General features: G+C 40.0%; 1 protein-coding gene across 1 annotated transcript; it reads right to left on the reverse strand.

The window, feature by feature from the left end:
* Nucleotides 1-2,113: 2,113 nt before the first annotated feature.
* On the reverse strand, nt 2,114-224,011 carry GHR (growth hormone receptor). Its single transcript, XM_058680155.1, has 10 exons — nt 223,804-224,011; nt 125,729-125,809; nt 64,290-64,355; nt 20,749-20,878; nt 15,878-16,050; nt 13,213-13,391; nt 10,016-10,181; nt 8,369-8,459; nt 3,823-3,892; nt 2,114-3,514 (listed from the first exon to the last, which is right to left on the reverse strand). Exons 2-10 carry the CDS (start codon nt 125,796-125,798, stop codon nt 2,546-2,548), a joined length of 1,914 nt encoding a protein of 637 aa, XP_058536138.1. The 5' UTR covers nt 125,799-125,809; nt 223,804-224,011; the 3' UTR covers nt 2,114-2,545.
* Between the last annotated feature and the right edge of the window lie 64,347 nt (nt 224,012-288,358).

Raw genomic sequence — 288,358 nt, forward strand, 5'->3', positions numbered from 1 at the left:
CTTACCTCGCAAGTGCTTGGACCCAACATAGGCACTGGTTCATGTCATAGCTATATCATTTTCCATCCAGCTCCCTGCTTGTGGCCTGGGTTTTTAGTGGAAAGTCAGATTTACAGAGAGAAGCAGACACACAGAGAAAAATCTTTCATTTATTGGTTCACTCCCCAAGTGACTGCAATGGCTGGAGCTGAGGGAATCTGAAGCCAGGAGCTTCTTCTGAGTCTTCCACGTGGATGCAAGGTCCCAAAAACTTGAGCTGTCCTTGACTGCTTTCCCAGGCCACAAGCAAGGAGCTGAATGAGAAGTGGAGCAGCTGGGACATGAACCGGCATCAATACGGAATTCTGGAAAATGCAAGGCAAGGGTCACTAGGCTGCTGTGCTGGACCCTGAGTTGGGGATTTGTATATTCAAAATTAAAAGCCAGAGAACTGCCTCTTCTTGTATGCATCCCAGCCTAGAACAAAACTTCCCATGCACACCAATAGTGCTAAGTAAATAGTTGTTTTTTCATGTTGTTGTTGGACAAACACATCACAATATCAGGGATCCAAGAAAATAAATTTATTAAACTTTGAAGGAAAATAATCCACAGACATAAAGAAAGTTAAATATAAACTGCAGGACACAACTAGTCATACTAGTGAATAATGGCTTGTGTGGCCAGCAAAGTACCAAAATGACATTCTGAGACTGATTGAGGTATTTAGCTATTTTTGGCTATAGAAATGTTGTTAGCCTTTTGTGAAATGGTAAGATAGTTCTTCCAAACACATAGTTTTAAGTTGAATTAGATTCTACAGTGATGATATTGTATATGAAACTAAATTATATAGCTCTTGGAGAAGACCATAGCAGCAAGGTAGCAGAAAGTCTATTAAACATTGACTACAAGGTAACATGGTAAACTTTAAACACCATCTAACTTCTTACCATCTTTCCTGTAACAAAGAAGGAAGTAACAAGTCAATCATTTTGCTTGCTTCCTAAAAGGGTCCCAGTTAAGTGGCAAATGTTATTTAAGTGAATGCTAATTTTAAAGTTTTGAACTAAAACAAAAATCCTTAAAATAGGAAGAATTTTCATTTTTCTAATCCTTTGGGGAACTTCCCCTATGCTTCTAAGAAGGATGCATAGGTTATTAGGGAATTAAATAATCTATAAATTACTCAAGTCCCTTTATTACCTTCATTATTTTATTTATTTCTTTTTTCTGGCTACCTGCTTCGAGGCCAGCCTACTCTAAAGGAAAATTAAGAAAAAATGAAATGTTTCCTTTCATTGCTTAAATAAAGCCAATAAATGCTTGGTGAGAAAGTTTCCACTCCTGGGTTAAGCATTCTGAGTTATCTGTGGGTATTGAGAGCCCTGCTTGTTTTATTTCTTGTTACCACGAATACTGACAAGGTACACAAAACCTATTTCTTAAATCTGCTTGTTTCTTTACCCAGCTAGCTTCATTTGACCTGCTTCAACTCAGCACAAAATAAAATGGAGCTCCATTTGCCGGGGCTCTGCTGCCAAAATGGCAGGGTGTTCTTAGATTCTGAATGCCCCGAGAGCTCGCGCTGCTGGCTGCCCCAGCACTTGGGTCTCCTGCTCGCCACGAACGAGCAATGATGTCTACTTTGTTTCGCCAGGAGCTCTGTGGCATGAACCAAGATTGGGTGAAGAGAAGTGCTGTTTGTGTTTTGATTCATGGTAGGTGTGTTTGTGCAAAAGATTTAAAAATGTTTCTAAATTCACAAAACTTTGATTGCAAATTCTGATAAAATAAGTGTGTCCCAATATGTAACTTTCTAGAGTCATTTTAGAATCAAGGAGTTTGAGGAGGTATAAAAAGGGCCTTGTAAAAAACAAGTGTGTTTTTCCTTAGGTGCGCGGATCAAAAGCCTTAAGCCAGCTTCCAACTGTAGGTGCCACATTCTGCGGCTGCATCCTCTCCAACTTCAGTACACAGTGTGCAGTGTGATATAAAACAGCCATGCTTGAAGTTTAAATTATTAAAAATATCTTTATCAAGTTTATGTCAAAATAAATGCTTTGTATATTTTATATATCCAAACTAGTTTTGCCTTCTTCCCTATAGTTTTCAAGTCCCAATTATTTAACAAGAAAAACAAAAATTAGCCTGTGCTATGATTCTCATTCAGTTCTCCTGAACTGCAAAAGCCACCTGATTTTTCGCTTTTTCAAAAAGCATGATTTTTACTGTACATTAAAACATAGCCATTCAATGCTTAGTATCATGAAATTAACACCCACCACAAGGAGACAATCACTACCACGAAACAGTCTGAGACAATTCTTTAAAATATTTACAATTCACAATAGGAGTAGCTATCTGATTAAGCATTCCTCTGATTTTTCTTTTTTCCTTTTTAATATCCTGTCTCAACATTTCCAAAAAAGGCATTTAGAATCCACCTCCTATTCTGCCATTGCACCCCTAGCAAGGTTTACACATTGTTTTGGTTTAAGCATTCATGCCCTAGCCAATCCTTTGCCATGAAAGACATAGTAGCTCTTGGGAAATCTAAGAAGAGCTAAGGCATGATTTTGTTCAGTTGGTCTGTGCTCACATAGCCACAAGATGAGAGAAACTCCTTGTCAGGCAAGGGCACGGGCACAGGCAAGGGTGCTGTGTTGAGTACGAGGCCCTGCGGAGACTGCACTAAATGAATGGAGGTATAGTCCGGGACGGGCACCTCGGAACCCGATGTGGCTGCCACTGCTCCAGACCTCCCCGCAGTAGTGGTAAGGCTTTCTGTGGTGATATAAATGTCCTCCTGGTTAAAGCTGGGTACGGCACGTGATTCCCGCTCAACCTGAGGGGCCGTGGTGATGCACTTCTTGGCGTCTGCTTCGCAGAAGTAGGCGTTGTCCATGAGGAAGTTGGCTTGGCACAATGGGCTCACCTCTGGATGAGCATCGCACTGAGAATTCCCTGCCTTATTCTTCTGGCCCGGGGAAAGGACCACACTCCCTGCTGGCGTGATGTCACTAACCTGGGCGTAGAAGTCGATGTTTGCCAGTGAATTTGGATTGCTGAGCTGAGAAGGTGCAGCTTGAAGAGTTGACTCGATTTCACCAGCAAGAAGCGATCGCGGTTTGTCTTCTGCGGGGACGACGTGGGGCTGCTGCGCGGCAGGGGAAATATCTTGGTAAGGTAAGTCCCTTTGATTCTTCTGGTCAAGGCACAAGAGATCTGCTTCCCCTTCTGACCTCTGCGGTTGAGCAGCCTCTGAGATCTCGTCACCCTTGAAGTCAGTTTCCAGGAGGTCAGGTTCATAACAGCTGGTACGTCCAGAGTCGTCATCTTTCGCCCCAAGGATGGTCAATGACTTCTCATGGTTGTTGCTTAGGAGTCTGTCTGTGTCCGACCCCTCGGTCTTTTCATCAGGGTCATCTATGTCTAGCTCGATAAATTCAACCCACGAGTCATCATTGAAGAACTCAGGCTTATAGCCATCATGAATGGCTAAGATTGTGTTCACCTCCTCTAATTTTCCTTCCTAGGACACAGAAAGAAAAAAGATCCGTGAAAAGAAACCCAGGGATGAAATAATCTAGCAAATAATATTCAGTGAGCAATATTGGTAACAATAAGAACAACAGGAACTAAAAAAGATAACAGAAATAAGACAGTGCGGATTTTTAAATGGGTATGACACCAAAATTTTAAGAATCCAAGAGTGAGGTAGAAAAAAATCTGAACATGGTACATATAGTTGGCAAAAATAAAAGAACCATTTCAACACAAGAACAGAATTCTTCAGCTGTTAATTAGTGCTACCCACAATTAGATAGATTTATTAATTACCTTGAGGAGATCTGGATCAATTCCTTTAATTTTTGGAACTGGAACTGGGGGCAGAATCAGCATCTTAATCCTTGAAAACGAAATTTTGTTTGACATGTTTTAAACATTACATATTATCTTTTATCAAAAGATAGAAACAAAACATTGGCAGTATTGTTATTTATTCCAAATATTCTGATATTTTACATAAGTTCAATATGAGACAGGAAAAGAAAATAATAAATAATAAATAACAAAAAAACTACAGAAAAGAAAACCAACAACAAAGAAAAGCCCTATCTGAAGTCTACATAAATAAAATACAGTTTTCTTTTAATCTTTCTCTTCTTTAGACTTCTTATGGACAGCAAACTTGATTATTTGGGAGTAAGCGATTTAATTCCATCTGAAATCAATTGCCATGGGAATTATAAGGGACGTGATTTTAATGTACATTTAATCAATAATTTGCAAAGAACATACAGAAACAAAGAAAAAAGCCAAAACACATAGAGCCAAAATTACTTGGCAGCCTTTTAAAAGCACGGGCTTGGGTATATTGGCATTATATAGTTTATATTATTTATAAAATTACCTAAGATGAGCTCATTAACTAGAATGTTATCACAGGGCTCATTTCAGGTGGAACAAACTAAACATGACCTATCTGTAAACAATCAGCATAGATTTATATATGTGACTCCGATGCATTCACATTTTCTGTTTTAAATGTTTAAATATTCTTATATCATAATTCATTTCAGTGTCTTTACTGCGAACCTTGTGTCTTGAAGTATCCTCAGCACTTAACACAATTCTTGGCACAAGGAATGTGCTTCATAAATAACTCAGTCTGAAGTAATCATTTGTCTATGTTGTCAATTGTATTGCCAGAATTGTTATCTTAAACAAAATAGTTATGGAAAAAAATTTCAGCGATCGCTCATTCTAATCAATTCATTTTACTTATATAAAACTCCAAAGTGTTCAGAGATGTGATTGTAGGGTAGAGATGGAGGCCTGATCTTTGTGTATCAGTTCCTTTCCTGCCTATTGTGATTGAACAGTCTAGTCTTGTCAATAATGAAGCTATTCAATAACTCCACCCACCTACCAATTCAAGAAAACTGCCAAATTTCACACTAGAAGTTGATATGAGGAGTCTTTGCTTTGCTGACTTGGGGGACAAGCATTAAGATTTCAACTGATAAATACATACAGAAATACATATAAATGAGTATGTATGCTTACGTTTAAATATGTCTGATAAACCAGATGCTGTGAAAAATACTTTGCCTTAAAACTAAGGGATGGCCTGTGGCCCTTAATCCTACTTGTCACCAATTATTAGGTGAAGTTTTATTGCAATTACCTACTGTTGATGGCTGCGTTTATGTCACAGTGACAAAGTTGGCATGACTGAGCGCATATGACCTGCACTAAACATTTCATTTAATCCTTACATCTACTGCTTTGGCAGATGACATGATCTGTGTAAAGATTTAGAAAACTGAGGATCTTATTCAAGCCACACACTAAGAGTTGGCGACAGCTGGGGATCAAAACACTTGACTAAAAACTCTTAGGGCTTTTACTTAAATAAATAAAAAAGGGCTTGTGTTTTTCTAGAAATGACTTTTATTATCTGGATTGAGTCAGGGAGAAGTGATTTGGATAATGAATTGTGGACTCAAAATTTCAAAAGATAAGTAGGAACTAAAATCCCCTGCATACCTGGAGCTCTGGTAGAAGCATCCTATTTTATGGAACATCATCTTAATTGTGGGAACTATGTGTTCTTTCTGTATCTGCTGCCAACTACTTTAGGTCATTTCTGATCTTCTTTAGATCATGTACAGTTAGAAAAGGATAAGGGATTTTATGGGAGTCTAAAAAACAAATTATTTTCTACAAAGAAGTCAAATTAGAGCCAAAAATTTGAAAGTACAGCAAAGATTTCACATTATCAATTTTATAATTTGGTAATTTTGACCAAGTGCGATAGTTTAGGACAGTACTATTCAGAGAAAATACTCTTTTAGACAAACATGACTATATTTGACTGGAAATATTGCTTTTAAGAGGATGATTTATGGGCCCAGTGAGTTTGCCTAGTTCCTAAAGTCCTTGCCTTGCATGTGCCAGGATCTCATATGGGTGCTGGTTCACATCCTGGTGGCCCCACTTCCTATCCAGCTCCATGCTTGTGGCCTGGGAAAAGAGTAGAGGATGGCCTGAAGCCATGGGACCTTCCACCTGCATGGGAGACCCAGAAGAAGCTCCTGGCTCCTGGCTACAAATTACCGCAGCTCCGACTGTTGCGGCCACTTGGGGGAGTGACCCAGTGGATGAAAGATCTTCCCGTCTCTCCTCCTCTCTGTATATATGACTTTCCAATAAAAATAAATCTTAAAAAAGGATGATTTTTTTTCTTGCTTATGTTGTTAGCTAATATAATGAAGTAGCATAATTACTTGGCTTTCAAAATGACCCCAAATTGACTGTGGACGTTAAGAGATAACGCTTACATATAGTAAGTTTATCTACATCTATTATATTTAAATTAGTTCCATATAAATTAGCCCACCAATTGTACAGATCTTAACAGAATATTTTAATTGTTGATATTACTTAAATACATATCTTATTTTAAAACAACTTTTTGTGTAAGACAGAAATGATGCTAGAAATTTAAATACAAAGTGAAATTACACATCAGGGATTTTGCTTTCTCGTTGTTTCAGACAAAGCTTCTACCCTGTTCCATTGATCTTCTCCATTTCTGTACCAGGCTGTTTTGATTATCACTGACCTGTAGTATGTCTTGAGGTCTGAAACTGTGATTCTATCACTTTTGTTTTATTCTTCAGGATAGTTTTGGCTATTTGGGGTCTCCTGTGTTTCCAGAACTTTTGTACTTTTTTACTTCTGAGAAGAATGTTGTTGGGATCTTGATTGGGATCACACTGAATCTGCATATTGGTTTTGGTAATGTGGATGTTTTGATGATATTGATCCTGCTGATCAAGGAACATGGTAGGATTCTCCATCTTTTAATGTCTTCTTGTATTTATTTATTTTTTAATGTTTTATAATTTTTACCAAAGAAGTGTTCTCCATCTTTGGTTAGGTTTATTCCAAGGTATTTGAGATTCTTTTCCTATATTTTAAAGTGGACTGTACTTACAAGTTCTTTCTCAGCCATGGGATTATTTGTGGATACTAGCACTATCTATTTATGTTTATTAATTTTATGTTCTGCCACCCTGCCAAATTCTCTTATGAGTTCCCATGCTTCTCCTCTGTAGACAATCATGTCATCTGCAACACGGATAATTTTAATTCCTCATTTTCCAATTTGAATTCCTTTAATTTCTTTTTCTTGCCTATTAGCTCTAGCAAGAACTTCCATTACTATATTGAATGGCAGTGGTGAGGGTGGACATTTTTGTTTAGCTCTGGATCAAAGTTGGAGTAATCACAATTCCGGACCTCAAGACATTGCAGGGAAGTGGTAAAACAGTGTGGTGCTGGTACAGAAACGGAGATCAATGGAAAAGAATATCAACCCCAGAAGAGGGCTCGACATGCACAGCCAACAAATATTTGGGAACTGAAAATAGTCCAGGGAAAAAGGATGAGCTCTCACCAAATATTGGATAGCAGCCTGCAGAAGTAAGACACCTTCATATATCACTTCATATATCACTTTACGCACAGGAGAAATGCAAAATCATACATGCCGAAATGATTTAAGTAAAACCCAAATTGACTTGCAAACCCTAATATATGAAGTCTAAAAAGGTTTGATTAGATTGAATTATCTGAATAGCCTTTGCTTTGTACTTGAAATTTGCCTGCACTCCAGGACTATTTCACACTCCAAGGCTCAGCAACATGCTGGGGTCCTGGAACAAACACGTGCATGTACTTTGGCATTGAGGGGAAGAGGTCGCTTTTTGATAAGGAGCTGTGACTCCCAAAGTACGCCTAAACCTTTTCAGTCTTGCGCAACTTCTCAGATAGAATCTGAAACTTTAAGTTTTCTATGATGAAAATAACAAATTGATATTTATATAAATAAATGGAATATGGTGCCTGGCCTTGTGGTATAGTGTGTAAAGCCACCACTAATGTTGCTGGTACCATGTAAGTGCCAGTTCAAGATCCAGCTGCCGCACTTCTGATCCAGACTGCTGACGATACACGTGGGAAAGCAGTGGGAGATGGCCCAAGCGCTCGGATGCCTGCACTCGCAGGGGAGTCCAGGAAGAAGCTACTGGCTTAAGACACGCACAGCCCTGGCTGCTGCGGCCCTTTAAGAGCGTGAACCAGACTAAAGATCTCCCCGACCCTCTCTGTTTTCGGTCTTTCTCAGTCTCTTTCTCTCTGTAAGTCTGCCTTTCAAAGAAAAGGATGGAATTTGTATGAGTCTAATTTTTGCAAACTATAGGTTAATTAATAGTTCTACTCATAATTTACAAAAGAAAATAACAAGTAGCAAATAGAAACACTATGGAAATCTAAATTGGCAATAACATTCGAAAGAAGAATACTCCATTCCTACCTTTGCTGTTTAGAAAAGATGAATACGAATAGCATGGCAGTCAGTCCAAATATTCCAAAGATAATAATTAGGAACCAAGGAAACTGGAAATCTGAAACATACAAGAATATTTCACTCACAGATGTGTGAGCAGCTGAAGTTTACATCTCACTGGCGTTTTCCCCACGAAAACATTTCTTAATTTGTATTCATCTAGTAAAACAGTGATTTCACTCAGTAACTACCGAAACAGAATGCAGTGACTCAATGAGGTTTTTTTTTTTCCTTTTTCAGAACATCTCAATCCATTTTTCAAATCCTTTTACATTGAAAAACTTCAACATGAAAAGCATACAGTTCAAACTCAATGGTTTTGTGCTCTCTCTCTCTTTCCCATTTTTTCCCTGTACGTTGCCTGTCCGTGCAGCATCAAAGGCTTCCGCTCTCAGAAGAAAATCCGGTTTAGTAACCGCAGGACCCAAATGCTGTCCACTGCTTGTTAAAGGTGCTGTCGTATTTTTCACCTCTGGATTGAGAATTTACCCAAGAGGTGAGGGAAGACATTAGATTTGTTTACATTTATGAATCACGACAGAAACTTCTGAGGCACACAGAACCTAAACTTTACAACTTCACACCTTTACATGTTCACAAACATGCAAATGATTGAAATTTTATGCATGAGATTTCAAAAACATTTTGCACCAAAGTACACTTATCTTTTAATTTCCCTTTCTACAGTCTTTTTGAAATACTGTTGTGTGTGTGTGTGTGTGTGTGAATAACACAATCACCTTTGGTTGAAAGATCACTATTGCAATTCTGTCCCTCAAATTTCCATGATTCCTTAAGAATAAATTTCTTCTAGCTGCTCAGTTGCTGGTTGTTAGTATTCTTACCATGAGGGCAGAGGTAAGAACACTAAAGGTAAATTAGGTTTTAACAGAGTCTATCTTAACGTTGCTTTATTAAAATTAGGCCTACACGCTATAATATTCTTTTCTCTTGTAGTAAGCTATTAAAATCCCTCAAGAATATGTGATAATTAGCAGGGAGAAAATAACCATTTTGTATCTTGTGGTATGATTCACTCCCCAAGTGGCTGCATTGGCTGAAGCTACACTGATCTGAAGTCAGGAGCCAGGAGCCAGGAGCCAGGACCCTTTTTTAGGTCTCCCATGCAGGTGCAGGCTGTCAAAGCTTTGGGCCATCCTCAACTGCTTTACCAGGACACCAGCAGGGAGCTGGATGGGAAGCTGGGCCACCGGGACACAAACCGATGCCCATATGGGATCCTGGCGCTCACAAGGCAGTGACTTTAGCTGCTAGGCTACAGCACCGGGCCCCTTGATTATGAATTAAAAAAAAACTCATCGTAGAAAAGTTTAGAAACATATAAATGTATGCAATCCCACTATTCAGAGATTACCACAGTATTCTCTTCACTAAGCCTTCACCCTCCTTGGGACCTGTCCTGAATTAAATAATTTGACACTAAATTCTTGATGTGAGCCATAATGAATTTGAGGGGTTTCCCCTGTTCTTTGCTATTAACATATTCTGATTTGGATAACACATCAACATTGTAGGCATGTGTCAACTGTTTTATGCCAATAGTCATGTTAGCTACCATTATGATATTTTATTTCATTTTATTTAGGTATTTACCTTCTTCACATGCAAATGGGCTCATTTGAGGCAGGGTTACAGAGAGCACCTCACTGAATTCGCCATATTTTTCAGAGTTTCGTTGTCTGGATCTCACACGCACTTCATAGTCCTTGTCCAGCCTTAACGAGTATACTGGAACTGATGTTGACAAGACCGGGTCCATCTTTCAAGACAAAACAAATATAAAAACTTATTGATTCAATAGCCAACAATTGAAACAAATAGTTCCTGTTGGCATTCTATCATTTGATTTCAAAAGTGATTCCTATAAAATGAATGATATTATAAGATTCAGGGAAGAGTTATGTAAAGGGACAAATAATTGAGAAAATAATGATGAAATAATCATTTTCTTAAATAAATAACAGTCTCCAAATTCATTTTGGTGCAAACCAAAAGTTACAGCAGACTTGCTTAAAGACATGCAGCTGTATCTTTGTATCAGGCTGTCAAATATTGCACTAAGATGAAAACATAATTGAGTTATTATGAAAAATGGTGGGTATAAGGAAGACTACAGCTATGTTGCCTAATTATCTGAGACATGTATTGAAGGAAGCAAAGCAACAGAAAAATAGACTTCTTTCCACATGCAGTGAGTTAGATATCTGTGTTTTTGTTGTTATTGTTGCTTTACGGTTCTGGGCATTATTTTATAATCACAAAATTGGAAAAAGAATTAGAAAAAACCATCATTGTACTGCACTTTCAAATAAGTGCATCAGAAACAACCACATGATCTAATCTATTTGTTTCAGAAATAATGGTGGTATTCAAAATCTGCAAAGAAAATTCACAAGCAACACTGTCTTCAACACCAGGAGATTCTTTACCTCCCAAAAGAAAGGCAGGGTGAAACCAGACTTCAAAGACAGATTACTAGAAAAAGTTAGGACTTCGTTGGGATGTCATTTCCCCCCACAAGGGAGAGCAGGGATCCAATGTGCTTTACACATTTATAGGGTAGGAAACCTTGTTCTTACTTAGAGGAAACTTGGAATGCTCACCTTTTCAGTAAACATGAAATTTCCCATAAACAAAAATATCATTATTAGTTTTATTAAAAATCGGAAGTTGAGTTTTCAGCTTTGAGAACAATTTTTTCTTTCAACCCAGCTAGTTTCTAATTACAAAGGGCTCTTTCCTCTATGGTTGCATGATACGGTTATTTACATCTTAAACAGTAGCCATAGAATATATGGAATACCTATATACTTAAAATTCTATCTTTAAGGCAGAATTATCAGCATCAAGCTTACTTCCTTATTTTTCTTAAGGTAAGTCTATGTTTCCATTGGTGAAGCTCCGATTTCTTGGTTATCACCAATACTGTTTGTAAGTTTACTAACAATAGAATCAAAGAGTTAAAACATAACTCTTATCCATCTTCTTTCATTTCCCTTAGCCAGTCACAGCAAATTCAAATTTTCTTGTTCAGTTCCTGAGAATAGTCATTCCTTCTCCAGTCCCAATACCATACTCACTATTGATATTCTAAATCTTTCCTGGCACTTTTTCCACTACACTGTATGAGATAATATACTTCTATTATTTATTATATTTCATTGTTTACATTGAATTACAAACATCTTTTTAAAGATTTATTTATTTTTATTAGAATGGCATATTTCCAGAAATATATATCTCTGTCTCTCATTCTTTCTGGAAATATGCCAAAGTAATTATCTGCTAGTATATCATCAGTTCTTTCAAATATTAAGTGGTGTTCCGTATAAACAGGCAGCTAGCTCAGCTAGCAGCTCCATGATTTAAGTGCTTTGTGTCAAGACAAGTACCAGTACCTTGATATGCAATAGACATGTTTTATGTGTCCTTCCCACAAGTCTCACGAAATATTAAAATTTATGTATTCAAGGATTGATATTCAATGAAGTTCTTATTTTTTTTTTAAAGTGCCAACAAACACATCAAGTAAAAATGTCCTTGTCTATTCTTTCCTGGGGCACATGAGGTGAACTGTTACTCAGGCTTGTTGCTACTGAATTGAGGTGTGCTATGATGCCAGAAATTTTCCCACAATTGCTTTTACACTATTATTGTAAACATTAACACAGTGACAAAAGGAAATATGTGGAAACAGCATATTATGGAGTCCCTAGAAGGTCTTTGAGGATCCTCAAGGATCTATAGTTCCCGTTTTGAGAATGGCAACCCCATACAGCACACTACTTTATGCCCAACATTATTTCAGCTCCTTGTTATTAAATATATGTTTGACTGTGGTATGGATTAAGAAAGTCTTATTTGACTTAGCATCTAACCACACTTTTTTTTTTGCATGAAGTTGCATCTAAATTAAAATGTTTCAGAAAACAAAACCTCAAAGCTGGGCTTTGTCACTGTTCAAAGATGCTCCAAGCTTAACTTTCCTCTAATGACAAAATTGGCCTCTTTTTCAGTGGTTCATTGAACAGATAGGGACCGGTGTCTCCAAATACCAGGAGGGAGCTGTGCCAGGCTGCTGGGCATAACCTAACGACTGGCCAGAAACTGCCTGACTGGGTTAGGGCTGTTGTTGTGGTTAGACTTATTCTAAATTAGTTATATTGGGAGCAATGTGATAATCTTATTTTGCTCCTTGTTGTGTGCCGTTTGGGATTTATCAAAGTGAAGAGTTTCTATGTACTTGGCAACAAGTGAAGGCTCAGAGGCCAGCTGTTACCATGTTCTCTACTTGTCTAGCTAAGAACCTCTGCGAGTGGTTCCCCTTAGAACTGTGAACAACACATCTCTGAAACGTTGGAGGGATTAAGTCTTTTCCTCTGTCTTCTAATGATGGTTTTACCAGGGGGATCTTGCATGAGTAGTGGCAACCAAAATAGTTATGGAATATTTATCCATAACCCTGTGGACCTTAATCATAAGTTAGTCTCATCTCCAAAGACAGTCTGTGACTTTGTACTGAAGTTATAAACTGAACACTCAGGATCTCTTAGGAAATAGCTTTCTTGTCCTCTCAGATGCTATAAGATACATAAACTCCACATAAGAATCTGTTGTCTTAAAAAATTCCAAGATGTAACTTTAATGATTATATCAGTTTCTTCTGATAAGAGATTGTGGATCATATTGCTGGACATGTGTTATTAAGTAAAAAAAAAAGATCTAATTATAAATGAGAGAAGAGCTGTTGACATAGAAGAAAAAAAGCATAACAGGTTGTGACATCTTACCACTTTCCACTGCGTTTCATTTACTTCTTTGTATTGAAGTTCATACTCCAAAACTATCCACCCCTTCTGAACATCTGCATTGGGTGGTGGTTCCCATCGCACTTGAATATCTGCATGAATCCCAGTTAAGCTAATGTTCAGTAAAGTCCAATTGAGGCTAATGGGTGGATCTGGTTGCACTGTGAAATTTAACAGAAAATTAGTACAAAGGGAGACAGAACTTGAAATGAATGGAGCTTTTTCTCCTCAAAAAAACCAAATGATTTTAGGGTTTTTGATCACCCCTACTCCTAAAATTGCGATATTCCCGTTATTATAACTCTCATTTTATAAGAAAGCATATTTTAAAACTGATGGGTAGTTAGTTTTTAACCTGAAAAAAAAAGCATCCCTCAAAATTCCTTTTTGAATCTAGTGTCAATCTATAACCATTTCTGAACACTTGCTATATTACATACTGCTTTTTAGCACTGATAACATTAGCTCTTGGTAAAGGAGTTCATATTAATTAAAACTGAAGAAACAGAAAGTCAGAATAGGGCTCTTTTAGATTTAAGAGTAAACAAATCTTTTTTCTTTCAAATTGTCCATGACTTGGGGGCAAGGATCTTAGTCTTATTCATCTCTATATTGTTACTAATTGAATGTTTCTGAACAATTCTGCAAGTGTTCCCTAGGCCTCATCGTCTTCTTGGACGTAAGTGATCACTTCCTTAGAAATACGAAGCAAAGTGTTCTCTCTTTAATGGTGACAACTCCTTTTTTTCTTTTACTTAACTGTCATGTGAACAGTTTGAGTCAGAGTTTTGTTTCTGTGGATGAACTCTACATTACCATGCCATTTTGCTGTATTTTATTAGGACCACAAAGACTATACTTTCCCAGAGACTGATGAAGAAAAATACGAATAGAAAGGCTTCAGTATTTTATTGCTAGTTGGTACCTCATTAGTAAAGGTTTCGGAAATCACTTGTAGTTACAGAATTAACATGACAGAGGGTACTGTGCAGTTCTAAGATATGAGTCTCTGTCATGTGGGCTTAAACCGAGCTCCCCCAACCGCTGGCTTGATTTTGAACTAATCATTTAACTCCTCTGGTTTCACCATCTATAAAATGGGGGTTACATTACAACCTATCTCACATGAACACTAGACATGACAAATGCTAAGCCTTCATGAGTGTAACTTACTATTTACTTCAGGGCTTTGTTGCCTGAGCCACACAAATATGCATCATAGCAATACAATCCATTTCAGGTTCTTTTGTGGGGCACACAAGATTATTGATGACTCCTCCAGCTGGCTGCCTAACTTGACATTCTGTGCTATTTGTTAGCTTTCAGAAGGCACAGTCTACCATGAAATCAATCAATACCCATTCATAATTTATGCTGCTCACACAGCTCAGACATATTATGAGTGAACTGGCATCATCTCTACCATCCCTGTGCCATATTTCCTCATCCTTCTTGTCTGCTCAGGCCACTCATGTTTAGGGACTTACGCATTCTCCATGATGTATTCCCTCAAGTGTGGTACCCACCATGCTAAAATGCATTTAACTTGTGAGTACACATGTTTCCATTTCTTAACTATATCTTACTCTTTTTGTAGCCACTATATCCTGTGAGTATCTGACATGTGGCAAATGCTCAACATGATTATTGGGTGTGGCTAGATGCTGGCAGGGACAGGGTTTACAACACAGGTTTTAGTTAACCCAGTAGCGCTCCCTTTAGCTTTAACTACGCAGCTCAGACATATTATCCTCTCCAAACTAGGAAAATGGATTGTCTTTTCTGCTTATAATTCTATCACCCCTCCCCAGATCAGGATATCAGATTTGACTTGATCTTGTCTGTAATTTTGGACACATCCTTCCAGTCTTTCTCAATCTGATGATGCCTGGGAAGCCACAAATAACCAGCACATCTGAGAGAAGCGACAGGAAATTGCTACAAACAACCAATGATATTTGCTGGATGGATTTTTAGGCTTGAGCTCAGTTACTTAAAATCTTTTTTTGATTCTACTTTTCTGTGTGTACTATAATAGCATAAACAGAAACATTCCAGTTACAGTGCTTGGTTTCATTTTGCTTCCTCCTTGTGTCCACACGATGGGCAAGGCATCATTTGTTTGGATCATTGAGCCGATTATCTCCAGTGTTTGTTTTGAGATCTTATAAACATGTCTTTAAATTGATTGTAGATGATGTGTAAATGTAAAATCCCAGAATTGTTAAGCTTTGAGATAAAGACAATATAGGCTCTGACCACAGTAATGAATTGGGTTAAAGGGCAACATGTTTCAATAGATTTTCATATAATAATCACATCTAACAATTGGAAAGAAAGAATCTTGAGAGTATCCTAGGTTCCACCCTGCAGTGGCACACAAGAAGGTAATCCAGTTTTGACCTGACTCCCATTCTTTTCCTTGCAACACTTTGCTTCAAAGCTGCTTTACATCCGAGTAAAATTCCCTTCCCTCTTCCCTCTGTCTCTTGCTCGCCAGCTGATTCTACCCTCTATAAAACTGATCTCCACGTATCTCTAGAGCTCTATTACAAAGTCTTACTACTTGATTATAGTTGGACCGCATATCTGTTCCAATTTATTTAGTCTAAAGCTTTGCCAAATGAAACACAAACCTGTGATTTACCTATTTCCTCAACAGAGAAACACTTTTGATCCACTGTACCCCCATTGTTAGTTAGCTTGATACAGTAGGGGATCCAAATGGAGGTATACGATGAATTAAAGTAGCAGCTGTTCTCGCCAGCAGAAACATAATCAGGGCATTCTTTCCATTCTTGAGTCCATTCCTGCGTGCTCCTGGAATGGAGGGTAAAAATGATGCCACACGTTAACTCAGAGTGAGGTGCTCGTCAGTCAGATCCCGTAAATTGGAACATAAATGTTTTGTGAGGAAACATTGCCAAGAAGTGTCACATTTGCAGTCAATACCATCAGTGTCTGAAGACTGTTAAGAGACTATTTGGCATTTCTGCCTATAGTGAAAACATTTGTTTATTGAGTACACAGATTCTGCCAGGTTCTAAATTAGGTGACTCCTATGGCAGCCATTTTATTATTTGTATTCTACAGATGAAGAAAGTGTAAGAAGATTTCAAAAATGCTTATCTGTTAAAATAGTCTAAAGAGTCAACTTTCTATCTATGTAGATTCCCAGAAAACAAACAGCCTTTGGGCCCGGCGGCGCGGCCTAGCGGCTAAGGTCCTCGCCTTGAAAGCCCCGGGATCCCATATGGGTGCCAGTTCTAATCCAGGCAGCTCCACTTCCCATCCAGCTCCCTGCTTGTGGCCTGGGAAAGCAGTCGAGGATGGTCCAAGGATTTGGGACCCTGCACTCGCGTGGGAAACCCGGAAGAGGTTCCTGGTTCCCGGCTTCAGATCGGATTGGTGCGTACCGGCCCGTTGCAGCTCACTTGGGGAGTGAAACATCGGATGGAAGATCTTCCTCTCTGTCTCTCCTCCTTTATGTATATCCAGCTTTCCAATAATAATAATAAAAATCTTAAAAAAAAAAAAAAACAAAGAGCCTTTGGGCCTGATTATATCTTCAACTCCTGGCAGACAAATAAGAGTTGGGTCTCCAACTTCAGGACAGAAGATGAATCAGAAATTACCAACTGAATACTTTTTTTTTTTTCTGCGGGGAAGGGCTTTCACATTCATATTATTGATATTCAATGAGGATTAATGTTGCAAGATTCACCAATTTCTAAGGAATTACTCCTGCTGCAGAAGGAACAGCTAAAACACTGTATCACAAAGCAGGGTGGGTTATGTGCTCACAAGCAGTGTTCATTAGAATCCCTAGGTGTTCAGAAGAAGGAATAACTATTTTGATTGTTCATGGAAGGCTCCAAGGTGGAAGTGGTGTTTTCAGCAATGTTTCAAAATGGGCGAAAATTTAATAGCTGGCAATATGGAAGGAAAAGGAAAGACGAATGGCTAAAGGCACGCAGGTAAGAAAATACAGGCATGAATGTAGCGAAGAGAACAAGATACAACAGAACAATAAAAAGGAATTGTCTTTTAAAAATATTTATTTTTATTTACATGAAAGGAAGAGTGACACACACACATGCAGAAATCTCTCTCTCTCTCTCTCTCTCTCGAGATAAATGCTTGCAACAGCTAGGTCGGGATGGAGCCAGACCAAAGCCTGAAGACAAGAATTTCATCTAGGTCTCTCTTGTAAGTGGTAGGAATTCAAGCAGTTCTCCCATCCACTGTCACAGTAAGAGGAAGCTATATTGGAAACGGAACAGCAGAGATGCAGTGAGGTTCTCTGATAGGGGTTACAGGAATTCCAAGAGGCAGAATAACCCATTATGCCAGCTGCCCACCCAGAGAGAATTTTCTTACATCAGGGTTGCTACTTGGGTGGAATAACTCATTGTCTCCTAATTACTCACCAGGCTATCCATTGAGACGGGGATTTATTAGTAAAGAGAACAGTCTCGGACTGACCAAGAATGTCCTGCTGGGGCAAGATGCCTGGGATTGGCTGGCCACACTGTGGAGATGAGGGACTAGCCATCTTTGGAATGGCGCTGGGCAGCAGAGGGCAAGAGGCACAGTGGCAGAAACAGGGCAGAGGGGAATGGATGAGAGACTAGGAGGAGACACACATTTTCTCCATGGGCAGTTGTTTCCTGGCTGGTCTGTTTGACATAAGAAGCTTGTGTATCAGAGGTTCCTTGAGACAGCTGCTCATCACTATTGAAATTAACCTGGCATTAAAATAGCAGAGACTACAAGGTCTAAGAAAGTGAAATGCTGCTTAAATTCTGGTTGAGAGTAATAAAAGCTTCCTGTCCTTGAGGGGTGGGTGGGAAATTCATTCCCCAAGGAAAAAAAACAAGTGAGGAAAAGGAAGAAGAAAAGCAGAGCCGTGTTTGCCTGAGAAGAGCAGTAAGAAAAATATTTTTTGGAAAGTAGCGGCTATATGAGTCACCGACTTACAGGATGGCTTGCTTGATCTTGACATTCAGACAAAATGAGAATACATTAAGGACAAAGTTTTACAAGATTGCTCAGGGAATAAACCTTTCTTTTAAGAATGGTGAGGAAAAGCTTTCTTTTAAGAATGAGTGTGGGGCCCGGCGGCGTGGCCTAGCGGCTAAAGTCCTCACCTTGAACGCCCCAGGATCCCATTTGGGCGCCGGTTCTAATCCCGGCAGCTCCACTTCCCATCCAGCTCCCTGCTTGTGGCCTGGGAAAGCAGTCGAGGATGGCCCAATGCATTGGGACCCTGCACCTGCGTGGGAGACCTGGAAGAGGTTCCTGGTTCCCGGCTTCAGATCGTCGCGCACTGGCTCGTTGCGGCTCACTTGGGGAGTGAGTCACCAGACGGAAGATCTTCCTCTCTCTCTCCCCTCTCTGTATATCTGACTTTGTAATAAAAATAAATCTTTTAAAAAAAAAAAAAGAATGAGTGTGGTAGCCTAGTAGCTAAAGTCCTTGCCTTGCACACACTGGGATCCCATACGGGTGCTGCTTCATGCCCCTGCGGCTCCACTTCCCATCCAGGTCCCTGCTTGTGGCCCGGGAAAACAGTAAAGGATGGTCCAAAGCCTTAGGATCCTGCCTCCGTGTGGGAGACCTGGAAGAAACTCATGGCTCCTGGCTTCAGATCAGCGCAACTCTTGCTATTGTGGCCACGTGGGGAGTGAATCAGCAGACGAAAGATCTTTCTCTCTGTCTCTCTTCTTCTCTCTATATCTGACTTTTCCCCCTCAAAAAAAATCTTTAAAAAAAGGAGCAAAGGAAAATAGCGATGGTATTTAGCACAGTGGAAAGTATAAAATGAAAGCTCAGAGCATTCAGATGTTGTAAAGATGTAGAATAGGGCTTAGCAGGTCGGGATTTGTAACAGGGAAGAGTTGTGATGTGTTCACATGTGCTTTAAACTTTGGCAACATCAGCACTCTCTTCTCAGGAGGACTGTGTGAGAAGCCCTGTTTAGATTATCCCAAATCCATTAGCTCCATGGAAGAAACAACTTAAAGCAATTATGTTAAGCATGATAAATCCAGACTGTCTAGTTCAAAACACAAGCTATTTTTAATCTCTTTCTTCATTAACCAATGTTAAGTTTAATTTTAAATAAATCTTTAAGACAGACTCCTAAACTATTAAACCTAGGCAAAAACTAAATGAACTCATAAAACATATGTTGCCACCTGCCTTCACTGATGGAATTTCTGCACTGATGACCAAAGTCAATTTCTGGACACTCATCTCTCCTCTCATTCCCAGTTGCTAAGTGTTTTAGGTTTATTCCCAATTTAGTGAGAGAACCATTGAAACACTACATTTATAAATCAGAATAAAGAGCAGAAAGAAGTGTCTTTCATCTAAAAGCAACCAACTGGGGTCATGATATCTTTCATGTCCTAAGGGTTACCATTTTAATGACATATGGCTCATGGATGTTTGGCTTAAAATTGAACCTTTTTCTTTTTTTTTTTTTAAAAGATTTATTCAGTTTATTACAAAGTCAGATATATAGAGAGGAGGAGAGACAGAGAGGAAGATCTTCCATCTGATGATTCACTCCCCAAGTGAGCTGCAACGGCCGGTGTGCGCCGATCTGAAGCCGGGAACCAGGAACCTCTTCCAGGTCTCCCACACGGGTGCAGGGTCCCAATGCATTGGGCCGTCCTCAACTGCTTTCCCAGGCCACAAGCAGGGAGCTGGATGGGAAGTGGAGCTGCTGGGATTAGAACCGGCGCCCAAATGGGATCCTGGGGCGTTCAAGGTGAGGACTTTAGCTGCTAGGCCACGCCGCCGGGCCCTGAACCTTTTTCTTAAGAAAACAAATGGTGACAATGTTTTTTCTATATCATTAATATTTAAAATGATTAGAATATCAATATTAAAAATAGCTACCTGTTACTGAATGCTTGTTATGTATGAATACATGTTAGCGGTGCTAGGTGTTTTTTCACAAACACTCATAAGAAGCCATCAGGCATGCCTATTAATGTAGAGGATGAGTGGGACCCAGACTGAGGGTCTGCAGGGCATAAGTTCCTGGAAAGGTACAGGAGACAGGCTGAGGTGCAGGGCTGTTGCTCCTGCGCACTCATCCTTCAGCACTTGCTGCATCATCCTCCCCTTTCCCAGCTCCTCTGTGGGGCAGAAGACACCATCCTTGAGGCAATGACCAAGAGCCTCAGGTAAAGGGTTCTCACTAACCATGCTTCTTGGCTTAGATCTTTCCTGGGAATTGGATATAAGAGATAGTGCAGTGTTTAAGACAAGAGTTTACAGAGGTGAATGATCCATTGTAAGAGCAGACAGAAAAAGAAACAATGCCATGTGAAGATGACAGATAAACTTCTTGCATTGTGTCTAAATTGAGAGAATCCTGTTTCACTTTTCCTGTTATAGGATATTCACTTATTGAGGATAACTAATTTTAAAGGAACACAGTCTATTGTCTACACAGATAACAAGCAGAGTCTTTCAAAAATCAGAATGGCATAAAAGCTGCACCTTCTTATATAGAACAGCTGCACAGATCCTGGGCTCGTCAGGCCATGATGCACCCCATCTGTCCAGTGGCATGAGAAAGTCTCTAGTTCAGGTGAACGGCACTTGGTGAATTTGGGCTTCCAAGAAGAATCTACAGAATAAAAAGAAAAGCCAAAGTGTGAAATCAAGAGGGTCTTATGTGGTTGTAATGAAACCTGAACCAAAAGTATGTAAAGAACATCACATCCCCATAACCAGGAGGTGACACCAATTTCTTCCAGTAAAGCTCTTTTCAAGCTCATGATGATGATGACGATGATGCCAGTATCAGCTTTTTATTCTAAAGACACAGTATTTTGCCTTTGTTTCAAGCACCATTTCTTAGATCCTGTTTAAGAAACCAGACCTAGGCCCTGGTGGCATGGCCTAGTGGCTAAAGTCTTTGCCTTGAGTGTGCCGGGATCCCATATGGGCTCCGGTTCTAATCCTGGCAGCTCCACTTCCCATCCAGCTCCCTGCTTGTGGCCTGGGAAAGCAGTTGAGGACAGCCCAAAGCTTTGGGACCCTGCACCCACGTGGGAGACCCAGAAGAGGTTCCTGGTTCCTGGCTTTGGATCGGCGCAGCACTGGCTGTTGCGCTCACTTGGGGAGTGAATCATCGGATGGAGGATCTTCCTCTCTCTGCTCTCTGTATATCTGACTTTCCGATAAAAATAAATAAATCCTAAAAAAAAAAAAAAAGAAACCAGACCTAGAGCTAAAGACTTGAGTTCAAGTAGCTCATCTGGAAGGCAGTCCCAGGTATGAGATATGAGGGACTGGTGAGAGTGGAACTGCTAATAGCATGTGTTATTGAGCTAGTTCCTACAGCAGCCAATTAGGGACCAACTTCACGGCCTTTGAAAACATGTGTAAAATGCACCTCACCATCGTTCAAAGAAGGTTGTGGATTTGGACATCCACCAGCTTCCCAGAACTGACTGGTTGAGAATTTGCTTGGAAACACTGACCTCCATGAACTTCTTACACATGCATAGAGGGCGAGTCATGATCTTTGTCAAGACATGCACCTGGGGATGCAGCAATGTGTATGGTGGCAACTGTCCAACATAGAGGGTTGAGTTGACACTGAGTGGACAGAGGATATGTTATGCAGAGTCTACAATATCCACTACTGAACCATATTTTCACTGACTAAAAATAGTTATTTATATATTCAAATGGCAGGGTAAGACAGCGTGAGTGAGCACACATCCATGTGCTAATTTACTCGCCAAATATTTTCAATGGTTAGGAACTGGTCAGGCTGAAGATAGGAAGCAGGAACCGCATCTGGGTTTCCCACACAAGAGGCATGAACCCAAATACTGGGTCACCATCTACTTCTTCCTAGGAGCACCGGCAGAAATCTGGATTGGAAGCATGAGACTCAAACCAGATGAGAAGTGGGTGTCCCAAGTGCCAGCTTAACCTACAGCACACATCTGCCTGCTTTTCATAGATTTTTGATAAAAGCATTTTAAGATCCAGCTGCTAAACTCATTAATGCCCGTTTATTACATAAATTCAGACAGAAACTCAGAACTTATGTAATACATGTGCATCAATTCTAATTTGGGAAATGGAAAGTACCACCTGTATTTTAGGATACCATCCCAAGTTCTTCTGGGCTTATGAAATCTGCAGCTAGTATGTGCAACAGGCAAGATTGAAGCAACACACATTTAATATCATAATGCTCAGTATTCTGATATTCACAGGGATTTTAGTGGTGGTCAGGTTTCTTTTTCTAATTCGTTTTTGGCTGCATATAACTATGATTAGGTCTCAGTCTGTAGATTTCATTCGTAAAGATTAGAGTACTCTCAATCTTAAAGAGCCTTTATGAATCTACTTTAAAGATATTTATAGAATAAATAGTATGCAAACACTTAAAAATTCCTTATTCCAAATGTCAAGCACATATCTTAGGTTCCAAACCATAACATGCCTCTGTTTTCCTTTGGCAACAAACTCATGAGGGATGGCAAGTTATCAACCGTCTATACAATTCCACCAACCACAGGGAACATCAGTTTTGTGACTGGTCTCTTCTAGCAATAGAATAATGAGGAAAACTGATGAAGTAGTTTCCATTCTAGTGGGGCTAGGACATGTAGGGGAAAAAATAAATGAACAGACAAGAAGCAATAATAAGGTTGGAAATACAGAATGCAACCCCCTTGGACTAACAGCCATGTAATTGCATTGCAGAAGCTCATACTTAAGAAATATATTCTTGATTCCACTATGATCCTGAAAGGCCAGACCACAAGTAAGCAGCTCTTCAAGAAATCCTGAGTTGCAGGTGTGTCTTCAGCCCCAGGCTCACAGGACTCTGTGATCATAGTGTTGCAGAATATACTCCTTTCCCTGCAAAACCTGGAAAATCTACAACATTTTTGTAGCACAAATAATATTTGCTTGGTACCAAGGGCAAATAGTCAATCCTCTCCATTAAATTAATGTATGTTAACTCCTTTGAGTGCAGTGAAATCAAAGAAGATTGAAATACAAAGGTGTTTTGTTAGGCAAGCACTAATTGCACTACTTTCTTATTACCTTAGGTACTGAAGATACTATTTAATTTAAAGTCTTTCTTGGAAATTAGTGATGATTAATACATACCCAAATAACTATTTTAATCCCTGCACACTTGAGAAGGGCATTTCTTATTCTACCTGGTCGTTTGTACAGTAGATAAGAAGCAAAAATGTACTAGGTTAGAAATGGGAGATGTACATTCTAAATTTGATTTAACTTTGATTTTCCCAAGTAATTTTTAAGTTAATTTCCTTGATAGATTATAGTAGATGATATATAAGACACTTTACAGTTTCACTGGTAGGTATTAAACCATTAATAATAATGTAAAGAATAATAAGCAAAAACCAGGATGTGATTTTGGCATTTGATCTGAAACAAAGAACATCAAATGCAAACATTATTTATGTTCCTATATTCTCATGGGCTTGTCATATATGCTCAAAATAATAAACCTAACCTCCTAAACTTGGAAAAGAATCAAAACAAAATAAACAAACTGGATAAAAATCTTTAAAAAGAAAACTGATGGGAAACATATTTTGCTTATTTAAATTTAGTACTTTAATATGTGTTCTGTTTCCTTTTAGCTCCAGATGTATAAAGAGCCCATATTATAGCTTCATTTTTAAACAAGAAACAGAAAATTCATGGTTGTGGTGCTAATGCGATGAAGTGTGTGCCTATACAAGGCCCGCTGACATGGAAGAAGAGCAGCAAAGCGATTTTTTCTTTTTTATTCTTCTTTAATGTCTATTTCCTCCTCCCCTCCCTGCACCGCTCTGATTGACCAACATTCCAAAACATTAACATTTCTCAAAACTCAGAAATATTGACAATGTTTAGAATGCACTTTCCTTTCCTTTCTGGAGCTTTCACTTTCAGAATCATGGCTTTGACTTGCACTTGAATCTTCATTTTAGTTACCACTCTGCTTCATCAGATTATATCATGTTGACCACCTTACAGTATATTTCATTTAATACTGACAATGACTCCAGAAGGTGTGATGGATTCTGAATGAAACTGGAGTTCAGATAAGTGAATTTCCTAAAGTCACACACTTATAGATAGCAGCCTTAGCACTATTAAAACATATTTTTATTAGACAATTTCCATTATTTTTCTTGATTCAACACTAGAAATCAGTGCCTGGAAAGCCTTAGGAACAGCAGTTCCCAGGAATCTTGGAATCAATTAGGGAGCTTCAAAATACTGAGGCCTTGGCCTATTCCTAGAGGTATCAGTTAAATTGCCTAGGGGTGCAGCCAGAATACTGTGAGCTGTGAAAAGTTCACCAGGTGCTTGCAATATGCAGCAAATCATGAATATAGAGAAAACAAGTTACATGGGAAGTAAAAAGTTGGCTTACATCATTAAATTCTGCATATGGTTCCAACAGAGCTCTCGCTCAAGAATAAGTGCTTGGGAGCCTCATTCAGGATGGTGTGGACAAGACACGGATATTGCTGCCTTGGAGAAGCACAACAGTGCTTCACGGTAAACACTTGGAAAACTAACAGACACTCAAGATAATGTGTGCAAGATGGTGCAACACTGGATGAAACACTGGATGGACTACAAAGCAGCAATAGAACTGATTAAGAAGAATTTAGGATATTCCTACTCAAATTGTTGTTTACAAAACTTGAAGAGAACTTCACTAAATGCAAATTTTTAAAACTTGATCAAATCTGGTAGCATGCCCACACCTACAATGACAGACAGGCAGTGTTCCAGGGAGTTGGAAGGTGTTACTGTTTGTAACATATTACCTTACTTGTTCCATGACCGATTTTGCATGTCAGACTGTTTTGGCAAGCTGAAATCAGTTGCCTTTCTTATTACCCTAGTAGTTCTCTCCTCTCAGTAAGATGGCTGTCCTAAAAAGGCCTGGGACAACTAACAGCTCTTAGGTGTCAAGGTATTCACTTGTGTTTTGACGCTCTGCTCTATTATAGCAGACACTTTCCTCCGTGAGCCACTGATGTCTCTTGCAGAGACACTTTTCTGATCTCAGCCCACAACAAAGTAGAAACAGAATAATTGAAATCACACAGGGTTCCAAAATCTGCAGAAGGTTTGTGGATAGGGTAGAGGAAGAAAAGAACATTTGAAGTGGGAAGGAAGATTGTAAGGAAAGACATCAGCAATCCTCTTTCATATGGTTAAGAAAACTCACTGGATTAATTTGCATAAAACATACTAAAGAAAATGATGTTACAGATTGTATGAATGATGTATAAAATATGATTTTAATCCTAAATGGTGAAAGTGCAAGATCAAATCAGAGCATGTGGTTTTAAGTGCATAAAAAATGAAAAGGGTCATACTGGTAATGAAATAAAAGCATTTTGGAACAATGAAAATAGAAATGTATTGGACCAAACAACTTTTGTCCCATTATGCTAGATTCAGATTCTGGTAACAAATCAGTGTTGGAAGAGAACCTTCACAGCATGCTCGGTCACCCAAGTTTGGATAAAGAATGGTCACTGATGAATGTAAGCCAAAGCGAGAAAATGCTCATTGTCAAGTGAAATAATTTTCACATGTTCTGGGGGATTGCATAAGCACACTGGTCTAGGCCAAGTATGGGGAAACTGTCCCTTCCACGAATGATAAACAAGGGATGGTGATTCCAGCAGTTAGTCCACTGCCTAGCCTTGGGGAACAAGTTTTAGGTGACTTGTTAGCCTAAATGTGTTAGTAAGGTAAAGGCATGCTTGTGTGGTTTTTAGGAAGGAAGATATGAGGATGTAATCTGCCATGATGGGAAGATGTTATTTTATTCATTGTTCTAAGGTTTTGAAGTCTCCCCAGACAGGGACAGAATGATAATATCATAGCCACTGACACTTCTTAGAGGTCACCATTTGTCCATAACTGCCCTGTTCATTCAATAATTAACTTTCAAAATTTTTTCACAAGCAGAGACGGAAGTAGATATTATTCTCACCATTACCGTGATTCATTGAGGCCCAGAGGAGTAAAATAATGTCCCAAGGGTACTTGGCTCTGAAGTGGCACAAAGCTTTGATTCTAACTGGACAATCATGACTACGGCCATACCACCCTGAACGCGCCCGATCTCGTCTAATTCTAACTGGACAATCATGCTTCAGAATATGTATTCTTGTTATTACACTGTGGCATTCAAAGTTTTTGCAAGTGACTATCAGGGAAATATATTTATATATCATTACCCATTATGCACACAAATTTATTTATATGGTGTAAACACACACACACACACACACACACACACACACACTCTTACTTCCTGCAATTAATTTGTTCTATTTTAACTTATAAACAATGTTGCTTATTATTTCCTAATAAAGCAATACTTCCAGTTTGAGAAACAATGCATGTGAAGCTAATTCTGCCTTTAGGAACACAAAGTTGATTGCTTGCCTGTAATTCCTTCAAACCAAGACAATATTATGAAATGACCAATAAAATGATAATTTCCGGGCCAGGCCACGGTAACCTAGTGGCTCAAGTCCTCACTTTTCATGCACCGGGATCCCATATGGGAGCCCATTCTAATCCCATCAGCTCCACTTCCCATCCAGCTTGCTGCTTATAGCCTGGGAAAGCAGTTGAGGACGGCCCAAAGCCTTGGGACCCTGCACCCACGTAGGAGACCCCAATGAGTCTGAGCTCCTGGCTTCAAATTGGCATAGCTCCAACTGATTCACTCCAGCTTAAGAAGTGAATCATTGTACTGAAGATCTTCCTCTCTGTCTTGCCTCCTCTCTGTATATCAGAGTTTCCAATAAAAGAAAAATAAATCTTAAAAAAAAGAATGGTATTTTCCAAAGAACTGAAATTTACTTTAGAAGTCTTTTTATTTGGAATTATTTTTCCTTAAAATATATTTTAGGATTTTCTGAATTCTTAGCAGAATTGGCGCACATCACTTGACCATTTGTATGCCTCTGCACCAGGTTCAGGGTTTATCACAGTGACTTAGGGTGTAATTTTGTAGGGCTGGGTAGGGATACTGGCCTTTTGTGTCTACACCACTTTTTCTGGAAGTATTAATAATTTCATGTCAGCTTTGCATAATTCACACAGTGGTCCTTCCCTGGGATGTTGTAATGAGTTAAATACAATGGCAATTCTTTAATTCTGGATGTTATTGAGCAGTAAGTTTTCATAATACTAGGTAGAGATGAGGAGCAGAGACTTTTATGCCAGATCCTGAAGCTCCTATCCTCCCTCTATTATTTGCAATCTGTGTAATCTTGGGAAAATTGCTTGGCCTGTTCATTTTCTTCTGTTAATGAGCTAATATATGTAAAATTCCTAGAATGGTAGTGGATACAGAGTAAACATTCTAGTTTACATTTCACAGCAATTTGTGATTTTTAAAAATGTTAATTTCCTTCAGAGTAAGAGAGAGACAGAGAGAGCGCAAGAGCCAGAAGACCTTCATCTCCCAGCTCACTTCTCTAGTCCCTTACTGCTGGTGTGCTGAAGTCAGAAACAAGGAGCTCAACCCAGGTCTCCGACATGAGTGGCACAGACCCCACTACTCGAGCCATCGCTGCAACCTTCCAAAGATTGGAATAGTTGGAAGGCGGAATCGCAGCCAGAACCTCAGATCGCTATAGCTTCACTATTTCAAAATGTCTATTTTAGCAGAGTTTTGAGATGTCAAATAGAATATATTGGGTGGTTGGAACATTCATATTCAACTTGTAGAAATGGGTACAGTGGTACAGTTATCGTGGAAAACAGTTCACAGTTCCTCAATAAGCTAAAGAGAGTTACTAAATGAGCACCCCCCTCCAAATATGTACCAGAATGCTCATTGCAACATTTTTCATAATGGTCCAAAGTTAAAAACAACACAAGTGTCCATAAAATGATGGTTGGGTAAACAACACGGGGCACAGTTATGTAAGTGACGATTTGGCTATAGAAAGAAATGAAGCACTGAGACATGCTACAACAAAGTGGATCTTGAAAACATTTTGGTTTGTGAAAGGCCATATGTTATGAGATTTCTTGTATATTTAATATTCAGAATAGTCAAATGAGTTGAGTTAGAAAGTAGATTAGACTTGCTAGAAGAGGAGGTCAATATGAAACTGAGATAAATTTCTAATGTGCACAGGGTTCCACGGTGAGGTGATGGGGAGTATTCCAGAATTACATATGGTAATAAGTCATAACATTCTGGATAATGAAAAATTACTTTTATACAGTTACAGTGGAACCCTTATACATTGTTGGTGAGAATGTAAATTAATATGGTCGTTATGTAAAACAACATGAGGGCTCCTCAAAATATTAAAAATAGAACTATATGATCCAGCAATCCTACTAGTGGGTATATATCCAAAATGAATGAAATCAATACATCAAGGAAACATCTTCATTCCCATGCTTATTGCAGCATTATACATAACAGCCAAAAGAAGAATCAGACAAACTGCCCATTAATGGATGAACGTCTAAACCTCCTCAGGGTGCACATTGTCAGGAGGTAGGAGAGAGCCTGGACTTGGACTCAAGCACTCTGATATGGGGTGCAGGCACCTTCACAGCCACATCAAATGCTTACCCTCAGACTTGATTTTAGTTGATAAATCATGAGGGCAGTAATTGTATGATCTCAATATTGGATTCTTGAAAGCTCCCGGTGATTTTAATGTGGACCATTGAACGGTTAATTGGCACACAACTGGCTTCTGTCACCTTGCCCTTCTGAGCTCAGAGAACATCCTGCTTGCTACCACTGGGGCCCCTTTTCTCCTTCTCGCATGTCAAGCCCTTAGCCAGGAATAGTAGAAAAAAAAATAAATGTGGGGATGTTCCAATGCAAGCGTGCAGCATGGCAATGCTCTGCCAATGTCAAGTCTGTTTCTGTAAAATATGAACCTTATGAAGTCTAAGAGGAGCCTTCCTATTCCAGAAGAAACCAATTGACAGTTGAGACTTTATGTTTCCTATCTTGTAATTTGGTTGGTGGTATTTTCTTTTATTTGATGATGATACATATGTTTTACACAATTGCCTTTCTAAAGTTTGAAGTTTCAAAGGCAAAAAAGCAGGATCTTCTGTAATGAGCACATTCAAAGCTTGTAGGGTTTCAAGCTACATTTAACATTCCTTCTTGTGGTCATTTATTCAACAAGCAATCGCTGGATACCTGCTTACATGCAGTCTTAAGCTTAACATTATTCTTGCTGAAATAGGCAATACAGTCCAAGACTGTGACACAATAGGCAGAGTATATCATCTAAAGCAGTAGGACGTTTTCCAAAGTGGAGCTTGTTTATTGTTTCTTTTTAAATGTTTGCTTATTTGTTTTTCATCTATCTGAAAATAAGAAAAACTAGTGAGGGAGTGACCTGTTCTATATAAAGAATTAAAATCACTAAATCATAAAATAATCCCCTACAACATAAATATGTAGCCAAATAACTAATACAAAATTTGACAGCTCCAGTCTCTCCTATTCTCTTGAATATCTATGCTTTTTCTGCTTAACAGTAAACAACTTGGCTTTTTAAAGTTTTTTTTAATTTTTAAAGACATTCCAATCACATATTCCATGTTTCAATTAATTATCAAATATTCACATAATATTTATTGTATTTAAACCACATAATATTTATTGTATTGTAATTGCTGTAAGAATTATGGATTCTACCTTTGAAGGTTAAAATCTAGTAACAGAGGTGCATATGTAAAAGCAGTAACTAATGGGTTCAGCACGATGGCTCAATTGGTTATTCCTTCCCTTGTAAGAGTTGGGATCCCATATGGTCATGCGTTTGTGTCCCAGCTGCTCCACTACCAATCCAGCTGCTCGTTTATGGCCTTGGAAAGCACCAGAGGGTGGCCCAAAGCCTTGTGACCCTATACCCATGTGGAAGATCCAGAAGAGCCTCCTGGCTTTGGATCCACTTAGCTCTGATTGCTGTGGTCATTTGGGGGAGTGAATCAGTAGATGGTGGACCTTTCTCTCTATCTCTCCTTCTCTTTGTAGATCTGCCTTTCCAATAAAAATAAGTCTTTTTAGAAAAGTACTAACCAAAAATATAGTTAAGAGATAATTTCTTTAGGAAATTGAGGACCAGAGGAATAGAGTTTCCAAGAGCAGTGAATACAGGATGATTAACTTATTGCTACTTTCCTGAGATGGAACAGGCTACTGCTGCTAACTAATTCAATACCACTAGACACATATTTACTCACAGGATAGCCCATCCTACTGGATAGGCATGTACACAATCATGTTAGAGAGTGGTAAGCATGACCTTGGGCTCCTGACCTCCAGATGAGGGCTCTTTTTTTTTTTTTTATCATTCCACCAACTCTGGCTCATATAATCATCTGATGATCTTTAACAAATATCTTCCAGGGAGCTCATTTAATTAGACTGGGGAGATGCCTGGGCACTGGTGTTTTCCAAACCGCCCTAGGTGAGTCTCATGTGCAACTAGAGTTGAGGACCACTGAATTAGAACAATGAACTTCTATGTTAGGCTAGTACAATGAACTCCTTAAGCAAATATATTGAAAGGTTCTTCAAACACTGAGACCTGTGGAAAAACAAGCCAAATAAGGCTTAGAAAGCTGGAGGAGCATTTTTCAATCCCGAAGTGAACTGGGCTAACCCCCATAGGATGAGGATGTTGAGTATGTGTCAGCTCTAAGGTATGGCAGAGTAGCAGACCGCACAGGGACTCCCCTGTAGATGATCTTTGCTGAGGTCTCCAAGGTAGTTTTGGCCTTGAATTCTGCTAGTGTGGAGCAGAAACATATGCTCACAGCTGTGTTTCAAAGATTCTATAGTTGCAATTTCAAATATATGTGGCAGTGGGAGTCCAGCTGCCTTCAGTATGGTAGTCATGGAAATTAGTGTAATATTCTTTGGCGTGGATCCTAGGAGCAAAGCCAACTTCAAGTTCTAGGATGGCCCTGTGTCAGTCCAAACAGAATAGACATGTTTGCATTTGTGGGAAACCTATATCCACAGAGCACATCATTAATATCGCCTCTTGGGAAAATTTCCGAGGTCTTCCGCAGTTAATCATTCAAGTTTCTGTCTGGCGAAGTTTGTTGGAGAGATCTGTAGTTTACAGACATGTTTCTCAATGTAGATCTGTCATCTGGCAATCCTGTTAAAATGTGATTCAGCAAATGGGACCCTGATTTTTGCATCTTGGACAAGTTTTGCTATGCTGTCAAGGCTGACTGGGGGACCCTATTTGGGGTATTAAGAGTTTAGATTAACGCTGCCCAATGTGAAGGCCACTAGCTTGTGTGGTTATTGAGTACTCACAATGTGGCTAGTGTGGGCAACTGAATTTTATTAGATTTTAAGTAACTAAATTAAAATTAAAACTGAAAGAGGCATGAATATTTTCCCTTAAATACAACTACAATTCACTTTCACTGTTGAAAATTTAGCATCTCAAGCCTGGCACGATGGCTCAGTGGGTAAATCCTTGCCTTACCCACACCAGGATCTCATATGGGTGTTGGTTCATATCCCAGCTGCTCCACTTCCACTTCCCACAAGCTCCCTGCTTGTGGCCTTGGAAAGCAGTAGAAAACCAAAGCCTTGAGACCCTCTCCCATGTGGGAGACCAGGAAGAAGCTCCTGACACCTGGTTTCAGATTGGCTCAGCTCTGGCCACGGTGGCCACTTGGGGAGTAAAAAAAGAGCAGGTGTAGGATCTTTCCGTTTCTTCATCTCTCTATAAATCCACCTTTTCAATAAAAATAAACAAGTCTTAAAAAAGAGAAAATTTAGCATCTCAATTGTTATATAAAGTTAAAATATGAACCAGATTTTGAAGATTTTCTTACAAAAAATAATGCCTAATAGGTTATTAGTAGTGCTTTTATTAGACTTACTACATGTTGAAATAATGATAGTTTGATCACATTGAACTAAATAAAATACTTTAGATTAACTTTACTTTTTTTTCATTTTGTAATGTGCCTATTAGAAAATTTAGAATTGCAAATATACCTTACATCACATTTCTGTTTGACAGTGATAGTTTCTATGGAAGAACTTACAGGAAGAAAATTTATTTAAAAGGAAAAGTTCATAAAATATATTGTGTCAAGTTTTAAAGTGAATAGTTTTCTTAGGTATTTAGAATTAGGGAAATCTCTTCATGAACAACCAAAACGGAATTTGTTGTCTAATTCATGCACTCAGTCACTGTAAACTATAAATTCATATTCTTAAAGACTAACTTGAAGAAATTTAAGTAGGAAGTCACGTATAACCCAGGTTTCATGGTAGGGTTTGTCAACTTCCAAACTATTGACATTTTAGCTCTGATACATTTTGTGTTGGGTGCTGTCGTATGCTTTGCATTGTGGGATGTTTATCATCATTTCTACTTTTTACTTAGATGCCAGTTGCACCTCCTTTTCTCTCAGTTGTGACAATCAAAGCAGTATCTGTAGACATTACAAAATTTCCCCAACAGGTTTCAAAATCACTCTGATGGAGCAGGAGGGGACCACAGAGAGGAACAGGAGGACAGGAGGAGGCTTGTATCCTAACCCCAGAGACTCCCGGTACCTCACCAAGGATTATCAGTATAGGCCCCAAGGACTGTATCCCACCTGTCAAGGAGATGACAGAGAATTGGAGTGCCCTTGAAGGCCAAGACCTCTGAGGCAAACCATTCCCTATCGGATCCCCCACACGGGGATGTAAGAAGCCCAGATCCTTCTTCACAGAATCTAATGTCATCGGAACAACAGTCAGGAGCCCTGACCGGTCCTCAGAAACAGAAGAACAGTAAACTTCCTTCAGGACTCAGGAGAGGAGCTTTCTCTGGTCCTTATTTGGTTCCAACTTTGGCTCTCCACCCTCTCTTGCAATGACCATCAGGGTCACACTGGAGCCCCCCCAAAATTAGATCAGATAGATAGAGCAATAAGAAAAGCTTAGAACAGACAGGAAAAAGTCTTGGACTCACATATTCCTTACTAGGTAGGACACAAAGATCAGTTATTCCTCACTAAGGTATTGAAGATTTCTCTGCACATCCCTCCTAAAATTGTTCTGTTCCTCAATCATTAACATATGGCTTGTTAGAGTTATAAGCCTGTTTGGACTTTCCTAAAATTCATGAAGTTCAGTAAAAATCACACTTGAATTCTATAAGCTGCTAAATATAAAAATGAAAATAGACATGAGACAGCTGAATAGTACCCTATAACCGGTTTTAGGTTTATAGCAGCCGGTTGTGTATAAACTAAAACTGAGATGTCAAGAAAGTAGTTACAGAATGTGGTTAAGAACGTGCATTTTCTAACATATTGGTCACTCAATACCATGTCAATTAACTTCATGATGTTGTTAATTTCCATGTTTCTGGGCCCGGCGGCGTGGCCTAGCGGCTAAAGTCCTCGCCTTGAAAGCCCCGGGATCCCATATGGTCACCGGTTCTAATCCCGGCTGCTCCACTTCCCATCCAGCTCCTTGCTTGTGGCCTGGGAAGGCAGTTGAGGACGGCCCAATGCATTGGGACCCTGCACCCGCTGGGAGACCCGGAGGAGGTTCCTGGTTCCCGGCTTCGGATCGGCGTAGCACCGGCCCGTTGCGGCTCACTTGGGGAGTGAATCATCTGATGGAAGATCTTCCCCTCTGTCTCTCCTCCTCTCTGTATATCTGACTCTGTAATAAAATAAATAAATCTTTCAAAAAAAATTTTTCATGTTTCTTCCTGTTATTGAAGTTGTGTAGTGGTATCTCATTGGAGGAAATGATATCCTACCAGCTCTACTTTCACACCAAGGATGGTCTCCCAATGAAACTCTTGAATTTATCTGGACAATAAGATGCTGGACTCTCCGCATGGTCCATGCCCACAATGAAGGAATCATGACTGGTTATGATCTGTACTACTGTAACAATATGGAGGAATTCAGTATGGGGGGAGGGTTTGGGGAGGGGCTGGGGAGAATCCCAGAGCCTATGAAACTGTGTCATAAAATGCAAAGAAAAACATGAAAAGAAAAAAATCACTCTGATGAGAACCACCACCATATGGGAATACCTTACTCTCTTTATAATATCTCAGTTATAGATGCCTTAAAAAACTTTATAACTGCATCTAATTAAAAATTCTTTTCAACTAGCAGTGGTTGAGAACGTATGATTTGCTAAACACTCACCATGTGCTTTCTCATTTCTTCTTCACAACTCGGATGAGGAATGACAGCATTAAGGTCCTCATTTTATATATAATAAAATTTAGTTTCCAAAAGATTAGATAATTTTTAGATGAGCCACAAAGTTAGTAATTAGAAAAGCTAGGATGTTGGTCCAGACTTTTCTCACTTTAAAACCTTTGTCTCCATATGCTGTGAGGTCTCTTAGTGTCTTTTTTTCCTTTATACTGAAGTTAATTTTTGGCATTGATTCAGATGCTTATCAGCTTCTATGAGCTGTTAGATATTTTGTAGAGGCTAGAGATTAGAGATTAATTGCTCTGCTTTGGATTTGAGAAGGTTCTGTGCTCCATCTTTTACTTTCATTTATTTAAAGTAAATAGGAAAACTTACTATCAGAACTACTAAGTAAGTAACAGTGCCAGAACACCCCACATAAATGAGAAGCAAGACAAACCAAGTCTTTGCAAAGTTTTCAGTCTAGTTAGGAAGAGTATGTGGCTATGAACTCAGTATCCTTTAGAGCAGCTACCTAGAACTGCATGAAGAAAAAGATACAAGCTACATTAAACATGAAAGACTTCATTGAGAAGTTCTGCTAGGATACAGACAAAAATGGGGTTGCAGTCTAGGATATTGATTATTAACAACAAATATTACACTCCATTATGTACATCTTCATATCGATTAAAGAGGTTAGATGAATACTGGTATCTATTTGTCCTTTCGTAAACATCATTCCATTGGTCCACTATCAAGAAAATAATAAAACCACAGTCCCCATTTGCCTCTCCCTATTGCAAATCAATATTTCTGCTTACCTCTAACCATAATCAAAGGATGAATGGACCACAAGAGAGGTCAAGCATCAACATTTAATCTTGCCCTGAACAAAGAATCTGCAAACATGACTTTGGAAGAGAAGATAGTTTATATGCAGCCACAGGCTCTCAGAGCTGCAAGAGGGCTTGACAGTCAGCCAGATCCATCATCAATCCAAATGAAGAGAATATTGTCCCCAAGAGAAATATTAACTACCAAGGTCACATAGCTGTTAAGAAATCTTGACTATGTGTTTCATAACTTCCATGAAATAAAAATCTATCACAAACTCAGAAAACTTCTTGATTATAACTGTTATATACTTAGTACTTCATACTCATCAACTTTTGAGTTCCCATCCTATGTTGAACTGGCACAGGGAGTAATCTAAGCTCAACTTGAGCCCGAGACATTATGACATAATACTAAGACTGTGTTAGGGTTAAATTGTAAGACGGGTGCATAGCAAGGTATTTTGTAAGCTTGCAAGAAGTAACTACAAAAGAATCAATCTTGAATATTAATATACAACTATTTGATGTGTTCAAAATTTCAGGTATAATCAAAACATTTTATTATTCTAGATGGCAGAAAGTCAGTATTTAGATATTTAGATATTTAACTGGGAAATTTAAAGTTAAATGAAATTCACATAAAGTGAGTCAAAATCTATGTGAATAAAGTAAATGTTTGCTTTGCCATCAAATTCTTGTGTGTTCTCAAAAGACCATATTAGGGAAGTTACACTTCTTCTCGCATGCATTTAAAAAAATTCTAATATTTGTGATTAACATGAAATAAGTGTATGTGTTGATAGGGTTACATAAACACTTGTACCAATGTGTGCTCAAATTGGGGCAATTGATATTTCCATCTCCATTTCTTTTGTGGAGACTTTGAGCTCCTCTTTTCTAAGACTTTGTAAATTATGTATTGCAAGTTGTTCAGCTCACTGTGCTGTGGAATGTTGTAACTTACTCTTGCATTTAGCCGTGTCTTGATTCCTGTTCTCCAACCTCCTTTATCTTCCTTTCATACCTTCCCAGTCCCTACTAATCACTATTATACATTCAGACATATATGTTGTGGTGGTTTTCTTTTTTGCTTTAAAATTTTTATTTGTTTATTTTTATCAAAGGTATTTATTAATACAATGGATTCTCAACGTCAAAGTAAACGCATGATAGTTACTACAATTCTGTGAATTCTCATGTTAAGATGAAATTAATACAAAAAGAACAGTTTCAATGTAGTTTCTAGGTACAATTGTAAGAATATAATGATTCTTTCTTCTTTCCTTCCTTCCTTCTTTTCTCCCCTCACTTTTTTTTTTAAAAAACAAGGTTTTTCTTTACATATAGTATTGTGCTAAAAATTCTTAGAGGTAAACTGCTACAACTTTGAATTGTACAACTGCTGAATGTTGGGCAGGTAGGGAGAAACAATATGCATTTCCAGAATTTTGTTGCCAACAATCACGAGTAGAGGAATAATTACAGGACGGGCGACATGCACAAAGGAAAAGACAGGTTTAGGAGGGAATGTTTCAGGATGAGACATGAAGATTCACAAGCCTGAAAAGAACATTCACAACACCTCCCTGTGACTATGGGTAACAAAAGCATTTGAAAGGAAGTAAAATTAGCAGGCTATATAGTTATCTCAGGGACCCCAAATAGTATCTTGTTTACTGTCTCTTCAGCATAGATGATGTAGCTCGATATGTTTGGAAATGAGAAGAAAATATTAAAACAATTATGCAAATGTATTATTTATGTAAAATAAGAAAGAAGAGAAATGTGCTCCTAGTAGTTAGCCTATAGTAACAGGGGGTTTTTCATCCAGCCTGTGTGTGACTTACATGTTCCCATCTGCTGTGATAGGAACTGTGCAGGATAGTGGCCAGATTGTAATTCAGAAGAATTGAGACTTATCGCTTCCCATGGCATTAGAGCACTTGCTACAGTTTTGACATGGTTGAATTAATATATAAACAGATCTTATTGAAAATAGGTTTGGTTAACTCATCATCATAAAATCAGTGGTTTAAAAAATTCATGTAAACAAAGTTCATTCAAAGGTAAAACTAGAATGGAAGGCCAAGTAAAAAATTAGAAAGTGGCCACTTGGACACTTTCCTTCTTGCTAGAATAAACCCTACTAGCTCTACTCAAATATGAAAAGAAATTGACTTCCAAAATAGGTATTGTACCAAAGAATATTTAAAATAAAGTTTACTTCTACTTTATTTAGAATGAACCTGCAACTTGGTGTATATTGTGTCTTTTCCAAACATAAGACAGATTCAGCCTAGAACAGAAATAAATGAACCATGACTCAACCCTTCAAACTGCTATTTCATAAACTGTTAACTGAAGAGTCCCACCTTCAAAGAAGTAAAATCTTTAAACACATTTCAGCAAGTATTTTGCAATATTAAACATAAAATTATTCTAAAATAGTGCCTGGTTCAACTTTGTTAAGACTTTAAAATTTGCATTTTTATTTGTTGCATAATGAACAAAATACGTCAGAACACTTTGTACATAATTTCCAAATATGTAAATATTTACTGGCAGAATATAGAATGCAAATTTTGATGATTTATGACTGAGCAAAATTCCTTTACAAATGCATGAGTAAGACCATATTAGAGGCTTAAAGACTGTCGGAGACAGCATAAGGTATAGACTTGCAAATTCTTACTCAAATACTTTGCTTCATTCTACTGGGCTTCCCGACCTTCCATAGTTTCTTAGGCACATGTTTAAAGATGTGTATTATTTTTATCTACTTGAAAAGCAGAGTGATAAAGTGAGGGAGAGAGAGAGAGAGAGGAGGAGAGAAAGAAAGAGAAGGAAAGATGCTGGTTCACTTCCCAAATGGCTGTATTGACCAGAATTGAACAAGGCTGAAGCCAGGACATCAGAGATTCTTCCATTTTTCCCATGTGCTTATAGGGACCCAAGTATTTGGGACATCTTTCACTGCTTTCCCAGGTACATTATCAGAGAGCTGGATTAGAAGGGGTGCACCTGGTACTCCAATGCTCTCATACAGGCTGTCGGCATTGCAGATGCCACTACGACAGTCCTCAGGTGCACATTTACATACAAAAATCCAAGGCACACACTTGGCTCCTTATTTTCCTATCATTCTCTAAATGCCTGCAACCTTAGACAGTTGTTCTATCAGAGTGTAAAGGTACAGAAATGTTAAAGACAAGACATTTGCCTATTAGATAAAATGCAACTACACTCAAAGAAAAAGCCTAGATATTACAGTAGAAAATTACAGGATAAGTTAAGCACTTAAAACTAAATTTCTCCTTAGATGAACATCCATAAAGCAAGAGAAATTCTAAAAATGTATCTATAATTTTGAACTATTCAGGAAAATGAAGAATAGTTTAAAAAATGGTCAATGTGAGTCTGGAGAAAATGTGAACCTGGCCTTCTAGGGGTGTACAAAATGGAGCTTTCCTTTAAATAAGTTTCCATGATCCTGATGGTCTAACCTGTTGGTTCTTTGCAGACCTTTCCTACAGTTAATACTCTCCACACAGTTAGCTAAGAAAAGTATGTGCCCTTTGAATAGGCAGGTGATTAGAAAGTGGACTGGGGTGGTTCACCTGCCCTAGAAGCATCTCGGAGTTTATTAAATATCAGGCTTGGGACTCTACCCAAGAGTTCCTAAGTCAAGTTCTCAAGGAGGGGCTTGGAAATCTCCATTTTGATGACCACAGTTGATTTGTACATTTTTTGGACTCAATTTTAGGAGCAGAAAGTACTGTCTGATAGCCGAAAAGTTCAGAGGCTCCTCTACTGTCATGAAAGGCTCACGTTAGAATATAATATTGTGAGCCCGGCGCGCAGGCCTGGCTGCTAAAGTCTGCGCCTTGGATGTGCTGGGATCCCATATCGGCACTGGTTCTGGTCCCGGTTGCCCTGGTTCCCGTCCAGCTCCCATTGGAGCTCAACTGTCCTTGGAGGGCAGTTGAGGATGTGGGATCCTGCACCCATGTGGGGGACCCAGGGGAGGCTCCTGGCTCCTGGCTTTGGATCGGCTAGGCTCCGGCCATTGTGGCTGCTTGGGGAGCGAATCATTGGATGGAGAATGCTCCTCTCTGTCTTCCCTCTCTGTATATCTGACTTTCCAGTAAAAATAATTTTTTTTTTAAAGACAGCATTGTACCTCTATTACAAGCTTTGGTCAGAATTAAAGAACTGATGGCTCACCAAAGGGTAATCAGTAGTTACCAAATTACATAACCAAGTTACATAAACACATTCACTGCTCAACATAACCATAGAAATTAGATGGCATTATCATCATTTCAGAGATGGAGAATGTAAAACTGAGAGCATCATTCAGACTGTAAGATAGAGCGGTGAGATCAAACTAGATCTCTACAATTCATAGCTAGTGAATTTTTAACCTCCTCCTTCTCCTCTCCTGTTCTGAAATACAGGGCATCATTGGTTGATATATATTAATGGAACAGAGGGGGAGAGGAATATAGAGTGAGACTAGCATTGTTTGGCAAGAAGACAATATATGAGCTTTTCCCTTCAACATTTAATGAAGTTACAGTAATTTTTTCAAGAGAGGGGAATACAGGAATATTTCTAAGTCAGTGAGTGAGTACCATGAAAACTGTAGGTCAGCAAGCAGGAACTGGTCATTGGATTAGTAATAGAACATAGAGTTCTTGTCTTAGGAGAAAATTTACAGGCTTGCCAACAGGGACAAGTGGGCAGGTCAGCTGTTGGATTTCACATCTTCCAGGGACAGAGATGGCTTAATATCTCCCTGGAGTAATGGCTAGCACTTATTCAACAAATAATGTATTTCAATTAGGAGCCACAGATGTCACTTCTTCTATCAATCAAGATTGTCTGGGTGGTCTCTCACCATGCTGTAGTGATCAATTGAACTTTATTTATGGTCAGGTCATACCACAGAGGTTAGGTGCGAGTCACTGATCACAGCCACAATACATTTGTTAGACGGTCAATAGTGAAATCTCACAAGCTTTATTTTTCTCCTCTTTTTTACTCTCCTTTACTGGGGCTCCTTTCAATGGGGACTAGTGGAACAAACCTGGAGTTTTAAAACAAAACAACAATGGTAGAAAGACCTGAGGTTTTGGATCCAGAATGTCCCAGGTTTTCATTCTAGTTTACTTAATTTTAGGAAGCTAATGTCTTCCCTTGTAGCCTGAACTTCTTCAAAGTCAGTGAAATGGGGATGGCATACATGACCTTACTGAATTATTGTGGGATAAACTCTAAAAAGCACCTGTTTAATAAATGTATCTCCTCTCTCTCATCAGGAAATCTAGTCCACGTCCCAAAGCTGATGTTAACATCTTTATTACAGTAATAAGAGTTAATGTGTTCTGGTTACTGTCATCTGTCAGGCCTTATTCTGACATCTTTTTGTATATTCTTCAATCTTCAAAACCAAAGAGGGGAGTGGCAGGCTGGCAGTAATCCCCTGGTAAAGATGAGAAAGGCTGGGCCCAGAGATGGGAAGCTCTATTACCAGCAAATCCTAACTTAAAAGCCACACTCTCCATCTTGTCATCATGCCATCTCCTAATATTGTAGATTTCTATACCAAGAGCATGTAGAGAGGCACTAAGCTCGGTGGCGCAGAGTGAGGCTGCTGGAGTCAGAATGCCTGGATCTGAATCAGACTCATCACTCCTAGTTCTCTGTGATTTGGGCAATTCACTTCTCTTCTCTGTGCCTCAGACTTCATCTGTTAAGTGAGATTCACATCACTTGCTTTATCGGCTTGTTTTGAGGGCTATTTACAATATGTAAAGCGGTTAAAATAGCACATGGTAAGCACCATATAAATACTACTATGACGAGAAATTTTCAGGCAGTAAGTCTGAATGGCTCAATGCTGGAACTGAGAACAGTCTATATATTTTTAAAATGATTACAGAACTTTCACAGCTATATCAGAGATGAAGTTTATCACTGTTTTATAAACTAAAATATCTCAATTTCTTTTTAATATAGTAACCCATTTCAGCCTCCTATGTGAACAGCCTAAAATCTAGTTTAGACAAAGGGGATCATAGGATAAGAAAAAGCAAAGAAAGATAAAAAGAGGTTTTTATTAGTAGGCATCCGTCAAGTAGACTGTCTGGCTTCCTGCACCATATGAAGACCACAATCTTGAAAAGTCACACTGTGACAGTTTTATCAGTCATATTTTTAAAGGCAAAACCCCCCTCAAGTTTAGGGTTGGAAAGCTCAGGTTCTTTGTAGCTGTCACACCTACTTGTGACATAAAAACCGAGTGCTTCCATTTCATCTATTTTGTAGAAGTGCAATGTTTGCACTATTTTATTCTTAAAACACAATTTATCAGGTTCTCACGTTGAATTTTCCTTTGTCTCCCCACAATTGTTGGTGTATGATACAGAAATTGAAAGCTGTGCAATTGTATATATGTTCAATAAAATAGTATCTATGCTTAAATTGTATTTTCTCTTAAAAAAGGGAAATTCACTTTTTAGGAGTGACATTAAATAAAAATAAACACAATTGAATCATGGCCCCACATTGTTTAAGAAATAGTTCATTTACATAATTTTAAATAGTACATCTTTCTCTTGCACTTTTTGGTTTTTACTTTTTAACTGGGGAATTTAATTCAAGAGTGAGCAAAATATACTATGAAGTCTGGGACCACATTAAAAATACTTGCACTGATGCCTAACACTGGATTTGAGGTAATACAGAACTCTCACCAAATGAATCAGCCTGCGTTTTTCATAAAATACCATCAATCCTTTTGGGCTGATAATACCAGTCTTCAAAAAACAGTTAAAGAAAGCAAAGTTACTGGGTAGACGGGACGTGGCAGGAAGCAGACATGGAGAAGAGAGAGCAGACAAAAACAGTTCAGCAGCAGGTCTCCATTTAAGGTCCACCCTTTCTCATTTCTCATTGTTTCAGCATGCACTGTGGTCAGGACCAGAGGAGTCGGTCTCTTTGCCCAGGCTTGTTCTCACCTGGAACCCCTGAGCTGCTCCTCTCAACCCCCAGGCTAGAAGACACCAAAGTTGTTATTTCCTTCTCAACACTGCCCAGGGAGTCACAATTTAGGCCAGCCTTGAGAACTTGGAGAGTCCTTCATTCCTTTGAGATTTGCAAGATGATGGGAAGACAATACAAAGAAAAGAGATGTGGTTGGGTGGGATTGGTAGGGAATTTGTGGACCAGACAATTACAAAATAAGTATGGCCTTTGCCTTTCGGATGGGAACCAGGCAGACCACAGGGGAACATTGTAAAGTGTGGTTTCTTTGCCATACAATCATAGGAAGCTCAAGCCTATTCAATCTTGAAAGTCTCCCAGAATCGACCTTCCTGTTCCTTAATACCAAAGTCAGTAGGATTCCCTGTACTAGGATTGGAAAGATGACGCAAATCCCATCATCATTATCCACCTGTTCAACAACTCTACTTTCTGCCCAGAAGATCTACAACCTTCCATTCCTTAAAATCATTTTGTTTCTAGTTACAAGATGACACCAGCTATTGGCATTCAAAAATTTACAATGCTTGGAAATGTACTCAAGATAAATACTGTGTTATACTCTTGTTTGGGGAATCCATCTGAGGGTACCAAAAAGGCAACAACAATTACAGTGATCACATGCTATAATTATCTTGCTTCACAAAGAAAACTATTCATATGCTATATATTACCATGCTAGCCAGTAATTCCAGCTTTCATTCCCACTATCAGAATCATTTGATAGGATTGTAAAGTAATAAAACATAATTTTAATCCATGTTCAGTACTCATATATTTAAATATGTCATTTGTAAAACTGAGTGTTTTGTTAACTTTTAAACTTTTATTTGTTTAAGAGGCAGGGAAAGACAGAGAGAGAGAGAGAGAGAGAGAGAGAGAGAGAGAGAGAGAGAGAGAGAATAGCTAGAACCATAGTGCACTCCCATCCATTGGATCCTTCCCACATACCCATGAGGACTGGGACTGGGTCAAGCAAAAGCTGGGAGGTGGGAACTCCATCCATAGGCTCTCAGCTGGGCGGTAGGAGCGCATTACTTGAGCCATCATGGCTGCCTCCCAGAATCAGCATTACCCAGAAACTAGAGTCAGAAGCTGGAGCGGGGTATCAAATTCAGATGCTTTGATATGGGACATGCTCATAGATCCCAGCTTCAGATCAGCTGAGCTCCGGCTGTTGCAACCATTTGGCGAACCAGCCAATGAAAGCCCTCTTTCCATCTTTTTCTCTCTGTAAAATTTGCCTTTCAAATAAAAATACACAAATCTTTAAAGAGTGTATTATCTTCCTTTTCTTTTCAGTTTGTGTGACCAAGTTAGGAACACGTATTAACACGTGGAAGCTTGTGGTCTAGAAATGATGATGCTCCCTCTTTCTGACATATCCAGCAGCTGAGCCCAGGGCTCGTAGAAGTCAGTCAGCAACACTAAGAGAAGCAGACAGCCTCTGCAATGAAATTTAGTCTTTTGGATTATCATTTGGATTTCATCTTGTTTACGTGAGCTGAGTGCCTATACCACCTGTGGTACTCTCAGTCTTTAGTCTCTTGACATGCAGCAATGTGAGTGGGCACAAAGCAGGCAGAGTGGCACGAGCATGGGCAAGGGTAGCCAGATTGCAAATGTTCTCTCTAAATACAAGCTCTAAAGTTACAGCTTCAGGGATAAGTAGAAGGCATAAATAAAAACCCACATTTAGAAAACTGCTGTTTCTCTCTTCCCTTTCTTTCTCTTGCTATCTTTCCTTTCCCCCTCCACTGCCCTCCCCACACCCCAAGCCCTACTGTGTAATTAAAACAGAAACCTATTGATGAGAGGCTAATTCAAGGGTGCAGAATGTAAATGTTCCACAGCCATAAAGTAAATCTCTACGGGGACACAGCAGTGTCTGTTGTTACATTACTTCAGTTCAAAGAAACTGCTCGCATCAACAGCACTGGGCTGCAACCCAAGACTAGCATGTTGCATAACAGCCAAAATGAGACCTTCAGTGTGAGTTCGAGAGTGACCTGCAGCCATAGCTTAAATCCAGTTAAGTCCATTATTTTTCTTTGCCACTTAAAAAAAACAAGTGCATCATTCAACATCAACCCTTAAGACCATGTACTACAACACAAGTCCTTCGATATTTAGTTATGTGGGGTTCAAACTTTTTCTGATTTTCCCATAGTACTTTTCCAAACTAATGTGTTCACATCGGTCTTTCCCACTTTTCTGAGGTAGAACACCAGTTTTTAGGAAGGATAATTTTGCAGGAATATGTTGGGATTGACAACATCTGTTAATGAGAGATTACTCTTTTTTTGTAATGGAATTTTCAAATAAAAATATACATTATAGTTTAATAAGTTCCTATATGCATATCACCTAGCTTTAACAATTATCCATATTTTCCCAATTCTATTTTGTATACTTCTCCTATCTCCTTTTAAAAAAAAAATCACATTCATTCACTCTTAGCTATTCAGGTATGTATATCTAAAAGCTAAAAACCCTTTGCTTTTCAAAATAATAACAGTATCATACTTAACAAATCAGTGATGATTTTTTAATAACATCTACTATTCAGTTTGTGCTCAAATTTCCAAAATAGTTTTTTAAAAAATGTTTTTATTGTGCTTTGGTTGAACAAGGATGAATCCTACACAATATTTTTGAAGGTTAAAACTATCATGTCCCCTCTTTTCTTCCCATTTAAAGGTTGGCTGCCTATTTCAACAAACCACCAGTATGTTAAGCTTTTGCTATAACTCTGGCTTCATCAATAAAGGCCTCTGCCCTTTATCTCCAGGAAATATATTGAGTCATTCCCAGGAGAGGTTTAAAGGAATTAGTTATTATAGGGAGTGATGATGGCTAACACCCTGCAAGTAAAAGGAGGTAAGCATGGGGTTAAAGATGAGAAAGAGAAAAATCAGCATTTGTCTAGTTAATCATGCAGATCACACTTGAAGGTGGTTCTCATTTTTCCACCTGAATAATACCAGGCTTCTTTTGTTTTGCCTATGTAGGAAGTTCTGGTTTTCTAGGGTAAGATTTCTCCTTCTAGTCCATGGCTAATCCCTCTGGAATCAGTTACCTTCTTTCCATTGGTTACCAGAAAGCTGCTCTCTTCACTCACAAATTCTATTCACCAGAGAACTTGTCATTTCTTATTATAATCATTCTCCTTTTACTCAGCGTTGTCTCCCAGGGTCTTTTTGTTGTGCTGTTTTGTTTGTTTGTTTGTTTCTCAGAGAGGAGGCAGAGATGTCTCTCTTGTCCTGTCAGTAACTAATGATTGATAAACAGGGAACCTGCTCTTTTTTTTTTTTTTGGTAAGAGCAGCAAGCAGAGCTAGGCAGAGCAGGAAGGAGTGGGTGGGTTTATTCTGGTTAGCTGTCTTAACAGCTTCTCACTATGAGGCTGACTATACCCAACATTAGTCATTCATGGTTAACGGAGATGATTGAATCAGAAACTAAAATTTGGGAATGTAACAAAGACAAGTTTTACTTGATTCATTGTCCTTTCAATCAGTAAAGGCAGGATATGCAGTGTCTAACATAAGGGAAAGACAGAGTGTAAGGAAAGTAAGGTGGATGAAATGATGTAGAAAATGTTCATTTTCCACAAGCATCCACCAGCTCCTACTCAGCCACCTAGCCAGCCTCAGTTCAGCAGCAAAGCCGACAGGCTGCCATAGACTATCCTGGGCACCTGGCCACTGGATGCTCCTTACACTTCTAAGGCAAACATAACTGTAATATTAGAGACTCTGCTGGCTTATCAGTGCACGCATGCAATCAAATCTTATAAATACTACATGATTATTGACAATGTCCCACCCAGGCAGTAAGTAGTCAGAAAACTCAGAGAATGGAGTCTTGATGACTATCCAGGAAAGAGTAAAACTGCCCTTCAGAAAAGTAGAAAAAGTTTTTTTTTTTTCCCAAAACACTCCCCTTTTTTTAATGGCATGGCTTCTGACTATCTCTGTGGCCTCATCTTTTTTGTAACTCACGTTTATCCAGGGAAGGAGGAAGAAAATGGAAGAAAGTTCTACCAGTTCTTCGCATTTTGATAGGCATTCTTACCTAATCTTGCTCATGGGCACCCCTGAGAGAAGACCCTGATGGAATTAAGCCAGCCTCCAGGTCACCTCTTTGGGTGCTTGTCTTTTTGGCATGGTGCCCACATCTTCTGCCCTGGTATCTGCATGTTGGCAGCCTCTCCGGCCTCCTATTTTGAGCCTCCCACTTCTGCACTTGTAAAGGCACAAGTTAACCTACCAGGCAGATGGAACTGTCAACAGGACACAAATGTCAACAGGGTCTCAAATGGGAGTCTTTGGGGCTACAGAACTTTCGTATTTTTATGTAGAAATAAACTGTATTTGGTAAGACACCAGAAACACTAAAAGAAATCTTTGTTTTTTAAAATCAATTTTCCTAACCTGCTATGTTACACAGTTTCTAGACTCTCTCTGACTTTTAAAAATCTACACCCTCCCCGCCCCCGCACTCACAAATACTTTTATATTTATTTGCAAGGAAACTGAGACTGATCCAGACTTAAACCAGAAATTTGAAATTCAATCTGAGTCTTCAATATGAGTGGCAGCAAACCAAGATCTGTCATTGCTCCAAATACCTGGTCCCCTTGAGAGACGCTGTACCAGATCCAGGTGTTGCCTGCCATAAAATAAAAATGAACTTAAGGGCCTGGTGCGGTGGCCTAGCGGCTCAAGTCCTCACCTTGATTGTACCAGGATCCCACATGGGAGACAGTTTGAATCTCAGCAGCTCCACTTCCCATCCAGATCCCTGCTTGTGGCCTGGGAAAGCAGATGAAGATGGTCCAACGCCTTGGGAACCTGCACCCACATGGGAGACCTGGAGGAAGTTCCTGGCTCCTGGTTTTAGATCAGCACAGCACCGGCCATTGCAGTCACTTGGGGAGTGAATCATCGGACGGAAGATCTTCCTCTGTCTCTCCTCCTCTCTGTATATCTGACTTTATAATAAAAATAAACACACCTTTTTAAAAAATGAACTTAAGTAGGAGCAAGTGTTAGTGAGTGGAGCTGGAGGGTACATAGGGCATGTCTAGTGCCCCAGGCTACTGCTTTCAGAGGCAGCAACAGAAATAGTACAAGTTGAACATCCCTAAACTGAAAACTCAAGCGGAAACTTTCTAGGTACTGACGTGATATCCAGAAAGTTTTAGATTCTAGGATGCTTATGAGTTTTCCAGATTTTCCTGCTAGGAATACTCAATTGGTAAAGTGTATGAAAATACTACAAAATCTAAAGAGAACTATAAAATCTGAAAACACTTCTTGTCCCACTTTTGGTGATAAGGTATATTCAACTTGTCATATCAGTAGTAGTAGTAAAAATGGTAACATGCATACCCCTTACTCCATACATATATATTGAAGGGAATTTTCCTGTGTACCCATTTGGTATTTACAATGCTTTTCAATACAAATGTTAACACTTCCACTTATAGATGTGTAAATTGAAGTACATGTCTAATAGTGTACTGAGTGGAAACCTAGGCCACAACTCAGTCTCCCTCTCTGCAAACTACTAGCTCCTCATCACAGTCTGTGAGGTCAACCGAAACCAATTACAGAGCTTGCCAAACTGCTACCATCCGATAATAAGATCTGTCAGACTTTCATAGGATCGTCTTATTTACTTTTCCCCAAGGGAAAAAGAAATGGCAGAAGAGGAACTGCATCTGTTGTTTGATTTAAGAAAACTGTCAGGCTGGTTTTTTTCCTGATAGTCTTATTGTTGAGGGAAAATGCCAAAGGCAAACACCAAAAAGTCTATGCAAACTCTTCTTTCACTTCCTTTCTCCATCACTCTGAGAAAAACCCTAGAGCACAGCATACTATTCTCTTAACGAATAGGATTGGGCTTCCACTGTATGCAAGGCCTTGAGGAGCAAAACATAGAAGGCTGGGGAACATTCAAGCAAAACCCTCAAAGTTCTTGATAGAAAGGAAGATGTTGTGTGTGCTCCAGCCACTGTGGCTCATTGTCAAAGGTGCATAATTTCCCAAGTGTTTGCAATTCACAGAAAGCAGAATCTCTGCCAAGTACAGAGTGTATCAGGGGCTTTCCATTCCTCTGACAGGGCTACCTGGTGGCAGGTGCACAGAACCACCTGTGCACATTCATATAACACAGATGGCCTCTCCACAAATGCTTGCCCTCATAATAACTCAAATTTTGGTCTTAAAATCCTATTTTTTCAAAGCCATCGAGAGAAGACAGATAACCCTAAAGGCCATTTTTCCATGACACGTGAAAAAAAATCAGATTCTAACTTACCACAACGAAGACACAAATGACACTTGAGAATAACTCAAGGAGTCATTAATGGCTTCTGGAAATACATCAATGGTGATGCTGTGAGGTGTCAGGTTTCTGAGTCATACATAGTGCACAATTTCCTAAAAGGAGAGCTATTTGTCTTTATTCATCGGCATGAATTCAGTGGTAGCAGCCAGTTTACAGAAGATCAATGAATCTGAGAGTTAGGCTTACAATCAAACTGGAGCTGTGTGCTGCACTGACCATGAGATTAACATCATGCAACAATGACACATTTCAGACAGACACTTGCAAACAATTTCCTTCCATTTTGCTCTCTGTTTAGCAGCTACAGTTAATCCTCACTTTGCAGTCTACTTTACTTCAAAGAGTTGAATATGAAGTTAATTGGAAAAATGAATCTTGTATTTTCAACTATGTTAGAAATAATTTGCTATGAGAGACTAAAAGATAACAACCAGTATGAACTTGACGACTAATTCTGTAAAGTACCATATTACAAATAACCTCTTTTTATGCTTAGAATAGAGATTGGCACTCTTTTTTTTAAAGGATACACAGTAAATATTGTAGGCTTATAGACCAATAATTTATATTTCTACCATTCAATTCTGCTCTAAAGCATCCACAGACCACCAAGATTACTAGGTGATGCTTTTTTTCATTAAATCAAACTTTATTTACAAAATAAACACCTGGTCTGAGGGACAGTTTGCCAATCTCTAGTTTAAATAATTTGGACCCAAAGAAAGAAACAGGAAAATTGCTTGCATAACAACATATGTTGTGAATTACACACAAATAAATGTCAAATACATCTCATATTCTTGGGCTGGCACAGTAACCTAGTGGCTAAAGTCCTCTGCTTGCGCAAGCCAGGATTCCCTATGAGTGCCAGTTCGAATCCCTGTGGCCCCGCTTTCCATTCAGCTCCCTGCTTGTGGACTGGGAAAGCAGATGAGGATGGCCCAAAGCCTTGGGACCCTGCACCCATGTGGGAGACCTGGAAGAGGCTCTGGGCTCCTGCCTTCAGATCGACTCAGCTCCAGTTGTTGTGCCTGCTTGGGGAGTGGATCATTGGATGGGAGATCTTCCTCTCTGTATTTCAGACTTTATAATAAAAATAAAATGAATCTTTTAAAAAATCATATATTCTTCAGCACTTTGAAAGTTACATTTTCTAAGTGGTGAAGGCCTTTAGTAAATAGTACTTTGAGGCATTTTTAAAGTATATATTATTTCATATCACTCATATTTGCCAGGAGGCCTACTATTAGTTGAATTTCTACTTCAACACTATGTTTAGCTCTTTGTTAAGCCCACAAATTTTTCTCTGTAAATGTCTCTGTGCGGTGTGTTTTCTCTGCATTTGATTCATTTCTGTTAAAGAAAGAATGACAGTTTCGGGTGTCCTCTACTGGTAGGAGGCTCCTAAATGCAGGGGTTGTCCAGAGAGCAGTGGTTGTAGAGCTGGCTTTGAAGTTGTGGGACTAAATAGCAATTCAGCGGACTTCAGTATAGATGTCAAAGGCAACCAACCATGGGATACTTTCACTTTCTAGAGTCATGGAAAAGTGTTCACCACCCACTGGGGTCGCCCAGGGTGAAAGAAGGTTTGTCTTGGATTTCATCCTTGAAAATGTGTGTGATTTTCTGGCAGAGGAAGCTTACCAGGAATGGATATGTAGGGAATACACAGGCACAGTGGAATATTTAGGAAGATGCTTAATCATCCTTCTCAAACTAGGCCACTGCTCCCACTGGTGAGTGTGAGATTTGGCACTAGGGGTGGAACCGGCTAGGCAGAGCTGCAACAGCTGTCAGCCTACATGTGAGCTGGGTTGGGAAGAGTGCCAGGCTAGGCGAGGCTACCACATCTGCTTGCACATTGAAGAGCCAGAAGAAGTGCAGGCTGGTTGGGCTTTGCAGCAGCATCTGCTGGCAAGTGCCAGGACTTGTGTGCAAGTCATGTTAGCCTGGACTGCAGTACTCTCTGGCAAACACAAGATCTGGGGCTGGGAGTAGGCCTAGTAGGGAGACTGTAGACACTCCTCTGATAGACAGCAGCTCCTGGGGGGGTTGAACATAAGAGCCAGGGCTGGAGGCAGGACAGGCTGAACAAGGCGCTAACATTGTCGATGTATGTGTGGGCCAGGCCAGGAGGTTGGTCGGGCTGAGCTAAGCTGCAGTACTCATGGGTGTGTATGACTACCAGATGGGATGAGGGAGGGACTGGACTAATATCTTATATATGTTTGTACTGAGGCTGGGGACAGGTCTGGTTGGAGTTATTGGAGGGTTGCCTTGGCTGGGCTGTCGTTTCTGCTGGTCTGCACAAGGGCTGAATTTGTGGAGGGCTGGATTAGGTTATCCCAATCCCAGCCCCAGATTTCATGCTTCCTATTGATTTGCATAGGAGATGTGGCTGGGGGTGGAACTTACTGGGCAATTGCATTCACCATTGTGGGCATTGGCTGATGCAGGAATTGGATTAAATTGGACCCTGCACTGGCTGGCTCATGCAAGAGTCAGGTCCATTGTCACCCCAGATGAGATTTCTTGGGGGATTCTCCAACTAGACCAGTGGACTTAAACTCCAACCATAAGAAAAATCACATAATATTGATCCAACCGTGGAGTCCATGTGTCAGGACTGGCCCTCCTTAGTTGCTGATGCCTGTGCAGTGGATAGAATACCCAGAAGCATGCAGGGGATATGATAGCCAGATCACATAGGCCATCAGAGTACGTCAAGTGCCTTGTCAGAGGATGGAAAGTAGAGCAGATTGGACCACTCTCCTGGCCTAGCTTTAGCAGCAGGTGTCTGGATGTGTGGATGCACTAAGGTGGACTTTGTCAACCAATGGACCTTGGGAAGATTTTTCTCAACCCTGGTACAATGAAATCAACAGTGTCTCAGATCAAAACCACTCAAGTAACACCCTCGGAACATTCTTCCCCGCATCAGGGTCCCTAAGATGACACTGAGTGGCCATTCCCCATGCCCAGGAGCTGATGTAGTTTGGCAGCAGGGAGTGGCCACCTCCTCGTCCTGCCTTGCCCCTGTAGATACAAGAGAAAATGAAAAAAAAAAGATGGAAACCTTTGTCCTACCCACCTTCCTCTGTGCCTCAAGTGTCCCCATTCTAATCTATGGCCCACATGAGCCTGTATCCTTCTCAACTCTTGTATGCAACATTAAAAAAATTTTTTAAGCTGCTCACTTCTAAGATCCAAATTTATGCTGATAAACATATTTCTGATCAATTTCTATATTGCTCTATTTTCAAAATAAATAGAAAACCTTGATAATATGCTCAACACTAGAAGGGGTCTTCATTCCAGAGTTTTCACCCACAGTGGGCTAAGAACACAGAAACAAATACAGGTCCTAGAAATTAAGAGGTAAATATATATGTAGTACTGATTGTGGCTCAGCAAACTGTGGGGGTAGAAGAATAAAGAAACAGATAAGACATAACACTTATCAGACAAAGAATCCTTACTTGCAACAAATGCATGAAAATAACATATAATACATATTTTAACACATGACATTTCATATAACATATTTACATTATATGTTTATATATAATTTATTAATATATATTCATATATAAAACTCATGGTGGTCATTGCCTGAGTATTTTTTATATTACTCTCTTGTTGGTTCGTTAGGATACTCAGGTAGGTTGTCATATGTGTACTCCCATTTCTGTTTGTACATAGTGCATAATTCTACCTGCCTTCCTCTTTCAGAGAAGCAAGGAAGGGAGATAAACAATATCCCAAGGATGCTTGGCATTATTTGGAGATTAGTGCTATAAGTGACTCATTAAAGACTCGCCACTAGTTTGGGTGCAAGAGTCTGCCAACATAAACACTGATCGTTTAAAAGAGATCACAAGAATCTGTGTTTACTTACTGAATTGTTTAGAAACAGACTGTCAAGAATCCAAAGTCAGCATCAGTGTCAGCCCAATGTCAGTACTCTTTCTATTGTGGGTCCAAAGTTCAAGTTCTCCGTGACAAATAAATGCCGCACATTTACTCTGGAACATCATCCCTGCAGAGATCCTCTTCCCTTACAAAGTGTTTCTTCTGGAAGTATTGTCAGCTAATGTGCCCTCAAGGATGGAAACATCTGATGAGAAAGAAGGCTGAAAACTGAGAGGGTCATTCCGCTCTTTCCCAGGTAGCGATAGGCCACAGGCAGGAGTACGGTTACTTACTAATCCCTTGGAAGCTGAAGTGCCAACAAGATATCCCAGTAGCACCATCAGATATCCTGCAATGGACCCCAAGACCAGATCATGACAGTACTTCCATGACCTGAAGTTAGGGTTCCTGGAATGGCTTTAGTAAAAGACTGAAAACATCCATACTCAGTGGTGGATAAAAGACATTTCTATTCTGTATATCTGCATTTCTTCCCTTTCATAAATGACTACTAGAAGTCTTGGAAGAAGCACTGTGGAAGGTATGAGAGCTCTATTCTCATGGTTGGACTAACATCATTATTGGAGGAGTGGGTTTCTGACAAAAGGTTGATTTCAGCTCCATGTACGCTTCCACCTTTTCTCATGTTGATGCAGTATAGACAGGCAGGAAGGTTACATTTAGGGAAGCTAGAAATCTCATATTTCTGTAAAATGCTACCATCTCTCACTTGAACTGTTGATTGACAGACCAATTTTCCCAGGATGCATCTGTGGCATCTGGGACCAGTGTGAAGTTAGACCACACCCCACTTGCTTATCCAATTGGATTCCACCCCCTGCTTTACAAGAAATGGTGGAAAGGGGAGAGAGCTCTCTTTCTGCCACAGACCTCACTGAGAGTTGCTGTTCCTATTTCCTTTCTTTCCATCATGGTTACTCTCAAATGTGCTGCTCTCCTGTGCTCTTCCACCATGGAGGTCTGATGGCCTCTCTCTCTCCCCAGCTAACCCACTCCTGGACAGATCTTCCCAAACACAGGGCACTGTTTTTGGTGTTTCACTCTTTTTAGTTATGGGCAATTCTTTCACCCACTCACACTGGAAATTTTTTTTGTTATGGAGTGGCCTGCAGTTTTATGTTTATTTCCTCACTACCAAATAAATTCTGTTCCTATTTACACATATTCAAATCTCTCCATTTAATATTTGTATCTCTGTGGGAGATAAGAAACTGAGTCAAAATTAACATATTCATTGCCAGCATTAAAGGGATGACACAGCAAGGAACACTTAAGTACTTCAGATATTGGGAAGCACCCAACTTCCCCCTCATTTTTTTCTTTTGTTTTCTTTGCAATTTTTTGTGCCTGTGCAAAATTCCTCAATTAATTTAAGTCAACACAAATCAGGTACTGTAGCATACAAGAATCTATAAAATAGAGTAGCGAAGGTTAATGCTAAAGATACTACAGTTTAAGGGAGTGTCTGCAATAGGTTAAAGGCAAATAACAAGTTGATTTTATGATACAAAGCAAAAAGTTGACTATGGGCAGTTTCATAGAATTCAATCTAATATGTACTGACATAAAAACAGAGCTGAGAATCAAGGTGGCAGAATAGGGTAAGGACACATTTAAACGGACGGAGAAATATTTAATCAGGATGAAACAGAGAGGACACGTTGCAGGAAACAGGAGAGGACAGAACAACAGCAGAGGGGTACCTGGAGATTGTCAGACACAGGAAAGCAGCAGCCACAATGGTGTGGTGTTGCCGTGACTGATATCCCAGCAGCATTCAGCTAACTGTGATTTGAACTCCACCAGCAGCCGGAACTCCACCAGCAACCAGGTGGGAAGCGATTTTCACTGGGAGCTTGGGAGATGAAGCAGAAAAACAACTGTCTGTCCCGTTGGTCTATTTGATTTAACCAGGAGCAGAGACTGAGCGGCAGATCCCAGACCGGCAGTGCGAGAACAGGGTGGATTTCACAGCCCAGTCAGCCCCCTAGAGCCGAATTGGGCGCCATTTCGTGTAAGGAGGCAAAGGCAAGGGAAAGGACTGAGCATAAACTGAGCTGGGAGTGAACTCATTTTTGACTCACAGAATTGCAGCAACGTGGCATTCTACAGGTTCTACCCAAGACAGGTCTAGGTAGCCCTCAGACCTGACAACCAGCATATCAAGAACTCTAGTAGGGGCATGTCAGGCGCCACTTTGTGCAGTGTGGCAAAAGTTTAGGACTGCAGGGGACAATAGTGAACTGTGCATGTGCTGAACTCCTGAGAACTCACTGAGTTCCACGGATTGCACTGGTCCCGCAGGAAAATAATACCGACTGTGGCATTGTATGGGTCAAAATAGGTCCGTGTGGCACCCGGACCTAACATCCAACAGGTTCCGGCAAGATCAGCACCAACAACAACCTAGCTATATAGGACACCTGGAGTCTCCCTAATCCTGGGACCTGTTCCAACCAGAGGTGGGAGAAAGGTAGTACAGACAATAGCGCAACTTCAGCACCATATCACAGAAGGTGGAGAGTGGTAAGCTAGGAGTTGGGGCTACAGAGATCATGGTGGAAATATAACATAAGAACCCAGACCTGAAACTCGCTGGAGGGAGTGGCACAACTGGCTGCAAGCAAAGAGCTACGTACCAACGGCAATAAGTAAAATCGCATTGTAGGGCCCGGCGGCGTGGCCTAGCGGCTAAAGTCCTCGCCTTGAAAGCCCTGGGATCCCATATGGGCGCCGGTTCTAATCCCGGCAGCTCCACTTCCCATCCAGCTCCCTGCTTGTGGCCTGGGAAAGCAGTTGAGGACGGCCCAATGCATTGGGACACTGCACCCGCGTGGGAGACCCGGAAGAGGTTCCAGGTTCCCGGCTTCGGATCGGCGCGCATCGGCCCGTTGCGGCTCACTTGGGGAGTGAATCATCGGACGGAAGATCTTCCTCTCTGTCTCTCCTCTGTATATATCTGGCTGTAATAAAATAAATAAATCTTTAAAAAAAAAAATCGCATTGTAGACCTGTGGGTAACAGAACTTAGAAACCTGCCCCAAGAAGAAGAATCTGATAACTAGAAGTACAATAATCAAGAACAAAAGAAGACACAAAGGCAAAATGAATATTACTGAAGACTCCCCTGCAAAGGAGCAAAATCCTATGCAAACCTCAAAGTTAAATGAGAAAGACATTGAGAAAATGGAGGACACAGAATTCAGAAAACTCATTATAAAGCTTCTGAACAACAATGAGACGCACGTACAAGAGTTCAAAGACTTTAAGAAATACATTGCATAAGAAATAGCAGCAATAAAGCAGATCAATGCTGATATATCAGAAATTAAGAACACAGTAGAGCAAATTAAAAGTACAGTGGAGAGTCTCCAAAATAGAATGAAGCAAGCAGAGAAAAGAATCTCACAATTGGAAGATATTTCTTGTCACCAGGGGGAAGCAAAAAAAAAAAGCTGGAAGCAGAGCTGGATCAGGCCAAAAAAAGTATTCAAGAATTGAAAGACACTATCAAGAGGCCAAATATTAGAGTTATGGGAGTCCCAGAAGGTGCAGAAAGAGAAGCTGGTTTTACAAATATACTCAATGAAATAATAAAGGAAAATTTCCCTAATCTAGAGAAAGAATTGGGAAACAAGATCCAGGAGGGGCACAGAATTCCCAACAGGCTTGATCAAAAGCGATCCTCACCACGACACATGATCATCAAGCTCTCTTCAATCAAACATAAGGAAAAGATCCTTAAATGTGCATGTGAAAAAAATCAATTGACATATAAAGGAATGCCAGTTAAATTCACAGGAGACCTCTCACAGGAAACTCTACAGGCAAGAAGAGAATGGAAAGACATACTCCAGATTCTAAAAGAAAAAAATTGTAGGCCTAGGATAACATATCCAGCAAAGCTTTCTTTTGTCTTTGAAAATGAAATAAAATTCTTCCACAGTAAAGAAAAGTTAAAAGAATTTGCCTTTTCCAAACCTGCCCTACAAATGATACTTCAAGATAGTCTCTTGACAGAGGAGAGGAATAGCACCCACCAAAACCAAAGGCAAATGGGAAGAATATCCCAGTAAAATAACAACAGAAGACTAAATCGATGAACAACCCATTCCTAAAATGACAGGACCAAATTACCACCCATACATATTAACCCTGAAAGTAATTGGCTTAAGCTCAATCAAACGTCATAGATTAGTAGACTGGATTAAAAAACAAACCCATCTATTTGTTGTCTAGAAGAGACACATTTCACCACTTGAGCGACACATTAATCATTCCGTAGCATGTTATTTAACTTCATGACATTGTAAATTTCTATTTTTTCTTCCTATTGTTGATTTTGTATTGTGATTTTCATTTAAGGGGATGTACAGTAACTGCGAAATGGAGACTAACATATCCAGAGGTGAGGATACAATGTAGTATGCATCTCTACTTCCAGACAAAGGTGGACTTACAATGAAACTATTTACTATATCCTGACAATAGGATGCTGGACTCTCTACCATTGTCCATGCCTGCAATGATGCACATAAGACTGTGTATGAAGAACTATACTTCAGTAATGATATAGAGGAACTAGGTGGGGATAAGGGAAATCCCAGGAGCCTATGGAACTGTATCATAAAATGATAATAATAATATAAAAAAAGCCATGATAGAATAAATACTATACAAGTTTACAATGAGGTCAGATGTTATTTTAGTTAAATATAGCAATACCAGCAGCATTTCTCAGAACAGCCTTATAGGGGAGGTAATATTACCACCTCTATTTTGAAATTTAAAAAGTTAAGACAGGTAAGGTCATGAAGGAGATAAGTAATAGAATTGGTACAGAAACTGAAGTTGTCCATTCCAGAAGTTGAGGTCATGATTGTTATGCTGTAGCATTTATCCGTGAAAGCAAGCACGCAAGACCCGCAGAGACTCCATGACAGAAGCATCTGTCCTCTTGGGGAAACTGGGAAAAGTTTTGTGAATAAAGTCATGTTTGAAACAGGCCTTAAAGGATTATTTTGTCCTATTAGGAAGGAAAAAGGTGGGACTTTCTGGTGGAGTCAACAAGCAGAGCTATAAAGAATAAGAATGAAGGAGACATAAATGCACTGGTGCACAGGGCACAGGGACATAGGGGGGAGAAAGTCCACCAAAGCCGTGTTGTGGGGCTCCCTGAATGCCTGGGAGAAGAGTTACACTTTTTAGAAAACAGTGGGAAATTATTGAAGATAATTGTCCTACCGGATCAGATTTAGGTAGGAAGAATAAGTGTGGAATAAGAGAGTAGGATGTGTAGGAATAAGGAAACAGTAGCAGGTAGAAAAAAAGAGGCAAGTAGGGACAGCTAATAATGTATACGAATTTAAACAAAAGAGATAAAGTTTACTATATTATTATTATTTTTTACTCACAAAAACGTTTCTATGGAGAAGTGAAAATAATGCAGAACTAAAGAAAATGGTCACTGAACTTCAAAAAATGCAAGGAATTCACTTTCTGTGCCCATGTAATATGACAATTTTTTGGAATCCTTTCAAAAGTTAACTCTGACCTTGGTCATTAATGTTTATGCTTAGAATGCCAGGTTTCATAAAACCTTAATCTGGTTTATGCTCCAAAAGGCAACAAACGAAACAGCATTTTATTCAAGTTGGACATAGATTTTATTTTGGGATAAAAATGTTATTTATCACAAAATTTTCACTTCTACAATAATATGTAAAAAATTCAATAACAAATAAATGGCTTTAAAACAAAGAGTTATCCATTTTAGAAAATGTGTAGTTGTCTAAAAATTTCTCTCTATAGATATTTAATAAACTTAACAAATTTAGCCCAAATCTGCATCAAACAGATAAATAAATCATTGCAGTGAATTTGGAGCCATACACTCTATGTGAAGTGTCTTGCTCACTTGGGGATACTAAATTGGTTTGCTCTTCTCTAGAAGACTCTAGCCACCCTTATCAACTTCTCCAAATAAAAAAGGTGCTTTTCAACATTGCTTCTTGAAAATGTCACCAACTTGTCTGGATGTGCCTGTATACTGTAAATTCTTACTCACAAGTGTGTGGTTTTCCAGGCTTGCTCTGTAATGATCTTTACAAAAGTGGAATGTGCTGCTACTCACCCAGTGAGCTGACGGGTCTGCATGGGGTTAGCTATCACTGTCTTCGAAAAATTTTCTTAAGAAGCCACTCTGTTCAAAGCATGTTAGTATCTATTCACCAGTAAAAAACACTCATTTGCATGGATTATATCCTTCTACCAGCAGAAATACTGACTTGAGAGCGGTACCTGAGTCCTATGTTGGAGTACCTGGTTTGATTCCCTGCTCTAACTCCTCATTCTGCCTTCCTGCTAATAATGCAGACTCTGGAAGGCAGCAATGACAGCTCAAATAACTGAGTTCCTGTCCCCCATATAGGAGACTAAGACTGTATTCCTGCCTCCTGGCTTGCCCAGACCTGACGTTTCCATTTAAGAAGTGAAGCAGTGGGTGGGAATTCTGATCTGTCTCTCCACTCCTCAAATAAAGAAACATTTTAAAAAGAACATTTTAAAAATAAAAGAAAATGGAACAGATTTTGAGCAAGAGAAGGAAGAGAAAATTACATCAAGGGGTAATTCTTCCAGTGGTGTAGCATGGATTAATCTTCCCTAGCTTAGTTTGACTCCAATGTTTCTCTCCAGAAATACTGACATTTGGCCAATGCTAGGGACTATATTCAGTAGAAGTAAGTGAATTTCTGTGGTCCTGGATCGAGGAGCTGTTTCATGATGGCTGTACCAGCCTGTTAGTATTGTTTAGGTGTGTGACTAGATTTATAATTTGTGGATAATTTTGTTTTGCCTTCTAGATTCGGAAGCTGACAACACAGCTAGACTGAACCTACATGACCTGCTCACTATTGGAGATCTCAGCTTGGCCAGATTTTGGATTTCCTGACACCAAGGTTGTTGGCAGGCAGGTATCAGTGCTAGGTCTGGAGACAAAGTGTGTCTTGTGTGATCATGACCATGAGATATCAATATCTTGGTCAACTTGCATCACCCTTATTCTATATCCTTTGTCTGTAATAAAGCTTTCCTGTAACTAAAAACCACCCAATATTCCCAGGAGTCCTTTCAACCACATGACACTTAACAATGCAGTGTGTCCGGGTATGGAGATCTGATCCTGAATGAATGGTTTCAGGCACCCTAAAAGGCTTCATAACAAAGGGTGCTAGAGGGAATTGCTAAGTGAGTAGAATAGATAATGAAAAAGCTGTTAACAATTTGTTCATTTAATTCATTGATTTGCAATATCTTTATTTCTTACAATATTCATTTTAGGCACTGCAAATTACATGAAACTCTGAATAAGACACAGATGTTCCTAATCAGATGAGGAGATCATATATCTTCATAAGAAGAGAAGAATACAAACTGACACACAGGATAGTCCATGGGTAGACACGGGGAGAGGAAAGCCACCTTCAAGTCAAGAAGACACACACACACACTGAGAGAAAAGAGGAAAAGGGAGAAAGAGCTCACCAGGAACCAATGCTGTCAACACCTTGATCTCAGACTCTCATTGTCAGACCTCTGAGAAAATGTATTTCCACATTTTTGGCACCCAGTCTATGGTCTGTGTTGTGGCTATCCTGAAGACTTAACACAAATGGTACTAAATAGCAGGGCTTCTCTCATAGAAAAGCAAGAAGAATATCGCTTCAGGTAAAGAAGACCGGTGTTTGGGTTGAACTTTAAAGTAGGAGCAAGGTTTGTATTTGCAGAATGAAAGGTGGGGAAGAGGGAGAATATTTCTTGAAGATGAAATGCCATGAGCATGTCCCAGAGGAGAGAAGCCACAGTGTATCTGGGGAACTGAAAGTATTACTGGCTTGCAGACTGGGGGCAGAGAATGAGTAGTGATTTACAGTGTCTTGGGAAGGGTTTGCAACTTAAAAAAAGATACACATGTAAATGTACATTTATATGTATATATTTATTCAGTTGAAACAACTAGAAAGAAATCTTTTATTCACTTGTTCACTCTTCAAACACCCTGAATAACCTGGTCTGACCCAACAATGGCAGAGGCCAGAACTCTACCATGTCTCCCATGGACAGGGGCCTGAACACTTGAGTCATCATCCTCTGCTGCCTTTCCAAGCACATTAGCAAGCAGCTGGATTGGAAGCAGAGCAGCTGGCACTCCGAACTGGCTTTCTGATGTACGAGGCTCGTGTTGCACATTATGATAGTTTGCATTATGATGCCAGCCCAAAGGTTTGCGATTTAACATTTACATATATTGGAGGGCAACGAGGACAGTTAGTGTCATGTAGATCAGAGAAAAACGGATCCAAGCAAGAAGGGATGGGGAGCAGAAAAGAGCAACAAAAAGAGTATTATGATAGTTCAGGCGGCATTTGTCTCATTGATATTTGACACGTTTTGTCTGGCACAAACCCTTGAGAGGATTCTACTTTGTTTTCCTTCTTGGGTTTTGTTCTGGATCTGAGACTTTACAAAAGCACACATAGGAAACATGTTCCCATGATTATATATTCTCAGAACATTTTATGCTGAACACATGTGTAAAATTGTCTTCTTAGAGTGTGAATTCCTTTGATGCTAGGACACTTAGTCTGTTTTTCCCTTTTTTTAAATTAAAGTATTTAAGAAGAATTTAATGGACACATATATTAATGATTATATAGTAACCATTTTTAAATAACTTATTCTTTCACCCTTAACCTGCAGAACTAAGTTCTAGATGCACAAAAGAGAATCCAATATCTGTAATGTACATAGTGATACAGTGAGGCAATGAAAGTACTTGGTTGTTGTCATACCTAGAGCTCAAACATAGGCACTATGACAGGTGCCCACTGATAGAGACACACACTTTATTTGTTCCTTCCTGGGGCGTAAGTATTGTTGACAATGAGAAGCTGGAAGGACGGGGGCTTTCCTCATGTGGGGACACCAGTTGCTATGTGGCTTTCCACATATGAACGCTAACTATCTAGCCTTTTTATTTATCACACACAAGAAGTCAACCTACATCAAATGACTGAATGGGAGTTCTTCACTGCACCCGCTGTAACTAGAGGTTTGATATTCACAAGGCACAATGTTTACGTTCCTGAGACCCTGTTTCCTAACGCAGGAAATGGCTTAGAAAAGTTGCACTGCCTCTTTAGGAGAAAGAGGAGAACAATCTATTATGTTTGTGCTTGGAGGATGGTTCCAAAACGTAAAACGCACTACTAATAAAAACATTCTTAACTCACTCTGCCTCATTTCCCTGCAGAAAGTAACAATAGGTCAGGTCATCTTTGAGAGAAGGCTTTGCAGTATGTTGGCGAGAAAACCCAAGCATAACCAAACATTCACCCCTTTTAAAATCCCTGGTGTTCATTAGGGAAGATTATCATGGCACATGTTTCTAAAGCAGGAGGATTGTAAAGCATTTGTGGTCTGGCACAACTGACAAGTGGATGACATTGGTTAAAAACAGTTCCAGTCCTCTTCTGGGTCATCTCCAGAGAAATGATATTTAAATCTCACATCAGTCATTTTTCCCTGCTATTTAGTTATTAAATCCAAATTATGATTTTATGGCATCACACTCACCAACAGACAGTGGCAGCTAAAACTCATCAGGTAGACTGTTTCCCCTCTATGTCATAATATGGACTCTTAAATTGACATAAGCACATCTATGTGATTATGTTTTTTTAAAGATGTATTTTATTTTTATTGCAAAGTCAGATATACAGAGAGGAAGAGAGGCAGAGAGGAAGATCTTCTGTCTGAAGATTCACTCCCCAAGTGACCACAACAGCCAGGGCTGAGCCAATCCGAAGCCTAGAGCCAGGAACTTCCTCCGGATTTCCTACAAGGGTGCAAGAACCCAAGGCTTTGGGCCATCCTCAACTGCTTTCCCAGGCCACAGGCAGGGAGCTGGATGGGAAATGGGGCCGCGGGGATTAGAACCGGTGACCATATGGGATCTCAGTGTGTTTAAGGTGAGGACTTTAGCCACTAGGTGACTGCACCGGGTCCTATGATTATGTTTCTACGGTGATGTGAGAAGTTTGGAAGAAACATAAAACATGGGCTTTGCATTGTTCAGACTAATTCATTCATTCATGAAATGCACACAATTCATTAAGTTCTATGCACAGTGCTGACATATTCAAGAATATTTCAAAAAGTTCTTGGGGCTGCTATTGTGATACAGCAGGTTAAGTCATTGTTGGCATCTCATATTGACTTCCAAGTGTTCCACTTATGATCCAGCATCTTGCTAATGCTCCTGCAAAGGCAGCAGAAGGAGATCCAAACACTTAGTGCACATGTGGGAGACCACGATGGATTCCTGGCTCCTGTCTTCCACTTGACCCACCCCAGCTGTTGCAGTCATTTAGGGAGCAAACATGGGGATGGAATCTCTCTCTCTCTCTCTCTCTCTCTTTGTAGCTCCATTTTTCTGTCGTAAATAGGTAAATAAATAAATAAATAAAATTTAAAAATGATAATGTTAGGGACCAGCATTGTGGGAGAGGGATGAGCTGTTGCCTGTGACACTGGCATCACATTGAGAACTGCTTCAAGTCCTTCCTGCTCTATTTTTCATCTAGTTCCTTGCTAATATGACTAGGAAAGCCGCAGAAGATGGTCTACACACTGGGATCTCTGATACTCAGATGGGAGATCAAATGTAGTTTTGAGATCCTGGGTTTGGCCTGGCCCAACTCCAGCCACTGCAAACATTTGGAAGTGAACTAGAAGACAGATGGAAGATGTCAATTTCTCCTCTTCTCCCTTGGGAACAGTAACTCTGCCTTTCACAGTAAAAGCAATAATAAACAATAGTAAAGCTATCTTTTAAAAATGTACTTATTTTGGTGCAAATATGTTGTGAAATATAAGCACAGTTTCTTCCATAGTATGAACTTTCATGGACTTATTGAAGACCTTGTAAATGCATGGATCGCAGAAGTTTTCCACCAAAACAAACCTTTAAAAGTACATTTGTACACTAAAGTGACAGGAGGTGAATGCTTTCATGGGATGATGGAAAATTCCATGAAAGTCCAGAAGACAGGAAGACTGTTCAGGGATTTAGAGAGGTTTTCCCAAGAGCTGGCATTTGAGCTCGGTCTTTTGGATGAAGAGGAGACTGCCAAACATTGGAAAGGGTCATTTTAAGAAGGGTAAGCATATGCAAAGCAGAATTATGGAGTGTAAGGTAACATGGTTGGAGACTTAAGTTTAACTTTCTGCCAGTATAATCACTAGATACATACTTCAAAATCATAATAATAGCTTTAAAAAGAATTTGTAAAAAGAAGCAATTTATTCAATTCAATAAATGCCAGTTCACAATAAATCATGTCTTCTATTTTTCCCCATTAATTTGGCCTAGCCTAGCTTAACCTCCAAGCATCGGCAAAATAGGAAGATGAAAAAACAGCTATGCAGAGAAGTGGACAAAAAAATTTTGCTTGTCTGTAAAACTTCAACTCAACCATTCTTCTAGTTTCCAATATTACAAGCAAAAAGAAGCACAGTGGTGTGAATTACACTAAAAAGTCATGAAAAGTAGCAAAAGGATTGATATTCTTACTTGTTCCCAGTCCTGGATGAACTCTGTGAAGACTCTTGGATTCTCTGCCAAGGGTAGCTGGTGTGGCTAGAACAGAAAGAGCAGAAAACCATTAGTTACCTCTGATGCTTTAGGCACCAGTTTGAATTGATAACATGACCTGTACCCACTCTTTTAAAAATTTCCATTTTGTCTACCCACTAAAAAAGAAAAAGAAATACATGAAAATGAAAACAAATGCAAGTCTTCTAATCTTCAGGACAGTTTTTAGGCCTAAACACAGTGTTCAAAAGTGACAAAAAAAAGAAAAGAAAAAAAAAAAGACTTTTCCTTTATCATTTGCATCCAAAGTCAACTTCCTGTGAAAATGAGGAACGTAAATTCTTTTTTAAAGGTTTTTTTTTTAAAACAATAGTATGTTCAGTCAAAATATTTTTTAAAAACAAACAGAAGAGAAACTCCTATGTGTTACTTTTGCTGCAAATAGTTTTGTCAAACTTTGTTTTAAATTTTTGTCAAATTAATAAGAATTTTACTGTATTGATTTTGTCAGTATTAAAAAATTCACTTCAGGGCCCGACGCAATGGCCTAGCGGCTAAAGTTCTTGCCTTGAATGCTCCAGGATCCCATATGGGCACTGGTTCTAATCCTGGCAGCTCCACTTCCCATCCAGCTCCCTGCCTGTGGCCTGGGAGAGCAGTTGAGGATGGCCCAAAGCCTTGGGACCCTGCACCCTCATGGGAGACCTGGAGGAAGTTCCTGGCTCCTGACTTCAGATTGGCACAGCACCGACCATTGTGATCACTTGGGGAGTGAATCATCGGACGGAAGATCTTCCTCTCTGTCTCTCCTCCTCTCTGTATAACTGGCTTTGTAATAAAAATAAATAAATCTTTAAAAAAAAGCATAGGTGAGAAGTTTATTGCTGTCTAATGTGGGGGCCACTCTTGTGGGTGTGGGTGAGACCTCAACATGTGAGACATGACACTATCTCCAGGTAAACCACATCAGAGTTGACTGAATCAGAGGATACCCATCTGGTTTATTTTCCATTAGAGAACTGGTTGCTGGTAGAAGAAATTATGTCCCCACTTCTAACATTTTGGTGACCAGATAATTTAATTTTAGTTGATGACCAGATATCTTCATTTCATTTCCATTAGTAAAATCTTTTGATAATCATGTTAAAAAGCTTGCCTGTGGTGTAAAACAAGAAAGAGGAAGAAACTGAAGATAACCCAGGCAGGGTACTGACTCTCTGCCATGTGTCTGAGATTTAGAGCTGAGTTGGTCCCGGCCACCTGCCCATGTGTCACTTTGTCAATAAGCTTTTTCATCAACTCAGCACAGTTAGTAGGTGTTGGTTCTTTTGTTCATAATTATAATTCCAACTTGGGCTAACATTAAAGTGAAGCACGTTAAGCAGCTGCCCGAGACACTGTCTCCCCACATTCAGGCATTGCTCTGAGTCCTTGTTGCTCTACTTCTGATCCAGCTCCCTGCTAATGTGCATGAGGAAGGAGCAGAATATGGTCCAGGTAATAACTTGGTTCCCCTGAAGCCCATGTGGGAGATCAGGATGAAGTTCTTGCTTCCTGGCTTCAGCCTGGCCTGGACCTGGCTATTGTGGCCACTTAGGGGAATGGATCAGCAGATGGAAGATCCCTCCCTCTCTGTCTTGACCTTGCTGTAGCTGTGCCTTTCAAATCAAGAATGAAATCTTTATGAAAAAGAAAACTAAGCAGATGAGGAAAAAACTGACAATGCTGACCCTTGTAAGTTTTCACAACTTAGACATGGTCCTCAACGTGTTTCTGAAGCGCAGCCAGGCTTTAGTGAATCAGTAATTTTTTAAAAAAGATTTATTTTTAGCAGAAAGGTAGGTTTATAGAGAATAAAAAGAGACAGAAAGATTTTCCATTCACTGGATTCACTCCCCAGATGGCTACAATGACCAGAACTGAGCCAATGCAAAGCCAGGAGCTTCTTTTGGTCCTCCCACACAGGTGCAGGGCATTTTAAAATTATTTAGAAATGCAAAAATACATATAAATTTAGGTAATTTTGTTTGTTTATTTTAAAGGTAGAATTACAGAGAAAGGGGAAAGAGTGTGAGTGAAGAAGTAAGAGAGGCAAGAAGGAGAGAGAGTGATAGATTGCTCTATCCACCAGTTCATTCTCTAATTGTCCACAATCAGGACTCAAACTGGTGCTCATATGGGGAAGCCTGTGTTGCAAATGACTGCTTAACCTGATACACCATAACACTGGCTCAAATTAATCAGTTATTTAAACAGGCATCAATATTTTAAATTGTTATAATGATAAATTTTCCAAATGTTTTTATTCTGAATTATATTATCCATCTGTAGACACTCATTTGCCCCCATATGCAATAAAGAATTACACACAAAAAAACACCACACACACACACACACACACACACACACACACACAATAGCCCATACATTTTTCTAGAATAATATATTACATGTAGATTTTTAAGGTGTTCTGAAAGCAAATTTACATTTTGCGGTAAACCCTTCAGGTCTACTTGCTAGCTCTGTATACTGCCATTATCGTTTAGAACAATTTGCATAACCATCACCAACTCTTTGCTCCAGGCCAAGAGCATCAGTCATGATCAATGTTCAGAGATTTTTGTATAATTTTGTATAATTTCCAACTGCAAATGCTTTCTTTGTTTCACTGACAAAAGCAAAGTTCTGATAGCTCAAAGGAAGAAGAAAATTAAGTTAATCCAAAATAATGCGTAGAGAATGAAGGCAATTTTTGGAGGTGATAGACAGGTTTATGGAACAGACTATAGTGATGATTTCACAGATGTCTGCTCATTTCCAAATTCATAAAGCATACATTCAACTTTTTTGGTATGTCAATAAAGTGATGCAAAAATAAGGTAATCACGGGCTGGCACAAAAAGACACATATTATTCTGGTCCAAATTATCAAGTAAGTGTGTCTCAATTTTAAGGTTGAATCTAAGAAAACTAGCAGACCACAGTGTTGAGGCCTCAGATCAGCAGTAAAGCTATTGAGCCTTTCCAAAATGATGACTGAATGTGGGGGATCAGACTCCAGCTAGTACAAAGCCAAGCCTCAGACCCAGAAAGGCTTGGGGAGCTCTGTCTTGCCCAGCTCACTCATAAACCATCAATTTGCTTTCCTTGCAAATAGACATCTGGTGCTTTTCTCTTTCTGGTGCATTTGGCGATATTTTCATGAAGCAAACGCCTTACTCAGCTAACAGTCTCCACAATACGTGATGAATCAAGGCATGAAAGGAACTAATGTCATCCTGGTGGAAGGACTGATGTATGCCAAGGGAGTGCCTGGCTACAGAAATAAAGCACAGTAACGAAAACTGTGCTGTCTTAGCAAAGAAGGTGTCACATTCAGTCACTGGCTTCCACTACTGTCAAGGCCATCTCTCTAATGTGCAAGAAGTGCTGAGCAGTAAGGGACAAAAACAAAGGCGAAGCAGAAGCAGAGAACCACAACTTCCAACAGTGGCAAAAACTAATGGATTCATCATAAAATGTGTTCTCAGTTATGACCTGCCAGAATCCCATTTGTCAACAATTCCCAACATTTCATTCAGTAAGTACTTCTATGGGAGCTATCAGATCAGTTAAAACATGACCCAGCTGCAACTCTGACCCACTGAGCCCATTGTTTTTTATGCATGGGGTCAACTGGTCAAACTGGAGGAGTAAAGGCGAGAACCTCAGTAAAGCTGGACATGCTTCCTTGAGAAGGTGGTTACATCAGACAGTTGTCAAATATGGAAGAAACAACAGGGGAGAGGAAGGGAAAGGGCAGCTGGGGCCAGGTGAACCAATGCAAAAGGGTGCTGAGGTAAGATACAGCCTGTGATCAGTTGGGATTGAACGAGGGCACAGAGAAGTTGGGATGGCTTGGCTTGAGGAGAAGCCAGGGACACATTGGGAAGATCTTCCCTAACAAATTATTTCTGATCCTATGACTGCTGAAAACTAGTGATTGTACTATTACTGATCTGAACTATTGATCTATACTACTCTGAGACCTAGTTCTTCATGGTAAACTTACCCAATAGACCAGAAACTAACTGTGATCTAATCTCTACTTCCATTTGACTTGGTACTCCACTTTTCAATGAGACATATCTGGAATTCAGTGTCTACTTATAGAATGGAGAGAGTCATAGTATCTACACATACAAGGTTTAAATCTGCACATATTGAAATTGCAAAACTGATGAATATAATTTCTGTTATAATTTACAACATTAAATTATATAATATACTAAATGATCAATACATCTTAGCTAGTTTTATCATTGCTATTGTTGTTGCTATTATTATTGTTAGCTACTACCTCACAGTAGGGGATGTCTTTTTTGGGGGGAGAATTTGACAATGCTTTTACACTGGACTTCATGTGCTCAGAGCTTCACACACATGAGAAAAGGATGCTGCAGGAAGTCCTGCAAGACTCCCAGTGCTTTGGCCCTCCAGGCTGGATGGAGGCAGGGATTCTGTTTACCTGAGGAGCTCTGAGGCAGTGGTATCAGTGTAACAGAGAATGAAAATCTGTTTATGTCAATGATTCAACCTGAAGTAAAATGCAGTCAATTCTAGCTCTCTATTGTATTACTCACAGGAGTGAGAATGGGAGAATCAATATTCTGGAATGTACAGAACTCACAGTTGTGGAGCACTGGCAATTAGAATCGGTCTTGAACAGACAAGGCACACAAGACACTATGGGATTGCATATGACAATCATTCTATATGAGGACAGGAGATAATGCACTTCAAGGGTCTCACATGGCATCTGGCAGAAAATGGGCATTTGGTAATGTTAGCCTATTGTTATTCCTGTTAGCTTATAGTTGTGATGATGATAATGATAATACTGTAACTGTCATGGAATTTATTCCGAGACTTCTTCTGAGAAGCTTGGCTTGTTACCCCTCCAGCCAGCAGTCCCTGGCCTCTTTCTTCCTCTCCTTGTTGTCATCACTTATTTGCTTGTGTTCAGTGGTACACAATGAGTTTCTGCTTTCCTCTTTGTAACGCTTGTTATGACACAGAATATGGTGACAAGTTAAAAAAAACTTTCTAAATAAATGAGGCAGATAAGGATGAATTACACATGCTCTACACTTTGGCTTGTGGACTAAAAGGGACTCAAATAAAAATACCTTACTCTAAGGAAATTGTGACTCCTTAGGAAATCCAAGCTTGCTTTTCTACTTTTTCTGTCTTTCTGAAGTCTGTTTATCCTTGACCACATTCCAGAAATTTTCTCAGCTCAGTTCTCAGTCTCTAAAGTTCTTTCCAGACCCACCTCTGCTTCCTGCCTCTGCTTTCTGTCAAACTACGATCAATGTCACCAAACCATCCAGTTAAAAGCCCTTATCTCTCTCCCATCTGCCCTTACAATAAAGCTCAAGTTTAAGGTCATTGTCTAATACACTGAAGCCACATCCTGGATCATCCTACTACCTCTGACAGGCCTGGTTTACGAGAAAGAAATGGGCATGTGACGTATGTTGCATTCATTGTGTATTTAAAATGAACCAGGCACCATCCAAAGAACATTATATGAATTTCCCCATTTACTGTCACAACAACTGTCTGTGAAGTAGGCGTTATTACCAGTATCAGCTGTCATCAGTTATATTTTAGTTGGAGGGATCCCAGGCTCAGGGATGTTCGGTAACTTGGTAGAGCCCAAACCTAAACCAGAGGCAGATTCTGAGTCCATCCCACTCCTTTGCCTCCCAAACTTGACAGATCATCAAGATCTCTGCAGCTTTTATTAAACAGCATCCAGGGCCTTGCGCTGGATCCACACACCCTGGCTCCCCAGGGTTCTGGTCAATCTGGATGTTGTCCAAGTCCTGGCCCTCTAGTCCCCTTCCCTGTCAGGCAGTACTGATGACAAAACACGTTTGGGAAATTCTTCCCTGCATATTTTTGTTGTGGTCAATGTGACTGTGTCCTCTACATGATTTCATTTCTAGGGTTTCCCCATTGTGGCATCATAGCTGATGCTCTTTAGGAGGTGTTTGCTGAAAGCAGTGTTGATTGGCCTATTTCAGCTCTGCAGACATTCTGGGAAGTTTTATTGATGGGGTTAGGTTGCTGAGGCTTTGGATAGAAATGTCCTTCCGGGTTCAAATCACAAGAGAGCAGCTGAATTATGACCAGTTAGGTCTCTTCCCTTCTCTGATACTGGCTGGTATTGCCGCACAGGTCCTCTGTGGCAACTGTCTTCTTGATCAAGGCTACTCCTGTCACATGGAGTGCTGCGCACCCAAGTGCAATGACAACTCCTAGTTGGAATTTCCTTCTTTTGTGGCTCATTGGATTAATTGAATTTCCACCCAGTTTCTCCTGTTAAGACTCCTGGCAACCTTAAATAAACCCATGTAATCTGAATAGGAAATCTTTGAGTCTTTCCAATGTACAATGTCTCTCCCCACGTCTATGAAGGAGTATATTCTATACTTGAACAGTAAATCAAGAGCACATCTTACAGAAAAGAAAGAATTTAAGCAACAAAAGAAAGTGTGAGGATTATTGCAAATACTTTTTATCAGGAAAAAGGCTGGTGCTTTATAATCAGATGAGCTATAAAAAGCACAGAAGAAGCAAAGTCACTAAAAGAAGTCTTCCTTTTTTCAAAAACTAAATCTGCAGCACCTGTATTTTACTATGTACATTTTTTGAGCTTTGTTAGACTTCAGGATAACAAGAATCAGGCTGTAGAAGATCATAAAGATCTTTTCTCACAGGTCCTATCACTTCCAAGAGAGAGAATGTTTCCTAAAAAAAATCAATTAATTTCTCTCTGACTGGAAGATGTTTACCAACATCCTGTTGATGTGATCTTAGCAAGTACTGAGGATATCTGCTCTTCAACTGTAGCCCTTTGACACAGTCAGGCCACTTAGAGGTGCAATGACTTTTGAGAACACATCAGTCATGATATTTTTATGAGGAGTTATGAGAGAAATTACTATTAATGTGAACTCTCAGTTTGCCTGCTTCTTCCTTCTGCAAAGCTTCCCATAAATTCTTCAGGCCTTGGGCCCGGCGGCGTGGCCTAGCGGCTAAAAAGTCCTCACCTTGAAAGCCCCGGGATCCCATATGGGCGCCGGTTCTAATCCCGGCAGCTCCACTTCCCATCCAGCTCCCTGCTTGTGGCCTGGGAAAGCAGTCGAGGACGGCCCAATGCATTGGGACCCTGCACCCGCGTGGGATACCCGGAAGAGGTTCCAGGTTCCCGGCTTCGGATCGGCGCGCATCGGCCCGTTGCGGCTCACTTGGGGAGTGAATCATCGGACGGAAGATCTTCCTCTCTGTCTCTCCTCTGTGTATATCTGGCTGTAATAAAATGAATAAATCTTTAAAAAAAACAAAACAAAAAAATTCTTCAGGCCTTGCCTTGCTGTGGCTATAACAGCATTCCAACAACCTGACCTACTCCTTCCCATTCCAAAAGCTGCATCTCATTATGGAGAACAGCAGGGGCATCAACAATGGGCAACAGGAAGCAAGTGGGCCTGTCATGCCATGGGATAGCAAGGAGACCAGCAGAACCAGCAGTGCAAAGAGGGACAGAATCACTGATTGGCACTGGGTCAATATCAATCTAGGTAAGCCACTCAGGGGCATAACTGCGGTCAGAATGACAGGGAGAGCATCAGAAATGAGGTGTGTGGAGGACTCAGTGTCTCGTCTCTTACCATGTTGTCTCAGATGCCTTTCATAGCTTTGAATTTAATCATTAAAGCCATTCTGGCATCTTCCAAAAGCTCATGGAAAATGCACATTATGAAAATAACTACAGATTTTAGATTTTAAAAGTGAAAATCATTCATTTAACAAAAATCAACATAATTTTAAAAAAGATTTGTTTATTTATTGTTATTTGAAAGACATATTTACAGAGGAAAGGAAAGACATAGATAAAGATCTTCCTTCTGCTAGTTCATATTCCCAAATTTCTGCTATGACTGGAGTTGAGCCAATCTGAAGCCAGGAGCTACCTACAGGTCTCTCACAAGTGCGTGCAGGGTGCTTCAGCCAACTCCCACTGCATTAATAAGCAGGGAGCTGGATTAGAAGTGGTATAACTAGGACACAATCAGTGCCTACATGGGAACTGGTGCTGCAGGTGGAAGATTAGCCTCTTATACTATCACACTGGGCCCTGCCACAAATTTTTAAAAATAGGTATATTTTATTTGAAAGACAGATATGGAGAGAGACAGAGACAGAGAGAGTCCATTTGATGATTCACTCTTTACTCCTCAAATGCAGGACGAGGTCAGGCCAAAGCCAACATAGGTCTCCAACATGGGTAACAGGAACCTGAGCACTTGGATTATTATCCACTGCTTTGCCAAGTAGATTAGCAGGGAGCTGGAACTGAAGTGGAACATCTAGGACTCAAAGTGGCACTCCACTATGAGTTGCCAGCATCATTAGCAGCAGATTAATCCAGCACCCTAACTCCATCCCTGGCCAAAAATACAGCATTAAGACATGGGGAGAGTGGCTATCACACATTTAAAAGTTCTACAGCAATGAACCACACAAATATTTGTGGGAAAACATTCCAGGCTCATGGAAGCAAGTCTCTATCTATGCTCTGAAATGGTGTTGAGAAGTAGCTAGGACTGAATGGCAGCAGTAGAAGGAATAAGAGGAGGGTAGAAGGATAGAGTGTGAAAAAACTGTGTCATGTTAGAGCTTAAAGAGTTCTGTCACCAAGATGAGGGCTTGTGGATTGACTGTTTTGTCAGATTGCCTAAAATGGACTCCACTGAGCTGGCACAACCCGGCCTAGATGCATGTCCCTCCCACTTCAACCTTTTAATGTAGTAATCAGGAGTTGGGAGGTGTCGGTCAGGTCCTAATGTTCACTTTTTTTCTATTTCCTTTGAATGTAGCCTTAATGAATGTGTGTCTACTTACCATCTGGCATATCCTTAATTTTCACTCATCCCATACTGGTTGTTTTCTCCAAAATGAGAAGAGGAAATCCCCATTCACAGAGTGTGGGAAATAACTCGAAACATGAAACAATGCACATGAGGTTCTTTGTAGCATGTCTGGCTCACAGTAAGTGCTTCTGATTATGTTCATCCGTGCATTTGTGCTACTTATTATATATGCTAATCTCAGAATGCTTACTTATACCCTATGATATGTCTTGCAATATTTATTTTATATGAGTTTATGTTCTTGTGTTCTCAATTAGATGACAATTCTCTTCAAAGGAGTAATCACATTTTATACTCTCTAAATGCACACAGTAGGTTCTTAATGAACATCTGAAGCATGACCTTTTAATTCACTAACTTCTTTTTTATTAATATCAAATTTTGATTTTGTTTATTAACTAAAATTAGTGTATAGTAGTTTAGTGGGAAGGTACATACATTTCATAGATATATTGTAATATTTATATGTAGTAACTATTTTTTAAGATTTATTTACTTTGATTGGAAAGGCATATCAGATTTACAAAGAGAAGGAGAAACAGTGAAAGATCTTCTAACTGTTGGTTAACTTCACAAATGGCTGCAATGGCTGAAACTGAGCTGACTCAAAGCCAGGAGCCAGGAACCTCCTTTGGGTCTCCTACATGGGTGAAGGGTCTCAAGGTCTTGGGCCATTCTCAACTACCTTCCTAGGCTACAGGCAGGGAGCTGGATGGGAAGCGGAGCATTCTGAATACAAACCAGTGCCCACATGGCATCCCAGTGTTTGCAAGGTGAGGACTGAGCCACTTAGCCATCATGCTAGGGCCAGAATAAAAATCTTTATTACAGTGTCTCTCAAATACTTGTCTCAAACCTTTTAAATGCATTTTCCCTTTGGGAAAGGAATTGTAGAATGTTTGCTTTGTAGCCAGTGTGAATCCCATTCCAAAAACTAAATGGAAGCTCTACCCAACAGCAGATGGAGATGAATAAGGCAGCAGTACACTGCAGACATGAGCCTTGGCAGCTGGCACCTGATGCTCATGTTTGGAATGCTTTTTTAAAATTGTGCTTTGCTTGGTTCCAAACTTATTGCTTATAGATGCCAAACTTAAATATAACTTTAGCTTTTTCAAAATGGACAATTAAATTTGGAGTCAAAATAGTAGAATCACTTAAAGTAGAAAAATATTCCGTGTGTCACACACACAAAAAGTGTTATACCATCTTTTCCTGGAAGGAATATATTTCAGCTAAACGTATCGTCTTTAGCTACCAAAATATTAAACTGGTTTAGAGTATAAATCATATCTTGTTACTCTATATGAAATTCTCCACATTGGCTTCATGGGTAATCATGGTAAAGTCTAAATTTGAATATGGCCACCATGATATGTTGTGAACATGGCTGCCTTGGATTTCCTCTCTCCTTCTTTCTCTCTAATGGAGTCCTTGTTTTGTTCAGATCTGTTCCTCCCACAAGCAATTCATAAGCTTGAGGAAAGTTGACCCAACTCCCCACACCAAGAGTACATAAAATTAGATGGACACTACTTCTGTCCTCCCCTAAAGTGATTAAGTCAAGAAGAGGATGTGATTCAAGGGGTATCTTGGCTGGGGACCCCAAAAAGTTGAAGAAAAAGAAGGTTATAGACATTGTCTCCATCTATTTCATCCCAGTCCTGAAGATAAAGATGATGATATATCCAAGAAGGCAACAAAAGGAAACCTTTCCCAAAATGAATATAGAGCTACTAGATCTAATCAACTCCAAAGCCTGTCCTTTCTCTGGCTTTTTAAGAGTTAGATTGCCTCCTTATAACTTAAATCACTGTAAGTGAGGCAGCCTGTTTCTCTCCTTGCTCCTGACTGATGCATTACATGAATAGCCCTTGTTTGCTTCTCTTACTTTTTCAGCCAAAGTCTCGTGATTGGACCCCAGGCTTTCAACATGCCAATCTAGTCTCAGGTTGTTGCTATGACTACCTGAATAATTTTGTGTGACTGGTTTAAAGAATATCTTCCCTTAAATACTTTCTCTGACCAAACGATCTGAAAGCGCATCCCAAGTTTCATTTATGTTACAGTTTTAATTCTTGTATTGGGCTCCTATATCATTAATTCACATTTATCTTTATTTTCCTATCTTCTTTCTACAAGCATAGAAGGTCTGATAAAATAAAGACCTATTTTCCTGGTATAATATAGGCATTCATAAATATTTGTGGAATGAGTAAATGTATGAAAGAAGCCTTTGGTCATGCAATAAGGGGACCTTTATCTACTTTCTGTTGGTTTTCTGAAACAGATTAAACAGCTTAAGGCTATGTGTTCTAAAGATGTATCTATAACCGCTTTCCTGGAAACTCCTTAACAAACCTATAAACTTAGAGAAAAATGATTACCTACTAATTTGCTCAGCTGGGCACAAAATGCTGTTACAACAAGCAGAATCTCTGAAAACAAAGAGCTGGCAATCTAAAAAGAGTAGATAATATCTTCCCCTCTGTGCAGCATGAGAACAATCACTGCTTTCTTTACTTAAAAAAAAATTATGTATTTATTTTAGTTTTATCTGAAAGAGAGATACAGAAAGAGAGACATACACACAGAGAGATTTGCCTGAGTCAGCCAGGGCTATGATAGGCCAACGCCAGGAATCCAGAACACAATCATTCACATGGGTGGCAGGGACCCAAGTATTTGAGCCATCTACGTGTCCCTTAGACTTTTTACTTCTTTTCCACCCAAACTTCCCTAAGGAGTTGCTGCTTCTTTACCATGTCTTAGCTCCAAAACCTTCTATTGTCAACGCTGTGTAGGGATTCCAGACTGGTCTTTCAAAAATGCCATTATCATTCTACTGCACTTCTGATTACTGACTCATGTCACTCATTTGCCTATGGCATGAAATCCAAATCCTTTGTTCAGTGTCCTTCTGCGAAAAATCACAAATTTTAACCTCCAACTTCTTGCTTTGCACTTGGTAATGCCAACACACATTCCCACAAGAATGCAGCCTTAACATAGCCTGCAAATGTTCTCTCTGTCTCTGAAGCTTGTACTCTGCATCTCTTCTCTTAGTTTGAAAGAGTTCAGTCTTCCTTTCCCAACCAAAACCTACAAATTACTTGATTAATACTCTTCCTTTATAAAACTTGCCCTGACATTGGCTTCATTCTGACAAGTCTGACATTTCATTCCCATCCTTGAAATGGTCACTTGGGTTCTCCATCAGTGATTTTTCTCAAAAGATTGGTGAGGAGCAACATAGAATGAAAATTGTTTTTATAGAGTTACTCTCATTACAATAATTTCTCCGAACAGGAAACATGATCATGTTTATGTTGTAAATTAGTAGTCTGATGGTGTCCACGGCCACTAGCACTTCCAAAATAATTCTAGAAGTTGTATTCGAACATGAATTGTTATATATTTTTGCAATAATTAGAAACTATCTAAAGCGTCTAGGAAATAAATACACATTTTTTGCCAACAATGGACATTTTCTCACCAGAGATTGGCACACTTAGTTATCAATTAAAAATATTAAAGCTATAGTCACGTAATTGTTTTTAGTAAAAAATAAGTATGTTTATTTTGTGTTCAAATTCATACTAGTAGAATGCGGCCTTACAGAGTAATCTCTCCTATTTCTTGGACTTAACCATAGTATCTACTTCTTATTACTCACCAGTCATGCATAATTGTAAATGGATGATATATCTGTATTTCTTGAAATATAGACAGTCTTGAAAATGTCTTCTTTAAATACATTTTTTGATAAGGAAATGTATTGTGATGGTAAGTTGATTGCACTTAATTATTTCAGTCACTATATTTATAGTAAATAATTTCTAAATGCTTAGCTCTTGCCTAGATTAGGACTAGGACAAGCAGTGAAAGCACACTTGCTTAGAAACCTCTCTAGTCAGGGAGCAAAAGGCGCAGCGCAGACACCTGTAGTGGTTGCTAAGGGCTAAATGCTGAGAACTGATCGAAGAAGAGTTCTGGAAGCAGAAGAGGACACACTTTCGCTGAAAGTTTCTGTAATTAGCCACATGAAAACAACCTGATGTAATTAGAAACATGAGAATGTGAAAGTTTAAAGCTAGAGAAAATTCACATTTTCTTGAGTGGGTTTTTGTTTTGTTTTGTTTTGTTTCCTGCATTTAAATTTAAAAACCTAAAGGACTCATGCTTATACACTGGTCACACTTCAATTTCATGTGAAGCAGGTATGGATTTTCTGTATGTCATCACGATACCCAGAAAAATACCACATTGCTCTGATTCTCTGAATCTAAAGTCTGACAGAGCTTCTTCAACCTGGGGTGTTGGTGAGACATTCCATTCAGGCATCACTGGATTGCTGGTTCCTACTCCCTTCTCATGGGAGGGTCTTTGTAGATCGTTCACGGGGATAAACATTCAAAACAAACCTGAGTGGCTTCTGCTTGGATTTCAGTTCATTCTCCTTAGTTTAAAAAATGCCCACCCCTTTCTCACTATTTATAAGCAGACCTAGGAAGAAAGTCCTGGTGTAGACCTGCAAGCCCTGAGCCAAGAGAATAAAATGATTTGGCAGGAACAAAGCATAAATCAATGCATCAGTAAACACTCTTGCCACATTTGGGCTGTTATATGGCTAGGGTTCACTTTCCACTCATATTAAATGACTCAGAAGTGGTGAAAATATATTTTCATGATTTTTTTTTCTGAATTGTAAGCTGCAGTAGAAACTATGTCTTTAGAGTTTACTTTTGAAAATAGTGTGGTCTGTGGATCAGTAGAGCTAGTCAGCTAGTAACGGACCCTCCGCTCTGCCCCACACTTTCACACCTCAAATTTGGGTTGTAACAAATTCTTAGCTAATACATATTTACTTTAAAGTTTAAAAAGCACTTCTCATGATGTTTTTTCCTATCTTTTTTTCTCACTTATCAAACACAAGGCATCATCCCAGAATTTCTGATAGATCTTCTTATTTTTTTTTTTTAAAGATTTATTTTATTTTTATTATAAAGTCAGATATACTGAGAGGAGGAGATATAGAGAGGAAGTGGAGCTGCTGGGATTAGAACCAGCGGCCATATGGGACCAAGGCGAGGACCTTAGCCACCAGGCCACGCCGCCGAGCCTGATAGATCTTCTTTTTAAAAACACCCGATTAATTATAGAAACGGCTTGTTTCTTTCTGCAACATTTGGATGGAAGCTATCACAACAGCTGGGATTAAGTAACACATAGACTTCCACTGGGAAGAAAGTTCACAAATGACTTCTGCAGGGAACAAAGCATAAGCTCCACTGTGCTTCTAAATTTATGCTGCTAATTTTACTAAATTGGGGATGGAGGCACTTCTGAGCTGGGATCACTAAGCTGTAATTTGAGAAATGAAAGACCAACATTTGGTTCAGATCCCAAACACAGCCTATGGACGATTTACCCAAGACAGCAAGAAACTATCTTTTCAGCCAGGGTACAAGTAGTCTTCAAAAGTCATTAGATTTGTGAAAATTTGATTTGGTCTATAAAATTTGCACTCTAATCAACCATTCACACTTTAAAATGCCAGTTTATTTTCCAACCAGATATCCTTCAACCCTAACGTCCCTAATTTCAGTAGGCCAAGGAACAGGAATATCTGTCGACAGCCAATACCCTCCTTCTTCCCCACAGCTACACTAGAGTGCCTTGATCAAATAAGGAAAATGGGTTTAGCAAGCATTTCATATCATTTCCACATTTCATGACACTGGATATGCCACTCATTAACTCCTTTTGCCTGCTTTAATGTAGCTGAACAAATTGTTTTTAAGATGTCAATCAAATCACTGAAATAATTCACAGGTAGGTTTTTTGTTTGTTTCTGAAGCAAAGCTTTCCAAATTACACAGCTTTTTCATCACAGTGGCTGAGCTAGAACATTAATCATCTGAGAAAATATTTAGCTTGTATACTTCTGATAAACATGTGTCAAGTGGTTGTTTTATGTTTGATCAGTCATTATCAATTACGAATATAAGAAACAAGGCCTATAAAACAAGTCCCATTCCCATAGATTACAGTTTAATTGGAGAGACCAGCGAGGAGCACACAGTTCCACAATATACAGCAACAATAAGAAGCCACCAGAATTAACAAGAATTGCAGAGGGGGCTTTCTCCAGCATTTCTCACGGAGTTGCTAACTAGGTCAATAATGTGGGGGAGACTGTTGAACATCAAAACAGCCAAGGAAGGCTATGTGGATGAGGTCAGGTCCCTGGAGAAAGGCAGGCTACGTTTTAAAAGATCAAAAATGCTAAACAGGCACAGTCACAGGTAAATACAAAGCATTTATCTTGACTCTGAAATAGCTCTATCAGCAATAACTCTAAAAGGAAATAATTTCTCCTCTGGAAGAGCAATTTAGAAATGATTCTTTGCATTTTGTGAAGAGTGAAGCTTCATTCGCAGGCCTATGTAGAGAGTAGTGGACATTTACTGGTCTACACTGGATGTGGGGCAGGCTAAGAGGATCTGACCAGGGATAATTTCAGACAACACTATGAAGGGCAGGGTTCTGGAGTGAGATGCAAATCCCCTTTGCGAGGTAAGGTGTTCACTCTGAGAGCACAATTCTGTACCAATTCAGGGAAGACAACGATCTTCCTGCAACTTCATTAAATCATGTGGCTTGAACTGGAATTGCTCTGAATATTCAGGAGTTTTGTAAAATTATTAATCTAAAACTTAAACAGCAATTCCTTATATGTTAACATAAATACACACACATATATAAATATAGTGTGTATATATATTTATACAAACACAAGAACACACACTCATACATATAAAACAATTAAATGGCCTCAGAGATGTTCTGATTCAGAAATCAGAACTCAGCAATCAGTAAATACCATCTGTAGGATGGTCTTACCATTCTAGTTCCTCTCAGTTAATGTTACCTGATAGAATCACCATCTGCTACTTACACTATTAACTCAAAGACATCATGAATTTCTGGGCTCCTTCCAAGAAGGGCTTTTTAAAGTTTTTAAACCTCAAGTTGCCAGAGATGTATCTTTACCCATGGAACTTAGTGAAGGAAGCAAATAGTTTAAAGCTTCCAGTATTAATTCTCTAAAGTTTTGGAAAATTATCTATTGTGAAAGTTATTAACTTTATGACAAAAGTAAATGGATTTTCCCAACATGCTTCTTGGCAGAACATTTGTGAGAAATGCTGGGTCAAGCCAAGGACAAAGCTCATCTTCCCAGAGCCTTCTACTGAAGGCCTATTTGGTTTTTATTTTATTTTATTTTATTTTATTTTATTTTATTTTATTTTATTTTGTTTTGTTTTGTTTTGTTTTGTTTTATTTTATTTTATTTTATATTATTTTATTTTATTTTATTTTATTTTATTTTCATACATCCTAATAGTATGGAAAGGCCATACATCTTTGGTTAAAAATCACTTTTGGAATGGCACTAAGGGGCATTTGTTCACTATTAAGACTGTCGGGAATTCTTGTGCAGACTCCTCTTTTTGCAGACTAAATGTAGTCTCTACATCTGATCATTTTCAGCCATCTCACCCTAAGCAAGCAGATGAAACAGTCCAGAAACAGTCATTTTAAAGTCAACACACTAAAAATTGATGGACTCGTACTACTGTGCGTGGACCACAGTAGAGACATTCATGTTTTCTTTTTCACGTTTTCCTGTTCCTGTTGACCCCTTTATTTATTTTTTTAATCTCTACTTTATTTACAGCTCTTTGGTTCTTCATCCCTCATATCAGATGATAATTTATCATAACAATTAAGTACATTTCTTTTTCCAACTAAATAACAAAAGAGGCAAAGAAATTTCTTCTTTGCTACCTTTTCCTGTATCACCTCACTTTCTTAGAACTTCAACATTTGAAATCTGAAATTTTTAGCAGGAAGAAAAGGGGATACTATGTGACTTCACTATGGACATGGGCACACAGATACTTAGTTGAATAATAATATCAACTGAAATTCAGCTATCACCGTATTTAAAATTCATTAGGAAAATGGTCTCCTTCAACTCATGAGTTAAACCTATGCTGTATTCATTTTCTCTCTTTACGAAATAAAAGACAAATTTATCTTTGTATAAGAACTTTGAAACCCATGATGTCTTCCCAGAATATGCATGTTCCATGAACTTTTTGAAGGCTCCTTAGATTGACAAAGATTGAGATAATTAATTAACAATGAATGAAAGATAAGTAAATAAAATAGTAACTGATTTATCACTGAATTAGTGCTGAACTAGGTTTTGTCCTAAAGCTTATAAATACATGCATTTTTATTTTTATTTGGAGCTATATATTTAGTTCGGCTCAGCCCTAGCTGTTGTGCCCATTTCGGAAGTGAATCAATGCATAGAAGATCTCTATTTTCTGTCTTTCCCTTTGTAACTCTACCTTTTAATTGAAAATAAAACAAATCTTAAAATGGTCAATTAATAAGGTCTTATCCTGAAGGAATCTACAGGTTATTCTATCAACAGGAATGATCTTTTCTGCTTATTTGCTTCTGGTTGAAGTTCAGACATCTCTGGCCATGAAAATGATAGTTTTCACCTGTTAGTGAAATCTCTTTTTCCTTCTATAATTCAGAAAAAATGTCATAATGGTGAACTTACTTAAAGTGGGGCACTGTCATTCATTCAACAAGTACTTTCTAAATACTACCAGGCAGTCTAACGCTAGATTTTGAGATAATCAAGACAGGATTAATCTTCCAAGCTCCAAACATATAAGCACAATCATCTGTAACACATCTGTAAACATCTGGAACAAAAGACAGATACAGCCAGGGCCTAAAGATGATCAGGAGTTCAATGAAGATAGTCAGGAAAATTTAATGAAAATCATAGCAATGTCTTGAAGATGATGGGCTTACATTCTTGATAGAACTATATTCTCTTTATCATTCAAGTTGCATCTGAGATTTGGATTTGAGATAGCAAATGGGGAGCATCCAGCAGCCCATTATATAAATTAACATGTTTCATGTCAAAGAGTGACATATAGCTCTTCAATGCAAATCCAGTCTCCGCCCCCCTCACCCCACACACTGTTTTCTAATCATTGAAACACACTCCATAGCCCCAGCTCCTAGCTCACCACTCTCTACCTTCTGTGATACTGTGTTGAGCCTGCACAGAGAAAGGTCTGTACAACTTTTCTCCCACTTCCAGTTAGAGCAGGTCCCAGGATTAGAGAGACACAAGGAGTCCTATATAGCTAGGTTGTTGTTGGTGCTGATCTTGCTGGAACCTGTTGGCTGTTAGGTCTGAGGGCCACATGGACCTATTTTGACCTGTACAATGCCAAAGTCAGTATTGTTTTTCGTGTGGGACTAGTGCAATGCACTGATCTCAGTGAGTTCACTCCCAGATCAGCGCATGCAGAGCTCACTGTTGTCCCCTGCAGTCTTAATGTCTTTGCCACACTGTACAAAATGGAGCCTTATATGCCATTCTTAGAGTTCTTGATCTGCTGGTTGTCAGGTCTCGGACCTAGCTGGACCTATCTTGGGTGGAACCTGTAGGATGCCATGTTGTTGCAGTTCACTGAACCAGAAATGAGTTCACTCGCAGCTCAGTGCACACACAGGACTGTCCCATAGCCTTTGCTTCTTTAAACAAAATGGCACCTGATTCGGCTCTAGGGGGCAGACTGGTCTGTAAAATACATCCTGTTCCCGCACTGCCCACCCGGGATCTGCTGTTTTCTCTCTGCACATGGTCAAATCAAACAGACCAGCAGGATGGGCAGTTCTTTGGGTTTAACTCTTGAGCTCCTGACAAACGTCCCTTCCCACCTTGTTGCTGGTGGACTTCTGGCTGCCGATGTAATTCAGATTGCCACTCGCTGAAAGCCACTGGGGTATCAGTCACTGCAATTGCACATTGTTGTGTCTGCTGTTTTCCTGTGTCTGTCAGTCTCCAGGTACCCGTCTGCTGTTGCTCTGTCTTGTCTTATTTCCTGGAATGTGCTCCCTCTGCTTCACATTGGCTAATGTTTCTCCATCTGTTTAAACATATCTTTACCCTATTCCACCATCTTGATTCTCCCTGCCAATGTAATATTCATATAAAGAGAACACATTTAATATAGTTAACAAATACAATTCTAGAATGTAATGAAACATCTCTCCCTCCATTATTCACTCTCTCTTTCTCCCTTTATTTTTTTTAGATTTTGAGATAAAGTGTTTTTAAACTTATATCTAGTCAAAGGTTTCGTGCCCTAATAAAACAGAGTTCAGCAAGAAAAAGTAAAAAGACCTTATTTAGCTGGAATATAGACAATGGTTATAAACAATACTCAAATAAAAACATGAATTTTCTAAAGTTTAGATACAATAGTCCTATTTTTTTTCTAACCACAGATTTAGATACCGTGTGTACTCTAAAATGACTGAGCCTACCTGGCCTGTAGGATCATATTTCTAATTACAAGTAGAAAACACTATAAATTCTTTAAGGAGGGAAACCATATTAAAATATTTCAAGAAGAGCTTTTATCAACATATTTCTTCATCTGTAAATGAGGCAACATTTCCATATTTCTGCTGATATAATCCATTGCCTCTAGCAGGGTTCAGTGGCAGCTGTGGCAGTCATAGAAAAACAGCTGTAAGGAGAAGAGCATTGATGTAAGCTCTCAGTGGTTATGTTCTCAGTTCCACCCAGCCAACAACGTAGTATAAGCACTGGGAAGGAAGTCCATAATGAGGAGACTGGGGAGTCTTCAGTTCAGTGACTGGTTGGGAGACTTCCCAAGACCTTGCTGAAACTTTGTTAGTGTGTTCTGCTGAGGCGTCCTGCTTCTCTTTCGTTTGTTCCTTGTTTTTCTCCTTTGCTTCCTCTCTTTCCTGTCTCAAAGGGGTCAGATCCACATTTTAGTCTGGCTCTTCCAGCCTCCTCCAGCTTCCTGCCCAATCTCCTTCACAGGCATTGCCCCTAATAATTCTCTTGCATATTAGATTCCTCAGTAAATCTTTTGCAGGATTGAATCTCAGAAAATCCAGGCTAACACAGCAACAAGCCCATGCTTTCTGAGAATCCTAGCATTTTGAGAAAATGGAATGATTTTTCCCTCTTCAGTCACTAGCAAGCTGGCTGTTAAAGAAATCTGAAAATAGTGATAATGAACTTAGGAGCCACTTTGTTTCTTCTTGTAACAGTGGATTACACATACCGGGTAAAGAGGCTGGCAGGCTTTACAATAAAATTAGACTCTTGAGGATTTAGAGGGGCTCTGATGGAAACTGGCTACATTGCCAGTGGGGTGCTTGCCAAGGAGGAGCTAGCAGCTGGAAGAACATGGTCAGCCCTGGCCTCCAAAACTCTCCTACTTTTGATTTTCCCATTGAGCATGCACTCCTCACATTTCCTCCACACAGCTGTGACTTGGAGCTGCTTTTCTTTCTTCAGAGATTTCTTTACCCATATGACAAATGCATGAAAAAAAAAAGTCATCCCTACCATGCACTTATAAAATTCTGCTTCCTGCCATTCAAGAGCCTTCCTGAAAGCTTTGACTGTCAAAAGATTTTCATGCTTCCCAAATTACTATTTAAAACCGTGTTTGGATTTTAGTGACAGTCACTAAGGACCTTTGATCTTGCAAGGTTTTCATAGTCACTTCAGTCTACCAAATGACAGAGAACAAGAAGTTATAGTTACCTTTGAATATAGAAAAGGGAGTTAAAATTTTAAATCATATCTTTTCCCAAATTGTGAGAAATCAGAAATGACTGCGTTTATAATAAATTTTATGACCTTCTGACTTACTAATTTATTCCTTCTCTCTTTTTTGAAAGCTCTCTGATCTAGGATCTGTGTTTATGAAATCAGTCAGGATAACCTGTCCCTCATCTTTAGCTTTCCCTAAGAACATTCTGTGGGTAGACACCACTAGGTTAACTACCCAACAGCCAGGAACCAAAGGCCCCACCCCATGCTAGCTGGGGTAAGTCCTCAGGCTTATCTCCATCACTTTTCCATATGCTCCCCTTCCAAAATGCCTTGTAACAGGAGGTGTGTGTGTGATCAAGTTCTGAGTAAAGAAATTTAAATGACAGTTGGATGAGGAGTTCTAGAAAGCTTTTAGATACCTTACAAAATAGACATTTGCTGAAGAGTTTACTGGTAACTCCCTCTTCCAATCTGTCAGCTTGAACATGTGTGATCCCTGGAGTCTTGGATACCATCTGGCCAACTTAGACTACCAATCACCAAACTAAACAAGCCAACACATTGCAGAGTGACAGAAATCTAGAAAAAGAGACAACAACAACAACAACAAAGGAATGTATGCTGAAGGAAGGAAGCTATGAGGGACCCTAGGGACTCTGCCTCACTCCTCCTTCAAAGAAGGCAGTGCTGTTGTAACATATTAACTGCTCCAAGGTTTGCCTCAGTTGCAGGGACACTGAGCCAGGATCACGTTTTTCCCTGAGACAGCCCATGTCCAATGTCCAGTGAGTCATGTGGAACATAAAGGCCTCACTCTGTCAGCCAGTGTCTGGACATGTGTCAGTCTGAGGGTGTGTTTTAGCTCAAGAGTTCCTTGTGGGGTAGGCAGAGCCTCCCACCAGAGGTGTTGGGGCTTAAGGAACATCCTGCACCCTAACCTCCACCTGAGGCTGTTTCCTGTCCAACACAAACTGCAAAGCAGATAGATCATTGATCTTTTAAATGTAGCTGTAAAAAAAAGTGAGAATCAATGCAAGAAAGGTTCTAAGAGGAAAAACATTCTGAAGCCATCACTGAGGAACTAGTGGGATGCTTGCTGGGTTTCGTACTACAATAACAATAATAATAGAAGAATAAAGTCTGCATTGTGGAAAAGAACTAGGACAAAAACAGGCAAAACTCAGATTATTTATCAACACATTTATAGGTGGTAAAACACAGAAAAGCAAGGACATAAAATCATAAAAGTCAGAACAGCAGTTATACCAAGTTTTGGGCTGTGTGCTTGGGGGCATCCGGTGGCGTTTGAAGTTCTGGAAATTTTTTCTTTATTAACCTTGCTTAACACAGTGTTCCTTAGATTTGTTTGTTAAATTGTGTATATTTGGTCCTTCTTATTCTGCATTTGTCTACTTCCTACTCAAAACCCCACGGTCAATACTTGCGGAATCTTTGTGGTCATTTATTGACATGTGCAGAATGGTAAACATTTGAATCCTCTCCTGTGCCTGACCCTAATGAATTTAAACAAAATCACACTCTCTGTTCAGCGGTCAGCCTGTAAACAAGTATCCCTTTGCTGTATATTCAGTGCCACACTTTTAAGTTTTTTGTATTTTTTTTTAAATAAAAAGATGCTGTTTTTTAAAGTGGCTCCCAAGAACAGTGATGAAGTGTTATCTGGTATTGTAAAGTGGAAGAAAACTATGACATGCCTTACAGAGAAAGTATCTGTTAGATATTCTTGGTTTCAGCACTAGTTACAATGTTGTTGGCAATAAATGTGATGTTGAATCAATAATATTCCAGAAATGTATCTTTAAACAGAAACAACCATAAAATAGACTTACATTACGATCAGTTGTTGGCAGTGTTTGTGATGGTAGACTCAAAGAAATGCCTAGTTCCACCAAGGAGCAATGATTCAGGATTTGATCATTCAATGTTCATGGCAGCTTCACAGAACATAGCTACCATAGGTAATAAGAAAGGATCGCATGTATCTCAGATATTTTTTCTGAAAAGTATAATGCACTATATAAGAAGAAGTAAAGGTCAAACCGAAAAAACAAAACTTTAATCTGTAATTCTAGTTATTTTCATCTATTTTCTAAATAATTTGACAGTGTAAATTTCTCTTTGAATACAATGCAGAATGTGCTAATTAGCTAAAGTAAGTAAAGATGTGTGTTTCAACAATTGGAAAGTGGTGTGGGGGAGACTGGATTTGCATAGAAGAGCTATATGTCACTGACATGAAGCGTGATGATTCATATAATGGGCTGCTGGAAGCTCCCCATTTGCTATCTCAAATCCATTTTCTACTCTATTTTCCCTCTTTTCTGTACCTCAGGAGACTGATATATAGATTACGTCACCCCAGCTTCTGGTCCTCTGCCTTCAACCAGATTCAATCATAGGAACCACTGACCACTGCCCCCTCCATGCCACTTTCCATCCTAATGAGAGTGACTCTAGTTGTGTGGCTCTTCCACTGTTCAGAGTCCCTCTGGAATCTGGAACACTGAGGCCTTTGAGGCCTGGGGCAACACATCTCTCTGTCATTGGTTCTGGGTTTGTTACCAACTGCTATTGTTTTCCTTAACTCTATCAACTGTCTTACAAACTGCAGTATTCAGTTAAATCTTTGGATACATCATTTCTTTGCTTCCTAGATCACTGATTTCTTAAAAAAATTTATTTTATTTTTGGACCCTACAAGACTGAGGGATAGTGTTCAAAAAGAGGAAATGTTAAAGTTGTTAGAAAAAGCAGGATAGGATGAGAATTTCAGGTATGTAGATTTTTATGTAAATTTTGGCTTTCTATACCTGGGTAGTAAAAGTAAACAGAGAATTTCATCCAATAGACATAAGAAAATATGCAGAACATATGGTATCAAAAATACATTTCAATATAATTCCTCTTTCCTGCATAGTATAATTTTTATCTTGAATTTATCCTTTGATTAGGTTAATGTGAATGTTAAGAAAATGACAAGTGTGTTTTACACTTGCTATGCTATACTATTAATCAAAAATGTATCATAGAAAATAATAAAAATAATTTAACAAAGATATAAAGGCATGACATAAACATGGATTTTGCATTCTTTTTTATTTTAAAATTACTTATATAAGTGTAGCTTAATGGAAGGATAAAATATATTAACTAAAATTTGTACTGTTTTATAGTTTAGAAATAATTTTTATATTTACTGACATAATTTAATAGTTACAACAACCTGTTAGAATAGATGACTCCCTTTTCCATTCCTACATGAAAAAGTCAGGGTTGAAGGAGATTCAATTAGTTTCTATGCTTGCACTGCTTGACAATGCAGATTTCCATCTTCTTACAAATGTCTTAACTCTTCTGACACTTCTAGGTTGACAGTGGGTCATTAGAATTGGATCAAATCATAACTGAAAATGTCAACAGCCTCAGCTCTGAAACAACAAAAATACTTGCCTTCCTCAATTTACCAGGAAATCTTCAAAGTAGGTTGAGCTGCCGGATGTTTTGACCCTGAGATTTCTTAGAATAATGTTATGAATAAGTTTTTACCAATACCAACTTCTTGCTATTGTTACATTTATGTGTGCTCTGTGCCACTGCTCTTCTTACCAAATAATAGTCCACGTCATCCTCTTGTCCAAGTCCCGGTTCTTTCTTCTATATCCAAATAAAGTTCCTCTTGTTCCTGTAGTCTTTCTGACCATTTGCTTCTACCCAGACTCTCAGTTTTATGAATTCTGCCTTCATTTGCAATTACCACAACTACTGAATAACAGATTATGTTGCCTTGCTCATTTGCTCTTTTTAAACTATGTGTCCATTTTTCACCTTCCTGATTAATCTAGAAACATTGTCAGGATAAGGATAGCAAATCTTTTTTTATGGCTTTATCTTTCACAACCACAGGACAGAATAACTAGATGATGTTTAATAAATTGGTTATTTTATGCTACAAACCCTGCCCTGGATACAGAACCTTTAAGCAGGGAGGGAATATCCAAATCTCAGCTTCTCCCGGAGCAGTGAAGAGTTTGAATTACACAAATAGCAACTCAACTTCTACAACCCCTACCTACAGTACTAGCTCCTACATAACCTAGCTCTGCAATCCAATGCTACTCAGCATTTGCTGAGCCACACTAAACACAGAGGCAATTTTCATCAGGTATGAAGCACCCCTGCTTCAATGTTTCCCACCCTGCACCCCTCAGTACCAAGCGACAGGTGAAATGCCTACCTCCTAGTTTTTTCCTGAGTGAGTTCACAGCACTTGTCCTCGCTCAGTGGGACATGTAATTAATAACATCTCCGAGAGTCTGAAAGGGCTTGTGGCCACTACCTGTGCTTTCCCCCCTTGGTGCACATCAGTGATCAATCTCAGGCCCCAGATGCTTCCTGGATGGAGTATGTCACACACACAGGACTTACAATGTCCACCTAAGGAACTGGATAAATATGGGAGCTGTTAAGGCTTGGCATTCGTGAGCTCCTCTGGACCACAGAGAATAAAGAGAAAGCTTTAAATAGGCAGAGAACATGATGAACTGCAATTTCCCCCTGAAGTAGTACACAATAAGCAGACAAAAATCCCACTTCTACTCTTCCCTGGAAAGGATTTGACAGCACTGGTTTGTATCCAGCTGTTCCACTTCTGATTCAGCTCCCTGCGTATGACCTGGAAAGACAGTGGAGGATGGTCCAAGTCCTTGGGCCCCTGAACCCACATGGGAAACCAAGAAAGAAGCTCCTGGCTCTTGGCTTTTGATTGGACCAGCTCCAGGAGCTGTGGCATTTTGGGGAGTGAGCCAACAGAAGCAAACACATTCATCAACTTAATGCCCTCGTAAATAGTGACCCAAGAGGCATGGGTATTTTGGAGTAGCATGATAAGATGTTGTTTTGGATGCTGGCATTCTGTATTAGAGTGCCCATTTGCTTTTAATCCAACTCTCTACTGGTGAGCCTGGGAAGCAGCAGATATTTCAAGTATGTGCAACCACATAGGAGATGTGCATGAAGGCTTTGACACTGGCTTCACCCTGGCCCATCCCAAGCAGCAGGTGGAAAATCAGTCTCTTCCCCCTCCTCCCCCCACTTTTTTTTCTCAATTTGCTTTCCAAATACATAAACCATTCATTTATACAAGGGTTAGAATATAAAGCAAACATATAGAGCTTCCAGTTACAGATATCCAAACAGTTATAGTATTAGCATAAAAACATATGTAATGGCTAACAGATGCAGGAAAAGGTGCTCAACATCAATAATCATGAGAGGGGTGAAAGTTGAGATCACAGTGATATAACTGTCTTACGTTTTGTTATCTAGACTTTAACAAAGAGAAGCACTTGGAGCCCAAACAGCACTCTGTGCATGTCTGATGATTTCTAACTTCTCCCGGGGATCCCTAGATTGGCTCCAGAAGCTGCTGTTCCTCAACAATGCCCCCTTTCAGCATGAAGCAGCAAGAGAGGTCATTGCCCCCTGTCCCTAACAGCAGTTCTTCTGGGGGAGGCAATGTGATGGGTCAGACAGGAAAGTAGGCAGTTAGGGTCTTTGGTTCCTAGTGAAGTTACTTTTTAAAATATAAAATTGTGCTTCTCCCCATTTCTTACCCTTCCAATAGTATGTTCTACACTTGAAGGAGAACCAAAAGACAGAATCAATATGTCAATTCCCTATCTCTTAGAATTGTCATAAGAAAAGCAAGGAGATGTGGCCCACACTAATCTCATCTCTGGATCACTGGCAACGAGATGGTGCCTAAGTTGCCAGCTTGTCATCAGAATGGGAGAGGGAGGAGGAAGTTACCAGTCCCACCCTTCCAATGCCTTTGGTTCTAGACAAGGTGCTATATTGTTGCCCTATGTGAATGAGTCTTTTTCTTTTTTTGAGTAACTCCCCTGAGATGGTGTATAAGAGATACCCTGGCAGAAGGGCTGCAGCCATTTCTGGAGGGAGGGATGGAGGGAGGAAGGGAAGGAGGGGAGGGAGGGAAAAAGAAAGAAGAAAGAAAGAAAGAAAGAAAGAAAGAAAGAAAGAAAGAAAGAAAGAAAGAAAGAAAGAAAGAAAGAAGAGATGAGACACAGAAAAATGGCCAACAGATTAATAAAAACTGCTCAGCATCAATATCCATAAGGAAATGGAAAAAAAACCTACAGTAAGATGTCACTGTAAGATGACAATTTTAAGACTGTAAAGATGATTATTGTAAAACAGACAAGGGATAAGTGTTGTCAAGGGTGTGGAGAAAAGGGAATTTTTGTACACTGGTGGTGGGAATACAAATTGCTACAGCTATTACTGAAAAGAGTATGGAGGTACCTTAAAAATTAGAAAGCAGGACAATGATATGACCTAGCAATTAATCTGTCTTTTGTATATACATCTATAGAGAAGGAAATCAGTACCTGACCGAGATCGCATCATTCCCATGCTCTCTGCAGCATTTTCACAATAGTAAGATAAAGGAGCAGCCTAAGTAGTCATCAATCAAATATTATCCAGTCATTCTTAAAAACAAAAGATGTCCTGGCATTCAAAAGAACATAGATGAAACTGGATGACACGATGTAAAATAAGCAAGATACAGAAAAAATCACTGGATGATTTCACTTCTATATGAAATCTATGAAAGGTTGATACATAGAAACAGGGCAAAGGTGGTGACCAGGATTGGGTGGTGAAGAGACATACGTTAAATCGTACAGAGTTGCAGTTACATAGGATGACTCAAGTCAGTGATGTAATGTATAGAGTAGGTTTCGGGAACTCTAACCCCTGGCCTGCTCCTGCACCAAAGGTAAGTAAATATGTAAGGATAGATTTGTTAATTTGCTTGATTTCATATTTATTTTGCTATGTATATAAAATTTCATATTCAATGTGTTAAATATATATATATTAAGTTAGTGATAAGAATAGAAGAACTTGCTTGTAATAAATGCCAGATTTATTTTATAATCTCTGTTGGTATCCTTTCCTGTTTCCTTGATATTTTTAATACTTCTAGACTAGAGAAAAAAAGTTTTGAGATACAGATCTTATTAGAAACAATGCTTGATATAAGATATGTTTTCATTAAATCTGTTTAAGATGAATGAAAAATTGAATAAAAGATGTGGTTGACAAGAACCAGCACAACTAAAATAGTAGCAGTTATTTTAGTATCATATTTAAGGGCAACTGTACTATACATCTTTAACATAACACAGTTTTAATGGTTCAGATCAGGGGTTAGCAGTTAACAACATTATTCCTATTAGGAATGAGAATAGCTAGGAGAGTAGTAGGAAAATCTCTTTGCATTTTTTCTGGTGATTAAAAAAATAACAAATCTATGGTGCATTTTGAACTATAATTTCTTAGTTTGAACAACTACTTTGGAATCATTTGTAAAAGTGTACCTATTATAGAGACGAGGTCCCAACCATACCTTTGTATGCATTATCCCTAAAATGAAGTAGTGTTTTGTTTTGTTTTTAAAGCATTATATATATATATATTATTATTAATTACATTGCATTATGTGACACAGTTTTATAGGCTCTGGGATTCCCCCAACCCCTCCCCGTCCCCTCCCCCCATGGTGGATTCCTTCACCTTGTTGCTGTTTTAAAATACCCAGATAACAGTTCTTATGAAGAGATGAAAATAAATATATGGGAGTAAGAAGTTATGCAGCAAAAACAAACAGCAGTCTTAAAAATCTTATTGCTTTTGTAGTAAACACAATGGAATTACAGGTTGAGAGAAGAGGATTCTAATCGTTCTCAATTATTCTGCTGCTCTCAATGCTGCACGTGCTCCTGGGCAACCATGTTCATTTTTCATCCCTTCGAGGGGCCTGCAGAAGAATGTCCCCCTAAGAGAAATATCCAGTATTCACTGAGTGACAACTGTGATGGCAGAATGGCCTGGCCATGGTAGGTACATGCAAAATAATTTTATACAGGGTGTTTTAGCTCCTGGGTTCGTTATGAGGTTGGTGCAGGCTGGTAAAGAGCTTGCTTTTCACTTCTCTTACTGTCCAGTCCTGCTTCTTCCCTTTAGTCCCAAGGGCACTTTTTGTTAAATATCCTGCATGCTCATGTCCACCCCCAGAGTCTCCTTTTTCTGTGACATAGGTTTTGAACATAATGACAATTCTTTAATGCTAACAGGTAAAGAGGAACCAACTCATTGTGAAGCACCGCATTGCTCAAACTGTTTCACCAGTCTCTTGCTTGTAACTTTCTGCCCCTCTCCATGACCAGATAATTAAGGAAATAATGTCTACTGTAGCACAGAGTTATACATTAGGGTTCCGTTCTGGTGCTTGAGTGAGTGTTCATATGATATTTGCAATTCGATCTTTTAAGTATGATCCTAGCCTACCTCACTCTCCTGACTCCTAAAGCGACTGGAGGTGAGTATAGAACAGTACACAAGTTCTGTCCCATCTAAAAGAGTAGTGACTACTTAATTACAGGAAACAGTTTAAACATACAAATGGGTCCAGTGAGACAGCTCAGTTGGCTAACCTCCCCATGCAAGTGCCAGGATCCCAGTCACTGATTCGTGTCCAGGCCATTGCATTTCCCATCCAGTTCCCTGCTTATTACCTGAGAAAATAGCAGAGGATGGCTTGAGTTCATGGGATCCTGTGCTCTAGTGGGAGGCACGGAGGAGGCTTCTTACTCCTGGCCTCAGATCAGCTTAGCTCCAGCTTTTGTGGCCATTTGGGGAAAAGATGGAAGATCTTTCTGTCTCTCATTCTCTTTTTAAATCTGCCTTTCCAATAAAAAAATCTTAAAAAAAAAAAAAAAAAGAATGCAGGTCCACCCCTTCCAATTAATCAAAGAAAAACCAGAAATAAGAATTGTGTTACTGTCAAATCATTCAAATTTTAAATGATAACCAACCCAGCTTTATAAAAGTGCTGTGTGGGCCAAATAAAACATGTGCATGTGTTGGATGCGGCCCAGGAACATCAGTTTATGTTTCCTACCATAAAATCTCTTTGGTTCATAAGGCCCTTGGAGGTCAATCACAGTAGGCTATTTGGAAAGTGGGTGGCTTTTTAAATTAAATATGCGCAATTTTTGCAACAAGTCAGAAGACCAGGCTAGGGTCAAGGAGTTTAACTTCAAACTATCTGTTCCTACATGGAATGTGACATTGCCAAGTTTTTGAACTAAAACCATTGATGGCTTATAGAAAAGCTTTGTCTACTGCACGTAGCAGCAGTCATATAAAAAGCTCAATGCCTCAACTTTTACCTTGTTTTCTAACAGCAAAAACAAACGGCACAAAGCATCGAAACAGTGCCAGATATGGTGATTTTTAAATGAAGCAGTCCTCCCTGGAGACTGCTGCCTCCAGTGCTTTTCATATTTTACATTCGTATCTGCCCACCTCATTGACACACCTATTTTAAGTTTTGCTTTTTAAAATGCCTTCATGTAACAGGATCCTTTTTTTTTCTCTTTAAAAATAATAGTCACAGGCTTTGCCATCTACAGGTATTTTTCCAAATTCTCAGTCCATTTTATAGAAACGTGTTTTTTGATGTCATTAAATATGGAAAACTATAGAGCCTTAGGTAGAAGGAGGATTTGGCAAATTCAAGTTATAAGCATAAAATGAAGTTCAGGGGATTCACATGAACTTATGTATGTCAAATTGCTTTTGCAACTGAAGGGCAGTGGTATTGTGCTGTAGCAGGTTGGATGCTCACACTCCCAAACCAGAATGCCAGTTTTTGCTGTAGCTTCTCTGTGCTTCTGAGCTAGCTTCCTACTGGTGTGCTTGGGAGACAATGGATGAAGGACTGAATACTTTGATTTCTGCCGAATTCCTGACTCCTGGTATTTGAAGTGTGACCAACCTGATGTCTTTCTGTCTCTCTTTCTCCCTCTGTCATTCCCACTGCAAATAAACATATCTTTAAAAAGATACCCTGTTGCAGCCTATGTTGTGGCAAAGGATAAAGTCACCACCTGCGATGCTGGCATTCTGTAAGGGTGCTGGTTTGTATCTCAACTGCTCCACTTCTGGAGTAGCTGCTTGCTAAAGTGCTTGGGAAAGCAGCAGCAGCAGAAGATGTAAGTATTTGGGTCCCTGCACCCATGTGCAAGACCTGAAAGAAGCTCCTGGCTCCTGCCTAGACCAGCCCTGGCCATTGTGGCCATGTAGAGAGTAAACCAGTGAATGGAAGATCTGTCCCTTTTTCTCTCTCTCTCTGTTTCTGCCTCTCTCTGTAAGTCTGCCTTCCAAATAAATATATAAGTCTTTTAAAAAAAGACACCTTGAATAGCAGTTCACAGTAAGTTAAATGAAGAAAGATTAATTTTCTTGACTAAAGGCATTATATGTTTGCCTTTTGGAAAGGAATAGAATAAATGTAAAGACTACTATTTGGCAGAGGTCATAATTAAAGACAAAATCCAATTTTCCCATCAGTACAACTTTTTAGCCCTCTTCTGGTCTCTAATTATTTAGTATCACTTAAGAACAACTAATGACATGTCCTAAAAGTCAAAATGTTTACATAGAGGGCAAGCATAGAGCCTTAAGCAATATTTAGATACCTGTGCAATGACTTGGGATATTCTATCCACGACCCTCAACTCCAGCCCTGGAAGTATGTAGGCCAGTCTTGATGCCTTTTATGGAAAAAAAAAACCACTTCCAGGGTGTTCTAACCTAATAGAGTGCTACAGTCAACCTTCAGAAGCTCACTGGCACTGGTTGTTACATTTTCAGGAATACTGTTTGGCAGTTATTAAAACAGCTTTTATTCAAAATAAATTATTTCAACTTTATATCAAAATATGATAAATATATAAAATCTATCACTTTATAATCATTTCACTATATTTAATTTTTAATCTATTTTCTTGAGGTTGCTTGTATCTATTTATCTGTATGACAGAAACCATTTAACAGTGGACTATGGTGTCACATTTCTCAACCACTTTCAAGTCATAGTAGTGGGTTCTAACTGAACATAGTGGGAGTACTGATACCATGGAAACTAGAAAATATGATAATTTAGTGTTCTTGTCCTTACCCCTACCTCACCTCCAATCCAGAGCAGCTATTAAACATTGACTAGCATACCACTGCGATCAGTTCTTGTCAATCAGCCATGAATACACAACCTGTACTATGCCCTTGTCTCATCATCATTCCTAATTATGTATTTTAAGCTCTGCAGTGATGTCATGACCAGTGTCATGAAATTAAATAGACTTCTAGTAGAGTAGAATGTGATGCTTGAGGATAGCTTATTAGTGAGCTAAAGACTAATTTGCTCAAGATTGACCTCCCTACAAGCTTGAAAACAAGAAATAGGACTTGCTTGTTGCCAAGTGCCATGGAAAGGTTCTAGTCTAGTGTTCAAGGCAATCAGTCTTGTTCCTGTTGAAGTGTTAGACCTGTTTCAATCATACCAGGAAAGGAGCTTATGCTAACTTCAACCAGAAACATTAAATTAGCAGAATGAGTCTGGAGGCAAAGTTCCAGCATACTTAAGGATCAATTCTTCTCTCATCAGACAGGATTTATTTATTTGATAATTAGAGTTACAGAGAGAGACAGAGATCTTTCATTCTTTAGTTATTCCCCTTACACCTCCATATACTTGCAACAACCAGGGATGGGCCAGGCAAAGCCTGGAGCTAGGATCCATATTCAGGTTTCCCATGGGGATGACAGATACTCAAGCACCTGGACCATCCTCTACTCCCTTCACAGGCCATTAGCAGGCAGGTGGATAGGAAGTAGAATAGTCATATCACAAACCAGTACTCACTTGGGATGCCAGTGCCCATGGTGTCAGTTTTCCCCTTACTCCACAATGCTAGCTCCCTCATCAGATAGTTTAAAAATCTCAGACTTCAAAGGTCATGATCTGTCAAGACCATTTATGACTGACCCAGGATGTGAAAAGGTGAAGTGGTTGAAGATTTGATTCTTTCCATTGTCATGGGTTTCCCCAATCACTGTTGCTCCATCCCATTGTGAATGCTGCTTGGCTGTTTTCCTTATTCCTAACACATTCTCAGTATGACAGATGCATATTTTATTTCATTTATTTGTATACCTGTATCTTTATCTTTATTTCCTTTGGAAGTAGGGACACATTTCAGCCATTCAACACATTTTACAGACCTACTCTGTCCACATATTGTGGTGGGCTTTGTATACAATAATGCGTAAAACAAACCTGATGTGCAGCTGATGAACACTTGTTATAAGAAATTAAATTTATCTGGAGCCAACTGCAAAATATAACTGCAACTCACTGAATCTTCTTCACAGTCTCTCTTTATTGCATTGATAGACCTATTTCTACAAACATCCTTAGAGGAATGTTCCCTTAAATGGCTGTCAAGACTTTACGTTTTATTCCATTTTACTCATTTCATACACTGGAGTGGGAAACCTTTCTTACTAGGATGCTGGGATTCTTCTCTTCCAGAACTTCTACCCTTGGCTGCCTCTTCTATCAAATAAAGCATAACAGGGCAATCAGCCGAGTACCATGGGGCGACAGATCTGCTTCCTGGGATCAGGATGTCACTCACTCGTTCCACAACTGCCAGCCTCTCCCATGAAGCACCCAGTGCCTCCAGCAACTCACTTCTTTTGCCTCCTAATCTCCACTTGAGATCCATTTCATGAATGAAATCTTATACGGCTACGCTTCTTGGTCTGCCTCTGCTAGATACTCCAGCAGCCTTTCTCACCAGGATCACATCTCTACCTTCCTCTCTTATTCATTTGCCCAATCCAACTGGGGATTAAACACGCAATAAACCAGGTGAAGAAACATATGAAGCTATTTCAAAAAGCTAGTAGAAAATGGAATTATTACTAGGTGACACAGTCCTATTAACTAAATTATTTTAATTATATAACCAATATAGTCTTTACATTTTAAGGAAAACGAAAGGCAAACATGTATGAAAAGAGCTCCTATAAGTTATGGGAAGGTTTAGAGTTATTTGAGACCAAATGACATTTCCCAGACTAAGGATGCACCAACCTGTGTGGAAATGAATGACCCAGGAGAGTAGACAGTTTTGTATCCCAGAAGCACTGTCACCTCCAAGTATTGTCTGATGCCTTAACAACTAAATGTACAACAAGGCGTTAGAAGATCTGAAGTAACTGATACTAAAAGGTCTCATACTTGAAGCTTGGGAATTTTTGTTCTAAAAGTTAAGGACATGGAGGTGATACACAAGACATAGTTAGGAAATTATACTCAAAATGCTGATCAAATATTGATAATATTCACAAATGCCATTTAGATAAGACATATGGGAAACATTTCCAATGAAAAAAAAAACAACTTTCCAAATAGAAAAAAGGAGTTTGGACAGTGCCAAGGATCTCTTTCCTATTTTAAGGATGATGCAGGTACAGTGACATGTGGGGCTGACAAGGAGAAAAGCTGGGCTAGATATACAAAGCTTCAGGCTAAGCATCTGTTTATTGCCCTGTTGCCTTTTCACCTTTCAGGTTCAAAACTACCGCTGTGGAAATCGGCAGCTGAAGTCCGAATTAGAAAGGCCTGTCACTGCTTTAGTGCCTCAAGTCTATTCAGTTCAAAAGAGGAAGAATTTGGATGGAGTATCTGAAATTACTTCTTTTTTCCTAGCTAAGGAAATTCCCCCACAAGTGGGAAATGTATAGAACCTCTTAGGGCTTCACTCTAAATTCCAGTGCCTGGTTTTGGCATTCCAGGGCACCAGCTTCAGAGATAACCTCTGTTGAGCCACTTCTTTTGTGACATGTGTTTTTGATTCCTTAGCCAGAGACAGGTCTTTGTGAGAGGTGACTCCATACGAAGGCCTAGACTCAGTTAGGGAAGGACAACAGCCATCACCAGGCTCCATTCTTCAGTTGCTCAGAGAACAGCAAGGGGCCGTAAATTCATTGGGGATCTACAAATGTGCATCACAGCAGATGCTTGTGTTTGTGTGAGTGCAAATAGTGACTTTGACACCAACATTTATCTAGAAGAGTTTCAACAGGCCCCATTGGCCTAGGACCCCATAATGCAAGGAAAAGCACAGAAATGTATTTATTTGGATAAATCTTGGTTCTCTATTAAAATGCACATACACCAAGGAGAATGAGAACGGGGTCACACCAGTCATAAAGCACCTCACCTGACTCTTTTTGGAGAGTACCAGATTTTCCTAAAAATCCATTTGTGTATTAAAAAGGGAGAGACCAAAGCCTGGGGCTTTTTGAGAAAGGCAGGCAGGGTGAGGAAGACAGAGGGTGAGGCAAGTAAGATGTCCAGAGAACACTGGAAAAGTCGAGACAGGATTCTCCCTAGACAACTGGTCCACCTTCCGTGCACTGATGCCATCTGTGACATGATTTCCTTCCCTGTGGCACAGCAGCCTTCACTCCCTAACTTCCATCCCTTCATCTTAACTTTAAATAAAAGTGACACAGTTGAAGGATCGCATATCCTACCCTCTGTTTCTGAATGGAAGAGTTTGTCTGAAGAACGACAAGACAAAGTCCCTGACAGACTGTTGCCTTGTCGGGGATCAAAAGTTCAATTCATGAACTTAGCCACTGCCATTCCTTGGTGCGCAGGCCAAAAGTGCCTGCCCCACTTCTGGGCATTCTCAGTGCTGTCAGCAGCCTGCATAGCTTTTACAGACAACACTCGACAATGTTACAGCTGTTTCCTCGCCTGCCAAAAACAGCTTCAACTTGTTGGGCTCCCTGCATTCTTTTCAATCATGACTGGAAGCTAGAGCTAACGTAAATGATTTAGCTCAAGCGTTCTTCATATTGATGGCAGAAATGTACAGCTGCCCAACCAGAAGTGCTTCTACACAGTTCCCATTTAGGGACTGTGAGGTGGGTGGCCAACAGGGAGTTCTCTTTTACTCAGATTTTACTGTGCTAAGCTGAAAAACAAGTAGGAGGCCAGAGCTGGATAAAAAAAAAATCCAATAGAGAAGGAAAAGAATAATTTCACTGCTGTTTTCCTTGTTTATACCCAAGCTACGGCTAACCACATGAATGATGTTATGGGTGTTCAGGAGTCCTGTTAGCAGTTCAATAGCATGCATTTATTGTTATGAATAATACTGTTTCTTAATACCAAACTGTCTTTTTTAAAAGGCTAGCCTATAATCGCATTTCTCACTGCAAGTATTAAAACCTGGGGATAATTAGCTGTAATTGAACAGTTTTTAGTTTTGTGATCTGAACATGTGGCAAAAGCCGCTGACTTGTGATTGCTTTGAGGTAACAGTGGTTCTCTAATATTGAATTCTATTTCCATTTTCCTGATTCACATCTTTACCCTGACGCCAACACACAGGCCTCCTACACTGAAATATAGCAAGTAATGGAAACAAGCAAAACATAGCTAGTAGCTAATGAGTAGCAAACACTGTTTTTTTAAACTACCTACACAGAAATACTTCTTCCATTCAAATTTTAGTCTTACCCATAGTTTAGACAAAGTGCTTCCTGTGTTTACACAACAAAAGAAACAGTACTTACACAAGTAGACACAGCTTAACTCATGATGGACAGTGCTCATTGCTCATGTATTCTCACTTTCTTAGGATGTGCTTTCTTCATCCTTGTCAGTGATGCTAAAGTGTAGCAAGACAACATTTATGAAACAATGAGTGCAACAGCGCGTGATGTTGCCTTCTTCCTGTTCAGCTCTTCATTGACTCCTGGCTAACCCCTAGGTCCCAAAGCCATTCACAAGTATTTTCACCTCTGTTTGGTGCTTTCTGGATCTGAAATTCTACCATTTCTCTACAGTCAAATTTAGTCATCTAGGTTTTATTGGGTCTTGCCAAGGAATACTAATTAATCTCATTTTTTGTTATATATGCCTTCTGATGTTAACACTTGTTACTTATTCCAAACATACTGATTGAAGAGAATCGCTCCACCTGAAATTTAACCTCACACATGAGTAATCTCTAAGTGTTCTTTCATGTTGCATAACTGACCTTTTAAATACTCTGTATATACAGACACTAATCATGAAGAAAAAGATGGACACACAACCACCTATATCTATCATACACATTTTTTTAAGGTCACAATCAATAGTTCAGAGCTTTTTTGCTTAAAAGGTTAAGACTTAAGCTGAGATAATTTTTTTTAACATATTTATGTTTATTGGGAAGTCGAATTTACAGAGAGAAGGAGGGACGGAGAAGCTGAGATCATTTTTGCCTCATCTAACAAATCCTGAAACTATGAAAACAACAAAAAGGAAGGTTTAACACAAAGAAAGAAAAAGCAAAGGGAAGATTCCAGAATTTTGTTTTTAGTTCGGGGCAATAACAGAAGACTGTAGAATAAACATAGTTAAGACAAGTGAAGTCTAAGGTCAATGGAACAGGAAAACACATTCTTCTAGATCATAACAAGTTCAGTGTTCAATCTCAGATGAGTTTTATTCTAGATATCAAGTATTGGCTATCTCTGACATACTTGTTTGAGATATTCCACGTCTGCATAGGTTAAAATTTAGATTTTAAGATTTTTTAAAAACTAAACCTTTGACCTGAATTCCCAGCAATATCCCAGAATGAGTTATTAGGTTGTTTCTATGAACCCAGAAAGGAAACAATGGGTAACCCATAGCCCTGGATCCACTAGGAACAATTTATTACAGGAAATGTACTTCCTCTCCTTTCATGGACATGTTCTAGGACATCTAATGTTTCTTGAGTTCAGGGAAGCAAGTGACGCAGTCTCTAATGACATGCCATAACTAAAATACATTCTTATGGCCTTAATAATTATAAAGATAAATGAATTCACACAGCGTTAAACAAATTACCCAAGAAGTCAATTACAGAGTCCTGAATCACCAGTGGCATGCCCTTCGAGGGCACATTACAAAGTTTGAAATTTAGTGTTGATATAAATTAGGTTCTGGTAAAAGATCAAAAAGAAAAAATGTGAGAGAAGGAGGAGCATGCTTATGGATTAATACATCTGTGCAGGAAATGAAATTATTGATTCTGTTGTGAAGAATAAAAAAGAATTTCCAGTGTAAAGTTTTCATTTGACTCAATCAGAGGACTAAGATGAATGAAATATATTTTAATTTGGAGAAAACACCAAATCGCAAGTTTGAATTTACAATTCTTCTGGAAAAGTACAGAGTGCTGCTGATCACTACCCACCAGGGCCCGACCGCCCCTCGGGTGCCCATGCTGTCACAGCAGCTTTGCAGAGGGTGGAGGGTGTGTCAGCATCGACTGACTCCAGGCATCCTTCTCATTTTGAAAATGAGATCCAAAGCAGAAAATAACACACATTCTAACACTGAAAAGCCTAGTGTTCTTGTGGCAACCCTCTTTGAAAAAACACAGATATCTTCCTGGAAAAAAGTTCATTGGCCATCAAGAAGGCAGGCCTTAGCTAATGGGTTACCTGGGGTCAGCTCCACAGGATGGCATAGGATCCCAGTTAACCAGCTTCTCATCCTCTTCTTTGGTGAGTCTAAGGCCTTCCTGAGTCAGGGAAAGTGTTTGTGAGAGGAATAACTCTATTTCTTAAAAATATAAACAAACACCAAAAAGAGCAAAAAGTATCCTGCAAAGTTCATATTCTCACAGGAAAGCGAAGGAAGCAAAACCTTTGCCATTAAACCAGAAGATCAGGCAGTGGTGTTTGCTCAGGGCTCCCAGAGAGGGAGTAGAGGAGTGCAGACCCCTGGGGAGATCATAGCTCTGGGCTCCTGGCTGGCTTTCCCTGTGCCCAGCTTGGGAGCTCCTGGCTGGCTTTCCCTGTGCCCCGGCTTGGGAGTTCTGGCCTAGGCTTCAGATCCCTTCTGGCTTTGATGAAGAAAACAAAGCAAAACAAAACCACGGAGAGAAAGGAAAAAAGAGAAAGATTTTTGAGGTTACTGATACAGTTTTTAAATTTATTAATTCTGTGTCCAGATTCTTCTCTCCCTGGTGAGGAGCACTCTGCTGAGAGAAGAAAATCATTTCAAGAAGATGCAGCAATATCCTGTTTCTGTAGTACTTAGACTCAGGCTGTCCTCAGAAAGGAGGAAAAAAAGTCCTAATGGGTTTTATTTCTTGGTTTATTTCTTTATCATTTCTTCTTCATTTATTCTGAAATGTAGACACATGCTTGTCAACTTGCCATAATCCAAATTAAGGAGATTCTGTTCAAAAATGTTTACAAATATCCTAAGGAAACACAAACCCAGGTGGAGGAGTTAGCTTTATGTAGGGAGTTCCCCCTCTTACTCCTCCTTCTTTTTCTTTTTTTTTTTTTTAACAATAACTTTTAAGTTCAGTATTAGAGTGAGATTGATCTCACATATCCCAGAACTCAATATTTTGACCCTCAACCACCTTCTCCTTTCCATGTTATTTATAAACCATTTTTCCAACAAACATCTGCTACCCTCGGTGCCACGTGTTTGGGCTTTTTTTAGTCATACATTCTGCACCTTCATCAGCTTTGGCTGTGGTCCCAGCCCTCCGGCTCAGATGTGTTTCATGGCCTGGCACGAAGGGCCCTTGGAGGTCAGTAGGGGCCCTCTGATGACTGAAGAGCTGGAAAGACACCCCAAAGCTTCTCTCACTTAATCATGAGGGGTGTTTTTGTCTTTGGAGTCTGACTTCCACAATAATTTGAGCAAATAAGGTTGAAGATCGGTGAAGTAAAGAAATGAACTGAGAGAATGAATTTCTCTCCTAATAGCATATGTGACACCTCCTGGGGGTCATGCCTTGGGACCCTGCGCCCAGTGTCCTATCTTTGGGCTCATTTACATCTTGCAAAGAAATTACTCATTCGAAGAGACTATCAAAAAATTATGACAGGTTTTGTAAGTTTTCTCTTGCCATATATCTCCTTACTGTTGGGATGCAGTTATTTTAGCTGAAAAGTGTGCTTCATGGTCAAAAAGAATGCTTGGCACACTCAAAACTATTTGAACCTTTTTTCTTCTTAAGCATTTTCACAGACTCTCCCTAGGTTGGGATGAAGAGAAATGAGAAACGGGCAGATTTGGAGGCAAGGAAAGCAAGGTGGGAGAAAAACTGATTTCTGCAATCCACTAAACTTGAGTGGTTTAAGGTTTGTCCCTTTATTTTATAATAGCTTATGCTGATACAGCATTTAGGTGAGGATAGCTTTGAAGTTTTTTTAAACATGTGTTAACATATTCAATCCTCATAATAACCTTGTGTACCACCTTTTTAAATTACCTCCCTTAAAAAGAAGATTTCTTTTGTTTTTCTGAAAGTTTGAGTTTACACAGGGAGAAAAGGAGACAGAAAGATGTTCCATCTACTGGTTCACTCACAAAATGCCTGTAACAGTGGGTGCTAGGTCCCTCTGAAGTCAGGAGCTTCTTCTGGGTCACCCACACAAGTAGAGGTGCCCAAACATTTGCGACACTTTCCACTGCGTTTCCCAAGTGGATTAGCAAGGAGCTGCCGGGACTTGAACTGATGCCCCTATGGGGTGTTGGTGCCACAGGTAGATGCTTAGCCTTTGATGCTGTGGCACCTGCCATTAATTAGCTCTTTTATACCCGAGGAAACGGAAGCAAAGATACTCATAGTAATTTCCCTGTGTTTACACAACTAATGATGATGGAACCAGAAATCAAATCTTGTCTGTTCTCTCAACCTTGTTATGCTTTCTCGACTCCATGCCACATAGGCACCTGCGGTACTAGTCAGCTTAGTACTGTTGCTATCTTAGGCATTCTTCTCTCTTGGATTGACTCATATTTGTTATAAACAACACCTTTGTATACTGCTTAGTATTTATTCATCTATCTATCTATATATAGTTAGTCTCTGGTATCTTAAAACTTAAAAGGCACTAAAGTTTGGAAGACAGTTTTCTTTGTTCAATTTTGACTCAAAATCAGGAAGTTGTAACAAGCAAAAAAAAAAAAAAGCCCCCAAACAAAAACAAAACAAAACAGCAACAACAAAACCATGTGCAGTACAAGGTGTGTGGATACACTGCTTACAGTCTACAGGCTCATTAGTGCTTAGTGGTCAGAAGAAAGCTTGGGAAGTTACATGGAACATTCCAGGCATTTGCTGTGGATAACGCCGGACTGCCTGGCGCTCTGCCTTTAGCCATTCAGTGGGATGCGCCACACACCAGAAAAGTGGGAACTCACACACCACAAATAAAATATCATCATTCACATAGTTCTATTTGATTTACAAAATGTTTAATTTAGAGCCCATTTAACTGACAGTTTTGTGTTTAGTTATAGAATATTTATGAATAAGAAAAACCACAAGAGAGAAAACCAGCCTGAAGGAACTCGAGCACAGTCCAAATCAGAAAGAAGACAAAGCAGCATTCATACAAGCAGGGGAAAGCCAGATCCCAACGATAACTGCTTACTTTTAATTCTCTGTTTTCACTGAAAATATTCATGGGCTTCAACTCTTACACAAGTTAAAGGACAGTTCACAGAATTGGAAAGATCTTCCAGGAATCCTTCGGATAAACTGGCTCCATTCAGACACACACGTAACACGATCCTAGTTTTACAGGCACAACTGAAGCTCACAGAATGTTACCGGGCCAAGGTAAGGAAGCTTAAACATGACATTTGGAGAGAACACTGAATGGAATCCAGAGGCTGCTTACTGTTCCTTCCACACTAAACCAAAAACATTGAGAGTTATGGGGAGATGTGAAACACAAAACACCTTCTCTTACATGCACGCAGCCATTCTGTTCTACCATCATAGGGAGAGAAGGCAGCTACAGGTGGGTGTGTACGTGTGCATTATCATGCATTGGAATGCACACATACACACGTTTCATTCCAGTTAAGAAACTGAATAGCGTGTAGGACATTATTTCTATTACAACAAAGATGCAACAATGATAATAAGCAAAAACAACCAAATGAAATATCACATTGTTTATACTTTCTAAGAGAAAACATGTTAACAAAAGATACATTCCTACGATGTTAACAATCGTGAACTACAATGTCTGCTCTGCTTGGTAATACAATTAGTTCCCCTAAAGCTTGCAGACGTGTGAGGCATCCACTCTGTGAATTCCAGTCTCAATTTCACATCAGATGTGTAGCTTCTTCTGTCCTCACCTCTTACCCAAAATTAGACTTGCCAAGTCCCTCTTCTGAACATTTCTGCATGCAAGAATATTACAATAATGAATTGGGTATTGGGCATAGATACACTGATAATTAAACAGGCACTTAGAAAAAAACTGGATGATTTTATTGTGACTAAAATGTCATTTACCATGGAATTATTAATTCTTTCCTACTAAGCAAACGTCTAAACAACTAGCAAACACACAATAGTTTTAAAGAAATACATTTTTTTTTAATCACGTACAACTGCTTTCCAGTTCTTGATTTCATTCTTGTGTGGTAGTACGTAGTCTTCTGAAATTCTCTTTACCTCATTGCTTCCTGGATAAAAGACCACCACAGGACCACAAAGGTCTTGATGAGATACAAGGACAAAATGTCACGTAGCGGCAATACTCAATTCTTGTGTGTCTCTTTCACTGTGTCACAGAAAAGTTTCTGATCTGTGAGGATTTTTTAAAATCCAGTTTTGGGGGGACAAGATTTGGAAAATTTAGCGGATCTGGGAGGTAGGGAAGAGAAACAGTCTTTGGCAATGAGCAGGTTTGGAAAATGACAAAAGAATTAAATGAGGAACAAATAGGTGGACAACTGAACCCTGGAAAAGCCCTTGAATAGGTTCCAGGGCGTTTATAAAGCTCTGCTCTAACTGTAACTTGTGTGCAAACAGTGCTTAACGACTTGAGACTTGTCTAATGATTCCTGGCATAGCTATCTTCTGTGGACATCCTGGTGGAGACCTGCATTGACCTTTGTGAGCCAGCCAACTCACACTGGCCACTCCCCTTGTGGCCTGGTAAAATATTTTGTAGCTTGTCAGCACTCCCACTAGAGGGCAGCAGGTGGAAAGGAGAAATCTCAGCAGGATTAATGGTGATACTTGACAATGACAGTTGTCAAGTGTTGTGCAAAGTGAAGGATTGTAGGGAGACAAGGTGACTGAGTGGAAAAGGTGAGAACTTGAGTAATTTACAGGTTTCCATTTGTAAGAAAAGCCACAAATAATGGGGAGGAGTTTGTCAACAGCAGGAAGTCGGAACAAGGGTTCCCAAGCCAGCTAATCTTCAGACTCCTGTTTCATTTTCCTACAAATGATTTGGCAGACCCAGCCAACACTATTCACACAAATCACACCAGGACTTCTCTCCAGCTCTTCCTGAATGAATATCTCTAAGAATGGAATTTGCAAATCTGCATTTTTGGAAAACCTTCCACTTCACTCTAAGGAATGGTCAAGGTTGGTGAAAGAGGGAAATGAATAACAGTGCATGAGTTGGGGGCTACCCTTCTGCCACATGAGACTGCACAGAGGTCTTGTCAACATGATTCATGGACTCAACATCATTTTTCTGGGAATAGTCACTCATCAGTGAAGGATGAAGCAGACACTTCCTAGTTTGCAATGCTCCAAACCAAGTGTGTTTTTTTTTGTTGGTTGGTTTTTTTTTTTTTTTTTAACATAGATTCTATCAACTTGGCAGCTTGCCGACAAAGGCTGATCTATAAAGGAAAACACACTAGGGCAGGAGCCTGCATCGGCTTATGGCCCTGCTGCTAACTGCTTCAAACCTGAAGCAGAATCATTTAACCCTAAGGGCCCATGGTCCCTCATCACCAAATGGAGACAGTTGCTCCTGAAGCTTCCAGTGGCCACAAACACAAAGAAGTTGACTTTAGCTTCAAACAATCTTTTGACAGGTTGCTAACACTTCAAATATTCCACATCAACTCGGGGTTTGATCTACTCAGATAAAGAAGACAGTTTTCCACGGCACTTTCCACCTTCAAAAATACTAGGAATTTATTTTTTTAATGGCCAAATGTCTGCCTTGCCTGTGTATTCTTTGCACTCCTCCCACTAAGAAAAGCTCCATGACAGCAGGGATTTGTATCTCTTTTGTTCCCTGAGTCATTGCGTACACCTAGACTAGAATCTGACATACTCAACACTCATACTCAGGTGTTCAATAAACATCCGTGGAATACATTTTCTCCTAAGTTTGTGACAAGTAGTTTTTCCAAGTGAAGGAATCTTAATCAGCTTAACCCAGAGATAAGACACGACTGGCTCTTGCTTATGAATCATAAAGCAGATTTGATAGCTGCCACATAATTACTATTGACACATACAAGTGCTTTATGTGGCTTGCTTGCTTCTCATAAATATAATAACACTGAGATTAAAATGTAATGTTGGGAACATTTTCACAAGAAGCTTCAATGCACCAATAGATACACCTGTCAGCTGTCTGTTGCACTTGTAATGCTTAAAGAAACAGCATGGCAGAGTTATTTTAAAGGCAAGTGACAGTCCAGTATGTGGAATATTCTATATTAATGTAACTTTAAATATGGCAGGTTTACTTCTCTGGAAGAAAGCAGTAGATTTTAAGATGAATAAAATTTAATCTCACATGAGTTATCCTAATTTCATCAGCTAGCTTCACACTTATACTCTCCCACTATGGTTTTTTTTAAAGATTTATTTATTTTTATTGGAAAGACAGATACATATAGAGAAGGAAAGACAGATATATATAGAGGAGAGACAGAGAGAAAGAGCTTCCATCCATTGATTCACATCCCAAGTGGCCTCAAAGGCCAGAGCTGAGCTGATCCGAATCCAGGAGCCAGAAGCTTCTCCTGAGTCTCCCAAGTGGATGCAGGCTCCCAAGGCTTTGGGCTGTCCTCCACTGCTTTCCCAGGTCACAAGCAGGGAGCTGGATGGGAAGTAGAGCAACTGGGACACGAATTAGCAACTATGGGATTCTGGTGCATGCAAGGCGAGGACATTAGCCACTAAGCTATTGTGCAGGGCCCCACTATGTTTCTTTTAATAAGTGCTATGGATACCTTCTGTTCACTCTATCAGCCCTTAATTCATTAGGCAAGAGAGGGAGAAATGGCAGAAAGTATTTGCTGGAAGCACTCAAATGTGACTGTGCATTCATTGGGATTTGTTAACTGATGTTTAAGTTGTTACATTCCTCATAAACAAGCCTGAGTGATGGGCTTTCAGGGTGATATTCCAAAGCAAATGTGACTCATAACCATTAGAGCAGCACAGGCTACCGCTAACACTTATTACACTCCACCTTTGAGTACCTCTGGATCACGGAACAGGTCAAATTGCAGGAAAGGTTTAAAGACAAAAATAAGGCAGTCATTACAGATAATGGGGCTCCTCCACCAGGCACATTATCTTTTATGTGAAATTTATTAATAAATACCTAATGTACGATATTGAAGTTTGCAGATTCTGGTTCTTTAGTGGTGATCAACCAAACTTTCTTGGTAATCACGCACGCAGAATTCTTTCTTCTCTATATTTAATGTCAGATTTGAAGCGTGCAACAGGCATATAAGATGATCTAACCATTTCTTTTAGAACCAATACATCTAAAACAGACCCAATTCTTCCACTTAAAGGATCTGCTTAGGATTGTTCAACTTAAGCAATTCCAGGTCAGATCTGTTTTCATTTTGTGATTTTTGTTGTTGTTGTTGTTGTTGCTGTTCAATGGTTTACAATCACTGGAGCAAGTATGAAAAAAGAGAAACTAATGGCTCTCAATGACAACTTCTGTTCTTCAGTGGCTTTATCAGATTTGAGTGGCCCTGAGAAACAACAGACTGAGCTGTGTACTGCCAGCATAGACCTGAAACACATCTGTCCTAACTGCGAGAGCCCACAGCATTGAAGGAAAGGGCGTTAGTGACAGCTGGTAGCTCTGAGTATAGAACTTCGCTTGTATGGACTAATTGGCTCAAGGACAGCCTTTCCTTTCTCAGGGTTCCTGCAACACTTTTGAATTCTATAAACATACATTCCTAATGGAAAGTCTCGCACCTCCTCTCTTTGTTTTTCACAACCTCTTAACCTAGAAACCTTTGCACCGCCCAGCATTCATTTATTTATGGGTTGCCAGCATCGGGTTAAAAGAAACCTTTTAAGAATAAGTGGGACCTGGCATGGTACCCTAATGGCTCAAGTGCTCGCCATGCATGCGCCAGGATCCCAAATGGGTGCTGGTTCTGATCCCGGCAGCCCTGCTTGTGGCCTGGGATAGCAGTCGAGGACGGGACAAAGCCTTGGGAGCCTGCACCCACATTGGAGACCCAGAAGAGGCTCCTGGCTCCTGGCTTTGGATCGGCTCAGCTCTGACTGTTATGGCCCCTTGGGGAGTGAATCAACAGAAGATCTTCCTCTCTGTCTCTCTTCTCTGTATATCTGCCTTTCCAGTAAAAACAAATAAATCTTTTTTGTTAAATGAGTTGAATAAGTGAATCAGTGATATACCACAACTAAACAGAAAACTGTTTTACTTAATAAAGATGTCTATTTACTTTCTCTCTATCAGACAGAGGTAAAATGAGACAGCTACAGAGAGCAACCCACCATCCATCAGTTCACTCCACTAAAGAACCACAAAAGCTAGGGTTGGGCCAGGCCAAAGTCAGGCGCCTGCAGCTCCACCTGAGCGTTCTATGTGAATTTCATGCTACCATGCAAGGTGAGCACCACAGGAAACACAGTAGCCGGAAACTAAACCAGGCACTCCAATACAGGATGCACATGAACCTAGGTGCAGACTCAGAATCGCTGTGCTAAATGCCCACCTTTGCTTTACTTCTAAAACCACTTGTCCATGTTTTGTCCAGTTTGAAGGCCACAACAATCCTGAGCACTGTCAGATCAAAATGCAACCACTGGATCTAGACCAGCAGCTCTCAGGGCAGCTCTTAGCAATGTTTGGGGGCTTTTGGAGTGTTAAAGCTGAGGAGAGGGCACTGTCGCTGCTGTCTGTTGGGTAGAGGTCATGGGTGCTGCTAACCGTGCTACAATGCACAGGTCGTCTCCCACTACCAACAAATTATCTGGTTTAAAAAGTCAATATTGGGCCTGGCGTGCTGGCCTAGTGGCTAAAGTCCTCGCCTTGCTCATGCCATATGGGCGCCAGTTCTAATCCCAGCAGTTCTAATCCCATCCAGCTCCCTGCTTGTGGCCTGGGAAAGCAGTTGAAGACCGCCCAAAGCCTTGGGACCCTGCACTTGCGTGGGATACCAGGAGGAAGTTCCTGGCTCCTAAATTTGGATTGCGTCAGCACTGACCATTGTGGTCACTTGAGGAGTGAATCTTCGGACAGAGGATCTTCCTGTCTCTCCTCTCTGCATATCTCACTTTAAAATAAAAATAAATAAGTCTTCCTTAAAAAGTGTCAATATTGCCAAAGTTGTAGAATCCTCATCTGTGCCCCTTATCTTGGAAAGCCAGTTTAACCGTATGTTTTGTGATTTATTATCCAAAATAACTTTTCTGATTATGCATATGCTAAAAGAAATAACATAGCAAACCATGTAAAACTTTCCAGCCACCATTTTCAAAAAACACACAAACTAACTGGAAAGCAAGGGAGTAGCAAGATCATGGTTTCATCTCCAGTCACTGACCCAAGCTGACTGGTTTGCAATTCTGTTTTTTTAGAAAGGCACTTGCGTCCAGCTAACACCTGGGTACGTCCATGTATTTCAAGAACAATGAACTCATTGACAAAATTTACAAGTTCAGCTGTTTCTTACAATGAAAGCTCCTAGGAGACCAGCTAGAGAGGTTTGATGTATCTAAATGTCAGCTGTTTAAAAGCAACTCCAGAACTTTCACCTCTGAGAAAAAAACCATACAACAGCACGAGGGCATAAGCATGAACTCCAAAGAGATATCCAGAAATCCCTAGTTTGTCACAACTCAACATCCTTCCATGATTTACTAAAACAAATCTCTGAGCATGTATAGTTGGAGTAGCACGTGTGGATTTTCTAAATAATTCATTTGCTAACAGTAATGTGTGTATCCTATTGATAACAGATTCAAGAACAGAGACGCACACATACACCAGGGAAAAGAAAGGAATCTCAAGGATCATATTGCTTTTTCTTTTTTACCTTAAAAAAGTCATTGCAGTCTAAACTGGCTTGTAACTTTAACAAGACCATAATGCAATGTAATTAATAAAAAAAATTAAAAAATTTTTTGAAAAAAAAATCATTGTAAAAGTACAAAAAAAAAAAAAAAAGGAAGAGGAGGGATGCTGAGCAATGCAGGCTGGTGGATGGGTAAGGTAGAAAGTAACAGTATGATCCTAAATCTGTAGTATGAAATATGTGTCTGAGAGAGAGAAAGAAGAAGGAGGAGGAGGAAGAGGAGGAGAATGAGAGGAGGAAGAGAAGGGAATGGAAGAGAAAAAGAAAGAAAAGAGAAGAGGAGAGGGGAGGGGAAGGGCAGGGAAGTCACTTTGTTTTAGAATTGTGGCCAGTACAGTGAGGAGTGTTGATGTTTTTCTTGTTCTGGGCACTCCACCTCCATTGAGACAGTCTGCGCTAACTTGCCTTAGCAGTGACACCATAACAAAGCAGCGGCATTACATTTGCCATAAGAACTCCGTAAGTGTCTCACTGAGGGCAGGACATGCCAGAACTCCTGTTTCTTCTGTGAATTTGACTTTCTTAAATCTAGGATTTTTCATTTACTTCCACCAAATTTTCTGCTGTTAGCTTTCATCCATTACAGTAGGCTGTCAAGATGTCCTGACTTCTGTTCCTAACACTTTCACACCCTAACTATCCTCAACTTGGCACACTCGGTAGGCCTGGTGAGCCCAACTTCCTTGTCTGCAGGCTGACCATAGACTTAAATAAACATTCCTGGGAGGAAATCTACCATAAGCTATAGACAGGGCTTGTCTTGAGGAAATTCCCTCCACAATGTCACTCTGTATCCATTTTAACCTGTCCTCACCCTGCTCCTCCATCTTGCTCTCTGAGTGTCACATCTATAGCTGAGACATCACAGCAAGCAATAATCTTGAAGATAAAAGAGACAGATTCAGAATACTTTCTTTGAAAATGTTATATTTGTAAGTAAGTGAGCTGGAGAAATTAAGAAATTTTCCTCAGATTCATGAAGCGAATGCAGACAGAACTGGATTCGTGCTCCAGAGCTGTTGTTAACTGGTTAATGCTCTTCCATCACATCGTTAAACAGATCTCCAATGACACATAAACAAACAAACAAAAAGACATCATAGTTTATCTTTTAAAAAATTCTTGATATAGTCTACTTTTCTGACAATGTTCCCTCTTAAAATATTATTAAGAAAATAAATTTCAGGGGCTGGTGAAGTGGCATAGCAAGCTAAACCTCTGTCTAAAACACTGGCATCCCATTAGGGTGCAAGTACTAGTCCAGGCTGCTCCACTTCCAATCCAGCTCCCTGCTAATGGCTTGGGAAGCAATGGAGTTCTTGGGCCCCTGCACCTACATGAGAGACTTGGAAGAAGCTCCTGGTTCCCGGCTTCAAACCAGTTCAATGACCTTTGTGTCTATTTGGGGAGAGAGCCAGTGGATAGAAGATCTCTCTCTGTCTGTCTCTCCCTTTCTCTGTAACTCTGGCCTTCAATTAAAAATAAACAAATCTTAATAAAAGAAAATAACTTTCAATGAATTGAAGATTCCCATTCCCATAAGCTTAACTCCAAGTTGGTTAATTTGTGTGGATAAATCCTACCGGAAAGATGGTATGAGAACAATGGTACACGTGATAAAAGTCCTATACACAGATAAGAAATGCTAATGCTGCGAGGATTGGAAAAGTTTTGCTAAGAAGGCATATAGATAGAAACAAGCTTTCAGAGTGTGAAAGAATGGAGGTGCATGCTGTGAATCCAGACAGCAAAGAGGACTCTCCCTCCCTTTCACAGCCCCTGCATTCATGAAGACTCCATGAACACAGACAAGACAGGAGAGAAAATCCCCAGAGGCTGATTTTCTAGGAGAAGCTCTCTACCTCCCTAGCACTGTGGAGGGAAGCCCTGAGGACTGGACGTGTTCAGTGGTCCAGACGGCTTCTAACTCTCCTTTGATGGAGTAGAGGTTACTATTGCCTCTAGAAATGCTAGCTACGGATTTGACCTGAGGAAGTGATACCAATTGTTTGAGAAAAGCATATCCACTCCTCTCTGAACCATTTTCTTAAAAATAGAGTCAGCACTCCAGAATCACTTTGGTTTCAACCCACCATAATAAGCTGACATACCATATTTAAATTATATTATGTTATATTATATTCTTACATTATATATATAAAATGATGAGATCTAACATTGAAAGTCTGAACATCATATTCAGCATAAAGAATACGAACCTTAGATAGTTTTCAGCTTATGGTATCACCTTCTGTCACTGGGACATCATTTTTTTTTTTTTCAGTTAGGTTGATGAGGTGAGCCAAATGTTACTTCAAGGATTTAGTTTAAGTTCATAGAGGGGTGAATAAACAGGTGGCTATCATAAGAACCCTAATATTTGTCATTGCAGTAAAAGCTAAGTTTTAAGGCAACTAAATTTATTTTCATTGGTATCTGTTACAACATGATGATTTCTGGGCAAAAGTTCAATCCAGAGTCCCCAGATATCAAAATCCATGTTCTTCTGTCTGCCTCTTGGGAAATGACTATCCGTGTTTACATGTTGGCCCAATAACTGGCTGCAGTTCTGACTGGCCACCATCCCAACCAAGCTCCTTACATAAGGATCCCTATCTGACTTAGCTACCCAGCTGCAGCTCTTCTCTGGCCCATTCAGCTTCACCTCTGATATACACTTGCACTCTCCCACAGTGCTCAGGATAGCACAATACTGAGCTCAGAGTGCCTGTGTTGGACTTTCACTGTTTCACTTTTAAAAAGGTTTGCTGCTTATTTGAAAGACAAAGTCAGTCTCTCTCTCTCTCTCTCTCTCTCTCTCTCTCTCTCTCTCTCTCTCTCTCTCACACACACACACACACACACACACACACACACACACAGGTCTTCCATATACTTGTTCACTCTCCAAATGGCCTCAGTGGCCAAAGTTTGGCCAGATTGAAGATAGGAGCCAGCTATACTATCTGGATCTCCCATGTGGGTGGTACGGATCCAAGTACTTTGGTCATCATATGTTACTTCCTCACCTGCATTAGCAAGGAGCAAAGTTGAAAGTAAAACAAAAAGGAATAGAATAAGCACTCCAATACAGGATTCCGGTACCACAAATGGCACCTTAACCCCTTATAGCACAATGTCAGCCCTGGACTTGCATTTTCAACATTCACCTACTGTGTATGCTAGTTATTTAGTTACTCTTAGTGCCTTTATCTAAAACAAGGTAATAACTGAATTTTCCTCTTAGTTTTGATGTATATACAAACTTAGATGATGCATTTAGAATACTTAGAACAGGATCCAGAAAGATATTAATATGGAATGAGAACTCAAATGCAAATATTGCTCTGATAATTAAATATATATATATATATAATATTTTCTTTTGAGAGGCACACACACAACAAGAGAGAGAAATTGAGAAATGAAGGGTTGGGGGAGAGATGTTGTTCACTTTCCAAATGCCTGCAGTGGCTGGGCACAATCCAAGTCTCCTACGTGGGAGGAAATAATCCAATTCCTTGAACCTTCATGGTTGCTTTGCAGAGTCTTGGTTTACACTGGCAGGAAGCTAGAATCAGGGATGGAGCCTGGAATTGATGTGGACCTCAAGTATCTTCATCACTAGGCTAAATGGCGGACACTCACACCTCCTGGCGCCATGCCTGCTAAATCACAAACACTCACTGAGCTTTCATGGCTTGACCAGGATCACTCTCAGCATCAGAGACAACTCAACCACTGACCTGCCTTCACTGAAAGATCTGATGTTACTACAAGCACGAAGAGTAGCAAGAGTTCGGCAAATTCACCCTTTAAACATCTATTATTAACATTACAGAGTAGTATCTTGTTTTATATAAACTTATATGATCAAGTCTTAGTTACATTGTTGACATCCTCAACATTGTAAATTTCCTTAAGAAAGTTATTCGTCGTGATTTTTCACATTAGCTTTCAAAACTTGTCTACTATTTTAGGCACATAGTGTTATAAACCACATTTTACATGTCTACTTTGTTTAGGCTTCAGCATTTGTAGTAGAACAACTTGAGGCTAGAAATAGTTAACAGTCACTGGCAATCTCAAAGTTCTTCTGTTATCCCTTGAGGACTTCAAGCTAGCTGTTTTCCTCTCATTTAACAGCTACCAGAACTGAAGGTCAGTAAATGTAAGGCACTACGAGTCACTGCAGCAGATGCTACCAGCTTGCTCATGTCCGTGCTTTCACTATCTTCAGGCACACAGCCGCCCTGTGTGCTTCCGCTCTCAACCTCCAGCACGTGTGTCTGTAGGCACTGCCCCGAGTTTTGTCCACACAAAGAGAGCTGATGGTATCTGGAAATTCACATCCTTCTAAGGTCAGTTCTTAACCACCAACTCAGGGCTCAAGTAGACAACTTGAAACACTACTTCTGGAGGAAGCTAAATCTGTTCACATGTCTACTTCCCCAGCTTACCGTGACACAGACCTTGATATTGAAGCTTTGCTTTGCATCTTCACCCTCTCTGCCTCATTTCCTCTACTTTCTTATCAATTATGCCCTGGAACATTTATAAAAATTGACTTCATTTGCATCCTTGTCTCAGCATCTGACTTCTAGGCAAACTCTACCTTAAAAAAATCCAATAGTTCATAAGCGGGATTCAAATGCAGTTTTGAGACAAATCCAAGATACCTGTTCTAAATTCCCAAGGTGGCACCTCCTGATCATGTTTGAGAAGAAGGAAGCCGGAAAGAGTTGTGAATGCAAGGTGGCTTTGCCTTATGGTACTGCTCCCTATGTGTTTCTGCAGCTTCCAGGGGGCAGCTAAGGTTGCTGATCAACTTCTCCCAGGTGTTCCCCCATGACTTCCTTTATCCTCTCACACTTTGAGCCTCTGGCTGATGGGCACTAACTCAACAAAGTGATAGTCAAGGGCAGGACCACAGTCCCAGGAACTTGAGGCATAATTGGAGGCAAATCAAACAGAGCTCCTGGCAGCCATTTGCAGAAATAAATCAATGATCTGCACAACACATATTGAGTGCTAACTGTGGCCTAGCAGCAGCAACAGTCTCCTTATTTCAACCTGGAATTTCACCCTTTTTCTTTTATCTTCTGCTTTCAGGCATCAATTTAACTCTCCTCCATATTACATACTTTTGACTTTGGATTTACAATCACCAACTTTTAACCAACACTTTAGCGAGATCACTTCCAAAATTCAAATAGGAGATAGTTCCATTTAAATATGGGGTATTTCAAAAGTTTATGGGAAAATAAAATTCAAAAATAAGTTTATCTGGTGAAAAAAACGTTTGAAATGCACTGTTTTCTCATAATATTTTCCATGAACTATTTGAAGATCTCTTATCCATCTCAAGTGCATGAAAACACTGAATATTTTTCTACTTTCATCTTTAATACTCTATTATTTTCCTTAAAATAAGTTCTTTATATCTGAAAAGAAAGGTATTTTTTTTTCAAACAATTATCCAGTAGTAGTAAGATCAGATCAGATCACAAGGCTATAATGGAAGGAAATATAATTTGGCCTTCCACACCCATAAGATCTATATACACAATGGTTTCATATGCAAATATGCCTGGGGTATATGCAGAATTTAATCCATTTCGTTCCGGTCTTCCTTAGGGGTCTTTCTGGAAGGCATCAGGCTTAGTGATAGCTGCGTGGGGGAGGGAGAGACATTTGATTGTGCTTCTTAAGTTCTGCAAAAACATCAAGATTACAGTACTGGCCTAACATCACACACCCAGGGTGCTGCCCTCTTACATACTGAGATGGACCAATCTGCTTTTGGCAGGCCAACCTGGACAAATTGTGCTTGACACTGGCAAGAGTCCTTGGACTTCCTAGTTTCCCTGTTCTCAGCACAGCACATCCTTTCACTCTCAGCTACTGTTAACGAAAGGCTGCCTTGCCCTGTTCTAAGGAAGCAGTGGATCAATAGCAGGAGAGACAGGAAATATATATCCTGTGTTCTAGACAGCCACAAAAGTTTCCTTTCCAAAAATATAAGCTCTCAGTTTTGGAAAAGCCTGAATTCCTGCAAAATAAAGGATGGCAAACATCATCCACTAATATGATTCACTCTAGAGTGAATCTGCTCATATTGACATATAAAAAACATATATCCAGAAGTTAACTACTCTAAATATTCTTTCCCCTTCTATAAATTTGCAATGCTTTGCTGAAGAGTTAAAGGATATACAAAACACCTCTGTTTCAAATTCAGACTTAAATTAGGAACTTCAGCAATATCACATTGCCTTTTAACCTTGAAGAGTTTCATACTTCAGGATGGGTTATCCCTGGAAAAGGAAAGACCAGCATTTACAGGCCTGACACTGAGAAAATGAATCCAGGTATCCAAAGGATCCCAGTCAGGATCTTTTGCAATCTAAAGTTCAAGGTTCAAAGGGGCAGAGACAATTTGGATTGGTATCTGCAGGTCTCATTATATCTCTCCATGTCAATATTTGAGGAGATTTAATCAGTAGGTAGAGCACAGACAGAGGGGATGTCAGGGGAATAGGCCTGGGCGATCGGTTCATTAAATTCAGGCCATTTGCCAAGGGCTAGTTCATGGGGTACAGAACTTAGTCACTTAGAAAGGGGCTGGAAAGACAGGAGGAGCAGATAGGAAGGCTCCTGGGTATTAGCATTCAGGCCAAAGTTCTGGTTCTAACAGAATCCAGAGTAGACAACAAAACCTTATTCTATCCCAAGAGGAAGTCCATAAATGCCAGCTTCTGTAGTTGCACAGCCTTTCAGAGACCACATCCATTATACAGGGTTTTTAATTCAATCCCCACCCTTCACTGATGCCATACAGATTTTGAGTGACAACATCTGGGAAGTCTCTGATGATGATTTAGATGTTGATTACTTAGGCATTTAACTAATGAAGTTCTCAACAGAATACTAGAAGATAGGGAGTAAAGGACAGGCAAGAGACCTTTCATGAATTTAAGGTCCAGCCAGTTTAAATTCCATAGCAATTTATTTGTTAGGATATGCATGGTTATTTTTCAGTTTCTTAAAACAAATTAAATTTCATATGTATTATTTCAGGTTCAATTCACAGATCTGACAGGCTTGTAACACGGCCAGTGTAACTTCATTTAGAAGATGGAAACACAACAAATGCTACACCTCCCTCCACTCTCCAACTCCAGCCATCCCTTGTGTCCTGACTCTGTAAAAACATTCTGAAACATTTCTCTGTCATTGGGACATGATCCTCCCTGCTCCAATTCCTGCAATCCTGTATTGGAAATGCAATGTGTTCAGCACTGAGGTTAAGGCTTCAGGCCAGTAAGTTGTTACATAAACAGAAAGAGATTGCTGATAATTGTGCCTGATGAAATACAATGGATTTACTTAGGACAGATTTGGGAAATAGAGACCAGAGAACACTGATGTGCACCTGAGGCTGAACAAAATGCTCCAAGCTCCACAGTTTCCCAACCTCTTTAGCAACTGCTAGACAACACCAAGAAATATTTTCTTTATAGGATCAATTGTATCAGATTTCACAGTGTGCTTATGTTTACCTTCTCATGGCTTTTATACTGATAACTACAGATGAGCAGAAAGATTTGCATATGACACTGTTGATGGCATTATTCAAACACAAAAATGAGTGTTGCTGGAAAGGCTGGAAGGAGATTGCCATGGCTAACATCCATGAAAGATGGTAGTGGTCTTTGGGTGTATGACTGCTGGTGACCAGCTGGCGGCACAGCCATGTGGTAAAGCAGGCAATTACAAGCAGACAGGACTAGATATCAAAAACATATTCTCGTTGATGGCTCTAAAACTCTTTCAAAGACTTTCTAAAACTCTTTATTACATAGACTTCAGGTCAAAGTTTCAACTGAACCAGTTCTGGGAAAATAGCCTGCTAATATCAGCACAGACAAGGGAAAAATCAACTATCACAGATGCTTCTGGAAGGTTTTCCCAAGGAAAGGGGCACATTGATTGAGGGGTCGTGGGCCCTTCATTGTGAAGGGTGATTTCAGGCAGAGGCTGGCTGGGCCATCTAAGCTGATTCGGACTTCTGCACTTGAAAACCCAGGTTAGCTCTAGCCAAAGTTAGACAAGCAGGTGTTTTCATGAACACTTGCCCCTTTCCAGTACTACACACCAAATACATTGCATCAGACTCTTGTCTACCTCCTAACAGCAGCGTTAGTTTGGAATGTTGAGCCAAAGTGATATAAAGATATTTGCATATAAGGACTAGTGTTGTCCTGGAAGAGTCAGGATCTAAGATGAAAGACTGAAAACACTTTCCAACATCATTATGTGTGAATTTATCATGGGGAGTTCAGTCCTTTGATTAACTAATTAGTGAGACACAAACATAACCATTTATATCAGCTTATTTGGTGGGTGAGAAGAGGGGGCACCATTCCGCTCACTTATGTCTTGTTCATTTAATTTCCCAGATTCTGCCCTGCATGAATTATCACAGCCTTCAACTCATCCTGCATGTATTTCATTGCATTCTAGTGCAAAGAGTGAGTCATTTCTGGTGTTGATAACATTTAGAGTAGATAAATGAAAATCTGGAGTACTGGATGGCGTAAGAAGTCACTGACAGTTTCTGAAGACAAAACTCTAGCTTTTCCCCACATTATTACAACAGTCACAAGTCAACATTCCATTTAACATGGCATTGTAGGTATAGGCAATAATAAGAAATCTGGTATCCTGCATATTGAACTGTTTCATTGAGAGTTCTCCTTTTATTCAGTAGCAGAAATGCATACTGCAATCTATCTTCACTTCTCAAGATGCTAGTTTCCATTATACAGTTAATCCATGAGAATATATGTATATACATGTTTACCTATATATCTGTTTTGTGGCTCGCATTAAGGTTGCCTTCTATCAGAGAAAATCTATTATATTTGTCCTTTTGGGATTGGGTTTTTCATATATGTGTTTTCCAGGAACCTTTAAAAGGCTCACAAAGAATCACTCAGGACTTAGCATAATGCCCTGTACAATGTGTATGAATGAACTCCTTGCAATATACATCACATATCCCCAGTAGTGAATTTCTCTTGATGCAGTTCATTTATCACAGTGGCTATTTCTCTAATAGCCACTTGTTCTCCTCAGCCTTTGAAAATCTTAACTCAGGATCCCAGTCCTCACTGAAATAAAATCATTCTCTTCCATGAACCTCTCCCTAAACCACCACAGCCAAAGTGAGTCTGCTTTTAGCATTACTTTAATATATCATGGTTCAGGCCGTTAATATCCACCTTGGTCACTAACATACACTGTTTCCTATTGTGATTCTTCTACATACTCTGTTACTTAATTCATAATAAGTTCCCTGAAGGAACAAATAACTGTATTCCTTATAGTCTTAAAATCAAGTTTTAAACATAGGATGCCTTAAAAAGACTTATTTATTTATTTGCAAGGCAGGGTTTCAGAGAGAGCAAGAGATGCTGGCACTGCATGCTGAGGATTAGCTTCCTAAGCTATGGCACCAGTACTGAGAACCTCTATTAGAAACTGGGTGACAGAATGACAGTCTTGTTTACTGATTATGTCTCATTACATTTCTTGAAGGACAATTAAACTGAGCAAACTTTTTGAGATTAGTATATTTCTAATTGTTCATATTTCAGCACAAGAGAAAACGCTCCAGAAGGTTTTTAGAGCCAAGCTTCCCTGGGTTTACACATGCATCGTCTGTTACCATTCCTGGGGATGTTCCTGAGAGGCCACATCTTCTGCTGGCCAGCCCAAAGGAAAATATGAAAAAAAAAGATTGTGAAAATACACTCATGTCTGTTCTATTTTCAAAAATTCTTGAGCTATATTTTTAGTGTGCTGTATACAATGGGAGAGAAAGTAAAAATAAAGTGATTTGGTCCAAACCCGGCAGAAAGAGAAACACAACGCTCATGAATGTCATGCAAGACCATCACCCATGTCTAGTCAGGTTCATCTGTGAGAATATGTGTATGTATATCTAGTCAGATGCAAACTCTGGCTGATCCCATAGGTGGCCAAACTGGCGAACACACACACACACTCACTGATACACTAGCAGGCGTGTGCCTGAACATGCCTGAACATGCTCATCTGTATTTTCTTATGTAAACACCAAATCACGTCCTTATTTCCCTTATTTTATGAAAGCATTATGAAATATTCACATAGTGCAAAGGAATTTCAGTTAGCCTAATGTGAAAGAAAAACTGGATGCTAACTTGATTTTTGTGTGTAAGTCCTGATAAGATATGCAATTTGTGTTTTCTATCAACCATTGCATTTTCTTAGCTCTGACCTTCCCAAACACACGAACAAAAAGCAAAGCACAAAATTATCACAAAACAAATAGGGAAGCAAATGTTAGCTAATGGGGATGGCTAACAGTCATCCTAAAAGCAACGTGCTTAAACGGCTGCTTGTGTAGCCCACATACTGTGACAGAGTGCCCATTGAATCCCAGTTATTCTGCATGCAATCCAGCGTCCTGCTAACACATCCTGGAAGGCAGCAGACGATTGAAACTCGGGCCCATTTACACATGTGGGAGACCCACATGCAGTTCCTGGCTCCTGATCTCCGCCAGGCCCTGCTGTAGTTTTTGCAGGAGTTTAGGAGGCAAATCAGCAGAGGAAAGATCTCTTCATAGCTCCCTCTTTTTCTTTCTGTCACTCCTTCTTTCAAATAAATACAATGACGCTTAAAAAAATCACAGCTAATGAAGGAAACTAAACCATGACCTCATCAGTTTACTGTTATGTGCATTCCCATGTTTGTTTCCAAATATATATTTCATCCGAAAGGCAGAGTGACAGAGAATGAAACGGGGGAGGGGAGAGAGAGAGAAAGAGGGAGAGAATATCCATCCGCTGGTTCATTCCCAAAATGTCCTTAACAGCTAAGCTGGAACAAACTAAAGCCAGGAGCCATCTTGGTCTCCCATGTGGGTGCCCAGGACTCAAACACTTGGAATATTATCTTCTGTCCCCATGTGCATTAACAAGGCTAGATTGGATGCACAGGTGGGACTTGCTCTTGGGCATCACAAGGGGTGGTTTAACCTGATACACTACTTTATATATTCCACATACTCCCCCCCTTGTTTATTGCAGAATTGTTCAAAACGGTCAAGATAAATGGAAGCAACCCTGGTGCCTATCAATAGACACAAGAAAAAGACATGGTGTATATAAATATATATTACATAATGATATATTACATATATCATTCTACCCTTAAAAAGGAGGAAATCATTTTGTTTGCCATAAGACAGAAGGACCTGGATAACAGTTTGGTATTTCATGGTCACACTTATATGTGAAATATCTAAAAAGATCAAATAATATGCAAATAAAATAGCGGCTATCAGTGTCAATGGAAGGGAAGAAAATGAGGAAGATTATGTCAAAGGATACAGAGCAGCAAATATGTGGGATAGACAAGCTGAAAGATCTAATAACGCACAATACAAGAACCATAGTTAACCATAGTATACATTGTCAGGATTTTTGCAAATGGGTATATTATAGTAGATATTACAGTATGGCTGGGAAAGCAGATAACTATGTGGGATGACAGATATGTTAATTTGTTTGACCATGGTAGCCATCATCCTATAAATATGCATCTTATAATATCACATTATATATCTTCAATGTACAGGATAATGGTTATTTTTTAGAAGCCAGCTAATGATGTTTTTTCTTTCTCTATTCTTCCTTATGAAGCCAAAGGATTACTAAAATGTTAAAGCAGTTGAAGGAGATGCTCCTTGCAAGAGCTCTTATCTCAGGTGTGGATGCATTTTTATTTATTTATTTTTAAGCTATTCCCATGACATATACTTCACTTTGTAGGTTTTCAAAAATTCCTCAAGTCTTGCTCGGGAGAGTGAAAGTCACCTTAACAAAGAAAGAAGAGATATAACTGCCCTGGCTGGCTCTGGAAGAGCAGAGGATCTCAGCTTTAATTCTTTGGCTCCAAACCAGGGTCTAAAATCAGCCATGGGAAAAGCTGCTGAAATGGAGTCTGCAATTCTCTCCACACTGACTTGCATAATGTTGACATTAGAACACCAGAGAGACACACAAATATTTCAAACAATTATACTTCTTTTCTACAAATATTTTTAAATTGCTTTAAGAGATAAAATAACATATTTCTGTTTCTGAGTTACTTTGGTCACCCCGAGCAGCTCCCTACTATGGATTTATTTTTGGCTAGAAGGTCGGAGAGGATATCTTCAAGCACTAAGTCAGCCGTTAAACTGCGTTTTGCATGGTGAATTGCATGGTGAGCACAGAGTCAACCACTCTTAAAGCAACACTGAATTCTGTGTCATATCATGCGAGAATATGTTGTTTCTTTCTCTGTGGAAGCCCATAAAGGAAAAACAAATATTCACAGTGATCTTTTTTACAACTCTCAGGGGAAGGTATTGGGGCATGTCACAGGGGATTTAGCCATCATTTGGGATAGCGACATTCTGTTTGGAAGTGTTGGCTGAAGTCCTGGCTAGTTTGTTTCTGATCTGGCCTCCTTCTGATGCACCTGTGAGTGCTGGCTGGAGTGCCTGAGTATCTCCACCTACATGGGAGAGGTGGAAAGAGTTTAACGTGGCCCATCCCCAACTGTTGTAGGCATTTGGGTAGTGAACCAGCAGAGAGGGTAGGTCTCTCTCCTTCTCTCTCTCCCTCTCATCTTTCATCTTCTGCTTTCAAATAAGTAAATAACCATTCAAAGGAAAATAAAAGCTTTTCCTCTCCTTAATAAGCATAGCTTTACCTCTGGATAGGAAAAAAAAAAAAAAACCTCGTCTCCCTTCCTCTGTTATAACTCTCACTTGTTTCAGTTATTTCTGCTTTGAAACATAAGTCTGAATGCTGAAAGAGGTCTCCACAAAGTTCATGGGAACATGAAATTAAAACATATTCGCTTTCATGTAAAAATTCTGACATTCATGTATGCATGTAAATTGAGACTTCTCTACTAGGAGAAAGACAAAAAGAAAAAAAAAGGAGAATTACAAGGACTGCCAAGAAAGCTCACGCTTTTAGGTACATCATTCAACAGTGTCAGGAGTCTGTCCCTCAAAAGCAGCCAGCTGGCAATCACACTGAGAGTGACAGGTGAAATTCATTTGAAACCTGCAATTTCCTCTATCATAGAATACGATGAAAGGGACAGAAATTTGAGTTCTAGAAACAGACAATGATATCCTTCGTCATGGATGAGCTGAGTGCAGTTCCATTATCTTTCCCGGAGCCTAGGTGCCAGAAGTATGGCTTGCCTTCAACATAAATGTCCTCAGCATGATTTGTAGCATTTATATTTGATGGAAAAACCTCAGATGCCAGAGATGACTACTGTGGTTCTCCTACAACGACCACAGAAAAGACCTCCTTGTTTGTGATTTGAAAGCTAGGACAGGTTTCCTATTTGCTGCTACTTAGAGTTTGCATCTTTTAGGACAACCACCCAAAGAGTTTGGACTTGATACATAAGATTTGATGTTGCTTCAAAATGCTTGGAGTGGGGAAAAAGAAAAAGCACAACTCACCCTCACTTCCAGAGAAAGCATCACTTGAACCTGCTAGTGCCACGGTCAACAGCAGCTGCCAGAGATCCATACCTGTAGGACCTGTAATCACAAGAAGATTAAGTGTAACAATTACAAGTAAGCCATTATCATGAAATACCGCTGAAAGATTGCTTAAACCATGAATGAGCTGACAGGTAGGTCTAGAAGGAATGCTTGTAAGTCTTTCATTGCCTCCGAGTCTCATATGGTCATTCTTTTCCTGTACAAACAGCAGGTTGCGATAAATTCTATTTCCTGTGAGTATTCTCCTCAGGAAATAGCATGGACCCTAGAGATTTTCATCTGCTGGCTGATGGCCACAGAACCGCCTTCTAGTCAATGACTCCCCCCTCCTCACTGCTTCCATAACAAAGCTAGTGTGGCTCACTTTAATTGGATCTAGAAATAGAAAAACTAGCCCGCAGTATCACCAAGCATGGGGCCTTGGGAAGGACAGACCACATAAAGAAAAACAATTCATTGCAGAAGATTACTCAGGGCAATTTTATAGTCACCAAAGATGTTCAATTAACACAGGAAACACTGTGCTAGTCTGCTACTCCAAGGAGATATAACTAGAAGGGAAGAAGGAAGGAGGAGAGATGCAAAAGAAAACAGAACATCTGTGCTTGCTAGGTGGCCTTCCTTGGAGACTGAGTTCCCCTGTGCTTTTAATTTTATGAGGATTGCAGGCTCTAAAAGAACCAAGAATTGAACACCTCAGAGATCAAGAGGAATGGCTTTGTGGCCTCTTGTAGTCATTTGGCATCCCCGGTGTGATTATAGGTTGGTGGGCCCTTCAAGGAGCAGATCAACACACCTTGGATGGCACACACGCTGCTTTGGGGAAACCAGCCTCTGGAAAGCAAGATGCCAGAGCACCTATATCCAAGGGATTCAGAGCTAGGTTTATGCCGGCTGGACATCAACTCAGCATCTGGTCTTCTAGAGCTGTGGTTGTATCTGATAAGCAATAGCAAGTGTTTGAAAGCTGACTGGTGATGCTTCTGTCAAGTCACCCTACTCACAGATTACTCAGGTGTACCTGAGCATCATGCCAGGGTCTCCACTAGCCACAGGTTTATCACTGTGCAAACTTCCTGCTGTCTCAAATAAGGCAGAGATGATAAGCAACATTTGCTTTCATGAGTCAACATATATGATTCTCCAAATAAGCAATGTAATTTTGAAAAGGTATACAATTTCTGATGTCTTCTACTTTCATTTCTTGACAGTGAAAACCCATTTATTTTCTGTTCCATGAATAAGTATGTTCTCAAAAACTTCTCATTTAAGAAAATACATCTCTTCATGGACTCAACATCTTCCTGCACTTGAACACCCATGTTTGCACTCCATGCATGATGAGTAACCCTTCCCCTGATACACTGCTCATGGAGTCACCAACAGGATCAAGTGTGAAAGTGCAAATGAATACAATTTGTTAGCTGGGAGATTTCAAAAAATATGAGTTGCAGCTATTACAACACCCATGTTTTTGGTTCCTAACCTGGAAGGCACTGGCCAGATGGCCTTGCACCATCCTTGTCCACTTGGCAAATGTGAACTCTGAGCGTCTCTGCCTGTGATCTTTTTGAGGGGCAAGGGAAAAATGGGAGGCTTTGCTGACTTGATAGGAGTAAAAATTCAGTGTGAGTGTTCTGGCTACGGGGATGAATTCTCAGCATCTTCAGGGTAATATTCTGATGAAGCTAATGGTTAGAAAACAATCCACAATTATTAGGGATGCAAAATCAGATTGGCAAGACAGGACCAGACTGAAACATCATTTTCAACTCATATTGAATAGACAGTAAATGGAGATTTTGATATAAATAACATGTTCAAAGGTGAAATATCACAAGACTGGAGATGCTAGTGACTAAGGTGATACTATTGACAGAAACCAGGAAGGCTACATGATGTTTTGGATATTTGGATGTTTAAGGAAATTAGAATACTACAAAAAAATTAGAAATGTCTCATGAGACACTTAAAGTAAGAAACCCAAGATTGAAAAGGAAGAGAGGTCATTACAAATATGAGAGAGTGTTACATAGAGATGAATTTAATGTGAAGGTTAGATTATTTGGTAAAAAAAAATTCCACATCATATTTATCAAAAGTGATAATGAAGTGCAGGTTAAGTAATCCATGAGCAAATGTGCTTATATGAATCACCCACCAAAGCACTCTCTGATTTGTGTCCAGTATTTAAAAGAGAAGTGATCAGAGGCGTTCCTAGAAATATGCCAGCCAATTAATACATGGTAGGAGTCAAACAAGAGATGAAGGAGCCCAGAGTTCTGTGAGGCAGTGCAGCAAGGACACCAACATTGTAAATGAATGAATCAGTTGCTCCAAAGCCTCTGATTGATCAGGCTATTCCAACCACGCTGGAAAGCGTGAACTGATTTTAGCAATTGCAACAGTGATGGCATTGTTTACATTGCAAACCCAGGGCTTCAGGTAGGTAACCTAAGAAATGTGAACTTTATAATGCCGGTGCCAATTACTAATGAAATCTTGCAAAATGGAATTGATTTTCTGGTGGAGCTTTTTTAAGAATGTAGTACAAAGAAGGAAGGAAGGAAGGAAAGAAAGAAGAAAGGAAGGAAAAGATAAATCCAAAAAGATAGTTGAACCCATCCATTCCAATTAGCACCAGACATTTCATTCAAACAATTTACGTTTCAGAGTTCATGTTATTTCCTTTTCATGGTGCTGACCATGTAAAAAGCGGTCTGATCTAAATGCTTTAGATCAATTTATTTGCTGTCCCTCAGAGGAGGGTGAGATGTACAGACATTTCTTGGTAAAGCCATGCAGCTTGATTCAGATTTCTCCACTCTCAGAGATGTAGTAATAAACACCAAAGGAGAATTCTAAGTGTGTAAGGTGTAAAAAGACAAAGAAAGCTTTGGATAGTGCTATATATACTAGGCCTCCTGTAAACCAAATAAACATACATGATATGTATCTGTGTTGACCAATTTAGTTACTCTCAGTCACACATGACTACTGAACACTTGAAATATGGATAAAACAATGGAGGAACTGAATAGAGATTATATTTAATTTCAATTAAATAAATAAGCACTTAACTAGTATATTTTCGAATGGGATGGATGTGTGAATCTACTTTCTAGCTGTTTATTTTATGAATTTGGAGCATGTATTTCTGTTGAAAATTTAAAATCTAAATTGAATGTGCTTTAAAAGTATTCGTGGATTTTGAAGTTTTGGTACCAAAAAAATGATGCAAAATATCTCAATGATGGCCCAGCACTCTTACTGAAATCATATTTTGGATTAACAACTTTAAATATACAATTAAAATTCATATTTGCTACTTATTATTTTAACAATGTGATTAGTTGGAAAATTCAAATACATGAGGCTTGTACTATATTTCTATTTGACATTTATATACACATTTTATGATTTGTATATTAGTTGCAATCAAAAATGTTTCTGTTTTATGTGATCATATTTGCTTTTATTTATTTGCCTTTCAAATAAATAAAATCCTTCTATGTATATATATACATATATACACATATACATACATACATACATACACAAATGCTTGTCAGAACTTCAGAAGTTTTAGAAATAGAATCAATAGATAAGCTTATTTTTGATAAAAAAAAAAAAAAACACTGAGAGAGGGTAGATACCATGACATAGTTGGCAAAGCTTTCACCTGCAGTGCTGGCATCCCATATGGGCACATGTCATGTCCTGGCTGATTCACTCCCAATCATGCTCCGTGATTATTGCTCAAGTAAGTAAGTAGTGGAGGATGATCAAAGGCCTTGGGCCCCTGCACCCATGTGGGAGACCAGCAGAAACTCCTGACTCTTAGGAGGCTATGGATTGGCTCAGCTCCAGCCATTTGAGGAGTGAATCAGTGGTTGGAAGATCTCTCTTGTCACTCCTTCTCTCTGTAATCTGCTTTTCAAATAAAAACAAATACATCTTAAAAACACAAGAAGTATTCCTATTCACACAGTAACTGCCCTTGAGCAATAAACAATGCATACTGGCAAATATGTAGCACCTGATTCAAGAATATTGAGAAAACATCAACCTCAGTGGTATAAGTACTTCCACCAAGGCTGATTTTAAGCCCCCATGGTGAAGGCACTGAAACTCAACTCAAAGCTAACATGTGTTGGGCCCCAAACACCCCTGGCCAGGGTTGTGAATGATGCTCTCTAGGCACCATGTGCGGTAACAGAAACAGATTAAACATTATGCTGACACTACACAAAATGCAAGAGACAGTGGTGTTGTGAGAACCTGGGACATTTGATTTCATCTGATGACGTCTGACTCACTGTCAGCAGATCACACTGTGTGTATAATCATTGAGAGATCCTTTTACAGGTCTACAGGCATTAGCGTCTTAGCACATATGCTGTCCTTGGTTTTCTTTTACAGAGGGGGCTGAGGTTTACACTTAAATGAATATGTACTGGAATCAGAAAAAAAGCTATGTTTAAATATTAACTTTATCGAACTTAATTTGTTCATCTCTTATATCTTCTTTTCTCCTTTTTCATTGAAAAAGTCAATATTAGATGAGGTTATTTATTCAAAGACTTTGACTTTGAGTGTATCTTTTAAGAGTTGTCATCCTGGTTAAAGTCTTCCTGGCAATAACAAGAAGTAGATTATGTTTTACAATGGTCCCCATGGGACTAGGACGGTGGCTTTCATGAAATACAAATGTTGACAGGCAGAAAATGAGCAGAAAGTGTGTCCTTGGGCACATAGGATGTTAAGGCTCCATTTCTAGATGGGTTCAGAGAAGGGCAGCAATACCAGGATAAAATGTGCACATCTTCCAAAATAAGGCAAAAATGCTACCCCATTTGGGTTTTGGTGCACAGGCCTTCCAAACTGAGATCCAGCTGTGTGGAACAGACTTACAGAGCTGATTCTCCCACTCTCACCTCCCAACCAAACTCTATAATAATGCTATGTTATTGACACCTACTTCACTGTTTCATGAATCATGAGTTTTCAGAAAATTAAGAAGATAAATTTCCAATGATAAAAAGTATGGCTTGAAGCTTTAACTCTTCTTGGAGGAACTCAAAGAAGGCAGTTTGGCTCTGGAAACCTAGGCCTCTCATTCCTCCATCATCGAGAAATGAGAATTTTATGTCTGCCTACCTTCTTTGGAGTGGATATAGCAGAAATACAAGCCTTCAAAGACAGAGTGAATAACATGCCCCGGTAATATATGGAACAAAACTTAGGGAGCAATCTTTCTTTTCTTTTAACTCTTCCTTCTTTCCCTTTTCCTTAAGTTTGGCAAAGCTGTCCTCTTAAGGTAAACAAGTTGGAAAACCAAGAATAAGGCAACATAATATTCTGGGTAAGGTACAAACAGGTAGAATTCTGGCACCAGCCCAGCACTAACATACTTGGTGACTGGTAGCATCTGAATCACCCTGGACCTCAATTTCCTCACTTAAACATCATTCCACAATTTTGTGATAAGCTGACTCCTGTCTTATGAGCTTCAATTACAGCTGCTATCCACTGAGTACTATTCATGTCATGGTGGGATACTATTTCTTCTTTGACCTGGGAGCAACAGTTGTGGTTTGATTGATTACTATACTCCTAATAATTAGTTTTGGGCTTGTCACTGAATACACTGTCACCAAAAATATCTGCCCAATGATTAAGTGTGGCCAGCGTTTTATTCTTTCATTCAGCCTTCACACAAACCCTGCAAGGGACAGCTTCATGTTACAAATGAGAAACTGGAATGGACTGCAACACCTATTGGCTCCAGTGGAAGTCAGGGCTGAAGACGGAACCAACCCAGCAATTGCAACCACCAGCTGATCGGGGAGATGGACTGTGCCAGGTCCTGTGCTTGCTAGTGCATATAGGAATCAGGTCTGGGAACACCTCAAAGTTTCTTTGCAGATCCCCTAACCGGAATGGCGGACTCAGAACCTTAACGAAGAAAAGACAGAAGATAGAACAGGTCAATCAACCACCACAGCTTTATGTTGGCAGCGAAACACTAGACAAAGGGAGACTCTATGATGGACTATGTCAATCAGTAGATTATTCAACAGCCTCATCATGTCTGGAGTGGCGAGATTGGCAACAATGTATAACTGGTGAACTACCGGGACCTGGGGTGGGTGGGAGACTGGGTGGGGCTTCTCCTCAATATTCCCTTTAGCCCTTGTAACTTTTTTACCCTAACCAACAATGTAAAGATTGCCAAAATATATTAAAAAAAAAAAACAAATGAGAAACTGGAAGTTTAGAGGAGTTTCACAAGGCTAAGCAGATCTCTCCAGCTTATAAAATTAATATATCTCCAGGTAAGTTTTACTACTGTACTTCATGTCTCCAAGGGTGGGTTTCAGTCATCATCTTTTCAGTTGATAAACTTGATAAACTGGGCTGACTAAGCACATGATTGTGGTACTTGTGAATGGGGAAACATTACAGAGCATGGAAAAAAGAAAGTAAAAATTAGGTTTAAACTATAGAGGACTCCTATAAACTCCAGTTCTTGGAGCCTGTCAGGGACAGTGCTAACTGATGACACAGCAGTTTCCACACTAGCTGTATTACCCTCATTACTACATCTTCAAACCTCAAAGAGCACCTGGTCCACGTCCGGGGGCATTATTTCAGAGCTATGCAGTGTGCTCTCCCCATGACATAGGGGCCCCACCAGGCCTCCTTTAAGCCTATACATAAAAATAGAATTACAGTTAATGGGCTAGACTGACTGGCTGCCAGACAGATGGCAAACACAGGGCAGACTCATGACACGTCTCATCTCCAGGAAGTTTACAATATGTACCATGTCATTCTTCACGAACAAAGGAGGTGTAATAGTTCAAACTTGGACTATCCATTCAGTATACAATGTTTTGTAGCATAGTGCTCACAGCAATATAATTTGAGCCACAAATGCCAATTACATACATGGTTTTAAGTTTTCTTATTTAACTAAACATACACTTCTTGTCATTTCATGTGTCATCAATACAGAGATACTAACGGTATGTTTTAAACTGTTTTCATATCAACGCCTTGAATTTGGTGCATATTTTATACCACTGTACATTGTGTTTGTGATTAGCTCAATTTCTAGTGTCCAATACCAACATGCAGCTAATGGTTACTGCACTGGACCAGGCAGTTCCACAATGCTAAGAGATTATGGCCAGTCCCTGGCCAGTGTAGAATATATCTTGTTCATCTTTACTCAGAACATAGGCTAAACTGCTAAAATGAGAAATTTGAACAGAGATATGGCAAAGCCCAATAGTTTCTTAAAATCCTAGAAACAATCTCACTGAACCAAGAAGCAGAGTGATCCGGATCTTCTTAGTACTTATTTTTCACATAATTACAAAGCACTGAATTCCACATACAATGAATCCACATTTCTTTTGCTTGTGACCTATTACTCTGAATCTAACTCCAAGTCTGTTACTAATTATAGGACTTTGTGTCATTTCTTTCTCTTAACCTCAACTTCCCTACCTCCACAATAAATTATCTGAAGCACTTCAACAGTTCTTAGACTTGGTTGCATTTTAGAATTACTTAGAAAACTTAAAAAAAGTTGTCTTGACTTTAACATAGACAAATCAGAATTTCTGTGATAAATTATGTACATGCATTTATACATTAATTTTTTCTTGTGTGAATTGAAAGTACAGTCAAGACTGAGAATCCCTTATTTACTGTAAACAAGATATACTACAATTTTACAAACATTTATTTATGTGTTCAAAAGACAAAGAAACAGAGAGAGTTCCCATCCTTTGGATCATGCCCCAAATGCCTACAACAGTTGGGGCTGGGCAAGGCAGAATGTAGATGGTGAGGAACTGATTCCACCTCTCCCAGGCCAGAGGCAGGAATACAATGATTTGAATTGCCACTGCTGCCTCCTGGGGTCTGCATTCTTAGGAAACTGGAGTGAAAGCCAGAGTTAGTACTCCAATCCAGCAACTGTGACACAGGAAACACACATACCAACCAGTGTTTTTCTGGCTAAACACTTACTCCTGCTATGATCTGAAACCTTGTGACAATGGAGCACACCTGCCCTGAGGAATCTTCCTCAGTGAACTAGAAGCAGAGAGAAAAATATCAGCTTCCTCCATTCAATCAGCCAATAAGTGTACTGAGAAATATCAATATCACATGATTGAAACACTGAAATCTGAAAACAAGATTCAAAACCAATATCCTGTGAAAATCATAATAGAACACATATGAATTAAGCCAGCCACAGATAACCATTACTCAAGAAATCACATAGTTTCAAAATATTGCTGATAAGCCAGGGCAGAAAAAAATGCTACATGGTTACTCAATCAAACACTAGTTTAGATGCCACAGTGAAGGGACTTTGCAGATAGAATTATAATGACCAAACAAATCAATGTTTTCAACAGGGAGACTCTTTTGGATTATCTGTGTAAACAATGTGACCACTTGAGCCTGCAGAAACAGGAGAGGATCTGAGTCAATGAAATGTGTACAAAGGGAAGTGAGAGGAATTAGGAACTTGAGATGCACATGATCTGCCATTGAAGGAGGGAATCACCTAGAAAACATGGACGGAACAAAAACTGGTTCCCGACTAATAGCAAGGAAAGGGGGAACGCAATACCACAATGACAAGGAATTGGACTGAGCCCATAACTGTAAAGACTGGGAAGTAAATTAATCCCTTAGACCCATGAGAAGGGCATGCAGCACATACAGCACTTTGATTTCAAACCTGTGAACACTTAGCAGAAAATCCAATGTAAGCATACTAATCCCAGACTTCTCCCTTACTAGATTGTGAAATTAGACATCAGTGCTTTCTTCAATCTGTCACAGTTGTGGCATTTTGTTGTGGGTGCAAAAGAATGGAAGTATAGACTCTTAAGAGTCTATTATACGGAGCTCAAAGTTGACTTCCAATCAGGAGATAACAATCCAGTTATCACTGACACAGGACCATATGGAGAGGAACTTTTTAGTAGCATACATAAAATATGGATCCAGAAATGATTTTAGAAATAATGTAATCCAACCAATAATTGTTGTTTGCTGAAAAAAATAGTAATAAATGGTTTTGCCTTTTCTAACCACCTGGGGTAAGGGTACTGCTTAACTGACAAATAACAACGTTCCAGTACAGTTACAACTCGATGGTGCCCTTTTCTCTGTTCTCACTTAATAATTGTCACATGATGTTGAATTCTCATCTTATTTCCTGAGTCTAGTGTTTTTTTTTTAATGGATTGCAACAGAGAACAGATAATGGCACAGGCATTCTGGAGTGCTGATGCATGTCTTGAGTCTGGTTAAAATAAACTAGGCCTTGAAGTTTAATAACCTTCTGGGCCAAATGATACAAAAGCCTTCTTTGACTTGCTAATGCATGAAATGATCCTAGGGAAAGTGAGATAACCTCAGTGATCCTGTTCCCATTAGTTTACCGGCCTTGGCTTTCAGTGACATCTCAGGTCAACCTAGGAAAGGAAGGAAGGAAGGAAGGAAGGAAAGAAAGGAGGGAGGGAGGAAGGAAGGAAGGAAAGAAAGAAAGAAAGAAGCAAGGAAGGAAGGAAGGAAGGAAGGAAGGAAGGAAAGAAAGAAAGAAAGAAAGAAAGAAAGAAAGAAAGAAAAGAAAAGAAAAGAAAAGAAAAGAAAAGAAAAGAAAGAAAAGAAAGAAAGAAAATGCTGACCTAGTATTGATTTATAGACTGTCCAGCTACCAGGAAATCAAAAGAAAAAATGCTTGTATACTTCTGTTACAATCAGTTTGAATGAAATCTGTTATTTAACATCTTGTAGAACAGTGATGAAACATCCATCTTAATCTCAATTTGCAAAGTAATTCAAATGAATTTTCCTTACCCCTAGCACTTAGGGTTATGTTACCAGTTAAAATTTCACTTTCAAATGAGGAAGAAAAGCTCTGAGGAATTCCCAAAGGGCAATTTACACATAGCACATTTACATGCTGAAGAACTAAAAGGCAGGTGCTTCAGGCACAGGAAAATGACATATCTGGATGCCCAAATGACTTCTGCCCAGATGGGAGTCAGCATAGCATTTCCTCCCCAGTGAACAGGTAGATTCTTCTAATATCTTTCCTATCTTGCTTATTGAAATCAAGTTAACCCAGTTTCTCCAGCTCAATACCTGGTGACTCCAACTACTCTCCCATGTAACTTGTTACCATAAAAGGTGAGGGTTCCCTAAAATCCTCTGTAGAATGTAGTGGCTCCTTCTCCAACCCTCGTCCCCTTCCTGTGCTCATCTTTTGGAACAGCCTCCCTCATCACTTACCTTACTTCACTATCAAGCCTGCTACCAGACAAGTCAGAAATCTACCTACCCTTGAAAATCACTACCTCTGTGAAGCTGTGCATACTTCCCCTGAGACTTAACTTCCTTATTCTGTGCCAACATAGATTGATTTTCTAACTTCTGCAATAAAACATGCCACTGTGTCAAAGTCTCAAGATGATGAACTCCTGCTTATGCAGTGAGTTCTCAGTGCTTGTGTGCCTGGTTGCAAAATTCCTTGGAATAAGATGCACTCACTTATGATCATCTGCACTTTGCTCTCACTGTCAAAGTGCCTTGTTGTATATAATGAGCAAACAGACATGTGCTATGCATATGAGTGTGTGTTGGTTGTAGGAAGAGGGGGGTTGTTAGTAAAAACACAGATCAGAGCCTCCCGAAGTCCCTTCCCCCACCCCAAGGATATTCAGATCATCATCTACCTGTAGATTTTGGATCTCTAGGAGCAGTGAGTTTAGATAAAAGCGAAAAGAGGGTAGTTTGGAGATTAAAAGATGGGCATAGGGCTAAGCAGCCAGAATTGAAGGTGTTGAATACAGAAGAAAGAGAATTTCAGAGAGTTGAGGAAGGTGACAGTTGTGGCAACATTCTGTCTGGGGTTCACCAGAAAGACCCCTTTTGCATTCAGGAGGCAACGTTTAGCTTCTCACCTTCCAGAATTCCCCATCTTTGCAGTCCAGTCTCCATTCAGGATCCCCACTCAATTTCCACTCTCCTTTTGCAGGAGGGAAAGGCAGACAGACTTCGAGAAAGCCAGGGAGAAACAATCAGAGGAATTGAAAAGATGTGCACAAGTGACTTCCTGCTCCCCTTTGGTCATCGGCAAGGGCAGGTTTTTTCCTTGGAAAATTATTCCATGCTCACTACATTAAATTCCTTCAAATATAACCAGTTTGAAGACAAATGACTATAATAATTTCTCTATCCATGAGAAAGGAAGCACAAAGTTAGTGGCAATGAGGGGACAGAGGGTCAAGTAGAGAGGCAAAACATCGATCACATAATCCAGGAGCTGGATGGGGTGCTATAGACAACTTTAGTCCACAGGTCACATTTATATGTGACGTAAATTTGGACAGATATGAGAACGCACACCTTAGGGCCCGGCGGCGTGGCCTAGCGGCTAAAGTCCTCACCTTGAAAGCCCCGGGATCCCATATGGGCGCCGGTTCTAATCCCGGCAGCTCCACTTCCCATCCAGCTCCCTGCTTGTGGCCTGGGAAAGCAGTCGAGGACGGCCCAATGCATTGGGACCCTGCACCCGCGTGGGAGACCCGGAAGAGGTTCCTGGTTCCCGGCTTCGGATTGGCGCGCACCGGCCGTTGCGGCTCACTTGGGGAGTGAATCATTGGACGGAAGATCTTCCTCTCTGTCTCTCCTCCTCTCTGTATATCTGACTTTGTAATAAAATAAATAAATCTTAAAAAAAAAAAAAAGAACGCACAGCTTATTTCCACCAAGCTGGGAGCCACAACCCAGGCTCCTGTTCGGTTATAACCGACTTCTCCAGTATGCCAGATTGCCTTGCCCCTGCCATCCTAATACTTTCAAAGCACTTTAAGAAGTAAGAAGCAAGGGCCAGTGTTGCAGTGTACTGGCTTAAGCCCCCACCTAAGCGCAAGTGCTTGGGCCTCTGCAAACCACATGGGAGACTAGAGTCGAGTTCCCGATGCCAAGCTTTAGCCTAGACCAATCCGGGCCATTGCAGCCATTTTATAAGTAAATCAATGGATGGAAGATCTCTTTGTCTCTCTCTTTTTCTGTCACTCCCTGCTTGTGGCCTAGGAAGGTAGTGAGAGATGGCCCAAAACCTTGAGACCCTGAACCTGCGTGGAAGTCTAAGAGGAAGCTCTTGGCTCCTGGCTTCGGATCAGCTCAGCTCTGGCCATTGCTGCCACTTGGGGAGTGAACCAGCAGATGAAAGATCTTTCTCTTTGTCTCTCCTTTTCTCCATGAATCTGACCTTTCAATAAAAATAAATAAATCTTTAAAAAAAACCCTGAATATATGAAATGAATTAAATTTGCTCCCCTTACATAAAATTTTTTTAAAAAGCAAGGAAAGAATAAATAAACCTCAAAACATTAGTGCCCCCTAAAAATCCTAGTATTTTGAATTTTAATTCTGCATGGAAATATAAGATTAGTGGCATAAAATAATTGGCTAGAAAACCCTTAGTATCTCCCACATGTTAACTGTTTGGTCCCTGTTCTCAACACATGCAAGCTCAAACTAATTAAGATATTTTTGCCATTTGGATAAAAAGGCATAGTACTTAGATAACTTGAGCTTCATTTTTTAAAAAAATTATCTTGTCATTGAAGATCTTTTTCCCAGAAAATTTGTGGATTTTCCCACAAATCCAATAAAAGGGGGAAAATACTAAATATCTTGTGAATTACACTTAGTAAGCCAAAAAAAAAAAAAACCCCACAAAAAACCAAAGGATTGTTTATTGGCTCAACACTTTGCCGTCATCCCTGTAGCTGTCACCATTATGTTGATCCCCATCAAAGAGTTGTCCTACACACCAGCTGTGTGACTAATGTGTCCGTGTGTGACTAACAGCCCTGTCCACACTATCAACACAGAAGGCTCTTGGTGATTTATGACTGCTGCCAGATTTATTAGGGCCTTTGGATGGCTACAAGACTCCTTCTGCTGGCTTAGCTTTCTTAGATTTATGTGTGATAAACCATTCTGAACACGTCATAATACAAACTCTATTAAGAAACCATTAGAGGAGAAAATTAATTTGATTAGATGAAAATGATAACAATTGAGGGCCCCGCGGCGCGGCCTAGCGGCTAAAGTCCTCGCCTTGAAAGCCCCGGGATCCCATATGGACACCGGTTCTAATCCCGGAAGCTCCACTTCCCATCCAGCTCCCTGCTTGTGGCCTGGGAAAGCAGTCGAGGACGGCCCAATGCATTGGGACCCTGCACCCGCGTGGGAGACCCAGAAGAGGTTCCAGGTTCCCGGCTTCGGATCGGCACGCACCGGCCCGTTGTGGCTCACTTGGGGAGTGAAACATCGGATGGAAGATCTTCCTCTCTGTCTCTCCTCCTCTCTGTATATCCGGCTTTCCAATAATAATAACAAATCTTTAAAAAAAAAAAAGAAAATGATAATAATTGAGAATTTCATGGACTGCAAATGGATGATAAATTTGTTTGGAAATCATATTTCAGATGTGTTGAATCACCCATTTACCAGAGGCCTCAGAGCACATTTCTCAAACTAAACTCAGGGTCCATATGCATTATCTGGATAATTACTCTACCTCCTCTGCCCTGTTATCTTCTCAACTTCACCTCTTCAGCATTTTGGGAGTGCATTTTAATCTCTTTTATTCTCTACAGCTATAGATCTATCCATTTCTTTAGTGGACTTGACAGATGTCCCAATATCCAGTTAGATGCTTCTCTCTCTCTCTCTCTCCTCTCTCTCTCTCTCTTCCTCTCTTACACACACACAGAGACTCTGAAACAACATTTACCATCCAAATAAAAATATTTAAATGAATTTTCTTGCTCAAAGAACTAATGCCACAATCCACAATGTGTTCTAGCAAATATTCAATAGCTGTCCCCAATGTACACTTTCAATTAGTAATAGAATCCAGTGAAAGATGACACTTCACAGCCAGTCAGTAGCTACCTATAGTTCCTGAACTACGTTCTGGCTGGTAGGACTTGAATAAAAAGTGGCATATGCACCTTTCAAAGAAATGAACATCTCTGCTTCCTCCTCTTCACACTGCTGACTTGTATGTTGGTGGACTAGATCACCAAGCACATGGGTGAAAGCAACTGAGACCTATAGAACACTTTGGGAATAGCCACCAAATGTGACTCATATATAGAAAGTTGACGTGTAGGAAAAAGAATCCATTAGACAGTGATTTTATGACCAGTCAACTATACTTTTCTAGCTTCCTGCTGAAAAAGAAAAATCTGTTTTTACTTTGTGATAGGAAAGAGTGATTATACAGAGTTCTGTAAAAACATGAGCTCAAACTACGACGGATACCTATAAAGAAAGTAAATATACAAGAACGCAAGTCATTTTAATCCAGTATTTCTATGAACCTTAAGAGATGGCTTTTCCTCTTCTACAGCAGCTGTGACTCCTACCTTTGTAGTGAAACCAGAAGTCTTTGGAACTGTTTGAATTCACAAACAGCTTAATTTGGAGAATTATAAGTCTCACAAGAAAATGAAGATTGTTATCACACAGAAATATTATTTTGGTCTAATTAGAATTAGGTAGCGTTCATCTCCATGGATTCCAAACCAAATTTCCAAACCTCAGGTTAGGAGGGACTTTATCAAACACTAATGATTACAGTAAAAGAATAGAAAAGCAAAGTTCCTTGAAAACAATCAAGCCTTGGCTATGTCTCTCCAGGATTTTTACCCATCCACCAACAAACCAATTGTACACTGTGCAATGTACTCTGAGATGGTGTCAGCAGAACAAGTATGAGACTTTCCGGGTTTTAATCACAGATAATTCACATTTGTATTAAGAAGATGAGCTAATCAAGGATAGAAATACATGATGTTTGTTTGCAAAACCATTGATTTACACGGAGTCAATTTTGACATTTTTTGGCATTTTTTTCATGCACAATGCTTGTTTATATAGAAATTTGGCAACTAACATAGAAAAATACTTCAAAATGTTCAAGAAAAATTGAATGGAATGGCAATTTTATTTTAGTGTAAAAATAAAAAGAAACCCATGACTGGCTTTTCTAAAAGATACAAATTATTCTCCATGAACCACATACAGTGTGAAAAGTTTTGGATTCTTTTTCTGAAAAAGATTTCTGAAGAAAATGGAAAACAGACTCCACAGGGAAAGTTGTCTTTTTGCTTTGTTCTTACTTTATCATGTAACATTAGAGTTTGTTAAGTGTCTGCCAATTATATTGCTGCCTTTTCTAGGAAATGTAGCTTTCAGCAATTCTGTGTTGATTCAAACAAAATTAACCTGATTCAGCTAATACTAGCTGATTAGATTGAGAATGAAGTCATAATAGTGAAGGTTAATCAATAGAAAATGGTTGAAATAATATATTGGGTAATTCACGGGGTTACTAACAGTTTGGAAGAATGGCAAGAGACAGGAGACAGACCTTGAGCCCTGATGTGTTGAGAGACGCATGGATGAGAAGCTGGTCATAGCGGCAGACTCAGTATTGTAGTAGTCAAGCCCCATTACCTGGTGTGCCTGGAAACACTTTCTTACTGACTTAAGGAAAGTACTACATATCCAGCAACTCAAAAAGACAACTAAAACTGTGAACACAGCTTGGTACCTGTGCTAATATTTTACCTATGCCTATTATCAGCCATTTAGGTCAGCATTTTTAACATCACAACATGTAACCTGTTCTTACACTGTAGGATCAATGTAGTGGGTCAAGTTTAACTCTGATGGCTTGTTTAAATGAATGGAAAGGAATTGATGGTTTCTTTATATAAAACTATTTGTGTATGAGTGTTTATTAGGTAACCATGAAAATCCACTTTTTTCTACGGCCAATATGGCAATCAAAAATTGTGTAGATCATATATACAGACTGTTTCTCAGTTTTAAAGCTATAACAGTACAATAAAGATCTCTTGAGGGTGATGGCATCTAGGCTGTATCACATTTACTGTGTAATGGTTGACTCAGAAATAATGCTGCTATATGTAAGTGTGAACCTCTACAAGATATTTTAGAGACATCACCCCCCAATTGCTTTTAAACTGTCCTGCTTCTGACTCAGACCAAACCAGCACAGAACTCCCAAATCACTCTTTCAATTCTTAGCAAAGATCTTCTTTTCCTCTCATCATTGCCAATTGACAAGATTAAAATGATCAGCCATTGCACACTTACTTATTTGAGATTTCGGTTGTATATTCTTAAAAGGTTTAACATGAATAACCTATTTAGTTCCTCCAAGTTTCGGAGGGCAGTTTCTATCTTTTTCCTTCTTGTTCTTCTGTACACACTTTCTTAAGGAAAGGCCCCTATTATGTCTAGAGAAGAGGGTCTAGGAAGAAGATCAAAAGGGAAGAGTGTATTTCAATCAGCTTGACTTTGGCAATCTTTTACCAGACTACGTTTAGGTTTTTGTTCTTCTACTAGAGTTTGAATCAACAAAATGAAAAGGTATATTAACCTTAAAAGTAACTTTTAAAACAGCCAGTACTACAACTGCTGGCCAACGTGGCATTGTAAGTATATACTTTGAACTTCTTTGTCTGTTCCAAACCCTGCAATAATAAGTTTATCTTTAAAAATTAAGATAGTAGCACTGAAACACTTGAGAGATCAAGTTTGAGCTATGAAGGGAAGATTGAGAAGTCCAAATACACATATAATGTAAATTCCAGCAGAAGATTTAATTCAACCATAAATAAATATTTCTGAAAAAAGGTAATTACAGATAATTTTACAAAACTATAACAAATTCAGTTTTCAGATTTAAAAAATGCACAGTAATCACTGAGGAACATAAAAAAAGTAAATCTATCAGAGCCCGCGCGATAGCCTGGCAGCTCAAGTACTCACCTTGCACATGCCAGGATCCCAAACGGGCACCAGTTCTAACCCCGGAAGCTCAACCTCCCACCCCAGCTCCCTGCTTGTGGCCTGGTAATGCAGTTGAGGACAGTCCAAAGACTTGGGACCCTGCACCAGTGTGGGAGACCAGGAAGAGGCTTCTGGCTCCTGGCTTCAGATCAGCTCAGCTGAGGCCATAGTGGCCACTTGGGGAGTGAATCATCGGATGGAAGATCTTTCTCTCTGTCTCTTCTCCTCTCTGTATATTTGACTTTCCAATAAAAATAGAATAAATCTTTTTTTTAAAGTAAATCTATTAAAGGGCACTAAGATTCAGGAAAAAAATTTAAAATACTATTTTAAAAGAGGCATATTACCTCAGGGGAAAACAATGGAATGCTCTAGTATAAGATTTTTCTTCAATAATAACAGATGACACAATTCAAATGAAAACATGAACTCATTTGAAGTATTAGAATAATAACCACCAACTTAGATTTCAATACCTACCTAAACTATCATTAAACTCTCTGTGTATACATGTGTGTGTGAACATAAGCCCCCAATCTAAGAAAATGAATTAAAGACTTACTTAAATAACCAAGCCATTTTTATAAGAAGGCAAAATTAATATCACACACTAAAAATATCATAAAATGATAAAATTCTCTAAATAAGAAAAAAATTTTAAACTTAATTCTCCCAAATGACCTGCAAGCCTATATTAATAGCAGTACAATCCACAATAGTGAAGACATGGCGTTTCTGGCTCCCTACTTTGTCCTGGCCCAACCCTAGCTGCTGCGGCTATTTGCCGCAGAGTGAACCAGAGGACGAAAAGTATCTCTCTTGGGGCTGGTATTGTGGTGAAGCAGGTAAGGCCATCACCTGCATGGCTGGCATCCCAAATGGTTGTTGGTTTAAGTACCAGCTGCTCCACTTCCAATCCAGCTATTAGCCAGAGAAAAGCAGCAGTCAATGGGTCAAGTAAGGGAGCCTGTCACTCAAGTGAGAGACTTAAAATGAGCTCCTGACTCCTGGCTTCAGCTTGGACCAGTCCTGGCCATTATGTTTCTCTGTGGAGAAAACAGTTGGGTGGGAGATCCCCCTGTCAGTCACTCTTTCTCTCTGTAACTCTGGCTTTCAAAGAAATGAATTTTTTTTTTTAAATCCCACTTTCTCTCCAATTCTTTCAAATAAATGCAAGAATAAATTTTTAAAAAAATGGTTCAAGTTATGATCAAATGCGAGTGAATAAACTGAGACACTTTCATAAGAAAGTTTTCAAAATAAGCTAGAGGTATACAATAATAAGCAAAAGAGCAGTAAAAATAGTAATTTCTGGATGAGTTCAACTGGCTCATCCTCTGCCTACAAGTCCCAGCATCCTGTGTGGGTTGTATTAATTCGAGTGGCCAGAACAATATTTGTATATTATCCTTTGCACAGCTAAAAGAAAAAAAAAAGCTAGAGGAGGGTATGAGACAACAATAATACATTTCAAGTTCCCAGACTAAATCCTAGCTCTGCTACTTGGGATTCAATTTTCAGATGATGCACACCCCTGGAAAGCAGCAGGGGATAGCTTAAGTAATGTGGGTAGAGTTCTACCACTCACAAGGAGATCCAGATAGAGTTCTGGGTTCCTGGCTTCAGCCTGGCCCAATCCTTGTTGTAGCCAGTTAGAAAGTGAACCAGCAGTTGGAAGATTCATTCTCTCTCTCTCCTCTTATCTCCCCATCTCTTTGCCTTTTACATATAATGAAAACAAAACAAAAAATTAAAAATAACACGATAAAGCAAAATCAGAGAGTTCCAAATCCTAATCCCTTGTCCAGCTGGAAAACAGCAATCCCACAAAGGTTACACAGAAAAACAGAGCTCCTGATGACGTTTCACATGCAGATCACATATCCCTGTGCCCAGTCCTAAAGAAGGCTGGCCCAGTATGATTACTCAGGTGAGTTCAGGTCCTGGAATTCATGGCTGTATTTCTTTTTAATTTTTATTTTTAATGATACAGTTCCATAGGCTTGGGGATTCCCCCTTCCACCCTCCCCTTCTCCCTCCCCGGCAAATGATCTCTTCTATATTATTACAATAGTATAGTCCTTCAACAATAGTCACAAGTCCATCCTTCTGTTATTTAGTGTACCATGACATTGTAGGTATAGACAATGGTAGAAAGTCCTGCATCCTATTGTTAAGACACATTTAACAGTTTCATTAGGAGTCCAACAAATATACAGGTAAACATGTATATAGATATACACATCTAAAGGAATTGTATAATAGAGACTAACACACGGAGAAGTGAAGAGATGCAATATGCATCTCTACTTCTGAATAATGACTTTTAACTCCCAGGTCCACCTTTTTCACCCCTATATTAACCATATGTTAATCCTGTATTAACCACTCCTTAACAGAGTGGGCTTTCACAACTTACATTGTACAGCCAGATAAAGCAACTTTTTCTTTCCCAGTTCTTAGCTCAAAGGAACTACCTTCTCAGCTACCTATCTATACATGTTCCTCCTTCTTTTCTCCCTCCCTCTCTTTCTATTTTTCTTTCCTTCCTTCCTTTTTTATAAAAGACTTAATTCTTGATTTGAAGGGCAGAGGCAGAGAGAAAGAGAGGGTCCTTTCATCTGTTGGCTCTCTCCACAAATGACTACAACAGCCAGGTCTGGACCAAACTGAAACCATGAGCCTGAACTCCATCTGGGTCGCCCATGTGGATGGATAAGGTCCAAGCATCAGGATATTGTTCACTGCTTTTTCCAGGCACATTAGCAAGGAGCTGTATCCTAAGCATAGTATCAGGGACTAAAATCAGTGTCACAAGTGTCTGACCTACCACATCACAATGATGGCCCCCACCAAGGTACATTTCCTTCAGATTTTAGAGAAATGCCACAGTGTGGATCTTCAAGAAGAACAGCAGATAATACGTGGATCTGTGGAACCCTATCATTAAGCTTACCAGAGGTTTTCTGATGCCAGCGGTGTCTGATTAGTGCAAAAACCAATAGCTGTTTGGTTTTTTATTCCTCACTAGCCTACAAGAATATGATGAGTTTCCAAGCACACCAATGAAAATTTGCTATTTAGGGGCACAGTGGTTATAACAAATTGTTCTCCATCTCTTCCCTGAAAGTCACAAATAGACCAACAGGACTAGAGGGACCCAAGACTCATGTTTAGTTACCCTGAGTTGCAACAAATATCTTTTACTCAAGGGGGAGCATTGTGAAACCTGCTAGCAAATACCCATGAAAAAAAGAACAAAAACAGAGTTTACAAAGTAGAATATGATTCAGCTGGTTGAGAAACATCAAAATAACAATATAGCAATCATGAAAGGCAGCACAATTTGTGCAAAGCACAGAGAAATTCAGGGTGAAATTCACACATCTGTGGTCATCTGAGCTCTTAAGAAAAAAAACATAACAGCCAAAGGGTCACACTCACTGTTTTGGTGACTGCGCAGATAATCCTGAGAAAACCACCAGCTTTGATTTTCTACTCGTGCATGATAGTCATTGAGAAGCCCTAAAGAATCTCTTTAAAAATCAGATTCAGTGACTTAATAAAACAATCTATTCTCCAAGTAGGCAATCATATTTAATGTAATGTTTGCAGGAACATTTCATTTGTATACTTACGTTATACATAGTATAGTAATATCCTTTACAAATGTTTTCCAAAGGGTTGAGCAGAGTAGCTTCAGGTGCTTATCCCACTGCAATAAAACTCAATCGGATTGTTCCACTCAATTTGCATCCTGAATAACTAGTACTGTGTTGAAGGACACTAATCTGTGAAAAAAGTTTTGTTACAACATGAAAAAGAGTGGATTTGTGTCTTGTTTATTATAGGGACTATTGCCACACACTCCGCATTGGTGATCTTGTTTTCCATTTGAAAAGCTCTCGCTTCTCACTTCTCAGTCCCCAAAGGAAAGCAGATCTAAGACTCCAGAAGCCAGATCATATGTTTGTTTCTTCTATTATCTTGCATAATGCCTGGAAAATTATAGGCCATGATAAAATGGTATATTTTCTCTACTCCAGTAAATAAGGCTTTTGTTGGGAAGCATAGCCAACTATCTCACCACAAGGTGTACAATCTTCAGTTTTTTGAGATTCTTTTTTAAAACAAGAGCAACAGCTGGCAGTGAAAAAAAACTGCTTGAGTGGCAACCATAGTGGGAAAAAAAATTTTGCAGCAAGGATTAATGAAGTCTAGACCCTGATGCCTTTTCCAGAATGAGTTGGGAGTGGTGGTTGGGATGCGTTGATATGTCCTATTGTTATCACAAGCATAGTATTTGTCTCTGCACTTAAGAAAAAGTGTTTACAATTTGAAGATAAAAAATACAGCGGTTTTACAGGTGAATATATGTTGGTCACCATAATTAACATTGTTGGCAAACAGACCAAAATGGTGAAATGATAGGAAGATCAATCCATTAACATTTAATTTAACATCTTTGATCCCTTTTAACCTCCAAATAGAAACAACGTCTTTAATTAAGACAGTATTTCAACAGATAACTAAAAATGGAACATGTCTGTGACTTTTCTTTTGGTATGTACTAACACGAATAAATTTCTTACATAATGAAAAGAAAATACTTGATATATGAATGTTTTTTTCTTGTGGTGACAGAAACTTGGCAGTCAACATGTTCTACCCTTTACACACAGAGTGGCTCAATCAACCAGTGGCCTTTTCTTACACATTTGGTACTCTGTGTCCCCATAATAGGATAAAGTAAGGGATGTTTTCCTATGCATAATGCAAAACTATAGAACAATGGAGTGTTTGTGTTGGCGCAAGAATTTGTATAAAAGACTCATCTATGTTCTCCCGTGAAAAACTGTGCTTAAAATTGATAACACCTAAAAGTCTAATTAAGAAAACAAAAGCAAAAACATAACTTTATCCTTTACTTTTGGCCAAAATCTGTAATTTGAGAAATTCAAACAAGCTGTTCATCATTACTTACTAACAGATAAGAAAGTTATAAATATGTCAAGTCTTTTCATTCTGAACTCTTTTTAATGATTGATTATTTGCTGCACTGTTGATATATTTGTGAAAAGCATTTTACATAATTGAAATTCTCAACCAAGTAATATTCTTACTTCTGAAATAAAGTTAATGTTTTCCATTTCATCATTTTTAGATTTCCCAAGCCAAGTTAAAACATATAAACAATCATAAAATTAAATTGTCCCAAGAATTATGAAAAATATGTGCCTGGAAGGTCTTTGAAGATCTTTTTTTGTAATTGGGTAAGGTCATTTTCAGATTAAAAAAATCCATAGCAGTAGAAATGGCAGGTTTTTTTTTTAATAAAAGGTGCCAAAAACATTTCAAAGAATATCTAGAGCACACATGGTTTTGCAAACCTTAACACAAATTTTAAATTATAGCTGGAAGACAGTGCATCAAAGACCTAGGAAGAAAATATGAATTCAGTTAGGAAGAAGACACTGTCGGGCCAAGTGTAGGATATAGTAGGTAAAACCATAGAATGCAACACTGCAACTCTATATGGGCATTTTTGTTTCACAGCTGTTCCATTTCTACTCCTCCTCCCAGCTAATGTGCCTACAGAAGTAATGGAGTCCCAAGCTTTTGGGCCCCTGTATGCAGCCTTGGCCACTGCTCCCGTTTGGGAACAAACAGGCATATGGAAGATCTCTCTTGCATGCACTCATGCGCATGTACTTTCTCTCTCCTTTTCTCTGTAACTGTTTCAAATAAATGTTTAAAGAAAAAAGGTAATGTCTTCAGCAATTGTCACGTTATTGCACAAAGCGAGCTTTTATCTAAGACTTTGTCTTTTAGTCTGTAAAGTTTGAACGCATGTGTTCTTGGTGCCACTACTGCACAATGAGGAAAATCCTCATTGTGAGGGAGAAGGTGTGGGCTAGAACCAAGAAAAAGACATCTTCCAGAACAGCTGATGCTCTCTGCAAGAGAATTTTTTCAGCCGAGGAGCTTATGACCAGTCTAGACAGGGTCCCTCAGTCTTCTCGCATCCACCAAGCATGCATTCAGTTATCTGTATGCATCTGGGAGCGACTATCATTTACCATGTACTTTTCAGACTGCTCAAGCTTATACCAAAAGGTTTATGTTTCACAGAACTGAAATCTAGTGGGGAAAATTGACAATAAAAAGAGAAAAAAACAAAAAAAAACCTATAAGGGATGAATGCTATGAAGTGTGCACAATTGGGTGATGCAATAAAATGGGATGTGGGGATGACTCATGACACTGGGGAACAGAGAAACCCTTTCGAATGAGTTGAGACCTGCATGACAGGAAGGAGTCACTCAGGCCACACTCTGAAGGTGAAGCATTCTAAACAGGGAGAGTGTGGTGGGATAGGGAGCAGAACAGAGTCAGCATTGCAACTTTCCAAGACAACTATCTTCAATACAGTCACCCTTGATCATACACACCCACACCCCTGTGATACATTTGTGAAACTCGGGGTGAAACAAAGAAATCTAGGCACCAAAAAGTACTCACACCTGTAAAAGCATCAAGAGATCTTGTGGTCTTAAGTGCACAAAAATGACTCCAATGTCTGATGTCAAAATGTATATTTCCATCCACTTTATTTTCCACGGCTGAGAGATTTAATCAGTTCCTCAAAGTTGAAGACACAGAGTGCATGACATGTAGGTTTAAGGAGTCTAAGATGGGGCCAGGAAAGGAACTACAACTAATTGTCTGTCTTCATGAGACCTCTTACCACAGAGGTAACATCAAAAAGTTTTTCCTGTCTCTTCACAAAATGTGTATAACATCACAGTGTATAATATGACATAATGAAATCCTTCATGTTCTTAATTTCTATTTCATGTTTACTATGTTCTACTTTGTATTGCAGCTATTTCAGCATTCTCTGTGATGTTAACCCATAAATGACTTCTTGGAAGACACAGGATCTTAGTAACTATCCCTTGTACCTAACACAGTAAGACAGGTTCAAAGACAAGTTCTTTTTACTACCCGCCGAAGTAAATATAGATTTCCAGTCTTTGTGCCAATTTTTGGCATGAACTAGATAGTGATGCCTGTTGACTGAACGTATGCATGCGTGCATGTCTGGGTGGACAAATCTATGAACAAATTCCAACAAAAGCAATTTTACCATGCTCATTTGGTTCACTCAACAATGAGCTCCTACTGTATGATTGTTGCTAAGCTAAGTGCTGCAAATACAATGGTGAATAAAGCACACAGATGGACTCTGCCATGATGTAGGATTCACTCAAGTGGGCCAGCAGATGCGATCAAAGGCATCACATATTATGTATAATTATGTAACAAGTTCTTTGAAGGGATGCATGATTTATTATGGATATTGGAGAAGGCTCCTTTGAATGGCGTCTGAAAGAAATGGCCACTTATATTAAAAAAGAGATGAATGCCAATATATATATTCACAATATCTTCTTAGGAAGCAGGTCTATAGACACACAACAGGTGGTCCTGAAAGATAACAATTAATTTTAACTACAGTTTCCTCTTTGTAACTGAGAAAGGGCTAGAGAACATATGGAATCTTCCTCTTTGGCTATCTTTAAAACTTGACAAGGTTTTTATGTGTGTCCTGATTGTGTGTGGTCTGATTTAAAGACAGAAGAATACACTCAGAGATCTAAATTTGTCTTCTGCCGACATTCATTACCATTCCATAATTCTTTTACTAGACTTAAATATTTTAAAGGTAGCAGATCAGCTATTTTTTCTGAGGCATACCAGGAAAAAAACTGAAATGCACTTTATGAGCTGAAAAACAATGCAATTCTCTTTAGTCTCCCATAACTCAGGAAAAACAGCTAAGGGAAATACTGGTCAAACTTTCCAAAAAGTTTTGGGCTGAAGACAAGCGTGGAAAAATTCAAACCCAAAGGAGAAATTTCCAGAAATTTAGAAGTGAAAACAGGAGGTTATAACAGTTCAGTATTTGCTGCCAGGAACAAAGTATATATGATATTATTTATTGCTGAAAGCCTTTCAGAGAGACAGCATCTGGTTTCAGTGAGGTCTTGCTTTCATCCTATCCAGCAGCTGGACCAAGCACCACAGCCCAGGGAGATGAACCCATCTACCAAGGTGACACTGAGAGTTAGTGACTCTTTCCAGAACAGACCACAAGAGCCTCTCAGCTCCGTTGAGTGCCAAAAGTAACTTACATGATCAGTTGAGTTTAGGGCTTCTTTTTGACTTCAAGTGGATTGCTGAGCTTTAATTTGTATTTGTGTTTACATATTCAGAGTCCCAAAGCCTCATTCTCTCTTACTTTGCTACCTCTCGCCAGTGGCAGATCAGATATCAGCTTGGTTCCTGTGAATGCCAAAATTCCCTGCTCCACCCCTCAGTGAAGATTTATTCATCTAGGCTGAGTGTGCTCAGGCAGGAGCAGTCAGGAGTGGTCATGCAATATTCCACGCTAAGGCAGAGAGAGATGGCGATCCAAAGGTTAGCTAACTCTGACTGTGGAAGCTGGGCATTCAGCTCCGGCCATTCCAAAAACACCTCTTAGAGGCAGGGGAAAAGCTAAGGAAGGTGAGCCTAACTTTGCCAACAGAAAGCGCCATAAGTTTTTGTTATGTTGAGTCTTTTTCTTCAGCAATTCTATTTTTTACAGAGGCCTGGCAAGAGAAGAGAGTTCCTGCCTTCTTTTTGCATATGTCTGACATACCAAGAGGAGAATATGAATGCTTTCTAAGTATATATTCCTCCATATGCTCAGACTACGTTATGTGAGTTGCCAAAGGAACAAAGAAGCAAGGACAACACATACACAAAAGTTCTTTTGTAAAAAGTTATATCATTAATGTTTCAGCCAAATTGTCCACCAATATGTTTCTCTTCCTCTGTGTATGTATGTCTACACACATGCTCCCATGACTAAAAACTAGTACTATTAATAATTATTAACATATCACAATGTATGATAATATGCAAATTAATGAATGAATTAATCCAATGAATTCAGAAGGCTGTTTTAAAAGAAAAGGATGATAACTAATTTTTCTCAATGTCTGAATTTCAAACAGGTTTAAAACAATCTAACTTGAGAAAACCAGAGAACTGAGAAAACTGAGTCGGTTGTGTGAATGGATTTGGAATATTCTAAAATAGCCAAAAATGCCTGAGAAAGGAAATAAGTCTTCATTGGCTCCTGAAATCCTGAAATGGTCGTCAACAAGGCACAAGAGAAACCATGCAAGCTTTTGTAGCAAATGACAATGTCCAGAAGGCACAAGATTTTAAAAATGGGGAACATACAACTATTATGAGTGACAGCAACTGAACTTCACTTGAAGTCTGAATTAATAACTCTAATGAGAAATACATGACAACTTAATACACTAGGGTTTAGGACATTTTTATGTTAAACTTCTTGCAGATGTCAAAATTTAACATGGATATAGAACACTTCACTCTGCCTCTTACATATCATAATTTTCCTGTTTATTTGAAACAGAAAAAATAGGTCCTATAAAGTGATGACATTTGCAGCATGCAGACTGATGTTCTCATTTACATATACTAGCTTCTGACTTACTACTCCAAGGGACAGCCATGTTAATGTAACTAGGAGTTCTGTGTTTGTTCATTCAGCATTTACTCAGTGCTTACTTTGCACTGTATACTGATTTAAGCCCAAAGGCTACGGTCATAAACATCACAGACATATCCTGGAGCTTCTAACCCAGTTCTTTTTATTTTTAAATTCAGTTACTGTTTTGATAAAGTTCAATTCCAGTTTTCAAAAAAAAAAACCCTAAATCCAAGGAAAACCCTTAAGTTATTACTGTCTTTCCAAAACTTCCTCCAATTAATGCATTGATATTAAATTCACAGTTGTCACTCTTAAAGAGCTATGTCATGATAAATGTTTTTTTTATTTGTTTTTCAAGTAATGGGTTTCTAAATAGTACATGCCTAGTGAATTAATCTGTAGGCAAGCTTACTCCACACTAAACTGAGTTCTAAACTAACAAATGGGAAAGCTGTCAGTCTGAAAAAATTCCTCCAAAAACTGAACTGAATCCTTTCTTCCCACAATGGTTATTCTGCTATTCTTAGCCAACTCCAGTAAATCATTACACATACTGGCAATCAGATGCAAACAATCAGGTTTCAAAGTTTGCCGGGAACAGCTATCTGTGAAACCCTTTGACTAGGCCAGTAGGGATCAGTCTGACCACATGGCATACCAGGCAATTAGCCAAGACCTAAGTCCTACAGGTCTGCACCTCTGCTGCCATAGGGCTACAAAATTTTTCAGATGCATGAATATGTACATGTGTCTTTTTTTCAGGAAAAACTAAAAACTGGTCAAATTGCATTAGGGATTCTTCCATTTCCTTCTGGATCATCCCTTCAGCCTTGTTCTCTTTTCTCTTTCTTCCATTTTCTCTCACCTACCTTTCCTTCAGAGTCAGACCTGTGAGCTATTTTCAAGTATTATTTTACTTGAACCACTATGACCCTCTGCAAGGCTCTGTAATCATGTCAAGCTGCCCTAGGTGACATTGAAGCCCAAAAGGTCAGGCAGTTGGGAAGAAGTTGAGTGAGGATCCCACTCGTTCTATCTCACTCCAGAGTTCTCACCATGCCACACGGCTCCTTAAGTGACTCTTGATTTAAGTATATAATGCGAATATGAACTATTTTAAGTGTTTTGTGCAAAAGTAGCAGTGATGCCTAATACATTAATCCTAATCTTGAGAACAAGCTCCTCTTTCACTAATCTGTTAAGACAGTGATAATCAAGACATCTAATTAATGATGCATTTAATTAATATGTTAGATGTTGACTGCAACCAAAGGATCTTTGTCTTACGTGACAAACTTTTGTTTCACTGACAAAAGTTACAAATAACATGAAATGATAGATTGCAATGATTCAAAGAAAAAAAAAAAGAAAACCTATTATGTTATCATTATTCTTTATATTCCCTCCAAAAAGAAACCAAGCAAAGTCTCTGTTTCCATTACAACCACTGTTGTTACTCAGGAAGAGCTTTTAATGCGCTTCATCCTTAAACTAAACAAATTCATATAAGCAAATCCTAAAATTTCAGTTCCAGCAAAATCAATATACCTAAAGGACTAATTAACAAATTGTGATAAAACAGAAGAAATGCAGTGGTTGCTACCACTCTCCTTTGTCTGTCCTTACTGCTTATGGTGTTTGACCACACACTAACTACATTTTCTCCAGGTAATTATACAGCTACAGTTGATAGAAGTACATTCTTTGCTTATTATTTTTGTATCCACCCGATGTTAACTCAGCAGGTTTTAAATCCAATGCAACAGAGGGAAATCAAGATCTCAACTAAGGAAAGATATCATCAGGTTAGTCCTTCACCTGGGTCCCACCATTGCTTTTTTCCTTCCAACAATACTCCAATGTATAAAAATCAACACTTTAGATGGCATAAACCCTAACACTGATCCTATTTCATTAAAAAAAAACAACAACAAAATACTGCAGCTCATAAAGCTGATCCCATTGGTAAACTGACAATGTTTAATGATGGGAAGAGAGCAAGCCAACTGGAAAGTAAGGAAAGAAAAACATGATAAGAACAGTCATGAACAGAAGCTGTCTGCATAAAAAAGACAATGGCATATGCCAAACTATACCACAAGGAATATAAACCTTTTGTTATCAGCAAGGCAAAACTACCTTCTGGACCTGCAATAATTTTCCTTTAGGGTGCTTCTTTGATTTTCTGGTGAGGACTGGATCCCAAGTCTCTAAGAAACTCAGATAAGAGTTGGGAAAACGCAATGCCTAAGATGTATTTAGCAAACACATATCGAGTGTCTACTGTGCCTAAGATACAACATTTCATCTTCCTATTCCATTCTATTTTATGGTTTAAGGACCCTTTGCAATTGCAGTGTACATTCCTGACTGAAAGTGACTCCTGACCACCTTTCATGAGACTGTTTAAGATCTTAACTGTCACCTGACCTATTCCTCACTGCTCTTTCTTATTTGAGATGTGACAAACTTCCAGTGAATTACAGTGCCTGATCAATCCTTAAGGATATAACAGATACTACAGACTAATCATAGGAAATCTTGCATAGTTCAGGAACTGGGGTCACAGTCTTTGCTTTCCGTTTAACTCTCACATTCTGTAACCTTCATCTGTGTCCTCACTTTTTCGGAGTTTCAAGGGTAGGCATGGCCTTTCTGCCAGCTCTAATGAAGCTGATCACCCCCCTCGCCTCTGCTCCTCCTTAGGCCCTGCCCCAATCTTCCACCTCAATTTCTCAAGCCAGCATTTGGTTCTGCTGGAATTTCCACTTATTTTGGTTTTAGAGTATGTTTATATCTGAATTTTTTTTTCTTTCCTACATCTAGAGCCAATTTCACCTATGGTCATAGATGCATCTGGGAGTTCAAATAAATCCAGATAAACTTGCTCTTAGAGTTTCAATTTCTAATTGTTTATTTACTAAATAGGGAAGAAGGGAGGGAGGAGGAGAGACAAAGATAGGTTTGCCTTAAAATGGCTGGGGCTGGGCCTGGGTTGGAGCACAGAATTCAGTCCAAATCTCCCATATGAGTGACAGGAAACCAGTCACTTGAATGATTGCTGTTGTCTCACTGGGTCTGCATTAGCATGAAATGGAATTGTGGATTCCAATATGCCATGTAGGAAATAGCCATCTTAACTGCTAAACTAAATGCCCGTTCCAAGGCTTAAGAGATAAAAAATAATTTATTATCAGAAGAGTAAAACTGGGGGTACCACCAAGTGGTGGAACGTGAGTAAATCTCTCCATGTAGACTTCCTGGGTCTGTCAATTTAAAGAGCTTATAGGAAATCTGCAGACAGCACATGCAGATCCCAAAGTAGAAGACTGTATGCACACTACAATCCTAGCTTTAGCTGTTTGTCTTTATGAGCAGTCCTGATCAAAGAAATATGTCACACTGATTAGGAAAACAAGCTCTAGGTAAGGCAAACCTTACTTTCTTTTCTATTCCCGTGTGTGAAAACATTTTCAAAAATAATATTCAGGAAAGTAAAGAGTTTTACATTACCCTATCAAGCTTTGCAGGCAACTCATGCTTAATCCTTAGAAATAAACAGAGAAGGGGAAGGGAAGACAGGAACACACACGACCTAAAGTCACAGATAATCCCCAAGTCTCCTTCATCGAATTTTAGCCTCATCTTGCTAAGTCTTTTATCAGAGCTGCTAAGAAATAACCAAGGTGACATGTTTAAGCTCCTTCTCTTCTGTTTCCTCTCCCTCACCCCTAGTTAGGCTGCTAATGAGCTGGGAAACATCAAAAGACAACTGGCCTCAACAGGGAAAGGAGAAGCGTACAGGCTCTTTCATCCATAAAGGCATTTGGATTGTACACAAAAAGTTTATTTCACATAGCCTTAGATATTAGGACAAGCAGCTGCCCCTACACAGGGAAATCTCACCAAAAAAAAAATGTTTCTTTGAATTAAAACATCATGAATGAAGTGATAATGATCAGTTACTAAAATCTGGCTACCTTAGTCAACTGAAATCCCGAAAGGGCAGATAAGTGGTCAATGGTATACAACCCATCAGTGACAAGAAGTAAAAATCTCTCACAGTGGGGTATTGCTCTTTTCATAAACCTCAGAGTTTCTCTAATTTATCTTCATTTCCATTTCTCAGTTAAAAACAAATTTCTCTGAGGGTCATGGGTTCAGGTAATCAAAGAAATAAAACTTGAGGTGTTCACCAATGTTCAGAGAACAGAAAATCGTGATACTATCACAAGTTTAAAGACAGGGATTTGTTTGTTCGTTTGTTTTTGTTTTTACATAATAGTTAAAGCACAATAGTGACACAGGCCTTCCACATCACAGTGCCTGGGCTTATGTCTAATTCCAGCTTCTTGCTAATGCATATCTTATAGGGCAGTAGGTGATGGCTCAACTGGATCCTGATTACCCACATGGGAAACCAAGATTGAGTTCCTAGCTTCTAGCTTCAGTCTAACCTAGGCCCAGATGTACTGGAAAGGTAAAAGGTAAACAAGTAGATGGAAGATTCTCTCTCTCTCTCTCTCTCCTGTCTCTAAATATATGCCTTTCCAATAAAATCAATCAGGAATATTTTAAAGATAAAACATAAATCATAACTATTAGAAGGAATATAAGAACCTAGAAGGAAAATGGGTCAAAGTTTAAAAGATGTTACTGTCTATGTATGCTGTTACTTTAATTAATTAATAGTTTGTAATGCTACTTTTCAATTGTTAGCCTGCTAGTGAAGTACAGGGACCTAGAGAATTGGGACATATGGTAAAGTTCACAGATATAAATATTGACAGTTCATTTGTATACATGAAATGGATTTTTCTATATATGCTAAATGCTAAGTATTGGCAACAGGGACAGGCTCTCTGGCCACAAAGATTTACACTAGATCTTAGCCAAAATTTCAAGAATTGATGGCCACATAGTGACAAGTTCGAGAATCCAGAGATTGGCTGGGAGTGGTAGGCAGTGGGAGAACCAGTCTAGCCATATCTCCAAAAGCTATTGTTGGCTCCCTAGTGAGTTCAGCTCTGAACTCTTCAAGAATATACATCTTCCTCTTTTATCATTCTAGTCTACTCCTACACCCTGCATATGCCCACAGAGTTATCACTCACTCTGTGAAAATGCTGGGAATCTGTCTCATTCAGGGTCTTTAGCTATGTGTATGCTCCTCCAAATATTATTTGTCTCCAAAACATCTGAGCTCACGGTTCCAAACAGCTATCATCACCACCCTCATGAAGTCTTATCTGGCATCAGAGAAAATTCACCATCAGCACAAACCTACACCATGATCATCACCATGAAGAACTGGAGTAACTTTTCGTTTTAACTATTCATAAAGACAGGGTGAAGAAGCAGTGTATTCAAATTTCTATCAAATATTTAAAAACAAAAACTATCTGATAGGCACAGATAGAACTCCCAACTACTGGTCTCCTTCTCAATTGTCCATAACACCTAGAATTCAGCCAGGTTACAGCCAAGAATCTGGACTTCAGTACAGGTCTCCTACATGGGTGGCAAGGAATCCAAGTACCTAGCCATAAATTCTACTCCCAGGAACTGAGAAGTCAAAAACAAGAATCAAAAGCTAAGTCAGAGCTTAAACTCAAGGACACTGAGTAATGCAAATGTTAACAACTAGCTTGAATACCCACTCTCCCAACAAATATTGATTTTTCCTCAATCCACTACCAGCCAGAACAGGTTATATCTGCAAAACTTATGCACTTAACTTGCTAGCCTGAGGGCTTTGCTGGAGTTTTAATGTGTCTCCCTGAGTATATGTGTTGGACTTATGACTGTTTTTGAAGGACTATACTATTGTAATAATTTAGGGGAAATCAATGGTGGGGAGGGAATTTTGGGAGGAGGTAAGGGAAATCCCAGAGCTTATGGAATTGTGTCACAAAATAAAAATATAGAATAAAGTGTATTTTAAAAACAATCATAAAAAAGAAGAAATCAGGCTGATGAGCAAAAAACTGGCAAAGAGATTTTATAAGGAAGATCTATATAAGGAAAACCAGGAAAGGGTGGTACCTGGAAATTGGGTAAAGAAAAATAAATGAGCAAATGAGTCAAAGAAATTGGGTATTAAAGATATGCTACTGGGTTTAGTAACTGATATTTGGTGAACAATTATCACAGAGGACAGGCACAGTTTCCATGTTTTGTCCCATCCAAATCAGTGGAGTATAGACAACTCTCCTTTGCTGAAAAGAAGAATAGAAAAATGAAACAGAGGCTAAGAGAAAACAGGATCAATTGTGTTTATTTTTAGAAGACTGGAAGCATTGCATCATGTTTTCTTGGTTACTGGAAGAACTGATACCAGCATAATTTTAATTAATTATTATGCAGCAAATTGGAATCCACATGCACAGATTTCAATGCACTGCAATATTGCTCCCTTCTTTAAAAGATAATATTTTTTCTCCTTCAATTTGGTAAAACAGTAACATCAAAGATATACTTCCTGTGGGATGGTGGGCACGATGTATAGTATCTCCATCTGTACCAAAAATAAAGATCTGTTGAGACTCACTATTCATTACAAGTTGTATACCCAGCCTGCTCTCAAGCAAAAGCTACAGCGGATGGCAGGGATTTAGAGAGCTGGTAAAACAGGCCATTACCATACAGCTGTGAAAATATTTACAACTCATTTCCATGCACCTGCCTCTTCCAGGCTCCTTACTACTATTATTCTGCCCCTAATAGTTGTTCTCTAGAGAGATTTCCAGTGGCTACACTACCTGCTACACCTCCACCTTTGAGCATTCCACCATCAGTGAGTCCTTCTCCACTTGTTCTATACTCAAAAGACAGATTGCTAGAGATAGTTTGAGTCTCCCTTATTGGTTGAATTCCTATTGGAGATTTGGGAAGTTAAAGGAGAGGCCAGGGATGTCCTCACCACACCTTTGTTCTCTGGCACAATTTAGGTCTCTCTAGGACTCTAGGAGTTTCTGCAAATGGGCCTTTCATCATAGTTCCTGTTTTCCCAGCACGAGAGTAATACCATCTCCTCCCACTGCAGCTCCAGGCCCAGGAGTGATCATTGCCCATCACAAGAGTGTCTATATGTCTCAACATTCCTTGCTGGTGACTATAACCCTGTTCACACACTGCATCTCCTTACATTAGGGCCTCCTGAACTTTCAAGTTAAATTCTGCTTCTTGCCAGGTCTCTGGCCAGGACAACATTTCAATCTTCACCATGCATAAATTCATAACTGTATTTAAGTACTAGTGCTGCTGGATCCAAGAAACCACAGAAGAAAGAATGATGATTCCCAAGCTCATGTAATGTGCTCATTCATTTGTCTAGCTGAATATGTCAGTATATATAGTTTAGTAAAGTATTCAGAGTCCAGAAATATACATCAACATAACCAAATCTGAAATAGCTTTGTTGGATAAGTCTTTCATTCCACAAATCAAGGGATACTTGTGAAAACAGCTAGTCATCCTTGTTGAAAGCCTTTTTCTACTAACTGTGATCCTGAAACTGTTGATCACCCAGGCAACAGATCAGATTTGATGTCATAGACAACTAGTCGTCAGATTGTTTGGAATGCTCTCCAGATCTAACCAAAGCCCTTACGATCCCGTGTCAGAGGAATAAATATACTGGGACTTAGAAGTATTTTCAGATATTTCACGAGTTTCTGTCGGTAACAACTGGTCCAATTGATAGCTAATTTGTGCTAAATGTCAATAGATTAGCAACATAATCTTATATTTACCTAAGATTAGCAGTTTAGCTATAAAAATTGAGGTCAAGGAATACTGCTGTTAATTTTCAATGAATTTGTTTAATGATCAACTGTTAAAGACTATATCCCTGTTTTCTTGTAAGTTTCCAGACTCTCAGGATCTTAAATGTCTAGGGAAAAATTTGTCATTTCAGGTGAATTTAGGTCAAGGTCATATTTCTACAGAGATTCTTTGAGTTCAACAGGTTCTTATCTCAAGGACTAAAACTATATTTCTGCTAAGGACTGACAAATAGGTTAGCTGCAGTTCATGTTAGCCATAAATTGAAAGTATTTTGCTATGGAAAATTAAGGAAAAAGAGGACAACATATGAGAAAAACAAATGTTACCCCTAAGAATTTAAAAGCAAGCAATTGACTACTACTCAGCCATAAAAAAGCATGAAACCCTGTATTATACAGCAAAACAGATGCAACTAGAAACCATTATGTTCAGCAAAATAAGTCTCAAAAAGACAAATATAACTTTCTGTGATTTGTGGTAACCCACAGAGTTCAAAAATTTGTAATGTATGTGATACTGATACCTGTTTCTTGCTTACAGTCCTTGTCCATACTCTTAAACAGATTTTTTTTTCCTTAGAAATTCTTTATTTAGAAGGGGTAGTAAATTTGTGATTTTAAAGAAAACTGCAACTATGTCATCATAAAAATTAAAAGAAAAATAAGAAAAGACAAAAGGGTGGGCATGAGAGAGACAGGGAGGGAGTGGAGCATGGGAAATACAATTATGTTCTTAAAAATGTTTACATAAAATCTGTTGCCATTTTATAAATAAAGCAATTGTGAAAAATACAGGGTAGACAGCTAGACACCATGTAGATGCTCAAAGTGTTGAGTGCATGGTAGATATCTTCTTTAAAAAAAAATATGACTTGTGAAAACAGAAAACAAAACTATTATGTAAGCAAAATATGCATAAAATTGCTCAAGTAGTGACTTGTACTCTGATTGGCACCACTGTCGGAATGGATTTCTTGGCCTCTTTAACCATTCTTGTTTCAACAGTTCCCAGATTGGACTAGGACAAAATTCTCCTCAGCCAATCATTTTCCTGGCTCGTCCAAGGCTTGACCTGCTTTCAGTAGCAGTCAACATTTCCCATCATGCATGCTGAACAATTCCCAAAAGCAGGGGAAGCTTGCAAGGTAGGTAGGTGCAATTCAACTGTCCTTGGGAACAGGGAAACCAATTCTGATTGGTATTTATGACCAGGCATTCATACATACCCATAAATCTCAAGCAATTCTTAGCTGAAAGGAGTAGGGCCAGTGGATGCTTTTCTACTTTACACATTTAAAGAGAAAAGCCCCACTGGAGATAATAAAGAGATCCAAAGTAGAAGGTGAGAATTTCCAAGGACTCTCTTGGGAGGGTACTATGGTTGAGAGGCACAACATTCTTTTCTCTCTCCTGGAGGACTTTACATCCTTTAGAAGTACAATTTCTCAGAATGATGACTGTGATGAAGGTATTACACCAAGGGGTGAAGGCATTGTGATAGGAGGCAACACGGGATTTTACCTGTGATTAACTCTCTGCTTTTTTTCCTAGAAAATGCCCACATCTTCCTTTCTGCCCTACTCAGCAACTTCCTCTTCCATGAAAAGAAATGGAGAATTGGACCAGGACCTATGGTCAGCTAACAACCGGTTGTGTCATTTCCCACACCAGATTAATGATATCATTGAACCCGAGCAACCAATACAAATAAATGATTACTTCCTGGGTTGACGAGGCATAGTGGGATAACCAAGGGAGAGAGAGAAAGACGCAGAGAGAGAGCAGAAGAACAGAGAGGCAGAGTGGGACATGCACTGGGAGAGAGGAGGAGGAGGAAGAAAAGAGGAGAGAGCACAACGAAGAGAATGTTTGCCTGATTTAAGGGCAAGTCAATTATAAACTATTATTCCTTACAAACTCCAACCATGATTTATTCAGTAGGCATAATTTATAAAATTATTTTGCAAATTAACAGTAACCTACCATTCACAATTGGTAGATGTTAAACAAATACAAGTTTCTGGATCCTAAAGTGGAAGTTACACTGGTGCTATCCTTAATTCTTCGGCCTTTATCTAAAAAAAAAAAAAAAAAAGCACTTTTGGTCTCTTCGTTGTTTTATTTATTCTACATCTAAATTTGTCATGCAAGTATAACTTTAAACATATTAATGACAATTGCATGTTCTTGTCTTTATAATTGAAACCACATGCTAGAATCTGATCACTGATCACAACAATTTGGTTTTTACATTTTTATTCATTTTCATTTTATTTGAAAGAAGAGAATTACAGAGAAACAGGAAAACATCATCCAGTCTCTGATTCACTCTGATTCATGACCCTTGAACTCGATGTAGGTCTCTCTCTAGAGTGGCAGGAACTCAAGTGTTTCAGCCATAACTCTTTGCCTCCCCGAGTGGAAGCAAAGGATCCCATATTTGAACAAGGTTCTCTGATATGGGATGCAGGCATCTTAGGTGACACCTTGCGTGCGACATCCAACACCATCAATATCTGAACAATGTGTGCTGCAAACTGCATTCTTTGGACATCACTGCTTTTTTCTTTAAAACGAGAGAAGCAGACATGAAGATCTCTGAACACTTTCTCTAATTCCTGGATTCCTGAGTCATAATACTGACTTTTTACACATGAGTACTGATGACAGAGCAATGCCATGCATACTTTAAAGGAGAGACGGTAATAGGCTGGATCATAAACCACTCTTCAAGACTGGCTTCTCTGACAGCAGGCAATGAAACACATGGCTACTGTGAGGCTTAGCTGACAAACAAGCTGATTAGAGGATATTTCTCTAAGTATTTCTGCAGCATAAATTGCAGGGAACCTCCTGGTTTGGATCTGACTCAGACCCCACTGTTGTAGCCTTTCGGGAACTGAATGAGTGGATGGAAGTTTCTCTCTCTGTCTCTCTCTTTCTGTCTCTCTCACTTTCTCCCTCATTCCCTCTCTCCCCCTTCACTCTCAATCTCTGTCACTCAAAAATAAAATTAAAATCTAATAAATTTTTTTAGAAAGGGAACTGGAAATTTGGGAATAATCCTTGTCCTCTCAAATGTCCTATACATTCTGTATTCATTTAGGGCTATTAATTGTTTTAAGACATAAATGAAGCGAGAATAAAACTAATTAAAAAAAAATGGGTGAAGCAAAATAAACTGTTTTTTCAACATTCTTTTCCGAGTATGTTTGTTTGGCTTTTTTTAAAGATTTATTTATTTTTATTGGAAAGGCAGATATATAGAGAGGAGAGAGAGAGGAAGATCTTCCGTACAATGGTTCACTCCCCAAGCGGCCACAACAGCTGGAGCTGAGCCAATCCGAAGCCAGGAGCCAGGAGCTAGGAGCTCTTCCAGGTCTCCCACACAGGTGCAGAGTCACAAGGTTTTGGGCCGTCCTTGACTGCTTTCCCAGGCCATCATCAGGGAGCTGGATGGGAAGAGGGGTGGCCGGGATTAGAATCGGCACCCATATGGGATCCCAGTGCGTTCAAACCCAGGACTTTAACCACTATGCTATCGCGCAGGGCCCCCGAGTATGTTTTAAAGTGAGTCTGACAGGCCAACCCTTCTTAATAAACATCAAACATTTCGACATAACTGGACCTACCAGAGCAGCAGAGTTGGGTTTAATTTCACTTCAGTCTAAACCTTCCAGCTAAGCACAGATGCTACAATGGTCAGTAAGCAAGGAATGAGCTAGCATCTTTCTTCTAGTACAATCTCAGCACTGGCAAGTATTGTTTATGTAGAACCTGCTGCATCTGGCATGCAAATTGCAACAATTTTTAGACACAGTGTCTACTTGGGTGCCCATGCCCTGAACTCCACAGAGAATGGGCTGGTTTAGTTTTCTAATTATTTCCACATGGAAATAATTGAGTATGTGTTGCTTTAAACTCCAACATTTTAAACTGTTTTCCGTTTAAATTATTCTAGAATATTCTTCTTTCCTCAAATATTTGGGTTTTTTCCCAACAGATGATATTAAAATTAATTATTTCTTAATAATTCGAGGATGTCATTACTATGGTTGTCAGCAGTCAACCTGTGTAAGTACTAGTTGCAGGGACAGCAAATGCTAACAGAACATTGGCCTGGCTAGGGTTCCTGTGGCTTGAGGACACCATCTGGCAAGTAGTGCTGTGGTTTGAGCTCCCTGTCTCACAAAGTCATGGAGACAGAGGCACAAGCCTTCCCCTGGAAGTGAAAGCTGTCAGGAAGGTATGACATATGCTCTGTTTGATATCCTCTACTGGCAGTTTTTCATGGAAAAAAGCTGAAGTTGCAAAATCCACTTTTGACAAGACTCTGATATTATCTTAATATTAAGTGCTGACAATGTGCCACATACAGGCTGAATGGTTGTTTTCATGCATTCTTGCATTTCATTCTCATCCTAACTCTCGGAGTTTGGTTCAAGTATTTCTCTGCATTTTATAGACATAAAAAGCTAAGGCAGAGAAATACTGAGTCATTTTCCATTTAGGAATAACAGATTTGAAGCCTGATCCCCAAGCTTTGTTTTAACCACAACCACAGACACTATTCAGTGGTGGCCTATGAGCTGAGTATGGCTAAAGGGTAAGTTTTATTTGGCTCAATAGCACCAGTAACTTCTGGGACTACCATGTCTAGTTAGCAGCTTGCACTGAGATTGAAGGCTCTGCTGAAGGGTGAATGAAGGCAAAAATCTGGTTTTCACTTGCACTGCACAGCTATGAGATCAGCATGGAAAAGAGATGGCTATTTTCCTCATTTGGACAAAGTGGCCAGGTAAGCCCATTGTTATCAACATGAGATAAACTGTGTTTTTCACACCAAATTCCAAAGTTCTAGCATTCATGGGATGATGAGTGGTAGATTAGGGAAGGAAGGAGTTTAGAATCAGTATTTCCAATATTCTCTGTGGCAACAGTTTCTTTAGAAGGAGCACAGACTTTCCAAAATGCATCTGGCTGGGTTCAAACGTTTGTGACCTGTCAAGATACTAGAGGCTTTCTAAGTTTATGACCTTTGAAAATTTCACGTCATATGTCTGATTTTTCATTTTAAGATCCTCTTCCTTCCTCTCCTCATCCTCATTCCTCAACTGAATGCCAGCCCTTTTTTTTGCAGAAAGACAGAAAGCAAGTCTAGGTGACCTGGAGTGATTGATCCTTATAGGTGGCAACACAGAGTGGTGATGTTTTCCTCTGCAGGCTAAACAATCCTGTTTTTAGGACACCCTGTTCTCTTGAGGCTCTTTTTATGACACCAAAAATAAACCCTCCATAATAACTTTTCTGTGTACAGACAGGTATGGACAAGGGCTCAATAATCTGATCATCATTCATTCCACTTGGAGTATTTCCGTACTGTGAAAACTGCACATTTGACTGTATTTTGGAGGTGTTATTGTTAGCTTTTCCTTTTCCAATAGCAGACATTACTCAGGCCTAGAAATTATGCACAACCAATGAAGAGCTGTGGAGAGTGATGACTGGCAATTAACAGGCTGGTGCCAAATGCTGCTCCACCCAGTTAGAGTACAGATAGACCACACATTTGTCTCTGTCAAGTTGATATGTTCCCATAGTTCTAACCTGGATTCCCATGCCTTCACCAAAGAGACTGTTGACCTGGCTTATAGGGACACCTGTTGCCTGAGCACAATGAGGAGACAAGAGCATCATCATCCTTCCCCATAGCTGGCTCAGGACATTTGGCTTTGCCATTCCATACTGGGATGTACCTTGCTTCACCAGGGAAGTCAGAATGAAATCAATCCATCTATTGGCTCTTTGTCTTGAACTCAGGATATTAGAGAGGGATAAATACTGTTAATCTGCCAAGTGTATCTGAAATGATGACAGGAGTAGAGACCAGAGATTTTCAATCTTCCCATGTACTAAAAAGACATCGTGAAACAGACAGTATAAACCATCAATTTCAAAAGAAGGCTCCTCCACTCCTGTACCTATAAAACACAATGTTATGGAAGTGGCAAAAGGTCCAGTTTAAAGCAAGCACAATCATCACACTTGCCTTGCAGGAAAAGATGATCTTATGACACCAGTGAATGAATGTAAGCTGAAGACACAAAGTAAGACATCTAAAAAAAGCAATACACATGGATGGTTTATCTATTTACCTTTTGTGTTTTATCTGACTTTTGATTCCCTTCTGCCAACTGTAATCAACAGAAATCCATATCATAAGGATTATGGAGTAGTAAACCACAAGAAGCTCATGGTATATGCTTGTAACTAACACATACAGTGGAGGATTTTGTAATTTACTTAATATCTCTCAGTTTCCCAAAGTATAACAATCCTTCCCTGGCATCGTTTTTATAAGGATTCAAATTGGATATGCATAAAACTGTCTCCTACTGACTGGTATAAAACATTCAATACAATAAAAAAAAAAAAAAAATCTCTTCTCTTTCAGTCAGTTCTCCAGACTCAAGGGGAAATTAAGCCAGACTTACTTGCTACTAGCTAGCACTTTCAAAGCAGGCTTTGGTTCAAAATGTGTTTTGACTTGGCATCAACTGGCACAAACCTATACTGTGAAAAACAAGACCATAGACACATGAACCAGGATTCCTTCAAGGTGAGCATCAGAAACCCAAAGTAAGCAGCAGGTCCACGCAGGGCTGCAGCAGAGCAGAAGTGTGGTCTGGCTGGGTAGGAAACCTAAGAGAATCCAGATAATCACGAGGGAATACCCAAATCCTCTGAATGGTCTCAAACATGATCCTTATTGGGAAAATTAGAGCAAAGCAGAAAAGCAAAGAAGAAAACGATCTGTTGTGTGACTTCCGGACCTACAGACATGGATAAGGACGGAAGGTTTACCTCATGTTTCTCAATCTACAAGCACACATACTATTTTGATCCACATATACATACATGTCATCTGTGAGCCTTTTCTCATTATTTCCTATTTTTCAGAAAATCATAGAAGTGTACTCTTTCTGGAGTTGGCACAATGGTTCAACTGGCTAATCCTCCGCCTGCAAGTGTTAGCATTCCATATGGGCACAAGTTTGTGTCCTGGCTGCTCTACTTCCCATCCAGTTCCATATATTTGTGGCCTAGGAAAGCAGTGAAAGATGGCTTTGGACCCTGCACTCATGTGGGAGACACTCTTGGCTCCTGCATCTCGATGGGCTCATCTCTGGCTTTTGCAATCATTTGAAAAGTGAAACAGTGAGTGGATGGCAGACTTCTTTCTGTCTCTTCTTCTCTCTGTAGACCTGCCTTTCCAATAAAAATAAATGAGTATTAAAAAAAAACTGTACCATTTCTCTTTTTTAGCCCGTTATATGACACTCCATGAATCTGAGAACTTTCTAATGCCAAGATCGTGAAACTCTCTGTAAAGGGTCAGACAGTAAATATTGTTGGCTTTGCTGTCCATAGGTCTCTGTTGTAACTACCTTCTCAGCTCTGCCTCTGTGTTGAGAAAGTAGCCAGACACAACACACAAATGAACATGCATGGCTCTATCCCAGTGAAATCACACTCATAAAGCAAGGTGGCCTGTAGTTTGACGGTCCTTGTTATAAAGTACACTGAGACTATACAGAATCAAGCGAGAAACATTTCTCTCTCACAAATAGTCATTATCATGAAACAAACTAGAGGGTTTGAGATAAAACCATCAGAGAAAAAGAAATGGAATGGGAGAGACAGATTCCTACAACATTAGAAACGGTACCTGCCAGGTACAGAGACTCAAATGTTCCAATATGAGTGCAAACTGTGTAATAAGCAAACAAAGGCACAGAATGCAGACTGACTTCATAAATTGGTTAAGATAAATAAGTTCAAGTGAATAAAATACGGTGTGGCCTGCAGCGTGGTGGTTCCACAAGAAAGCATGGTAACTATAAGGACTAAACGGGAAACATTGATAAGATTTTAGCCTTTGACTCTTTAAGTACAAAAGTAGGACAAGAGGCAAACCAAAGGTCAGGTCTTGGGGCAGTAGCAGAATGTATACCTAAAACTCAAGTTCTTGAAACATCTGAGACCCCCAAGTGTGGTCCCAAGGTTAACAGCATTGGAGTCACTCTTTCACTTTCTTCCGTTAGTCATGGGAAAGGTTCATCTGCAGCTAGTAACTTAAATAAATGATGGACATACGACTGAGTATGAAGAACTATATGTTAGTAATGATATAGAGGAACTGGGGGGGAGGGAACTGGGGAGGGGATAAGGGAATATGAAACTGTACTATAAAATAATAATAATAATAATAAAATGTATAAAAAAAAAAGAATTGGACTTAGCAAGGCACTAGAAAGATGAATAGGAAATACAATGGAGCAAATGAATAAAACCCTCCGTCTGCTGATTCACTCCCCAAGTGGCTGCAACAGCTAGAGCTGCACTGATCCAAAGCCAGGAGCCTGGAACCTCTTCCAGGTCTCCCACATGGGTTCAGGGTCCCAATACTTTGGGCCGTCCTCGACTGCCCTCCCAGACCACAAGCAGGGGCCGGACAGGAAGCAGGGCCACCGGGACTACAACCAGCATCCATATGGGATCCTGGCACATGCAAGGTAAGGACCTTAGCTACTAGGCTACCATGCCAGGCCCCACAGAGCTTATTTTTTAGAGAATTATACTACAATATAATGAGTGAAATACAAAAAAAAAAAAGCCTGGATTTGCTTCAAGATAAAATGGAAAGATAGAATTAGGTAAGATAGAAATAATGCAAGTCTGGCCAGGATTTGCTAATTATTGAACCTGGGTAATTGACATGTTAGGGCTCATTACACTATCTTACCCACTTCTGTATAGTTGAAAGTTTTATATAAGAAGAGCTTTATATAAAATTTAGAAAGAGAGGTGTCAGCATTATGACACAGTATGTAAAGCCACTACCTGCAGTGCTGGTTCATGTCCCAGCTTCTCCACTTTCAATTCAGCTCCCTGTTAATGTCTTGCAAAAAGCAGCAGAAGATGCTCCCAGTGTTTTGGACCCCTATTTCCCACATGGGAAACCTGGGAAAAGTTCCTGGCTTTGGTCCAGCCTTGACTGCTGTAACTATCTGGAAAGTGAACTAGCAGTTGGATGAACTATCTGTCAGACTCCCTCTCTCCAACTCCGACTTTCAAATAACTACGTTTTGAATAGATTAGAAGGAAAAATTGTCTGAAAAGAGCTATGTTTCAGTTCTAGACTCACAACTGATAAGCTGAGCAAATTCAGATGATTACATAAACATTGTCTTCAACTGTCATATTTGTAAATGGAAACATTTTGATTACTATTCCTAGGCAGATCCATAATCTAAGTGTTAAAGCTAAATATTTATGATCTTGAAACATTGCACTCAATAGATTGTCCAGTTCCAGCCCAAAAAAAGAGACTCATTGAGGTTTCACTCCTGAGCCTCAGGTGGTAATGTAACAGGCGGCATGTAGCAAAATGAAATGAAATTGGTGACCCAGGGGAAAACAAAATCATGACAATAAAAGGAATGTGCAAAGTGCTAGACCTTAAATTGGGATCAGTGTTTTAACTAAGGTGATAGTTTCCAAATAACAGAAAAGTGGGTTTCTGTTAGGGTAGTTCTTATCCTGGGTATTCAATCAGCTATGGGTGCCAGCACTCTTGAAGGCAATCTGCCTTTCAACAGCCTCAATAAGTAGTCTGTTTGACAAAACATACCTGACAAAAAAAAAAATAGGCCAAATAATGTTGGCCAGCTTTGAGAAACCAGGCTTCCCAAGGCAATCCATGGATGTCCATTTGCCATTGGTTCCAACATGAAGCAGAGCTCCAGATCCACATCTCTATATAAAAACATGCAAGATTTTGGATCTCGGGGTCATTACTGTGGTTCAGTAGCTAAAGCCACCACCTGCAAAATTAAGATCCCATATGGGTGCCATTTTGTGTCCTGAATGCTCTATTTCCAATACAGCTTCCGGCTAGTGGCCCAGGAAAAGCAGAAAATATAGAGTCCTGCTACCCATGTGGGAGACAGATGAAGTTCCTAGCTACTGTCTCCTGGCTTTGGCCTAGCCTGGCACTGGCTATTGTAGCCAACTGGGGAGTGAACCAGCAGCAGGAAGACTTCTATCTCTCCCTCTCTCTCTCTGAACTCTTTTGAAATAAGTGAATACTTAAAAATAAATAAATAAAGATACTGGGCCCTAATTTTTTTCATTTCATCATTATCTCTCTTAGGATATTTTTAGGAAAATAACTGCCATTTGCTCATTGACCTTCAAAGAGAGAACCTTTCTTGGAAAATGATGAAGCAGCCTGGCATCCTGAATGAGCTGACCACCCTTTTAACCTTAAATGGTGGTGAGCTAATTCTCTCTGTTTGCAAAGCCTAATTGGTACTGTGCCCTGCTTCCCCTTCTGGAATAAAGTGCCTCTTCACAAAGCAGGGAGGTTTCTGACTGTGCTGCCTCAACTGGTCTTGACAAGAGAAAAGATGAATCAGAGGAGCAGCCTGGCACCAAATCAGTTTGTGACACTCTTCACCAAAGGCTGTCACAGTATTCAGGGAGCTTTCGCTTTTCTTACCTTTTTTTTTTTTTTAAGGAAAAAAGAAAACAAAGTGAAGGTTATTCAGCAAGCTTCAGTCCTACTTGACAGAATTAAAAGAATTACTAGAGACTTAGCCAGATACTTGCTGTCAGGGATGACTCTGTGTATACAAAGGAGAACCCAGACAGGCTTAACATAATCTTTAGGGGAGTTTTTGCTGATGGCACCAAAGCTAATCTGTAGCAAGAGACAAAATATTCAACATAATCTTCTACATATGATGACATACAGAGCTAACCCCTAAGATAGCTAAACTCCACCTCCACTAGCAAACTACAGGCGAAGACTCATATTCCTTTTGCTGCAAACATTTCCTCTTGAAGCTTGCACATATGTGTACAATTGAAACAAATACTTCTGTACTGAGTCCATATAAACCTACCAGCCCATATGTCTGCCCTGAGTCCATATATCTTCCTACCAGCCTATATGTCTAGAGCAGGCTGACTTTCAGGTCCATCTACTTTTCTTCCTATTCACACCATAAGTGATGAAAAGACATTCTAAAGCAACCAAAGATGATGAGTGGGGGAGGAGTAGATCACTACAAAAGCCAGAGAAGCCAGCATCATGGTTAAGCCACTGCTTATAATGCTAGCACATGCTCCATTTCAGTGAGAAACACCCCCATAAAACTGTAAGATTCAATTTGTGCTTTTCAACAATTTAGTGTCAGGCCCATGCAATGACTTCCATACACTGATTATTAAAAACCCACATTAGCTGACCTCTAGACAGCTAGACTTGCCTCAGTTAAGATGACATGTTGGAGGGTTAGGTAAGACAGAAAAATTTATCCACCCAGGGAGCTGGACATTATGGATGTTATATTCTATCTTGGCAAATGAGAACTGGAAGAAATATTTCAAGCATGCAAAAAATGTGTATCAAACTGGCAGTTGGGCATATGTATACAAAAGTGGTATTTTAGAAATATTTTGTTAGCTCTAAATGTATAACCATCAACAGACCCTAGAAGTTTATTTTCCTTTCTGTTATCATGCATGTGGATCTGGTTAACAACAACAACAACAACAACAAAAAACAAATAATGCATACTCTTTCAAACTATGTTTGATTGCAAAACAAAAACTGCATATTTTGGTTATAGTCTTCTTCCTAAAAAGCCACAAACACATTTCTGAAACTATGCATCTTATCTATCCCTATAACTATGTAAATTCATTTTTACTTGCAAAATCAGAAAGTTGGAGAAAGTTAGAGAAAGAATGATCATTCATCCATTGGTTCACTCCCCAAATGGCTACAATAGCCAGAGCTAAGCCAGACAAAAACAGGAACTTGGGACTTCTGAGTCTCTCACACGGGTGCAGAGGCCCAAGGCTTTGGGTCATCCTCCACCACTTTCCTTTAGTAGAGAGCTGGATTGGTAGTAGAGCAGTTGGGACTAGAATTAGCATCTGTATGGGATGCCAGTTCTGCAGGTAGAGGATTAGTGTGCGACAGCACAGTGTCGACCCCATGTGAATTCATTTTGGGGCATGTAACTCTTTATAGAATCCTGTTTTCTTTAAAAATAAAATAAAATAAAGCAAGAGGCAGAAAATACATAAATACTTAGGTAATAATTTTCAAAATCTATTCTTAACAAAGAAGAATTCCTGGATAGCATAGTGACCAAATTCCTTCACCATTTTAAAGAATGACTGGCTTTCTTCTAAGCAGCAGTTTTCATTTAACACAGAACATTCTCTATCTTTCCCCTCCACTGACACACTTGGCAGCAGACTTATTTCTGCCTACAGAATCATTGAAACCAGAATATGCCCCAAGCAATCATCCACTAAAAGGCCTAGTCCTTTGAAAACACTGTTTCCCATTTTATCTTAAATGTACCAAATAATGGAGTTTCTGCAGAACAATATGAATTTTTCCAAATAGCACGCATTCCAATTTCCTGTTACACAATTACACATTCCACTGCTGTATTTGTGGTGATCTAAATGGTTTCTTACATGCTTTCACGCCTCCACCCACCATACTTGCAGGCTTATCTATGTTTTCAGTCATTTTATAAGCGTTATTTGTGAAACTCCTTTTTAGCTCTACAACAAGCTTCTCGTTCCTTTCACTTGAAATTGAATGCATGTAAAAGGTGTATTTTCAGGATTTTATAAAGCTTTCTCTTAGAAGTATCCTTAAACTGTGATACCCAAAAGTGTGTTCCTCAAAATTTATTGAACTACTTCAAATATACTTCTTCAAAAATTCCTCTAAATTAACATCAAAAATAAAATCTGGATTATAATCAGCATTTACACAAGTGTTGGCTTATTCATGATCATTACTTATTCTTTAATTCTTTTAAAGGAATTTTTCAGTACATGAGATTCTCAAGGTCACTGCAAATGCAATGATAATAATTATAGCACAATTCTCATCAATTATTGTATAATTTGGCATTAATACAAAGAGAATAGATTCCATGTAGTTCATAGATACAATGTTAATATTACAATGCTATTGGAAAGATATAAACACAACCCTATAAATAAACACAACCACATGCCAATGTAGACCCACAGCCTGATTTACAGAGTCACCTGTAAGGAGTTGCATAAAACTCTTAGTTATCTACAGAAAATATTCATCAGCATCTTCACAAAGAAGCATTCCTATTCTCAGAAAGATTGACAATGGAAACTGATTCCAGTCACGTTTTACATATACATACCAGATCAATTCTTTGTGTCATTCATCAATATTATTTTCAGAAGTCCTGAATTGGAATCACAAACTTTGCCTTCCTCACGCCTCTGCCTGCTTTTCCTTGACATCACTATATTTTGCTCTATCAGAACCCTTCCATTGCTCAGTATTAGTCACTGTGCTTTTCCCTGCCACTATCTACTCTGTGGATTTGCTGGGCTTACAAATGCACTCGATCTTGTGCTTGATCACTCTAGGATCAGCATCTGGTGCTTTAAAGACAAGTGCAGCCTTCCCGGTAACTGTCCAAATGCAGACTTAAGCATAATCCCTTTTCGTCATTTTGTCTCCATAAACCGGCTTACATGAACAACACAGGAGAAGCCAGAACTGTCTGAACACGACGAAGGCAAGAGAAGAGGTCAAGGAGAATGAAGCTTTGTGCTTTTTCTCTCACTCCAGCTAGCAGTCACTCTTTCATGGATTCTTGTTTGACAGCTTGTCAAGGTCTCTTTATCTAGGCTTATCTAAAACTTCCAGATCTTTTGCCTTGAAAATATCACACACACTCTTGACTTCAGGCCTTTGCAGAACACACCCTGGCTCCTGGAATGACTTTTCCTCCAGCTGCTCAGTGAAGTCTCACCCGTGGTCTTACCCTGGCTTCATCCCATTGTGTGGATGTCAGTCAGGCCACATTTCTCCTTGAGTGTCTGGGAATTTTCTGGATATATCTTTCATCTAATACTCCCCATGGTTTGCCTCAAAGAAAATGTATGAGATATGTTCATTCTAGAAATATAGCGTCTCTGTAGTAGTTTAAGCACCAAATAAACATTTTCAATTCTCAGAAGACATTGTACCATGGTACCAGTATAAACATCTTAGAGAAAAAGAAACCTGAGCCTCAGAAAGTTTGCATATGGACATAAGACAGCATTTTCGTAGAAACAGAATTTGAATCTATGTCCATTCACCTTGTCGCCCATGTCTGTTTTATTATTCTACATTGCCTGTATTTCTATAGTGAAGACTCTGAAATCAGGTCTGTGCTTTACCTCCCTGGATGTCCTTCATTCATACTCTATGAACATTTAATGAATATTCAAGGTAAAAATTTTTTTCAAATGAGATTATATTTTTTTGAATATACAGTTAGACCACAAAAGGACCAAGTGGCAGAATAAAACAAATATTGAATTAGAATTTCTGCTGAAAACTCACAATGTGTACAATGCACAGGCATTATAATCCAGTGTTAATTAGACATCGAGTTCTGAAGAGGTCTTCTAATTTCACAATATGAGAGAGTTAAGGACCAGCATTTATCTTTTTATAGCCAATCAACTTGCTAGGCCTTGAATTAATCCCTAGTGGATATCTGACACTTTGTAACAGCTGACAATGGTCATTTACAGTCTCCAAAATGAAGCTTCTGGGTTTTTTCCCCTTCAGGTAAGATTTACATGTTTATCTTCAAATGTCAGGCTTAGTTCATATTAAAATCTTCACTTTCCCTTTATTAGTTGAAAGAGATTCACTAGAAAAGTGACTTTGCAACATCAAAATAACCTGCATGATATAGGTTGTGACATACCCATCCTCTATTCTCCACAGTTGATTTCCAGGATAAAATACGTAACAGTGTACAACTATATGGTGTGGCACAATCCATGCTACTGTATCACTTTTGGTTTAGTGTGGAGGCAATCTTTTTTCTTTAAAGGAAAACTTTATATTATGATCTTTACAAGGAAAAAATCTGTTATTGTTATTTAATTTAATATGTTATTTAATTCAAAAGTCCAGGCAGAACATTAGAAGGCAGATGAAGGCAGATATATTTACCAGGGCAGGTCCCCTGACTGTACAGCCTTTTGCATTCAAATACCTCATCACAGTAAAGCAGCTGTCACAAATGCAAATAGAATCAGTGCACTCAACATGATTCAATGTCAAGGTAACTCAGATTTCTACAACAGAGTGGTAATCACAGATTGTACAATTTTAAGATATTATGGAGATTCTTCTTTGTACAACACAGTGTCCTAAAATGTGATGATCTCATGGCTCATAGGCAGCAGAGTGTTAAACAGTACACAACCTCATCCTTCTAAAAGAAATATGGGAGAAGCCATAGAGTCTGAGTTATCCCACTAACTGAATCTGTAAATTTTAACTATTTGAAAAAACCTGGGAAATCAAAAGTTATCCATAGATCTCTTAAGCTAAAAAGTTCATTTCATGTTTTATTCATAAGTTTCCTGGTCAGGTGCATAAATTTTCCCAATTTTTATTGGCAAGGCAGATATACAGAGAGGAGAGACAGAGAAAGATCCTCTGGTTCATTCCCTAAGCAGCCACAATGGCTAGAGCTAAACCAAGCCAAATCCAGGAGCTGGATTGGAAGTAGGACTGCTGGGATTAGAACCACACCCATATGGAATCCCGGCACATGCAGGGCAAGGTCTTTAGCCACTATGCTACCGCATCAGGCCCATAAAGCTATTCTTAATCTATTTTTCTTACTGTGGTTATTTTTTTCTTTTCTTCTTTGAGGCAAAAAAGAGCTTTTAAATAAAACGTGGAGCTCAAAATCAAGTAGAAGGGAAGTATATTCGGTGAATGCAACAGTGCTCTCAAATATTTATTACTTTGCCCATTTTTTAAAGTCTTATGAAAATGAACGGATGTAACTTCTGAATGTAAATAGCCAAGCAAACCATCCAAAACCAAACTTCCAGACCAGTGAATGAGAATTCATACCAACACACAATGACCAAGGCAATGTCTACAAAACAGAACAAATGACAGCAGACAAAAAGATGAGCCTAGGAAAATCTCTTGATGACAATATCTAAGAAATGTTATGAAACTGCAACTGAAATAGTAAAAATATGTTGCTGAATGAAAATGTGCATAGAACAAGTGTGTGTGTATTTCAAACATTTCAAGTGTAGAAAAAAGTTTTACTGAGCCACTTAGAAATTATGTGACAAAAACATTACATTCCTTCATTATTTATATTTCTAACAGAAACATAAAGCCTCTTCTCTACTTCTATTATACCCCCTCCTCTATTTTTCCACTTATAACACAGTTATAAGTGACGGTTATAATCAGACACAGTCAAGAGAATTAGAGTCTCTTATTAAACTTGAAGCTACTCTTTTTTTTTTTTTAATGATGTGTAAGAGCTACACTTAAAAAAGATGGTGTATGCGCATCTCCTGAAGGGCTCTGGGGAGCAGGAGGAAATAGCAAGTAAGCAGTTGCAAAGAAGAGAAGCAGCTGTCCCAGTCCACCCCGGTCAACACAGACCAGAAAGAATGGTAAGCTAAGGGTTTTATGACAGGCGTGCATTTAGAACCTCTGACAAGTATCAGCAATAGTACCATAAGCTTCATTTGGAGGGTTTTTAACACATTTAGGTGATTATCTAGGTACTTAAATTACATTTCTGCTTACACAATGATGGATGGAATAAATAACTCTGTGTAGAGTTATTTCCTACACCATAGAACAAATGGTATTTGCCTCTTATTTAAAATGTAGTTTTGGAGGCTTCTCAGAAGATACATTAAGAAGGCGCAAATGAGGCATACTGTAGAGAAACCACATCCAAGAAGCAGACATGATGACATTACGGGTTGATAGGCAGTGAGTTCCTCCTTGGTTCATTACCATGGTCTTTTGGTGATGTGCTTTACAATTTCTATTCATTTTAAACATACTTATGAATCATATAATGATAGGTAGGTATATCTTTATCAGCAAATTTGAAAACTGAGGCATGAGGGAGTTAAATTTATTTTCAAGACAATCACAGAACATAGAGCTCTCCACTGCCAAAACCTGCTTGCCAAGACATAACTTAAAAGTAGCATTGGCAGTTGCCAAGGAGTTATCGGATATATAGAATACTATGAACAATACAGGCAGAAATGTGTCTCATAAGTACAGTCAGATAAGATTGTGATAAGTAGTTGTGATTAATCAAGAGATAAAAACACAAACGATAAGAGTGAGTGATTGCCCTACGGATGAAGCATCTGCTTGCAGCAGAGTCCTTAGGCAGAAGAATAATCAATAAAGGACAAAGTGGTTCCCTGTGAAATGTGTCAAAGTACATCAGACATTCCTATGCCTGCCTTTACCGCTTCACTACAAAAGACTGCAATGGTTTTGTTTGAGATGCCAATACTGCAGTGCCTCAATGAACCAGATGAGCCATCTAAATATCCAGGAGAAGCCATCTTTCATCAGCATACAGAAGCATACAACCTAACTCTATTGTGGTGGCTTATTGCTGTCCTCCACCTGCCTCCTTTGAAAACCATGACACTCTGCTTCTCAAATTTGCTGCATATTTAAGTTGCAGAAGCTCTGGTTAAATCTTGCTGCAGTTAAAGGTGTAAACCTAGTCACCTGCTGAGACCAAGAAAGTGGGTCTGGATTTCAGAGGTGGAGATTTACAACAGCTGCAGAGAGGAATGTGGGGTGGTGAGAAATTAATGCCTGACATTCATATGCCCTTAGTTAGCATACTTTTGCAAACTAAAAGTTCCGTGTGAGATGTTTTCTAAGGTCTGTGCACAGCTGAGTCTATGTATAACTGCATCCTGCTTTTCACATAGATGCCCATAACCTGGAATGACAGAAGCTGCTTGTGTATAGAGTAAGTCAAGGAATAAAAGAAAAAGAGGTTTCGGGCCCGGCGGCGTGGCCTAGTGGCTAAAGTCCTCGCCTTGAATGCCCCGGGATCCCATATGAGCGCCGGTTCTAATCCCGGCAGCTCCACTTCCCATCCAGCTCCCTGCTTGTGGCCTGGGAAAGCAGTCAAGGACGGCCCAATGCATTGGGACACTGTGCCCGCGTGGGAGACCCGGAAGTGGTTCCAGGTTTCTGGTTTTGGATCAGCGCGCATCAGCCCGTTGGGGCTCACTTGGGGAGTGAATCATCGGACGGAAGATCTTCCTCTCTCTCTCCTCCTCTGTGTATATCTGGCTGTAATAAAATGAATAAATCTTTAAAAAAAGAAGAAGAGGTTTCTCTTACCACTAGAGGAGAAAAATTCACTAGAACAAAAGTTAACCACACTGCCAGTGAAGCCCATAGCTTTTCTCACTAGTACTGTGGCCCTGGGTTTTCAAGTTTCAGAGCTGGCTTCTCTCATCTGCAAAGTTGGACCAGAATTCATTTACTCACCCAACAAGGGAGGCAGGAGAAACAGGAAAGTATATAAATAACCTCAAGGCAAAGTGTCTATTACGTTCAGGCCAATTCACAGTCCATTCTCAATGAAGAAAATAAGTAAGTCTTCATAACTGAAGATTTAGTAGAACTAGGCCAGGATTAAACAGATGGGAAAGGATACAAGTGGAGGTTAAGAAAGTACCCAGCAAGCTTGGGAGATGGAAATAGGCCAGCGTAGAATTGGAACAGCAACATAGTGTTGAGGCACAGAGTCTCTTGTTGGCTGGAAGAGTTTTTTTTAAACATAATTCTCAACAGCCTGAAAACAATGGACAAATTCTATACTGTAACTTTGACAGTCAATGCCAGACACTTTTACTTTTTTTTTTTTTTTTTGATAGTTCATAAATACTGAAGTTTGGGTAAATGCCTCTCAGAATTCCCCCACCCAGCCACCCCCATCTGGCTGTAAAATAGAACAACAGGTGTAGTATCTGTAAGGAGTGTCCATTCATTCTACTTCTCATGCTCCTGACCTACAGAGACAGATTGCGTCTGGGACCACTTGGAAGAATGATTGTCTGCCTATTTGAACAATATTGCTGGTCAGAGGCCAGGATTTAAATGGATCCCATGATGGGCAAGGAAGAAGACACTACAATGAATTTTTGATTAACCTTTAAAAGTGAGCCAACTATTGAAAAATTCGCATATTGAATCTCTGGCACAGAGCCCTAGCTAAGCACCTTGTTCCTTGGTTCACTCCTCAGATGACCCCAGTGATCAGAAAGCAGGGGCCTTCATGAATTTAGCAGTAGTTCTGAGCTACTCTTCAGGCAGCATGGTTGGTTACACTGAAATCGGAAGAGCAGTGGGTTTTGTGTCTCTTAAAGTGAATACAAAGGAAGCATATTTGTCATTTTGATCTGTTTTCACTTTTCCAAGACTAAGTGGCAAACTGATAAATTGTAATGCCACACCTATCACTTCTGGAAAATGTTTCTGACCTGTCACTTTTTGCAATGTCTAAAAACCTTCCAAACTACTAGATTTAAAGGGTATCCTTGTGGTGGGCACTTGTAGTCCTTTTTAAGACAAAATGGGAAACATATCATCTGCTAATGTACATGAACCTTAAAGTTTAGTCCAAAGGACTTTGAAGTTCAGTTGCCAAAAAGCTGTTTGTTCTAAGTTCACGTGTAAGGAGTCATATGCCTGTTTTAAAGCCATTTTTTTTCTGGTCTTTTAACGATGTCCACAATATGAACTATTTGTACTTAACACAATCTGTGCTCTGGCCAGCAGGCATTCCTAAGCCTACTTTGTACTGAACACAGAGATAACAGTGAATCGATTCCAAACATAGGATAAAAACCTGAAATCCTGCCTTTGGAACACAGCCCAGGTTACAATTGTAGGTTTTTAAACCTTGTGTAGATTCCCATCTCTAACACTGCTTGAACAAAATGATAGCATCTAATTTTTGAAAGTTCAGATCTGGATGAACTGCTCACATAGCCTCTCTTTCCTCTGCTTTTATCTTCATGATAATGTTTTAGAGATGCACTAAGGCTTCCTTTTACAAGCTTTTGGTAGCTCTTGCTGTGTCACTGGACCTTATCAAGTAGGCATCCCTTTTGGATTTGGTTTCCTCACCTAACACGGGAACTGAATATCATCTGGGAAATCGTTGCAATCATGCATGAGCTCCAATTAAATATTAACTTAATTAATATCTTAATTTTCTCAATTAAATGTTAATATCATACAATATTTACTTTGGGTGCTGCAATATTTTGGGCTGGGTTGTATTTTGTTGCTATGTCCAAACAAAATATTTTGTTTGAGGTCTCAAAGAACCATAAACTGTTGGATGGGGCTGGAGACACTTGCTCACCAAGCTCTGGGCCCTGGGAAGAATTCTCCTCTGTTAGCTGTGCCTACTCACAACTAGACAAAGTGTACACATGAGTGCCAGCAGGAGCCCAAAGTATGTGAGGCAAGAGATGGGGGGGTGTGGCAGAGAAAGCAAATCGCCCCCACCAGGGATTTATTGCTACAGCATCACTAACAACTAGAGCATCACATTCAAACAATTTCCGTCTTCACTTAGTAAACTCTGCACTATTATTTTGACCATTAATTCAGCATTAATTTGTGTTATTATTAATTCATTACTCCAAAAATTATTTAATCTGTTGTATTTATCATAATATTACCATGCAAAAGGCAATCTGACTTAAAATAGAACTTCAGGAACAAGGAGTTCAGTTTTCCCACCAAACACAGGCAGAAATAGGGAGATCAGTTCATCCGCACTCATTCAGGCCTGCCATTTTGTCCTCAGACTCTGACATTTTACCAAAAGCTATTTCTTTTTTTTTTTTTTTTAAGATTTATTTGTTTTTGTTGGAAAGTAAGATTTACGGAGAGGAGAGACAGAGAGAAAGATCTTTCACCTGCTGGTTCGCTGCCTAAGTGGCCACAATGGCCAGAGCTGAGCTAATCCAAAGCCAAGAGCCAGTAGCTTCTTCCGGGTTTCCCATGCGGGTGCAGAGTCTCAAGGCTCTGGGCCATCCTCTACTGCTTTCCCAGACCACAAGCAGCGAGCTAGAATGGAAATGGAGCACTCGAGTTCATATGAAAACCAGTGCCCATATGGGATCCTGACATATGCAAAGCAAGGATTTTAGCCATTAGGCTACCACACCAGGCTCCACCAGGCTTCTTCTGATTCATTGCCCACTCCAATCCAAAAATCAAAGGAAGATTCATGTTTTCTGAGCCTGCCAGATGCAATTGGTGAGGAAGAGTAGGAGGAGGCAGTGTCTTTTTAAGAAAAAAAAAAAACAGAATTACATTTTTTTATGTGATCACCAGAAGAGCACCAACAATTGAAAATTTGAGTAAGATGGAAGAAGTATTGTTATTCAATTATGGCTGAAATCTGTTATGTTTTGCAATTAAAAAAAAACAATAACTTAGGCCTTTTTGTGTTTCAAATACCTGAGGCTAAGTAATGGATAATGAAATTAATTTATTTAATTCACTGTTTTGTGGCTCCAAAGTCCAAATATGATGTCACAATGTTCCAGTGCAGTCCTGGTTGCATCACAACATGATAGACAAGCAAGAACATGTGGAAGGAGAATACAAAGACATAGAAGCCAGAGCCTGGGGAGGCACAAGGCTTGCTTTTCTAAAACCAAACTAGTAACTCTTATAGTAACCAAACTAGTCCTCTTAAAACATTTCATTTAGCCTTAAGCCACTCACTAGATATCGTCTAACTAGGAATATCTGTCTGGTATGCTTTCACCACTGAGTTAACTTTTGGGAGCAACTGTGCCAAACGGTTGGCTCAAATTAAGCCTACAGGTAAATATAACCCAAAAGCAGAACACTGTCCAAGTCAGGTTCTCAAGGTCAAGGCTATGACACGTGTCCAGAAGAGGGAAAAGCATCTCAAATGCTCATTTTTAGGAGATAAGTACTTTCCAAAGGAGGAAATCCCGTAACAATCCCCACCTATCCAGAACTTCTGCCATGAGCTGCTGCACAGTTCATCAATCTACTTTTAGCAAGTTCACTTTCATCTTCAAATTCTGCCCAAGGTCAACCTGGTGCCACATGACGTATCAAAGTCCTCATGCCATCTCAATCTAAGCCACCAGGATTCCAAAAAAATGTCTAACCAAAGCAAGTTTTTAGGCTAAGCATTAAGTTGCATGTATTCATTTATGGGAGTACCTGAGTTCAGTTCCCAGCTCTAGTTCCTGACTGCAGCGGCCTGCTAATGCAAACCTGAGGCAGCAGTGACGGTTCAAGTAGCTGAGTTCCTACCCAGTGCATGTGAGACCCGATTTCGCTGTCCGCTGTCCTCACAGAGTTGCCTACACTGGGGAGAAAACCAGCAGATGGTACCAGATCTAGTCTAGCCCATGACAACTACATGTTCAATAAATTTATTTTACGTTAATTACGATCTCCACAATGGCAATATACTGCTGAAGCATATAGTAGGCCTGACTAATTCCCACCCTCTATTCTCCATTTAATACTGTTATCACTCATTTATATATTTCTTTCGCCACATCACCCTTAGGAACTATAGCTTTCTTTTAAGGTCCTGGACCTTAATAATATCATTGCCTCTGCCAGAAACTTACTCTGTCTCTTTAGAAAGACTCATCCACTCCACACTCTTTGTTTCTGCATAGCACTTCTAACATTTCATGTATTATTCAAAACGAGGACATGCTGCATGTTACCAAAGAGGCAGAGTGCCAGGCACTTAACAGATAAGAATGTACTTATCATCAAGAAAACCAGACTGGGGCCCTGAAAGGTTCACTAATGTACTGAGGTCCCAATAGTTAGGGAGTGATGTAAGCTGAGATTTGAACTAGGCAGGAAGGCTTCTGCATGTGTGTTTAACCACTGTGCCATACTACGGTCCACATGCTCTGTCACCATAATATTTGACTAGGAAGAAAGATCATTAATCACATTCCTTAAATGATAAATAAATCTTTCAGCATGTTTATTGAAAACTCCATGATTTTTCCACTAGTTCTTCAAACAGTAGCTTCTCCTCCTGAATCTTTTCACTTAAGCTGCTAACTGGTGGAAAAAATGCTCAAAGTACAGCACCTTAAACATAGCATGGATGCAAATACATGGAGCTGATTTGGATTTGTTCCAGTCATAACTGTTGGAAGTATTTACTTGAAATGTTAAGGACCATGAGAGCCAGTTGACCTATTGCCAGAACAACTACAAATCAAAAAAAGAGCACCACAACAGGCATCATGAATCCCAGGGGAAAGGAAAAACGCATTTCCTCAGAAAAACACCGAAGGGAAGGGGGACCAGCGCAATCCACTTGCCCAGTTGAAGGGAGGGAGAAAGGTACTGCAATGTTGCAGGTAGTTCGCGGGTGTCAACAGGGATTTCGACCCTCATGAATAAGAAAATCGTAAGCACTGACCTCCTAGCTCCTGGCTTCTCCACATGCGTGTGCACACACACACACAGGCAGGGAGAAAGAGAGAGTGAGGGAGAGAGAGAGAGAGAGAGTAAAGAGACAGATGCAGGCAGTGGGTTTATTGCCGTTTCTATCAACGCTCAATGATTTCTTGGCACTTTCTCAAATGGTCCATTGCAATGTATCATTCTCACAATTATTCCAGCCAGCTCACCAAAATTATAGACAAACTCCTCAAAAAAAAAAAAAAAAAAAAAAAAAGGAAGAGAGAAAAAGAGAAAGAAAGAAAGTTGAAAGGCAAGAAGTCACAGAGGGTATGTTTTGGGTTTGGAATCAGTTGGATTCCAGCTGAATTTAAGTTCCTGCAGCTCAACCAGATACTATGCTATTCAGTGAGGAGAAATTTTTCTCACAACACACCTCACAGAAGAAGAGGATCTTTCAGCCTAGGGTTTGGGGTTAACCGGGTCCAAAGTTCAAAATTCTACAGTGGAAAATTATTTCTGAAAGGATAACATGAAGATTAGCACCAATCAACATAAAGGTAGTGTTGACCTTTAAAGCGACCAAAAGTCAGGTGAATGAAGCAGAAATGGACAGAGCAATTACACTTATGCCTTCAACAAACGTTACAGACAGCATGGTTCCCCCAGTGACTTCCTGCTTTCACAGGAAAACGGATGGAAATCCAAACTGAATTTGGATTTTTATTTTTGCCCAATTGAAATATTCTTCCTTAGGTAAGAAGAAGGAAGAGTCATGTCTTCATTAGAAAAACAAAATGGAGAAAGAGAAGTTATTGATTGCAACTCATGATTCTAAGCAAATAATATATACATATATACATATAAAATATATACACATGGGGCCAGTCCACTGGCTCAACTGACTAGTCCTACACCTCCAAGCATGGCATCCCATATGAATACCAATTTGTGTCCTGGCTGCTCCACTTCCAATATAGTTCCCTGCTTATGACTTATGAAAATAGCAGAAGACGGCCCAATTCCTTGGGACCCTGCACTTGTGTTGGAGACCTGGAAGAAACTCCTGGCTCCTGGCTTCAGATCGATTCAGCTGCAACCATTGCAGCCATTTAGGGAGTGAAGCAGCAGAAGGAAGATATTTCTGTCTCACCTTTTCTCTACAAATCTGTCATTCTAATAAAAATAAATAAATGTTTTAAAAAGAACTGCATTAAAATACACACACACACACACACACACACACACACACACACTCATACACACAATTACCCTCAACACTGAGCCCCATTTAGGAGATAAGACTTTCAGGTTTATTGTAACAGCCTAACTCTTATACTTTCTGAAAGTCAAAATCAATATCTTCCCCACTGAGTGTCATGGAACTCTCCAGAAAGAAGCTTGTACATTTTTAAAAAATCACTTAGAAAATAAACCAATGGCCCAAGTGAAGTCCAAACTTGAGAACTTAAACATAGCTCAAGCTTCTGTTTTGCTAACAATAGCTCCATTTTCCAGTCATCGGTATGTTGCAGTGATTATGCAGTCACATTTGGGTCCCAAGTCACCAGTCCTCTCTCCTCTCAGCACTGCCTCAGGCCTGCCAGTCGAGCTGGTCCCGGGGTATCCGAATCCTAGGAAGACACCTTAACATTAGCCAAGAGGAAGGGCTCCTGGAGCTCTATGCCAAGGTGCACGGACATATTTGGTAAGAGTATGTAGGAGCAACAGCAAGAGCAGACCAAGCCCCTCTCACACCTCTGGGAAACTCTTTTTTCCTCTCGTATTTTCTCCATTTTAGTCTGAGACCAACAACTGACAGGTCTCCCCAGGTATTACATACCAGATATGAAAATGCCTAAGCTTGGATTTCCTTATCTGTAAAGAAGGAAAATCTGAAGTGCTTCTTCGACATCAAGAATTTGCCAGAAAACACCCAAATGTGTGGTTAACCCAGACACTATACTTCTTCCTTTATCTATTCCTTATGGACAATAGGAAAATAAGGGAGTTTACTTTTTTATTCACTTTCTATTGGGTTATGCTAAGTTCCCTGGGTTTTCCCCTCCCAGGGAAAAGTAATAGAAGGAAGTTCAACAGCACAAGTGATAAAATAGACAATACCTGTCTTGTCTCAGTCCCTAGACTCTGTCTTTCCCAAAACAAGAGATTTTTCTAGAATAAAGTTATCTACAACTAATTTTTTTCACAATCATGGAATTAAACATTCGTTTTGAAATTTACATTGATTGGCATCTATAGATAATTTTTTAAAAAATCTGGGACCAGGGATTTAGATTTAAGTTCCCACTTGGGCTGCCTGCACCCCATGACAGAGGGCCAGTTTTGAGTGCCAACTCCTTTGCCTGCAATCTTGCTTCCTGACAGCAGCATTCCTGGTGGCAGCAGGTGGTAGCTGACATATAAAGTACTTGAAGATGTGGTCATTTGAAAAGTGAATTAGAGGCTGGAAAATTTCTGCCGATCACTCTCTCCATCTCTCTCCCTCCCTATCTCTTGCCTGTAAAATAAAACAAAAATCAGTAAACATTTAAAAACCTGTTTTTCAAAACAGTCACACTGAACTTCAGAAAGACTATTTCTGCTGCTCTCCCTCTTGATTCACAGGCTGCTTACATGCCAACACACGCACTGCTTCTTATCCTGTATGTAACTCAGGCTAACACAGACCAGACTCTGAGCCACACAAGATTGGGAACTCTAACACTTTCTAGTGAAAAATCATTCTCTATTTTTTTTAAAAAAAAGATTGATTTTATTCTAATTTCAAAAGCAGAATAACAAAAAGGCAAAGACAGAAAAAAAAGAAAGACTCTTCCAACTCAGCAAATCACCACAACAGCCAAGATTGGGCTGTAACAGGAACCCAAGGACTTGGTTCATTCTCTTCTTGTTTTCTCAGGCCATTAGCAGGGGAGTTGAATTGGAACAGAACAGTTGGAACTCAAAACAGCATCCGCTTTGGATGTAGGTCTCCAGGCCTCACCAGCGATAGCTTAATGCATAATGCCACAACACCAATTGCTCCAAGCCCAAGATGTTCACAGGCTTGGAAAACAAGTTATTCCTAAAAACTGAGATGTTCCTGGTTCTTTTCCTGCTTGGAAAAAGCACCATGGAAAACAAGTTATTCCTAAAAACTGAGATGTTCCTGGTTCTTTTCCTGCTTCTAGTCCATCAGCAAACAACGGTAGAATGGATTTACAGCCTCTTGCTCTTCCTGGGCATGACGCGCTTGCCCCCTTCTTCTTTACTGTCCTGTAGGTCCGCCGTCTTCCCAGACTGCATTTCTTCCCCTTGAGCTCCCACCTATCAGAGATCTCACTCACACGGTGTATCAGATCTGGGTTTTTGGTGGAGGTCTTTCTGATGGAATGGCCCCAAAGTCATATGTCTACAGATTCAAAAGTAAAAACTCTGGATAAATCAAAAGAACACTTTCAACTAAACCAGGAAAGGGAAAGCTAAGCTTTGAAGCAAAAAGTAGGCTCTCATTGAGCATTACATCTCTGACATTGAGAACAACGCCTGCACGTAGTAGATACTCAGCTAACACACTAACCTGAAGTTTACTGAGGGTCCACTCAGCAGCAGGTAGAGGAAAAGGCAAAATCTGTTAGAAATCAGAACTGGCATCTAATACAGATTGAGACTCTTGATCAGAAACATGTTGGATTTTGAAACATTTACACACATATTATGAGCTATCCTGTAGATAAGACACACTCATGTTTCACACACAACGTGTGTATACAGCCTGAACATAATGTTATATTTTTAATAGTTTTATTCATGAAACAGCTTTCTGGAGTGGAATTTTCCACTTGGAACCTAATGTTGACATTCAGAAAGTTTCAGAATTGGGAGCAGCTTGGATTTCCTATGTTTGGATTAGGGATGCTCAGCTTGTAGCAGTGAATGATCTAATTTATGTTGATGTGAGCTCATTTTTTTCCTTTAGTAAAAATCAATGTGGTACCACTACATTCTCTCTAAGGTATATTCTATTTGAAAAAATGAAGATGAAACAAACAAATTATAGCTAAAGCCTGAAACACCCCTGAAGAGGCTTGCTATTCAGGCAAGCATCTCTCCTCTTCATTTTCATATTTCCAGAAAGATGATTGTGGATCCTGCATGGAACTTATCCAGAAAAAATATGTGATTTTCCCATTGTTCACACATACATATCTGTCCAACAAAAATCATTCTCAGGCTTAATCTAAAATACACATCTATGTTTATATTGTTTCTAATCAATTTAGCATATAAACATCCAATTATAAAATTCCACAATCCTCAAAATCTGGAGATGTGATTTATTTCCAGTAGAAGTATTAAGAGATGTAGCCAGTGAGGCATATAATCATTTTTGCTGATGTTTTATCATTCACCAAATCATTCAGCTTGTCTATTCTGCCTCTCTCTCAATATACATTGGTAGCAGGAGTTGATTAGCTTTCTACTAGGAAATATCTACTCATTAAATTACATGTCATTCACCAAGATTCCTTATTTATCTTAGTAACCTGTAATGGAAAAGCAAATGAAACATTATTGGATAAATGCTTAGATAGATGACAGTAATCTTATTCAAAATTAAATAAAGCAAAGGTTAAATAAACATTATCATCTTTCAGAAACTACAGTATGAGCCATAAAATCATAACTTATAAAATATTTAATAGTGTAATCTTTTCTGCTTTTCGGGTTTTTTTAAGTTTATGTTAACATGCTGTCATTCATGCTTGTTTTAATGACTTATTTTGTTTATTTGAAAGATAGAGTCAGAGGGAAGGAGAGACATAGAGAAAAGTATCTTCCATCCACTGGTTCAAACTTTTAAGTGGCTACATCCAGCCAGAGCTGGGTCTGACCAAAGCCAGGGGCCAGGAACATCTTCCAGGTCTCCCAAATCCCAGGCATCCTGCACTGTTGTTGTTGTTGTTGTTTTTTTTCAGGCACATCAGCAGGAAGCCTAATCAAAACAAAAGTAGTTGGGACTTGAATGGGTTTCCATATAGGATGCCAGTATCACAGGTGGCGGCTTTATACACTGCATTACAATGCTGGCCTCTGTCATTAGGATCTTAAAGATGACATTAATTTTTAACACATCCTAACTTTCCATTTCTATAAAGCATTTTTTAAAGGGCTAGTTATTTATTTGAAGGTCAGAGACAGAAAGAGAGAAAGAAATAGATCTCCCATCAATTGGTTCATTCCCCAAGTGACCACGATGGCCAGGGCCAAGTCAGGCTGAAGCCAGAAGCCATGGGCTTCATCTATGTCTCACATATGTGTGTCAGGAACCCACATGTGAGTGCTTTACTCAGATTATTAACAAGAAGCTGGATCAGATGTGGAATAGCCAAGACGCAAACCAGAGTTCATTCGAGATGCCAGCATCACAGGCAGCGGTTTTATCCACTACAGCAAAATGCTGTCCCTTCAATAATGCATTATAATACATAGATATCTCTCCAATATAAAACTATCTAATATGAAATGATAATGTTCTAATATTATATCTTAATTTCTGGATTTGATAATCTTCACACACATACTCTTTTGTTGGTAAAAATCTAAATTTTTAATATACTATGTCTCATAAGTATGATAAACCAGAGACAAATGAAGAAAACTGAATTTTGTATTAAGGAGTGGCTGTAACCTTACAATTAGATAAGGCAAATATTTTGATCACCTCATTGTGTAGTTGAGAACCGATTTTCAATGGAGAACAAAGATATAGTTAATTTACATATTACAACAAAGTGTTTTAAATCTGTATTTGAATTAAGGAAATTGTGGAAATCTTAAGTCATTCTCCCACTGCCTCTTCTGTTGGATGAAAAGTAAAACAAAAGCTTCAAATAAGTAGCATTACATTTCACTTGGCCACATTTCAATGAACAGATCTTCATGGTCCCCAGGATCATGTTGAACAATTAAACTTATCTCTGACGCATATGAGAGTCTGACTTGAGAAACAAGAAACCCAATATAACGATTAAAGCAGAGCTATAACCTATGCCTGAATACCAAGAGAAAACCAATGATTAAAATAAGCAATCTCATGACTAAACTTAATGTTTCGTTTATGTTAAAATATGAGCATTAGTGATTCTGGAGTATAACCCTCTGCCCGCAGTGCCAGCACTCCATATGGATACCAGTTCTAGTTACAGCTTCCTCACTTCCAATCAAACTCTCTGTAGACTGGGAAAGCAGCAGAGGATGGGTCAATTCCTTTGGTCCTTGCACCCATGTGGGAGACCTGGAAGAAGCTCCCAGTTCTTGGTTTTGGATCTGATAGCTCTGGCAACTGTAGCCATTTGGGGAGTGAAGCAGCAGGTGATAGATCTCTCTCTGTCTCTCTTTCTGTCCTCGTCTCTGTAAATCTGCCTTTCAAAAAAAACATCACAAGGAAAAAAAAGTAAGCATTAGATTTGATTTTGATTTTTAAAGCTTTACTTCCCAAATTTGGTTTTGATCAACTTCATGAGAATGTGTGTCAATGAAGGCAGCTTTGGCCCCTGCCTATCATGTCTCAAACAGGACAGAATACTCCAGCAGTATATGGGACACATCCTTACCATTTTAGGAACTTGTGACTTACAGGTGGTCTGCCACTGCCAGATTCTTGCAGAAGGAAATTCCCTGTGATTTTGTTTTGTTTTGTTCTTCATTCTCAGTTAGTTTCCACCAGTCTCTCCTGGCGGCAACGGCTTCCCTAAGGTTACATGCTTAGGCCTCCATCTCCTTGAATAAATCTCCATGCTTGCTTTTTCCTCTTTTCATGTCCCCTTCCAAAATATCAAAAGACCTCTACTGCTAGAGATAGCAAAACCACATATCATCCCATCATTGGGGTGTTGACAGACAATTGGGAGGAAGACAAATACAAATCATATAATCATACAAACAAACAGGAACTTCTCCCATGGATAACTGCCTCCAAGAAGACTTTCATGATACCAAAAAAATCACAAAACAGGCAGATACAGTCCAATAACAGGTGGCCAGGGGAAGCTATCACGGAAAAGTGATAAACGGGCTGCCAGTCACAATGTGAGGGGGTCACAGTGAAAAGCAAATGTCGAGTTGGGGATATGAAAACTGATAAATGTGGCTACTGCCAACAAAGAGGTATTGTGAAATGATGCGGGGAAATGGCAGACAGGTGCTAGACCTGTGGTATGATGGAGGGAGGGAGAAGCTGATATTTATTCTAAGAGCACTGAGGAACAACTGAATAATTTTATGGGATGAATGAATGAAATAACAAGGTTTGAATTTATGAAAAAGTCACTCTGGTCAGCTGTGGTCAAGACAGGGAAAGGAAGGACAAAATCCACTCAGTCTGCTTATGGAGCAGTTTGTCCACCTGTCCCCAACCCCTAGTTGCCAGGAACAGTTATATCCTGGGAAGGCCAGGCCTTTACTCACTAGGGCTATTCATATAAATTACCACTGTCTTTTGTTTTCCTTTATTGGTGAAGAAGGAAAATGCCTATTCTTGCAACGAAAACAATCCTTATTGCTTCTGGGTTAATCAATGGTGTCCACAGATTTATCACCAGGAAAATACAAATGTAAGTTTATCAAGCAAAATGTTTAAAGTAGTCATGTTAACATGAGCTACATCCTTTGCAAGGCAGAATAAGTACCCCTAAAGGCAAACAATGTGCCTAAGTAAGGTCCATTCCAGGCCTACAATGGCCCTACACCATGATAAGTAAAGTGTATCTCCAACTGCACCAAAAACAACAAAACCTGTTGGGAGTAATGTGCTTGTGGTTGGTAAAGATAAAACCAGGACTTGAAATTTTAAGCCATGTACATATTTAGTAAATTTAAAACCTGCTTACACAGTATATTAGTCTGCACTGGCTGTCCTAACAAAACACCACATACTAGGTGAAACAGTAAGCAAAAGTATGTCTCCCAGTTCTGGAGGCTAGAAAACTCAAGATCAAAATGCTGCTCAACTCAGTTGCTGGTGAGGGATCTCTCCTAGCTTTTCAGATGACCACATTTCACTGTGGTTTCCCATGGCAGACTGAGGAAACTCTGGTGTCTTCCCCTCCTCTTACAAGTGTGACCAGCCCTACAGGATAAGCTTTACATCCCTATAATCTAACGACCTTAATCACTTTCTCATAGGCTTTATTCCCAAATACAGTCACCTTGGGGATTAGAGCTTCAACACAGAATCGGGGATGGGACCAGAGGAGGATGGACACAAATGTTCAGGCCAGAACACATAGCTAGAATATGATGAGCCAAGATTTGAAACTGGACCTCAAAATCCCAGGCTGGGTCTATTTCTCATGGGATCATTCTTGAAGTGACAATTATAGTTGTTTGAACCTTACAAGCTAGAACACAACTATTAGCGGATTAAATCAAATCTCAATTATCAAATACAAAGAAAAGCCATTTGTTATATTGTGCTTCCATCTTGCTCACTGATCTTTCCACTGATTTACTTAATCATCTTTGCCTTGTTTATAGGCTGTTAATAGAGGAAAACTGAAATTTTTCACAACTGCATAGGAAATTTCTATTTTTTAATTTCATGTTAGAAAGTAATTTTAATAAAAATCTCTAATTGAAATACAAGTAATAACTGAAATTCAGCTTTTGAAACTGGAACAAGCAGATGATTCATAGCTATGTTAAACTCACTCAAAAGACTAATTCTGCTCCTGCCAGAAAATAGGTATTTGGTGGTGTAACTTCAATGGCTTCTTGAGTTTAACACCATTTTCTTTCAAGTTAGACTCTACTAAAGAAGTTGAAAGTAAAGTCCTCTCCTTCTAGCAGCAACTTTCCTTAACTGAGTTTGAAAAAACAAACAAAAGTTAGTTTGTATTAAAATATAAAACCCTTAAAATTATTATGAAACCAACATAAGAATTCAAAGAAACTTTAAGAAATATAAATGAACTTACACAATTATTTAAGAATTGTAATATATAATGTAAATCAATAAATATTAATTTCAAAAATATATTTTTTTATAAATCTTTCAGTAGAAGAGATTATAAATCTCAGCATTTATCTTTCACTATCTTCTTAAAAGTACACAAAGCATTGGCAAAGATTGCTTTAAGTTTAAAAGTAATGGTTTTATATTGATAAACAGGGAGCTCTGGGAGTTAAGTTATTAGAAATAAATGTTTCTTTCTTCCAACAACATGAAATACAAATACATGGTAGGTCAGCTAAAGCATTTAGTGGGGGCAATTACATTTCCTGGCCTCTTTGTTACTGTTGTCACTGCTGAATTTTGCACAAGGATTATATATACAGCATTTGTTATAGTAAGTATGCACATATACCACAAATTTGCATATATACATGTGGAAATATGTATGTATATATATATATTCATATACTAAATACACTCACACAGGACATGGGGCTTGAGAAAACTATGTACTTTTCAATTTTTTTGCCTTTTAAATTTTATTTTTTTAAAGATTTATTTTAAAGACAGTGACAGAGAAAGAACATGGCAGAGGGTAGGGGGTGAAAGTGGGAAAGAAATAGGATCCTCCATACGCTACTTCATTCTCCATTGGGTCATCTTCTGTTGTCTTCCCAAATCCGTTAGCAAGAAGTTAGATCTGGATGCAAACCAACACTCCAGTATGGGTTGCTGTTACTAAAAGTAGAAGCTTAATCTACTGCTCCACAACATGAATCCCTTTACTTTTGTTAAAGGTAACTATTTATGGTGTAACAATAATTATTGATGGCACACTTGTAACCACACATAAAGCATAAAAGACTCAACTCATAATAGAAATTACCTGGAAGATAAGAGATACTGTCCCCCCACTTTCCACACGTGCTCAATAAATATTCTACTGAGAAGTGACCATGAGATGCACAAAATGAGCTTTATTTCATGGACCAACTTAGTGAAGAGGGTGAACACACATCTAAGTAAACTTCCAGCAGTAAGGAGTAGAAATGGCTTTCATAAAAAAAATTACTATATCACCCCAGCCATTTACCCTAAAAAGAACTTGGCAGCAATTAGCTCTAGAAAGCATAGAATGGGAACAAAGAGAATGAAACAAACTTTCGACCTATGCACACAATAACTAAACCAATAAATAATTTTCATTGTTGAATCTAGAAACAATTCATGGCATTCAATCTCCAAACCGCAAAAATCCCAGGGCTCATTGTCTCTAAGCACAAGAACATATACTTTATACTTTGCACCACAACAAATACATCAAATATATCACAACCTAAGATAAAGATAGGTGTCTTTTAGAGATGAAAGGCTGTTTCTTTGTGTTTGCTAATTGGGGTACATATTTGAGAAATAAACCGCATTGTCTTCATTCACAGATGATAAAATGTGTTTTCAGACAAGATCGGTTACATTCAGTGTAGTATGGCCATAGGCGAAATGTATTTTCATTGGTTGTCACACTTGCTCCTGGAAATATCCCTGAGGAATAAGGCTAGATATTTTTGTATTAAAATCACCACTTTTCCAACAAAAAATGAAGGCAGAATAGTTCAGGCCAGTACCATGTGCTACTAAACAGTTTGCTTGAGTAATCAATGCCAGTTTGGGCATATTTTTTTTTCTTTTTGCTGTTGAGTTTTATGTATTTGTTTCTTTGAATTACAAAATAACAATCTGAGAAGGACACATACATACACACAGGGAGAGGGGAGAAAAAAGAGAAAGAACTAACATGTGCAAATGCAAGAGGAAAAATTGCCAACCGCTGGTTCAATCCCCAAGCTGGATTAGGCTGAGTCCCACGTGAGGTAGCACAAACCCAGCTTGAGCTGTCATCTGCTACCTGCCAGGAGAAATCAGCAGGAAGCTAGATAGGAAGCACTGAAGGGACTCAATTTTAGGCCCTTCTCTGTGGGATGCATGTGTTTCAACAGGCAGTTTAATCCACTGTGCCACAATACCTGCCCAGCCTTTTTTTTTTTTTTTTTTTGAAGTTAAAGGGAAGAAGAAAAGTAGGCCTTGAACTTAGGAAAAATTCAAGATTTTCGATGGTACATGGAATTCAGTAATTCACCATGTGTGCAAAACATCAAAGGATCATAACATATCCAATAAGTAGCTACAGATTCTGTGGGGGAAAAAACTGTATTTAATTTCGAAATAGGGTACTTTGTATTCATGAAAATCAATATACATTTGAATTTGTCCATAACAGCTAACGGCTCTTGCTTCCCTAGACTTTGACACATGGGAAGTCCAATAACTGCATTGAGCCTCATTGTTCCTATCCATAACACAGGAATAGCAACAACTAATTCATGTTGTGATAAGGAAATGAAATAGTTATGTAAATAACCTGGAACATTACTGGCACATATTCAATAAATACTAATTTTAATCATCATCATCGTGTATGTAACACATGATTTTTTTAATGAAGCAAGGCACAAAGGGTGATTCAACTATAGTCAATCCTTCACAGTTTGGAATGTGTTTTCAAAGTGTAAAAAATAATATCTGTTTGATTCAACACCCAGTAAAATCCTATGCCAGGCAGCTGTCTATAAATCACACAGTCCTCCCCACCCAGGGCCTTGCTCTGAGGCAGACAAAGCCAGGAGCCAGGAGTGGGAGAGCCACAGCGAAGCTACAGGACAGCAAGGAGGACCTCAGAGCCTTCCTGCAGCAAACACAGAGCCAGGCAGCAGAGCCTCTGATAATTGGCTGCCTGCACTCCAGGGAAAGCAGCCACATGCCAGCAATTGAAATGGTCCCCAAATAGGAAAGGATGAAAAAGAAGGGAAGCTTTATTAAAACTCCCCAGGAAAGAAATTAAATCCTCCATCTCTTTTCCTCTTAACTCCAAGCAGGTGTCCTTTACATAGTAGCCCCAGCAGTCCTGCTACTGAGACGCAGCGCTCCCCTGGACACCATCTAGCTTATAGACAGTCATATGTGGTTTGCTTGCCACTGACTTTGTAAAAAAACAATACCAACAATTGGCAACTTTAAAGACCATCTAACATAGGCTTGCAAAAGACAAAGCCTTCAAGCTCTAGGGCAGTAATAATCCAAAAGGAATGAAGTGGTCAGGTGGAGCTTGGCTTACTTTGTTGCATTTTTAATCACTCAAAAAGCAAGCTCAACTGTTACCAGCATTTTCTTCAAGAGAAGCTTAAAATATTTATTCAATTCATGCTGGCAATTAATTTTTAAAAACATTTAATGATTTTAAATTTTAAAAAATGGAACCACTTGAGAGTTTTAAGAATAGCCTACATTGTTGGGAGACACCTCTGTGGCAACATGACGGACTTGTGAAAATTTAGGAAAGGCACCCATGGTAAGACTGGAGAGGCGAACAGTGGGGAGGGGAGGAAACTCGGTGAGGGGGAAGCGAAACCCCAGTGCCTATCAAATGGTGTCACAAAACAATAAAAAAAAAGGATAAAAAAAGAATAGCTCCACCTTCCTCCTCTTTCAACGGGAATTCGGATTTAATAGTCAAGGATGATTCTGAATACACAGCAGCAACTGAAGATCAATAATCTGATATTATATATTAATTCTAAAAATGAGGAAACTGTGGTCCAGAGAATCAAACAACATTCAAGCTAGCAGGAGTGAAGGCAGCCTAAATCCAAGTTTCTTGCCTTCTTAAGCCAAAGGACTATTAGCAGAACGCTAATATCAATGTTATTTTTTTTACAATATGTTAAGGCTTTGGATTATATATGCATCTGCTATATAACTATTTTACATATATGTATAGTCAGCATATATATGTATACACATATTCTCTGGCACAAGCGAGAAGTGTCTATTTTTTATGCTGGAGTGTTTTTCCCCTGAATGACCATCATGCACCATTTACACCGAATGGAACCCTGCACGAAGGCAAAAAGACTTACCAGTTCCTCCCTCACCAGTGTACATCCCTTGCACCTCAATAAATACTTAGTCAATGAATAGCTCTGTGAACTTTTCAAAATTCTATTCCCATAAAATTTGGCTAGGAATAAAGTATCACAAATATTCAAAATTCAACCTCACTCACACATAAAAGTCAGTAAGTATAACCCATGTAGAGGAAACAAATAATTACGCCTCAGCTACCCAACGGGAGGAGTCCCTTAGGTCACTGTTCAGAAAGAGGGATGTTTGGGCTTAGCCGCAGCATCAGCTGGCAGAAGCTGGCACTGGGGACTAATTCTGTCAAGTCAAATCACAGAACTACCTAAAGAGTGCATAAACCGGGACTGAGAGAGACCTGGGAGGGAAAAAGTGGGTTCGCCCTTCTTGAGTCACTACTCCCGCGGGAGGACATGAAAACTAGGACGGGGCTGGGGTGGCTAGACAGAGAGGCACTCAACAACATCCGTGAGGGCTGGATGGTTGAGTTGGTTAGATGGAACTAAGCTTTAATACCCATTGACAAGTACAAGAGCCAAATGGGATGGGGGACAGACTGGTCTACTGCTACACATACTGGCAAATCAGGGTAGGGGCGGGCCTGGTGGGGGTTATTGTGGGTTGCCCCAACTAGGCTGCAGCTCCCACCCACTGGTTGATGTAAGGGCCGAGTATGTGCTGGGCAGAACCAGACTGGACTGCAACACCCATTGGTTCCAATGCAACTCGGGACTGAAAACAGAACCAACCCAGCAATTGCAACCACCAGCTGATCCGGGTGATGGACTGTGCCGGGCCCTGTGCTTGTTAGAACATACAAGAATCTGGTCTGGGAATACCTCAAAGTTTCTTTGGAGATCTCCCCAATCAAACTGCTGGACTCAGAACTCTAACCAAGAAAAGACAGAAGACAGAACAGGACAATCATTCATCTCAGCTATATGTTGGCAGCGAAATATGGGGCGAACGGAGACTTTATGATGGACCATATCAATCAGTGGATGACCTCATCGAGCGAAACTGGCAGCGATTCATAACTGGAAAACTATTAAAACCACTTGAGCAAATATCTCAGAGCATGCCCCACATCCAGGACTTGGGGTGGGCGGGAAACCGGGTGGGGCTTCTCCCTCAATATCCCCTTTTACCTCAGATACATGATGGAAACAATATGGACATAATAGTATTACCCACTTCCCTATACCCCCTGAACCTTTTTTTTAACCGAAATTAACTATGTAAAGATTGTCAACAATACAATAAAATAAATTAAAATAATAATAATAATAAATGAAGAATCAGCAGACCTGCGAGAGTAAGAACTTGTCTTTCAAGATTTTAAGTTTCCTTTCCCTTGTCATAACACAGAAAGAAGAGACAATCTATTTGTGTCAGTCGTATCAACACCACTAACTCAGTGAATTTATCTTCTCTAGGTCTGAACCCTTGCCAATACCAATAGCCATAGCTGAAATCGTCTGTCTAATTCCTTGACCACATGGGACACAGAACTGCTGCCTTCACTGTCTGTCTGCCCTTGAAGTACTCCTCTTCACACACTGTGGGGACAGTTAACCCCAGAAATGGAATATAGCATTCTAAATGTTACATTTACATCTGAAAGATCTAGTGACTAATTGTAGCTTCCTTTCATCCATGTGAAACATTGGCAGGATCCTGCTCATTGTGTAAGACTAAGACAAGTTATTGCATTTGGTTTATTACAGAAAACAGACGTTTGCTCCAGCTGTCAATCAATGCAGTTCAAGCATCTCTTTCTAGGAGGTAGCTATCTACTTACTGGTCCCAGAAAAAGTATGAGTCATGATAGAATTTATGAACTATGCCTACTTCTCCAGCATCAAACATCCTCTGGTCCAGCGACTTCAGATTGCCTCCAGATTTTCTAATGCACATCATCTCACATGTTTAAGGGCATGTTTCATGTTTTTCTACATAGTGGCCTCTTGCACAACTTCCAAAAATCAACTCCAATGCCAAATGTATAGGAAAGTCTTCCATGATTCTTCCAGGCATTGATGGCCTGCTGACCTTACTTCTTCTGCCTATCTTCCCGCTGGATTAAATTATGAGCACAGGTGCTTTGAAACTATGTGCTCCTAAAGCCCAGACTGGTCTTTAAATTGCTGCCCCACAACTGGACCCACGCAAGTGGCTAACATGGGACACATATCTGATGAGATCAAATAAATACTTCTACTGTTCTCTGTTTGACTTTTGTATATGAGAGGGCAAAGACGGTTTTGTTGGGCAGTTCTGCCTTCTGTGGCCACTATGGCTTCAACCCATGATAAGCCTGTTAGCGTTTGTAGCAAGACAGCTTTGTTGCACAAACACTTTGTTAGGAGAATCTATATGACCTTTGTGTGCAAAAACAAACAAGCAAACAAAACAAGACAAAAAATAACGACAGTAACGACCTCAATATACATTAAAAACAAGCCAACAAACAACAATTAGCTTCCCTCTCTAAAGCAAACTGAGCTCAAGTCAGACTTTTCTTATTCAGCATAGAGCACAATAGACAAATAACTGTTGATTGAACTGAAGTACATCTTTCAAATCAAAAGACGCTACTCTAAGCAGTCTCTTCGATATTTACAAACTGAGATTTAACTGAGGAGAAACGAAGGATATTTTCAGAAAAGATATCAACAGAGATTAATGCAACAGAAAAGCACAGCCATGTCAAATTTCTAAGTTAAAACAAACAATCTAACATTGACTGCTGGATCATCAGCAGAACCACAGACGGCTTCAGTTCTTATGGTGTATAAAGCTAGCTAGGGCCACTCACAAAGCGAGATATTTTCTAGTAACATCCGTATGAGCACTTTAGGGTTGGACGGTGGCTGGTACACCTTCATCCATCCGATTCAGGATGGGTTCACTTTTCTATTTGATGGACTTTAAAAGGATATGATAGCTGACTTTCAAACGTAAGGAAAAATCACTATGGGTCTTCATAGTGGAATTTTAATATAAAGCGTTGTACGTTCGGTTCTTTCTGATATGAAAAATGCACTTTAACTTTCTCAAGAAGCGTTCCTGCAGTGCTCAACAGAGATGAGTAGAAGGAGAGAAGGTAAACATAAGAAAGAAAAGCCACAGTGCAGGGAAAAACATGAATGGAGTTGCTCCATGGAAACAAATGGACCATGTTGAGAGCACAGGAGTTTGAAGCTCAATAGAAAATGGAAATTTTTAAAAAAAAGGTTGAAGTATATTAAAGGCTGTGCAAGAATCTAAAGATATCAAATCATAGGTAATACAGTGATTTTTTAAAAGATTTTTATTATTATTGGAAAGCCGGATATAGAGAGACGAGGAGCGACAGAGAGGAAGATCTTCCATCCGATGATTCACTCCCCAAGTGAGCCCCAACGGCCGGTACGCGCCAATCCGATGCCGGGACCAGGAACCTCTTCCGGGTCTCCCACGCGGGTGCAGGGTCCCAAGGCTTTGGGCTGTCCTCAACTGCTTTCCCAGGCCACAAGCAGGGAGCTGGATGGGAAGTGGAGCTGCCGGGATTAGAACCGGCGCCCATATGGGATCCCGGGGCGTTCAAGGCGAGGACTTTAGCCGCTAGGCCACGCCGCTGGGCCCAATATAGTGATTTTTAAGACTGTGGTCAGAATGATGATACTTTTAAGTTGGTGATATTGAGATGGAGCTAAAGGAGGTAGATAAAGACTACTGAGGTTTTGCTGCTGCTGCTCTAACCCAGATGGCGGGGTACAAAGAGACCACAGAGACTTCTGGCTAATGTTTACAGCCTCTGTCACATGGAAATCTATTAACTATTTGTGGCTTCTTGCTGCACAAAACTTTGGCTTCAAGCACATCCTAATAAAGTGTCTGGTTCCCGACACTGGGCGTTCTTCATGCCTTATTCATGCCATTCTTCATGCACATAGCTGTTCTATATGGTTCAAGATAGCACCAGTGGAGGGTAGAGATATGCTTAAAACATGTTTGTCTTTTCCAACAATCACCAATTTGCACAATAATTTTTATATTCATCACAGCACCAGGCATATACCAATTACTCAATAAATGATTTAATTAATGATTTTTAAAAAATCGATTTCAAAGGCAGACACAGTAGGAAAATCAAGGTCAGGAAACATGTTCCATGCACTGCTTTACTTTCAAAATGTCTTCAATGGTCAGGCTGAAGATGTGAGTCTAGTACTTGATCCATGTCTGCCACGTGACTAACAGGAGCCCAACTGCTAAAGCTGTAGCTGTTACTTACCATAGCATGCATTAGCAGGAAGCTGGAGTTGCAGGAGATGCAGAACTCCGAGCCAGACACACTCATGTGGGACATGAGTGTCCCAACAGTGTCTTAACGCTCTCCAGGGTTTGCTACTTCTGTTCCTATTTAGCCCAGAGAAGACACCTTCCTTAGTGTGAAGATTAATTTTATGTGCTGACATGGCTAGGCTATCGTGCCTAGATGCATGGTTAAACACGAATCTGAACGTTTCCCTAAAACTGTTTTTAAGTGAGACCGTGTTCTTTCTCACTTTCTGAACTCTGCTTTCAGTTCTTGGCACAGTGCCTCAAATTCACCTTGGTTTTGGCAGTCTCGAAGGTACTGGGTATCTTCCTGAATTCCATTTCCTGTGTGTAGGATACTCTTCCCTTTCCCCCTCCTTTCTACTCTTTAGCTCTCAAATTGTCCCTTCTTCTGAAATTCTTTCCTGACACTAAACCCCGGTCAGGATCTACACGTTTATTTTGCTTTATACACAACAGCTCTTAATTATACTTGGTTAGTGTCCTGCTCCATCCTGGACCATGAAATCCAGTAGGGCAAAGGCTATTTCCAGATTGCTTATCGTAAGATTTCAGCCACTAATCCACTGCTCTGCTGGGTGAAATGCAAATGCTCAAGAAATAGTCATTGAATTAATGAGTGTGCTTTTTATTTAATAAGTAAATAAATTAGTGAATGGAAATGATGGATCTTGACAGGAAGGCCTTCGATTCATCTCTGTCTTCCTCCATGGCATAGACTCATGAATCAAGGTCACAGATATACTATCAAGTCAAATTCAATACAAAAACATGTTGAGGGTGCAGTGCAGTAGCCTAGTGACTAAAGTCCTTGGCTTGGATGCGCCAGAATCCCATATGGGATCTGGTTCCAATCCTTGCAGCTCCACTTTCCATCCAGCTCCCTGCTTGTGGCCTGGGAAAGCAGTCGAGGACGGCCCAATGCATTGGGACCCTGCACCCGTGTGGGAGACACAGAAGAAGCTCCTAGATTCTAGTTCCTATCTTCAGATTTGCTCAATTCCAGCTGTTGCTGCCTCTTGGATAGTGGACCAGAGGATGGAAGATCTTTCTCTCTGTAAATCTGCCTTCCCAATAAAAATAAATAAATAATTTTTAAAAAAAAGTGTTGAGAGCTCAGGCTACAAGCTGCATTCCGGAAAAAAAATAATATTGAAGGGAAAAGATTAGAAGGATTTGATCTCTATTCACCAGTTTCAACAAGGAAAACCAGCATTTCTGCTTTATAGTAAATTTGAATAATAAGCAAGAACTAGCTATATCCACTTCATGAATAACTTCCTCAACTCACCTAAATAAAATGTAGAATATATAAGAAAAATTTTTTGACAAATTCATAAAGAACCAAATCATCAAAGATCTTCCATAAGAACTGGCTTCAAATTCATATGTACCCATATCCACAATAATAAACTTGTGTCTCTCACCTTTTACAGTCTATCTTTGGATGAGTTCACAGTACTATATCCCAAGTCTTATACAAACTCTAGGGCTTAAGCTTTAAAGATATTAATCAAAGTCCAAGTCATTTATTAAACTACAGGTGGCCATAAAGCAGAGTTAATGCAATTTGTAAGACAAAGCAATCCGACCTATGAGCTCTCAGGACCCCTTTGGAAAGCTGAGTAAAATCACCAGGGAAGAGGTTAAATTTCAACTTTATACTACGTCTCTTTTGAAATCATGAAAAGTGTAGTCATGTCCTTGACAATTAAAGCTAGGAACGATAACTTACCCTACAGAATACTTCATGAATGTTCTCATGAGGATTCTTTTTAAAGCTCAAAACACTGTGTTCAGTAATGTGGTTATTATTAATACATTTCCTTTTTAAAATACGGATTTTTTTAAGCCCTTGTTCATTGACGTACAAAATCCCCAATTCTAGGGAAGTTTTTATAACTGTTACATTAATTGGGCATATTTTACTACTTAAATGGGTAAGCTTTTCTTCTGAAAAGTTACTCTTTGCTATATCAATGTTTTAAAACTTAACACTGTGGGCCTGGCATGATAGCTTATTGGCAAAATTCCTCTCCTTGCACAGGCCTGGATCTCCTATGGGTGCCAGTTCTAATCCCGGCAGCCCCACCTCCCATCCAGCTCCCTACTTGTGGCCTGGGAAAGCAGTCGAGAACGGCCCAAAGCCTAGGGACGCTGTACCCATGTGGGAGACCCAAAAGAGGCTCCTGGCTCCTAGCTTGAGATTGGCTCAGCTCTGGACATTGTGGCAACTTGGGGAGTGAATCATTGGAGGGAAGATATTCCTCTCTGTCTCTCCTCCCTGTATATCTGACTTTTAAATAAATAAATAAATAATCTTTAAAAAAAAAACCTTAACACTGAAATTAAGATAGTTTATTTTTTAATAATTGCCCAAGGCAGTATTAGGTTACATTAGTTATGCAGCGCTGCATAACAAACTAACCCAAAACAGAAGTTTAAAATAGTAACTAGCTACAATACTACAAACTAGGGTCAGGGGTCTATCAGCAGCTAGCTGGGTGGTTCTGGCTCATGGCCCTTACTGAGGCTACAATCAAGTTTTGATGGAGGACGTAGTCTCCTCCAGGCATGACCAGGGATGCTGGCTCTGGCTCCACCTACACATCCAAGCATGTTCTGATTAGTTTTTGCTTTCAAAAAGCTTCATTTTCACACTGTTTATTGGACTGAGGGCCTCGCCTCCTCTCCCAACACTGGCTGTTGGGACTCCCTCAGCTCCTTACAATGTGGACCCTTCAATTGGGCAGCTCAATTCCTGGCCACTGGTCCCCACCCACCCAGAGATTCAATAGGATAACTCAGAGCAACAAAAACCACAGTGCCCTTGGGTGGCCTGTCTCGATGGTGGCACCTCTTCACTTCCGCTTTACTCCATTCATTAGAACCAAGTCACACAAGTTGAGCCCACACTCAAAGGGACGGAAATTAGACCCCACTTCTTGACATCAAAGAAGCATGGGGATTAGATGCATTTGGAATTAGGATGATTGGGGTTTGAAACTTGACTTTACTACATGTTAGCTGAGGGAATTGCAGAAATTTAGTTTCCATATATTATGGTTTCACCAAATGCATAATTGGAAGATAATGGGGTTTTACATGCGATTGAACAATATAAAATAACAAAAGCCTGTGATCATTGTAAGCACTCTTTAATGTTGCCTACACAGCAGTAATTCGTCAAGAAACCCATTTGCAGAATGCCCACTAAGCATAGCATACACAGTCCTTTGCCCCATAACAAGTTACGATCTACAAGTACGTTTAAAACTTAGATATAGAAGGGCCCGGCGGCGTAGCCTAGCGGCTAAAGTCCTCGCCTTGAAAGCGCCGGGATTCCATATGGGCGCCGGTTCTAATCCCGGCAGCTCCACTTCCCACCCAGCTCCCTGCCTGTGGCCTGGGAAAGCAGTTGAGGACGGCCCAAAGCCTTGGGACCCCATACCCGCGTGGGAGACCCGGAAGAGGTTCCAGGTTCCCGGCATCAGATCGGTGCGCAATGGCCCGTTGGGGCTCACTTGGGGAGTGAATCATCGGACGGAAGATCTTCCTCTCTCTCTCCTCCTCTGTGTATATCTGGCTGTAATAAAATGAATAAATCTTTAAAATAAAAAACTTAGATACAGAAAAGTAAATGTACTTCAACAGAAATCAGAGAAATTCTGAAAGAGGCAACCTATACATCATAAATAAATATATATTTTCTTTTTTTAAAAAAAAAGATTTTATTATTATTGGAAAGCCGGATATCCGATGCCGGGAACCCGGAACCTCTTCCAGGTCTCCCATGTGTGTGCAGGGTCCCAATGCATTGGGCCATGCTCGACTGCTTTCCCAGGCCACAAGCAGGGAGCTGGATGGAAAGTGGAGCTGCCGGGATTAGAACTGGCGCCCATATGGGATCCTGGTGCATTCAAGGCGAGGACTTTAGCCGCTAGGCCACGCCGCCGGGCCTAAATATATATTTTCAACAGTTATGTTGTCTTCTTTGTTTTTAGAATAGTACCTGTTTCTTCAGCTTTAATTATCACAGAAGCACTTTCCATGAGCTTTGCAGAGTAGAGGCAAGTAAAATAGCCAGTCTGGCTCTGTCCTCTGTATACTCTATGGCCTCTGAAGGGCCTTGCTCTAGGAGTTTGCAGAACTCAATTCACAGATTGCACCTGTAATTACTACAGGAAGGAGCAAAGGTCATGGTCTAAAGTTATGCCAATATAAGCAGAGAAAATGGTTTCATACACATGTTCTAAAAGGTGAACATTTTTCCTTCTTTAAAAAGTGTGCCATGTTCTAAATGTTAGACCCAAAAGAAATAACTTTTCAGTCCATCCCTGTTCATACGATAATAATAAGATCTCTGTTACTAAGTTAAAAATCCCAACTTGAGCAATTATCTCTGTATCTTCTAAAATATTATTTTAAGGCAATAATTTCTGTTTTATATAAATTATGCTGTTAGATAGTAACTCTAGGCTTCCAAGAACTTAGAATCAAAGAAAAAAAACAAACACACAAACAAAAAAAATCCTTAAGACCTCTTCTTTTCCCAATTTAGAATTAGAGGTTAGAAGTTCAGCATTGGTTGGCCTACATATTAATGTTGTTTATCTTTCTAGAGTCAAAAATTAATAATTTACAGGAATTTCTGCTTCTGGACTTCAAGCTCAGTGTTCCAAGGCAACCATAGGTAAGTTTCAGCTATGTCACTTTAATACATAGAGTGGTCAACAGTTTCAATGAATCTTCCATTTTCTTTATGTAACATCTAAAACAAAAGCAATGAAAAGATCCAGAAAAGGAGATCAACCATCCAAAACTCAGACATATCGTAAACTAATAAAATACTTAGAATCAGTATATGTCAATGTCCTGTTCTTCTCTTTGCCCTGTGCCTTTATTGTTCTTGTATCATACCTTCTTTTTTTTTGTTTTGTTTCGTTTTAATCAGTAGAGTGTAGATGATTTTTGGGGGAACTTTATGGTCCATTTCAGTGGATATCTGCTTTTTTAAAAAGATAACACATTTTACAAATATTGAGCAAGCTTGGAAATTAATCCACAAACTCAGGGTTGACAATTTAGTTGACTAACATATCATGCCTTCAGGTGAGCTGCGATTTGTTAAAACAGAATCTTCAAATATCAAATCCCTACCTAAAAGTGGTTTGGGTCAGTGGAGAAAAGTGGAATACTGAATACAGTATTAACAGTGTGGTGAATGAAGCCAAAAAAAACATGTTTTAATTCTAACTTGGTTATATATTGACTGTGACTCTTGGGACAAGTGATTTAACTCCCCTGAGTCTCATTCCCTTAATTTTATAAGCTCTTCCAGGCTATAATTCACAGTCACCAGGATTAGAAACACATATCACCCATATGCACATTTCTCATCTTTTTGTGACTACAATGAAATGCCAGTGACAAGCTACCTATGAATAACAGAGAAGTTTACTTAGCTTAGTTGAGGTTGCAAATGCCACTGGTCAGCCTTTGGCTCCTCCAAGAGCCTACGGCATAAGGTAGAGCACACACACAGGAAGGATTATATAGACAGCTAGGAAGCAAAATAGATGGGGGAGCCCAAGCTGACACACAAAAGTCATATACTTTTGAAAATGTGATATCTGGAAAGAATGATAACAAAACTGCTTGGAATTGCTAAAATACATTCATTCACTCAGTAAATCAAAACTTACGGGGCATTTTGTTCACATTTTTGTCATGGAGATAAAATACTAATATGTAATGTTAGATAGTGATTAGGTGCTGTCAAGAAAATAGTCTTATAATAGCATGATGTGGTTGGGGGGAAGTTGCTTTAGAAGATCCTTCTAGAAGCTGGGGTATGAGTGACAAGAAACAGTTCAGTGAATACACACTCCTGTACTGATATTACTTTGTTGAAACTTTCCTCTCCATCAAAACATAAAAACTTTTTGTAAGTAAAATTGATCCGACTGGGGTAATACTTTAATACAAAATCATCTCCATCTCCATTCCCATGAAGTATTGATCACAGGTTATTTTATGTTCTAAAGTACTTACATTGATAAATGAAAACACAAAATGTCTGTGGATTTGTTTTAAAATCTTTCCAAAGATGAAACAAGATCGGCACAATATTGACATAACAATTAAACCATTGATGATTTGGTACTTCGATAGGTAGCAAGGGGTTCAAAGACTGTCTTATAAGTGGGGACTCGCAAGATGGCTGACATAGGAGGAAGACTGTGAGAGAGCTCACAGACAGAGAGGGCTAGAACGCGACAAAAGCGTAAGTGGAGCAGCATAGAACTACAGGGAGAAGAACGTGAAGTTCCCTGGACAGTGTGGAACCAAAAAAATCCACACAACTCGGAAGAGCAACCAGGGAAAAACAAAACGAAGGGCAGGGAAGACGACTTTCCGCTCCTGACCTGTTGAGTCACCTTTGAGTGCAGACGCTAAAAGCCGCAGACCGACCCACAGACGCTGTGGCCGTGAGGACCGGCGGTGATCGGGACCTGCTGGCATCTGCTCACCCTGGTCACCAGGACCCGCCAGGACCTGCGCCCGCTGCAGACACCAGGACCCTGAGTCACCGGGACCCGCCGGCATCTGCCCACCCTGGTCGCCAAGCCCCGCCGGGACTGCCGCAGCCTTCAGGTTCCACCCGCCTACACCCGCCGGGACCAGCAACAAACGCAGTAGCCGGGAGACGCACCCGCGGCGAGGGTTCCCACCAGAGGAAGAGGCAGACTGCAAGAACCTGAGGTTTGAGTGAGTTGGGTGGGGACAGTGGTGGGTTGGAGGCTTCGGGAGTTGGCCCCCCAGGGGCATGCACAGAGCCTGAACACAATTGGTGCTCGTCTCCCCGCCCCTCCCCCCTCAGACTCCAGCATCTAGAGACACCGGGAGAGTGCCTTGAAACTGCCAAAACTGTGTCTGGGAGAAAGGCAAAAGGCACACTGAATACTCCCCCGTGCCTTTGCGGTCTGGCACTCAGCTGGGCGGTGCTATCCCACAGGAACCCAAGCACGCCTCTGGGCTGGGCAGTCCCGTGCTAGCGCTGGGGCAGTCGGTCCCCTGCAAGCGCTGGGGTGGGCGGGCCTACGCAGGAGGCACTTCCAGAGAGCACCTGGAACACCCCACACGCCCTATAGTCCCGTGCTTGGGAGACACACCAGGAGAGCACTGCGGACCCGTGTGCAGGAGGCGTTCCCAGAGAGCACCTGGAACCTCCATGCCCTGCAGTCCCTGGCACTGGGGACACACCGAGAAAGCACGTAGAATCCTCCGAGCCCTGTGATCCCGCGCACAGGGGGCGCGCACAGAGAGTGCCTTCACTCCCCCACGCCCTGTGGTAGCATACCTGTAGGGGACGAGCTGAGAGTGCACTTTGAATCCGCTGGGCCCTGGAAGTGGCGTCCTGAGGTCCAGTGTTCTGGGGACGCACCAAAAGTGCCTTGAAAATTCCCACACCCTGCTACTCCACGCCTACAGACTCCAATCTCTACAGGATAGTGCTTGGAGACCCCTCAGCACACTGGTGCCTAGGTCTCTCAAAAAAGAAACACTAACACAATGGGAAGAAATACCAGAAAAGGTAATGATCCAGATGAGAGTGCCAACACCCTACCAATAAAGGATCAAAAGCCAATGTCTACTTCGGAGATGCGAGATGAAGACATAGAAGATCTACCAGACAAGGAATTCAAAAAAAATAATGTTAAAATATGTCAGAGACAATGAGAAGAATTGGGAGGACTTCAAGGAATTCAAGAACCACATAGCCTCAGAAATACAACAAATGAAAAGTAAAATCCTTGACTTAGAGCACAAAATTGAGAGCCTAACCAACAGAACAAATACAGCAGAAGAGAGGATCTCTGAAACGGAAGACACACAAAATGAACATACCCAGTTCATTAAACAGCTGGAGACAAGTCTGAACAAAGCCAATAAGACCATACAAGAAATGAAAGACAACCTCAGAAAATCGAATATTAGGATTATTGGCCTTCCTGAAGGAGCGGAAAAAGAGTCAGGAATGCAAATGGTGCTCGACGAAATTATACAGGAAAACTTCCAAAACACTTGGAACATGAACCCAGCCCAAATCCAGGATGGTCAGAGGACTCCCAGCAGATATGGCCCAAAGCGATCTTCACCCAGACATATGGTGCTCAAGTTCCACTCCAACGAAGACAAAGAAAGAATCCTAAGACAAGTACAAAGCAGAGAAAAGATCACATACCGGGGAAAACCAATCAGGATCACTGCTGACTTCTCTGAAGAGACTTTACAAGCAAGAAGAGAATGGACAAAGATCTTCCAAATCCTGAATCAGAACAACTGTCAACCAAGAATATTGTACCCAGCAAAGATCTCATTCGTATTTGAGAACGAAATCAAATACTTTCACAGCAAAGAGAAATTAGAAGAATATGCCAGCACAAAACCAGCTCTACAAAATCTCCTTAGAAATGCACTAAATCCAGAAAAAAAGGAGGTGAATCATAAGCAAAGATGGCAAACAGGAAGATCTCCCCACTAAAGTCCACACAAAGAAGGGCAATTACACAGATATCAACACCCACAAAAACAAGTATGGCAGGGCAAAATCACAACCTCTCAATTTTAACTCTTAACACAAATGGCCTGAACTCACCAATCAAAAGGCATAGATTAACAGAATGGATTATCAAACAGCACCCAACTATCTGTTGCCTACAAGAGACACATCTAACCAGAAGAGATTCGAAGAAGCTGAAAGTGAAAGGTTGGAAACAGATATTTCATGCCAATGGACGAGAAAAAAAGGCTGGGGTAGCTGTCTTAATTTCAGATGATGTGGACTTCAATCTGACACACATCAAAAAGGACAGGGAAGGACATTATATATTGGTGAAGGGACTGATCCATCAGGAAGTAATTACCATTGTGAACATATATGCACCAAATTCAAACGCACCTAGCTACGTGAAGCAATTACTCACGGACTTAAGGGGAGACATAGATATGCACACAATAATAGTGGGTGATCTTAACACCCCACTAACAACAATAGACAGATCAACAAAACAAAAACTCAACAAAGAAACAACAGAGCTCATACAAACAATAGAACAACTGGACTTGGTTGACATTTATAGAATTTTTTACCCTAAGGCCACAGATTATACATTTTTTTCAGCAGTGCATGGCACCTTCTCCAGGATCGACCACATGATAGGACACAAAGCAAACCTAAATAACTTCAAAAAGATAGGAATCATACCATGTACCCTCTCAGACCACCATGGAATGAAGCTGGAAATCAGCAATTCAAAATGCCCCAGGAAATACAGAAACTCTTGGAGGCTGAACAATATGCTATTAAACGAACAATGGATCAGAGAAGAAATTAAAGATGAGATCAAAAAATTTATGGAAACCAATGAAAACTCTGACACAACATTCCAAAATTTGTGGGACACTGCCAAAGCAGTGCTACGGGGTAAACTCATCGCAATTGGAGCTCATGTCAAGGCCCAAGAGAGGCGCCAAATACAGGAACTAAACACACACCTCCAGGAATTGGAAAAACAACAGCAGAAGAGCCCCACACACAATAGGAAACAAGAAATCATCAAAACAAGGGAGGAAATCAACCAGATAGAAATAAAAAAAACCATACACAAAATCAATGAATCAAAAAGCTGGTTTTTTGAGAAGATAAACAAGATAGACACCCCACTGGCCCGACTGACAAAGAAAAAACAAGAGAAGGCAAGAATTAACAGCATCAAAGATGAAAAAGGCAACATAACAACAGACACCGCATCCATTAAGGCCATAATTAGAAATTATTACAAAGCACTGTACTCCAACAAATCAGAAGATCACCAAGAAATGGAAAAGTTCTTAGACTTCTACCACCTGCCAAAACTTAGCCCAGAGGCAACAAACGACCTGAACAAACCCATAACTGAAGTAGAGATTGAATCAGTGATTAAAGACCTCCCAACAAAGAAAAGCCCAGGCCCAGACGGCTTCACTACAGAATTCTACAAAACATTCCGAACAGAACTGACCCCAATCCTCTACAAACTCTTCAAAACAATAGAAAAAGAGGCAACCCTTCCAAACTCATTCTATGAAGCCAACATTACCTTAATCCCAAAACCAGACAGAGAACTAACAGAGAAGGAAAACTACAGACCTATCTCTTTGATGAACATTGATGCTAAGATTCTCAACAAAATCCTAGCTAACAGAATTCAAAAACACATCAGACAGATCGTTCATCCAGATCAAGTAGGATTCATCCCTGGAATGCAGGGATGGTTCAACATTCGGAAATCCATAAATGTGATACACTACATCCAAAAACTGAAAAACAAGAATCACATGATAGTATCAATAGATGCAGAAAAAGCTTTCGACAAAATCCAATACCACTTCCTACTAAAAACCCTAACCAAGGTAGGCATAGATGGAAAAATCCACAACATAATTAAAGCCATATATGAAAAACCCAACGCCAGCATCATACTGAATGGAGAAAAGCTGGAAACCTTCCCACTGAGATCTGGAACAAGACAGGGATGTCCACTTTCTCCACTACTATTCAACATAGTCCTAGAGGTACTCGCTGAGGCCATAAGACAAGAAAAAGAAATCAGAGGAATCCAAATGGGAAACGAAGAAGTCAAACTCTCACTATATGCAGATGATATGATTCTTTATGTAGAAGAGCCAAGAGACTCAATACAGAGACTGCTAGAACTTGTACGAGAGTTTGGTAGAGTGGCAGGGTACAAAATTAATGAACAAAAATCAACAGCCATAGTGTATGCGAACAGCCCCAAGATGGAAAAAGACTTAACCAGCAAGATACCATTCAATATAACAGAGAAAAGTATGAAATATCTGGGAATAAATCTAACCAAAAATGTAGGAGACTTATTTGAAGAAAACTACAAACTACTTAAAAAAGAAATTGAACAAGACCTCAAAAGATGGAGTAACATCCCATGCTCCTGGATAGGTAAAATCAATATCATTAAAATGTCTATACTGCCAAAAGCAATATATACATTCAACGCAATCCCAATCAAATTGCCCAAAACATTCTTCATGGAACTGGAAACAATGATCCAAAGGTTCATCTGGAAGCACAAAAAACCACGGATAGCTAGAACCATCCTGAAGAACAGGAAGTTAGCAGGGGGAATCACAGTTCCGGACCTCTGGACATACTATAGGGCAGTGGTCATCAAAACAGCCTGGTACTGGCACAAAGATAGAGAGGAAGATCAATGGAGCAGAATAGAAACACCAGAAGGAAACCCACACAGATACAGCCAAATAATCTTTGACAAAAAGACAAACGACAATCCAGGCAAATGGGAAGGTCTGTTCAATAAATGCTGTTGGGACAACTGGTTAATAGCCTGCAGAAACAAAAAAATAGATCCACATCTCTCACCATACACTAAGATCAGATCTAAATGGATAACAGATCTAAACCTACATCCAGAAACCTTCAAACTTTTGGAAGAAAATGTTGGAAACACACTGGAACACTTAGGGGTAGGCCCTCACTTCCTAAAAAAGACTCCAAATGCAGTAGAAATCAAGACCAAAATAAACAATTGGGACCTCATCAAACTAAGAAGCTTCTGTACAGCTAGAGTAACAATCAACAAAGTAAAAAGGCAACCCACAGAATGGGAGAAGATCTTCGCACACGACATAGGTGATAGAGGGCTGATCTCCAGAATATACAAACAGCTACAAAACAACCAAAATGTCAAAACAAACAAGCCACTCAAGAAATGGGCACGGGAAATGGGCAGACACTTCACAAAGGAACAAACCCAAATGGCAAATAAACATATGAAAAAATGCTCAAGTTCCCTGGCAATAAGGGAAATCCAAATTAAAACATCAATGAGGTACCACCTAACGCCAGTAAGACTGGCCCACATGAATAAAAGCACCAACAACACTTGTTGGCGAGGTTGTGGGGAAAAGGGATCCCTACTCCACTGCTGGTGGGGCTGCAGGCTGGTACAGCCTCTATGGAAATCAGTATGGAGAATATTCAAACAACTCAAATTCAACATACCGTATGATCCAGCAATAGCACTCCTAGGAATATATCCAGAACACTTGTTTTATGAGAAACCAACATGCACTCCTATGCTCATAGCAGCACAATCAGTAATTGCAAAAACATGGAAGCAACCAAAATGCCCATCAACAGAGGATTGGATAAGAAAGCTATGGTTCATCTACTCCATGGAATACTACTCAGCTATTAAAAAAAAACAAAATGCAGTTCTTTGTGGCCAAATGGGCCAAACTGGAAACCATAATGCTAAGGGAAATGAGCCAATCACAAAAGGTTAAATACCACATGTTTGCCTTAATTTAAGATGATATGATGTTATGTATAACATGTTATGTTTTGAATGTTATATGTTGTGTCTAAACTAAATTGAAGTATAGGTGAGATGGTCACAGAAGGTGGCTGGGAACTCGCATTTACTTTTAACATATTGGTTACTCATTACTATGTCAATTAATTCCATAATGATGTAAATTTTTGCTGATGGTATGTTGGAGCTTTCAATTAACTGGGATGATACTCTTCTGGCTCTGTCTTCAGACCAGAGAGGGTATACCTAAGAAGCCGTTGAACTTGACTGGACAATAAGATGCTGGACTCTATGTTTGGTATACGCTTGCAATGGGGGAATCTCAACTGAACTTGAGCTGTGGTTATGCAACAAGGTGGAGGAATCCACCATGGTGGGAGAGTTTGGGGAGGGGTGGGGAGAACCCAAGTATCTATGTAACTGTGTCACATAATACAATGTAATTAATGAAGTTAAATAATAAATAATTTTAAAAAAAGACTGTCTTATAAGTGTTGGGTTAAATTTTCATAATCAAAAGATTTAAAAGTACAGTATTTATCTAGGCAAGATGGGGAACTCCGAAGATTATAGGAATCTCACCAGATTTTCATCAGTAAATGAGAAGTTCAAATGAAACTGACAGCCAATAAATCATAACAATTTAAGAACAACTGAAGAGAAAAATGAACAAAGAGATTACTAGACATACTTAACAGGGAATTCTGAGGCATCCAGAGATGAACTAATTCAGGAAGGGATCTGGATCATTGTCTAGGTTATTATTTTATTTTATTTTATTTTATTTTATTTTATTTTATTTTATTTTATTTTAAGATTTATTTTTATCAGAAAGGCAGATACCCAGACAGAAGGAGAGACAGAAAGAAAGATCTTCCATCCATTGATTCTCTCCCATAGTGGGCACAATGGCTACAGCTGAGCCAATTCAAAGCCAGGAACCAGGAGCCAGGAGCCAAAAGCCTCTTCTGGACCTCCCACGTGGGTCCCAAGGCATTGGGTCATTCTCTACTGCTTTCCTAGGTTTCCAGCAAGGAAGTTGGACAGGAAGTGGACTAGCCAGGACACACACCAGTGCCTACATCGGATGCCAGACCCTGTAGGTGGAGAATTAGCCAATTAAACCATTGTGCCAGAATTGAAAATTCAACTTGTAAAAATGAGCCATAAAACAATTATCCATGTAAGTGCAAATTAGTCATGCCCAGTGAATGTAACTGATTGTTGCAATAACGACAGATCAGCGCCTGCAAATTGTTGTCAACATTCCTTTATTATCTTTGATTTCCCCTCTGAAAGAATAGCAACGTGTTTCAGGCTCCCTCAGTAATTAATATGTTTTTTTTCCCTGTGTTCCTTTTCTGTCATAGGAGTCACAGTTTCACTACCACAGGGAATTCTCATGTAACAATAATGAGCAGTTTTACTGTGCTGCAGTAATGGGAAACACACAGTATGTGTCAATGTCTACAAAATGCCTCAAAGACAAGGACTAAAGCATTGTTAGGCTTTGTTTGCTAAGGCTCTCACACTGTACACATGAGTATCAGAAAAGGTGTTTACCACAACCCACAGGACTCCAGTGGCCAGTTTTGGGTTGATCAGTTAATTTGCTAACAATGCTACCTTGCAAAAGGAGAATTTTGTATCATTGGCAGATAGAAAACTCTTTGAGAAATGCATATATCCAAGAATGTTTTTAGTATTGCTTAAAAATCCAACTTTCATAATGAAACAATAACCATCTGGATATATTATCTTTCATCTGTCCCATATGGCAAAACCTAGGCATGCTGATGGAAAAGTCACAAGATATAAAGTTCTGGGAAGCAGTGCTCTTCTAAAGGAGGGGAAATTTCAGAAGCATTTGGGTAGGAATAATTCCTCATGGAAGACTTCTCCTAAAGGAGAAATTTAGCTTCCCTGATTCTGGACACTAAAAGCCTGCAACTCGTTGCAGCTCTTATAACAACCATATTCCCAGCTGCTGCTATCCAACAGCAAGCAGTAAGTGGGAATCCCTAGTGGATGTTCATAAGTTCTGTGAAATACATGACTCCTGCTATTACCAGGTAGTGGGAGAGGGGAATGTCAGGTCAACACTACTGTTCAAGACCAGATTCTGTAAAGAAGATTACACTGTTATCTTTAATAAGATTCCTGGAAAATTGATGATGCGGTTTTAAATTTATGGACTGCTCAGAGAATAGAACATTATAGGAGTAATCTGCAGTACCAGCCTCCTCTACTACCACCACCCACAGGGATTGGGCCACCCTTTGCTGCCTTCCCAGGACATAAGCAAAGAGCTGGATCAGAAGTGGAGCACCCAAGACATGACCTGGGACCCCGGGACCCATATGGTATGCCAGTGCTCAAAGGTGGAGGATTAGCCTGTAAGCCACCATGCTATCCGCCAACCAAATGTCACATCTTACACAACTTTCATATTCCCCAGTGGCTAGAACATTCCTGAGAATACATTAATGGCTCAATAAACACATGCTCTTTGCTTTTTCACAACAATACCCAAAATACCATCAGCTTAACCAAACTTACATATGGTAGGCTAATTTGAGAAACTGATGTACTCAGCACCTTTTATCAAGTACTTTTCAAGATAAATTTCAGGAAGCATAATTAATTTTCACATAGTCTTATATTCAACAAAATAAATAAATCAAAATAATGGCCCTTTTTGGATAAAGACAATGGACATTACAACTTTTGGTTCTTGCAGCTGGCAAGGTGGCATTGTAAGTTAAGATTCTACCTGTAGTGCTGGCTTCCAATATGAGTGCCAGTTCCAGTTCTTGTTGCTCCATTTCCAGTTCTGCTCCCTGCTAATGCGCCTGGAAAAAGCAGGAAAGATGGCCCAAGTCCTTGGGTCCTGGCTTAGCCAATCCAGCTCCAACCACTGTGGCCATTTACGGAGTGAAAATCAAATGGAAGATCTCTCTGCATCTCCTTCTCTAACTCTGCTTTAAAAATAAATAAAAATAGATAAATCTTTTTTAAAAAAGAAGACACGTTCTGTTTCATTAATAGGTGTAAACCAAGGTATGGCAAGGTACACATGTCTTTTAGGTTCTCCTCAATTCTACATAAAATTTCAAACTGTGTCCATTTTGCCTCAAGCATTAAAGGCTGTGAACAGGATCCACCTTTGGGAGGAGGAAGTTGTTCGTCGAGTCCAAGTGTCCACAGAAATACCTAACGTGTATTCAGCTTAGATCCTGTTGCTGCCTGATGCCACCCGCATCCCTTTGCCTCCAAACTCTTACATAGTTGTTGCAAACACTTTAAATTCCATTTTAACTCAACTATCAATAAAATATTTTTAGAGTAGTTGTTCTATGACAAGCATAGTTAGATCAGTACCTGTCAAGGAAATCAGATGTCACACTGCTGATACGATAAAAGTCATTCCTCTTTAGTTCTCCTTTGCAACCTTTCTTGTGTAGCAGGTACATATAACTGCTGCCTTTCCTCCAGCCATCATCATCTTTATCAGAGTTGCTGGTGTCTAACACCAGATAGAGATGCTCTCTCCAGGGCTCTTAGAGTCAATCATTCAGATATGTTTTGCCAGGCTCACCTCCGTTTTGCCTGGTGAAATTGAGGCTTTCTAGTACAACAATCACATAACTTGAAAGTCATCCAGGAAGCTACACTAGGATCTTGGGCCATCATTCTGGTCAAGGGTCAACATTGTTTTCCTGACCATGGCAATCAAAACTGAAAGTCATAGTTTCACCAGCCAACCTCGAACTCCCAATAAGCTTTACAAATCACTCTAATCACTTTTGATGTTTCATTTCCATAAGCACAGGAAAGAACTGTCCAAGGCTGTGCTTTGTAATGATCATGGCATATTTAGTTTCTTTTTTATACATTTATTTTGTGTGGTACGTGTATGTGTGTGTGTGTGTGTTTGTGAAACAAATGGAGTAAAAGAGGGAGGGAAGTGGAGAGGGAGAAACAGTGAAATTCCCATCTGCTGATTCCCTCTCCTGACACCCAGAGTCAAGCCAGACCAGAAGCAGGAGCTGAGCGTTCTGCGCATGTGGTCCATGTGGGTGGGTGGGACCCACTGACTTGCGCCATCACCTTCTGTTTTTCAGGGTCTCCCTTAGGAGGAAGCTGGAGTCAGTAGCCAGTGCCAGGACTCATACCAAGACACTCATCCCAAGTTGTTGGTTAAAGCGGCTGGGATGCAGGTGTCCTCACCGGCGTGTGACATGATGAGCCAAATGCCTACCCCTCTACGTTGTTTTCTTTGATGTAAAAATGTAGAAGTAAAAAAAAAAGATGAATATAATGGTTAATACAATAAAGTGGGATTTTAATTTTAATAAATGTCCTAAATATTTAAGTGTAATTTTTTTTAGAACAAGAAAAGAATAAGAATTTTTCTGAAAAAAATACATGACTTTGTTGTATATACACAATACAGGAGCAGAAGAGAAGCTTCTGCTAAGAGTTTTTAAATTATAGGCTGCTTTAACAATGAAGGAAACAATCAAAGACTTATTAGAGTAAATGGCACAGCACACTTCTCACCAAAGAAAAATACATAAAAGAACTTGTTCAATATGCAAAATCTTCAGGTGTTTGAATGTCAAACAAGTGTGTTATCAGGCATTCTCCACCTGTGCTGGAGCCCTACGTCACCTTCTTCCCCCAGACACCCTTGTTATACCTAGCAGCCCAGCCAGATGGAGACAGACTTGTTTATGTTCAAGCAATTCACAATCTTAGAAATCTAATTCCTTGAGATTACAATGACATTAATCTAAAGAAAACTGGCTGAAGTCTAGTCCTAACGAAAAAAAAAAAAAAAAAAACTCCTAACCCAATCAGTAAACATAGCTGAAAGTTTTAAGAAGGCTGTAGGAGAAACGATCTTTTTCATTAGGGTTTGAGTACTAGAAAGTAAGTTTAGATAATAATTTAAAGTACGCAACCCAACAATTTCTGATAAATATCATTACCTCTTTGAGTATTGCTAAGTAAAATAAGCGCCTGTTCTAAGGCTTTCTACACCTCTATTACAACATAAGGAGAAACACTAAGAGAGAAGTTAAGGCTAAGAAACAATGACCCTCTCATCATAAACTTTCTTGAACTCTAAAGAAAACCAATAGCAAAAGAAAACTACGCCAGAAGTTTTCTGCCTCAGATCATGAGGAGTTAGGTGTACTGCTTTAGAATGGAAGCCAGAACAGCCACAATAACATTTTGCATAGGTTGTATTTGACTGGTTTTAAGGATCAATGAAAAACACATCTTCTGGAAGCTTATATGGTTAAACAAGTGATACAAGTTATAGATCCACTGTGTAAGCATTTCACATTAATTCAACTTAACATTCTTCCCACACCAGCTGTGTTGACAGCATTTAACAGAACAAAACAATGTAAAAGTGAACACAAGTTCATTTCTGTTCCTGAGGAACCTACATCACAGAAACGAAGACAGATGTGTAAAAAACAGATCATGAAACTAAAAGTGAATAAATCAAGTTTACTCATAGAATTTCAAACAGAGAAAACAGGGAAATTCAACATCTTATTTACTCTTCTTTGTTTACAACATGTAAGAAGTATGAAGTCCAGGAAGGTTAAATAGAAGCAGAGCTTAGAAGGGACCCAAGTTTCCTAATACCTACTTTGATTTCTCTTTACATCATCTAACTTAGATGTTTCCTCAGTCAAAAAATTTGCTTTGAAAATTGCATGTCTAAGTACTTATTAATGGGTTTGTTCAAATCAGGGGTGGAGAACTGAAAAGGAAAGACAAGTCAAAAAATTTTTGAACTTTTAAAAAATGAATTTTAGGGCCTGGCACAATAGCATAGTGGTTAAGGTCCTCACCTTGAACGTGCTGGGATCCCATGTGGGCGCCAGTTCTAATCCAGGTGGCCCCGCTTCCCATCCAGCTCCCTGCTTGTGGCCTGGGAAAGCAGTTGAGGACAGCCCAAGACTTTAGGACCCTGCACCCACATGGGAGATCTGGAGGAGGCTCCTGGCTCCTGGCTTCAGATTGGCTCAGTTCCAGTCCTTGCAGCCACTTGGGGAGTAAGCCATCAGACGGAGGATCTTCCTCTCTGTCTCTCCTCCTCTCTGTATATCTGCCTTTCCAATAAAAATAAATACAAAAAGCCTTAAAGATTTTAATATACATCTCCCTTTTATGAGAGCAGAATAAAGAAACAAGTGTGCATGAATGCAGATCACAAAGCAAAGGAATGAGTTGGGGAATTTCACAGTAAACACAAGTGCGCGCGCACACACACACACGCACACACAAATATACAAAGTGGGAGACACTATAGTATGCATGACAACACCCAAGAACACAAGGCTATCATTGCCCTTATATCCTGATAGACAGTCTGCCCATAATCTAACAGGCTCAAGTGTCATTCTATATGATGGGTTGGCTTTCTCTCCCTCTCTCTGCCCAGAAAGGTGGCCATTACTTTAACAGAGTTGCTGAAAAAGTAACATTGCATTATCATCCACCATGAGTGTTTCTTGTAGGATGACATACCTGTGCTTGATTCCCAGCAGATAACAGTGGGGACTCGATTTTGTGGGCAAGCCCCAGAAAGACACAACAAAGAGAAATCAATCTTATCAGGAAGGTGAGTCATATTCACTACAGAGCTTGTGTGAAAATGCCTCAACTCTGGAAGGCAGGGCTTCCAATTGCTAGAGGAGGAAACTGAATTTCCCAGGAAATCATCTGTATGTAGGCGGTAAAGCTCAGATTTAAACAGTTGAGCTACAGACCAGTACAGTGCTTGTCTTTGAAAACCACACCCTCTTCCCAGTGTAAGCGAGCTTTGGTGCCTTCCTCCAAGGTGGCTTGGACTTGATAAACCAAGATTAACACAGACTGGGAAGAAAAGAGGACATGGGGACCTCATTTCAGTATTACTGCTGTAATAGATCTGCTTGACATATATGCTCATGGGTTGTGAGCACTTCGAACATTAGCAAGCCATTTACCACTTGAGAAGCTGTAGGTTGTTCGAGTTAGTCATATCCTGTACATGTATCTGGAAACCCAGTGGTCATTACTCTGATATACTTCCTCCTCACTAGAAGCCAGATGGCATGTTCTCCGGGACTTGTGCAAAACAAGCCGTTGAGAAATTGCTGATTGCAAGTACTGACACACACTCGTGGAAACAGATGAAGTCTCCAAAAAGAATATATCGCAATCCCTGTCTGCAACATGCAGCTTCAACTCACACACCTCCATAGCATTTTATAACCAGCACTTTTTTTCACTTGGTATTTCCTTAACGGAGAAATTAATATACTATCATTGTGACATACAGAAATATACTTTTCATAGATTTATAATAAGTTCATATACCAGAAAAGTTTCATACCTATTTCAGACCTATTATCATAATGTCTTGATTGTGGATAAATGGTAAGAAAAAATGTTACGTTGTGTATAGGTTTGAAATTAGACAACAGTATAATAAAATGGATAAAAATATGCATGAATATTAAGCTATCTTTATATATAATATACTGAAAGATAAATTATAAGAGGGTGGGAAAATCAATGGAAGTAATCATTGATTCAGTACAAAAAAGAATGTTCTTGAATGACGCTTTCCTTAAAAGGACAGGCTACTAAGGAAGTAAGATTTCCAAATGATTCTTTCCAAGAATAGAAGAAGTAGCCCATTTTAGGCACCCAATAGTTTCCCTCCAGTTATCACTACCATTTTATTGGGCACAGGACTTATTTCATATCTGCTCTAGGTTGAAAACAAAATCATAAGATATCCATATAGTTCCATTTAAGCAGGTGGCTGAGAAATGACTCCTGTCTAACTAAATCTCAATGATCAATTCAAGATGCAAAAGTGATTGATTTAAATGCCTTTATTAGTGAAGTGGTGTAATACAGAAATTACAGAATTTTTTAAAAGAAAAAAGCAACAAAGTATTTTCAGGATACACTTGAACACATTAAGAAACATGAATTATTTTTATCATTAGCATGCAGTATTTTTAAAACTCTGTCTTAAAATCCAGTCCAGGCCCAATAATTGTGCAATGTGCCAATGGAATGACCAAGGAAGCTTAATCTTCAGGTTAGCGTATTTTAAAAACATAATCCATGCCTTTTTTTCTAAGTTAAACAATTTGCTGCCCCACATTCTCTCTGTATCGCTCAGATTTATCTTTACCTTAACAATGCTTACCAGCAGATAGCCAAAAAGGCTGGCCAAGTTGAAAAAATGTCAGGATGTGTTCCCATGCTGGGGTGCTTCGTGTACTTGGCAGAAGCAGGCTAAACCCATGGCTCCATTTATTACATTATGCTATAAACATTATGTCCTGAGCTAACAAGATATTCCCCACGACAGTCCCATAGGTTACCAGGCACCGTAAACATCTGTTAACACAGGCGCCAGAGACAGTGCAGAGAAGGCCTCTAGATCCCATGTTAAAGTGGTTTATGGTGTGGAGTCTGCTGTTTAAAAACTAATAATCTAAAACACAGCCTCAAACTCTAACTAGAACAAATATTTGCAAGGCAAAGTTATGCGCAGTTCAGAAAAAAATGCACCCATGTCGTCACTTTGTCATTGCCTTTATAGACTTCCATTTGCCACCTTTGCCCATTAGGCACTGGTTTTCCACAGCACTCGGGAGATCAAAAATATGTCACCATGATACATTTACTCAAAAAAAAAAATCCTTAGCATTGAATCACCAACTTCTTTAGATTAATGTGAAGTTTATAAGTTAGAAGGAGATGAGTGATGGGACAAACTTTTTAAGCGGCAAATGACACTTTCCAAGGAACTCTAGGTTAAAAACACATCCTTCCAGCTTCATCCAAAGAAAGGTTCATCTGAAGGGAAACTCAGTGACTGGGAACTCCCAGACATCTCAACTGGGAGCCCTGAGTTTTGCTTTTCCCAAAAGGAAACAGAATCCCCAGTCACCAACAACAGAATCCCCATAAAACCAACAACCCTGTCTACTAAGCACTCTCACTTTGCTTCTATACATTATTTTAATTTCTGGAAATGTTTCAACAGTTGCCACCCCCAAGATGCAGGGAACATCCCAGAAACCAGGACCTCTAGGGTGATCCTGGTGGAAACTTAGCCTGGAACACCAAGTTGCTCAAAAGACAGAGCCCCAGCTGCCACGTTTTGGCAGGTCTGTAGGAAAAGACTGGAAGATTGGTGGCACACACATGTGTCCCAAGGTGAACGGCACAGAGACCACCCAGTCCTTGCGTGATGAACAGCAGCACCTGGACACTCTGGGATTTGTAGCTCTGACCGCTCCCTGTCTGGGCTTCTGCACTTACTACACATGTGCACACCTTAGAACCCTCAATCGTGCTGTTCCCCTGAGAGAGCCACTTGCAGCCCTCCATCCTCCAGAGGGCAACAGGTTTAGTCATTTAAAAGTCCATGGTATTTAATCCAGTGCAGGAGCCCCTGTGAATTCCCAACCCTCTGGCCTCCTGTTACCTTTCGATGTCCCTTCCAAGGTCTCCTGGCACGAATAGGCGGGGCGGCTCCCCTAGGGCTGCCTCCTCCCCTTGCACAGCCTACTGGCTCAAGTGCCAACACGCCTCCCCAGAAGCACACCCGCGGGCACACATACCGTGCACACGCACTCCCCGTGCCAACCCACGTACCCTACCACCCTGTCCCAGTGGGCATCCCTGCTGGCTATATATAAAGCCTTGGCCCCAGAATAGACTCTCCCACACACCCACAAGGTGATGACCCTGCCCTGCACCCGCTCCCTGGACACTCAGCTGTCCCGTGGCTCTCAACTCTGGGACAGTTTTGTCAAAACTTTGTATCTGGTTGATTTCATAAGCATAAGTGTGTCCAGGGCTGGGAGAGCTTGGCTCACCACAACTTCCACCCACCCCTGGTCATGGAGACTGGGACTCTATTGACCACAGGTCCCCTGGTGCCACAGTGCCATTGCAGTCTGCACAGAGGTGCAAAGAGTCGTAGGCTTTGCCCACGGGCGCGAGGTGCAGACGTTCACAACTGGCTTTGCCTGGCCTTCAAGCTGCGCCACCCGGGACCTGTCTCCCTGCAGCAGGAGCAGCAGCAGCAGCCTCTGCAGTTCCAGCCCCAGCCCGGCTGATGTCAAACACAAACACACACGCAAAAACTTTTCCAACTGTTAACACAAGTGGTTCCTCAGGAGATCCCCCTCTGTGCACCACACACCCTGGCAGGATCAGGCGACAGCGTGGGATGGTTCGAGGGTCGCCTCCAACTCCTCGCCACCACCCACTAACTTCCAGGGGCGCGCGCACACACACACACACACACACACACACACTGAGACACACACAAGTCTACTGCGTGGATCGGGTTACAACAACCCACTGGCAGAAAACAACTCCTCGACTCTGAGGAGAGCCAAGCCAACCCCCAAGTCATCCGGAAAAAATGACCCCGCTACACAGATAAGCCTAATCCCCAAACCACCCCCGATTTTCATAAACAACTGGCGCCCCAGCGTCCACTCCCAGGCTCCCTGGTACCGCAGGCAAGGGGGTTGAGGAAGCCAGCCCGAAACCTCCCCTCCAGTACCTCAGAGTCTCGCCTCTGGAGACAGCGCGGGTTCGCGTCCGCGCCGGGGCCGCTGGCGCGGGGGCTTCGGGCCCGCGTGGCCCCAGCCGGGGGTCCCGGCCACCGCCCGGGCTCAGCAGCAGCCGCCGCCGCCACCGCCGCTGGAGCAGCCGCCGCCGCCGCCGCCGCCGTTCCCCAGACCGCCTCCTCTTCCCATGGCTGCGCCCTGCTTGGCAGCTCGCGGGCTGTCAGGCTCCGGGAGGAGGCAGGGGGCGGGGTGAAACGGGAAGGGAGGATGGGAGGGGAGGGGAGGGGTGAGAAAAGGCGGCCGCCGTTCAGCAGGGGTCACGCCGGGCCGGGCCCGCAGTCCCCTGGATCCTGGCTGCCAAGAAGAAGGGAAACGGCAGTTCAAGGCAGCCGGTTCGAGACCCGCTGCCGAGAGGCCGAGCGCGGCCCGGGCCAAGCATTCCAGAGACTGGGATGAAGCCTTCCCGGCGAGCGAGGAGTTGGATTCGGTGCGTGTCACTCTCCACTGGGCTGCGCGGCTCCTCCTAGAGGAAAATATTGGTAGTTGCAGGAAACTTCCTTCCTCTCCGCCCGCCCCCATCCCCAAAACAAGGCTGGACCCAGGGTAGTGGAGGAAGCAGCGCCTGCAGAAAAGTTACTTATCTGCTGGAATGGGAGGAAAACTCAGACAGTTTGGAAAACGTGTTAGCTAGCTAGCCAAACGTGGCCTCTCCGCTTCCCCCAATGTCTGGAACGCCGTGAAAAGGTAAAACTAGGCAGGACTTTATTTTAGAGGTCAGAAAATGGAGAGTAAGCAGTTTGCCATGCACACACGGCAGGTTGACAGAAAAGGTGTACCTAAGAGGAGTGCTGGACTGCAGAGCGAGCAAACACAGCGCCCCAGCTGGAGGCTTGTCCTTGTCTGTGACCTAGCGGAGGGTTTAACTGCCTCTCGCTGAACATAATTCATCTGTCATATGCCGGCCCTGCCTATCTCATTCCCCTGTTGGGAAAATAAAGCAGGACAAGATGTTGGTAATGCACTTGGGAGAGTTAAAAGTTGTGCAGAACTGTGTGGTTTTCGTAAATTATCAAACTTTCCAAGCATAGGAGGAAGGTGCAGCTCCCGGTTGCCTCGGGTCTGAAAGAGCAGCCAATCATGACATCCTGGGCTAGTTACTTTTTATTGGCAACCAGCTGTAATGTCACTTATCCTCTCACACAGCTTCAGCTTACTAAAAAAAAAAAAAAAAAGAGCTCACAGACACAAATCCGGGTATATACCCCAAGAGAAGTGTTTAAACAATAAGCTAATGGAACTAAGCCACTTTCGATGGAATAAAGCATCTTTAAGCCTTGAAATGCTTGTGGGGCCAACTCTTGGGAAGGAGCACTGAACCAAAGACTAGGGGTTAACAGTTATCCCAGAAGCTATCCCTCTCTCCAAAGGACCCAAGTCAGCAGAAAATCTTATTTCTCACAGTCTTTTCAGAAGCTCCGCTGTAGCTTGCACCCTGACGATTGCAGACAAACTCCAAGAATGAGTAACTGAGGGAAGATTCTAGAAGGTGTGTGCTGTACCACTGCCCCACCCAGAAGCAGTGTGTTCCATGGTTACTGACTTTGAACTGATCCTGTTCGGTCCTACCTAAAATGGCTTTCCATCCCTGAGGCTCACCCCCAACCCCTTGCTCTCTGGGATCCTACGCTCTCCTTGAGTCATGAAAGCGCTTGCTGGTTTCAGGGGCTTTTCAAAAAGTTGAGAATCTTGGAGAAGGCAAAGTTTGGGACACTGCCAGGCAAAATTCCTGCTGGGTGGTCCATACATGCCAAACTGACTGAAACGGCAGGGGTGGTGGGAGTGGAGACTGGGTCATCCTCAAATGTTGACTCCACTCCTGTTTGAGACAGCCTTCCAAGTTGGCTCTGCAGTTCTGGCACTGCCAACCTCTATCTTCTCCTTGTCTTCCCCACCCCCGCTGCCCTTCCAGAGCCTAGAAAACCACCTCACCCTTGGTCTGAGGTGTCACGTGTACTTAAAGAAAACTTTTCCCCAAGTTTTATTGTTTCAGCCATGAGATGCTTTCTGGGTGAAAAAGAAGGATGGATGTGCTTTCTCTGTGGGTTTAGCTGTTACCTCCCACTCCGTAAGACAGAAGAACGCTTCTCTGGCTATGGTCCAATTTTTAACAAGGGGTCATGATTCACAGAAACCATCGGAAAAGGGCACTCCAACTAATAGAAAATATTACAGAACCACATGCAAACTCACAACACATTTGGAGGGCAGCTTTAATTTTAAGGTCCATGGAAACAGGTTTCTTGCCATGCATATAGGTTTATAGTAGGGTATATGCCTCCTTGTATTTTCCCAAATCACATGGGAAATTTTATCAGGTATTGAACTGACTGATCTGTTACAAGTGAAGGCATGCCCTTGTATACCAAACCACATCTATTCATGCGTTCCACTCTGCCCAGAACACCATAACTTACCTACCTAGAGAAATCTTTCTTGACTTTCAAGTTCCAGATCAGTTGTTTACATCTTCTCTGAAGCTTTTCTTGACTCTTCCCCAAAGAGGAATGAGTAAACTCTCCCTATGTCCATGCCTTTATAGACTTTTATACCTGCTTTTATTCAATATTGCAGGGGTTTTTTGTTTGTTTGCTTGCTTGCTTGCTTTGTCTGGCTTTCCCCATTAATAATGAGATCCTTGAGAAAGGAATTATGGGAGGATATTTCAAAAAGTTAGTGCAAATGTACATTTTGGGAAAAAAAACAGGGGCCCAACTTGGTAGCCTAGTGGCTAAATCCTCTTCTATGGACACTGGTTCTGTTCCTAATCTGGCTGCTCCACTTCCCTTCCAGTTCCCTGCTTGTGGCCTGGGAAAACAATAGAGGATGGGTCAATGTAGAAGGACATTCAGAATCTTTGCTATTGAGAGAGACAGAGCCAGTTGGATCTCCTCTGACAGGCCCTGGAGCAGTTGATTAGGAGATGAATGAACAGGAAACCTCCTGGTTCACAGGTTTAGATGAAGGACCTGCTAGGTAAACAAGCCCTGTATTGGAGGGCTCTCTCTTGCTGTTGAAATGTGAACAGCTCAAGCCACCCCCCCATGCCTATGTGACAACCTTCTTTTAAAAGTCTGATGCTGTTAATAAACTTTAGCTATTGACCATCACTCCACATGTGTTATTATCGGCTCTGTGCACCAAATCCATCACTGCAAGACAGCGAATAGCCCAAGCCCTAAGACCCTGCTCCCGTGTGGGAAACACAAAAGAAGCTCCTGGCTCCTGGCTTCGGATCAGCTCAGCTCCAGTTGTTACAGCCACTTGTGGAGTAAACCAGTGGATGGAAGATCTTCCTCTCTGTCTTTCTTTTTCTCTGTAAATCTGACCTTCCAACAAAAATAGATAAAATCTTAAAAAAAAAATACTAGGCATGGACTTCAATTCATCAAGACAAACATATCTTTGAACTAGATTTCCCATGAACCTTCAGAGATACACCCAAATTCACACAAAATACAGTTCAGCTTAAAGCAGGCTTTTTAGGAGTGCTCCTGGGCAAGGTTCACTGATCTGATACAGCCAGTGGGCCAAGAAGTAGCACCTGGGGGATGTGAGGGGCTGCTTTTATCATGGGACTGTAAGGATGGGCTTTGCAGGCAAAAGTATGCACCTTATGCAGTTCTACAGAGTGCTACAGGTTCCCTTCAACCTTGCTGAATCCGTGGGTCAATGCTCAACTGAGGAGGGGGCTGCCTTCTCCAGGTGCAGCCTTATCAGCCACCCTTCTCAGCCTCCTCCTGGGCTGCCCCTCACCCACCCCAGCTGGGCCTTACACCTTGTGTTCTTAATATGTGTGCTTTTAAGATCTAGGTCACTACTCAGGACATGGTCAGCACCTATGTGGCCACTGAGACCTAAACCCCCAAACCTAATGAAATTGGGAAAAAAAAATTTTGTAAAGCTAGTGGAAATTTTATTGCCCAGCAAAGTCCCCCAACCTGCAACATTCCAAACTGCTAAGAAAATACATTTTAGCCAGTGCACACGATCTACTCCCTGTAAGCACAAAAATAGGCTACTGTCTATTGCCCAGGTGGATGCATTTTCACTCTCAACCCCAACAAACACGCTAACCCCATCTCCACTTCCACCCCCATCCTGCTCTCGGAAACTGCTCAAAGTACTATTTCAAACTCTTTAATGTCTCTTTTATGCTGTGTTTTCTACAATAAAGTCTTTTCCTGCTTTAATTGGCTGCCCTCAGGCCTCTTCTAATCCCCAAATCCTAAACCCTAACCAGCCCCCAATAAGTAATTAAATTGAAAAGTTGTATCTCCCCAATTTACATATCAAAGCCAGAACTCTCTACGGCATGCCAGCTGAGCATCTCTATCTTGATGTTTAATAAACCTGTCAAACCCCAAATGCTTGGAATGTGGTTCTCTTCCCAAAGCATGCACCAGTTACAGTGGTGACCTTTCCATCTCAGCAGATGACAACTACCTTCTGCTGATTGCTCAGGTCTGGAATCTTTGAAGTCACCCTCACCAAATCTCTGTATCTCACATCCTATGTTCAGGATCTGTCTACTTCTCGGAGGAGATAAGGAGTTCCTGATGGGAGTTACCAGAACCTGCCACCTAGCTGACATCAGTCATTTCCCAGCTAACTGACCTCCTGACTCAGCAACTCTACCATCACCATCACCACAGTGTGACCTAAATTCAGTTACCAAAGGGATTGTTTTAAAAATCAAGTCTCTTATGTCACTCTTCTACTCAACGCTGCTGAGGGATCTCTCATTTAAATCAGAGGAAAAGGCAAATGGTGCATGGGACCCTAACTGACCTCTGTACCTCTGCACCCAATATCTCCTGCCACTCTCCCATCACTCTGTCACCCAGTAGCTCCAGCACACTCACTGGCTTCCTTGCTGGTTCCTCAGCAGACCAGACATATTTCTGATCTACCTGCTCTTCTCTCTGCCTCAAATATTCTTCCCCAGGTATCATTTGTTTCTTCCTTTGCTTCCTTTAAGTCCTTCCTAGATATTATTTTGTCAACAAATTGAATTCTGATCAATATATGTTACTTGTCAGATCATGCCCTTTCCCACACTGTTATACATTCCCATTGGAGCTTGGTTAAAATTATGGACCACATTTTATTTTGTTAGTATTATTGGGTGACACATCTGCTAACTCAGATGTGTCTGAGAGAGTTCCCATCTGCTAACTCAATTCCCAAAATTTTCAAGTTGCCCTTGGTTTGGGACAAAACCTGAGACCTGGGAATTCAATGCAGTTTTCCCTCATGGGTGATAAGAACCCAACTGCCTAAGATATGACTACTGATTCCCTGACTCCTATGGTCTGCATAGGTAGAAAGCTGGAGTTAGGAGTTGAGCCATTTGACTCAGGAACTGTGACATGGGACTCAGGCATCCTTTTTTTTTTTTTTTAAGATTTATTTTTCAAAAAGCAGAGTTTAGAGAGTGGAGCAACAAAGAGTGATCTTGTATCCAATTGGTTTAGTCCCCAAATAGCCGTAAGGCCCACAGCAGAATCTGTCTAAAGCTAAGAGCCAGGAAACTTTTTCTGTATCTCCCATTTGGGTGTAGGGTCCCCAAGGACTTGAGCCATCTTCTGCTGCTTTCCTAGGCCTTGAGCAGGGAACTGGATCAGAAGTGGAATAGCTGGAACACAAAACAGTGCCCGAATAGAATGTTGTTGCTGCAGGCAGAGATTTAGCCTGCTGTACCACAGTGTCAGTCCTAAGGCATCTTAAACTGTTAGCCGAATGTCTGCCCTATAACTGCATTTGAAGGGCAAGTTTCTTCACGTGCAGGTATCTAGGTTAGATTGTTATCTATTCAAACTGTACAACTCTACTAGATAGAGTCTCTAGATCTACAGTATTCTGGAATTTGCACATTGTTTTAGGCATTCTGTTGTACTATGAAGTGCTGGTGCTTTTTCCTAAAGCGAAATTAAGAAACCAAAGCACTTGGGGCAGCACTGTATAGCTGATTCATTTTATAGTATTTACAGTTGAGGAGCATAGGACTGTGAGTCAGAAGTCTAGCTCATCTGTGGCTCTAGGGGAACTGGATATTAATCTTGCACAGACTCGATTTCTTGCTTTGTAGAATCAGGGTTTTGCTCTCTGAGATCATTTCAGTTGTAAAACAAATTGCTAGATTAATACCTGGGTGGTTAATTTTACATGCCCACTTTGATAGACCATACTGCCCAGATATTTATTTGGTCAAATGCCAATGTAAAGGTGGGCATGTATGCTAATAGTTAAGGTACCTGTGTCCTGTACTGGGGTACCTGTGTTTCACATCTGGTTCTAACGCCTGTCTTCAGCTTCCTGCTAACGGAGATCCCAAGAGGCAAAGGTGGTCGACCAAGTAATTGCGCTCCTGTCACCAAGGTGGAAGGCCCGGCAAATACTGCCTCTTGGCTTTAGCCTGGCCCAATCCCACATGCTGTGGATACTTGGAGAGTGACTCAGCAGATGGGAAGTAAATCTTTATTTATCTATATTTCTACCTCTCAAATAAATACTTCAATTTTTTTCTAGATGCTTTGGGAATGCATTTTAAAGATTATATTAGCAATTAAATCAGTACACTTTGGAGCCGATTTTCCTATATAATGTGGGTGAGTGGGCCTTATTCAATCAGGTGAAGGCCATAACAGCAAAAGGTGTTTCCCAAAGCAGAGGGAATCTGTCAGCAGTCATAGAGCTATCATAAATGTGTGCATGCATCAATTAATATAATATTATTTATTGGTAAAATGATTGAGTCTAATGATAAAAAATAAATTTAAAGGATTTAAAAAAAAAAACACCAAAATCCCATCCACTGTGTTGTTTCATTTCCACAGCCACGGTTAGGGAACATACACAATGACAAATGTTATTCTGAGAACTTAAGCTGCATCTGGAAACAGTACTTACAGGACAGAGCCCCACAGATGATGCCCTTATGGATTTGCATTACTTTGCAAACTTCCTTACATTGCATGTAAATTTCTGGGAGAGGCATAATAAAAAACTGAAATGTTGATCAAAGAAAGCGAGAGTGTGCCCAGTAACAGGAATGACAGGGAACAGTTATACAAATACTGGGAATTGCCTTCTTACCTGGGAGTCAGATGTCAGGGACTTGAACATCTGATGGTTGCAAACATACCCCGAGTTTTCCCTGATTAGGACGGTGTCTCCACCTTCCTTCACTAATCCAACCCACAAATGCCTTAGTTGAGAGCATGGCAAGGGAAGTGTGAATGAAAGAAAAAAACATAGGGAAATATTTATTTTATCTCTTATATTGTAATGTTCTGGGGAAATGCTTTTTCATGATTTGGGAATTCTTGGTCAAGATAGGAGTTCCCAGAAGTACACTAAAGATGGGAATTACTACTTAATGAATTTCAAACAATGCATATTTTAATCCACAGCTCATCTAAACTAAAAAGAACCAAGAAAATTGACTGCTCTCAGTCCCTTCAGTGGATTCAGACTCACAGGAAAATTCCAGGCCTGAGAAAGGATTGGTGTCAAAAAGGGACTGGAGAACTGAATGTTTATCTTCTTAGCCTTTAGAGGTTGAAATGTTTATTTGTTTTATTTTCTACCTTCTCCCACAAAATGCAAAAACCTATTTAAAAGAACACATCTGATCAACAATCATCTAGCTTCTATATGAGTAATTGACCTGATGAGTACACCTCTAGTTCCCTTACTGGGAAATTGGTTCCATTTTGTGTGGCTGCACTTGTTGTTAAAAAGCACTTTTGCCAGAACATATTATTCTGCTGTTTATACCTAGTTGTATCTCTAGAGATCATAAGAGGAAAATCAGAACTTTCAAGTTATGTTTTTGTAAGATACACCCACATGTCACACTTCTACAGCCAAACCTGGGTCGGTTTTTGTACTGCTTCTCCCTTGACGTGGATTGCATACCTTGCACCATCCTAGGCTCCCACCCTATCTAGCTTAGGTTGTCAAAGTCCTTTAGAGTACATTCAGTCTCATTGTTGTCATTACAAAAGAGCTTCCAGCAAGGTGCTGTGAAATGATGCCCCAGCAGTAAGAGCGGCCTTTCTTAACTGGTCTTCAACCCATTCTGGTTCCTGCTGTTGGAAGTTTCAGCCCAGCCACGGCTCGTCCATACCCACATATAGCTCATATATGGCTCAGTTGGGGTTGAAACCTAGCCTAATCCGTCCCACATCTACCCTGGTCCTCCAGAACACCAAACTGTGCTGCGGTCTAACCCGGCCCAGTGCGTCAAGTCCCAGTCCACACTTGTGCCAAGGGAGACTGCAACTGTGACCCGACCAGAATGTAGCCCCCCTTCCAGTTCCTGCGCAGGGCATGTCTTTTTAAAGATCATTTGCACATATTTCTATTGGGTACATATAACCAAACACGGTGAAAAAATGATTGTACGGAATTATACTTACACCAAGGATATAAAACAGTTCATATTCCCCAATTTCTCACCAACACTGGACATTTTCCCTTATTTGTTTTAGCCATTCTGCTGCCCAAGGAGTAGTACTACAGAGTAGTTTTAATTGGTGTTGCCCACATGTCTACCAGGAAGTCACGTGTCCTTCCCTGTTATTTGGTCATTTGATTCTGCCCTTTTGGAGGTGTCTGTTCAAATACATGAACCACTTAATATGCATTTACATGTTATGCATATATAACCTTTTGATTATTTAGAAAAGTACATCACATTATTAGCTGATTTAAACTAGAGAGTGAAAATGTTTGGAAAGAGGGAGAGGGCTTAATACATAAGAGAACAGAAAACTTTAATGTTTGTTTTATATTCTAGCTTTCTTTAAAGTCCAAGAACATAAACCCTGATTCTATACAACAACAACAAAAAACTTAATTTATCCCAGAAACTGAATGTTAATGTGATATCAAAATTCTGTATTTTATAAAGTATTTGAAAGGCAAGTTTGTCTACTAGGTTAAATATGTAATTTGTAATTCATTTTATAATAGTTTTACCCCAAACAATATTCTGGCATATGACCCTTATATGATGTAAGATGGGGTAGCACAGAAAAATAATTTATTCCTGGTTTTTATATAATTAGAAGTTAAAGATAAATAATCTGGTGGGTGCATAATATCCATATATATATATATATATTATATATATATATATATATATATATATATATAATTTTTTAAATAAATGTAAGATGTTTGAGTTCTTCATCTGTCTATATCCTGTTCTTCAGTGCTATTACTTGTTTTCTTGTCTACTTAATGTTGAACTGGGCTTCCTCAGTGGATAAGTTGGAGCCATGGACACCTGGCCCAGATGCACATGGAGGACAGGCAGCACACTGGGGCCTGCTGAGGACATTTGGTGCCATAGCAGAGGAAGAAGGACGGAACAAATTGGACAACTACACACATGGGAGACTGAGTGCCCAGCTCCCAGCTGCAGCCTAGCCCAGCTCCAGCCACTGCAGGCTTTTAGTGGGTGGGGAGGACCAGAAGAAAGATTATCTTTCTCTGTCAGCCCATCTTTTTCTCTTTCTGGTTTTGAAATATATTGAAAAATCTTTTTTAAGCTCACTTTTTTTTTTTTTTTTGCAACATCAGATACAGAGAGAGGAGGAGAGACAGAGAGAAAGATCTTCTGTCTGTCCGAAGCTAGGAGCCAGGAACTTCCTCCGGGTCTCCCAAATGATTGCAGGGTCCTAAGGCATTGGGCCATCCTCGACTGCTTTCCCAGGCTGCAAGCAGGGAGCTGGATGGGAAGTGGAGCTGCCAGGACTAGAACCGTTGCCCTTGTGGGATCCTGGACTTTAGTTGTTAGACCACTGCGCCGTCCCCCTTGAAAATCTTTTTAAAAAGATGCTACTGAGTGTTTCTTTCACCATTAAAAATTCTGATGAAGATTCTCAAATGAAGATGACTGACAAAATCAAAGACAATTTCACACTAACCTCTACCTCTTTTTTTTTTTTTAAACTCAAAGCCATTGATGACATGTAATTTTAAGAAATATAAAGAGCTTGCTTCATGCTGACCACAAAGTTTTGGTTCAGAAGTCATTTCAAAAGAATTTTCAATTAAATAACATTTGTACTTCAGAATTTTATATTTATTTAATTGCATTCATAAATTGTGAAAAATCTTAAACGGTCTGGAACTATGAGTTCTGGGTTTGGAACAAAATGAATCCAGATAAACAAAATCCAAGATGAACATCATATCTAAGGTTTATTTACAATCTTCAGCTTTCCCGGGATTACTTGAAGTAAAAGATTGACCTAAGTACTGCCTTATCTAGGGGCTTACTAGGTTAACTAGAAATATGTCAACTGTTTTGCTTGTGTTAATGACTCTTAAAAGAGTTAATAAACAGATTAAACCACACTTGCATGCCTCAAACATGATGAATGTTGACTCCAAAACTGGAAAAGCATCAAAAGAGAACTTAGAGCCTGTTCTTTACCCGTTAGAACATTCCCTAAAAAGAAATTTGCCAGAAAAATATTGTAAGTAAATTTAAATGATGAAAAGTGTTCTTAACAGGAATGGTAAATTCAGTAGCTCATTTTTGTGTGTTGTGAATTAGGGTCAACAGTAATCCCTATTGCTGTGTATCCTAAATTTATTCTTCTCAGATGAAATTCCAATCTTAAAACCCCTTCTTTTTGTTTGTAGAAGGGTCTGCCTTGTCAAAATTCAGATTTTTTTTTTGAGGTAAGCAAGAAATTCTTTATGAAAACCTATTTAAGCTGGGCATTGTGGTCCAGCAGGTGGAGATGCTGCTTGGCTGCCTGAATCCTACACTGGTGTGTGTTCAGGTATTGGCAACTGTATTTATGGCCAGCTTCTTGTAGATGCAGCCTGGAAAGCATCAGAAAATGGCTCACATGCATGAAGGTTGCCTTTTATGAGACAGAATATACGATATAAGTCCTTTTGAAAGAATCCCATATTTTGAAAGAGACTACAGAAGTATTAAGTTCACTGATATTCCCTTTTTCATTAAACAGCGTATTTGCAAAATTGTGTGGCTGATAACCCCGAGATAATATTAACATGGTCTCATAGGATAGGAGGGAGTTTTTTTTTTTCTTATTCTTTATTAGGGGAAATGTATACTTTGCTTTCTAAGTCCATAACTATCTAGAGAGTTACAGTAGTACTGCAACGGTCGGTGCTGTGCTGATCCAAAGCCAAGAGCCCAGATCCTTTTCTGGGTTTCCCACGCAGGTGCAGGGTTCCAAGACTTTGGGCCATCCGCGACTGCTTCTCTAGGCCACAATCAGGGAGCTGGATGGGAAGCGGGGCTGCCAGGTTTAGAACCGGCACCTGTATGGGATCCTGGTGTGTTTAAGGCGAGGGCTTTAACCTCTAGGCCATGGTGCTGGGCCCAAAATGTTATAGAATAGCAAAATGAAATTAAAAGGTAAATTTATTTTGGTAAAATTTTTTTTGCAATCCAGGCACATTTTTTATACCATTTATTTCCCATGGACTTTTGAAGACCTTCATATTTTGTGATATTTGTTTATATATTCTAACATGTTCTTTTAATTTTAAACACAGTATATCACCATGATATAAAAAAATCAAATACAAATAATGAATCATTAGTTTCTATAGCTAAAACAGAAGAAAAATGAAGTTAACTTACAAAGACATTTTAAAAGCTGATCTTACAAAAAAAAGACAAAAACCAATTTTAAAAAATAGACACTTTTAAGACAGTTAAGAACTGAAAATTTGGGCCCGGTGGCGTGGCCTAGCGGCTAAAGTCCTCGCCTTGAAAGCCCCGGGATCCCATATGGGGGCCGGTTCTAATTCCGGCAGCTCCACTTCCCATCCAGCTCCCTGCTTGTGGCCTGGGAAAGCAGTTGAGGACGGCCCAATGCATTGGGACCCTGCACCCGCGTGGGAGACCTGGAGAAAGTTCCTGGCTCCTGGCTTCGGATCGGCGCGTACCTGCCCGTTGCGGCTCACTTGGGGAGTGAAACATCGGATGGAAGATATTCCTCTCTGTCTCTCCTCCTCTCTGTATATCTGGCTTTCCAATAATAATAAAATCTTTAAAAAAAAAAGAACTGAAAATTTACAAAAAAAAGATAAAAAGAAGTTGTATAAGCATATCAAGGTACTCAAAAATCATTTACTGCTAAAGATAAGTTAAATTAAAACACTAGTGCCCAGCGCAATAGCCTATTGGCTAAAGTCTTCGCCTTGAACGCGCCAAGATCCCATGTGGGCACTGGTTCTAATCCCATCCAGCTCCTTGCTTGCAGCCTGGGAAAGCAGCTGAGGATGGTCCAAAGCTTTGGAACCTTGCACCTGCGTGGGAGACCCAGAAGAAGCTCCTGGCTCCTGGCTTTGGATTAGCTCAGCTCCGGCCATTGTGGCCAATGGGGAGTGAAAACGCAGACAAAAGATCTTTCTCTCTGTCTCGCCCTCTCTTTGTAAATCTGTGTTTCCAACAGAAATACATGTCTTAAAAAAAAAAAAAAAAGAAAATGCAACATCGTTTTTAATTTCCATCTTCCATGAATATTCTGAGGTCATTTGTATCATTTCTGTGTAAAAACATTTACTTTTCATATGGCTGTATTTATCTATTTGTGCTAGCCATTTATACTGTTTTCTGTAAGGTCAGACAACACAGTCACTTTCGATTTGAGAGAACTAAGACTCAAGAGTTTCTCTACTGAAAATGAGAGTAGGGGTATGTTAGTTATTTAAAACAGTTAAAGTTCTAGTTCTTATATTATTATGCTATTACTATCAGTAGCTAATTCCCAAAACGGTTCTTTACCGTGAGCTGAAAACACCAGACGAACGAAGTATTTACAGAGAGAGAGAGCACGAGCGCAAACACCGCACCCAGCTGCCGCCTTTTTGTCACTCAGAACTCTGTTGAGCCTGCAACGCGTGGGCGGGGATTGGGAGGGATTAAGGGCAGGCCCCAGGGGATTGGTCCCTGAGACTGTCACGGGTGATTGCCTGAGAATGATTGGTAAGCAGAGTTGGGGAAGGGGCTGGGAGATGGGGGGGGGGGTGGGACCCTCCGGTGAAATGCCTGATTGGTGGACGGCTGGACTGGCGCGAATTTCGTGAGCTGTGAGGAAGAGGAAATGGCGGCGAGTCCAGGGTGGGCTATGCGAATAACTCGTGACAGGGTAAGACTAGGTAGTTACGTGTTGAGATACCTGCGCTCACCGTCCCGGCTCTACGCCCGATTCTATCTTGGGAGGCCGCAGATGATGACTGAAGTGCCTGCGTCACTGTCATCTGTGGAGGAACCAGGACTCGGTTCTAGACACTTGGTTTCAGCTGGGCCCAATGCCAGCAATTGTTGCCCCGTGGGAGGCAAACCAGAAGATGGGCGCTTTTTCTATCTGCCTCTGAAGTAAATAAACAAAAAATAAAAACGCACACCTTTAAATGAGGGCAGATAATTGATTCAAATTTTAAACGATTTTCAAGTTTTTATTATTTTTACCTCATCAAACTCAAAGGTCGGGACCACTACATGAACTGTTTGAGTTCCTCCCAGAACGAAGCAAACAGGCAAAATGCAAACCACTCCTATTTACTGATGCATAGCTCTATTAGGGGAGTCACATTTTTTACCTCTTAATTTTGGGTATGTGCTGGATGTATAAATGATTGCTATGAGCCTCAGAATGCTGAAATGCTGTCTCTTGAAGGTATAGCTGTTTACATAATTTCATAACAGGAAACTTGGTCCCCAGTAGTGGCAAGTCCATGGGGAGAAAGGGAGACTCCCCTGTGATAATTATGAATGATTGGGGAGTACTTCCTGGTTACCAATAGGGTGTGAAAATGGGGGAAGAGACTGTGGGAAAGAATTCATGCTCCCGCTTTATTTTACATATTTTTTCTATTATTTGGTATATTTCTAATTAGTATTTATACCTATAGATTCATTATATATTTATTAACAAGTTTCAGCAATAATAATGCTAGGCGATACAGTGAGAGATGACCATTTTTGTAAGGATGAGAGAGCAATATATCTGCTTTGGTTTAAGAAACAGGTAAGAGAGAGTTACTGTCAAAGGACAAAAATGAAATGAGTACCTGCTGCTTGCTCTGCATGGTACCCCCTCAGCTTTTGCATATACAGAAATGTGGTCGAGCTATAGCATCGAAGAGTTGTGATGAACCCTTGGAGCAATCTGAAGCTAAAGCACAATTTCCAATAATACTCAAAATGATTAAAGATCTTTTGTTTCAATATGAATTCTTGGCATTTTAAGTTTGGCATCTGTCCTGAATCAGTTAAAGCAAACATGAGTAAGAAAGAATGATAGCAGTGTTAACTCCCCAAAGGCATCTCGTATACTGTAGGGAAAAGAATTCAAATGGCGTAAGAGCAGTCACTACTCCAGCTCCTGTTGTTGATCGGTTTCTTTCTTTCTGGCAAATGCTGACATCTTATCTCAGTGCCTGGCAGAGTATCATTGTTAACCAGGGAGGAATCAAGTGCATTCCTTGGAGGAGGTATCAGAGTTCTTGGCACACTGTAGGGTATGTGTGGATTATGCCATCGTGGTAAGACAGTGTGGTTCAGGAGGCAGCTGGCACTCTGTTACCTGGGTAGAGGATTCAGCAGGGAAGATACCACATTTGTTTTTCCCCCATGGTGAACTTCAAAGGCGTGTTAGTTTTTCTTAAATGCTCTGGGTTTGAAGGCTTTTGCTGTAAGCTTGAGAAGTTTCTTCTAAAAATAAAAGTTCTAGGGATGCCAGGCAGGAGGCTGGGCTAAATGGAAAGTGTGGGAATGTGGCTGGTCTGGTTGACACTAAGTAATTAGTAAATGATGGCAGCACTTCGGGGCTGGTGCAGTGACAGACTTAGCAGTGATGTACAGCGGGAACATGGACTCTAATATCATTTCTTTCTTCTCAGAGTCTTGAATGGTACTTTTCCTCCCTAGAGACAAGATCCTAAAACCTTCGCCACTCACTCATCACCTCACCTTCTCTGTAGCCCAGCCAGCCCAAAAACCGTGGAACTGCACAGAACTCTATGACTAGTGATGATGCTCAAGGAAGGAAGAAAGGTCACTTCTAACTTAAGATGAAACAGATGCACAAAGCTATTGAAAACGTGTAAGGAGACAGCACTTAGGAAACGAGAACTTTCTGTAAATGAGGTTAACAATTTTTATAGCCATATTAGCAATAAGATCAATTATTTGATGAAAAATAGATACAAGCATAGAACTGCATGAAAATCAAGTGAATACAATGAAAGATACCTGAACCACAAATATGAAGGTTGTGGAAAAGTTCACAGAAAATGTATGTTATGGAAAAAAACGAAGCATAGATCTCACAGTTTTTCACCAAGATAAACTTAATTTCCCAGCTAAGGAAATCTGTACATTAACACAACAGAAGCAATGATTTCAGTCACGCTGAGCCTATGGCCTGAAGCCAGGTGCTTCAAATGGGCAAGGTGTGAGGGCTGTATTGCTTTCACTGGAATACTCACACTCATACTCAGACTGCATTGCAGTCTGTGTCCCTTCCCACACAGCCAACCATTCCCTGTCTTCTGCTTGCAGGGGTGCTAAAGCTCCTAGCCACAGCTCTCCTCGTCTGTCCCTGCTGCCTCTTCCTTGACATGGAATTCTGCTTCGGCATCTGCTTCTGAGAGCACTTGAAGCGATACAGCTTTTGAATCGAGTAGACCCCAACTTGAGGTAAAGGTGAAAGTTCTCTTCAGTCATTTCTTAAACTTCTTTCTAACACAGCTTTAAAATGTGCTGCAGTTGCGTCTCGGCCTTTTGACTAAGATCAACTGTAAAATATGCTCCAACACGAGCCTTTGCTGCCGAGGTGTGTTTTAGATTATTTTACAAGAAGGCCTTATCTGAACAATGGAGCTATTTATTGTTTAGAGTGTTAGGAGAGAATGATCATGCCTTGGCTTTCTCTTTCATCAAGCAAAATTTGTCTCCTGGCCCATAAGCATTTATATCATTGCCAATTGGCAATGTCTCTTGGTTGGCATCCTGTTGCCTATACTTTGCAAAAATATGTTTGATGGTCAGGTTCAGAGTTCTTCCACGCAGAAATCAGATATCAAATTCTAAATAATAAGAGTAAAATATAGACTTTTTCTTTATTGCGGATACTGAAATCTGATTTTTATATGGTCAGATTCAGATTCCTTCAATTCAAAAGGATAAATTAAAAGGCCTATTCACTTTTTCCCCCCTCTGGTATGTGTTTGTTTATATTATATTCTTTCGTCCTGCACATGAGTGTCTAGTATTTTCACCTTTTCACTTACACAGAGATCCTTCAAAGTGTTTTGATCTGCATAGGCTAATTTTTCCCCCAATTAAGTCCCTGGGAGTCTTGACCACCCTGGTGCAGTTGAAACAGGGAGGTAGCAAAAGCAGTTCAGTCACCTGAGTCGTTCCTATTATCTCAAGGCCTACAAGTTGGGAGTTCGGTTCCTCTTACTCTGAAGATAAACAGATCCCCTGCCACGATCATGTTCATATCAGTTTAGGGGTCCAAGGCTACCTAAATTGAATCTAGAGCTTATTCTACATTCACTGTATTAACATATATGTATGTTTGCATGTGAAATGATACATCTAGCAGTCACTGTGACAGAAAACAGACCATAGTTCAGAGAGACAAGTAATAGGAGTACTGGCAATGGAAGTGAATATTTAACTAGTCAGAGCACTGAGAGTCCTAAAAAAATTGTAAGCCTGAGATTCAGTTTATAAAATTACTCTTCTTTTAATGTCTTCTTTCTCCATCTGCTATTATTATTTAATCATCCACTTCAGATTCAAGCCCAAACTTATGCCCAGTGGACCTGACAGTACATTCTCATGTTTTAAAAGAAAGTCCAAAGTCTTATGGAAAACATGTTGAATGATTAAAGTGAAATCAGTTTGAAGCTCAGTCTGTCCTTTTTGTTTCTGCTAGCAGCTGGGATGAGGAAACTCTTCAGAAACAGTGGAAATACTGCTATTTCCTTTTATGTATGTCTTAAGGCAACCCTGAAAATATAAATTCATTTTTTTTCTCACCAAGGGAGTGAACTGATTGTATTTAGGTGAATGTACTGGTAAAATAGCAATGAATTCCTGAGATACTCCAGTGAACGTGTGGATGTACCTGGAAAACCACAGTCGGCAAGGTGAGGCGTAGAGGCCTAGAATTTCCATTCTGATTTTCTATCTAGTTCTTTTTGTTTCTGGAAACAAGATAAAGCAAAGTTTCTCTACTGTCTTGTCTGGAACTACCCTCTCATCCCTTCCTTGGGAGTGCTACACAGTTCATATGGGTCTTGTTAAACAATAACTAATAGCAAAATGTCAGAAGTCTAAAAGGAAATGGACTTGCAGCTTTAAAAAAAGTAACCAATGTGAAATGTTGTAAGGAAAGGCAAACATGTTGTAACACAGCATCCTGATGTTCGGCCCCCAGCAGATAGCTCTTAGTTCTGGCATGTCTGTATTTTTTTTTTTTCTGGGTGAATAATGATGAAGTTTGCAGCTGTTAAATTTTCTGACTAATGCTACCATATTCACAGTCTTGTGTCCATTGAGTATGACTTACTCAATTATACACAAAAGTATGTAATATCACATGATTATTTCATACTTCTTATCTGTTGTCAGACATTCAACATCTCTGATTTTACTTTTACCTGGTGATTTAGCTTCTTGTTCTCTGAAAAAACTGAATAACCAGAGGGGAGCTACCATACGTTCATGCTCCATTGCTACCATCAGAACATCTAATCCCACCCTGCAGCTTCCATCCACGTGTAACATGTTTTCGTATCTTTTTCCTGCCTCTGCTTAAGTCAGACTCCCTTCCTATAAGCAAAGTCCCATGTTCTCTCAGAACATTCCTGTCTTGCCTTTCTCTCACTCTCAGTTTTGCTTGACTCTGAATCATTCTTGTGAGTAGAAGTATTGTCATGTTTTTTTTTACATTATAAAGACAATAATTCTTGATATCATTTTCCCTGCCTGCTACATCAGCCATTTTTTTTCTCTGCCACTGACAGCAAAGATCCTTTCAAGAGTGCTTTGTAGTCATTATTTCCAGTTCTTCTTCCTGTTCTTAATTTCCTTCCATTTGGGCATCTCTTTAAGCACTCCATAAAATGAGCTCTGTCTGCATCATCCGTGTCCTCCCCATTGCTAAATCCAGTGGTCACATCTTAACCCACCAGGAGCATTTGAAATAATAGACCATCTTAAGTCCTTGATACTACTTCCTCATTAGACAAGGGAAAACATCAAGGAGATTCTAGGGGCTCATTTTGTCTTTGAAGTAGGCTGGATTAGCTTGGAGGGTGTGGGAGAGGGTGGTGGAGGTCAGCTGCTAAGGCCCAGAGGTGACTGTTGAAGACATGCATTTCCCCAGGGAGGATACTTCGATTTTTACACAGTACTCTAGATAGTTATACTAGTTATATTTCTTTGTGCTAGAGCATTATGGGAGTCTTGTCCTCTTCCTTGAGTCCTTTCTTGGAGCTGGATCTCAGGTGTGCTTGGGAGCTCTTAACTGGCTCCCAGAAGCCCCCACTCAATTTCTTTCTCTTACTCTGGAGTCACTCCTTTCTTGATTTTTATCCAGGGTCATTGTTGGCAACGCCCGCGTCGCCACGCACCCCGAGCCGAGCAGAGGGACTAGGGTTACACAAAAGACAGTACGCAGAGAGACAACACAAGGCAACACGCAGTACACCGAATGTCGATCGATGACAGATTGATCTTTATTGCAACTCCAGGCTTTCTTTTATACTCTCCCTAGCTCCTCCCAGTGTTTATCCAGTCCTCAAGTGACCACCCTAAATCCTCTAGTTCCTCCCAGTAGTTGCCACCCTCAATCCCTTGAGTTCCTCCCAGTGTTTATCCAGTCCTCTAGTGGCCACCCTAAATCCCTTGAGTTTTATCCAATCCCTTGGCAGATAACTTGACAAATAGGAAGCAGGAACTTGCGGTTAAGCCAGTGGCTAGATGTATCAGGCCAAAATTGCTCATCCTGTTTCCCTCTGAGAAACAAGCTGAGCTGTGGAGTTAATCCTTGGGAGACCGGGGCCTGCAGGTCATAGCTTCCATCTCGAGGCTGGATTGCTCTTGACTGTGGAGGGCACTAGTTAGCTTACTGGGGTCCTCATTTAGTCAAGGGGAAATGGGTCGGTATGAACTTAATGAAGTGTACATTTATTATATGTTCTTATTTCTGTGTGTATGTTATCCCTCCACTCAATTTTATCCCCAAAAAGTCATAGTAGATATTGTATCTTATCAAAATGGAAAGAATACAGGGCTACTGAGATTATTGAAAGAGGCAAATGGAAAGAAGCTTGTAATTTAGTGATTAAGTTTTATTTCACTCCCTAGCTTTCTCATGTATTTGAGGAACTAGTGGGTCTTAGGCAGGCTCCTCCCTTCCACAGGCTGCATTGTTGACTCACCATGCAAACAGGAGTAAACCATCAGGAGTAAGCCATCACCAACTGCCTCCCAAAGTACACAGTCACAGGAAGCTGGAATCAGAGTGGAACTGACACTCAGACATAGGGACTCCAAAGGGGGATAAGGGCATGCAAATAAGGTACTAAATTCTATGCCAAATGCCTATCTTGATTTAGCAACAGTTTCAAAACAAGAGTTCCTAGTGCTGGTCATCTGCTAGAATCATTTTTTAAGAGGCGAGGAGACAGAAGGAGAGAGACAAACAGAAAGCTTGTATGTGCTGGCTCACCTCCCTTAAAGGCTCTCACTGGCCATGGATTAGCCAGGCTGAAGCTGGGAACTGGGAACTCAATTCAGGATTCACGTGAGTCGTGGAGACCCAATCATCTGAATTAACATCAGTGTGTTGAACAGTGCACATTAGCAGGAAGCTGGAGTCGAATCTGTTCACTTATGTAGGATGTAGGCATTCCAACTTAAAACTTTGTTCACTCATGTAGGATGTAGGCATTCCAACTGAAGGCTTAATGGTTAAGTCAAGTGACCACTCCCATCTGCTGGAATCTTAAAAAGTGGATCAATAGAGGAATGAAGGACTCTAGCATAGCAGAAAGAACCTCCTGTTTTTCTCATTTCCTCTCCTTAATAAACCTGATATGTACTTCATGCCTCAAGACATTCTTTCAAAAATCTATGGTTCCTATCTCATTAGTAGCTAGGGTAATCAGTTTAAGAAGGCCCTAGTTAGGGTAACAATAGAACATCAGAGCTGTATGTTAGCTTAGCAGTTACCACACTCATGTCTCCATCAGAGCACCTGAGTTCTATACCCAGCTGTGTTTCCCAACTACTACCTGTGGTTATGATGGTTCAAGGGACTGGTTTCTGCCATCCTTGTAGGAGATCTGCATTGAGGATACGTTGGAGTGCTCTATGGAGGATAAATGGATTATAGTGAACAACCCAGGTAGCTTTTGTAAACATGCAAATGAGAAATATGCTTTACACTTGGGGGGTAGGAATTGTAGTAGACTATCCCTGATTTTAAACATTGCTCATTTATTCAGTGTGAAAGTTAAAAAAAAAATCCATTGTTTCTTGCTTGAGCAAATGGAATCATTTACAAAGAAAGGAAAGATGGAGCATGAAACATCCATGAAGCAAGCCAATAAGTAACTAGGAATGCTAAGGAAGTTTTTCATGTGACACAGAATTCCGCAGAAGTTCTGAAGAAGGGACTTCATCACTGTCGGCACATAAATGACATCCACAGCAAGGGAAGACAAGAATCAAGAACACAGATGGAGACGAGGAAGTGACTCAAGTTGATTTCCCAAAGAGCTTGAGCACCAAGAGGTCAGATAGAGGAGCTAACAGTGATAAAGATGGAAGAAGAAATAGTAAAAGAAGGGAAAAAAAAACCAGAAAAGTGTAACTTACAAAAATGATGATGGAAAGATTTCATGAAGCAGGAGTAACCAACCACAAGGGGGAAGATGACAGTACACATGAGTTTTGCAGTATCTATGTAGATCCTTGCTTGTAGTAAAAACAGTGTTGGTGAGGAAGAAGCCAGATAAGAGAGGCAGAGACTTGAATACTTGATGAGGGATTGGAAAAAAAATCAGTGTAAGTGGCTCTTGAGATGAAAACTTTTAGAGCTGCATGAAACCTGATTTGGGGAGAAAGGGAGGCCTCACTTAGTATTTTTAAATAAAAGGAAATAGAACATGTTTAGGTTTCTGGAAAGGCTCTAGAAGAAAAAGTTAATAATGAAGGAAAGGGAAATTTTATAGAAGCTAAGTTCCTGATTTGACTGGATGGGATAGAAGGAAGAGTATGGGTGGGAAAATTAAGGGACTGATCTTTAAAAGAGTAGGACATGGCTTCCATTCTAAAAAGAAGGAGAAAGTTGGATATAAACAAAGGAATTGGGTGGAGGGTAGGGGCTGCACAATGGCTCAATGGCTAATTCCTCACCCTGCAAGTTCCAGGATCTCATGTGGGAGTTGGTTTGTATTCTAGCTGCTTCACTTCCCATCCAGATCCCTGTCTGTGGCCTGGGAAAACAGTAAAAAATGCCCCAAAGCCTTGGGACCCTGCACCTGCATGGGAGACCTGGAAGAAGCTCCTGGTCCCTGGCTTTGGATTGGCTCATGTTTGGCCATTGTGGCCATTTGGAGTGAACTAGCATATGGAATATCTTTCTCTCTGTCTCTCCTCTACATGGATCTGATCTGCCTTTACAATAAAAATAAAATTAATCTTTAAAAAAAAACCCAAGAATATTGGGAGCTTTTTATGTTAGGTGAGAATTTTAGACAGTTTGCACATTGGTACTGTCAACGTTAGTAATTATGAATTCAACAAATAAAATGAAGTTAGATTACTCACTAGAGAAGAAATATGGGATTTTTAATAAAATAACTCATATTTTAATTTCATTATTTAAAGTGAAATAACCACAAATTCTTAAAAATGGGTATGTGTATAAGTTACCAAAGTTTGATTTCAGATGCTGCTTGCCCAGCTCAACATGAATTTTGGAATGGTCTTCACTGATGGAGAGTGTTTAATTGAAGGTGTGAAAGTGTCAACACCAGTTGGTTGGAAACCACATTAACGCAGAGAATTTTGGTTAGGATGTTAGGAACTATTAAATGCCCAAGTGAAGCTTACAGTCACTGATCTGGAACAGGCACTTGTTTATTTTCCTAGTCACTTGAGTGATGAATCAGAAAAAATAGTGATGCTGATGGAAGTGTGGCATTTAGAATTCTTAAAGCACTTCTAATGTTCATGTCGTTGTCTCCATTGCAGTCTTAAATTCAGGAATCATATAGCCACAGCCATGAAATTGTTCTTAATATAATTCTTAACTGTTTTGATTTCCTACTCATAGTGAACCTTGATAGTGCAGAATATGCTATACTTTCTCTTGCAGCAAATTTATTTTAGGGAGTGTGGTAGTCCTTTGCTAGTTCATCAGCAAAACAAAACAAAACAAAACCTCACGTCTCCAGGTTTATTTGCCCACAGGTAGGCATTTGGCCAAGTGGTATGGATTCTCTCTTGGACTGCCTAGTTTTTATATCTGTCTCTGTCACCTAACTCCACTTCCTGGTATTGCAACCCTGCAAGGCATTAGCGACTGGTCAGCCTGGTGGCAGTCTGGTTTAGGTTTCTGGCTCCCAGCTTCTGCCTGGCCCATCATTGGAGGAGTGAATTTTAGGACAGGAACTTTCTTGTTTGTCTCCACATTTCAATTCTCTATTTATCTCACTCTGCCCCTCAAATAAGTTCAAAAAGGCAAACAAAAATTGCTTATGTCCAGAGGGTCTTTAAAAGTTTTGAGGAAATAGTGGTTTTTCTACTTACCACTTACTGAATTCTTTGCTTAGTTGAGGATGAAGCTGGTGATTATCAATTAAATTGAAAGTGTATCATTGCAGAAATGGAAAGAAAAATAAGAGAGGAAGGAGTAGGGAGGGCAGTAGTGAGGGTGGGCCGGGGGTAAGATTAGAAGTATCATTATATTCTGAAAACTGTATATCTGATTGTTCCCTTCATAGAAATATAAGGAATTTTGAATCTTTTCTTATGCTTATAGAGAGAAACCTATTTTAACAATATCTTAATTGACTTGAAAGGTAGAGTTACAGAGAAAGGAAGATAAGCACCCAGGGAGGAGGACACTGAGAAAGCAAGAAGTCTTCCATGTTTTGGTTAACCTCTTAATAGTGTGCGATGATAGGGAATTGGGTCAGACCAAAGCCAGTAGCCTGAAACTGTCCATGTCTCCCACATGGCTGCAGTAGCCCAAACACTTGGACAGTGACCTGCTGCTTTCCAGGCACGATAGCCAGGACCTGGATTGCAAGTGGAGCAGCTGGGTCATGAAAAAGTAGTCACGTATGATGTTTGCTTTGCAGGTGGTAGCTTAACCAGTTGCGCCATAGCATGGACCTATAAAGAGAAATCCGTGACTTATTTCTAATATTATTTGAAGCTTTAGTAATTATCCAGTCCAGGGAAAGCAAGTAAAATTTGAATTATTTATTTACTTATTTTTATTAATGTAAGGAGCTTTCACGTATTTCACAGATACAATCTAATATGATTTTATTTCCCTTCCTCCTTCTTTCTTTAAAAAAATTTATAAAATTTTAAATTTTATTTTATAATCATAAGATTAATGCTAAAATACATAAGGAGTTTCCACAAGTAAAATGCAGAAAAACCACCTGTCAGCAGGAATATATACAAGTGCTGTTAAAAAAAATCAAATTCAGAGATGTCAATTTCCAGTAGCTATCATACCCAGCAGACTGAGTGAGTAGGGAGACAGCGACAGCAGGAGCTGAAGTAGTGCCAGGAACGCCTCAGTGCCTGAGTACGAAACATTTCCTCCATGCCACAGTTGCAGTGTCCAGGGATCCAACTGAAGAGTTTTTTGCCTGACATACTCTTTATCAGGAGCTCAGTGGAATGGTGTCTGCAGTCTTTATCAGTCCCGTTGGCTCAATGGGAGAGTCCATCAGCCCATAAGCATGAGGGATCTCTCATTTCCTGTGGTTCTGGAATACATCACACCTTCTGAAACTGCTGCAGCCTCTGGACTTACTCCCTGCTTCCCCACCACTTCTTTTTTTTTTTTTTTTTTTTTTTTTTTTTTTTTTTAATTGTTTATTATTTAACTTCAGTAATTACATTGTATTATGTGACACAGTTACATAGATACTTGGGTTCTCCCAACCCCTCCCCAAACCCTCCCACCATGGTGGATTCCTCCACCTTATTGCATAACCACAGCTCAAGTTCAGTTGAGATTTCCCCATTGCAAGCGTATACCAAACATAGAGTCCAGCATCTTATTGTCCCGTCAAGTTCAACGGTTTCTTAGGTATACCCTCTCTGGTCTGATGACAGAGCCAGCAGAGTATCATCCCAGTCAATTGAAAGCTCCAACATACCATCAGCAAAAATTTACATCATTATGGAATTAATTGACATAGTAATGAGTAACCAATATGTTAAAAGTAAATGCGGGTTCCCAGCCACCTTCTGTGACCACCTCACCTATACTTCAATTTTAGTTTATACACAACATATAACATTCAAAACATAACATGTTATACATAACATCATATCATCTTAAATTAAGGCAAACATGTGGTATTTAACCTTTTGGGATTGGCTCATTTCCCTTAGCATTATGGTTTCCAGTTTGGCCCATTTGGCCACAAAGAACTGCATTTTGTTTTTTTTAATAGCTGAGTAGTATTCCATGGAGTAGATGAACCATAGCTTTCTTATCCAATCCTCTGTTGATGGGCATTTTGGTTGCTTCCATGTTTTTGCAATTACTGATTGTGCTGCTATGAGCATAGGAGTGCATGTTGGTTTCTCATAGAACAAGTGTTCTGGATATATTCCTAGGAGTGCTATTGCTGGATCATACGGTATGTTGAATTTGAGTTGTTTGAATATTCTCCATACTGATTTCCATAGAGGCTGTACCAGCCTGCAGCCCCACCAGCAGTGGAGTAGGGTTCCCTTTTCCCCGCAACCTCGCCAACAAGTGTCGTTGGTGCTTTTATTCATGTGGGCCAGTCTTACTGGCGTTAGGTGGTACCTCATTGATGTTTTAATTTGGATTTCCCTTATTGCCAGGGAACTTGAGCATTTTTTCATATGTTTATTTGCCATTTGGGTTTGTTCCTTTGTGAAGTGTCTGCCCATTTCCCGTGCCCATTTCTTGAGTGGCTTGTTTGTTTTGACATTTTGGTTGTTTTGTAGCTCTTTGTATATTCTGGATATTAGCCCTCTATCACCTATGTCGTGTGCGAAGATCTTCTCCCATTCTGTGGGTTGCCTTTTTACTTTGTTGATTGTTTCTCTAGCTGTACAGAAGCTTCTTAGTTTGATGAGGTCCCAATTGTTTATTTTGGTCTTGATTTCTACTGCATCTGGAGTCTTTTTTAGGAAGTGAGGGCCTACCCCTAAGTGTTCCAGTGTGTTTCCAACATTTTCTTCCAAAAGTTTGAAGGTTTCTGGATGTAGGTTTAGATCTGTTATCCATTTAGATCTGATCTTAGTGTATGGTGAGAGATGTGGATCTATTTTTTTGTTTCTGCAGGCTATCAACCAGTTGTCCCAGCAGCATTTATTGAACAGACCTTCCCATTTGCCTGGGTTGTCGTTTGTCTTTTTGTCAAAGATTATTTGGCTGTATCTGTGTGGGTTTCCTTCTGGCGTTTCTATTCTGCTCCATTGATCTTCCTCTCTATCTTTGTGCCAGTACCACGCTGTTTTGATAACCACTGCCCTATAGTATGTCCAGAGGTCCGGAACTGTGATTCCCCCTGCTAACTTCCTGTTCTTCAGGATAGTTCTAGCTATCCGTGGTTTTTTGTGCTTCCAGATGAACCTTTGGATCATTGTTTCCAGATCTGTGAAGAATGTTTTGGGCAATTTGATTGGGATTGCGTTGAATGTATATATTGCTTTTGGCAGTATAGACATTTTAATGATATTGATTTTACCTATCCAGGAGCATGGGATATTACTCCATCTTTTGAGGTCTTGTTCAATTTCTTTTTTAAGCAGATTGTAGTTTTCTTCAAATAAGTCTTCTACATTTTTGGTTAGATTTATTCCCAGATATTTCATACTTTTCTCTGTTATTTTGAATGGTATCTTGCTGGTTAAGTCTTTTTCCATCTTGGGGCTGTTCGCATACACTATGGCTGTTGATTTTTGTTCATTAATTTTGTACCCTGCCACTCTACCAAACTCTCGTACAAGTTCTAGCAGTCTCTGTATTGAGTCTCTTGGCTCTTCTACATAAAGAATCATATCATCTGCGTATAGTGAGAGCTTGACTTCTTCGTTTCCCATTTGGATTCCTCTGATTTCTTTTTCTTGTCTTATGGCCTCAGCGAGTACCTCTAGGACTATGTTGAATAGTAGTGGAGAAAGTGGACATCCCTGTCTTGTTCCAGATCTCAGTGGGAAGGGTTCCAGCTTTTCTCCATTCAGTATGATGCTGGCGTTGGGTTTTTCATATATTGCTTTAATTATGTTGTGGATTTTTCCATCTATGCCTACCTTGGTTAGGGTTTTTAGTAGGAAGTGATGTTGGATTTTGTCGAAAGCTTTTTCCGCATCTATTGATACTATCATGTGATTCTTGTTTTTCAGTTTTTGGATGTGGTGTATCACATTTATAGATTTTCGAATGTTGAACCATCCCTGCATTCCAGGGATGAATCCTACTTGATCTGGATGAATGATCTGTCTGATGTGTTTTTGAATTCTGTTGGCTAGGATTTTGTTGAGAATCTTAGCATCAATGTTCATCAAAGAGATAGGTCTGTAGTTTTCCTTCTCTGTTAGTTCTCTGTCTGGTTTTGGGATTAAGGTAATGTTGGCTTCATAGAATGAGTTTGGAAGGGTTGCCTCTCTTTCTATTGTTTTGAAGAGTTTGTAGAGGATTGGGGTCAGCTCTGTTCGGAATGTTTTGTAGAATTCTGTAGTGAAGCCGTCTGGGCCTGGGCTTTTCTTTGTTGGGAGGTCTTTAATCACTGATTCAATCTCTACTTCAGTTATGGGTTTGTTCAGGTCGTTTGTTGCCTCTGGGCTAAGTTTTGGCAAGTGGTAGAAGTCTAAGAACTTTTCCATTTCTTGGTGATCTTCTGATTTGTTGGAGTACAGTGCTTTGTAGTAATTTCTGATTATGGCCTTAATGGATGCGGTGTCTGTTGTTATGTTGCCTTTTTCATCTTTGATGCTGTTAATTCTTGCCTTCTCTTGTTTTTTCTTTGTCAGTCGGGCCAGTGGAGTGTCTATCTTGTTTATCTTCTCAAAAAACCAGCTTTTTGATTCATTGATTTTGTGTATGGTTTTTTTTATTTCTATCTGGTTGATTTCCTCCCTTGTTTTGATGATTTCTTGTTTCCTATTGTGTGTGGGGCTCTTCTGCTGTTGTTTTTCCAGTTCCTGGAGGTGTGTGTTTAGTTCCTGTATTTGGCGCCTCTCTTGGGCCTTGACATGAGCTCCAATTGCGATGAGTTTACCCCGTAGCACTGCTTTGGCAGTGTCCCACAAATTTTGGAATGTTGTGTCAGAGTTTTCATTGGTTTCCATAAATTTTTTGATCTCATCTTTAATTTCTTCTCTGATCCATTGTTCGTTTAGTAGCATATTGTTCAGCCTCCAAGAGTTTCTGTATTTCCTGGGGCATTTTGAATTGCTGATTTCCAGCTTCATTCCGTGGTGGTCTGAGAGGGTACATGGTATGATTCCTATCTTTTTGAAGTTATTTAGGTTTGCTTTGTGTCCTATCATGTGGTCGATCCTGGAGAAGGTGCCATGTACTGCTGAAAAAAATGTATAATCTGTGGCCTTAGGGTAAAAAATTCTATAAATGTCAACCAAGTCCAGTTGTTCTATTGTTTGTATGAGTTCTGTTGTTTCTTTGTTGAGTTTTTGTTTTGTTGATCTGTCTATAGTTGTTAGTGGGGTGTTAAGATCACCCACTATTATTGTGTGCATATCTATGTCTCCCCTTAAGTCCGTGAGTAATTGCTTCACGTAGCTAGGTGCGTTTGAATTTGGTGCATATATGTTCACAATGGTAATTACTTCCTGATGGATCAGTCCCTTCACCAATATATAATGTCCTTCCCTGTCCTTTTTGATGTGTGTCAGATTGAAGTCCACATCATCTGAAATTAAGACAGCTACCCCAGCCTTTTTTTCTCGTCCATTGGCATGAAATATCTGTTTCCAACCTTTCACTTTCAGCTTCTTTGAATCTCTTCTGGTTAGATGTGTCTCTTGTAGGCAACAGATAGTTGGGTGCTGTTTGATAATCCATTCTGTTAATCTATGCCTTTTGATTGGTGAGTTCAGGCCATTTGTGTTGAGAGTTAAAATTGAGAGGTTGTGATTTTGCCCTGCCATACTTGTTTTTGTGGGTGTTGATATCTGTGTTATTGCCCTTCCTTGTGTGGACTTTAGTGGGGAGACCTTCCTGTTTGCCATCTTTGCTTATGATTCACCTCCTTTTTTTCTGGAATTAGTGCATTTCTAAGGAGATTTTGTAGAGCTGGTTTTGTGCTGGCATATTCTTCTAATTTCTCTTTGCTGTGGAAGTATTTGATTTCGTTCTCAAATACGAATGAGATCTTTGCTGGGTACAATATTCTTGGTTGACAGTTGTTCTGATTCAGGATTTGGAAGATCTTTGTCCATTCTCTTCTTGCTTGTAAGGTCTCTTCAGAAAAGTCAGCCGTGATCCTGATTGGTTTTCCCCGGTATGTGATCTTTTCTCTGCTTCGTACTTGTCTCAGGATTCTTTCTTTGTCTTCGTTGGAGTGGAACTTGAGCACCATATGTCTGGGTGAAGATCGCTTTGGGTCATATCTGCTGGGAGTCCTCTGACCGTCCTGGATTTGAGCTGGATTCATGTTCCAAGTGTTTTGAAAGTTTTCCTGTATAATTTCGTCGAGCACCATTTGCATTCCTGATTCTTTTTCCGCTCCTTCAGGAAGGCCAATAATCCTAATATTCGATTTTCTGAGGTTGTCTTTCATTTCTTGTATGGTCTTATTGGCTTTGTTCAGACTTGTCTCCAGCTGTTTCATGAACTGGGTGTGTTCGTTTTGTGTGTCTTCCGTTTCAGAGATCCTCTCTTCTGCTGTATTTGTTCTGTTGGTTAGGCTCTCAATTTTGTGCTCTAAGTCAAGGATTTTACTTTTCATTTGTTGTATTTCTGAGGCTATGTGGTTCTTGAATTCCTTGAAGTCCTCCCAATTCTTCTCATTGTCTCTGACATATTTTAACATTATTTTTTTGAATTCCTTGTCTGGTAGATCTTCTATGTCTTCATCTCGCATCTCCGAAATAGACATTGGCTTTCGATCCTTTATTGGTAGGGTGTTGGCACTCTCATCTGGATCATTACCTTTTCTGGTATTTCTTCCCATTGTGTTAGTGTTTCTTTTTTGAGAGACCTAGGCACCAGTGTGCTGAGGGGTCTCCAAGCACTATCCTGTAGAGATCGGAGTCTGCAGGCGTGGAGTAGCAGGGTGTGGGAATTTTCAAGGCACTTTTGGTGCGTCTCCAGAACACTGGACCTCAGGGCGCCTCTTCCAGGGCCCAGCGGATTCAAAGCACACTCTCAGCTCGTCCCCTACAGGTATGCTACCACAGGGCGTGGGGGAGTGAAGGCACTCTCTGTGTGCGCACCCTGTTTACTGGATCACAGGGCTCGGAGCAAGGGACTATAGGGCGTGTTCCAGGTGCTCTCTGGAAACGCCTCCTGCGCAGGTCCGCCCACCCCAGCACTTGCAGGGGACCGACCGCCCCTGCGTTAGCAGGGAACTGCCCAGCCCAGAGGCGTGCTTGGGTTCCTGTGGGATAGCACCGCCCAGCTGAGTGCCACACCGCAAAGGCACAGGGGAGTATCCAGTGTGCCTTTTGCCTTTCTCCCAGACACAGTTTTGGCAGTCTCAAGGCACTCGCCCTGTGTCTCTAGAGGCTGGAGCCTGGGGGGGGGGAGGGGCGGGGAGGCCAATTGTGTTCAGGCTCTGTCCGTGCCCCTGGGGGGCCAACTCCCGAAGCCTCCAACCCACCACTGTCCCCACCCAACTCACTCAAACCTCAGGTTCTTGCAGTCTGCCTCTTCCTCTGGTGGGAATCCTGGCCGCCAGTGCGTCTCCCGACTGCTGCGTCCGTTGCTGGTCTCCGCGCGGGTCGCGATGGAGCCTGGAGGCTGCGGCTGGTGCAGGTCCCGGGGGTTGGCGACCAGGGTGGGCAGATGCCGGCGGGTCCCGGTGATTCAGGGTCCTGGTGTCCGCAGCGGGGCAGGTCCTGGCGAGTCCTGGTGACCAGGGTGAGCAGATGCCAGCGGGTCCCAATCACCTCCGGTCCTCACGGCCACAGCGTCTTCAGGTCGGTCTTTGGGTGGGTTCGGCGGCTTTCAGCGTCTGCCCTCAGAGGTGACTCAGCAGGTCAGGAGCGGAAAGTCGTCTTCCCTGTCCTTTGCTTTGTTTTTCCCTGGTTGCTCTTCCGAGTTGTGTGGATTTTTTTGGCTCCACACTGTCCAGGGAACTTCACGTTCTTCTCCCTGTAGTTCTATGCTGCTCCACTTACGCTTTTGTCGCGTTCTAGCCCTCTCTGTCTGTGAGCTCTCTCACAGTCTTCCTCCTATGTCGGCCATCTTGCGAGTCTCCCCACTTCCCCACCACTTCTTACTCTGAAGAGCTGAGGAGGTGGCAGTTTTCTAACATTCACTTCACAAACAAGCTGTTATGTGGGCTCTTTCAACTTGTTCATATATATATGTACTTGGGGATGCTGCAGGTCATCAACATCCAGTGCTAAGTAAACTTCTTATATAAGATGGTTTTTTGTGTGTCTGGAAATCTGGAATAAGAGATGACCATGACCATGGGCTCTGTTGGGATTTCTGCATCTAGCTACCCTTTTGTACTGATTGTAAACCAGTTCTTTCCCCTTGAGAGCAAATGTTCACAAATCTCAGCCATGTGCATCAGGACCAATGAGTGAGACAAAGCGGATCTCTCACAGTCCCCCTGCATCTTCATCTTTTCTTTACCCCAGCCCCAGCATCTGTACCTGAGAGGATGCAGTTCTGGCTCTGCAACAGCTGGGGGAGGGGCTGCTATCTAAGAGTGGACCTGACACAATCGGTGTCAAAGCCTCAAACTGGTGTCTGGCAATGCTGAAAGTTTAATCAAGTGTTTCTAGTCAGCTTGAGTTGGATTTTCTATCATTTCAGTCGATAAAGAAAGCAGGAGATTAAGCTCAAGAGTTCATCTTATCTTCTCACTTTGGTTTTGTTTGTACAAAAACTGGCTTTATATCTTGAACATATCCCATTTGACTTAGTTTGCAGAGACCAGAGGGTTTCATTAGGAAGTAACACAAAGGCCCATAGCTTGTGGGATGTCTGGAACAGCTAAGCAGTTAACAGTTGTTTGTTAAGAGTTACGTAGCTCCACAGATGTATGAATATCCAGCTAAAGCAGAATTCTTGCACAAAAACTTGGAAGTATGAAATGTTGGGGGAGGATATCCGGGTAGATGTTCTGAGGATGTTGGCTTTTTGTGGACTTCTCCCAATTTGCACAGCTTGTTGAGCTGGGCACACTTTGAGAGTATCACTTGTTGTGTGTAGCAGGGCATTGCAGAAGCCATATTTCAGAGGATATCAGATGCTCAGCTGCTACCACTCACTACCCTGGCTATTTGGTCAATAGCTAACAAGAGCAGTCTGGCCAAGTGCTAAGTGTGGATATGTGCAAGAATTAACAAGAGCCACTGGAGAAACTCTGGATTTTGAGAGTGTGAAATCAAGAATGTCCTAAGAATATTTACCTATGAATGTATGGGTTTGGAGGGAATTTCTTCCGGCAGAGGATGAAATATGCTGGCAAGGCCTCGAGCAGTAGTAAACTCATTGCTAGGTGCCTTTTGGAGATTTGGAAGAAGTGGTGATCAATGTTGAGTAAAATGGAAGTAAGCTGAAATACCTTGCACACGACAGAGGAGGGGCTGAAGAGGCTATGGAAGTGGGTATACTAGAATGGATATATTATGTGGGGCCAGGAAGAACAAAAGATGGATTATGTTTTATAAGTGTTCAGTGGACATATCATTAACTATGGTCCTACAGTGCAGAAGGGCTATTCCTGTGTAGGCAGGGTCAAGAGAGAGTTGGAGATGCAGAAAGTCTAAACATAATTCTTCCAGTATGACACTTTCACTTCTTTTTGTTAGAAGCAGAAGCAATTGAAAGTGAGAGAAAAGCTGGACAGAATGAAGGGTGTTATTAGCTTGTGGCCTACTGTTGTACCAACCCAGGAGTCCTTTGACGACCTCCCACCCCAGGGCAGTTCTGTTTCTAGTGGCCTGGCTTTTGGTAGAACTGGCAAGGCTCTTCTAAAGCTGGCTTCTTTCGTGAGCAGCTGTTTGGCCAATCCTTGGCTTCCCATATCTCAGGCAGGTTTTATCTGAGGGTGGACTGGCCTTGCCAGCTTCCCTAGAGAGCAGATCACTGTATAAAGCCACATCCATGGGCCTCCTGCTGTCTTACTTATTCCTCTGGGATTCTGGTAAAGTGGAGCACAAAGGCAACCTATATGATGTCAACCCACGGGATGATCAGTTCTATGCCTAAATCTTCAATAGGCTAAACTAGAAATATGTAGTCACAGGCACATCCTGACAGTTTTACTGTGAGATAAGATGATGTCCCTGAGGAGATAATTGGGCTCCTGTACATCCTGAGAGTCCTTCAGAGTCCTGACGAGAGTAGAGACATGAAGAAAGGAGTCAGAGCCACCAGACTGTTTCCTCGCAGTAACAATGTCAAGGGAAAACTATTAAATATCTTCAGAAAACATTTACCCAAAGGTCCAATGCCTAGTATAAATTTGAGAGAAGTACATATCTATAATACCCGATTTAAATTATACTTATACTACCAAAGAAGCCAAAATACTTATAATTTTTGTTGAACAGCTCTAGAAAATAAATTATACATAAGAGAGAGCAATGAGGCTATAAAATGAGGAACTTGTTTGGTTAGGAAACTTGGGTACAAATGCATCAGTAACTTAAAATATTTTAAAAACATCCTATTGGATTTAAGTCACATGAGCCAAAGATACTTTTATATTGGTTTAGCTATCTTAGTTTAAGACAGAACAATAAATCAGTTTCAGCAATAGTGTAAGATATTCAGATGCTTTTAAATCACAACAAATTGATTAGAATTACTTCCTCTTCTTAGTAACGTGAGTTTGCCATTTTTTTCAAATGGTTTACAAATATATGTAGAAGAGAATTAAAAAACTGTGGATTACAAGACAGATTTCAGTCAAATTTCAAGCAGTCATAGCTGGAATCATAGAACTAATTAACCCACAAGAAGAGGTATCTACTTCACACAGTATTTTAAGAAACACATATAGGATTTTATAGAAGAAGTAACTTTTAGGTCTCTGCACCTTTTTGAATTAAGACAACAATTATGACTGATAATAATAAAAAGTTTTCATTCATGAGATTTGTGTAACTGGACATTTATAGCAGTAGAATTTTGACATTATAGCAAAATTTGCACCAAAATTTTGCAAGACTTTGGAACTTGGCAGTACTTTTTTTTAAAAAGATTTTATTTATTTTTATTGCAAAGCCAGATATACAGAGAGAAGAAGATAAAAAGAGAAAGATCTTCTGTCCACTGGTTCACTCCCCAAGTGGTCACAAAAACCAGGGGCTTAGGCAATCTGGGGTCAGGAGCCAGGAGCTCCCTCCATGTCTCCAAAGTGGATGCTGGGTCCCAAGCTTCTACTATTTTCCCAAGCCATAAGCAGAGAGTTGAATGGGAAATGGAGCAGCCATGTTTTAGCCACTAAGCTATCATACTGGGCCCAACAGTGCTTTCAATATAATTCAATTAACCTAATAAGTTGTTGTCTCTACAAAATGAAGGATAAATCTTTTGGCATTTCCAGAAGGCCTCACTGGAAATACCAAAATCCGCAACTTTGGAACTTTTGAGTTTTTGAATACTTGCCAAGAATATCAAGAACAAAATAGCTAGTTGAAATAGGATCTCTCTTTATAACACAATCTAGATCAGATTTAATTATTGATATAGAGTGATCACTCAATTGCCTCTAAAACAAGTACATAACTTTTGATGATTTTAAACAATGAAAACTGTGTAAGATAGAGAATATTAAGATTACCCTGATATAAAAACTTGTAGATAAGAGCACATTGGTTCATCTCTTACCTTGAGTCAATTTAACAGATTCAGAGCTAGAGTTTACTTGAGCTAGCTAGAAAATTTACAGTCACCAATTAGATAAAATAATTTAAAAGGAGATATTACAGTGGCATATGTGTAGGATAAGAGCACACAGGTTTATCTCTGGAACAATTTAGCAGTAGATTTGTGAGTTTTTGTAGATATTGATGTAAACATTGTTGCTTTACATTCTTGCTAACCTCCACCAAATGCCTTTTTTTATATTTTAGATCTGTAGTTTACTTGTTGAAGAGTAGGTAATGTTTATTCATAGAGATCACATATCTTTTTTTTAAACATCTGCAATAAGTAACAAGATTAAACCACAACAGAAAATGCTTATGTTGAAATGAAGTATAATACAATGGCAGTAGGTTGAAACAGAACATATTGTACATCATTTACATAATTTGTTTCTGTGATGCGAAGATCATAGAATGTAACTTTTATAAACCGCAGGAGGAAGGGAAGACATGGGGGAAGACGTTCACTATGGATTCATAAGTGCTTTGGGGATTTTCCACCATGTGTATGTATCCTTGGTTTCAAATAAATATACTTCTTTAAAAAGATGAACAGTTTTATTCACAAAGTTCCCCCGAATAATAACATGCATGGAACACAATTTAGCAATAAAGGGACAAGATTCTTAGCAAGGAAAGTTGTAAAACATACTTTTAAAACATGTACAATAAGACCTGAAAAAAAGGCACAAAACTTTTGTCTCTGGTTGAAAGGTTAACATCAATAGTATCAATTCTTTTTTTTTTTGTGACTGCCTCATTGACATTTCTTTTTTTATTTTTTTTATTTATTTTATTGTATTATTGTTGACAATCTTTACATAGTTAATTGCGGTTAAAAAAAAGGTTCAGGGGATATAGGGAAGTGGGTAATACTATTATGTCCATATTGTTTCCATCATGTATCTGAGGTAAAGGGGGATATTGAGGGAGAAGCCCCACCTGGTTTCCCACCCACCCCAAGTCCCGGATGTGGGGCATGCTCTGAGATATTTGCTCAAGTGGTTTTAATAGTTTTCCAGTTATGAATCGCTGCCAGTTTTGCTCGATGAGGTCGTCCACTGATTGATATGGTCCATCATAAAGTCTCCATTTGCCCCATATTTCGCTGCCAACATATAGCTGAGATGAATGATTGTCCTGTTCTGTCTTCTGTCTTTTCTTGGTTAGAGTTCTGAGTCCAGCAGTTTGATTGGGGAGATCTCCAAAGAAACTTTGAGGTATTCCCAGACTAGATTCTTGTATGTTCTAACAAGCACAGGGCCCGGCACAGTCCATCACCCCAATCAGCTGGTGGTTTCAATTGCTGGGTTGGTTCTGTTTTCAGTCCCGAGTTGCATTGGAACCAATGGGTGTTGCAGTCCAGTCTGGTTCTGCCCAGCACATACTCGGCCCTTACATCAACCAGTGGGAGCTGCAGCCTAGTCGGGGCGACCCACAATGACCCCCACCAGGCCCGCCCCCTACCCTGATTTGCCAGTATGTGTAGCAGTAGACCAGTCTGTCCCCCATCCCATTTGACTCTTGTACTTGTCAATGGGTATTAAAGCTTAGTTCCATCCAGCCCTCACGGATGTTGTTGAGTGCCTCTCTGTCTAGCCACCCCAGCCCCGTCCTAGTTTTCATGTCCTCCCGCGGGAATAGTGACCCAAGAGGGGGGAACCCACTATTTCCCTCCCAGGTCTCTCTCAGTCCCGGTTTATGCACTCTTTAGGTGGTTCTGTGATTTGACTTGACAGAATTAGTCCCCAGTGCCAGCTTCTGCCAGCTGATGCTGCGGCTAAGCCCCAAACATCCCTCACCCATTGTAATTTATGCTTGCACCCGCAGGGATAACCAGCCCAGCCTGGCTTTTTCCTGATCTAGTACACATGCAGCGCACAGGTGTTGCAGCCTTGCTTAGTCTGGTCTGTCCCCATCCCAGCCCACGCTCTCCAGTGGGAGTAGCTGTCTGGCGAGGAGACCAGCCCCTTAATCCCCCTGCCAGCTCTTCCCCTCCCTTCCTGGATCTCACGTGTCCTGGTTAGGTGCTGCAGTCAAATCCAGTACAGGCAACCACGCCCTGGCATTCCATAATGTGTGCTGGTTTTGTCGCGACCAAACCCGGCTCAACCCACACTCTGTTCTGGTGATCAGATTTGCCAGTGGATGACATGAACTAATTCAGCCTGGTCTGCCCCTGACCCATGCCGAATGTGTGCCAGTGGGAAACTTTCCATGGCCTATTCTGGGCTGTTTCCTATCATGCTTCTTGCGCTTACCTGCAGGGACTGTGTCCTGTCAGAGGAGTTGCCCAGGCTCCTCCATCAGAACCCCTCCCAATGCCAGATTTTGCGCATACCAGGGGTCCTTGAGCCAACCCTACTCAGTTCACCTCCTGTCCTAACAGGAACAGTGGCTTTTCCTCCCTGGCTTTCACCCTATTCTGGTTCTTGTTGTTGGATGTTTCAGCCCAGCCATGGCTCGTCCATACCCACATACAGCTCACACATGGCTCAGTAGGGGGTTGAGACCCAGCCTAGTCAGTCCCACATCTACCCTGGTTCTCCATGACACCAGATGGTGTTGGGGTCTGAACTGGCCTGGTGCATCCAATCCCAGCACTCACTAGTGCCTCGGGCGACTACAACTGTTTCCTAGATAGAATACAGCCCCCATTCCAGCACCCGTGCCCCTTGGTGGGAACCTCAACCCAGTTAGGGTGTCCCCTTACCTCCCCAATTAGACCTCTTCCTTGCCGTAAATCACGCACCTGCCCGTGGTTGCTCTGAGGACCAGTAGGTGCAAGAGCCTAGCTCGGTATGACCTGTGCTCCATGCTGGTTTCTAGTTTTGCTTGTAGGCTAAGGTTTGCTCAGTCCTGCCCAGTATATTCCGTTCCATTACCAATTTACACATTTTGGAGCTACTATGCCCTGCTTGTCCGACCCCCAGATCTGGACCACGTGTTCACCAGCGAGAGGTATAACTCGCTAGGGGAGTTTCCCAAGTTCCTCCACTTAATGCACTCCCAGACCCAGTTTACATACATGCCATTGGTTTTTAGGCCCGTGCCCAGTGTACTCTGGCCTTCCATTTGGCCTTGTATGAGCTGGTGAATGTTTCAGCCCGGCCCACCCCACACCCTATTCAGGATGCACATTTGGGTGCTGCTGCCTTGCCCAGTCCAGTCTGTTGTAATTGATGGCAGGCTCCTTGGTCACACCTAGCTTAGTCCATAACCACCCAAACTTTTAGGTTTACCAGTGGGGCTAAACTTTCTACAGGGTGTGGCCCACACATCCTGCATAGAATCCACCCCAGGATAAGGTTCTAGAGTGCTAGTTAATATTATGGCCCTGCCTAATGTGACCAGTTTCCTGGTTGATTAGAAGTTCTTCAAAAGAAGAGTTACTGGCATTGGGAATCTTCAGGATTGACTCAGATCCCGGAAACAGTGGGATCAGCCTGGAGCTGCCTAAGCAGCTATTCAGACAACCAATACCCCAGAGCTCCCCGGCCGGGCGGCCAGCAGGCACAGCCTGGCGCCAAATGGCGCCCTGGCCACCCAGGGACAGCTCACCACATGCACATGGTGGCTGGAGTCGGGATCTGAGCAGGACACCCCATCCTGGAGCCCACCAACAGCCTTCCAGCTGCTGAAAGTTTAAACCTCCAGGCCCAAGGTTGTGCCCCTCCCCAATCCCTTCCACCACCCAATGAGGGCGGTGGGTGGGCCCCGGACTCCCCCCCCCTCGGTGTACTCACCCAAAAGGGAGCAGCCCCCCGAATCCAGGTGGGCCCTGGCCCAGCTCACCATGAGCACATGTGGCTGGGATTGGGATCCAGGCAAGATGCTCCCTCCTGCAGCCCCCAGCAGCCTCCCGGCTGCTGAAAGTTTAAACCCACATGCCCAAGGTTGTGCCCCACCCCAATCCCGTCCACCACCCAATGAGGGCGGTGGGTGGGCCCCGGACCCACCCAGTCCCAGAGACTCCTCCCCTCAGTGTACTCACCCGAAAGGAAGCAGCCCCCCGAATCCAGGTGGGCCCTGGCCCAGCTCACCATGAGCACATGGTGGCTGGGATCGGGATCCAGGCAAAATGCTCCCTGTTGAAGCCCATAGTATCAATTCTTTTCAAATTACTATTATGTTTAACACATTTCCAATAAGTTTGGATACGAATTTTTTAAAGCACTGGAATCAGAGTTGCCCAAATATAGCTAAAATAGTATTGGCAAAAAGACCTAGCTTTATCAGATAGTAAAAATTTATTATCATTAAAATATGATGACATGGCATTTTATTTAACACATCATGTCATCCTTATCATGTTATAGACACTGTTCTAAGCACCTTACAAATATAAGCTAATTTAATCCCTTATGATGCCAATAAGGGATATTCTATTGGATACTAAAGTAAAGCACACCCTTGTCACAGCATTACAAAGGACTTGGATGAACTGGGCCTAAGCCTTAGAGTTTTGTGGAAATTCAAATTTTAATGTGATGAACTGAGATATCTGGTAGAGGGAATATCTAAAAAACAAATATCTATCAATGCATTATACTCAGTAGGATTTGTGTGTAATGGTATGACCTAAATGTGGAATGTATAATTAAAAGACAAATAAAACAAAGCATTGAAAAATCCACAACCTGACCAGGGAAGGAAAATAAAATATATGAGGATGAAGTTCAGGACTGTTTGCCTATGAGATTTGTGTGAATAAAAAGAAGCAAAATGTTTACCGTTGGGGGACAATGAAATCAAGGACCAGAGGGCATCGCAGAAATCTGCAAGGCCGTCTCTGCCATCACAGGCTCAGCAGCCTACCACACAGGGGGCTAAGGGAATAAGCTTGGCGTATTTGTCCTAGGCCGAATGCCCAGGGAAGCCTTAAAAGTCTGCTTCCTGTTTTCCAACAAAGTGCTCTGTGGTTCAAGCTGGCAAGGTGTGGCTTAGGCTGCTGCCCTAAAGGCAATGAGTAGCAGAAATTGGCACGTATGTGGTGCTAACTTAACAGGCACATAGAATGCAAGAGTTATGGGGGCATGATAACTTCCACTGAGATGCCTATGGAAGACCTGCTGGTCCAGGCGAGGCCTATGTCATGAGCAGACCTAGTTCAGAAACCCTTACTGGGCACTGCTTAAGGAACTCATGGGAGCAGGGGTACAACTGGGATTGGAAAAATACAGAACTGAAGAAGTAAACTTATGAGACTGAGAAAGTGGAAGCCTGGGCTGAGCCCAGGGCACCTGAGTCTCAGGGCTGTTCAAGGTCCAACCTCTGTTTCAGTTGGGAGAGGGTGCTTTGAGAGTCTTGCTGTGAGCTAGGCTATTTGTATATTTTTATTTTTTGACAGATTTATTTATTTTCATTGGAAAGGCAGATTTAAGGAGAGAAGGAGAGACAGAGAGAAAAATTTTGCATTCATGGTTCATTCCCCAAGTGGCTGCAATAGCCAGAGCTTAGTCAATCTGAAGCCAGGAGGCATGAGCTTCTTCTGAGTCTCCCGCATGGGTGGAGGGTCCCAAGGCTTTGGGTCTTCCTCCACTTCTTAGGCCACAAGCAGGGAGCTGGATGGGAAGTAGAGCTGCCAGGATAGGAAACGGCACCCATATGAAATCCCAGTGCTTTTAAGATGAGCCATCATGCTGGGCCCAAGAGCTGGGCTATTTGTCTATCCTCTGGTTTGAACATGATAAATCGCCTTTGAAACTCAAATGGGAGCTTAATCCTTATTGTGACATATTAGGATGGTGAGAATTTATTCTATGGTTTTTAGAGGTGAGGCATTTGGGAGGTGATAAGGATTAGATAAGATCAGCAGGGTTGAGTCTCCGTGATTGAATACTAGTAGCTTTATAAGAGGGACTGAGTGAGACTAGAGATTATTTCTCTGGTATCCTAAGTGCAGGGTGAGACCCGAAGTTAATTGTGGGCCTTGTGTTAGATTAATGAATCAATGAAAGCAAGGTTCAGAGTTACTGATGTAAAGGCCTCCACACAGCAAACGTTAACAATGACCTCTTCATTGAAAGTCATTGATGTTCAAGTTTCTTGTAACTGCTTTAAATCTGCTTCAGGTTTAATGAAACCTCCCACCTCTCCTGTGTCCCAAGGCTAGGTGCTATTGCTTAGATCAGAGTGAACCTGTTGCCCAAAGGAAGAGAATTTGTTCCTTTCATTTGGGAAGCAGCTCAATTCTGGGAGGTTGGACAATGATCACTAAATGCTTTGTAAATGTTTTCTCAAAGGAACTGAGAGAGACTTCAATTTCTGAACAGTCCCATTGATGTGTGAGCATAAAGTTCAAAGCATGCATAGTGAAATTTATCATGATCTTTTTATATTTATGAAAATTAGTTTTACTTCACATGTCAAATATTGAAATGAAGAAAATCTAGACTGGGGGGTAGTTTTATGGCCTAGTAGGATAAACTTCCACCTGTGGTGCCAGCATCCCATATGGGTGCCAGTTTGAGTCCCAGCTGCTCCACTTCTAGTCCACCTCCCTGCAAATGGCCTGGGAAAACAGCAGAGGATGGCTCAAAACTTTATGCCTGTGCACCCATGTGAGACACCAAGAAGAAGCTGCTGGCTTTGGATAGACTTAGCTTTGGCTATTGTGGCCATTTGGGCAGTGAACAAGTGGATGGAAGATCTCACTTCTGTCTCCTTCTGTCTCTCTGTCTCTCCTTATCTCTGTAACTCTGCCTTTGAAATAATAAATAATTTCTTTTTTAAATATATTTTTGTTTTGAATTTTGAATTATGTGGTACAATTTCGTATAGGCTGGGATTCCCCACCCCCCAAACTCCCACCCCCTGACAGATTTTCCCCATTGTAATACAATGGTGTAGTCCTTCATAAGGAATCACAATTCTGTCTGTCTCTTAAGTGTACCCCGACACTGTTGGTACAGACAATGTCAGACAGTCCAGTATCCCATTGTCCACACAAGTCCAACAGTTCCATTGGGATCCATCTTTTGTCTGGAAGCAGGGATGCATGTTTCATTATTCCCCCACATCTGTATGTGATAGACCCCAGTACTCCATCACTATACGTTTCCATAATTGAGAAGCATGAAACAAGGCCAACAACTGGTATGAGTTAGAACAGCCACAACAACAACAACATCAACAACCAATTACAGCACCAGTTACTCCGTGAAATAATAAATAATTTCTTAAAGAAAACCTAGACTATTCCAGTTAAAAATTTTGCCTGGAGATATCTTCCTTAAAATCAAGCATGGTGGCACAACACACTATCCTTTGCCCTGCAGTGCCAGTATCCCATATAGGCATTCATTCCTTTCCCAGCTGCTCCACTTCTGATCCAGCTCCACACTTGTTACCAGGGAAAGCAGCAGTAAAGGAACCAAGTCCTTGGAACTCTACATCCACGTGGGAGACCTGGAAGAAGCTCCTGGGTCCTAACTTTGAATCAGCTCAGCTCTAGCGATTGTAATCATTTGATGAGTGAACCAGCAAATGGAAAGACTGACTCTCTCTCTCTCTCTTAAATTTGCCATTCAAATAAAAATAACTAAGTCTTTTTAAGAAATTTAAAAAATATGAACTATATAAATATCAGACAGAAGATCTTAGAAAATCTGCATGATAACCTCTCTCAACGTAACCTGAGAAGAAATTTCTATTGAAGGAAAACGAGAAACAGAGTGGGGAGCCCAATTAAGACATCATAAGCCTTATTTGCATGGAAGCATCCAAGTCAATTCTAACAAAATCAATGCAGTTTGAGCAACTGATTCAGTAGTCAAGCATAGATGGTATATCTGTACTTACAGTCTGTCATTTTGTTGGGCTATCATCAGGCTGAAAAAAGTGTATAGTTTCACAGTTAACTAATGATCTAGTGTCTAGTTTGTGCAATTATTAATCCTAAGTATTTGAATGCAGATGACAGGATTTCTGACTTAGGGACCATATGTCTTAGACAGTGGGTCATATAACTTGTTGCTAACCAATAGAATACAGCAAACCAAAAGGGAATAGAAGGAAAGTATCTGTAACAAAGTTCTGACTGAGTACCATAAAGCTAAAGCTAAGGGAACTCTAAGTAAGCACGTGCTGTTTCCTTCCTCACAAGTGGTTGCATTCTGGAGTTATTTTACTTTTGGGCTACAACCAATAATATTTAAGAGTGATTTAATTAAATCATTTCCTGGAATGGTGGAATTAAAAGACACGTTGGTATAAAAAAATGAGATCCATAAATACAAGGGATTGCCAAAAATTTCCCAAAAAATGCATATTATGATAAATGTATGCATGTATTAAATATGTTTGTTGTACTCAAATAAAATTGTCTTTTAGTTTTGGTACTTTTCCCCACAAATCTTTTGAAGTAGGTAAAAAAAACCATGTTTAAGTTAACTCCCCCACAACAATAAGTACATTTAGCACCCAGGTCCTATTTTCCAAATAATATTCACATTACATTAAATGAGAACTAGAAATACTTGGAAAACTAGTTTCTTCTTGAACAAAGCCAGGGAAAACACAAAACTGGCATATCTGAAAAAGTACTCCCCTCAAAGAACATTGTGGCGTATCAAAAGGATAGCACTATCTAAATCTAAAAAAAAAAAAAAAAAATCTAAAAAAAATCCTCAGTGCCCATATTTATATAATAGTGAGCAATGAACAATTATAATAGAGAATTATAAGTGAAAGAATAACTGTAAGTGTGTACTGACATAAGTACCAATAAATGCATGGTTTAGAAGTAACAACTGTTCTGTGTAGAATAACTTCAATTACCAAGTGTAGAAGGAATAAAGGGAAAAAAAGTGCCAATAGCACATGGTAGTAAGAATTCCTACAGGTAAGATTCAATACAGATACCTAAGTTCATTGGTTTAAGATTTAATCAACATCGAATATCCACATAATTTCAAAGAATCTCTGCTAAGATGTCTCCTAATAGCTAAGAGAGAAAGAGTGGTAGAAACTCACACTATTTTACCAGCCCTTTTATGTCAGTTTTGAAATAAACAAGTAAGGACATTCTCTGGTAGGAGTTTAACCAGAAGGATTACAGAAACCAAGGGAAGACAGGCTCAAGAATGTGCAGTTGGTCACCAGGGTCAAAGAACAAGTTAAAGAGAGCTGGGAAATGGATTTGGCAATCAGAGGGCTGAGCTTCCTGGGAATAGCTTCAGAGGCGTGCTGCAGGCAGATGCCAGAATGCAGTGGTTGCAGAGTGGGTGGTAGACAGTCCAGTGCAGGGAGAGCAGTGAGTTACCTTGGCTTTGAAGCAGTTTGGTGGTGAACGGGGGAAAGCTTTTGCTCTCCTTTGGTTTTCATTTTTCTCTGAGTGAGAGGATATGGCTCTGCTGCAAGTCATGTTGGGTAAGTAGAGCTGCCAAGGGACTGAGCAGGCCAAATCTATGAGTGGGTCCTGGTCACAACAGTCACTTTTGATGACTAATGGGCCGAGGCCAGCAAGGGCTCTCTTGTGAGTGTAGTGAAGGAAAGCCAGTGTTGTCAGTCAACCTAATCTCAAATTTAATAAATTTGACTCATAAATAAATGCTCTTAAGGACTTCATTCTTTTTTTTTTTTTTAAGATTATTTATTTATCTGATGGTTAGTATTTTGATGTACTGAGTTAAGCCACTGTCCATAATGGCAGCATTCCCCGTGGACACTGGTTCAATTATGGTTGCTTCACTTTTGATCCAGTTACCTGCTAATGGAAGCAGCAGAAAATGACTCAACAGTGCGGACTCCTGCCATTCCGGGGTGACACCTGGGAGAAATTCCTTGCTCCTGGCTTTGGCCTGGCCCAGCCCTAGCCATTACAACTTTCTGGGAACTGAACCAACAAACAGAAGACGTCTCTCTGTATGTACTTCTCTTTGTAACTTTGGCTTTCAAGAAGATAAAGTTTTTAGATTTTTTTATTTATTTGAAAGCCAGAGTTAAAAGAGAAAGATGGAGAGAGAAGGAGAGAGAAAGAGAGATGGAAAGAGAGAAGATCTGTGCTCTAATTCATTCTCTAGGTGGCTCCAAAGGTTAGGGAGGGGCCAAGCAGAAGCCAGTATCTTCTTCCAGGTCTCCAGGTCTTCCATATGGGTGACAGAAGACCAAACACTTGACAATATTCCACTGCCTTTCCTAGGGCATTAGCAGGGAGCTGGATCAGAAGTGGAGCAGCCAGGGAAAAAAAGGAGCCAATCACAGATGGAGGCTTTATTCCCTGCACCACTATGCCAGCCCTACTTGTCAGTTTCTATACTCTGCTTTGTGCTCTGTTATGTTTCTTGAAGATTTATTTATTTGTTTGTTTTTGTTGGAAAGGTAGAGATACAGAGAGAAGGAGAGACAGAGAGAAAGGTCTTCCATCCACTCCCCAAGAGGCCACAACGGCTGGAGTCAGAAGCTTCTTCCAAGTTTCCCTGCACAGGTGTAGGGTCCCAAGGTTTTGGTCCAACTACTGCTTTCCCAGGTCACAAGCAGGGGGCTATATGGGAAGTGGAGCAGCCAGTACACAAACCAGTGGCCATATGGGATTCCCCGCAACTGCAAGGCAAGGATTTAGCCACTAGGCTATTGCGTTGGGGTCTTCTTAATTTCTGTTTCCCCTCCCGCCCCCACTCTACAATTTTCTTTTAAAGAATCACCTTGCTTTGGCTGATTAAGAAGAAAATAAAATTGTACACACTTTAGATAGATTAGTAAATAGAAAACAAATGGTGTGTGTGTGTGCATCTGTGTGTGGATGCTTGGAAGGGAAACATGGCTGAAAGTTTCAATAGTCTAGAGCAGATAGAAAGAACGGAGTTTGGGAATCTTGGGGAAGGTGACGTAGACAACTGCAGGCCCTAGCCCTTTCATACTCAGGTGGTGAGTTGTATTATAGAGCCTAGATGAGTTGACTGTAATAACTTTGGAGGAGCTGAGAACCTTATCCAAACTTGGAAGATCATGTATGCATGCCCAGAGCTGCATGCAGCCTGCTCTCCCCTCTGCTCTTACCAAGTCCACACCAGACCTTACTGTGTTCTCTTCTGCTGAAAGCCGTGACGCAATTCCACAGCCGCTTTAGAAATCATGCTCAGTTTTGAACCATCCAGATGTGGCCTGAAGCATTTTTTTTTAAGACATGAAAGACTGAGTCAAGCATGATACTCATTCTCTATCTAATATGAACCCTCTTAAATGCATGGTCAGGGTCTGGATGTTGTGTTTGTCCTGCCAAAGGGGCCTCAGCTAATCATTTCAGCATGAAGACTGGTGACGGGAGCTGTTTGGACAAGAAAGCCCCTGAGCACTGTTTTCCTTTTTTAAAACCTTGTTTAGTTTGCTTTTTAATGCAAAGGCAAAGAGACAGAGAGAGATCTTCCATCTACTGGCTTACTCACTAAATGCCTGTGACAATCAAGGCTATGCCAGGCTGAAGTCAGGAACCTGGAGACCTACCCAGGCATGGATGACAGGGACTCAAATCTTTGAGCTACCATCTGTTTACCCATGCCTCCTCCAGGTGTGCATCAGCAGCAAGATGCATAGGAGCAAGAGAATCTGGACTGGAAGCAGACACTCTTACATGGACACAGGCCTCACAAGGGCTATCTAAATGCCTGTCCCTGAAAATGGATGTGTCATTCAAGTACCCCCTATGTCCTGATCGTCTGAATATTGGTCATCAAAAGAGAAATAATAAAATAGTCCCTGTTACCAATGAGCTCTTTCTTGATGGAAAATGTAAGGTGGTGGCTATGACACAGGAAAAGCTCACCTCTCCAATGTTAGGAGGAATTATGGCTCAAGGGTACGGATGTAACAATAAAAATGTAGCCTTACAAGGTGAGAGGGTGCCCCCCGCCGTATGGCATTCACAGCCACTCAACAGGTATTGACAACTATTGCGGTGGGGCAGGTGGGTGGGCATTGCTGATATTGAATATTGGCTTTTGCTAATAGTGAAGAACATAGAATGGAAGACTCAGGAATGGCAGTTTACACTGGCCACCAAGATGCCCACAAGTCCTCAAATATGATTGTACTGTGGCAGAGACAGTTGTCCAAAAAGAACAAATAAGGTACTATTGTAAAACTTTGAACAGAGGCCAGAATGGAAGCAAATTTATGAAAACTGCATCTTCAAGGTGTAGTAATGAAAGCAACTGAGAAACTGTGACATATCTGGTTGAAAGAGAATTAGAATCTGCCTGCTATTTTTGTTCCCTCATTCCTGTTTTTTTGCCAACTGCCTGCTGTTTGTCCATTCACCTCTAGAGTGGATCAAGCAGATTATTCGGTTTGTTATTTTGCTCTTTTCTTTCTTTGTTCTTCTTTTTTTTTAAGTATCACCTGTCAAAGTACTGTGACTTGGATGTGATTGGTCTTTTTTTTTTTATTGGAAAGGCAGATATACAGAGAGGAAGAGAGACAGAGAGGCAGATCCTCTGTCTGCTGATTCACTCCCCAAGTGGCCACCACAGCCAGAGCTGAGACAATCCAAAGGCAGGCGCCAGGAGCTTCTTCCGGGTCACCCATACGGGTGCAGGGTCCCAAGGCTTTGGACTATCCTCAGCTGCTTTCCCAGTCACAAGCAGGGAGCTGGATGGGAAGCGGGGCTGCTGGGATTAGAACTGGCGCCCAACTGGGATTCTGGCGCTTGCAAAACAAGGACTTTAGCTCTGAGCCACCATGCCGGGCCCTATTTGACTCTCTTCTCCTGTGCTAATGACTGAAGACTTTTCACTCCATATCTTCCTTGGATTCCTGTGGCTGAAATCTGGCAAATAAGGACAGTATCCTTATTTTACTGTTTGAGATGGATTTCAATTTCTGTGTGGTGGTTTTACTGCTGATAACAGCATACTACTAAGTGACCAAGATAACGTGATAGCATAGGAAAGGAGGCAACAAGCAATGTTAGCTGGCCTTGTTAAAGAACTGGGGCTCTAATGTAAATGTCCCTTTAACACACATCATGTATTGATGTGAAGTTGAGAATCAAGTCAAGTATTATATGGTTGTAATATTCATTGGTAGACACCACTGTCTTCCAACTGAAGCCAAGTCTAAACCAGAAATTCGCATTCCTTTTAACAATTTGTTTGTATGCATGCATGTGTAATTGTGTGCATGCAAATAAATCTTTCTTCCTCCCTCCCAACCTCCCTTCCTTCCCTCCTTCTTAATTGATCTGGTTTGGATGTATGTTGTAAATGCACTGGTTGATTTTACACTTAATTCCAAAGGGAGAAAAAATGATTTAAAAAAATAATGAAGCAGTGGTAATACACCATTGATAACAACACACACAAAAGACAGAGTGTTGGAGGAAATAAACAGACCATAAAAATGTGTGGGTTCGATATCAATAAAACATTCCATTGATATCCTGCAATATTTCAATGGCTTTTGAAACCTGATAAACCTCAGCTTCTTAATTATTAATCAAGAGAGTTGGAATGCCAACATAGCTTTCTCCTGTTAACTTAGAACAATTTATAAAACGTTACCAAAATTACCATCCTAATCTCCTTTCAATGTTTAGGAAGTTATCACCAGCAAGTCCTGTTTTTTTCCACTAAAATTTTTTTTTTCTGTTTGTTAAACATGAAGCTAGTTACAGTGAGACAGCTGATATTTGAGGTAGCAAATACATTTATCAGGTTAAATATCACAGTATAACATAAATATTTTCTCTTTGTTTTGGAGACATCCTGAGCTTAAAAAGTTGACACATTCTGTGAATAAACAGTCTTAGAGCTCCTTTGAGAACAGACTTCTCCTCTTCCTTAGATAATCTATTTTGAATCACACTCTAATGGCTGTGTGAATGACAGTAGCAAATTATACCAAATGAAGCACACACTTTAAGAATTTTAGTCTCAGACTGTATTTGAAGTTTTTCATCACCTTTGGTTTAGGGCTTTGATGGCAAGGTAAGCAATAGAAATAAAAATTGTTAGGTTTCAAAACTCTAACAAAAATGTTAACTTGTTTGCCAATTATTTTTTAAAACCCTGTTGCTGAGATTTTTATCTTTTTAGAATAGACAGAACACGATGATAGATGTTAAAAATCATATGATGGCATTTGCTGTCCATTTAGAGCATTTCTATAGGGCTTTATAGATTTAATCATACAGAATTATTAGCAATCATGTAGTTTTTAATCAATTTACATGTGCTTTGGTAAAAGGCAAATTGTTATATATGATTGTGAAGCAATAATTTGCCTTTTATTACTTGCACCAAGCTTGTAAAATAAGATTTACTAAGCTTTACATAAGGCCTCGAGGACCTCTATGAGGAAGAATAACTGTGACTTTGGTGTACAGTATTCTAGCCGGGTTTGGGAACACAGATGCCTCTTAGGCTAAGCTGTCTTCTGTGAATCAAAATTCTCTAATGAGTGACAGCTGGGGAGGTGAGATGTTATTATGTGCTTGGTTTATCAATGACCCTGTGCATGCTCCTAGATGAGTTATATTTCTCCTTTTCTTTTAAAATGAAATACATTAAAAAGGTCAAAAAGATCAACTCCCAACGTTAGCTTTAAAATGTACATACACTCCCAAAAGATTATGTGTAATGTTAGCATTTTCCCATCTTTACTTAAGGATTTTTATTTAAAAATAAAACGTTATAGAAACAAGGGAAGGTCTTACATATTTAAAGAATTCTCTTCTCCTTTTTCTTTTCCAGATGCAATTAATTGCTTGAAATTAGTGTATATTCATACTTTAGTTATATAATATAGCTTTTGCCTTTAAAATGTATGCAAATAGTATCATATTGAGTATAGTATTCTTCAATTTTTTATTCAACATTACTTTCAAGATGGATTTGCACTGTATATGCTATGTGTTGGAGGTTGGTATTCTCTCAGAATTCATGTGTTACGTGATAATCCCTAAGGAGGTAGTTCTGTAGTTTCAATGTGATTTGGCTCCCAGATTAAGGTAAATATTATAACCCAATGCCTTATTCTAGTCATATCTAGAGTGTTTAACTTAATCCAATAATGATATTTAAAAAGTGGGATCCAGGGCCCAGTACAGTAGCCTAGCCGTTCGAGTCCTCGCCTTGCACACTCCGGGATCTCATATGGGCGCTGGTTCATGTCCCGGCAGCCCCACTTCCTATCCAGCTCCCTGCTTGTGACTGGGAAAGCAGTTGAGGATGATGGCCCAAAGCCTTAGGGCCCTGTATCTGTGTGGAAGACTCAGAAGAGGCTCCGGGCTCCTGGCTTCAGATATTGGCACAGCTCCAGCCATTTGTGGCCATCTGGGGAGATCTTCCTCTCTGACTCCCCTCCTCTCTGTATATCTAACTTTCCAATAAAAGAATCTTAAAGACAAGTGGGGTCCTGAATATGTGGCGTCCAGCAACAGAGCTGTAGGCCTTGTGTCCAACCCCTGGGAAAGTAGATATCCTTGACCCTTTGCTATCTTAAGATGGTTGAGGTAAGATAAGTTTGGATACACTCACCCTATGATTTGTTTCCTCTGCATGTAACCCAACATTGCCATATATTAGAAGCCAAGGCAATAGGCCAACCCGACACTGGGGTTTGAACCTCAATTATTGTGAACCAAATAAACATTTTTTTTCCTTTAAAAAGTTAGTTGCTTCAGGCATTTCATTATAGTAATGGAAAACTGTCTAGCACAAATAGTATAAAGAAGCAAGACTTTCAGGAGATAGTTAATTCCTGAAGGCTCTAGCTTCACAAATGGGATTATTCCCTTATAGAAGACTCTTGGAGAGAAGCTCTTTTCTTTCCTATGTGGAAAGAATGCTGTGAGAAAGCACAATATTCAGGGCAGAGAACAAGTTCTCACCAGACATCAAGTCTGCATCCGGAACTAATAGAAATCCATTTCTATTTTTCACAAATTGCTCAGCCTAAGGTGTTCTGTTCTAGAAAGCTGAATGGATAAACCAACTTGTCTTTCTAATTATGGTTTTTAATTTCAAACTGTTCAATATTCCTTTGTATGACCTTAGCACAATTTCCATGAACTATTCTCTTACATAAATGGTACTTCTATGAATACTCCTGTACAAATCTCATTAGGCAATTTGTAGTGCATATTGGGAGATTCCTTCTAAGATATGCAAAGAATATGTACACTGTTTTTTGTAGGTATGGCAACAGATTCTCAGAGTGGCATCAATTTTTTAATGTTCTCAAAAGTGCCCAGACAGCCTCATTAACCTGATTGCTGCTAACTGACTCATATTTTTTGAAAAATATTTATTTTCATTTGAAATGCAGAATTACAGAGAAAGAAGAAGGAAAGGAAGGAGGGAGGGGGGAGAGAGAGAGAGAGAGAGAGAGAGAGAGAGAGAGAGAGAGACTTGCAGTGGCTGGAGCTCACTGATCCAAAGCCATGAACTAGGTGCTTCCTCTAGTCTCCCACATGGGTGCAGAAATCCAAGAACTTGAGCCATCTTTTTCCTGCCACCCCAGACCATTAGCAGAGAGCTAGATCACAATTGGAGCTGACTCTGGACTCAAAAGGTGACCATACGGGATACTAGTGTTGCATGTGGAGGCTTAGCTTCCTATGCCACAGCACAGTCTCAGCTGAGTTAATTTGATTCTGTCAGGCACATATTTTTGTCAGTACAATGGCTATGTTGTAGTGCATTGTTTTACTTTGTATTAGGAAAGTAAAGGCTGTTTTCCAGTGTTTAGTGACCATTCAAGTTTCTCTAAATTCCATATTTAAATCCTTGAACATTTTGCTATTTGGTTGTCTTAGATTTTCTTATTCACTTATAAAGTTGTATATATTTGACTACTAACCAATGGTTAGTTGTTTGTATTGCTACCATATTCCTCCCCCACCCCTAGTGATTTATTTTAAAAATTTATTTATGACATCGTTTGCTTCCCACAAACTATTGTTTGTTTTAAAAAGATTGAGCATATTAATCTTTTCCATCTTGAATCAGTTTTTGTTTCTTAATGGAATAATTTTCTAGCTCCGCTGCCATTGTTATTTTTTCCATCTGCTATTTATTTATGTGGCATAGTTATTTAATTTTGTTCTTTCTTTTTTTTAAAAGATTTATTTATTTATTACAAAGTCAGATATACAGAGAGGAGGAGAGACAGAGAGGAAGATCTTCCGTCCGATGTTGCACTCCCCAAGTGACTGCAACGGCTGGTACTACGCCGATCCGAAGCAGGGAACCAGGAACCTCTTCCGGGTCTCCCACGCAGGTGCAGGGTCCCTAGGCTTTGGGCCATGCTCGACTGCTTTCCCAGGCCACAAGCAGGGAGCTGGATGGGAAGTGGAGCTGCCGGAATTAGAACCGGCGCCCATATGGGATCCTGGGGCTTTCAAGGCGAGGACTTTAGCCACTAGGCCATGCCGCCGGGCCCAATTTTGTTCTTTCTATACAAAGAATTAATTTTAGTTTTTTGGGAGAGTGCATCAACACCTTATAGATGTTGAATTTTATTTACAATCAGATTTCACTGATTTCTTTGCATTCATCTTTCTCTTCAATAGGTAAGTTCCTTATCAAGTGATCTGTTATTTTTCACCCTCAATGCTGTTGATAATATTATTATCATTGTTAGTGGTAGTACCAAGATCTGTCCTCACTGGAAATGTGGATGAGTTATCACTTCCAGGGAAAACAGAGAATACCAACTTTATGCAATAGTTGTTTCCAATCTGTGAAGCAAATTACAGAGCTATATCTACTAGTGATGATTGCTTACAAGGTGTTAGCAATCACACTTAATGTCTACATATGTTAGGTAATTTAACTGTCACAGATATTCTTTGGTCTAAGTTCTGCTATAACCCCTATTCTTTCAGAAGTTTCAGAAAAAATTTTTAAAAAATTCTTAGTGGTGTTCGGTTTTGATCATAATAAAAGACCACACTGATGAACAGAAGTTGGTCAAATGTTTTTATATCTTGTTTATCTGAATCTCTTCATTATGTCTCAGAGAAATGCTCATTGAGAACCTCACGGGAAATGCAAGTTTCTGCCTAAATTATTTGCTTTTGTTGTCACAGTGATTGTGTCTATAAGTGCCCAAGAATATTTTTAAATTTTTTTTAAAAAATATTTTCATCAGAATAACAAACCATAATTAGTACAATTATTGGCAGCAAGATGCAATTGTTGGGTGAGAATTTAAAGATAATTTTCTCGTAAATGAGGAGGAGACATGTGCAGAGGGAGTCACAGCAGGTATTTTGCCATTGTGTGAACACTCTAAAAATATTTGAAGCAGGAAGCAGGAAGAAGGGAGAAATCATCTAGATGATAAAGAAACCACATGTTATGTTAATTCATATTTCTTTAGTTGCTGTTGTCTGAATGTTTTTCTTAGTCATTTCATTTGTAAGGGATGGAGGAATAGGATCGTCTTTCCCTCTCTCCTATCCTAGCCTAGCCTTCCCTAGCCCAGCCCAACCCAGCCTAGCGCCGCCTAGCCTATCCACTGGCTCACTCCCTTAGTCATTATCACAGCTGGGTCTGTGCCTGGCCAAAACCAACAGACAAGAATCTGCGTTTCCCTGGCATGTGACCGGGATCCAAGTGCTTGCACTATTACCTCTCAGGGTGCATGTTAACAATGCCTGGGATCAGTCATGCAGCTTGACTCAAACTGAAGTGCTCTGATATGGGACCCTGACATCCCAGGCAATGTTTTAACCACTGTACCCAAATCCTCCCCTGCCCTACTATTAATTGATAGAATGATGTTGATCATTAGTGAAGAAACATATTGAGTTTTCAGTATGCTATAATAGAGCTACACACTAAATAAAAACTTTATGTTATGTAGGAAAATTGCCATTTCAAAATTTTCCCGATGATGAATAGTAACACAGGTAATTTTTTATGAAATACTTCTTAAAACTGTCAGCTAAACTTTTAATGAAGAAAGGGTATAAATTAAGATATCTATGTAAATTGATTTTGCATCATTTCAACAAATGTCTTCAGGGCTTGCCTTAACTTTCATACTGTACTAATGAAGGATACCAAGATTAAGATTTATTTATCCTCATCCTTGAAAAATGTCTGGTCTTCATCAGTGAGCTATTTCTAGCTGGCATTCAGCTGCATCCTGAGAGAGTAAGATAGGGATAAAATTAAGTTTTGATAATATATTGAAAAATGGCTTAAATTTTATACTCTTCAGTGACGTGTTTTGAAATGTGACTTCATAGCTCATCCAGTTAAGAGATGGTGTCAGGCTTTGTTACTTGTTCATGAAATGTGGCAGAAATAAAAATGTGCTACTTCCAAGTTTAGACCCAAGAGACTTTGTTTCAGCCATCTTGCCATATTCAAGAAAGTCAATTTGAATAGTCTAGATAAACAACCCCTAGCCGACTGGCTTGCTGAACATAGAATTACCAATGAACAGGGTTGAGATAAATTGGAATCTTAAGAAATTAATAGCCATATTCAGCCAGCTACAGTTAAACAAACATGATAAGTGATCATTGATTTCAGTCTTAAAACTTGAGTCATTGGGTTTCAGAGTGATTTGTTTCATAGCAGTAGCTGACTGATAGAAATATGGGATATATTTTGGGGCAGGAATGTCACCCTAGAAAAATATGGCCAAGTCCTTCAAAGCATGTAGCAGCCAAATAGCCCCTGAAAAGGTGACTGGTGGAAAAGTACTTGAGATGAGGATATTTGAGAGGTAATCAAATCAAATTATGCCAACTTGACAGGCTCTTGTACAGCCAACCTTTCACCAGGAGGTGAGCATCCATAATTATGTGTATGACAATCTTTAGTTTTTGTGCTTCAAAACTACTTTAAAAGATGATTGAGGAGAGAGCAGTTGACTGAGGAGGGAGAAATGTGGCACAGTGAGTCAATCTACTCCTTGGGATGCCTGGTTTCAAGTCCCACCTCTGCTTCCAATCCAGCTTCCTGTTATTGCAAATCCTTCGAGGCAGCATATGATGGCTAAAATACTTCTGTTCCTGTTGCTTACGTGGCAGACTTGGATGGAGTTCTGGGTTTTGGTTTTGGCCTGGTCCTGCCCTGGCTGTAGCAGGCACTTTGAGAGTGAATCAGTCAACAGAAGACCTCTATATCTTCTCTCTCTCTCTTTTCCTCTCACTCTTCCTTTCTCCCTCCCTTTCATTCACTAATGAATGCTCTTTCAGCTGAATAAGAATTTACAAATATTTAAAGTACCACCACGAATAAGGGCTGTTAGAAATATTAGATATTTCATATCCTAATTTCATAAATGAATAAGAAGAAATAAAGCCTATCAATTATCAGTAACCTGTTCTAAGTCACATGTAGAGTTCTTGTGTATCTTATCTTGCTTGTCTCTCAGGTTCAATTAGATAAAAAACTATCCATCTCTCTTCCTTTATGCAGCTTTCATAGGTAAGAGCATTGTTACCTGGTACATGATTTATTGCTGTAGCCTTTTTCCAGATACTTCTTCCAGTATTTTGTAGTGAAAAATCTTTCATTGGAGAAGACTTTATTCTGCATTGTTGAACATTTTGTCACCTTAACTCCAGGATCGTGAAAATTTTTTTGCTGATAATTTTTGCTGTCATTCCCTCCTCCACCTTTACACTAACAAAGATTAAATGATTACAACTGCTCTGCTCTCACTAGAAAATATTGAAAACCCATGTTCACTGCAGCATTTTTCTCTCAATACCCCAAAATTTTTAACTCAAATGCCCATTGATGCCTGGATGGATCTACCAAATGTGATATGTCAAAACAATAGACTGTGAGTTAGTTTTAGAAGAGACTTTTGATATGTATTACAACATGGATGAACTTCAAGGCCATTATGCTTACAGAAATAAGCCAGTTACAAAGGACAAATATTGTATGATTCTATCCATATAAGGTAGGTTCAAATTAATGAAGACTTAGCGCAGAATAGTAGTTTCCAGGGAGTAGAAGAAGGAATAGTGGGCAGTTATTGGTTAATGGTTATAAATAGTGGCCTTTCCAGGTGAAAAATCAACAAAAAATGGATGGGGGGATGATTGTACAATAACATGAATATACTTAATGCCACTGACTTGCCTACTTAAACATGGTTAAGCTTGCTCTCTTAGTCGAAATGGACAGCTATAACAAAACAACACAGCCTAAGTCATTTACATAAAGTACATTCTCACAGAATTTGTCACAGTTCTGGGGGTTGGGAAGTTCAAGATTAAGATGTTGGCAGCTATAATATCTGCTGCAATTTTCATGGTTTGCGGATGGCTCTTTTGGAGGAGAACAGGAAGAGGAAGCAAGCTCTCTCTGGTCATTTTTTAGGGAAACTATTCCCCAAGGTTCAAGCTCCAAATCCAAGGACATTGTGAATTTGGATTTCATCATAGGAATTATGGGGAATACAAATTCTTGACCCATAGAAATGGTTAATTTTGTTATGCAAATTTTACCATATTTAAAAAATACAAACACTATTGTAAGTTTTTTTTTGTATAAAAAAGGTTTGTTGAGGGTATAGTAGGTTTTACAGATTTTCGATGTAGATCTTAAGTATTCTGACATTAATTGTTGGTTTATAGATTATATTGCCTTATCTTATTGCATTGGATACAGGTTGTTAGAGATTGCACTAATATTACAATATACAGGTACTATTTTCCAAGTTGTTCTCTTTTCATCTCAGATTAAAGCAAACATGTGGTATTTAACCTTTTGGGATTGGTTCATTTCTCTTAGCATGATGGATTCCAGTCGGGCCCATTTGTCCACAAAGAATTGCATTGACTGTGATGATATTCTGCCAGCTCAAACTTCAGACCAGAAAAAGTCTCCCCAAGAAACTGTTCAACCCATCTGGACAATAAGTAGCTGGACTCTATGCTTGGTATATGTTTGCAATGAAAGAATCTTGATTGAATTTGAACTGTAATACTGCATCAAGGTGGAGGAATCCACCGGGGGGAGGGGAGGGGGAAGGAGGGGGGGGATTCCCAGAGCCTATGAAACTGTCACATAATGCAAAATAATTAACAATAAAAAAAAAATCTGCCTTTCCAATAAAAATAGTCAAATACTATCTAGTGAGGCACAATATATTACTGAGAATAAAATGTTATGAATAAAAAAAAAAAAGGTTTGTTTATTTTTAGTGGAAAGGGAGATGTACAAAGAGAAGGAGAGACAGAGAGAAAGATCTTTCATCTGCTGGTTCACTCCCTAAGTGGCTGCAACAACGAGCTGAGCCAATCTGAAGCCAGGAGCCAGGATCTTCCTATGGGTCTCCCACGCGGGTGCAGAGTCCCAAGGCTTTAGCCATTCTCCACTGCTTTCCCAGATCACAAGCAGGAGGCTGGATTGGAAGTAGGGCTATCAGGACATTAACCAGCAGCACCAATATGGAGTTCCAGTGCTTAAGACAGGAGGATTAGCCAGTTGTGCTAGGCTCTATCATAAATTTCTAACTGCACCTTTCTTCCCTTGACATTGAGGTGGGAGAGCAAATTCTGAGCTATTGTACCCACTCTTGAGAAAACTTTCTGAGTTTATTCCCTTTAAAGCATTGCCTGGTAGATGTTGCCCATTTTATTCTTTGAATTTACTGACTATAACAGTAAATGATATATTAGTATGTAGTTTCCGAACTTCAAATTATTGGTAGCGCATACTGTAATACAGTATTCTATGCAGCTTGGTTTCCTAAGTGGCTCTGTGGGCAAACCTCATGTTCTGATTTAATTCTTAAACTCTTTGGGCTTTTGTCTGTCTTACAGTAGTACATATGTAGTTTATATTCCACAAATATTTATTCCTCAGTCTGTTGGGAATTTTTACCAGGGAGCCACACATAGTGAATTCACCAAGACTTTGATTTTGTATATATTGTATTCAATGCTTTGTTTAGCTGTTCTTTGTGTTTTCTGCCTACTTACAATACTGAGTTGTCATCTTACAGATTATAAAAATACCCTGTCTTGCTGCCTTGTTATTACTGAAAATCCCAAAAACTTTTATCAGCCTAGTCTTTCTTCTGTGCAACATGCAGGCCTGCTTTAAAATACACCATATTGGCAGCCGTGCTTCCCATTCAGCTCTCTGCTTGTGGCCTGGGAAAGCAGTTGAGAATGGCCCAAAGCCTTGGGACACTGCACCCGTGTAGAAGATCTGGAGGAAGCTCCAGGCTCCTGGCTTCGGATTGGCACAGTTCCGGCCGTGCAGCCGCTTGGGAAGTGAATCAAGGAACAGAAGATATTCCACTCTGTCTTTCCTTCTTTCTGTTTATCTGACTTTCCAATGCAAATAAAATAAATCTTAAAAAAAAATACACCACATTGGCAGCTCCTCCCCACACAAGCCAAGCTTCAGTTATTGCACCTGCTGATATCAAACCTTTTCACCTAGACTACTTGCCCTTCTGTTGGCAATAGTTGGAAATCATTTCAAGCTTACTCTCCATCATTTTACTCAGTACATTTTTGTTTGCTTCCCTCTCTCACATTCTTTCACCTTCAAACATTCACCTGTCTTCTGCTGTATAACACCCAAAGTAGAAATTTGCTTTCTAATAGTGGTGAGGTCCTCAGGCATTGCCTAGCTCAACAATTCATTTCCTGGGTCATCATGCATTTAATCTTTCTAAATTTCACAAACCTTCTTCAGCCATCAAGTAGAAACATGGAGTACACCATGTTCCTAGTAAGGATTAGAATATGAAAAAAATTATTTGCATATCTGTAGAAGAAAATGGAACCCTAAAAATCCATTTGAGCCATAATTACCTAACTATTTCTCAAACACTTGATGGGAAAATCAGGATAATATATTATTCCAAAAGACTTTGATTTTGATAGCTTCTGTAGAAGAAAAGCATTCATTTCATTCTGATTTGCTTCTGTTTTTATTCAGTGGCAACAACCTGCACAAGGACAGTGATTTTGTTTCTCCTAATTTCTGCCCTTTATGAAGAAGAGTTATTCAGAGGCCACAAACCTTGCAAGTCATTAACCATGGTCTCAATTGATTTGTTTAATGCAAACCATGGAACCTACATGTTTAGCTCAAGCTGAAGATAAATCACACAGCTCTTGTTTACAGCAGGAGGCTGTGATGTTCTGTTTTAACTTGAACATCTGTTGATTTCCAAGATACCTATCTGCCTGCAAACAGTGTGGTTCACTTTTGAAAAACTTGTGTTAGATGTTATTAAAATCTTCAGTGAAGTTTTATGTGAATAGAAGATTACGCATACTCAGAACTGTTGATATTTTGGGAAGATGTGATAGCAAATATATTGCTTCCTTCTGTCACAAGAAAGGAGTTAACACTGCAAATCAGGGGAATTTGTTTCTCATTTGACCTTTCTTTTTTTTTTTTTTTTTAAAGATTTATTCAGTTTATTACAAAGTCAGATATACAGAGAGGAGGAGAGACAGAGAGGAAGATCTTCTGTCCGATGATTCACTACCCAAATGAGCGCAACGGCCGGTGCTGCACTGATCTGAAGCCAGGAACCAGGAACCTCTTCCGGGTCTCCCACGCGGGTGCAGTGTCCCAATGCATTGGGCCGTCCTCGACTGCTTTCCCAGGCCACAAGCAGGGAGCTGGATGGGAAGTGGAGCTGCCAGGAATAGAACCGGCGCCCATATGGGATCCTGGGGCTTTCAAGGCGAGGACTTTAGCCCTAGGCCACGCTACTGGGCCCTCATTTGACCTTTCTAAGTCAAAGTTCTACAGTAAAAGATCTTTCTCTTGGAATACAAACATAGCAAGTGCATTTTGAAGGCTAAATGAATGGCATTCAAGGTAATTTTCATTGGCATAGCTGGATTATTATTATTATTTTGAAGTAGTTTTCGTATGTCTTTCAAGAGGTAATGGCATGACATGCTGTATTTGGACAAAGATGGCTGCAAATATGCTGAAAGAAGCAGATGTGCTTGGCCTATCTCCTTTTGTGTTTTGTAATGTATTTGATTAATGTGGTCTAAACAAACAAATGATGGTGAGAATATAGAACACTCAAAGTCTCTTGGAACTTTTAATAAGTTGTGCTGTGTATTTCAGAGTGAACACGGATTTAAAAATTCCTCAAAGGACAATCAACGTTGTCATGGCTATTTTGTCAATAAGTTAATCATCAATTCTATTCACTCATTCAATGAAAATGGCAGATACCTTTTAAATTGAAGTCAAAAGTGGATTAAAGTTATCAGAAATTCTATTGACTGGGACTTTGCAATGCTAATGTTGCTGTTTTAAAATTAAAAATTAGTATTCTTCCTTTTCTAGCTATCTGTACCCTAAAACATTGCCTAATACCTCATGAAATCAGCCTGCATCTGCTTCACATACATTGTGAGCTAACGATAAGTGGTTTTTGGTTCTATAGGATTACAGCACAACTCAAAAATGTTTTGTGGAAGTTGTGTAAGTGCAGGATGGACACCGAGTGCAGCTGTGTGTTGATATCCTTCTGGTTTTTGGTGACCAAGTTCAAAGTGCTTCCTGGAAAATCAGAATGGCCTCCCTTAGGTGAAGACATGATTTTTCTTCCAAGATGGAAAAACTGAATTTGAACTTCACTATGGAAAGCCCTTGTGAAGGAACTTAAATATGTATGGTAGCAGGTCATTATAGTTAAGCCATAGCTAATCTTGCTTTATATAGTCTACAGAACAGGATCATACGTAAGGCTTTATGTCAATTAACAATCATGTAGACAAGTCCAAAAACTACTTTTGAACTTATCTTAGCAGGTCACATTGGTTTTTGAGTCATATCTGCTTTCTATCCTCTTTTTAAAATATTTGTTAATATGACAAGAATAAAATTCACGTATTTCATAGGTACAATTCTAAGAAGATAATCATACTTCTCTCCTTTCACCACTTTTCCTTTTTATTTCTTCACTAATTTTTACACCAACATAATCTCAACTCATTCTATAGACAGGTTTAAGTCACCACTAACCATAATATTCAAGAAGTATGAAATCAACGATCAAATTACAAGAGGCCAATTTCATTTCTTCACATTTTCATATACTCTATTCATTACTATGTATAAGAAAATTTTTTTCTTTTTCAGATTGATTTATTTCACTAAGTGTAATGGTTTCTAGTTGGCTCCATATTGTTGCAAATGGCAAGATTTCATTCTATTTTATGGCTGAGTAGTATTCAATGTATAAATATATATTTACATATGTACAGGCACATAAAGGTATGCACATATATGAACACATGTACACGCATGTACACATGTATGCATATATGAATATATGTATATACTAGCATTTTCTTTTTAATTATTATTTTTATTTTTAATAAATATGTGACAGATTACATATAGTTCTAAGAATCCAATGTCTTTCCCTTTTTCTTTCCTTCTCACCTTCCTTCCATCCTCCTTTCTTCCTTTTTTTAAAACTTCAGCAAAAGTGTGAATACTTCACTTTAACAAGTAACAAGTAAAAAAAAAATAATGAGCAAAAAGCAAAATACCTTAGGTTACTGGAAATACAAATACAAATCATTGCAAATTGAACTTCAATAAACACAGGGATAACAATAACTCTTCCATAGGCTAATCTCATTTAGTTTAGGTAAATTCCCTAAATTCCCAGAAGTGGGATGGCTGGGTTGGATGGAATATATATTTTCGTATTTCCAAGGAATCCACATAGGGTCTTACATAATGGTTGTACTAGTTTAGATTCCCAAAATGGTGTGTTAGGGTTCCTTTTTCTCTCATCAGCATTTTTATTTTTTGATTTTTGAATGACTGTTTTAACTGGGGTGTGGTGTAACATGGTAATCTTCACTTGCATTTCTCTAGTGGCTAGTGATTCAGAGCTTTTTTTTTTCATGTGTCTGTTGGACATTTGGATTTAATTCTTTTGTTAAAATGCTTGTTCATGCCCTTTGCTGACTTGTTAGTTGGATTTCTTGTTGCTGTTGTTGTAATTGTTGAGTTTCTTAAGTTCTTTATATTAATCCTTTATCATTAGTATAATTTTCCCAGTATTTCTCTGGTTCTGTCAATTGTCTCTTTAAAGAGTGTTTCTCATGTTGTGCAGATTTTTTTTAGCTTTATATAATTTGTCTGTTCTTGCTTTTACTGCCTGTTCTCCTGGGATCTTATCCAAGACGTCTGTCTATACCAGGGTTTTGCAGAGTTTCCCCCAATGTTTTCCCTTAGTAATTTGATAATATCAGGTCATAGATTTAGATCCTGAATTTATTCTGAGTTGATTTTTTTCTATAGGACTTAAGCCGTTGGTCTTGTTTCATACTTAAGTGTGAGCAAACCAGATTTTCACAACACCAATCACTGAAGAAGTTGTCCTTTGTCTAGGAATTGATTTAGCTAGTTTGTCAAAGATTAGTTGGTTGTAGATGTATGGATTACTTTCTGGGGTTTCTATGTTCTATTGGTTCAAAAGTCTGTTCTTGTGCCAACACCAGGGTGCTTTGATTTTTAGCTACCCATTAGCATGTCATAAAATCTGTTATTATTGGGGTCGGCACAGAGCTTAGTGGCTAAAGTCCTCGCCTTGCATTTGCGGGATTTCATATGGGCACTGGTTCATGTTCTACCTGCTCCACTTCCCATCCAGCTCCCTGCTTGTTGCCTCGAAAAGCAGGATGGCCCAAAGCCTTGGGGCCCTGCACCTATGTGGGAGACACAGAAGAAGCTCCTGAATCCTGGCTTCATTTGGCTCAGCTCCAGTCATTGCAGCCACTTAGGGAGTGAAACAGCAGATAGAAGATCTTTCTTTCTATTTCTCCTTCTCTCTGTAAATCTGTTTCCAATAAAAATAAATAAATCATAAAAAAAAGCATGGTATCATGAAGCCTCTAACTTTATTATTTAAGATTGCTTAGCTATTCAAAATTTCTTATAATTTCATATGAATGTAAAATTTTTTTGTGGATCTGAGAAGAATATCCCTTCTTTCCACCTCCGTTTCCTCTTCTCCACTGCACCTCAAGTGACACTGTAAAAATTGTGGTGCTGAGACCGGGAGTCAGAGATAGAGAAACCACATATCAGTGGTATGTAGTCATAACGGTTTTCCTTTAGTTTTTGTGTATAGTTTTGTTCAATAGTTGTGGATCATTGCCCCTCCTATTTGAAATATGCACTATGTTTATGAAATTTTTCACAGCAAAGAATATCTCTGGCTGCTGATGATCTGTGATTCTGATAAACATCCTGTCTGATGTTATCTCCTGCACTATCATTTCCTCTCTTACTAATGATGTCTGTCTCCGGCACCAGGCATGATTGCGCTAGTTTAGATTCCCACTAAAGGTGTATTAAAGTTCTTTTTTCTCTACATCCTCATCAGCTTTCTGTACCTCAATGGGAAAAGGTAAACAAGGTAGATTCTCAGTGAATATGGAGCAAGGTTTAGCAACATTTTCCATTAACGTCCAGAGGGTAAATATTCTAAGCTTTTCAGGCTATACACAGCATCATTGGGAGTTACACAACTCTGTAGTTGTAGGAGAGTATACAGATATGAGCAACACATAAATGAATGAGCATGGCTATGTTCCACAGAAACATGATCTTGAAATCTTAATTTCAAATCATTTTTCTCATGTCATAGAATCTGAAATTGTCTTATATTGACTTTTCCTAACCATTCACAACTATAAAAATAATTTTTAATTGATAGGATGCAGCACAACCAACCAAATAAAAATTCAAATACGTCAGATATTTAGTGAGATTTAGGTTGAAGGTAGTAGTTGGCAAAGTCCCTGAGTAATCAACTCACAGACTTGGAATTTTAGAAGACTGGCAGAGAGTTCACTGTAATTTTGTGAGGATATTTTTAAAATATCATGGAAAATGGAATTAAGAGGTTTGGGTGTAAAATTTTTAAAGATCATATATGTGAATACTTCACTGTGAATTGTGCACTCAGATGGATCTCTTTAAATAGGACATTTCTGAAGTCTCCCATAAGGCATTAAATTATCCAAGACCATAAAGAGAGAACAAGGTTTCATCTTAAAAGAAAAAAAAACCCTGAAAATAGCTGGAGAAATCAGCTTTACAAAACATTATGATGTGTATACATCACATTTGAAATTCACATTTTGAGAGGCACTGACTCCATTTGATCTCTGTCTGTAGTTATCTCCAGCTGGGAAGGAGCCTGGACCAGGCTGATACACAAATGATGTCACTCTTTAAGCATGATAGCTGCAGGAGAGCTTACAATAGAATCAGGAAAAATAAGAGAAGAGTTTTACAACCTGATGGATGTTTTCCATAGTTAGGATTAATAAAAGTTAATGACTTAAAGCCAAAATGAACCTGAAATGTTCAAAATCTGACTCTAGTGATCTCTAGCATTCTGTATACAGTGTTCTCATTTATTTGTCCTGCAGCAAATCTGCCTTCCCAAAATAAGGTTACAACCTTCATAGGACTCACTGACTACACTCTGAATTCACCTGTTAGTGCCTTTAATCACTTTGAAAATATAAAGAACCTAGCAAAAGAGTATAAGTAGTTGGCTTCCTGTGAGCTTTTCATCCACTTTGTTGTTTCCAGAGTTGAACTCCACCTAGCCATATCCAAGCAACAAAATGATCACATCATTTGAACACAGAAAAAATGAGGAGGAGAATTGAATTCTGAAGCCAAAGAACAAAGTACAGAATCAAAGGCCTGTGCTTATAGATGAGTTTTGTTCAATCCTACTTTCTATTTTCTTTTTCTTCTCGGATTATTTTACCTACTAAATGTCCACTATAGGAAGTTTATCTAGGGGACAAAGCAACATGTAATATTTTTAAAGATTTATTTTATTTTTCTTGGAAAGTTAGATATACAGAGACGAGGAGAGACTGAGAGGAAGATCTTCTCTTCGTTGATTCACTTCCCAGGCGGCTGCAGTGGCTGGAGCTGAGCCAAACCAAAGCCAGGAACCAGGAGCTTCTTTCCTGTCTCCCAGGCAGGTGCAGGGGCCCAAGGCTTTGAGCATCCTCAGCTGCTTTCCCAGGTCGCAAGCAGGGAGTTGGATGGCAAATGGCGCCACCGGAATTAGGCCAGTGCCCATGTGAGATCCTGGCACGTGCAAGGCAAGGACTTTAGCCTCTCGGCTACTGCGCAGGGACCATAGCATGCAATTTTAGAAGTGGTGAGTTTTCA

This window comes from Ochotona princeps, chromosome 23 (assembly GCF_030435755.1).
Source record: "Ochotona princeps isolate mOchPri1 chromosome 23, mOchPri1.hap1, whole genome shotgun sequence".
NCBI lineage: Eukaryota > Metazoa > Chordata > Mammalia > Lagomorpha > Ochotonidae > Ochotona > Ochotona princeps.

What these genes read in the sequence shown, in the direction of transcription:
- GHR (XM_058680155.1), bottom strand. Translation starts at nt 125,798, where the DNA reads ATGGATCTCTGGCAGCTGCTGTTGACCGTGGCACTAGCAGGTTCAAGT. An exon ending in CCCATTTGCATGTGAAGAAG is followed by an intron (nt 8,460 to 10,015) that starts GTAAATACCTAA and finishes TGTATGTTTCAG; the next exon opens with ATTTCCAGTTTCCTTGGTTC. An exon ending in ATCTTTTCTAAACAGCAAAG is followed by an intron (nt 3,893 to 8,368) that starts GTAGGAATGGAG and finishes TTCGTTTTCAAG; the next exon opens with GATTAAGATGCTGATTCTGC.